Source organism: Halichoeres trimaculatus, unplaced genomic scaffold (assembly GCF_033239565.1).
Source record: "Halichoeres trimaculatus isolate MK-OKI-2021-1 unplaced genomic scaffold, fHalTri1.1 fHalTri1_scaffold_4, whole genome shotgun sequence".
In the NCBI taxonomy this organism is placed as follows: Eukaryota; Metazoa; Chordata; class Actinopteri; order Labriformes; family Labridae; genus Halichoeres; species Halichoeres trimaculatus.
Window position 1 is genome coordinate 25,225,076 of NW_027437182.1, and position 214,835 is coordinate 25,439,910.

Here is a 214,835-nt window from a genome sequence, read left to right on the forward strand (position 1 = left end):
TTCATCAAATTCTATTCCTTAACATAAAAATATAATAGGAAAAGATAATCAAACTCAGCTTGCAGGGTTTTCATTTTTATTATACTATATTAAGTCCCTTGTAAAATTGAATGTGCTCTTAAGATGCATATACATCACCTGCACATGAATACAACAGTAGTAAGAATCTTTTGAAATGGTATAATGGTCTTTTTGATGTGTGTTAAAGGTCCCATATTAAGCTCCTTTTCTGCAGTTTAATATGGATCATTGATGTCTTCATGAAATGGTAGTAACATGTTTTGGTCCAAAAAGCCAATAAATCAAGCACAGCAGCATTGTTTCCAGGCTCTCATAGCCCCTCTGTTCAGAACGCTCTGATTTAGTGGGCGTGACCTTCATATGTAAATGAGCCGCCACTGATACCGCCCCCCTCTTCTGCATCACTGAGAGCGGTGCCACGAGCTCCGAGTGCACAGTGTTCATAAATCAGCGAAGCTTGTTTACCGTAACATTACAGGCTAAAACAACAGGCTAACTGCAGCTACAGTTAGCATCCTGAAGCTAACACAGAGACAGGGGGGACACTGAGGAAAAGCTCTTTCATCTGCTCCACAGCACACAGCATTTAAAATACTCACATGTTCAGGGTCTGAGGTTTGTTACCAGATGGTTGTTAATGCGCCTGGATTCAGGACCAGTCTATTTGCTAACCCTCTGTTGTACTGTCCAAAGTTGGAAAAGCAGTCGGCCGTGAAGTGACTAGCACACACATGCACAGTTTTACTGAGTGTAGCTGGCACATTTCCTTGATAAATGAACTCTAGACACTTAGTCTTGTCTTCTTCCGAGATGGGAAGCTTGAGCATGGAACTATGTGACTGTTTACAGCCAAAAACAAAGCAGTAATGGCTCTTCAAAATCTCTCCAGCAGTGGGGAGGGGAGCAGGCGGGGAGGAAGTTTGGGGGTATCTGCTCTGGTGGACCAATCAGGTCAGACTTGCTCCGCTTTAGGTCAGGATTTTACATTCACAAGCACTGCTAAGTACAGGTTTTGTCATTAAATATCACATTTTGTGGGCTGGGAGGAAAGCCAAAGACCCACAAATTTCACTAAAAGACTTAATAAAGTAATTTTTGCATTATATGGAACCTTTAATACATTTATTTAAAAAGATTGGTTCACAACCCTTTGGTTTGGAAAATATTGACAAGATGTCACAAGAGAGGCACCCATGTTGTCGTCCTGGGTATTCACCTTATGGAGGCAATACTGCAAAAAAGCAAAACAGAAAACAGCGGTAAATAACTGTGAGGCTACTGTCACTGCAAATGTAACCTTGCTCTACATTTTAATTACTGATTGACTCTCAAGTTTGAATTGACTACTGCAATATGACTGCTGCATGTTGGCTGGAACCAACGTTATCTCAAACAGCTTAGCCAGTATTTAGGCCTGGAGGACATGTTTAAACTGTTATCCTGAGCTCTGCTGCTTTCACGTTAAGCTTTCGTCCGCTTTTCTGTCCTTTTTCTTCGCTAATTTTGCTCCGGTGTCCACCATTACTACACACACAAAAAAAACAACAATAAAATGTTTCCAGCAGAGAAAAACCCAGATCTCTTTTCTCACTGCTACTTTTTTCTAGGACAACCAAACCAAGGGAAGCTCAAAAAAAGCATATCGAATTTTCTTTTTTTTTTTTTTTGGCAATGATTATCACATTTTAAATTGTGGATTACAATTAGGCGTACACCTAGATTACCTCAAGATACTTAAGTGGACTTAAAAGGAAAACTCTTGACACATATTTCATGCATCGGAGGGTTAAGCTTGCTTGTGTTGAGTCTTTAAATGCCTTTCATTTAAAATGGAAGAGAAGACATAAATGTTGTCAACCATTATATCCAGCTGATGTTTTCCTTGTCCTTTCCTTCAACACACTTATCACAAATAGTGGCACCTGCACGGCAGTACAGCTTTGTACTGAGTTCAGGCTGTTATATTCTCACACCTCTCCTCTGCCCACGCTTCAATCATCTGTCCCTGTCATCTCCACAAAACCAAGTAAATGCTTGGTTTTAGGATGAAATGCAAAAGTACTGCTAAGTTACACAACAGCAGCATTTCCACTAAAAACTCTGGCTCGCTGTTTACATGCCAACAGTGGCAGCAGCATTTCGGAAAAAATCTACTCTGCAGGCTGTTTTCAAAAGTTTGCATTTTAGGTAAACTGAAACACTGTTTCTGTGTAAACAAGATGCCGAAATGCAACAATACTTTTTCATCCTAAACTGTTGTTGTGTAAACGGCCCCTAAGTAATCATGAGAATTTACTTTCTTTGTCAAAACAGTGATGCAATGACTCTATTGCAAAAGACATCATTTAATCCACGAAGAAAGGAAAAGGGTTCAAAATCCTGTAAACCATGGATAACTGCTGAGCAAAATATCCTGTGCACCAGTGCTGCTTGCTAATTTTTAAATCTGCCAAAGATTTTCATCATGTTGTGTGAGGGCGCCACAGCATTGGAAGCTTTACAGTTGACTTTCTGCCCTATTTCAGTTCTGATGCAAGCACGACACGTCAGTCAGCAGATAGAGTGTGAAAGGAAGCAAGGTCAAAATTCTGATTTTGAATACAGTGTTGATGCTGGTTTGTATTTCCCATTAACTAACTGTCATTATGAGCGCAGCCAGGCTTGGAAACATTGAGCTAGAGGTTCAAGGGCCAACAAAGACAACATGGATGCAACATGGAGGCAGGTCAAAACCCGTATTCTTGTGGTTCAAACTGTTTGGAATGCTGCATTCTGAAAATTGAGCTGGCTTGTGTTGATGGACCACAAAGCCAAATCGCAGCAGAGCAGAGAGGACCCAGATCCAGCGGAAGTCTGGCATAAGAAGCCCACTTGAAATTAATTTTTTTAATACCAAATTTCCCAACTTCAGTGGAATATTTTTACCAAACGGGTGTAAATTCACTCTGGACCAGAAAAGTCCATAAGTTTTTTGTATGTTTTTTTATTTTCATTTTTTTGAGCACATATCAACTAATGATGTGAATAATGTCTACCCCATAGTTTAAAAACCAAAAAGAGTGAGCATTATCAAGCACAGAGGGAGGGTCAGCTTTGTGCTGAGAGTGTCAAAGAGAGAAAGAGGAAAATCGTACAGAAAGTCCTGAGCTGCCCTCCCCTCCCCAGAGTCAAGAGCGACAACACTGAAGCATCACAGATTAGCACCTATCTCACCAAAGAGAGCTTTTGAGAAAGGGCAGACAGGAAACAATTTCTGGAAATGCACCATGAAAAGCAGACAAAAAGACAAATTTTGATTTAGAGTTTATACAGAGGATTGGTGTGGATTAAAATGTTGTAAGGTGTCTGGACAAGATAAAAAACAGGAGAGGTTAGACTTAACGTAAATTCCAAACATTGAAATAATAATAATAATAATAAAAGAAGAAGAAGAATGCAGTAAAACTCTCTCTCTCTCTCTCTCTCTCTCTCTCTCTCTCTCTCTCTCTCTCTCTCTCTCTCTCTCTCTCTCTCTCTCTCTCTCTCTCTCTGTCATACTAAAACAAGCAGCAGTGGACTTGTTTAAAAGCAAACGCAATACACTTTATATACTTTTATTTGATGAAGTCACATTACTATGATGGCAGATAGGACAGAGCTCTAAAATATGGTGTCATTTCAATCCATAGTCAATCACTCAGGCTGAGCTGCACGCCATTTCTCCCTGTCAATCATTCCGTGTGAGAGTTGTCAGATATGACAGCAGACACAGAGCTATGGGTCAGGTGCCTGCAGTAATAGCAGTGAAATACAATTGTTTACAGTTACGTTCCCACTTTCACTGCTCATGAATGCTGTCAAATTTGTTCAGTTAACTGGATTTGTGTTTTTGTGCATTTCAGATTTTGGCCCACTGTTTTCCAATTGTGTCATAATACTCAAAACACCCCCAATGCCTTTGAGCTGAAGCTTGTGTGACACTACCACAGTTGATCATAAAATGGACTAGTAAAAGTGATGGGGAAGAGTGCAATCTGAAAACAATACAATAACACATTCAACAGTTGAGCAAGATTTCAACCATCTTGACCCTTGTACTTTCCCAAAAGTATAGTTGTATGAAGTATTGCCTATTATAAGTCACAAAAGGTTATTCTTCAACCAGAATTTGAAATTATTTGGGATCATATTTAAAAAATATCAATGAAAAAATGATTTTTAGGGTCTTTTTCCTGCCATGATGTTAATTCCCAGTGTTTTCAATGGGTGACAATCAACTGAATTGTGACTTTCCTTAAGGCCGATTGCATCTAAAAGTAAGGCTAAGGAGAGGTCTGCAATAGTTAGTAATAGTTTGCAATTTCGTTGTACTTGTTGCAATGAAAAATAAACTTCTATCCTATTAAAAGGGTGCTGATGTAGTCTCTGAATTAATTATAAACCTCTTCTCATCTTTGCAATTTACCACAGTTTTAGCATTAGGCAACATTTATACTATTTCTGTAATCACTGTCCTTTCCCTTTCAAATATCTTGATGGCATCAAGATCGTCATAAAAAAAATAAAACATTTAATTTTCATTTTAAGCATTTGATATTTTTCATTGAAATAGTCTTTGAATGATTTGCAAACTGACAAACTCTGAATTTATTGATATTTGACATTGTCCCATCACCCTGAAACTAGGCTTGCAATTATAAGCACCACATACAAGCAGTACTTTAGTCAAGGAGCTTGTGCATGTGACCTGGAGTATTATTCAGACAGTCATTGGTGTCTATGGTAGTGGTGGTTTCCACTGAATACAGGAATGTCTGGTGTTTAAACAAGAGATGGTACACAGGGCTGGAGGCTGTATGTTGTGCAGCCTCCAGTCAGCCAGGATGTTCTTGAAAAAACGACTACACTTAAAGTATGTGTGAATTTATATTTCAGGTTAGATTTTTTAAAGAGTTCATCATAAAAAAATGCCAGATCTAGCTTTGCCTTCTGGATAGTATCCTCTTTCTTCAGTGGGTGCTTATCATCACATGAGGTGTGGTAATCTTGGGATTCAGTGATTTCTAAAGCAAAACATTTATCTATGAGAAAGTGTCATTATTCAAGATTGTTTTTCTGTTGCTGAGGGTTTTAAGGAACAAAGCATAAGAAGAAAATGATGATCTCCCAGCTCTGGAAAACTGATACCTCTCAAAATGTTAGCCCTTAGATAGCAACTTTTTTTGCATGATTGTTCGTGTTACTGCCTTTTTACTCAAAGGAAACAATGCAGCCAGGAAAAATCATTGGTTAAAACCAGTGGAACAAAGGATTTCATGTTATGAACAAATTTTAACTTAAAAGTTGAACAACCAGGTGATTTTAGTTTGGTTTGTGTAGCGATATAATGCAGAAATTGCTCAGTGCAGTCATTGGTGTCTGTTTGTGAACACAGCATAAAAAAGTGCTTCATTTAGTACTTTGTGAAATTATCTTCTTGGGCCAGTTGTTCAAAGGTAATCTGAACAGATTTTTAGATCGGATGGATTAAGTTTCGATAATGGGTTGTTCAAAAGGGAAAGAAGGAGTTTGAAACCGAATCACATCACGTAGTCCAATCTGGATCAAACCTTCATGTTGAGTTGTCCAAAACTTTTCAGCAGGATTTGGATAACTTTGATTGGAAAAAAAAGAAAAAAAACAGGGTTATCCTAATCCCAACAGGATGCAAGAGTTCAAGCTCATTCAGGAATAAAATGCGATAAAAGTTAAAAAAAATGTGTCAAATAAAACAACATTTGTACTATTTAATGTATGTACTTTTGCTTTTTTTGCACTTTACTTATTTAACCATTACAGTGACAAAGTACATAAAGTAGGCTACAAGGCTACCAAAGGAGCCTTTCAATAAATTGAAGTAAGGATAAACAAATTACCTTGTCCCCATGAAATACCCCCCCCCCCCCCCCCCCCCCCCCCCCCCCCCCCCATAACAGTTGTATCCATAACTACTCATCCAGTATCCAGTCAGTGGATCAGGTGGATCAGAAACATCATCACAGAGGGGAACATTGCACCTGTTAGCCATGCTGTGCAGGATAATACACACAAGTAATATGTGTATTTTGCTTTTCTCGAACATTCTTTTTTTTCTTTTTGGTAACTATTAGTCATTTAGCCTTTTTTGATTTAAGACGTTTTCAAAATATCTACCATGCATCTGTTGATATATGATCGTTTTTTATGTGTTGTGGCTCAGATGAGTGTTCATAAAATAAGTTATTAATTGAAGTGTATTTCTATGTTATTTTGGGGTTTTGTCTCACAATGAGAAATACTTGGAGTGAATTTTGGCTCTTCTACCTGTTCTTTTCAGAGCTGGTAGCTCACATTGTGATACGTTGTCCCATTTAGAGCAGTGGTAATCTGGATTTGGTTATCTTAAAAACTGTGCATCTGGATCAGGGTGATCCAATTCAATATTGCTTTGAAGCTGGATCATTTTGATCCAGATTGAATAATTTTAAAAAACTGTCCCCTTGATATCTGTAGTTTTATTTAAAAATAAAAAAAATTCTGGAAGTGGAGCAAAGGTACCATCTGCTGGACATTTATACACAATGGTTTTTCACTGCGAGAACTAAGACACGTCTATAAAACCTCAAATACTACATCATGGTTGTATCATAGCAACATTATGCTGCACCATGACCAATAGCAGTTAGTGTTTTATACAGTCTATGAGTTAGTTCCATCTGGTTCCATAGTTGCAGACATGCAACACATCATAAAAATAAAAATGTTTCTTGCAATGGAAGAATATATTGACTTAACATTCTATTTGAACTGAAATTTAAACTCTAAGTATATGTCAAGATAACACGTTTTGACGCAGTTTTTTGCTCGGTTGTCTAGATTTCTGGTCAAAACAATGGCATGGCAAATCCTCAGAACAAGGAGGTAGAGCCTAGAGCGCAGGAGCAGAGCGAGCGAACGCGAAACATTTTACGTAAAGACGCATGTGCGTCTGACGCATGTGATATAAAAGCCTGTTTTCTGACGTCAGCGGCCTCTTCCCTGCCTATGCCTTCGTGAGGTGGGCAGTGTACAATTTCTGTCTCGTTTCTCCACTAAGCGAATCCAAAACCATCCGTCAAAATGGTGAGTTGCTCCTTTCTCTACCATTAGTTGATGAATAGCCTGATTAAAAAATACACAATTTACACCCATATAATTCCACTTATTCAAAGTATTTGAAGGATGCAGCTTAGTGCTTTGGATTGTGCTTTGATCAAAATGGCAGCCATTATGTCACCTATACCGGTAATCTGACGGGAAGAGGAAAAAACCGTTATTTCATGAAGTTGTCCGTTCAAAAGTTCAGTGGAGACATTAAATTGAGTTAAGAATTATACTTTGGAACACAATTGCTGAAGTGTTTAAAGTCAGGTTATCCTACGGATGTTGCGTAGATGGCTACCGTCACTTTTTACTGGCGGCTTTTCACTCTGGCGTCTGCTATTGTCCCTGGACTTATTGGCAGTAAAATGTAGAAAAATATCTCGTTCGGGATGTATATTAATAGTGCCATATAAACACTTACACTTCCAGATGTTGTCAATGGTTGGAAGAATGCGTGGCCGGCAATCCGCTCAGCCGGCGCGGCCGGCTAGCTAACTACCAAAGTTAGCATTTAGCTTAGTGTCAAAGTCTGTACACGTGGCCCGTCAGTGCGGACATGTTATGCCGGTTATCGAGTGCTGTAATCTGTGAATTTTGAGGGTTTGATAGGATTTTTTTGAAACTGCTACAAACGCTTATAAGTGTCATATATTCATGTTGACAAGCTGTTTTGTGGCCGGAAAGCTTCTGGCTACATGTATCGTTAAAATGAATATCGAGTACGTCACCGCAGCGATGATGGCGGATAACCAACACCCTCGGTGAAAGTCTGGAACATACTGCAGTGTCAGCAGCATTTTATGCGTTTCCCGAAGTGGTTTTACACTATTCAATTTCAGTAATGGTAGGTTAGGCGCTTAAAAGAGAACCCATATACACATGCAATGTATAATGGTCTTTAAGATTTTTCTTATGCGAGTTTACGATTGTTTTCTCACTGGTTCCATCCAATTCTGCCCCTTCAGGTGAACTTTACCGTCGACCAGATCCGTGCCATCATGGACAAAAAGGCCAACATCCGTAACATGTCTGTGATTGCGCACGTTGACCATGGAAAGTCAACATTGACGGACTCGCTTGTGTCAATGGCTGGCATCATTGCTTCTGCCCGTGCTGGAGAGACTCGCTTCACAGACACACGCAAAGATGAACAGGAACGTTGCATCACCATCAAGTCAACGTATGTTTTTATTTTGTTTTCTTTTACTTTGAAACGTATGCCTGAACCTAACAATGTAGTGGGCCCTTAAAACGCTTAGGTGGTGCAAGCGTTTTCAGACCTATTTCAACTTTTAGCATGTGATATTGTATTATTTTTCCTTTCTGTCTTATTTGATTCTTGTAATGTTTAACCTGAGATCTGCTCTTTTTGGCTTGGTGTAGTCTTGGTTTCCTAACCAGCCAAAACGAATTATGCTTTCACTGGTATTGCATATGTGTTGCATCATGGCTAGGAATGCAAGTTAGTCACCAGATTTGTTTTATGAATTAAAATGCCTTCAGGGAGTCATTTTCCTGCTATAGTGGTTTTCATTTCCTAAAAAGATTGTCAAGATGGGTGTGATTTTGATACTGAACCAGTGTTGTGTTTGTATTTTGCGTTCTTTGCCTGATTTGACCTTTGTCTTGGTCTTCAGTGCCATTTCCCTTTTCTACGAGCTGGGTGAAAACGACTTGGCCTTCATCAAGCAGGCCAAAGATGGCGCAGGATTTTTGATCAACTTGATTGACTCACCAGGGCACGTGGATTTCTCCTCTGAAGTAACAGCTGCCCTCCGTGTCACCGATGGTGCCCTGGTTGTTGTGGATTGTGTGTCTGGTAAGGACAATTCTAAATATTTCTCACTGCCTGATGTAGTGAATGCTCCAGGTTGTAAAAACTGTCATTGATGAATTCTTTTCATTCTACATGGGTACACAAAAGAGGCTAAGATCAATGGAAATGATCTATGATATTTTCAAAGCGCATTAAAAATTTAGGATATAATATGTGCTCACAGTGTGATTAACAGAAGTGTTTAAGTATTGGTGTATGAGAGGAACCCTCTTAAGACAAGCCTACGGATTGTGGTCAATTGATCGTGTTCTTAAGGGTTGAAACATTGTCATAGAAGTTCCTATGCATTTGTTTAATTGTACTACAGTTTCCTTGTAATTTCTGACTTCTAAATAAGAAAAAAATAAACAATCTGCTCAACACTAGGTAGGAAATGATTTGCTTTAGTTAATTGTCTTGCTACTAGAAGGTGCTTATAATTTAGGTAACATTGTGGCATTTTGTGTTCCTACAAGGTGTGTGTGTGCAAACTGAGACAGTGCTTCGTCAGGCCATTGGTGAGCGCATCAAGCCAGTCCTGATGATGAACAAGATGGACCGTGCCCTGCTTGAGTTGCAGCTGGAGCCTGAAGATCTTTACCAGACCTTCCAGCGTATTGTTGAATCAGTCAATGTCATCATCTCTACCTATGGAGAGGATGAAAATGGACCCATGGGTCACATCATGGTAAGTTTCAATCCAAAACTTTTGCCTTGTGTTTCAATACCTTCACATGGAAGACTGCAGTCCAGATTGAGTTGCTTGGATGCACAATTGTGATGAGATGGGGCTTGTCCCTTATTTCTTGTCCCTTATGCATCTTTCAGTCACAGGTTGGCTTTTTTTGAGCATCTTGATTTATCAAAACTGGGACAATTTTGTGGGGAGAAGCCATAGTGCTCTGTCTGGTTTATTTGCCATAGTTGTCATGAAACATCACACAGGTCTAAACTGCTAAACTTAGCTTCAATAAGAGGCTTGGTTAATCATGAAATGTTGTAGAGTTATGGTGTTGGAGCCACTATCACATCTCTTTACGGAATCTTCTCAAGATATATTCAGTCATTGGAATGTGCTCAATAGTGAGAAAAGAAAAAATGTTTTAATCTGGAGGAGAGGAAATAGAAAACCATGATTTACCATAGGTCTAGCATTTATAGTGAAACTAATCAATACACAACAGCCAACTTTTACCTTGATTCTATTTAGTGTACTACTAATTTGAGTTGAGTTTTACAGATTTAGAGGAGCAAATCCACTGGCTGTTAAAAAAATAAAAAGTCATACATTTTACCCTGTCTTTAAATGTGATTGTAACTTGAGCAATAAATTCACAACATTCACTATCATGATGGGGCATTGTCAACCTCCAGGTTGATCCAGTCATTGGTACCGTTGGATTTGGTTCTGGACTCCATGGATGGGCTTTCACCCTCAAGCAGTTCGCAGAGATGTATGCAGCCAAGTTTGCTGCCAAGGGAAACACCCAGCTCACCCCAGAAGAGCACTGCAAGAAGGTTGTAGACATGATGAAGAAACTGTGGGGTGACAGGTCAGTTTCAAGCAGCTTTACTAAAAGGAGCTCAAATGATGTGTGAACACAAGCTAACATTTGGATGCATAACACATCACTTGAGGGTTTAATCAAAATGAAGAGCTTGAGTTTAAAAGTGGTTTGTAGAATTCTGCAGCGCTTGTTGTTAATCACCCATTTTATCACTACAGGTACTTCAATGCTAAGGATGGGAAGTTCTTGAAGAACAGTACCAGTCCAGCTGGCGATAAACTCCCTCGCACCTTTGTTGCTCTGATCCTGGATCCAATCTTTAAGGTAAAGGAAAAAACATTTATTAAGATCAAAAGCCCATTTTAATGTATGTCATGATGAGAACATTAGTTACTTTGCTGTAGTCTTACAACTGTGAGCCTGTATGTGATGACTTAAACATTCTTCACTTTGACCTGAGTAACCTGGTGATGACAACTTTCAGCCTGAGCAGGCCACAGAAACAGTTGCTTTAGTTAATTACCCTTGGATTGGCAACTTAATATCCAAGTGTTCTAACACACATTGTTTTCCATGAAGGTCTTCGATGCTATCATGAACTTCAAGAAAGAAGAGACTGCCAAGTTGATCGCGAAGCTTGAGATCAAGCTGGATGCTGATGACAGGGATAAAGAGGGTAAACCACTTCTGAAGGCTGTCATGCGTCGCTGGCTCCCTGCTGGTGAGGCCCTCCTTCAGATGATCACCATCCACCTGCCTTCCCCTGTCACTGCTCAGAAGTACCGCTGTGAGCTGCTCTATGAGGGACCTGGAGATGACGAGGCTGCCATGGGTATGTAGCTCCTTTAACTGAATGGTTGTTTGTTGACATGAGATGTTCAACCATTCACCATTGGTTCAGGATTTGTTTGCTCTTAGTGGTGAATTTAAAGCAGATGTGGACTGTATTCTGAGATTTTTATGTTACTTTTTGTTTTTATCTAGCCATCAAGAGCTGTGACCCCAAGGGCCCTTTGATGATGTACATCTCAAAGATGGTCCCCACCACTGACAAGGGTCGTTTCTATGCTTTTGGCCGTGTGTTCTCTGGCAGCGTCGCCACTGGCCTGAAGGTGCGCATTATGGGACCAAACTTCGTCCCTGGAAAGAAGGACGATCTCTACTTGAAGCCAATTCAGAGGTGAATTTCTTACCTTTGCTGGTCGTCTGTTGGACACCAACAGTTAATTGGGTAATTTACGTTTCAAATGTTATTTTTCCCTAATGCTTATATTACTACTTTGCAGGACCATTTTGATGATGGGCCGTTACGTTGAACCCATTGAGGATGTGCCTTGTGGTAACATCGTGGGTCTGGTTGGAGTGGACCAGTACCTTGTGAAAACTGGAACCATCACCACCTTTGAGCAAGCACACAACATGAGAGTGATGAAGTTCAGTGTCAGCCCTGTGGTGAGGGTTGCTGTGGAGGCCAAAAATCCTGCTGATCTGCCCAAGCTGGTGGAGGGTCTGAAGCGTCTGTCCAAGTCTGATCCTATGGTGCAGTGTATCATTGAGGAGTCTGGAGAACATATTGTTGCTGGAGCTGGAGAGCTGCATCTGGAGATCTGTTTGAAGGATCTGGAGGAGGACCACGCTTGCATCCCACTCAAGGTGATTATAAGCAGAGCTGGATACATTTTATTGCCTCGGCCAGCTTTCCATTCTTATGAGTTTTTCTAAATTCAACTAAGATGAAGTGTTTGATCAAATTTTCAAGGATGTTTATTTTAAAATTAAAAAAAAAACTCTTTTCCTTTCAGAAATCTGATCCAGTGGTGTCCTACAGAGAGACCGTGTCTGAGGAATCATCCGTCGTGTGTCTGTCAAAGTCCCCCAACAAGCACAATCGTTTGTTCATGAAGGCTCGTCCCTTCGAAGATGGTCTGGCAGAGGACATCGAAAAGGGTGAGGTGACATCCCGCCAGGAGATGAAGGCCCGTGCCCGCTATCTTGCTGAAAAGTTTGAGTGGGATGTCGGTGAGGCCAGAAAGATCTGGTGCTTTGGACCTGATGGAACTGGCCCCAACCTGCTGGTGGATGTTACCAAGGGAGTGCAGTACCTCAATGAGATCAAGGATAGTGTTGTCGCTGGCTTCCAGTGGGCCGTCAAGGAGGTGAGAGGTCTATTTTAAGTTTTGCTAACCTTCATATCAACATAAACCACGATTAGTATCAACCAGGTCTTAAATATGAATCCTTTGGACTGTTTGCATTCCTACTTTTGGTGGAGTTGGTTGACTCTGACTCATAGCTCACTGAGTCACCTTTGTTCCAGGCAGACACAAGTAACATTGTGGACTTTTGAAGTTACTCTCCTGATAAAGTATCAGCTGAAGTTTGTTTTTAAATTTTCTGGAATTAGCCTGACATATAATCACGTCCTTTATGCTGTTTTTTTAAGTCGGTGCTTATTGCAGACAAACTTTATATTCACAGTAAAGTGTTAAGCAAACATAAACAGTCATCACCATTCATGCCTCCACAGGCATGCATGGTGTATGCCAACAGGCATACACACACACAAAAGAGGGTGCAACCAAATTATGTGCTGGTGTAACAAACTAAGAAACTGGTAGTACCAGTGCTACCAGTGGAAGAGTTGGAGTACAGCCCTGCTAAATAAAACAATGTTAGACTCTGAGGTCTCAAAAAAGAAGTGCGCTGATCCTTAAACTTAGTTTCAGTATTGTCTTGTTGCAGTTTTCTCCTCTCTCACCATCCCCCACCCCCTTAAAGTGTCACTTTTCTGTTTTGATGGTTAGTGGATAGACATCTTTAATAGTTTTGTCAATTTTTTCCTCCAGGGTGTGCTCTGTGAAGAGAACATGCGTGCCATCCGCTTTGACATCCATGACGTGACACTGCACACAGATGCCATTCACCGTGGTGGTGGCCAGATTATTCCCACTGCTCGCAGAGCTCTGTATGCATGTGAACTCACAGCACAGCCTAGACTTATGGAGCCAGTGTACCTAGTGGAGATCCAGGTCAGTACAGCTGTGTTTTTTCTCACACAGGCAGCTATTTTAGTCCCACTGTAGATGATTTACTAACTTGAATGTTCTCCGGTTTTGTTTGGCAGTGTCCTGAGGCTGCCATCGGTGGAATCTACGGTGTGTTGAATAGGAGACGTGGTCACGTGTTTGAGGAGTGCCAAGTTCCAGGAACACCCATGTATGTCACCAAGGCCTACCTACCTGTCATGGAGTCTTTCGGTAAGTTATCTTGATGAGGGATATTCTATCAGAATAGCCAAAGAATTTAAGTAATGCCAGCGTGACCTCTGTTGTAAAACTGTGAGTTTTAGTGTTGGATGTAAAAAGCTTGAAATATTCCAGCCCTGTTCTAGTAGATGCAAAATTATGTCTAAGGTAGTAATTGATTCAGGATTAAAGTGGGAAGTTATGTAGAGACCACAGCTTTGTGTTAATGTGCTTTGAAAGGTGAATTTTGGATTCCAAATGTTTATCTTTTAGTTCAACATTTGAATGGATTACATTAATTTGACATTTTACCATGACATGTCTTGCAGTATCTGTTTTGCTAAGGTGTTGAGTATTGCAATCCTCATCACAAAAATCAGGCATCACATTTTAATTTTCAAGCAACATTTGTACCAGGACCTACAATTTTTGTACAAAGTATTTTATGTCTCTCAAAAAGGTGAAACTCGAGACTAGAAAAGGGTTTGCTTTTTCGTTGTCCTTTTTACACCCGTAATTTCAAGGGGGTATTCAGCCTTGTTGCTGTCTTCATTTCCAGGTTTCACAGCTGACCTTCGTTCAAACACTGGTGGCCAGGCCTTCCCACAGTGTGTGTTTGACCATTGGCAGATCCTTGCAGGAGACCCAATGGACATAGCATCCAAGCCCGGTATTGTTGTAACGGAGACACGCAAACGCAAGGGTTTGAAGGAAGGCGTTCCAGCCTTGGACAACTACCTGGACAAACTGTAATCGCCTTGACCCACTTGGCTTTTGCCTTGTCCCCATTTCCCACCAATTTGAAGTCAGCATTGTGGGACTGGACTGTACAGAACACCATGAGCACTAATATTTGCCAAAAGTATTGACAATAATGAATAAACAACCACAAAAATTGTAAACAACAAAAGAAAATAAAAAATGTAATGGATCAAGCTGGATGATTTGGTTTCTCTGTGGGCATGATCTCTTTAGGGCTGTATCAAGTTTGTAAGAAACCTGTTAATGCATATCAGTGTATTGGTATATCATGAAAAAGTAAACTTATTTTAAGAGAAAAATGAATATATTCTAATCTCAATACATGTAAAATAAACTCTGTGGTACAGTTTACTTATTTTGGCTTACAGCTCGATGTTGAGAACTTATTTCTAGTTGCAGATTTCATCCTGAGTCTAAGTCACAACTCAAACACGAATACAGTATCTGATGGTAAAGTCTAAAACCGTAAACCTATCATTGGGACTGTGAACAAGATGGTTCTCCACAAGGTGGCAATAGATGTTCCTTTTTTTCTGTATGCACTCACCAGAAATGTTATGAATTTACTGTTTTCCACACAACTAACCAAATGGATGATCATTAGCTTAGCCTTTTTGTCACTTAAAGCTTTCAAATCAAAAAATCCAGTTGTGTTTGTCACAAAACATTTTGTTGGGGTTGAATTTTAAGATTATGAATGGAAGTCCATCCATCCATTTATCTAAAGGGCCAATGAATATCAATGAGCATTTCAGCGCAACATCCAGGGCCCGTATGCATGTTCAGTCCTTAAAGTTTAAGTCCCATTTGTTTAAGGCTTCAACAAATGGGACCATTAGTCCTAATGTGCTGCTATGGAAAGGCCTGTCAAGCTGCAGTGTTAGCCACATGCACGACTGCAAATAATAGTCCAGTTAACTAATTACACCATGAAAGAGACACAGGTGCAAATTATGTCATAATCATAGACTATAAAACATGGACGTAGTCTCACCGACATCACCCGTCTGTTTCTGAAACACAAATGAAGCACATCGACTATCACGGCCATGTTGGTAGTGGCAAATGCTTTGTGTACAGCTGTAGGGTGCCTGTTGGTCATGTGATCCTGAGCTGTGCCTCTGATTGGGCGAGCTCACGATTTTAATATCCTCTGAATGGGTGAGTTAAAAAAATCAGCCCTGTATAGTGTGCACCAATAGTAAAATTAGTGATGCAGACAGGAGTCGTTATTTTTTTTTATCCAGGCTGTAAATAGGTTAGTTTCTGCTTTGAAACGCTTGGTGTGTATGTGACTTCAGGTACTTCCGGAGCCAGCCTCAAGCGGACACTTGAGAAACAGCTGATTTTAGCACTTCCGCGTTGTCTCATATTCTTAGACCAGAGGTTGCCGCTTGGTCATAATTAAGGGGAACCTCCTAGAAAACCCCATCAAACACACTTGAGCTGTGCATGTCTACACACACAAACAGTAATAAACCTGGCAAGTGGTGTGACTGAAAGACGATCAAGAAGTTTTTTTTGCTGGAGAAATTGAGATTTTATTTCAAGAATACACAAACAGCTGTTATCCATGGGTCAATCGTGTAAATTAAGAGAAAGAGAAAGTTTGGCGATCTTGAATAGAGTAAATGTGTATGGTGTCTTGCGAAACAAGCGCCGCAGCAATGCCCCAGTACCTTGATAAAGAACTTTTAAAGCAGTTTATGAACTTCAACATTTCCCCACACACATCCTGGACTGACCCAGACGCATTTAATCAAAAAGCAAATCAAATATAAAACTGACGGCAGTGAGCCTTGCCAATTTGTCCCCCTTATCTCATCTGTTCACTGAAAGAATGTGCCTCCTAAATCTTAAGTTGCAGTTTGGCTTCTCATTGCCACCTTTCCAAAGGATTGTCCACCATACCTTCACTAAAGCAAACGCTCTTTTGGGCTGTTAACGTGGCTCGTGCATACCGCTAATCAACTTTTTCTTCACTGTCAGTACAAATAGTCCGTTTTTCCCACTAATGGCTTGTCATGCATATGGGCCCAGGTATTTATTTAATTCATTTCATTTTATTTAAGTTTATTCAGACAAACTTGTTAACTGAGCAAGAAATAGCAACAAAACAACATGGTAGTCTGAAAAGGAGCAGGCTGAAGCTGAAGCTTATTTTAACCGCCCCCAACACAAGTTACACTGTTTTTAAAACATATAGATGGCTACCAGTCCATACATCACAGCTTTAACAGAAACTACCAATTCTTTTTTTAAGCCGATATGCATCACAATGCTTTAATACAAGACATAAAACAAAATATACTGGATGCAAAGACTTTTCAACACTTTTTTTTTAAACAGTCATTGGTCTTTCTCAACATAGGAATTTAAAATGTTTTGCTTGGTTTTCTTTTTTGAATTGAAATAATGATAAACAGTCTTTTTGCTCTGGGTCCAACTTGTTCCAAATATTAACCCCAGCAACAGAAATACAGTGCTGTTTTATGTTTGTTCTTACAATCTGTTTTATGCCAGGATAAGCCATATGACCAATGTTCCTCTGTTCTCCCAGCTAGGTCCAAACAGAGTTTTAACACAATAGATCAAGACAGAAATTTTACACTATCATAGCATAAAAAAAGAAACACAATACACCACAGTGACTCCACCTATACAAAAGGTACAAAAAGCATTAAAAGAGCTGAGTAATGTGCCTGGAGAGTCAACACGAAAGAATGACTCATAGATGGCCCTATGGTGTAGCTGGCACTTCATGAGGTTCGACCTTGCATAGGTGGCCTCGGTTTGAATCCAGCCTGTGTCCTATTTACCACATTTTGCTCCCCAATTTTGTCCTGTTTCCTACTCTAACCACTGTCCTCTTCTGTACAATTAAAGGCATAAACAGCCCAAACGTATATCTTTGAAAAAAGACTCCTAACTGTCTGATCCAACAAACAAGTAGCCCGTTTCATTCAAGTAAATGTGTACACACTCAAGCCAGTTAAGGCTGGGTACACAAACACACACTTTGGCAATGGATACAAGTTTATAATTGCAGTCCAGATGTGTCTTGAGCAAATGTTTCAGATGGGATGTAAATGTGAAGTAAACCAGCCCCCCCCCCCCCCCCCCAACTTCTCCACATAGAGACAGTAAAAGATAGTGCCCATTTGTTGTGGATGACAATTTCAAAGCTTTTACATTTGATCACTGTTCTCCGTGGCCTGTAAATTCCCATTCTTCATGTGAAGTGGAAATGTGACTGTTGAGAGGGAACATAGTGCACCAGTGCATCAGGTCTGATCAAAATCCTCTTTGCTTATAACATCCTAAAACTAGGGTATATATTTACTTGAAATCAACCCCCCCCCCCCCCTCAATTTAGCCTTCCAGTCAAGTCTTATTTCATGTTTTCTAAATGTAGTTTAAATGTAGTTTTTAGTTCACCAGCTGTTAGTTAAAGATAAGATGAGACTACACCAGATATTTGATAGATTATTTTTGTTAGATCAAAAACATGGTAAGTTTGTGTGACAATAACTTTTACTATATGAGCTAAAGTCAGTGCACAGCCACAGGGGCACGATGTATGAGATTTCAAACGTGTGCTATGAGAGCTGCAACGAGAAACAGCAACCTCCGCGAGACCAGAACGGGCTGTGCTGCTTCAGTTCAACTGCAAAAATAAAATCAATCAATCTAATCAAGTTGATAAGTGTCTGTGCCAAGTTTCAAGAGAGCTCCGACTGTGTGCCTTTCCTCTTATGCCTCCGGTGTCAGAGTCTATATATTTTATATCAGTCTACATTTTGCATGTTTTTACGCTTTCTTTATGCTTTTGTTAGGGGCGGGGTTAATCCAGACAGCCAATCATGTCTCTCGGTACGGACCAACGAGATGACGTGTGTCGTTCTCTTCCTGTCTGACCGAGGGATTCATTATTGGGTAAGTTTGAGAATGTATCTCTACTAAAGCGGAAAAATGATATAAAGCTGTCACTGTCCCGTCAGGAAAACACACCTCTGTACGGACAAATTAGCGAATTCCTGTATATATATATATTTTTTTCCTAATGAATATTAAACGGTTCATTTTGCCTGTGTATAAGAGGAGTAACCGTTGTTTTCTGTTGACTGCACGGCGCGAACAGTTAGCCGCACTGACCTGCTAGCAATCGGGTTAGCTTGAGGAGCGTTGTCTACACAGTTAATTCGATGCTGGAAACCACTAAATTACAATTGCGTGACATTCTATTCACACAGTAAGGTAACTACAAGGGGGAGATCATGGGAGGGATCAAACAAGAGCAGGGGGACTCGTCTCAGCAGCCCAAACCTTCACACTCAGCAGATCCACCACAAGAGGAGGTGAGTAAATTCCCAACAGTGCAGGATCCACGCGTTTAGCAGGTACTTGTTTTTACCCCTCGATAAAGCACCAAGGCTGTAATGTTTAGCACCAGAGATTTTATTAATCTTCACTTCAACCGTGATCTTATTTTCTTTGTTGTTTAGTATTTAAAAGAAGTTGGCACCGATAAACTACATGTAACAACTGATTATAAAGTAGAGAAAAAGATGAATCTAAAAAGTAAAGGATAAATGTGTATTCATCACGTCTTAATAATTGACTTGTAGGTGTTTTTGTGTTAGACTCAGAACAAGTATTGAACTTGCAGATAAACCAAAGATTTATGGGAATCAAATTAAGAAATTACATACAACGAAAAACAAACATTTTTAGCTTGCTTTTGCTAAGCTTGCTAATCAAATAATCAGCAAAGAAAATACGTAGCATAGGTGTTCGACTGGTATAGTAGCTGTATTGACCACTGATTGTATATAGAATTCATGGACACCAGCAATCAGAGGTATGCACAATAGCAGCCTGGCTGGTAGAGTTATGGGAGCTCTAAATATTTGGTTCAATGGTTGGTGGACACCTATAGTGTCCATTTTGACATATATACATTGGTTGTGACCAACGAGGCTCAAACCAACCTGAAGAGTATTGATCCCTCTTTTTGCAGCCAAAAAAGAGAGGCTGGCCGAAGGGAAAGAAAAGAAAGAAGGTGCTCCCAAATGGTCCCAAAGCACCAGTCACAGGCTATGTGAGATTCCTGAATGAACGGCGAGAACACATGAGAGCCCAATACCCAGATTTACCTTTCCCAGAAATCACCAAGAGGCTTGGAGCAGAGTGGACTCAACTGGCCCTGAATGACAAACAGGTATCATGAATTGTTGACCTAATATATTTAACATAACATCTCCAAAGTAGCTATTATTTTGTGATAGTTGTGTTCTGGACCTGTTCACATCAACATACATGCAAAAAGAGTGTTGCAGACATTAGATTCCGCTGTTTGATCTGATTTGCTTTCTTAACATATTTATCAATACTTGTTTTCTAGCTCAATGATTTTGTATAAGTGAACATAATATTTATGATCAATAATTCAGTGTAATAGGTTAACAAAAGCTAAATAGCTTGACATTTTCCTAGAAATTTTCCTTTAAATTTAGTAGAACCTTGTTATTTATGTACTCCAAGCGCTACCTGGATGAGGCAGAGCGGGAGAAGATGCAGTATGCCCAGGAACTGAAAGAATACCAGCAGACTGAGGCCTTTCAGATCACAAGTGCTAAAATACAAGACAAGAGGATCAAGAAAGGTGACAACTGAGTGAATACATGCCATGTAGTTTTACTTATAGAAAAAGCAAAATACAGTCAACAGTATAGTAACACTTCAATAATCTGTGCCATGCTAGCAGTGAAATATGAACAGTTTTTCTCTTCTTTCAGAAGACCCTCAATCTGTCATCATCAGAACAGGTTTAGAATCATCTGTTTCAAAGGTAAAGAGTACATTTCTATCCTGTTGTACTGTATCCTCCAATATCATGTCCCTGGAATAAAACAACTAGGTTGTTAATTTTCTTATGTTTTTCTTCAGGCTTCTGACATCTCAAGATTTGACATTCCTATCTTCACAGAAGAGTTTCTTGACCAGAACAAAGGTAAAAGAGAAACTGAAAACAAACAGTACCTAAGTTTTATTACAAACATCTAGTGTAACAAAACAAGGTTGTGAAATTAAAATAAGATACATGACAATATTTCAAAACTTAACTTGTACTTAAACAAATCATCAAGCTCTGTAAGACAATTTCTCACTGTATTTGCAGCTCGAGAAGCTGAGCTGCGAAGGCTCCGAAAAGCCAACATTGAGTTCGAGGAGCAGAATGCAGTACTCCAGCGACACATTAAGGACATGTATAATGCCAAAGAGCGCCTGGAAGCTGAACTAGGGCTGGATGAAAAACGAACTCAGGCCCTTCATCAACATCTGTTGACCATAAAACACACATTGGTCAACAGCCTGTCTTCAATCCCCCTTCCAGGTATGCACTTATTAAAGTTGGATTACCTTCATTTAAGCCCTTTCAAACCCAAATGAATTGGTCTGGAGTTTCAGACAGTTCAGTTTGACTAATTGTTCTGTGATTTCTACCAAACAGTTGAAAGAGGTGGTCCAGGATCAAAGCCAACATAGTAACTCATAGTATTAAGATTTAGATTGCAGTCGTTAAATCAGGTGAAGGTGTAATGTGTACCTGGCCTGTGATAATCAGGGCCTTGAAAAGGTGATGTGCTGATGATATAGCACAGTAGCTGTTAATCTGTAATCCACTTAAGCTGCTCCACAGGCTTTTTCAAAGGTCAATGTGGTTGAATGTATTATTATCTATTCATTCACAATATAGTACATCAGACAAATCTTTTTTTTTTTTTTTTTGAGAGCGTCTTTCCAGAAGTAGAGGAAGGAAAAAAATCATCCTGTCTTAATTCAAGTGTTGCTGGAATAAACTTTAAAACTAACTGAAGAGGCTAAGTTCTCAGTACCTGGACATAAATGTATGGCTGTAATGTATGTAATGTCTCATGAGAAAAAATAATTTCTGAGAGAATGAATTTCCACTGTCGTCATAATATTTTGTGGTATTGTAAATAAGTGTACACATCAATGGTTGGTGTATTTCCTGAGCAGGCACAGGCGAGACAGCATCTCTTGGAAACTTGGAGTCATATGTGAGTCGTCTCAGTGGAGCATTGGAGGGAAACCCTCACAAGCACCGTGCCTTGCTCACCCAGCTTCGTGAAGTCCTTTCTCCTCTGGACAGGTAACAAAAGTTCACAGATTCAACCTTAGTGTATTTAAAGGTCAATAAAAGCACTCCGTGTAGTTGCAGTTTATTTTGCTGTCACTATATTTGTCTTCTGATGGATCCACTACCCCTCTCATTACTGTTATGGAGAATTAGATTGCATTTCCTTTTTTTAAGTGAACATGTGTGTTGTTAATCTGTCATCAGTGATATTTGCATGACAAACAAGTCATAGTGTGATCATCCCGTCTCTAGAACCCCCTGGAAAAAGAGACTTTTTGAGGAACTACATACTTTTTGATAGTAAGAACAAGGATATAGATTTAGTTCTGTGGAGCTGTAAATAATATCTGTATATGAAACCTTCACATGTAAATTTAGTCTGAACATTTTTTGTTTTGTTTCATGCTTTTTCATTGTCAGTGAGAAGCTATGAGGAGGCCTCTGCTGGAGACTTTTTCATTCCTGCACAAGAAGGGCACATGACTTGCTGGGTTGTATTGAGCCAAATAATTGCCCTGTGAGCCTCTGGGGATCTCATGGAATGTAAAGGCAAGAGAAGACACTCCTAACATGACCGTTTATCTTCATGGCTCTTTTGATGGGTAGATATAATCAGGGGATTATTTGTGTTCATGCTCATGAGTTTGTTGGTATTAGTCTACAGGCCAACAAGACAAAACTAAATTGTTTTATAATGAATGCCAGCGATCATATGAGGAATGGGTGATGTGTAAGTTCTGTTATTTAGAATAAATGAACAAAAAAGGAAAGTGTGAAATAAAATGTTGGAACATGAATGTTACACAAAGAAGCAGCTTCAAGTGGTGTCTGATTATCAGGTATTGGTCAACTATGTTTGCATTATTTGAACTGTTCATTAAACCTGTCTGAAATAAATCCAACGTAATGTTTTTTTTGTTTGTTTTTTTTTGCAGAAACTTAAAATATCATAAAAGATTAACCTTTATATTTATTAAGTGGTGCCAGCAGATCCACTTTTATTGTTTGCACTTGGGGTTGGAAGCAATTGTATCTTTGGAACTGTTAACATTCATATTATAGCAACAACAATAATTGTAAGGCAGATCCTAATAGTTGCCAAAGCTGAGTCTGAGTATTAGTGAATAAAGCAGCAGGCTGTCTACAGCAATGATTCAAACCTACAAGACTAGATGGATTTGGGATTCCTAGATGATTTCTTTTCATAAAATAATTAATTTTCAATTCACTCAAATCACAACACAATAGAGTTTATTGTCCTTTGTCCAAAATTCAACACAAATTTGATTGATTGTGATGGATACCTCCATTTGTAAATGGCGGAATATTTTTTTTGGTGTGGTTTGGACAAATGTGACAGGTATCATACGATCCAGCAGAGGGAGCTGTTGAATTACATAAAGAATGTCTCAACTTTGGGACTGCATTAAGTCTGATTAGTAGTAATATGCATCATAGCTTTATCACTGCAGAGTCCGTTAATACCAATGGGATAAACAATCACAAAAAATGGGAAGTATTCCTCAGAATTTATCAACCTCCTCTCCATTCTCAACAGTATGAATTTAAATTGAATTGTAATGTCTCACTCTTCAAAGAAATCGGTGTCATGCTGAACGATGATCAGTAGATAAGTGTCCTCATTGAGACAAATACTACCAAGCTGAGTGCATGAGGGTGTCTTTTTCAGATACGACTTGTGTATTGAGAATCAAAATACTATCATCAGTAAAGTCCTGCCCAAGTGGCTTACTGTTAATTGCTACTATAGTTATAACTGACAGATTTTACCCTGCTGATTCTGGTGTTTTATCAAGTACAGATTAAATTGTGAATTTCTTTCTAATACCACGATGGTCAGCATACATAAAATGTTTTAATGTTTCTTATACCTTTTGAAGATAACCTACTGAGCTATGTAAGGAGGGGCCAGTCGGTGCTTCTAGCAACACCCCTTCCCATACTCTCACCACCTCTCTGACGTCACTGCCAGGAGCTGTTCACGCAGCGGTGGTGCTGAGGCTGAACAAGATGGCTGTGTGTTGGGAAGCGGAGAGCTGAGAGAGAAGAGGGGGTGAAGGGTCTTTCATCAGAGTAGACAACAGAAATAAGAAGGACTGCGAGGCTGGCGTTTGATACCGAAAGATTTTTTATTTTTCTGAAGCTCAACGTGCACTGCCAAGCTCCTGTTGTGCCAGCGACGGTCGGCTTTTCCATCCCCAGCCCAGAGATCCACTTCCCGGCTGAACCGTGCACTGATTAGCTTGATTACGGAAGCTGGTGAAGAAGCTGGACCTGGTACTAAAGGCGCTTTAAAGAAATGTCATTGCTGTGTGTTGGAGGTAAGAGGAAAACTTGCATTCAGTGTCTTGTCACGACTTACCGTCCATCTCCCTCCTTCAGTGTGAGCAGCCGATTCTTATCACCACATTTGCTTGTAAAAATATAGCATACATGTTATATTGTAAAACAATACTCCACAGGAATTTTTCCCAGGTATTAAGTGACATGTTAAATGAAAACACGAATATTCAGAGCAGCTCTTTACACCCTGTCTTTTTTGCATATCTTTTATGGTTTCTTGATAGTCATCAACCCTGAATTACCCCCTCCCATAATTACACTGGACTGAGTGCATTTCACAAGATCGGGCTCTGCTACTACCGGATCGATTTGTGGAGTAGGTGTAAGCACCCTGGCAGCCGCTGTCAAACATAGTAAAACGAGATTTATTGCCATCTCACTCCATCTCTGCAAAGCAGAAGCTAAGGGGTGTTTCATGCTACAGAAAAAACGATTATAAATCATCTTCAGGGGTCATTTCATCTCAGGATTCAGACGTAATCGCGCGGAGTAATGATAAAGGCGTGAGCGGCAGACTAACGAGTTTTGTTTCAGTAGGACATTGAGCAATGCAGGTTGACTTTAACCATATTTGATAAATTAAACTATATAAATATTCACATTTAATGGACTATTGTACACAAAGCTGTAATTTTTATGCACGGGAATCTGTCGCAGAGAAAAGTTGGTTAAATGATTGTGCAAATAAATGTGAAGTACTACAACCCCTGGCTATAGCCTCCCCAATATTTGGCCCTCAAGCTCTTTGCCAGATCACAGCTTAACTCAGTTTTTCATAACATTCAGAGAAGTCAAACCCATTTGTTTATATCAGTCTTGGAAGTCACTTTAAAGTTTGATAATCATTGCAAATGTGCTCATTTTAAGAGCAGTTATTCAAGGTGTTTCATGCTGCCTTTTGGTGAAGATAAACTTTTGTTGTTTTGCAACTTGCACCTCACAGTGAAATTGGTTTAAAACAACAACAGTTGTAAACACTACAACTGACCGGCTCATGATAAGATTGATTTACTGTTAAAAATCTGCAATTCTGAGGTTTCCTTGTTTTTAAAATTGTATAACAGTTCTTGTTATCTCATGAACCTCAAAGTAGACATGTATTTACTTTTTAGTCTGAGAATTTGTGGCCAGTTCAGCCTTGACCTGAAGTAAGCATTATGTCTGGCAGGGCTCCGGTTTGCCCTTTGGAGACCTAAGTTAGATACCAACCTGCAGCCAACATGTCACTCCTTACTCTCTTGCCCCTGTTTCCACTCTATCCACTGTCCTGTCCTGGAAAAAGGCCCAAAAAGCCCAAAAGTTGCAACACGAACACCTGTCATCTGATCAACAGAGATAACAGTCCCTCAAAAAACTGGTTTCTCAAAGAGGTGGAGACGTCTTGTAGGGTTTATAAAAGCGCTGCTTCATTGTTGACAGCAGTGCTGCTTGAGCTGATTGCACAGATGTCAGGATTGAGATTCAGGCTTGTTGGCGGTCCCTTTATGTCCTGAAGCTTTGTTGGCATAGCAACCCCAACGGTATTTTAGGCATTTGCTGGCATTCTCTCAATAGTTTCTACACTCTGTTATGGGCTTGCAGCTACGTTTATTTGACACTATTTCACACAGGCTGTGAGGAGATGAAGAAATAAGAGGATGCTTACCCCTTATTTCTGCATGATAGCTTGAGTTTTTCAAATAAACCTTGTGTGTGGTTTGGCATTGCCTGGTTATGGATACATGAATACTTTGATGTCTCATGAAGTTAGATATATATTTGAAATAATAGTCCAAGTCACATTTGCAGAGTAAGCATATTCAGATATGGGAGTAAGTCTGTCTAATCACCATTTGCAGTAAGATGCTTATTCAGGAGTTTTAACTTAATAATAGAGTGGGCCAATATAAGCATCCTCATTGGTATGAACTCTATTTATTGAGGCAACATTCAAACATCTTCACAGCACTATTTACACAAACTTGCATCATTCATTAGCGTAAAAACAAATCCAACTTCGGAGAGGATTATAATTGAGCACAGGGCCATCTTTGGCCAGACCTTTATCTTATTATCACTTCAAACACACCGCTGCCTGCGATGGGAGTTGTTTGTTGCAAAAAATCATCTGTGTTTTTACAGAAATAGTTGGAGAGGACAGAGAGATAATTAAGTTTTCATGCTCTGTGGTTAATTATTCCGAGACCGGGTACACCAAAGCACCTTGAGACAATACCAAAAGACAATACCAAACACTTTACAGGAACTGTAGAGTTGGTTGTATAAATAATTTCCGCCTCAAATTTTAATAATTAGGAAGGGAGACTTAGTATTTATTACATAGATTTATTTAATATTCTCCAACTGTTATAATTAATGGTAAATTCCCAAAGGTAAATGGCTGGTGTGGACATGACATGCTGACATGCTGTGGTGACCCTTTTGTTGCAAAGTCTTTCAACTTTTCTTCACAGCAGTCCCCGTCTGCAGGTTTGTAATGTTGTACCGAGGGTCAGTGAAAGGGTGAGCTCTTTGAAAGCATTAGGTTGGAGAACCTAGGTGATAAAAAAAAGCCCCTTTAGCTTCTCTTGAAGTGAAGTGAATGTATTTGTCAGATTTCCCCACACAGAGAAAGGGAAATGATATCCTGTAATTGCTGTGGCAGGCTTTCAACATTTTCTGTTGAGGCTTTGCAGAAAATATCAAATTCCTGCTTTTTTTCCTAACTACTCCCCTTTTTTCCTTGCTGCAACTGCAGAAATGTTGGTTTAGTGTTATGCCTGTGAGCTCCCCCCCTACACACACACACCCCTTTCCAGCACCCCCACCCCCCTGTCACACTGAAGTGGTTATTTTTAGTGTTGGGGATGCAGCTCGCTCAGCCCACATCCGGCTGCACAGAGAGATTAATGGAGCACGAGAGAAAGAGATAGAAAGAGAGCACACGTGCATCCTTGCCACATGGCAGGGGGAGCTTGTCAGTGCGAGTCATTGACTGAGAGGGAGAGAGAGGACCAATGACTGACTGACAGGTTTTATTTGAGAGAGGGGGAGTGTTGGCAAGAGTGTGGTTAAGGTGTATCTGCCATTTTATGTCTGTTAAAGCAAAAAAAAAAAAAAAATTTGATGCCATTTTTTTCTGCCAAATGTATATTTAATGCTTCCAGGGAAAGGAGGCATCCTTTCCTCTCCAGCCTTTTCTGCCTCATCAGCAGCTAATTTACAAGGAAGTTACTTTATCTACATTATCATGCATGCTATCCTTTGACTGACTAACAGAGATACTCAAAGTTTGTCTCTTTGTCAGCATCAGTTTTTCATACTTCACGTTGGATGGATTAAATAACGAGGACTATTTCTATTACTTTCTATTTCAGGGGGAGACTGTAGGCCATGCATTATGAAGTAGTTCCTCTCACAGTCTGGCCCACATACTCAAGGAATGTTAAAGGGCTTGTTTTTGAGATGCAATTAGATTGATATTTAATGAATCCTTGTATTTCTTTCCCAAAATGTAACATCAGAGAAAAGAAGCAATCAGCAGGGATTAAAAAACCCAGCTCTGAATATTAAAAGCTCTCTGCTGAACATGGGGATGCTGGGTAACAGCAGGGTGCAGGATTGTATGAATAATGAATAAGCATTTGACGTCACTGTGGTTTTAAAAAGTCAGTCTTTACTCCAGAGGTCCCTGCGCGGTGGAGCTGGGGTGGCTTTTCAGCAGCGCTTCATCCGCTGTGTCAAAACAAATAGCAGTGCTTCATCTCTTACCCAGCATACGCTATTTTTACCCACACAAGAATACATACACATTAATCATTAAGAGATGAGAGGGCAAGTGCCCACTCTCTAACCTGGCATCACCTTTTACTGTCACCTGCACTAACTGGCCCTCTGGTGCTGTGACTCAGAGATTCTGACACTTCCGGCTGAACAGATACAGTCCCTCATACAGAGATGGTGGCATTAAGCACAAAGAGGATAGAGGAGTCGTAGCCTGAGGAGAGCAAGAACAATGCCAGGCTCATGTCAATCACCAGCCAACTGCCTTAGTGACCAACTCATTGCTACATTTGCAGAAAGAAAACATCAAATCTTCAAAACCTCTGACAAAATAAAGATTCAAGCTCACTTTTTCAGTGAGTGGACTCATCTCTTCTTTGTTTTTCTCCATTTGTTTACAGTGAAGAAAGCCAAGCTAGATGGACCCCAAGGTGAGCCATGTTGTGTTTACATCATCCATGTGTTGCTTGTTTTTACTGCGCAAGATTTATGCACAAGTTAAACTATGACTAATGCTAATGCTTTTTCTTTTTCAGAGAAATTTAACACATACGTGACCCTGAAGGTGCAGAATGTTAAGAGCACAACCATTGCTGTGCGCGGCAGTCAGCCGTGCTGGGAGCAGGATTTCATGTTGTGAGTGCTTCTCCACATCTCTCACTTCTTCTGCTTCTTTATATCTCACCATGCCTTTTTCCCTATTAGCTGTCGTCTTCTTCTGCAGAACTGCCACTTCAATTTTGTTTAACTGTGGGATATTCTTTGCTGCATTATGTTGACCCCTCATGTCTTAGTCATCTCCATTCTTCACATCTAGAGGATTAGATGTGAAGCGTTTCTGGAAGACATTCACTGAACATGTTTCTTTCACACACTCTCCTGCCACTTAAGCCCATAGACTGATTGAGCCGTGGACATGGTCTTTTGGTTTTCCTTAATTGCCATATCAGAATAAAAGCTCAAACAAACTTTCCATCAAGCCAGAAACTGTCAAAAAAAGAAAAGAGGTGGAGTTGAGGCACATCTTCAGCATCCTAGCAAACAGCTACAATGTACCTGCATATCCATCGACTCATCAACTTTGCAAATTCATGTCAAAGTCGTGAAAATGGAACATGTAAGACTGTGAATTAAAAAAAACAAAAAAAAAACAGTGAGCTTACTGGACATTCATGTTGTAGCTATTGGCTTCAAGCTTGTTTCAAATAGCCAAACTGTTCCCATGTTACATTTCAAAGCTCATCCAACACAGCAAACTCAGACTACCACTTCACACTCAGAGAAACAGACTAACTGAATAGTGGACACTACAGCATTCAGTTTTATTTAACTCATCCAGGCTGCATTGTGGCATTTCAAGGATTTGTGGAATCTTTAACCGCACAGTGTAAGTGCAGAGTGTTACAAGAGTGTAATCCTGGATTGTTGAAGTGTTCACATATCTCTGCTCTCTTTCTTTTTTGCTCTGGTTCTTCTTACACTGCAGCTTTTCAATTCAAAGATGTATCTTCCTCTCAAAGGCTAAAAACAAATAACATTGTATTCAAACTGTAAAGATATTTGTGGTCTTAAAGGTCCTATGTTAAGCTCCTTTTCTGCAGTTCAATATGGATCATTGATGTCTTCATGAAATGGTAGTAACATGTTTTGGTCCAAAAGCCAATAAATCAAGCACAGCAGCATTGTTTCCAGGCTCTCATAGCCCCTCTGTTCAGAACGGTCTGATTTAGTGGGCGTTACCTTCATATGTAAATGAGCCACCGCTGAAACCAACCCTGCTCTTCCACGTCACTGAGAGCGGCGCCACGAGCTACAAGTGCACAATGTTTAGAAAACAGCGAAGCTCGTTTACCATAACATTACAGGCTGAAACAACAGGCTAACTGCAGCTAAAGTTAGCATCCTGAAGCTAACACAGAGACAGGGGGAACACTGAGGAAAAGCTCTTACATCTGCTCCACAGCACACAGCATTTAAAATACTCACATTTCCAGGGTCTGAGGTTTGTTGGTGGATGGTTGGTAATGTGCCTGGACTCAGGACCAGTCTATTCGCTAGCCCTCTGTTGTACTGTCCAAAGTTGGAAAAGCAGTCGGCCGTGAAGTGACTAGCACACACATGCACAGTTTTACTGAGTGTAGCTGGCACATTTCTTGATAAATGAACTCTAGCCACTTAGTCTTGTCTTCTTCTGAGATGGGAAGCTTGTGCATGGATCTATGTGGCTGTTTACAGCCCAAAACAGAGCAGTGATGGCTCTTCAACTTTGGCATTCTCCTCCCCTGGAGATTTCTCACCACCAGCGGGGAGGGGGTTCGGGGGTATCTGCTCTGGTGGACCAATCAGGTCAGACTTGCTCCTGATTGGTCAAAAAAGGGAATCGCTTGCGTCGGCAATACCCCTAAATCCAAACAGCTCGTTTTAGGTCAGGATTTTACATCCACAAGCACTACTAAGTACAGGTTTGGTCATTAAATGTCAAATTTTGTGGGCTGGGAGGAAAACCAAAGACCCACAAATTTCACTAAAAGTCTTAATAAAGTGATTTTTGCACAATATGGGACCTTTAATGAAGTAAAGCACATTTCAGAAAAAAAGAGTCAGCAAATGTCAATATCAGATGGAAGATGCTCATCCATATTGATTTTTAAATTATCGTAAATAAATAATTACGGAGCACTTTTGATTCATAAGAATAGAGCTGTCACCTCAGGGGGTCATTTCATTAGGGCACAGATGCTGAGCACCACACAGCAGCAGCTTCAGCTGTGACATTTCTGCTCCCTCAGAGAAGTTATTTTTTGCCCACTTACCCCTGCTTCCTCTCTGTCTCTTTGAAGACAGAGGGATGACATAACACCTGGGATGTTTGAGCTGCTCCAGCACAGTTCACACATCTCACTGTAGATGGTGTCTCCAGGCTTCATCACACCTCACACTGTAATTCCAAAGCTGTCTATTGAGGAAACTGTCAAAACAAAATATAAAGACATGTTTTTTTTCTTCTCACTATAAAATGCTGAAATTAAACAATGCATACTGCTTTTCTCTGTCTTTACATTTCTCATTTCTCATCACCATATCTGGTCCCTCTCTCCATAATCTTTTTGAAACCATTTAACCATTTGCCAAAGCACTCTCTCTGCTCCTAAGAAAACAGAGGATGCAGTTTCATATCAAAGCTGAGACTATTTTTAGCTTTTGATTCACTTAAGACAGCCTGTGGTCTTGAGTAAAGGCACTGTTGGACGATGAGAAATGATGATCTGAGTCACTTGACGAACCCTTTAGTTCAGACCTCAGCTGTCTGCAGTGTTTGCGAGTGCATCTCGATAGAAACAATGATTTACAAAGTTCACTTTGTTTGTAACACACGCACACAGATAGTGTCTGCTGTCGTCCTATCTGAGCTCTCGCTTGTATCCTGCTGGCAGACTGCTTCACAATCACCTGCTCACCCCGTCTTAATGCTGAATGACTCATTTCCCTCAGCAGATTGAATCACAGTGCATATCCATCACCAGGTTTAATGCAGCTCTTGAAGGAGTAGACTGTGTATCTGTTGAAAACCCTCTGCACCCTGAGATGTCTGTGTGCAAGCCTGTCTCACAGCTCATTATGACATGCTGAATTATCTTAATCTCTTTCTGTGCTTTTTCCTAACTCTTTTTATTTCTTTTTTTCTCTCTCTCACTTTCTCTTTCTGCTGAGCAGTGAGATAAACCGCTTAGATTTGGGCTTAACAGTGGAGGTATGGAATAAAGGGCTGATCTGGGACACCATGGTGGGGACCTTATGGATCCCCCTGCGCAGCATACGGCAGTCCAATGAGGTACACTCCCTTCCTCTCACTGACTGAGGCTCCGAGCATTGGATTTTATCTGCCTCACATTTCATCTATACTCCTGCCAGAGTAATACATGAATGCAATCAGTGTAACAACCTGAAAAGCATAGAGGTTGGAAACTCACGAAACCTTGAGTTTGCTTTAATTAAAGCCACAAAGTGGGACCTTGAGGTGGATTTTCTCAAACCTTTTCTGGTTTGAATAGTAGACATTTTGTATTTTACATTTGAGCTGGTTACGTAAGTTTATATTTAACTTATTTGACACTTCATCTTGTCATTTCTGTGGCTGAATACGTTTCAGGGCTGAACTGATTAGAAGTTGGCTAACTTTTGCAGTTTTTTCATGCGTTTAGTCTTTGTCATTATCCTCTTTTTAAATGTTAACTGCTCCTAAAATGCCACCTTTCACAGTGTAAGGCAGCCTGTACCACTTTTGCGTAGCCTATGGTATCTGGCGGGATCATTTTCTGATTTCTGGAGGTAAATATATTGTTTTGCCTGATGCCAGTAAGTGGCAGTAACTTTATCTTTATTTTAACTTTGAATTCATGATTTGAGATATTTAGGGTTTCTGGGATATTTTTGTTTTTTATTGTTTGGCTGAAGAGCTAGTTTTTAGCAAAAATTCAAAACAAACAATAGGGACACTAGACAGTTTAAAAGTACAGCAATAGGTTAATATCACAGTTAAAGAAAGTAAAGAGGGGAAGTTGCTATATGGACCTTCTGGTGTCCTACAGTAAGTCAGTCAGTCTGAACAGGCTGTATAGAAGTGAATCATTAAAACAAAGATGTATTTGCACTTTTAGATTGATCTGGTGACCGTAAGGCATCAGACTGGAGTGTTGTTAGTTTAGCACCCTTTGAAAGATTACCTCATGTACACACACAATGAAGTAACTTGATTATTGCTGTACTTTTATTTCTGGCCTCTCCACCTCTTTTTCCAGGACGGTCCAGGTCAGTGGCTGACCCTGGACTCCAATGCGATCATGGCGGAGAATGAGATCTGTGGAACCAAAGACCCGACCTTTCACCGGCTGCTGCTTGACACTCGCTTTGAACTGCCACTAGGTCTGTCCTTTTTATCCAAGTTATATTTATAGCATCTGGGGATTGATGAAAAAAATGTTGTTTTCTTTACACAAGTTAGGTTTCAAGTATCTGGCCATCTGCCAAAAAACTGTAACACATAATGTCTGCTCTACTGTCTTTGTAACTAGAAATAGTACCACTGTTTTTAATCGTTTAGTCTTTATGGAACAAGAGCAAACCCTTTTTGTTTCAGCAAGACCACATCAGCTATTGAGCCATTTTCTGTCTTGGAGCAATCTATCCATGTCCTTCTCCATGTTGATTAAGATGCGTAATTGAGGCTATATAGAGGGATTATTTGTTTATCAACAATGGCGGATGCGCGCGCAACTTGGGTGCAGAAGCACTGCGGAGTATAATGGTTTGTCAACTGATGTGGAGGAGTTAACAACCAAAAAACACATTTTTTAACTTAATGTCACTTTGACAGATGGTAAAATGCTCCCAGGTTTGTGAAATAGCAGTGAGTGAACAGAAGAGATAAGCAAGTGGACAGATATTAGCTGGACAGACGTTTTTAGCAGAGAAACCTGGTGTGTACCCAGAGAGGAAACACAACTCTCACTCGATGCTCATGACTGTATAATCTGAGGACATTTATCAGACTGTGACAAACCAGGATGTAAACATTGTTTCATAATATTCCCTAATTTTACTTTGGTCATAAAATCTGTTTCTGTTAATCATAATTTATAGGTTCACTCATTATTTACTGTCCATATTTAGTCCATGTTTGGTCAGAACCTCAGCCCCGAACCAACTTTTTCATTAAATAAACAAAGTCAAATCTGTATTTTGAGTATCAGCAGTTAATATTGCTTGTTTGCAGTCAAACCTGGTTAACTGAGGTTGGATAAGGAATACACATTTAATTACACACACGCAGACATCGCTGGCGTTTCAGTGTAAAACATGACCCTGTTAACTGGTGACTCTCGGCCTTTAATCACGGCTGCCGTTGGCTGAAAGTCACCAGTTAGCATGGTCGCTATTAACGCCAAAACACCGGTTGTGCTGTAACGGTCGAAACTTGACAGAAGTTGCCTCTATTGTGTAGTATTGTTTTTGACAGCTGTCCACAGAAAACCTGTACATTTTGATGCCTCTAACAGGTTGAATTTAGTGTTTAAAAAACGCTAACTCATCTGAATGAATGGAGCTTAATGCTGCTTCTGCAGTAAAGATGCGTGCACATCTTTATGATGACATAGACTGATAATCCCTCCATGGAGATATGTTTTATCATCCAGTATGTTATGAGCTCATTAAAGTAAAATGCTGAATTTTGTGTTGTTTGCTGCAGACATTCCAGAAGAAGAAGCACGGTACTGGGCCAAGAAACTTGAACAACTAAACGCCATGAGAGATCAAGATGTAAGAACTTAATTCTCTCTCATATTTCCTCTGCTGTCCCCACACCATCTGTCAACTATATCTCCTCATCTATTTATTTCTTCCTCTGTGTTTTCTTTCTTTCATAACCCCTCTTCCTTCCATTTTATTTTTTATTCTTCTCTCCCATATTCTTTCCAATCACACTCTCTGGCTGCCAATAACAGCAGAACTCCCAAAGTCAATATTCTTACCAGCAATTCTCCTCAGGGATTTGATGGATTTTGTTTCCTTCAATGCCTGTTGTTGTTTTTCTCTTGCAGTATGCCTATCAGGAAGAACAGGAGCGGCCCCTCCATGCTCCGTCTACACAGTGCTGTGAGTGTTAAAAAGCACTTTTCCATCCATCCCTCAATTCTGGTTTCTTTTAAAGCCACCACTTTTTTCCTCACCTCCCTCCTACCAATCATTTATTCCAAATAATCCTGAGAATGAAGCTTCACGTGGGGTAAAGTGAGGCTGATAGATGAAGCAAAGGATGAAGGGAGGGAGGTTTGCCTGAGCAGCAGTGTTGCATAAAGGTGCTGGCTGTGTGATAAATGTGATCAGACTTGTCAGACACACACCACCATGTCTGTCTGTCTGTCCGTCTGTTGAAATGACGACGACACAGAACGGATGGAAACATGTGTATCAATCTGTTAACAGAAGGGTTGTTTGGTGGCACGATGCGTGTGTGTGTGTGTGTGTGTGTTTTCTCATCTTTGTTAAGTAACATCACCAAGGCCAGCAGCATTTGCTCAAAAGCTGATATTTATCTGAGCTTCTTTAAATAGACTGAGCTTGTCTGAACTTACACTAATGTATGTTCACACTAATATATCCCCCCTCCATCCCCTTTTTATGCTCACATATGTACATCATCTAATTATTTCTCAGGGTTGCAAATCTCTGCGTGTTTGTTTGCCTGGCTTGCTGCCTGCCAGTGTCTTTAATTCTTGGCTCAAACCTAATTTGGTTTCCTAACGCTTTATCTTTGTGCAGGTAATTGGAGTCTGTGGGGAGATCAGCAAAGTAAGTTTCTCTCATGCACATCTGCCACTGACTAAGAGTAATGCTGTATTCATCATCCATGTTTCACTTAACGTAATGAGCTTCCTGTATAGACCATCAGCTGCCATAAGGAAAAATATATTTCACCCAAACGTCCTCTCTGAACTTCCCTTGAGTTTGTACCAATCCTCCCCATGAATACAGAGGTGATGTGTGAAACATAAAAGAATAAAAATTAACTAATCTTAGTCTTTACCAAGGGTACTTTTTTTACTTGGGGTACGTGTTCTTTGCACTCTTAACTTTCAAAACTATGTGACCTTACTTTTATCTATAGAAATGTTCTTGCCATGTTCAAATGATCAAAGACTTTGTAGTCTTAACTGAATTGTCTTCAAGATCCTGAAAAATACCCGCAGACAATATATAATACACTATATAATATAAAATTGTAATTAATTTATGATTTTTTTTCTAATTTAATCTACAGTAGGGAATAGTTAATCTTTCATCTGTAAAGTAGGCTAAGTAATTATTTTTTTGGCTTCAAGTACAAAAGAGTACAACATCATCAGCTGTTGGCATCCAGACTTAACTCGGGCACTGACACATGCATTTATGAATAAATGCAGCTTTCTGTTAAATAAACTATATAATCACTCCGTTTTTTATTGCTCGATCATGGTGAATACTTGAGATAGAAAGTGTTAATTTATTTTCAGTGTGTTTTCTATTTCTGAAACAAAGTTCCAAATTTGTGTATGACAGCCAGCTTGGCACCAGACAGATTGTGCTAAAAACAGCTATTACGTATTCAAATATGGAGGCCCTCTTAGATTTTTCACCATAATAAAAGTTACATCCATGGTACCTCCTGGTTACACTGTCTCAACGTGTCTGATCTTCCCGCTTTGTTTGTGTGAACAGACGAGGATCCAGACAGCGCTGTGGATGACAGAGACAGTGACTACCGCAGTGAAACCAGTAACAGCATCCCACCTCCCTACTACACCACCTCCCAGCCTAATGCTTCCATGCACCAGTATCCCATGAGGCACCAGCAGTACAGACACTCCTACAGTGAAGACATGCAAGACCTGGACTATGACCACAGAGCAATGAGGTATAGCACCTTACAACTGCTTTGAAGCCGTAATCTGAGACCAAGTGTTTTTCTTTTCTTAAAATTATGATGGCAGGTAATAAGGAACAGGAGGAAATGTTTTTGAAGAAGAGAAAAAAAACACTGTTTAATTTTCAGTACTGTTTGTAAGATAAGACTTTCCATGCTAGCTTGATCTTGAGCCTATTGCAGAGACAGCTCAGGCCCTGGGGTCTTTTTTGTCTCACTGTATTGTTCATGGTAACATGTTTTCCCATTGTGCTCTCCTCCTCTAGAGAATATCCCTGACTTAAGTGTATACAAGCATGTTGGGGCGTGCACTTCTTGTATACAGGTCACATATGAAGTGGGCCTTTGTGGTTATCTTTCCAGTGTATGAGTGTGTGAGTGTGCATGTGTGAGTGTGTGCGTGCCTGCATCTGTGTGTGCATGGAGACCATGTTAGCATCGCAAACCCCTCGTGATATCCCTTGTCTGAACTGTTTTGCAGTTAAATAACAAAATTTCTGGACATAATAGTGTTTCTGATTATTTTTGGAAATGTTTTTTAAGGTGGCAGAAGCTTACTGAAAATGCTTTGCTCAGAAAAGCTGAAACAGAGAATTTGACATTCTCGTTTGGTAAGATTCAAATGGGTAAAATAACATTTAAAATGCACAGCTGATAGGGCCTTTGTGCAGAAAACCAAGCAATACATTTATTTTTTCCTTTCAGTTTGTATTCAAACAATGTTAAAGTTTATTTTTAAACATTGGAAGAGGTTTTACTTGCTGTTATCAGTATATGGGGAGATCTCCTCTTTGGCTTCTAATTTAAGTGTTGTGTTAAGTTCACAACCTACTTTTATAGATCCCGATTCTTTCTGAATTTAGTGAAGGCAGAGTTTTTAAAGCAATTAAGGAGCCTTGACCTTTAGTGTGAAGAATGCTCTGGTTGAGAAACTTGCAAAAGAACATGTAACTCTAGCATATGTAAATTTCAGGTCTGTGTTTGTTTTGGGAATTGGATTTTTCACTCAGAAAATGATATCAAAAAACAACTGGTTATTTGATTTTTCATTTCAAATTCAAAAATGAAAATTGTAAAACTTGGTGATTTTCATTTTCTATTTCCAAAAACAAAAGATAAAATGTCAGTAGACAGAAACAAAAAAAAGGCTGTTTTTTCACATTGTGCAACCAGAAGATCCCTTTCAAAGTAAGAGCCCCAGTCAGGTGCTGTGTTGGCTAAAACATGGGTGACCCCAAACCAAGACATGATACCCCTTCATCATCCTTTCTCCATGTGTAGGTCTCGTGTAGAAAATGAAATGCAAAACAAAACAAACAAACAAGCACGACCTCCACGTTGAAATTGGACAGTGCAATGTGTGTGCATTTTTTTTTGTGGCACTCTTACTTTGAAAGGCAACTTTTGGTTGCACACATGAAAAATTGGCATTTTTTTGTTTCTGTCTTCTGATGTTTTTTTTCTGCTTTTAGAAACAGAAACCGAAAATCAAACGGTTTTTCAAGTTTCGATTTTGAATTTTAATGTGAAAATCAAGTAACCACTTGTTTAATTTTTTTTAATACCGTTTTCTGAATGGAAAATCCAAATACCGAAACATACACGGACCATTTTTGATGATAACCAATAGGCTATATGATTGCATTACAACCCAACCATTACTCCTATGTTACCCCTCATATGATCTGCGCTTAAAGCAATCGTATCTATAAACACACGCTTTTCAGCCACTGTTTTGCAGAATCTACCTGCAAAAATTGCATTATTAAGCTAAAAAGACACAAAAGTACCTGTTTTATTGTAGCTTTGTCTGCTGAAGCCCTCACAAAACACATTTTTAGTGCATTTGAATTTGTCCCTCTTAACTCACTATGTTGTAGACAAAATAAAAATGTCTGAGAGAATGATCACAGCTTGTAAAACCTGCATCAATGTTCACATGAACCCCCGCCTCTTGTTCAAAGACAACCCAGAAAACCTGTGATTGTGTCTAAAGCCATGCAGTGCAGAGGTTCACTTTGGTTAGAGCTTTCATTTAAAGCATTTGCTCTGAGCTCTACTGATGCTCCTCTCCCACCTCTCCCCTCCTCCCTACCTTCCTCCCTGCTCCTCTTACCAGACGCTATGATAGTTTAGACTCGGCCACCAACGGGCGCAGCGATATCGACTCAGGCTCAGGGTCGAGCCGGCGCACCAGCCGTCAGTATTCTCTAGACAGTAGGCATTCACTGTCCGATAGGTGGGTCTCTGTACCTCCTCTCCAACTCCTCCTGCTCTTCCTTCTTCCTGCTCCGGCCTGTGACTCCGTCTCGCTGTGACGTCAGTGGTGGACTTGTCCCGTCCTCCTCGCTCACTGTGCTTGCATGCATGCGCTCTTACCCTATCTCTCTTTATGTATATTTATACTTTTTTATAGAAAATTTCTGGTCCTGCATCTACTGTGTCCCTGGTGAAGAGTCACAAATCAGTATCACAAGTGATGTATCATGTTCATCCTCACAACTTCAAACTGTAATTTTTATGCAGTTTTTTGCTTCTTTGTGTGGTTAAGAGACTGACGAGTAGTGTGTATGCATGAGCTGTGATTTTACAACACAGAAAGGGATGGTCGTTGTTGGATGGAGTCAGGAGAGGAGCCTGTGTGAATCTGAATGTGTTGTTGCACCAGCCTGTTATTACAGCTTCATCCTGTAAGTGACACCTAAAGAAGAGCCCTGTCTTATTCTAATTGTCACATGCTTGGTGATTATACACATTAAATGTTCACTTGTGAGATAACAGGACAACCTCAGCCAAATAACAGGGCTCCGTGAGAGAGGCTGAGACGTGTTATTTTCATTTTCATCCGAGTTCCACCTTGTTGTTTTTTTTCATTATTTGCTCGGTAAGGGCAGACAAGTGTTCAGACTCAGCATTATGCAAGCATTTGTCACTGTCTGTGTCAGTCTTTGTGTTGGACCAGAGCGAGATTGTGAGATAGATGATGAATAGAGAGGAGCTGCTCTGTCGTGATTGAGTGTTTACATGTCGGTTCGGCTATTCTTGTGTATTCCCTCTGGCTCACAGCCCAAAGCCTTAATACATTTCTCTTTTTTACTGCCCTGCACCATGCATTATTGAACCAACATGACCAACACCACAAGAGACAACACAATAGAGTGCGAGTGGGAGTCTGTGTGTGTGTAAGACAGTGAATTTCCATGTGTCACAAATCTCTCTCTGAGTCATGGTCTGTCTAAATGTCTAAATAGCCTCATTCATCGCTGCAAGTTAATATTATTCATAAAATTTTCTGTAAAAGAGGCCTTTTTTGTTCTGCCAGACTAATAATTACCCTAAGCCTCTCCAGGTTCACTCTGTTTTATCTGAACATGTCTGTTTCTATCTTTTTGTCCCGTGTTTCTGATTGATTTAAAAAGGTAACTGCAGTGACATAGATGCATCACAGACCTTAAACTCCCCGCCCTGAGATTTTTATTGGCTGTTTTAAAGTTACTCCTCTTTTCCCAGTAGTTAGCTGTCTCCCTCCCTGGCTCCCAACACAAGTTCCTCAAGTGTCACCATACTCCTGATTGTTTAAGTGGGTTCTCCTTTAGAGAACTTCCAAACCTGTGTGTCGTTGTAACTTGTATCTGTATCTCCTCCTCCACGCAGCCCAACCGACAGTCGCTACGCCTCGTCAGGCGAGTTAAGTCGAGGCAGCTCTCAGCTCAGCGAGGAGTTTGTCCCCGAGGACGGTGAGAGCTTGCGAGGTTCAGAGTTTTATGATGAGAATGACTCCTACCACTCCTGCCACTCCTCCGTCAGCTATGGCAAAGGGGACTCACCTGGCTGGGATGGGGAGGATCCTCAGGGCGTCTACAGCGACGATGGAGGCTACCTTAAAGATGGAGGGGAGGAGGGGGCCTTGTATGCAGAAGGAGAAGGCGACATGTACGAGGAGGAGGGAGAGTACAACTTTGAGGATGAGGAGGAGATTCCTTATGAGGAGGATGAAGATATGTATCCACTTGACGGTGCGCTCGAGGATGATCAGGAGCCCCCCTACACCCCCACTCCCACAAGCACCGCCCCCACCCTGTTGCCCACCACTGATACTCTGTCCTCCACTAGACCCCCACTGGAGAAACAGGCATCATTACATCAGCAGAAGCCAGGCCAAGATCAGATCCAGCCTCCCAGCACTGCCCCTGGTCTACTTCCAGAGACACAGGAAGAAAAGCTGCCCCCTTTCAGCCCTCTTCCAGAATCCATCATGCCTCCATTTACACCCAGTAAACCAGAGCTATCTACCACCGACACATTCACCCCAGAGACAGAACCACAACTTCCAACCCCAGATACAGAGCTCCGAGAGCTGGAGCTGGAGCCTAAGCCTGAGGTGCTTCCTGAAGATCTTCAACTCCCTGACCAGCCTCCAGTGGAGCCTGAGAGTGTCCCCACAGCACCTGAAGAGAAAACAGAACCACCTGCTCCAAGGTAAACACTGTTCATACTCTGTCAGCCTCAGAGAGGGAAAACAAGCTCCCACTCTCTGTGAACACTACACACAGCTTCATTTGCTACATTTTATACACAGATGTTGATTTTGCAGTTTATTCAATCATCAATAAAATTTCTACCAGACACTGGTATTAACTCAAATAATTCACACATGAAAAGAAATCACAACGTTCAAAAACCCCATGCCATGATGCTTCCACCTCCAAACTTCACAGTTGGTTTAGTGTTTTTTTGGTGATGTGCAGTGCCATTTCTCCTCCAAACATGGTATGTAGTATGACAGCCCAAAAGTTCAATTTTGGTCTCATCTGACCAGACAACATTCTCCCAGTATTCTACAGGCTTGTCAAGATGCTGTTTAGCAAACTTTAAACCAGCTTCAACATGCCTTTTCTTGAGGAATGGAGTCTTGCAGGGTGAGCGTCCATAGAGGCCATGGCAGTGGAGTGCATTGCCTTTTGTTTTCTCTGTAACAATTGTACCTGCTGCCTCCAAGTCTTTCTGGAGCACTTTCAGGGTGGTCCTTGGCTCGTTGAGTACTCTTCTGACTATCTTTCTGACTCCCTGGTCAGAAATCTTGCGAGGAGCTCCTGTGCGTGGCCTGTTGATGGTAAGGTGGTGCTTCTTCCACTTGTGAATAATGGCCCCAACAGTGCTGACTGGAATATTCAGGTGCTTTGATATAAGTCTGTAACCAGTTCCATTCTGATGCTAAGCAACAATCAGGTTGTGAATGTCTTAAGAGAGCTTTTTGCCTTTACCCATCATGAGGTGTGTCGTATTTAACTGCTTGGTGAAAAAACAACGTTTTTTATAGGACCATCAATTTGCTCTAGCCCAGCTGATGGTGGTTTGCACTAATTGTAAGTTCAAGTAATAATTACTGACAGATTTCAGGTGGTATGGTGCATTTCCTTGCCAAAGTATACAGCCTTTCCATGGTGTGTTCAATACTTTTGTCCTGTGTTATTGTACTTAATTCCACAAAATCGTTAATTATGGACCTGACAGTGTGATTTCTTTTCATATGTGGATTATTTGAGTTAATACCAATTTCTGGGAGAAATTTCATTTCAATTGCAGCTTTGGAAATAAATGTAATGAGAAAAAAGTTGATGCATTCAATACTTATTTCCCCCATTGTACATGAACAACTTTTTGAAAATGCTTCCTCTAACATCCTTTCAGCTTCCCAAAAAGAGAAATGATGGAACCTGGTCCTGCGAGGGCCAAGGCGAACTGGCTCAGACTCTACGGCAGAGTACGACTACAGCTGCAGGAGGTACATCTTGTCTGTCTCTTTGTGTGTCTTTATGTATGTAGTTGTGCGCTTTTACAACATGTTTCATGTAGATGCCTTGCCTCTAAAAAAAGAAGTTGATGTGTCTTTGCTTTAAATCTCAAGGCTATAGTTTGACTTGCTGCATCAGCTCCTGCATGTCGAACTGCTACTTTTTCTCCTTCTTGTGTTGACCAAAATTTGTTCCTGTTTTTGTTTTTTGCTGTGGAGTTTATGACTGTCTTGTCTTTATTCGATAGTTTCTGTTTACCCCTTGTACTGTTTTGCCATTTCATTATTTTCTTTTCAGTTTTTTGCCATCCTCATAGCGATTTGCATGTTGTCCATTCTGATTACCCATGGCTGGAGCAGACGCTCAGGTGGGTGTGGTCGGTAGTGTGTCAATCAATCTGGTTTATGTTGTGTCTGTCATTTGTGGCTCATAATTTTTTTACTGAGAGCTAGGCGGCACATAGTACGCTGTTGTATGCCTGCTGAGTGGACTTTTATAACAATAGACACTTTTCTCTGTGTGTCACTGTTTGATCATGCAGACAAAGACCATGTCTCTCTATTCAAGAGCAGATAGAATTAGACATTTTTTAAAGTGATTACACGAATGGCCATCTGGCTTTATTCTAGGTTTACTGTGATTCTCAAACACAGAGAATCCATTTGATGTTAACAGTGGCTTCTCTCAGACAAAGCTCAGTGAGACCACTGTCCTGATCTTCCTCTTTTTCCTGTATCCCCATTTTAACTCTTTTACTTTTATTAATCATTTGTGATATTTTTAGTTACTATTAACTACTCTAGGAAGGAGTTTCTTTATGAAGTACAGCCACCTTTTGTTTTCTACTTAAAAAGCAATTTGAATGCATAATGCTACAGATCTAATGGCCCCCTGCGCTCATATTTTCATCTCAAATCGTTTCATTTCTCTTTCTTTCCCCAGGCAAGAGGAGAAAGTGTTGGAATAGCCTCTTTGCTGTTATCAGCAGGGTAAGTAACCATGACACTGTTACTACTGCAGTCATTGGAAATCTATACGTTGCCAGGCAAAGAGGCAAGCCACCTGCTTTAAAGTCTGAATTTGTCTAATGATCGATTCTGTCAAAGTTCTTGTTGTGAACAAGTGTAGCTGAATAAAATGTTGGTGTTAAGTCCTGCTCTGTTCTTCCTGCAGGATGGGTGGTGCTCTGTACAGCATAGACAGCATGCCAGACCTCAGGAAGAGGAAAGCAATGCCTCTGGTCAGAGATCTGGTGAGTTTCTGTTTTAATCTCTTTATAGTCCATCCATCACTACACTTAGCAGCCAGTGCAGTTCTTTGCAAAACCTCCTCCTGTTTTCCTCGTTATTCTCTACTGTCTTTTGTATCTTATGCTCTTTACTTATTGATCCTTTTTTTATTCTATCATGTGTCACTCTTAAACTCCTCTTTTTCTTTCCTTTTGAGCTCACTACGCCCACTCTTGAAACAGAAATTACAACCCTCTTAGCTCTGCAGCCTGGCAGGGTGAGCCGCAGAGCTGAGAGGCCCCCTGGCAGAGTCAGAGGTTTTCTTTGATTGGCGCTGATGTCTGCTCACTGCTGTCATAACACACTCTTCATTGACCCACACTGCCACCATCCCCATCATCCCCTGACACTGGCTCTTTATAAATAAGACTGGTGCAAATATAAGTCCTCTGGATCAATGTGCTGTGTAAATTACCTTCTGTATTGTATATTGAGACAAAAATACCCCCTCATACAGAATATGGATAGACTCTCATGATAAACACAATTGTGCCAGGTTGTCAAATGAAAAAATGAAACGATTATCTTTAAAGGTCCCATACTATGCTCCTATTCTGCAGTTTAATGTGGATCATTGATGTCTTCATTAAATGATAGTAACATGTTTTGGTCCAAATAGCCAATAAATCAAGCACAGCAGCATTGTTTCCAGGCTCTCATAGCCCCTCTGTTCAGAACGCTCTGATTTAGTGGGCGTGACCTTCATATGTAAATGAGCCACCGCTGATACCGCCCCGCTCTTCCACGTCACTGAGAGCGGCGCCACGAGCTCCGAGTGCATAATGTTTAGAAAACAGCGAAGCTCATTTACCGTAACATTACAGGCTAAAACAACAGGCTAACCACAGCTAAAGTTAGCATCCTGAAGCTAACACAGAGACAGGGGGGACACTGAGGAAAAGCTCTTACATCTGCTCCACAGCACACAGCATTTAAAATACTCACATTTCCAGGGTCCGAGGTTTGTCGGAGGATGGTTGGTAATGTACCTGGATTCAGGACCAGTCTATTCGCTAGCCCTCTGTTGTACTGTCCAAAGTTGGAAAAGCAGTCAGCCGTGAAGTGACTAGCACACACATGCACAGTTTAACTGAGTGTAGCTGGCACATTTCCTTGATTAATGAACTCTAGCCACTTAGTCTTGTCTTCTTCCGAGATGGGAAGCTTGTGCATGGAACTATGTGGCTGTTTACAGACCAAAACAGAGCAGTGATGGCTCTTCAACTTAAGCATTCTCCTTCCCGCTGGGGGAGAGATTTCTCCCCCAAATCCAAACAGCTCATTTTAGGTCAGGATTTTACATTCACAAGCACTACTAAGTACAGGTTTGGTCATTAAATATCATATTTTGTGGACTGGGCTTCATATTGGAATGGATGCTGATCAAACAGCTGTCATTCTGTCTCTTTAAATCTATTGTCACAGAGCTCAATGTGCCATTTCCTTTTACCACATCCGATCCTCCAAGCTTTACCACACACAGGTAATTAGCTGAGATGGCTGTCTTCATCACTGAAGACAGCACAGTCGGGTACTGACAGTCGGGAACAGGTGCACAGATGCTTCTCTTCCTCTCTGTCTCTTACTTTGACGAGCTGTGTGTGTCTGTTTGCGACAGGGGCTAAGATAATTGATCAGACAGGGTTGAATACTGTCTGAATAGGAAGTGATCAAAGGCTATTTCAATCCAATATCAAATGATGTTTTCTGGTCTGTTTGCACCTGTGACTTTTGATAACTGCATCATACTCTCAAAATAAGCACTTCTCATTATCACTGCATCCCCACCTTTTTTTTACAAACAAAGTCCTCACACTGTCTTTCCTTTTTGTAATATCCCAATCTCTTCTTTGCCCCCTCTCCTCTGCACTGCTACAGGCTATGGTAAGTAACTATTCAACTAATTTAATGAGCAGTTCAATAAGCAGTAAATGGATCACTTGTGAGATGCATAGAGCTTCCAGTTTGTTCTTATTATGCCTGTTTTGCAGAAACTATTCGAGGCAACAGTCTCAGACACACAGCAATTTTACACACCCTCTCATAGGCTGCACTGAGATTTGTCTTGATAACAAATAAGATATTAAAGTGGGAGCTGTGAGAAACAGACCTCTACTCTTTTCTTTCCAGTCATTGGTTCAAAACTCCAGAAAAGCAGGCATTACCTCAGCTCTGACGTCCAGCACCCTGCATAACGAAGAACTGGTCGGTGCTTATTTGCCATTATGTGTCAATTTTAGCTGAAGTCATATTAAAGTTTTTCCTGTTCTTTCCTAACCTCATTCTTCCATGTACCTCTGCAGAAGAGTCACGTCTACAAGAAGACCCTCCAGGCCCTCATTTATCCCATCTCCTGCACTACACCACATAATTTTGAGGTGTGGACAGCCACAACACCCACATACTGCTACGAGTGTGAGGGACTGCTGTGGGGTATTGCTAGACAGGGTATGCGCTGTACTGAGTGTGGAGTCAAATGCCACGAGAAGTGCCAGGATCTACTTAATGCTGACTGTCTGCAAAGTAAGTCAAATTCACCCTTATTGTTTTGTTTTTGTTTTGATTCACATTGAGAAAATAAAAAAGCATGTGCTAATGGGGTAGATACTGCTAAACTGTTTATTACCACAAATCAGGCTATATAAGAGAACGTCTACAAAGTGCATTAAAATGACAAAGATGCAACTGGTTATTTCTGGTCATATCTTACTTACTTCTTTTCAACTCCCATCATTCAGTCTTCTGATTTAAAAAAAAATTAAGTACTCAGCACTTTCAGTACATTTTATAGAACATACTTTTTAATTTTACTAAAGTAGATTTGCAGACTAGTAAGTAGCTGTACTAGTTATGATATTTTACATATAGAAGAAGGAATAATTTGTTGATCATGAAGTAATGACTCGTTATTGTTCCCTTGTCTGTGTTAAATATAATGCCACAGCTAGGAGGTAGCTAACTTGGCCTAGCATCAATACTGTGAACAAAGAACAAAATAATGTATGTTTGAAGGTTTTCGTCTGAGCAACACAAATAAAATAGTACACTTGAATCGGCAAACTTTAGTCTTGATAGAAGATTTATTTAAGTTGTTTTCTGTTTACCTGCTGCTTTGTATTCAAATGGTATTTAGTGAGATCGTGCTGACAGCCACTTGATGTTTTTTAAAGGAACGAAACCACCTCTAAAATTGTTTGACTTTTGGCTGTATAGTTGCTCCTTTGTGTGAATAATATTCCAATATCAAGCCGTCTTTCTCATCTTATCTGTATTTGTCACTGCTGAGATCAGTCTGCCACCACCTCCTTCTCTTCACTCCTACTTTTTCATTTCACTTGTTTTCTTGAGAGGATATTAAAAGCCATTTGTCTTTTGTTGGCATCCACCTCTCCCTGCCATCTCCCTCTAAGTCAGCACTTTAAAGCTTTGTAAATGTGTCAGCCTCTCATTCATGCAACAGTCCTACATCTGCTCCAGATACCAGATTTAGTGACTCTTAGAAATGTAGTCAACAAGCAATCCTTTCTCTTCCAACCCCCCGAACCCTTAAAATATTGTTGTTGTTTTTTATATTTCAAGGTTTATCGCATTTCTCGTCTTCATTTTTACTCTTTCCAGGAGCAGCAGAGAAGAGCTCCAAACATGGTGCAGAGGACCGAACCCAGAACATCATCATGGTTCTTAAAGACCGCATGAAGATCCGAGAGAGGAACAAACCTGAGATCTTTGAGCTCATTCAGGAGGTGTTCGGGATTATCAAAGCCACCCACGTCACTCACATGAAGCAGATCAAACAGAGCGTGCTGGATGGCACTTCCAAATGGTCAGCCAAGATCTGCATCACAGGTGAGAGAGGAGTCAAAATGAGCACAGTACAGTAACTCTGAAACGAGCTGGCGGGCACTGTAAACATCAAAGTCGAGGAGATGCACACGTGTCAGGTGTTTGTGTCTATAAAAAGAAGCGGGCTAGCGTTTGTATGAAGAGAGCACAGGTGGCGTTTGTAGGGCAGTAGAACAGAAGGTCAGGTGATTTTAGAGGCATCTGTTTGAATACACAAACACTGATGCACACACACGCACAAACTCATATGCAAAAAATGACCAGCTTTTAATTGTATTGTTTTCTCCTTCTTAGTGCTGTGCGCCCAGGGACTACAAGCCAAGGATAAAACCGGTTCCAGTGATCCATATGTTACTGTCCAGGTGGGAAAGACCAAGAAGAGGACAAAGACAATTTACGGCAACCTCAACCCTGTGTGGGAAGAGACATTCAACTTGTGAGTAAAGTCCTACTGTAAAATGTGTGAAGCAGTGGAGCTTCAAATAACCACTTTTTTGTGATATACTGATATGTATAGGTTGTTTTTCCTAGCTGACTGATTTATTGCTCTACCAATCAGATACTACGCAGTGAAAGAAAGTAGTAAGTTGATAGATAAAATAAATGATAGATAAATAAAAACCCAACTTTTCATTTTATACATACAGAAATTACTGTAGGTAGCAGCTTCCCCTTATTCAACATCCCCAAAATTTGTTTGATTTAAAGGAATGACTGATATATTTTTATCAACCCTACCAAGTTTGAGCCGTGGTGCAAGTGCAGATTTGCTTACTTGTTGTTTTTGTTGATAAAATTAAATGTATAGTGAATTATTGTTTACAGTGGTAATATAAAATGAGTCATCATTTTATTTTTCTGGTCATCTTGGCAACTGGTCAGTAAATCTGCTAAAACAGGTGGCTGCTTGTGACTCTGTCCATCTGCTTCTTTAGCGAATGTCACAACTCCTCAGACCGCATCAAGGTGCGAGTGTGGGACGAGGACGACGACATCAAGTCACGAGTGAAGCAGAAGTTCAAACGGGAGTCAGATGACTTCCTCGGCCAAACTATCATCGAGGTCCGCACTCTTAGCGGAGAGATGGACGTCTGGTACAATCTTGGTCAGTTGGGTTTACAGTCCATGTCACTCCTAATCTACTAAAACCAGTATTTTGTTTTCTGATGAGGATGTTTTCTAGCAGTAATCTGCAGTGACCTGTGTTCTTGTATTCTCTCTCCTCTTTACAGACAAGCGTACGGACAAATCAGCTGTTTCTGGAGCAATCCGCATGCACATCAATGTAGAGATCAAAGGAGAGGAGACGGTGGCCCCCTATCATGTGCAGTACACCTGTTTGCATGAAGTAAGCATCGTTTTTTGTGTGTCTAAACAGACTGAAAGTAGCTAAGTAGTTCACAATAAAGTCTTTTCTTACCTGTAACAAAAAAAAACAAAAAAAAATCACCAGAAACACCAACACAGATTTCCCTCAGACGGAGCATTAAGTCCATTTTAGCATTTCTGACCTGTGTTTGTAGCACTAAATCTGATGCATACATAGTATTGTTGATTGCTTATATATAGAAATATTGCTGTCATGGCAAGTTTTTCCAACTTGGCAACTGGAACACTTCTACTACGTCATTCCCACCCCCCACTTCCCAGTTCAGATGTAAATGAAATGCACCATAAGATCTCAACTTCTGTAGGCACCCCTGCGTAAAACATTCACAACACAACAACCATTTTTTTTATGCCTTTTATGCCTTTTTTGATGTGTATTTGTTCACAGCACACTGAGTCGAGTTTGGTATTTCAGTAAAGCACTTTGTGCTGGATCATTACTGAGTGATTGTCTCTGTTGCTTTTTGTCCAGTACTTTTTCACCACTTTGTGTCTGTGAGTGTAGGTACATCTGTGCAAAGTCATCCCATGCCAAACAGGTTAATTTACTTGAGTGTTGTTTAAGTCTTTAATGGATCCATTTCAAATTAAACTCCAGTTAATACTCCATGAAGTTTGCTTTGCTCTCATGAGATAAAGACCACTTCCAGACATCACACACATTTCTCCTCTGGCTCTTAGCGGAAAACTGTGCTGATTGATTGTAGACCAAACACTTGTGTGCAGTCATTACTCACCCCATTACTCAGCGCAGCATAATAGCTGAACCTTAACGGACAAATGACCGCTGTTATTGCTGCACATAAGTGGCCATAAACCACACGGTGAACTCTGGATGTTAAACAGCACTCAGTGCTTGAGTAGTCACGACAGGCCTGTGTGTTGGCCTCTTAATGTTGTTTAATTGTTATTTATGTCGCAGAGCCATGAAGAGGTTATTGGACAATAAGTAGTGCTGTGCTCTGGCTCTTTATGACAAAACATAAAGAAAATTAAATTACACTTTAGAGATGACTAATGCTCAATGCCATTTTTGTTGTGACGCCAACATAAAGTTGCTTAAAACAACTGCAAACACTGAAGGTTACACACCTTCTGTCAGCATCATAAAGCCCTGACCTGTGTTCCTTTAACACAGCTACAGCCTCGTTATAATCGCATTTCCTCCACCATCTTCTTCCCTGTAGAACCTCTTCCACTTTGTGACAGACATCCAGAACAACGGCGTGGTGAAGATTCCCGATGCTAAAGGGGACGATGCGTGGAAGGTCTACTTTGAGGAGACTCCTCAGGAGATAGTGGATGAGTTTGCCATGCGCTATGGGGTGGAGTCCATCTACCAGGCCATGACGTATGTTACCGTCATAGTGCACCCCCAGCCTCTAAGTCAGGTTTCCCTTTTTTGTCCTCCCTCTAACACACCTGTCCCTCTTTCGCAGTCACTTTGCCTGCCTGTCGTCAAAGTACATGTGCCCAGGTGTGCCTGCTGTGATGAGTACTCTACTAGCTAACATCAACGCCTACTACGCTCACACCACCCAGGCAACAAACAACGTCTCTGCCTCCGACCGTTTTGCTGCTTCTAACTTTGGAGTAAGTCACAGCGAAACTGTTTGGGGTATTTTAAAATGATAAAAATGATACATTTATATAAGTTCATCCCAAAGATCAATCTTATTTACAATCAACTCAAGATCCCATTTGCTTAAAAAGCATAAAAGATATTTATTTTTGGATAAATATTTTATCTTTACTATCTTGGATCTGAATGGTGTATCAAGCTTACATTAAGCACCATATTTAGTCTGCCATGAGTGTGTACTAATGTGAAAATTCTGTCACTTTTTGATCCCAACAGAAAGAGAGATTTGTCAAGCTCTTAGACCAGCTTCACAACTCTCTGAGGATTGACCTGTCCATGTACAGGGTGAGACTGCACTTCATCATACTGCACTTACATATGACCGACCAGAAGTCTACATTTGACAGCTTTATGACACTATGATAACTATTTTGTGAGATCACTAAGGGGCATGGAAGAAATTCAGACCCTACTGCTTCTTTTTCTCCTCTTTCCTTTTCTCTCTCATTATCTCTTTCTAAAATAAGAAGTTAAAAAAAAGCAGGCAGAGATTGTTTCACAGCTCCTCTGAAACATGCACAGACACATTCAGGGAAACACTAAACTCCTACACTCAACAAGTGTGCCACTCAGCGAGGGTACTGGTGGCAGTGGATATTGTGTTACCAAGCTGCCCACACACACTGGACAAAGACTGGCATGTTGTAGTGTGTTGTGGTTCACTGTGTTTTTCATATATTTTTTGTCTGTCCTTAGAATAACTTCCCTGCCAGCAGTCCTGAGAGGCTGCAGGACCTCAAATCCACTGTAGACCTCCTCACCAGTATCACCTTCTTCAGGATGAAGGTGCGTTCCTTACCTCTGTAGTTTCCAGCCTGATGTATAAAGCAGAGGTTTATATATCTGGTGTTCAACGGGCCATGGTCAGGTGGAATAATTGGAGTCTTTGATTTGTCTAGTTGTAACTTTCTCCATCTTTTGTGTTGATGTTTGAACTTTCAGGTGCAAGAGCTCCAGTCCCCACCTAGAGCCAGTCAGGTAGTAAAGGACTGTGTCAAAGCCTGTCTCAACTCCACCTACGAGTACATCTTCAATAACTGCAATGAGCTGTATAGCCGCGAGTATCAGACAGACCCGGTAAGATTTAACTTTTCAGTTCATGTGAAGGACTGCGAGACTGTTCGTTTTTCTGTCTTTTGCCCTCTCAAAAAGGACAGTATAGTTAAAGATCATGTGGTATAAAAGTATCATTTATTGCTACATGGTACACTTGAGTCGATGCTTTTTCTTTGTTTTATCAAGCTGTAATTTCTGAAGAATGTTCCTAATGTTCCTCTCATATGATTTGCTATTTTTTGAGAAGGAATGAGGAAATTGGTCTTAGACTTACAAACTGACAAAGTTATACATTTTCTTTAGTTCATCTTAAAAAATAATTTTAAACAATATAAACAAACATTTTACTGATATTTTGTTTTTCTAAATTTGCGGCGTCTAAGTCTGTGTCTACGGCAGTGAGTCCATATCATCCTCTCCTCTCTTGGTAGTCCTGGGCATAGACTGTACAAAAAATGGACGTCCGCTTGCTCAGCTCTGAGTGAAGTCTCCACAGAAACTGCTCCCCCTGGTGGCTGGCTGCAGTATAGGTCAAAAATTCTGGCTTTCCAGCATTCCAGATGGGCTGTGGTCAAACTTTAAAAAATTATTACTCCTCGTAGAAATGTTTCTCACGTCCGATTTTTATGGTGGTTTGAAGATATCATTTGGCTGACTTGTATCCAAGTCCTCTTTTTTCTAAATAGTTTCATTTTCATTAGTTATACAAGGTTAAAAACGAGGTTTTATGTAATGTTTAACGATGATGCCAGAAGCCGTTCTCATGTCTTTTTTTAGGGGATTGTAAAATATGTCAGGAGGTAGAGTCAAAAAGTGATTTGACTCTCGAAAGAAAACTATATATATATTATTTTTGTCACCCAGCTCCACTCAGATTCTCCCAGAATCCCTCACTGTCTCCACTGCGCTGACTCTGGCACCAAACTGCTACAATGGCTGCGCCTGTGACGGGGGAATTTTGGCTTGCAAACCGTACAATGATAAATTGCGGAGCCACATTGTCCACTCTATATACAGTCTATGGTCCTGGGTCTACCATCCATCACTACTGCTTAGGAGTTCAGGGATTTCGAGAAGTTGCTTTGAGTCCTCATTAAAGTGCCAGCCCCATTCAGATCCCCTCGTGAATTTCAAATACTTTTTTTTTCCCTTGAATAAAACGTTTTATCCTGAGGGATGTTGCTATATTTTCTTGAAATCTCAACAAGATCATTCTTCACTCCTCAGCCCCTGTAGTGTTTGGCCTATTTTTTTTTTTCTTTTAGCACTTTTTTAGCTATTTCAAAGAAGTCTTTGAGACGGTTGACATTCAGAGCCTGTTAAAACAGTTTTAGCAGTGAGTGTTTAATATGTATGAGCTGATGAATTACAAACGCAGGGGAGATTTCCAAACCCAAAAAACTCTGTGTCTGATGACAGAAATGCAGTTTCCGAAATGTCTCTAAATCTAATAACAGCACTTTCTTTCTTTTTCTTATGATTATGTTTTTGATCACATGAGTATAGGTTTTATAGGTGCGGTCAGTCTTTAAGCTTGTGTGAGTTAATTGATATTCCTGTTGTGTCAACGCTCTCCCAGGCAAAACAAGGTGCTGTGCCTCAAGAGGAGCAGGGACCAAGCATCAAGAATCTGGATTTTTGGTCCAAACTGATCACACTTATTGTCTCCATTATCGAAGAGGACAAGAACTCTTACACACCCTGCTTAAACCAGTATGTCTTAAAACACCTCCTGCTTCTCTCATCAGTGTGCTCACTTATTTTCTCTCTAATTCCTTGAAGTCGTATAACATTTTTGTCTTCATCCAAAAATTCATCTTTATGTTATCTGCTGAGTCTGATTCCTGTAACTAGGAAATTACTTTTCTGCTTCTTTCCTCCCTCAAGATTCCCTCAGGAGCTCAATGTGGGTAAAATCAGCGCTGAAGTGATGTGGAACCTGTTTGCTCAAGATATGAAGTATGCAATGGAGGGTAAGTGCAAGTCACTTATTTACCAAACTGACCAAGTCCTGTCAATGTGCTCAGGAGTTTCCTGTAAGAGCTGCTTTGTGGTTCATTGTTGGCACTAATAACTAAATACAGAGTGATACAACATGAATATTAATTGTAATTAAATGTAACAATAGAGATGGAAATTTTTATTGGTCATATTTCCGGTATGTAGGGTCTTTCACCCCACAGGATTCTAGCAAAATATGGAGAGAGTTGTTTTTATACTTTTACATGTGATCAACCTTACCAGCAGAGGGTATGCAAAATATGATAATTTGTGGAATGTACAAAAAGGTGCTGTTTAATAGTCTAAAAGACTCACAGTGGCCTTCATTTATCAAACGTGCGTACGCCTGAAAAATGGGTGTACGCTCCTTTCCACGCACAGATCGACATTTATCAATCTGAACGTGGGTGACGGGTACGCTCAAATCCCACGACAGGTCTGAGTTTGTGTACGCAAGTTTCATGTCAGTGGGCATCACGGTGCAGCAAGGGAAATCTATTTGTGGAGGAGTATTATTAGATCATAAGAGGGGTAAACATTTTCAGAAATAAAAACTAATGTTCTTAGATTAATATTTAGATTGTTGAATTAGATAACGTTGCAGTGAGCTTGTTTTTACACCCAGATCTGCACCAATTCCCACGCAAGATTGATAAATGAGGGCCAGTGAGTCCATTGTTTTGTTTTATTTAAGTGATATATGTCTCATGTTTGGACTTTGAATAGCACAACTAAACTGTGAGCATAATCAAAGAAAAAAAACAAGAAGAGGTTGTTTTTCTTTTCTTTCAGCATTTTTCTGAATAACAAAATGTGATGTCTGAATGTAGATGTTGTGAGTTTGATGCAGAAAACTCGAAGTGTATGGTTTTTGAAACGTTTAATTTCACTTATGAATATATTTTTCAAAAAGTTGTGGAGTGTATATCTAACTTAATGGTTTTTACTTCTTTATGTATAATTAATATGTCATGACTGCTTGGTTATATGCTCAGGATTGAAACCTGTCATTGTTTTTTGTCTTGCAGAACATGAGAAAAATCGTTTGTGTAAGAGTGCAGACTACATGAACCTGCACTTCAAAGTCAAGTGGCTGTACAACGAGTACTGCAAAGATCTACCCTTCTTCAAGAGCAGAGTGCCTGAATATCCTGCGTGAGTGGCAGCTCACCCGTTACTGTCTGGCAACACTAGTCTTACACGAAGCACAGACTTTATACAATTCTTGAAATCCTGTGAATATATTTTCTGCTCTCTGTAGGTGGTTTGAGCCATTTGTCATTCAGTGGCTGGATGAAAATGAGGAAGTGTCTCGAGACTTTCTGCACGGTGCTTTGGAGAGAGACAAAAAAGATGGGGTAAAAGTTTTAAGCTTTTCCTTACTTATCTCCCCTTCACTCTTCTGGAAACGCTGAGTCGCTGTTGTTGTTCAGGCAGAATTACTGTAATCCATCCTTTGTACTCCCTCTGTCACACTCAAAGTTATCAAGCAGAGTTTCATCCTCCCTTCCACCCTGCTGCTCCTGCACTCTTCAAAGGAGACAAAAAGCAGCATGGACACAGAGGAACAGATGAGGACGTGAAGCAGGAAGTGTGTTAAAAACATCCTCTGAGCCTCTGAGTCAAAGTGCTTCATTACATTAAACAGCTCTTGTGAGGTTTAAAGAAGTGTTTAAGACGTGCTTGTGGGTAAGGAGGGGGTAACTCTGTGTGACAGCAAGATATTATTAGTTAACCGTCTTATTCCACAGTTTTGACTACAGGAAAGCTGTCCTCACCTCATTACCAAGACTCCCCAGAGGAGCACCCACACACTCACCTTGGGCCAATTAGGAGCAGGCTCAAACCAGCAGCCTATTACACTGAGGCAGACATGTGCTCCCACCTGCCACTGGAGTCCTGTCTGAGTGGCTGTGGGACATGTGAAGCAATGTACATGTGGAGAAAGATATCAAAGTTCCAGTTTAATATGGTCTCTAATAATCAGTTTGAATCATGATAGGGAGCTAGCTTCTCACCCAGTGCCACCTGGAGTCCTAAATCACCTGTCCCCTGTCTTCATTTTCTATCCTAGTTTTTGACTTTTTGTCCATCTTTCTCTGCTCCTACAGTTCCAGATCACATCAGAACACGCTCTGTTCTCATGTTCAGTGGTGGACGTGTTTTCTCAGCTCAACCAGAGCTTTGAGATCATCAGGAAGCTCGAGTGTCCAGATCCACAGATTGTAGGACACTACATGAAGAGATTTGCTAAGGTAGGGTTATTAAAATTTCATTTTCTTGTCAGATCACAATAAAGGTTTGTTTGAAATAAAGAGATGTTTTTGGTTTTAGCACAGAAAGCTAACTAGTTTTTGTTTTGGAAACTGATCTTCAACTGCCCCCTGACGCCTGATAACCTGTCGCTCTTTGTTGTTTCTCTCTCTAGACCATCAGCAATGTACTTCTGTCCTACGCTGACATCATCTCAAAGTGTTTTCCGAACTATATCAAAATGGAGAAAGTGGTGAGTAGTTGAACGCTTAAAAAAAGAACGATCTACATCAAGTTTTAATTAAAAAATGCTTTGTGCTGAATAACTTAACCTGTCTGAGTAACGAATAATTATTTAGTTTGGACATACTTGATATGAGAATGTTTTCTCTAAATCCTTCCCCAACAAGATGAATGCTTTACATGTAAATATTTGAGTCAGCACCGATTGGATAAACTGCTTTTGTGTCCTCAGCCCTGCATCCTGATCAATAACATCCAGCAGCTGAGAGTTCAGCTGGAGAAGATGTTTGAAGCCATGGGTGGAAAAGATGTGAGTGACTGTTTTTCTTTCTCTACTCCCAGCTGGTGTTGTTTTTAGTGTCCCATTCTGTCCCCATGTATCTGTTATGAGTTCCTTCATTTGGACCCACAGCCAGTAAATCTGACCCCCTGTGTATTTGTGTGTCTGAATGTATTTACTGTAGCTGTGTGAGGAGGCCAGTGAGATCCTGAAGGACCTACAGGTTAAGCTCAATAATGTCATGGATGATCTCAGCAGGATCTTCTCTGTAAGGTAGAGACACACACACACACAGTCACCTCAAAGATACTAACAGACATTTATGTGATGTATTTGCACAGATCTACTTTGCAGAGTCATTGAACTCTTCCTCTCTTCCTCCTCCTCCTCAGTTTCCAGCCTCATATAGAGGAGAACGTGAAGCAGATGGGAGACATCTTGGCCCAGGTCAAGGGGAACACAAATGTGGGGAATGCCAGCAGCGTGGCCCAGGATGCTGATAATGTCCTGCAGCCCATCATGGAGTTCCTGGATAGCAAGTGAGGCAGGCTGCCATTTCAGCCCAGAGAAGAAGAGATAGTTTGGCAATGGTGGCATTTGAAGTTTACAGCCTGTATGAAAGAACTGAAACTGTCAAGTCACTCAGTGGTTTTGTGCTGTTTAGAGCTAGATGCTTGGTATTTTTGCCTTGACATCTGGATTTAGACGGTTGAGGATTAAGCCTGGGCTTCGCAAAGTTATCACAGTGTTACAGTACTTTAGTGAATCCTCAAAGCGCATTCAATACCTAACTAACTGGCCTGTAGGATACACTCCACTGTTTGATTCTGATGTTCTGAATTCTGAACATTCATATCATCATTCAACACTGATTTTAAACTGCTTAATTAGTCATTCTTAAAGGTCCCATATTATGCTCATTTTCTGCAGTTTAATTTGGATCATTGATGTCTTCATGAAACGGTATTAACATGTTTTGGTCCAAAAAGCCAATAAATCAAGCACAGCAGCATTGTTTCCAGGCTCTCATAGCCCCTCTGTTCAGAACGCTCTGATTTAGTGGGCGTGACCTTCATATGTAAATGAGCCACCACTGATACCGCCCGCTCTTCCGCGTCATTGAGAGCGGCGCCACGAGCTCTGAGTGCACTATGTTTAGAAAACAGCGAAGCTCATTTACTGTAACATTACAGGCTAAAACAACAGGCTAACCGCTGCTAAAGTTAGCATCCTGAAGCTAGCTCGGAGACGGGGGGACACTGAGGAAAAGCTCTTACATCTGCTCCACAGCACACAGCATTTAAAATACTCACATTTCCAGGGTCTGAGGTTTGTTGGTGGATGGTTGGTAATGCGCTTGGATTCAGGACCAGTCTATTCGCTAGCTCTCTGTTGTACTGTCCAAAGTTGGAAAAGCAGTCGGCCGTGAAGTGACTAGCACACTCATGCACAGTTTTACTGAGTGTAGCTGGCACATTTCCTTGATAAATGAACTCTAGCTACTTAATCTTGTCTTCTTCCGAGATGGGAAGCTTGAGCATGGAACTATGTGGCTGTTTACAGCCAAAAACAGAGCAGTGATGGCTCTTTGGCATTCCCCTTCCCGCTACCGCAGGTAGAGGAGTGGGCTGGGAGGGGGTTCAGGGGTTATCTGCTCCAGTGGACCAATCAGGTCAGACTTACTCCTGATTGGTCAAAAAAGGGAATCACTGACATCGGCAAATCCCTAAAATCCAAACAGCTTGTTTTAGGTCAGGATTTTACATTCAAAAGCACTACTAAGTACAGGTTTTGTCATTAAAAAGCACATTTTGTGAGCTGGGAGGAAAGCCAAAAACCCACAAATTTCACTAAAAGACTTAATAAAGTTATTTTTGCATAATATGGGACCTTTAATATAGAAGAGACCAGCTTTTATAGGGCACATAGAGACTTAAGGCAGCTATCTCGCAGTTTTTAAATCTCCTGCTCTGACTATCTTCTTTTTTTCACTTACTGTGTTTTCTTCCTTCTGCTGTTCATTATTTATCTCTCTCTCTGACTTCCTCTGTCTCCTCCTCCTGTCAGCCTGACTTTGTTTGCTAAGATCTGTGAGAAGACTGTGCTGAAACGTGTGTTGAAAGAGCTGTGGAAGCTGGTGATGAATACGATGGAGAAGACCATCGTTCTGCCGCCACTTACAGACCAAACGGTGAGAGAACTCACACCTACCAATACACATATAGAGGCTCACAGGCGTTAATAAACGCAAAGCTAAACGTGCTGTTTGGGTCCCCCTTTACCTGACTTTGCCTGATGTCCATGCAAGCAGTGACGTTATTTTTAATCAGGATAAAACACATAAACACACATTTACTCAGTGACTTTAGGACCTCTTTCCTTTGTTGTTCCAGTAACTACATTAAGGTACCCAGCAGTGAAATCTGTAGCATGTACCACATACACTGACCCACACATGTTCAAATACACACTACTACACACCTCCATCTGCCAAGACAGCATCAAAAGGAAATGAGGAGGTGGAGAGTGAGAAAAAGGAACACAAAGGCAGACATTTTATGTGTGTTGTTATATGAGATGGTTTCTCTAACTCACAAAAGATCACACTGCTTCTGCATTACATCGACACGGCGTCCTATCCACTTTTTATCCCCCCACACATATTTAACATCGCCCCTAGTGCCTCCATTCACCCAGACAATCAAGATCAAACCCTTCAAGAAAAAAAAAGAAGAAGAAAAGGAGTGCACCATATCATTCAAACACCAGCTCATGGCTGCTCTCCAGCATGTCAGCCAATGATTATTTGGAAAGATTCGTGATTTATGAGTAACTCACTACAGAGTGGCAGAAATGTTTTGCCCAGAGGATCTGGCCCAGTTCCAAAAAGAGTCCTACATTTTGGAAAGCAGCCTCCTGTTTCCTTTTGTTTTGGATATATGTGTTCTTATTTGTGTTTGGTGATTGACTAAAGAGCCTCATATCACAGTTAATATGCTGATGATTAATCCCTTGATACATAGTGCGTATCAGCCTCTGTAAAACACATTTTCACACTAAGCCCCTGTCAGATGCTGTTTTTTAGATCGCTGAGATCAAGAAGAAAACAAAGAGGAGAAACTTTGGTTGTGTCTCACTAAAAGCTCTGAAGAAAAGTTATTTTCCATTTTGACAAGTCTTCCTGTACTGGCCCTGGTTGACTTCTCGACCTGTATCCAAAACCAGGCTTTTTACACTTGTAAATTGGTGAAACCCCCCCCCCTCCACACTTGTGTTTTTTTGACTGATGTGGGGCTCTTTGCAGCTTGACTGACCCTTTTCTCTGGTTGTTGTTGTTGTTGTGATTACAATTACATCCCGCTCCCACCGCTCTCCCTCCACAGATGATTGTAAGTACAGCACTCCTGCGTGTGTGTCTGTCTGTTCGTCCACGGTGGTTGGTTCTCTGCTATATGTGGCTGCAATCTTCCCCTGTTTTTTTACCCGACATCACACCCACACCCTCTTTCCTCTCTGACCTGTCCCATCTGTCTTTAAACTTTCTGTCTTTTCTTCTCTCCTCTCGTCTCCTCTCTTCTCCTCTCTGACACTGTCCCTCTTTTGAGAAGACAGAAGCATGGTGCATTCCTGACTGGTTCTGATAGGTCCCACACCCCACCCCACCCCCTCCCAACAATCCAATCAAAGCCCTCCTCTCTTCTGCTGTGTCTTCTTCCTGAGCACTCTCCTCGAACAGGAAGTGATACTCCTCTCTTTGCGCCTGATGTTGCCTTGTACCTTCTCATGCATTGTGTCCTTTTAATGAAACTCCGGTGGGGTGACTTGGATCTTTCGGTGGCTTGGTATCTGGTCTCATGCCCCACCTTTTTTACCTCTTTCCTACCCAAACCTTTCCCACCTGTATGAGCTGTGTCCTAACCCTCCCCCACTGCCCACTGTGGGTTTGTTGCTTGCATCTGATCTATTTCAACACTGCAGTCTTCTCTCAGTACAGTTCTGTACTGTATGTCTCTGCAGACCTGTTATGTTGGTCTGTCTTGGTTTGATTTTATGTTCTGTTCATGATGACTGTAATGCTGGTATGATGTCACTTGTCCTGATGCACAATATGTTTTTTCTCATGAGAAGCATTGGTTTGAAGTAAAGATGGTTAAAAAGAGTGAAACCAGAACACTGTAGAGAAAAAAAAACATCCTTGAGCCTTGAATTTCTTACATAAGCGACAACTTTCAAATGGTGAATAATGGATGATAGTCTTACCACATCTTCAGGGGGAATGAAGCGTCTGCAGTCAACAGGCTACAGGAGTCATTTATATTTGTCTCCACATGAGCAAAGAAAAAAAAAGTTGTGCCACAGATGAAATGATTTACAGCTTATCTTCTTATTGCCAGATTGATATCTGTGGTACATTTTTTTATTGTGCATAGAAGTATAAATTTATACCAAAAGAGGAAGAAGTGAAAATGCTTGGTGAAAAATTACATCTCTTCTTCTCACTGACTGATTTAGCTAATAAAATTTAAAAGCCTCTTTTAGGCTCGAAAAAAAAAAAACATTATTTTATCTCAATCCTATTTTACAAATGCACTTTCATATCATTAAGGTTGCACTGCTCATTGGAATTGACGTCTGATTTTTTTAAATCACAAATTGAAAAGGGTGGCTTTTTTTCACGAGTTATTGTGCTGCAATGCTGTTTATGATATTCTTGGGTTCTGGATATAGAAAAGAGTGGTACTATTAAAACTTTTTTATTTCATGTGGATTTCATGGCAGTTTATTAATTTTCCGTTTTTTCTCCCTGGTTTGAATTTTAATGTTTTAAAGTTATAGTTTTGGCTTAAAAAGCTATGTATGATTTTTCTTATTTAGGGAAACATATTAAGTTTCATCAAACTAATTCTCTGCAGTAAACAGTTAAGTGAAGAGTAAGATCTGGAGGTTCATTATTTAGCTTTAAGCATGTACAAGTTAAACAGCTAGCATAGCTTGCTAAAAATAAAGTCCTCTCAAAATAGCGGATATGGTGTCAGGGCGCATGTGCCGTGGAATTATAACAAGTTATTTGTTAATGGATTTAACACAGACAACTTGTGTGTTTCTGTGTGGCTCCAGGCAAACAGGAAGACAACTTTAGCTAAGTAATGTAGCTAACTGCTGTTTCTCTATTAATAATACAGTCCCAGCAGCTAGCTCCTGTTCCCAGCTTAGCTGTTTCTTGGCTTCAGCCACTAACACAACCAACCAATATGATAATGCACCAATCTTCTCATTTAACTACTACAAGGCTTAAGTCCCCTACTCCAAATTTTCAATTATTGCCTAACTGTAAAGAATTTAGATTAAGGAAAGGTTTTCGTTAACACACTTACACGTGCATTTAACGGCACTTACTGAATAATTCTCCCTGTTTCTGCTGCTGCTGACTTTCTAGCTTTAAATCGTCGGCACACCATTTCCAACTGACCTGAGCATGTAGTCACCGTGAAAATAGAAAAGCAACATGATAGCCTACTGTGTCGACAGAGCAGAGCGCTACATCATGAAAATATGACTTTCATATTTCTGAGCCCATAGCGTTAGCTTCCATTTACTCTTCAGGATCTATTTACTACTGTTTGTCACCAAAATAGTAAAATTGTTAAATTCTATTTAATTTTTTTTTGTTTGTTTTTTTTTTGTTTGCTTTTTGATAAGGCTCAATATTTTTGTTTATTATTTATTTATTTACTTTTTATTTATTTGTTTATTTATTTGAAGGACTAGCAAATGAAAAGCAAATCAATTGGAGTTGATATGACTGACCATAACACATACACTTGCAGTCTAGCAAAAAATGCAACATGATAGCTTTTAAATGCTTTTTCTTATGAAGCCATGAAAAAAGAAGTCAGACTGCAGGGACTGCTGAGTGCTTGAAGTATTAACCACATGCTCTCTTTCCAGGGGAGGCTGAAGAGTGCTTCTCACAGTGATGTAAGGACTAAACCCCTTTGGATCAATGTGTCTTGTCTCTCTCCTTTATGTCCTTCCTCCATGTCTTTGTCTCTTTCCCTCAGCTCGGCAGTCAAACAGAGCAGTGGAAATATTGATTTTCTCACTTTTGTTTTCACACAACATTCCTCTATAGTGCTGTTTATATGCTGTGAAATGCTACAGAGCAATGGCTGCCCACACTCCCAGCCTCACCACAGGTTATACACTCTGATATCCATCCGACATTGCAGCAAAGATACAACACAAAACCATGTCAAGGAGTTCATTCGCTCTTTCAATTGAATTTAATACCTGAGAACTCACATACCTTTAAAGGTATTTCATTTGTATGCTGCGAGCTGTCACAGAGGACATCACAGTTACAAATAGAAATAAATCCACATACACGCAGAAATGTATATAAAGCACATGTTTTTCTTTTTCTTTTTTTTTACATTGTATGTTGTTTGGGACAAACTGTTAATGACTAGATGGGTAAGCATGTACCTGCACATTTCACAACAAAAGCATATTTCAGGCTCATCTAATAGATATATTTCAAAGGGTCAGTCTGCAGCACTTACTGAAGTATTGTCTTACCAGAGAATTGTATTAGGCTGGACTTCCAGTAAATTCCTGCGTGCACCACAGTGCATCTGCAAAGCTGATATGTGGGAATGTATGAATGTGAGACTGCACGTGTGTGTGTGTGTGTGTGTGTGTGTGTGTGTGTGTGTGTGTGTGTGTGTGTGTGTGTGTGTGTGTGTGTGTGTGTGTGTGTGTGTGTGTGTGTGTGTGTGTGTGTGTGTGTCCAGGAGTGCAAGAGTATCTCTTCTTTCTACGAGCTGAGCCACTTTCCCTTCTCTTTGTACCAAAATGTCTTACTGTGTGTGCGTGTGTATGGGTTTGTGCAGCAGAGCGTAATGTTTAGAACGAATAAAACACAGATAAGTGAGATAACAGCACTTAAAAGAAAAAGTGCCTTGACGTCTGTAAAGCGGCTTAGAGTTACCTGATGAATGTGTGTGTTAGAAAAGTTGCTGTCGTGTGTGTGACACTAAGCAGTTTACTGCTTCACAGCATCATGACAATGATAACAAAAGTTTTCTCTCTCCTTCTGTCTGCCTTTCTTCCATCTGTCATTTTCAGGGCACTCAGCTCATCTTTAACGCTGCCAAGGAGCTGGGACAGCTGTCCAAACTAAAGGTAAAATGTCCTTATACACCATATCTCCCTGAGATGACTGTCAATGTTTCTGGATTGGCCCTAATTGCTTAGAAAAGTGAGATAGATTTCATGAATGGACAAAGTGGTAATTTTGGTCTGTGTGTCTTGTTTTTATTACCTTCAGGAGCACATGGTTCGCGAGGAGGCGAAAGCACTCACACCCAAGCAGTGTGCAGTGATAGAGCTGGCCCTGGACACCATCAAGGTAAAAAAAAAAAAAAACTCTACCTGTGTTCTAGATAACATTTAGATGACACGTTTTACACATCAGATTGCTTTCTTAATGTGGTCTACAAAGGACATTTTAGAAATGGTCGAAATTAATGCCATAAAGCATAAATCCAATTGACACACATGCATGCACTGGGATTATGACCCTTGACCCACATTGCAGCATATCAGGAATAGGCACACCAGTAAAGTCGGCAAACATGATGGAATAAAATATTTTTTTGCCATGTAACATGTACAATAAGATTGAGTGAAGTGAAATCCAAAATCAGTGCAGAAGTCAAACAGTAATAAAAAGCAATGAATGTATAAAATAAGAATTATGCCAAAAAGAAACACATGACAGACAAACTCACAAACACAACTTTATCCAACATTTATTGAATGAATCCCTTGAGGCAAGGAGTCACTGTATGATTTTGCAAATCAATGTGTCATGATCAAGCAGATGGGGGGGGCGAGCAGAAATAAACCTCATTGAGCAGAAATGTTTAAAGGTCCCATATTATTCTCATTTTCTGCAGTTTAATATGGATCATTGATGTCTTCATGAAATGGTAGTAACATGTTTTGGTCCAAAAAGCCAATAAATCAAGCACAGCAGCATTGTTTCCAGGCTCTCATAGCCCCTCTGTTCAGAACGCTCTGATTTAGTGGTGGTGACCTTCATATGTAAATGAGCCACCACTGATACCGCCCCACTCTTCAGCGTCACTGAGAGCGGCGCCACGAGCTCTGAGTGCACAATGTTTAGAAAACAGCAAAGCTCGTTTACTGTAACATTACAGGCTAAAACAACAGGCTAACCGCAGCTAAAGTTAGCATCCTGAAGCTAACACAGAGACAGGGGGGACACTGAGGAAAAGCTCTTACATCTGCTCCACAGCACACAGCATTTAAAATACTCACATTTCCAGAGTCCCAGGTTTGTTGGTGGATGGTTGGTAATGCGCCTGGATTCAGGACCAGTCTATTCGCTAGCCCTCTGTTGTACCGTCCAAACTTGGAAAAGCAGTTGCTCGTGAAGTGACTAGCACACACATGCACAGTTTTACTGAGTGTAGCTGACACATTTCTTGATAAATGAACTCTAGCCACTTAGTCTTGTCTTCCTCTGAGATGGGAAGCTTGTGCATGGAACTATGTGGCTGAGCAGCAATGGCTCTTCAGGATTCTCCTCCCCGCTGCTGGAGATATTTTGCTCCAGCAGCGGGGGGGCGGACAGGGGATTCGGGGGTATCTGCTCCGGTGGACCAATCAGGTCAGACTTGCTCCTGATTGGTCATACTTTATACTATATTCACATGTAGTATGTAGTAGGTGGTCTGAAAAACAGCCTCTGTCATTAATCCCTGCAACACACACACAATGCTGCTGCTACTAGCAAAGTTTTTACTCTGCCACCACCACGGGTCTCCACCTTTTTATCTTTAAGTCTTTTGTCTTTCTGTATACCGTGTGAATTACTTTCTGACTATTTGAATCCTTATTTTCAGGAGACCTTAGTTCCCCAACATTTTCTTGTGTGAACCTCATCAGCAGCTTTCCTCTGAATTCTCTTCCTCTCTCTTTGTTAGCAATATTTCCACGCTGGTGGTGTGGGTCTAAAGAAAACTTTCCTGGAGAAAAGTCCTGACCTCCTGTCGCTCCACTACGCCCTGTCGCTCTACACTCAAGCTACAGACAAACTCATCAAGACTTTTGTCCAGTCACAGACATCACAAGGTAAACTTCAAGGGCTCCTTCTGTCCATGGGAAACTTTTGTCTCTCTGTATTTCTACTATCTTCATTTCTCTAATCCTGCTTAATTTTCTGACACAGATCATTAAATCAACATCTGTTCTCTGCTCTCCTCAGAGGAGCTGCTCTGCTCAGTGTCTCCTACCCCTCTGTTGATGTTAGGGTTTCCCAAATGTTCAGCTCTACATCCTGAAAATATCTCACATGCTTTGTAGAGCATGAATTCAACACTGTGGCTACGTAATGTTTTCTCCCTGCTTTGGAAATGCTGAGTCTCCTGGTAGCCAGCCCCCGGACGCACAGAGACTTTCCCTTACATGATGTGACAGCGATTTGCAGTGAAAGAATAAATACCCCCTTGTCTCTGGCTGCTCAGCTTCCATCCTCCATCCTTCAGTCAGATTCATACATAACAACCTTCATCTCAGTGGAAGAGCTGAGGCTGACAAACTGTCCCTGAGCACCACAGATAGAAAAGCCACTTGAGTGCATGATTGTTTAAACTTTAATTAATGAAACACTTTTTCAGGTTGTGGAAGAATCTGAAAGACAAAAATATTTTTTCAACCATGATCCCTTTCATTTGTAGGGCCAGGATTCATAAATGTTGGTCTGTTTTTCTTCTTTCTGCAAACCTCATATTTCTACATGTTTCTTCTTTCTCTGTCCAACCCCTCTTTTCTGTCCCTTCTTTGGGTCAGTGTTCGGCGGGAAGGGGGTCAGGTTCACCACTAGTGAGGATGTTTACCCAGAGAAGGGTATGTGGCACTCAGGCTCGAGGCCTGAGACAACCAGGACTATCTTAAAAAAAGCCTCCAAATCCAAAGCCCAACTCCCTCCACCCTCCACCCCAAACCATGTGCATCCTGAAACTCCTCCTGCCTGCTCAAACTCATCCTGACAAACAAATGCACCAACTGAACATACTTTCTCTTCTTATCCCTCTATCTCTGCATTTTTTGCACACACCCACACAAACTATTTAGCCCACATAGACGATAAAAACATAGACTTTATGCATTCATGCATGTAATGTACACACTGATGTCTGAATGTATGGAACTGCACTGAATACATACGACACAGACTGTATGTATGAGCAGTCACTGAAGCATGATGCGCTGACATCAGACAAAAAAAGAACAGAAATGCATCAAAGTGTGGAAGAGCCCTGATCCAGCATGATGTCACAGAGAAGCCTGAGGGCCAAGTGTGTGTGTGTCTGCGTGTGTGTGTGTGTGTGTGTGTGTGTGTGTGTGTGTGTGTGTGTGTGTGTGTGTGTGTGTGTGTGTGTGTGTGTGTGTGTTTACAATCGTGTGAGAGGACAAGGGAGTGACTGAGCAGAGCAAATGTGACCGAGCGTGAGCGTCCTTAAGGTTGTTGAAGTAGAAGCTCAGTGTATCAGTGTATTATCAGTCTCCAATGAGAACAAGGAGGAAATCCCCCCATGTTTCCCTCCTGCCTCTGGGTCAGAAGTGAAAGACACTGATGATGAGGATTTTATGAAGATGATGATGGCTGCTGGCTCAGTTTGTCCGGGAGGGCTCCCTGTCCTTGCCTGCTCTGTTATCTCGGGCAGAGATGGACATACACATACACATAGATACACACAACATAGATATACACTCACAGCTCCCACGTGCACCAGGCCCTCCCTACAGCAATGATGAGGAATGAGTGCTCAGCTCACCCCCCCTCCACAGATTAAGCCAATCAGACGCAGTCCCTCAGGTCAGGTGGTCTGATTTCTGTCACTTGAGATTAATATCAAAAAGATGTGACCCTTACTCACAGGATGATGCAGAAGCTGAGTGATTTCAGCTAAAGTATTTTTGTATTCACCTATCTCTTTTTAATACACTGTCTGCACACCCGTATTTTGAATTAAAAAGCAACAAAGAAGATAAAACAGAGGTGAAATTTTAAACCTCTCTTCCAGAAGCTTATGAATTTTAATCATCGTGCTCTTCCTTGCTCCCAAAGTGGATGTGTTTTTAAAAACAGTGTCGTTAGCTGTTCTGCCAGCTGCTGGATGTCCTTGACAATGATGCAAATAAACTACCTTCCAAGCAGACTGCATACATCTGCAGTTTTTCCCACCCTTTTACAGTGGGAGATTAAAGTATGAGCTGGATGACTCAACAAAGCTCAGGGAAATTTCTCCTCCTGTACCCCACTGCTGCTGATCAGTGATGGCTGTCATTCCAACAAACTGCAGGCTGTGAGCTGCAGCGTTCAAACAGTAAATAACCAAAGGTCATGGGAACATAAAGCAGGCCAGTGCAACTCTTTGGTGAAACCACAGTGACAAGTTTTAGATTTAATTGTGTATTTGGGAGAAGATTTGCAATATGTTACAGAATTTGCACCTTTGATTGCCGTGTTTATTAGAGAAGAAAAACGTGCAATTCCTTGGCAGCAGCTTCCTGCCTTCCAGCCAGCAAAGTTTCTTTCTCATCATTATGGACATCCTCCACAGAGGAGACAAGGCCAGATGGATGAGTGCTGCTCTCTTTGGTCCTGTTGGCAGCAAGAGCAACAATCCCATAATGCTCCCTGGAGAGATGCTGGGAGCAGCCTGCCAGGAACACTCTGCCGTCTAACTCCCACAGACACCTTGTTTAGTGGGCGACTGGTCGAAAACACACAAACACACACACACATACATGTACACAAGCTGAGTGTCTTCACCGCAAAGATACCGTTGACAGAGTGAAGACACTAATTAAAACATTGAAAATTAATGTCCATCTGTCACTGTATCCTGGATCTTAACACATGCAGCACAAAAAACACACTGAGGAAATATTTGTCCATCGTCTCCCTCCCAGACAAAAGAGTTTGAACCTGAGTCCAGCCAGCGCTGTCTTCTTTTCAAGTTTCTTGGGGGATTTTTTACCTTTATTATCGGGTAAGATGTCTGTAGAGACCACCACCTGCTGCTGTCTTCTTTACGGTTAAACAATCTCGCTATAAGCACAGAGTCTTTGACCCTACAACATGGGCTGTGGTTCAGTCCAGGAGTTGAGATTAGGATGTATCATTCATTTCTGATTATTTTTACTTTTTTAGATATTTTTATTTTATTTTATTTATTTGTTTAACCTTTATTTAATCAGGTTGGTACCATTGAGATAAAAAAAAAACTCTTTTTCAAGGGTGACCTCGCCAAGTCAGGAAGCAGCAAACACACAAAGTAACAGATGGAAAATACAAAGAGGGAAAAAAATTTTTTTACATCTATAGATACAGCTCACAGAAATGTTTCTCCCATCTGTATGCTGTGGTGATATGAAGATATTATTGAGCTGCATTGTTTTCACAAGTTAGTAGAGAGGCTAAAAAATAGGTTCAAAAATGATTGACAGCTTCTGTTCTTACAAAAATATTTGGTTTTGTTTTGTTTTGTTTTGTTTTACGAAAAAAAAGATATGATGAGAAGGAGAGCCAAGAAAATTATACTTTTAAAAAATTGTCATTCTCTACAGCGCAGACTCTGGCCGCACAATGGCGATGTCTCTGTGGGGGGTATTTTGGCTTGAAACTGTACAATGTTTAAAGGCAGAGCCACGCTGTTCGTTCCAAGGTTATAATAGTTTTGGATTTGTCATTATGGTTTAGATTTAGTTAGTTTTGACATTGTTTTTCTCATTACAGTTTAGTTTTAATTAGTGTTAGAGCGGGCATTCGAGTTTTTATTTAGTTTTGATTTTATGCAACAAGGCTTAGTTTTAGTTTAGTTTTAGTTTTAGTTTTTCATACCTTATTAACCAGGTGCAGGATTCAAAAAGGTTAAAATTAATATTTTGTAATACAGTTTATTTTCCAGTTCAACATAGTGCTCACTGCTCAGTCAATGCTGATACTGAACTGTTGGCTGCTGCCTTAAACACAAGAAAATAATATAAACTTAATATAAAAAATATAAACATAAATTATATAAAAATAATATAAACATAAATTATATAAAACAATATAATATGAGCTTTAATAATTAGAAACTTGGACTTTGTAACAATTAAATTCAGACTCACATGCAATTAAACTATTACAGATGCTCTGATTCATTGCTCCACTACGTTTTGTCGCAGCACAGCGCACAGCCAGTCAGTGCAGCAAACAAGCACGTCCCAGTACGTCGCTGTGATGGTGCTGTACGGCGCTGACAACTGCCGAAAACTGTCTAAAATTGGTTGGGAAAATGTGTCAGATTAATTTAAATCCTAAAGGCTTTTGATATTGTCAAAACTATAACTGAGGACATTTTGTCGATAATTTTGGTTAGTTTCAATTAGTTTTGTGAACATAAAATACAGTTTTAATTTACTTATCGTTTTTGTTTTCTTTTCTATTTTTTATTAGTTTGAGTTAACTGTAATGTATTTTAAATTTTAGGTTTCATTTTTAGTTTTGTTTTGGTTAACTTTTGTAACCTTGGTCCATTCTATATACAGTCTATGGTTCAAACAGCCAAACCAAAACATCAACATCCTGAAGAATGTTGTTTTATAAATTGACAACACTATGTACTCCTAACTTCAAATTCATAAAAAGAATTTGAAGTTTAATAGATGTATATAAGGAAAAGAATACTTCTTGGATCTTTGGATAAAATAAATAGTGTCCTTTTTCTTGAACAGATAACAACAGCAGCAAAACTCCACTCCAGATAAGCACACTGAAAATTTCAGTGAAATAGAGTCAGGAACTTAGATGGCTCTGACTCATAGATTTGAACCCTCCAGACTTCAACACCCTCAGCGAAGACAGCTTTATTTTGAGAGTTTGGTATGAGTTGATCCATCCTTCACTGACAGATCTGAGAGACTGGACCACTTCTCTCTGCTTATCCTTTCTTTTCTGACCATGCTTGGATAAAACCAAGGAATGGGTGTTTCCACCTGTCTAGATCCATCTGAGCATGTTTTGACCTGATCTATGTCAGGGGAACTTCACTGTCAGCTGACCTTTTCAACTATCTCTCCTTTCTTCTTCTCTGCCTGTAAATAACCACCTGCATCCTTGCAGACACCTGCGTCTATGAGTGGGCACAAATTACTGTCCTCCCTGGATCCAAAATACCACCTATCGAAGGGTGACTCTGTACGACACCCAGTACATGTAGTGATTAATAACGGTGCAGTGTCTTACATGGGGAGTCAATGCTTTTTTTTGTGGTTACAGTTATTATACAGCTATAGTTGCTGCTATTAGAGAGTTTCTGTGTTTATCTGTGAGTATAATACAGATCTCTGTATTACAGACAGTAGCAGTTCATCCCATATTACAAGAATGATGCCCACTCATAGCAGCTTTGTCTGACTGTCCACCTCCAGACCACAACATATGCACAAGCAGACCCCTGTGCCTTCAGCCATGTCCTCTTACAACTGTTGATACTTAAGCAAAAAGAAAATGTTTGCTTTGTGAATGTAGTAAGTAATAACTGAAGGTCCAAGCCAAAATCTATTTCAATGTTCAAGTCATAATAACTGAAATAGAATTGGTTTGTGACCTTTCAAAATAAGGAGGAGACTTTGAGGGGAGAAAAGGGCACAGTGGTTTGTGGAGTGTTTGGTCTATGACGGGGTCACGACTGGTTCATGTTTCCACATTCAGACTCTAACTTGGCTCTAACTCTATCTGCCCTGTCAGGCACCGGCGTGGACGACGCCGTGGGAGAGGTTTCCATCCACGTGGAAGTTTTCACTCACCCCAACACTGGAGAGCACAAGGTCACAGTTAAAGGTAAAGGAAAGGGATTTCACATCTGAAAACTGACCAATCAGCATCAAAGATCATTCTGGACAAAGAAATATTCCTTCAGGGGAGCAACATAAACAGAGGGTCCATTGAACACTTTTCACAGTCTCTACAGCTGATGACTCGTCCTCAAATATTGCTCACACATTTTACCCTTGGGGTCAATTTGACCCCAAGGGATATTTGCCCCCAGAAAATGATTTACAGAAAATAGTTGACCAAGTTTTTGTGCCAGGAACTTTGTTTATTTGTTGAATACATAAATAACCCCTTGATAATGACACCTTGACCTGTCCACTAGCGCCACCATCAGGCCAAACTTTTCAATCAGAAATAATTTATCTTGAAAAGTTTTTATCCAAATCTTCTCAAATTTACTGACAACATTAATGGCCACAAGAGTATGAACCCTGATTGTTTTGGTGATGATATGACCTTTCCTGCAGCGCCACCATCAGGTCAAACTTTCAGTTTTAGAGTTTGTGTATCTTTTAAATCTTTTATCCAAATCTTTTCTGATTGGGGTGCATATTCATGACTCTCACAGAATGAACCATATTGATTGATGTTGGTAACCCCCCCTTTACTCTCATAAACATTTTTATTTACTTATTTTATCTACTTTTTTGTAACATATTTGTGGTCACTATAAAGTCTCACTCACCGCTCCTCTTTTGTTATCCGGGCTTGGGGCCGGCAGTGGCAGAGTTTGAGCCCATGTCGTACCCATGCCGAAAAAAAATATCAAAATTCAATTATGATTATTGATCTTCAATGGGAGTGGTATAGTCAGGCCAAGTTTTGAGTTGATAAGTGGAAAAACCTAGGACTAGTTTGTTTGTTGGCCAAAATCGCTAAATTACGATGTTTAGGCCCAAATAGCAAAGTTCGTAAAGCACAAAAGTCGTAAGGGACATTTTTTGTAGGGCTGGGCATGCTCATTATACACACCAAATTTTAGGGCTGTAGCTCAAAGTCGCCCGAGGGGCTGCAGTTTTAATCCCCTTGGGGGCACTATGGAGCGTTCATTTTTGTGCAAGTTGCAGATTCATAGATTTTTTCAGGCATGTGAATTTTGGGGCGTTTTTTCCAAGCAAAGGGCACACAATTTGGCGATGTTTTGGCAGAAACAAATAATAAAGAAGAAAAAAGGCGTAGAATAATAATCATAAGGGTTTCATTAGGGCTCTCGCCCAACCTGCGGTTGGCGGGCTCGGGCCCTAATGATTTGGACAGAGAGCTGCAATGCAAGCTTTTCTGTTTGCTCCTCCCTTATTTTACATAAACTACCAATGTCCTTGCGGGAATATCCCACAGTTCTATTTGTTAGGTGTGAGTAGTAGGACATATACACACACACACACACACACATTCACCCCCCCCCCCCCCCCCCCCCCCCCCCCCCCCCCCATGACATGTATCAACTCAAAAGAATGAACTCTGCACCTGCAGACGTGGGAATATAAGGTCACACATGGGTCACACACAGACAGACAAGTTTTACACAGCCAAAACAGCTTGGGGTCAAATTGACCCCAGAGGAACACCGATGCGTGCAATATGTGTACAGCAAAATGAAAAAATATCATCATAATACTTTTATGCTAAATCAATAGTTCCCATCAAATGAGGAAAAGTCATGAAATATGAAGCCAAAATAAAAAAGTTAACTATTATTTTTTTGAAGGATAAACATTGAATGGGGTCAAATTGACCCCAAAGATAACAGGAGGGTTAAGAAGATCATACATGACACATGGGTGAAAACGCTAGCTTGTTGACCTCAAGTTAAGCTGTTTTGAATCAGCATTTAGCCAAAACTCAAGGAAATAAGTGCTTTAACATCCTACAGAAGTATAAACCACCAGAATCAGAGGGGTGTGAAGTTATGACAAAAGTATTTCAGCTTAGGCTTGAATGTGGATTTTTTAAGTACAGTTTAAACGAAACAAAGGCAAAAGTATGAAGACATAGATACAGAATGTATTGTTTTTATAGAGACATGCTCATGTATTCAAACTTATTTCAGTGAACACTTTTGAAAGTTTACTGGAAGTCATTCATATAAAAGCCAATACCAAAGAAAGGTCTGACTTGGTGATGAGAGAAAATCCTTGAGCTTCTGCTCTGAGGAGCTTCATTTGAGACTCAGAGGGAGAACCAGTATTTTCTTGCACCTCATATTCTCTCCCACACTTCTTCTCACTTTTTACTCATTTTTCTGCACACATCCTCTTCTCTTTCCCAGTGGTGGCGGCCAATGACCTGAGGTGGCAGACGCAGGGAATATTCCGGCCTTTTGTCGAGGTCTTTATCATCGGTCCTCACCTCAGTGACAAAAAGAGGAAGTATGCCACTAAATCCAAGAACAACAGCTGGGCCCCCAAATACAACGAGACCTTCACTTTGTGAGTACTGAAGCTGATTATTGGTTTCCCACAACCTCAGGATAAAACATGACTTTTGTTTTAAATATGTGCGTTAGTATCATCAGCATACGATGTTCAATGACATGGGGACGTCAAATGGTCTGAGTGGTGCCTTAAAAAACATTAGGTCATTAGTTTGTTTCATCAAGGTTTCTGTGTGAAATATTTGGATGTGTGCTGAGATTCTCCTCTCCACCGCAGCACTCTGAGCAGCGAGGTCGGTCCGGAGTGCTACGAGCTGCAGGTGTGTGTGAAGGACTACTGCTTCGCACGAGAGGACCGCACTGTGGGCATGTCTGTCCTGCAGCTGAAGGACGTGGCTTCCAAAGGCAGCGCCGCCTGCTGGCTTCCACTCGGCAAACGCATCAACATGGATGAAACCGGCCTCACCGTTCTACGAATCCTCTCCCAACGCAACAACGATGACGTGGCGAAGGAGTTTGTCAAGCTAAAGTCTGACCAGCGCTCTGCAGAGGAAGGCCGCGGTTAAGAGACATGATTCAAAAACAGACTGTCTGAAGCTCGATCAGACACCATCACCTACTGCCCTGGAGCTCCTCTGAGCCACTGCTAGCCACTGCCCTGATGATCCGATGTTGTAAAAGCACAGATAAGACAAAGTAACACACATCCAGTGCTGTAAATACATTCATTTCAGTGGAAAGGACAGAGAGCTTAGAAAATCACTGCTTATTTTATGAAAAAAGAACCAGTGTCTTTAATATCAGCCATTTACTCAATGAACAATTTGTAAAGTTTAACCACAGAGCAGATATCTGCTTCCCTCTAGCCACTGAGGTTAGCAGTGTTATTAAAAACTCACACACACACAGATATACACAGAGGCACGCCCTGATTGACAAGTTAGGCTTGAAGAAAATCTCACAGCCTTTACCATTTTTCATTGTTTTCTGACTTTTCTCTGCCTTTTAGCTTCCCCTCTTCGTCTCTCCACTCCACTCCCTCCCTTGGCCTGCTCCCACTCAGAGAAAGGCACCACAAGTGCCCACAGATAATCCGTGAAATATGCCAAGACCAGCCCTAAGCACAACGGGACCAACTGTCCAATAGACCTATTGACAACAACCAGACGGCTGTGAGGCCTGAAACATTCCAGATTTCACAAACGGGAACAAAGCAATATTTAGTTATATTTAGAATTTATTTTCCTGCTTTCTTCCAAATTATATTTATATTGAAATAACTATATACCATAATATATTATATATAAGGAGATGTCGAAGTTATAAACAGGATTATTCGATGGACGTGTGGTACTTGAAAGATCGTCTTTGTCTTTGTCTGTCTACCCTGTAACAGAGCACACTGCCTGACACCCACAATGCCTTGTGTCTCATTGACCCTCGTACAGTTTGTCCGTCTCCTATACAGCGACTGTATAGAGAGATGAATCTGATGAAACACACCTTTCATCAGACTTTTTATGTGTGTGTGTGTGTGACTGTAAGTGTGATTTCTGTGTGCATGTGGAGTCTGTTTGTTAAGTCTTCTACTGTTGACCTCATGTAGCCGCCCGTGTTGCCTGTTACCTGCAAATGTAATTACAGGAAGCCATTGCAAGCAGAGAACATCACACAGAGGGGGTGTTCATACTCAGATTAGATTATGAAGGATTTTCTATAAGTGTCTTTTACTTTGGGCAGGGGGCGTCTTCGAGCGTGGGGTTATTTTTGTACACGTGTGACTCTAAACATTCCATAGCTCCTCAGCCCTAAAATTGTATATCACAAATAAGAAAAACCTCACTTTCTGCCACCTTCTTCTCTTCTAACAGAATTAACAAACTTAATTTAATCATATATTGGAGAAAATGGTACAAAGACACACACAACCTGCATTCCAGGGTTTACAAATCACTAATGATCTACCGTCCATGGTCACTGGTGATTTACTTGCAGGTGCTGTGAGTCTGCTCCCTCAAGCTAAGCAGTCAAACCTCTGCTAAAGGGCTGCAGATCCAGACCACAGCAGGTCTGGATCTGACTTTTCAAAGAGGGCCTACAGTCCAGTAGAGGTTTCGAAGTACAGGGTCTAAATACAACCTTTACAAAACATTTACACTCATGTTCAACTTTTTTTGTTCTATTTGTTTTTAAAACAACAGAAAACACACCAAGGCTTCATCCTCGAGATGGATGTTGAGTCAGTTTCGTGTGATATGATGTCCTGAATAGACTTTCCAGCATGTCAAGTCGACTTTTTTCTATGAATGCCCATTCTTTAAAAAACAAAAAGATTGGTTTAGTGATAATTTAGAGGTTTGTATTTATTCTGTGAAAAAAAAATTAAAGCAGGGACATTTTGTTTAGAGCATGGACTTTAAAACAAAAAATAAATGTTCCAAATTGGACACAGACAGGGTGATTTGTTTCATAATCTGTTTCTGTCTCAGTTTTCGGCGTTATGATGAGAGCCTCTACCCTTAAAGCACTTGATTCATCGAACAGGCCCCTTCTTTTGAACAAGGTGTAAGAACTGAACTCTATGCATCTAATCGATAAAGATCTATGTAGATGAGTCATTTTTGAGCAGTCTTCTAATGTTTACATTGTGAATTCTTCTTCTTCTTCTTCTTATATCAGCACAAGTGTTTGTCTGATATGTTGTAAATGCTGTCTCTATTTTAATGGGCCAAATATCACAGCTGTCGTGGAGACTGAAGTTTGTCTGTACAGCTTTTCAGTGCGGAGGGAGGTAACAAGAGGCGTAGAGATGATTGTTGTTTGGCGTTGTAAATAGCTCGGATGTAACAAACACGTCAGAATATGTGAAGTGAAGTTTGCTGCTCTTTTTGTAGACTTGAATTTTGCTCTGGGTGACTGGGCAGTTTGGGATTATTATGTGTGTTTGGATGCCCAATCTGTATATGTAGCTATTATTGAAAGCTATAGGAAGGCCATGTACACACTGGAGATGAACAACAAGCAGTTGCACTAATCTGGTAACTTAATGTGCTTGAGTAAGAGCCTCGTAAAAACAGGGGTTGCCTCTGATTATGACACAGGCATGATGTGACTTTTGTTGACTTTACAAAGGAGGAGTACCACTTCTAATGAGCTAAATCTAAACGTGTGTGTTTCTCTTTCTCTGGTGTGTATACGGTCTTTTATTCTAAAGGGACATCTTCACAGTCTTTGATTACTTTATATAACAGATACAGAACTGTCACACCGCTGGTAATGCCACGAAAAAGAAAATCCTTCTTTATTGCTGTTGACAATGATACATTGGTGGAGGGAACTCCTGCTCCTCCTCCTCCAGAGGCTGAGTTTGCGTGTTGGTTGTAGTGGACTGGCATGTTGAATGCACATAGAGGTTAGGATGAGGATAAATGTAGAAGCACAATGAAAAGCACACAGACACAAAGTGGACAGACATGCATGATCTGTCTCGCCAACCAGGCCACGCAGACAGCCGCCTGCACAGCGACGCCGGCTCTGTACTTCCAGAAATGGTGCATGACAGGAACAATAAAACAAAAAGAAAAAAATGTATTGTGCCAGCACGCATAATTATTTGATGTGAACTGCCAATTGTTGTCTCCTTTTATTTTCATATTCTATTATTTTCTATTTTTCAAATGTTTGTGAATATATAAATATGTATTACTGATGATGTGTAGTGGTACAAAGTACTCGCATGAGAATTTTTTTATACACGAGATGTTTCTAATTTTTTGAGTTTTTTTTTATTCTGGTTGTTCTTATATTGGAGGTCGAGGTTACTGGGACTGCAGTCTCACTGTGTTTCTGCTTCCAATAAAATATGAAAAAAAAAGAAGAGAGAGAGCTTATTTATTCTTTTTTTTTTGTTTGTCAAACCTCATGGCTTGAGATATTGGCACAGTAGCAGCTCTCATACACAGGAACTAAACCCAAAAGGATTCAAGTGGTGATTTCAAAGGACTAAATTTAGTGGGTCAGAAGTTCACTTTGCTAAAACATTCATACACTTCCTCCAACGAGACACCGCTGGGCAACCTGTCCTTCAGGCCCTGCGCAGAAAGGAGATCTTGAGGGAGTCGGGGATGACTAACTGCTCAGCATGGAGGACTGGGGGAGGCGAGTAGGGAAATGTGACGGGAAACACTCTCCTCACATCCATCATGAGCTGTGGAAGCTGACCGTCAGGGCGGTCTTTGAGGAGACCCTGTAAGAGAAAAGACCCTGAATATGAGACACAATTCTGTAAACTGACAAAGCACTGACTCTGTCATGTGTCTGCTCAGTACCTGGACCACACGGAGGAAATTCAGGGAGACTCTTTCATCCAGGTCCCCGTGTGGGGTGTAGAGAGTCAGAATCTTCACAATCTGTTCAATGCATGCAAAACAAAAGAGTTTGATACAACTTAAACATATCTGAGTTATTTTGTGCAGATTATGTTGAAATAGACAGAGAGCCACCTGCTGGCTGGACAGAACAGTGCAGGTTTGAACCAGAGCCTCTGCGTCCGCCTCTGTCTTTTTGCCGGCCTGCAGCAGCTTCACTGCCTGGATGAGGGGCTCCAGTGTGGCCACAGCGCCCCCTGCCTGCAGACCCCGGCTCCGCAGCCAGTCCTCTAACAGGCTAACGTTATAGCTTTGTGAAAAGACACAACAGATGACCTTTTAATACACACATAAAAGAACAACGAACAATGAGATAAAGTTTTTAAGTTGGCTGTAGATGTACAACCAATCAAGGTTTTGCGTTTTGGTATCGCTTTATGTTAAGGTCCTGTAATAAGCATTAATAAGACCTTTGTAAGTATTTATAAGATGCTTATTGACATTATTATTTGTTTATAAGACTATGTAACTGCTTAATAAGTGTTTAATAAGGTCATTGTAAGGGTTAGGCCCCACAGGTAAGGTTTAGGCATGGGGCCCTGATTGGTTAGGTTTAGGGGAAGGGCTGGAGTAGGGTTCATGAGAGACAAAAGCAGAAGACAAAAAACAAAGAGGGTTAGGGTTAGGTTCCATATAGCTTATAGATTAAGTTGTCTTGTAGTAACTATTACAATGACCTTATTAAACACTTATTAAGCAGTTATATAGTCTTATAAACAAATAATGTTAATAAGCATCTTATAAGTACTTACAAAGGTCTTATTAATGCTCATTACAGGACCTTAATATAAAGCATTACCTGAGTTTTTTATGGTAATATGCATGTAGTTTAGGATGTGCATGGTATCATACAGTCATTCTTATATCTTATGGCTTTGATGCAAATAAATGAATAAGAAGTCAAATGAGAAATGTATAAGATTGTTATTCATGATGTAAAATTGGCCAAAAAAAATAAAGCATCTGTAAATACAATTTAATTTAAACCTAAATTGAATCAATAAGAATGTTTAAATTGTTTATAAACAGGTATTTTTGATTCAATTTAAATAACCTGAAGTTAAACTTGGATAATTTTTTTCACAGTCTGGAAAACTTTTTTGTATTTTAAATAAGTGCAACTAAATCTATGCTTTCCTCATATACGGTCTTAGTGTTGACATAGCTACCGTATCTGCATGCCACGGCTACAGCAGCAAATGTCCTTCCTCAGCAGGAGACTGTTGAGGGCGGTGGCAGAGATGAGGTAGGTGAGCTGGTGGAAAGCCTGCTCCATCAGAGGCAGGGGCAGAGCCTGATGGGTCAGAGCAGTGTGGAGAGCTCCCAGCTCCCGCAGCACGGATGCCATAGTGGGAGTGTCTCCCCCTACAGGTCTGGGGTCTGAACCTGCTCGCTTTCTGGAAGTTACAGACTTTACAGCTGACAAACCGGGGATGTTCTCACTCTCCAGCAGAGCAGGGACTAAGGGGAGGAGTAAAGGGTGATAGAGGTTAGACAAGAAGACTGGTAGAGGAGGAAGCATTTTTAAAAACATCTTTCTGTGTTACCTATCATGTTTTGTAGACGATTTTCAGTGATGGAGAGGAGCTGCTGATACGCCTGGATGCAGAGGTCACTCAGAGCACGGATCAAGTCGGACAGATCAGTGTTCAATGGGACCAGATCGTCTGAGTCAAGGGTCTGCAAATATATAAATTCATTCAGTCAGACATTTATAGATTATCACTTAATGGTAAGACCATATGCACAAGCAGGGGGTGCAAGGTGAATAAATCACAGCACCATGTTTTTTGATGTAGATAAAAATAAAAACTATCTCATCATCCTACCTGTTTTGGGGAGTGCTGAGTCAACAGGTCATGCAGCAGACTGGCATTTTTCAACCACAGAGCTGACATATCTACATCATTGCTGTGTTTCTGCAGGAAGGAAAGGTTGAAAAATGTTTTTGGGATGTCACTTGAAACTGTAATGTGTAAAAATTCAAGTTAAAATGTTTTTAAGGTTTAATACAGGTTGTGAAAGGGCTTTTTTTGTGGAACACGCACAAAGAACACAGCAGTTTCATTAAAAGAGTTTCAAAGTCAGACGTCGATGCCTCTGCAACATAACATCCCACCTGACATGAGGCGTTCTGCTTTAATGCATTCAACCTCAACCATATGGTACACCAAAGTAGACTGAAATATCAGGTTACCTTCAGAGCGGCCTTCATAGCTGTGACAGAGGTGCTGCAGAGCGAGCGGGCCTGAGTCTGATCTCCGCTGCAGTCTGCGTGACGAACACACAGGAAGAGCACTTTGGCAGGAAGGCCAGGAGGCAGAGACAGGGCGCTGTCAACACGGATGTCTGGAGCAAAGACAGAAAGAGCAGCGACGGCAAAGTGAAAACGGTCGTGTTTGTCTTTGGTCTAATGATTCATACTTAGAGACAAGGGATCAGAACTGTTGTGTCGTAGCTGAACAAAGCAGCTGAAGGATTCACTGACAAAAACAAGACTGCAACCCCCACATCCAAAGATAACCACAAAAACTTCCCCCTGTAATTTTATTGATTTACTGTAGATTATGGATTGATGATGGATGATTTTTATTTTTACCTCTGCCAAGGAGGTTATGATTTTGGGCGAGTTTGTCTGTTTGACTGTGAACAACATAACTCAAAAAGTCAGGAACGGATCTTGATGAATTTTTCAGGAAATCTTCAAAATGGGATAAGAAAGAAGTGATTAAATTTTGGAGGTGATCTGGATCACCATCTGGATCCAGGATTTAAAAAAAAAAATTCTTTATCATTGTGAGGTAGGGCCATTTTCACCATATGTGTATATAACTCCACGATAAATGGTCAGATTGCTTTGCAAAACAATAGAAGACAAGGTCACCATAATTTCTGACAGATGCAAAAGTACGATCCAGATCCTGGCAATATTCTGGACACTAAGATCCAGAATATGAAATATGTCCTGGGTCATCATACTTTTCAACACTGTCAGGTAACAAATTATCGTACAAATCTCCAACTAACACCAAATTGTAGCAGACAGTCTGCTGAAAGGGAGTATAACATTAAAGTAGGACTAAAGTGTTGGTGAAAATCACAATATGCTTTGCTGAGGTCTGTGCTCTCTGAGTGCTTTTCTAGTCCGATATTATTTATGAAAAAAAATAACCAGGGGGTTAATTTTTTTTTTTCCTCCTGAGACATAAGCTTTTGTCTGGTATGTATCTTTATTACGCCTTGCTAGTTGGGTTAAGTTAGACCAAACAAGTACTTAAATTAAATAAGCTTGGTATTTGCGTAGAAAGTAATTAGTTATTACTTATAATAAGTAAGTCATTAGTGTTATTGTACATAAATACACCATTTTCAATCAGAAAATTTTACCTTTCTTTATTTTTACATTGGGAGCTGCTGTAGAAGTGTTTTGCGGATATGCCCACTATATTGTTTTCACTGAAATGGGCGTAATGTTGTAATATCACCACAAGATATGACATACGACATATGCAGTGTCCCTAAATGTGGCTAATGGGTCAGAGTTTTAAAAAATGAAGTATCATAGGTCTTGGAAGCAGAAATGTTACGTGTTTTAGGAGAGAAAAACTAAAACATCATAACACCCAGACTAAAAAAAAAAAAACAGTGTGACTCGTTATTTAAGTTTGAGACAACAGAAATACATCAATTCTAAAAGGGACAAAGAAGGACTTAGTAGATGTTGAGCTCTGGGCATTAAAAACCTCCACACTTTCAATTTGGGGTTCTCTGGTGCATTTAAGGCAGACAGTGTAACTGAGTACAGCTGATAGGTATAAGTCTCACCTGTGATGAGGTTCTTGATGAGCTTGTTTTCATCTCTCTTCCTACACTCCAACAAACCGGTGACAGTCGCTGGTTTGGGTCGGGATGGAGTAGGAGAGGTCTCTGTGGTCAAAGCTGATGGAAGAACTTTGAAAAGCAGAAACACACAAAAGTGAAAAAGCAGCACAGGTAAAGAAAACTTAAGAGATTCAGGATAACTGGAGGGTTCCTGAATAACCAGCCAACTGAATGAGGAATGATTTTCAGTATTAACTTTCTCGCTTGGTGCATAACATGTTTTTTCCTCATGCTTTTATTAATATAATTTTTTTTTGTTACACTGATAAAAAATGTTCCTTCAACATTAGAGGATTATAAAATGACCAGAGAAAATGGAGCCTGACACTGTTATCTGATGTGATCTCACCTTGTGCGAGGAATCTTCTGAGTGAGACTGTGCTTCTCAACTCCTTCAGCTCTCTCCTCAGCCTGACACACTCATGCTCTCTGGCCTCGAGTAGTTCCTCCAGATCCTTAAAACACAAACACTTACATGCTGGATTTTTTTGTCGTCAACAGAACTCAACCAAGCAGACTTTGAGAAGAACAGCTCAGGTTCTCCAGAAGGTGAGCTGACCTGCAGCTGGATTTTGTTTAAACTTTGACAGTTAAGTGACAGCATCTGAAGAGGTGTTGAATGATGGGTAAGAGGTTTACCCTTAAGGCCACTTTTTGGGGTCTCAGCTAAAAAAAAAATGACACATCCAAACTGAAAAGCGTATATCTCTGCATCTGAAGGTCTATTTAAATCATCCTGGAGTTATACCAAAGGAAATACGCCTGTGAGGTGTCAGTATTGGTTTTTTTGTCACTGAGAGAGTTTGTTTGTCTGTTTGTTTGATTGTTTGTGGACCACATAACTCAAAAAGTATCAAACAGATCTTGGTGAAATTTTAAGTAAAACTTTAAAATGGAATAAGGAAAAAGTGATTAAATTTTGGAGGTAATCTGGATCATCATGATCCGGGATTGTTTTAAAGGAGTCTTTATCATTGTGAGATAGGGCTGTTTTCACCACATGTGTATATAACTCCACCGTAAACGGTTGGATTGCTTTGCAAAACAATACAAGACAAGACAAGGTCACCATAATTCCTGACAGATGTAGCCTCCTGCCAATATTCTGGATGCTAAGATCAGGAATATGAAATATGAACTGGGTCATCATCATTTTTAACACTGTCAGGAAACAAATTATCGTACAAACCTGCAACTAACACCAAATTGTAGCAGACAGTCTGCTGAAAGGGAGGATAACATTAAAGTAGGACTAAAGTGTTGTGTGACAATCACAGTTTGTTTGGTGGAGGTCTGCGCTCTCTGAGTGCTTTTCTAGTTTATATTTGCACCCTTTTTCAACACAAATCTTCATGCACCACTTGTTTTCTCCTCAGTGAGTCAGTACCTGTCTCCCTGCACTGGAGGGAGAAGCTGAGATCGCCTGGCTGAGCTGCTTCCTCAGAGCCTCCAGATCCCCCTCCCACTTACTGCGCTCACCACGCAGCTGGCTCTCCAGAAACCTGACACAGACAGTAAAGTTAATCCACCAAACAGAAAATCAGAACAAGCAGGCTAATGCACATAAGAAGCATTCAAGTACTGGACTGACTTGTTGGCCACTCGTACTGCATCATAAGCATGAGCCAGGTCTTCTCCTTTCATCTTCACTGCCGGGTCTTTGGCAACGTCCATCCTCTCCATCAGCTGGTCCTGTCAGTGCAAACAAGAACACAGTGTGGCATGTTAATGCTCATTCACATGAAATCATGTTGGAAGTTGGAAGAGAATCAAAGCTACAGACGAAATGAGCACAACTACTCTTAAAATCTTCTCTAACCATTGGTGTTTCAAAACTCCACATCGAGAGTTTCCTCTCCGAGGGGGGAGACGTCACGCTGACCTTGCGGACCATCTCTGGAGACGGGAAGGCAGATGGGAAGGGTGACAGGGAGAGTGGGGTGAGAGACTGGGGTGACAGCAGAGTGGGAGTAGGGGAGGGGGAGAGAGGCTCCAAGCTCAGGCTCTGTGTAGAGTCTGTCCTTCTGTGGCCTTTGGTGCGCTGTCGAGAGGAGAACAAACAGTCTCAGCAGCTAAAAGGATCTTCAAAGGGGAACTTTTTGTGTGTGTGTGTGTGTGTGTGTGTGTGTGTGTGTGTGTGTGTGTGTGTGTGTGTGTGTGTGTGTGTGTGTGTGTGTGTGTGTGTGTGTGTGTGTGTGTGTGTGTGTGTGTGTGTGTGTTCTGACAGACCTCAGTGAGCAGACTCATCTCCCTCAGGTTGTCGTATCTCTGCTCCAGTCTGGTGAACTCTCTGAGGAGACCCTGGTACTTTCTCCTCTCCTCATCCAGCTCTGCCCTTAGAGCGACACATGCCTGTGACACAGCCTGCTGCACACACTCTGCTCACAGGTAAGAGAAACAGAAAGGTAAACACAAGAAAACAGAGATAAAAACTACATGTACAGGAAGGCAGACTGGGATGCTGCAACCTGAGTTTCTACCTTCTTGCGTTTTTTCTTGTTCGACCAGGCGAGCAGAGAGCTCCTCTTTTTCTTTGCAAAAGCTGTCTTTTTCTCTCTGCAGGGCTTCCAGCTCCTTAAACAAAATGCAAAGATTGGTTTGACTCCAAATAAAAAGGCAAACAAAGTTAGAAAGTGTTCGGCTATATCTTTGAGTTTAAGACCAACTTGTGTGATTTGAAGGATCTCTTGAGCAGCTTTCTCCTCCGCTCTCCTCCTTTCTTCCACCTCCTTCTCAGTGATCACAGGACTGGACTGAGACTTTTCCTGCTTTTGACTCTCAAGTTTCTGTATCATCACTCTCAGAGCTTCTAGTTCAGCACGGCTAACCTCTCGCTCTGCGTGCAGTTTCTCCTTCAAAGCAGCTCTCTTTCGAGCCTGGACACAAATAAACAAACATGACTCTATCACAAGATCCACAAGCATTCTGGGTTCAGGGTCACATCACAGGATCAAATCACCTTCACCCACCTCCCGATCTGCTTTCATCTGCAGCTGCATCAGTTTGACTTCCATGCCCTTGTTGAGCTCCCTGTACCTCTCCACAGAGCGCGCCTCAGTCTTTAGTTTCATCAACTCTCTCCTTGCAGCTCTGCGACGCACACAGCACTGCATGAGCACCACTGCTGCATGCACTCGCCTGTATGCTTTCCTCGCCAACCAGCCACGAACAGTGGCCTGGAGCAGGACGGCTGCCCGTTCAACCAACAACTGAGAAGGGAAGTTAGGATTTAAAGTTTCTGGAGAAACAGAAGAGCAACTGCAGATTGTTAAAGCCATAATTAGAAAAACTGACCTGTCTGCATCTGCGACGTGCCTGTGTGCCTCTGGTGAAGGCCTGGATGGTGATGGTGGCATGCCGGATCATGAGGAACAGCTGTCTGACCACTACCATGCGATATGTCTTCTGAATCAATATGGCAGCCTTTGTGTAGCGCAAGGTCAGCACCAGTCTGCAGAAAAGCGCAACATTTAGAGCATATGTTGAGTTTCCTTCCTACTTTCCACATCAACAAATCTATTTCAACCCTCACCGTCTGGCCAGAGCTCCTCTGCTGTATCTCTGTATAGTGACAATTGCCCAGCAGATCCTGGTGTATCTAATCTTTGCCAGCCATCCTCTGACCCAGCTCTGGATGATCACAGCAGCAACTCGCAGCCTCTCAGATCTCAGCCTCTCCAGCAGGGCCACCTGACCGGCCCGGAAAAACACTTTGGTCTTCCCAAAGCAGTACTGGTCCTGGTCTGGGATCAGCTCAGGCAAAGCCTGTCTGCATGAGGCCTGGGCCTGATCCTGGCTCTGAGGACCTGGAATGAGGAGACGGTACCGGCTGAAGAACTCCTCATACGTCCATCTGGGATCAAAGATGAACAGAAAGCTTTCAGTGGACGTCTTGAACTGTGGATCTCTTCATGTCTTTGCTTCTACTTTGATCATTTTTTGCACCCTAACACTTTTTGAATCATGAAGATTTTTTTAGAGATCCTTTCCACCTACTTACCAACGTTTCCCTACCTTTTCCCAGTCTGCATGTTGACCTACTTGCAGACCAGAATACATAAATATCTATGTAGATACACAACTACCTACCTACCCCTCAAACCACCTTCCTTCTACATATTTTGTTACTTATACACTTGAAATCACAAATAAGCCTAAAAGAATGCATCTTCAAGTCCCCTCTCCTGTGACCTTACGTGTTAAAATAAAAGCATCCAGGAGGAAATGAGGAGTGTTTCTGAAGAGCTCAGTACCTGGATGGATAACCCGCAGCACTGATGCGAATCGTCTCCAGCACCCCACAGGCCCTCAGCTGCTGAACCGTCCTCCTGGGGTCAAACCTGACAAAGCAAGGCTGTTAGATTGTTCAGAGCAACGACAAATAAAAAATGTGTAGAATATAGCTTCAAACTTGAACCCAACAGGTACACACATAAACGGTTCTTTGAGATCATTGGGCTTTATACAGCGGACGTAGTGAGGGGTGGTGCTGTTCAGTGTGTCCATCAGCATCTGCAAAGACTGACGGAACTGACCCACACCAAAACAAAGGCAGAGCCATGAATATAAAACAAAGTGCTTAAAGACAGACTGTAAACACAATTCACAAGACATAGAGATGCTGTAAGTAGGGATGGGAATCGAAAACTGGTTCCTGTAGAGAATAGATAAGAAATGTTTCAATCCATCAATATCGGTAGCCTTTGTGCTTAACGATTCCCTTATCAATTCTTTACATTGTGCCGGAGCCGCTGGGCCTTACGTCGACAAGTCTGCTGCAACTATCTTAGCTTAGCAGTTAGATAACGTTTCCCAAGAAAACTCTGATTCAGGATTTTCAGCTTGAAGTTTTACTGAAGAACTGACTTCATAAAGAAATGTACATTACTCTCTCTCTCAGGAGATTCATATTCAGTACATTCGAAATGGTATAAATCACCTTATTTACCAAAATAACAAAATAGCTCAAGCTTGAAGCTAACGTATATGGGAAACTGCACTGATATGCTAGCAGTTAGCATGCATCAGTATAACTTCAGCTTCAGAATAAAATTTCAACTTTCATCACAGAAACATATCACATCAACTCTTTGTAAAAAATACTGAGAACTTAAAATGTCAAGAGCTAACAGGCAATTGAAAGGCTCATGGCTGACTTCATATCTACAGAAAGCTTCCAAACAACTTAAACCATTGCTATAACCACTTTGAGACACTAGATGGCCTACTTGAATTATCAATATATTACAACACAGTACATTAACTTCACGTTGTGTGTGATTTTTACCTGTTTCTGAATAATTATGCCCAGAAATATCCAGACTCTGGGACCAATGACATCTAATTCACTTACTGTATAAACTCAATGTTGTGTCAAATGTTGTTGACACAGAAAACCTGTAAAGCTACTTTTTGTACCGAGAAAATTCGCAACAGGAATTGATACGGGAATCGATAAAGAATCAGATCGATAAGCAGAACCGATAAGGGCATCAGTATTGACAAAATCTCATCAATTCCCATCCCTAGCTGTAAGAGCAGCTCACCTGGAAGCCCACTGTGAGTTTGTGCTCTCTGGTGGATCTTTTTCCAGGGCGAACGCTTCCATTGGCCACAGAAGACACATTTCCCTGCTGCTGAAACAACTCAGCCACCAGCTCAGACTAAGACACACATGGTCACACACAATTGTACACAAGTTACCCTTTTATAAATAGGGAATAAAACAGACTTTTGAAAGGTAACACATCTACCTGACTGGCTTTCAGAATATTTATGAGCTCCTCAAATACTGTGTCTCGATTCTTGTCCAGAAAGCCGTCACACTCGTATTGCACCTGATGGACAAAAAGAATGAACAGACAACAGAAAACTTTGAAATGCTTAATTGAACCATACAAAATTTTTAATTTACAATCCATTAAGGCTCATTTATGTGAAGAAAAGTTATTTTGTCAAAGTTGCTCTACTTTATTCTCTTATCAGGGTGATGACTCACCATGTCTGCAAAGTGTATAATAATGAAGGCGCTGTTGGACATGCGAGGTTTCCTGAATTGGGGGTGAGGCTTGCTGGTGAGGTGTTGATCATACAGCTTTCTGACCCAGCTCTCATCTGAACCTTTGGGCATCTGGAAAAAAAACAGACGATGACACAGAACTGTATTGTGTTTGTGTGTGTTTGTGTTTGTGTGTGTGAGAGACTTAAAGAAAGACAAAGATAACAGTCAGGACAAAGATAAACAAAAATGAGACATATGAGGGCATGACTGACCCTGCACTCCTCATCCAGCAGATCAAACAGACCCAGTTGTCCCTCAATGAGGTTGATGCACTGCTGATTGTCGCTGAACTCAATCCTGCTCCACGCTAACTCCTCACGGATGTACTCTTCCTGCTCCAAGTGGAACACATGCTGTGAGGAAACATTAAAAAAAAATACCTCACACACAGACCGATGCATTTTAAACCCATCGCAACACTTTGAACAGAAGGAGGCATTTGAAGAGTGTATCCTGAGGATTACACTGCAAGAAAAGATCAACACCGGGATGGCGAGGTGTCTATAAAGAACAGATGATCACACTAAGAGGCTCTCTGTGTTCACCTGACTTTATTCACTGAAATTTTGGAGGTCTGTGTTTTGGCTTATCTCTCAGATCACTTCATCCTAAGCTGTGCATACTTGGTTTGTTTCCTGATGACTGGACTCTTTCTTTTCTGTGTTTATTAAAGGTGAGGTGTTCAGTTGTGCTCTATTGGAAAAACGACCGTTATCCCTCTCTTGTCCGCTGCTTAAAAGAGTAATTATTGATAAGTCTGGCTCTAGAAAAACTTACAGTTAGGACAAAGGTTTCAAAATTTGGAACAATTTGTGAGGTTTTTCTTTTTTTGGAATTTGTTAAAAATGCAAACTTAAAGTACTGAAAGCATGAGGTACAGATGCAGGATATTTAAAAAGGTAAACTGTTGTTTCAAGAAAGTGCAAGAAACATATCTTGGATGTGACTGTTAAGGTTTATCATTTCATTTTTTTATTGATCTATTTACTTTTCATTTGAATAGTTGTAGAAATTACATTTATTATTCTTGTGTTATCAATATACTGCCTCTTGTTCTGTTTTGGGGGTTTGTTTTCTGTCATATTTTTGTAACACGCATATGAATGTTGTACATTATCTGATAAATGTGAAATTCAATAACAATATGTTTTGAAAACAAAACAATAAATTAAAACAAGATGAGCCCAATACTAAGAGGAAACAAATTATCACTTATTGTGTTAACACTCAGTTAAAGCTCCTGTGAGGAACTTTCAGGGTGTGTTGAATTTGACATGACCACAGTGACAAAACACTTCCTGTTGTCACTTCACTGATATTGTCCTGTACATCTCTAACAAAAGGTTTCAGTCGCTGTGTCTGATAACAGTGAAAATGCTGAACACAGCCCCACTCAGTAGTGTCACTGGGGTATGTAGAAATACTCAAACTTAAACTAATGAATGGATCTTGACGAAATTTTCATGAAATCTGGTTTGTTTGTTTGTTTGTTTGTCTATAAACCACACAACTCAAAAAGTACTAAACAAATCTTGATGAAATTTTCAGGAAATGTCCAAAATGGGATAAGGAAGATGTGATTAAATTTTGGAGGTGATCTGGATCACCGTCTGGATCCAGGACTTTTTTTAAGGATTCTTTATCATTGTGAGATAGGGCCGCTTTCACCATATATGTATATAACTCCACGACAAAAGGTCAGATTGCTTTGCAAAACAATACCTCTGTCAATCCACCACTGTCAGGTAACAAATTATTGTAAAAAAAAAAAAAAAAACTTCCAACTAACACCAAATTGTAGCAGACAGTCTGCTGAAAGGGAGTCTAACATTGAAGTAGGACCAAAGTGTTGCTTGACAATCACAGTATACTTGGCAGAGGTCTGTGCTCTCTGAGTCCTTTTCTAGTTTCTGATGGTTTTGTTTGCCTCTGTGGGTCACACTTATGTATCAGTATCATGAGCAGTTTATTTCATAATCGATGAAAACACAAAACAAAAACATGAGGGGACAGACACGACTGCATTTCACATGGCTTACCCTGTTGAACTGCTGTTGAAGTTTTTCGTTTGCATAATTTATACAAAACTGCTCAAAACTGTTGCGATCAAAAGTCTCAAACCTGAACACAGAAGGAAGACATGTTGTAGCAACCCACTTCAGACTGTTGGATCAATAATTTCAGTAGGATTACAACATTTTAAGCAAGTCCAGTCACTCACCCATAGATGTCCAGCACACCTATGAAGGACTTGGTCTTCCCCCCCTGAGTGCGCAGAGCGGCGTTGAGCCTCTGGACGGTCCATGTAAATAGCTGTCCATAGATGTGTTTGGCTAGTGCATCTCTGGCCTCTAACGCCTGCTGACCAGCCATAGGTTTGACCAGCAACTCACCCCCTACTGCTAGTCTGCGGTGGCACAGCCAGTGTGCCATCTGTGGTCCCTCCACACCCAACAGCTTGGAGAAGACAGCCAGAGAGCGGTCATCTGCCTAAAGAAAGCAAAATCTTAGATAAACCTGCTGAGCAAAGACAAGTTAAAATCAAAGTTTGAAAATTAAATCAAAGTTTATAGTCACATCAATGTAACTCCTGTCTGCACTTCTTCCACTGGCTTGGATGTTGACATTTCCCAGGTGCAGAACAGCTGACAGGATCCTGAAGAGCTCCATCTGCTGGTCAGGCTGCACACCTGCAATTTGAACAAACAAGAGCACTTCTTACTCAGCAAGGATTTGATACAGTTTGATAACAATCCTCCCTGTTAGTGCAAAAACTCTACCCAGAATGGTGAAAGCATTGCGAGTGCGCTCCAGGTCCGCCACATCATCAGTTCCAGGAATCTGCATCTCTCCTCCTTGACTGGTGTAACGAAAATGTTCAGGAGCATCTGAAGGAAAAGGTAAAACTCAGAGTGCATTCAGCATCACAACACACATGAAGTGTGTGAGGACAAAGAGTGGACAAGCAGGGAGATGAAGTCTCACTTAATTTAAGAGCTCGCATTTCAGGCAGCTCTCTGGAGGCACACAGCTGGTAGAAGATGTGGTAGTTCCTCTCTGCTGATGCCTTACAGTCACATAAGAAATAACAAATTAACTTTCTCTGAAATGTTGAAAAGGTATCATCAACTATCTTAGACTCACTTGGAAGACAACTCTCGACTTCTCCAGTAAGTACGTCCTCATGTTTGCTGCAATGATGTCCCCTTTCCTGCCAAAGCCAATCTCAATGTACTTCCCAAAACGGCTACTGTTGTCGTTCCGAGTGGTTTTAGCATTCCCAATAGACTGTAGATAACAGCAATGTGACAGTTTTCTCATCAGTGAACAAGATGATTGATTAAGAAAATTGTTTTTAAATTCTTAACAGAAGCATGTTAAAATAGCTCTTACCTCCATTATTGGGTTGGAGGCCAGAACACGATCCTCCACACTGGTCTGTTGTGCTGCTCCTCCAACCACAGCAAAGTATCTCATGGTGAACTTAGCTGAGACTGTTTTCCCTGAGCCAGACTCTCCACTGATGATGATGGACTGATTTTTCTCCTCTCTGCTCACACAGACGGACAGCATTTCTGTCCCACTCCAGCTGGAGGAGGTCATGGGAAATGTTTTAACTTATCATTGTTGGACAGCTCACCTGGTCATGGTGCGGTAGGCTTCCTCAGCCACAGAGAAGATGTGAGGCTCCATGTCTCCAGTGTCCTGACCACTGTAGGCATAGATCACCTCCTCTCCATATATGGGGAGCTGGTCATAGGGATTAATGGCCACTAACACGATACCTAGAGGCAGGAAAGGGGATCATATTAGCAGAAGGACTGGGAAGTGACAAGACTTTCATTTTATACTGCATAGGGAATTCACATACAGCATCCTTAGCTACATCAAAGTTTGACATTTATCATCTAACGGGCACAGATTAATCATTTTGAAGTGAGTAAGCATTTGAGGCTTCAACCCTTTTATGGTCAAGCACATATAGATATTTATGAAAATTACTTAATTGATATTTTCTAATATATCCAGGCTATAATGATACACTTCAATGATTTTTTTTCCCTAAATCTAATCTTTATTTTCAATTTTGCACTCTGTATCCCCTCTGTATTTAAACTTTTAAAACGTTTAAAACAACTCTTTAGCTTCCCTTAAGATCAAGTACACAACTTTTGGGGGAAAAAAAAGTTGGAAAAAACAAAACAACAGATAATGATTATGTCTTGAGGGGTGGAAACAGGTTTATGCAATAAGTCTCTACCATACTAAGGAATAAGTACTGAATTAGGTACTTTCTTATATGCAAGGACAGAATTCTGTCAAAAGATATGTTCACTGATTCATGAAAAATTTATATTTTTACCACATACATACAAAAAATAGAGAAAATTGGTACAATTGAGTATCAATACTGATTGCCAGGTACCAGAAATTGAACAAGTATTGTTTTGTATGTGAAAAGGTACCAATCCCCAACTATACCATACTATACTATACTATACTACACTATATGCATACATACATACATATATATATGTATCACACATTCGGTGAATTTATCAGAAATAAACATTTCATCATCAAATAAAGAGTAAACAATATTTTACAGCTTTATGTTATTGAGTATCCATGGAGTATAGTCCTCAAAACACATTTATATCTTTGATCGAGTTGTCCCATTTTATACCCCTGTCTGGGCGATGTATCCCCCAGGATAAAGATGTTCAACACCTGATTATCAAAGCTGTGTAGATATAAATCATTATCTCTAAAAACATGCTTAAGGAACAATATTATATCAAAGCAAGTCCTGCCATAATATAGTTTACATGAAAATTTTCAGGACTCACCTCATGGCCAGTGTCTTTGTCCTTGTAAGCTGTCATTTTGGAATTTGATAGAACTTTATCAATATAATTTTGGATGCTGGCATGAAGTCGCATGACCTAGTAATTGGCCCATCCCCCCTTAAGTTTTTACTAAAATGAATCCCTACCCCACAGCCTGCCAGATGTCTATCTCCCTGAATACAAAAAAACATTTAAGGGTTTTAAGATAAAAACTTGGTCAAGAGTCACATCGTCTCAAGATCACAACTACTTTAGCAGAAAGGTGGTTGCCTCTGGTTTAAACTTTGCCCTACAATAATAAAGGTCTAATTATGAGCTGTTGTACTAACAGAAGCTCACAGTAGCCGCCTGTCTCCAGCTGCTTGCAGAAAGAATTACTTCTGCCACAGTAAATCTGCTTAGGCCTGTTCACTGCTCACCACAGTATGTGTAGATGCTGCTGTAGTCCAGGAATCGAAGCCGCAGGTTGTGCAACACCGCAGGTTCATGGAGGAAGCTAAGAGCTGTGAGATCATTTTCTCCCTCCAGGATGTCAGGGTTCCCCAACGGTGGAAGATCTGAGGTAGACTCAACAGGGACTTGGACCTCCTAACAAAGGGGACAGAAGCGAGGAGTTCTTGTGTCTGGAAAAGTGCTGGGAGGTGTTTAAGGACGATAAAAGTATAATATGTACTGAGGAATCCAGATTTGGACTCCAGATTTATTCTGTGCATGTCCCACCTGTCCATTTGGGAGCTGTAGAAGTAGATGTTTCTCTCCAGGGTGATAGTCTCTGAGAATCTGGGCTGACACCCAGACTGCATCAGGGTCAGGAATCCAAACGCTGGCGCCCTGACAGAGGGAGAGACAGTTTTAGCTACATGTAAAACTGAGTGAGCACACTATACATACACGAAAAGAATGTGAAGCAGAGAAATATAGATTTTCATTTTCTGTTCTGACTCAGTTTAGGTACATAAAACACTTCCTGGCCTCACCCAGACAAGATATTTGTCAGTCATCAGCATAAAAGCCTCCTAAACTGTGTTAACAATTAACACCGGTCATCCTTCTCCACATTACCTGCAAGGATTAGTCATTTTTTAGTTTGAACAGATCTGATCCACTTTTTAAGATAACAAAGTTTTAATCTGCTCTTCATCAAAAATATTTTACTGGCACTGTATGTTTGGTAGATGATTTCAAAACATTGTTGCTTCATGATTATACACAAAAATGAGTTTTAAAAAAATCATGACAGGCACTAAAGTAGACTGTATGAAACATTCTTCGGTTCAGAATGACCAACATCTACCAGACATTTCCTTTAAACAGAACAGTGCTGCCACTTTCTATCACTGGTTTTCTCACATTAAATCACTGCTTTCCTCTGAGGTTCAGCAGCAACATTAGGGTTTTTATACATGCTGGTGCAGCTTAAGTTGAAAGGGTACACCTCTATGATAAAGTATTTATAAAGTCAGTCCTACCTTACTGTAAAGCTCCAGTGAAGACATCCCAAACGCTTTAAAGCACGTTTTGAGACATCACTGAGGATCAGACAAAAGGAGGAACATGAAGACAACCCTGTATGGGTACAGCCTGTATCCTCCTCTCCACCACACAGGAGCCACTGTGTGTCCCAGTGACAGAGCTCTGCACTTTGTCCAGGCTCACACAGAAGCAGGAGGATTGTTAAGTTAACTGTTAATCCAAAGGAGGATGCAGTGATTGGACCCAGGGGTTTCTTTGTGCAATGTGTGAAGTTGGAGTCGCTGCTGCTGGGAAGAGTTTCCTATAGGAAAACTGCCTTTAGAGGGAAGTGTGCAAATAATAGCTGAAATAATGACAATAATATACAGGTGTGTTTAAAAAATTCAGGTAACATGAAAATTTCCTCTCTTTATAATGCTTTCATTAAAAGAAAACTTAAACATCACATAACATGTAAAATAACATTTTTCCAGCCTTTTTGATTTGTTTTAGTTTTGATGATTGTGGCTCATAGCTTGAGAAATCCAGTATCCTAAACTATTATGGTATTCTTGAGCCCTACCCATCAAAAAATAGCCACAAATCATTTATGTTTTTTTTAACTGAGATTTTGATTAACTTTTTTAACAAGACCCACAAAAAATATTGCTGAATCATTTTGTTTATGATGTATTTCTTTTGTACCACATTTGATACATTCAGCAATTTTGACAACTTTTTTCAGCTAAGTTTTTAGTAAATATGCATTTTTTTCAATTCAGAAAGTGCTCATTTAAAAAAAAAATGAGTCATGATTTTGATGTTATGCTTACTGCAACTTTTTGAAAATTAGGAAAGAAAAAAAAAGAAAAAAAAAGTGTGTGGATTCCTTTATATACTTATACACTGTATAGCCTACTTGGTTGTGGCACCTTTACCACAAAAAGCTGAATTAATGTGGCGCTGTGATATAAGTGTTCATAGATGCATTTAGCTCATTTGTATTTTCAGGTGTTTTTCATCTTCAGCTTCTTCTCAAATACCCTATTGAGGAAATTCAGGCGAGCCAATCTGGCCTGACAATTGGGCACAGTCATACCAACATGAACAAACCATTGAGTAGTTTTGGCGCTGTAGGTAATTGCTTAGTCTTTCTACAAAAGGAAATGAGCATCTGCATAAAGCTTATTAGCAGGTGGAAGCATGAAGTGTGCTAAAATCTTCTGGTTGACCGGTACCAGTCGCTGCTTTGACTTTGGGCTCGATTCAACACAATGGAACAACACCAGCAGATGACCCTTCACCCCAAAACCTTAAATTGTGTACCTTCCCCTGGTTTCTATTTTCAGATTCTGGATCACTGATCAACAGACCAGCTCTTTCCTCCTTGACCCTTTAGATGTTTCTTGAGACATCTATGCATGAAGGCACTTGAAGAACAGAAAGCTCTCCCAAGTTCTTCGATCAACTTTCCCTCACATTCCTCTCATGGTTGTGGTCATCTGTGCAGACTGCACTACACTTTCCCTTCCAGTCAGCTTTCCTCTGATCACGTGATTCTAATTTTACAAACACATGTACACAAGTGCATGTCTTCAGTCTTTGTATATGAAAACAAAAAACATGAGCAAAAGATTTACTGGCATGTCAACTCATTTTAATAAGTAGTACAATCAAATTCATTTCAGCAATTTAACTGCTGATACTGGGGTCTGCATGATTTCACCATGATACAATATTCATCATTGAAGCTTGACATACAGGGATAAAAAAAAAGAAACACGAGATTATTTCCAGATGAAAAATGAGAAGACTTAAAAACTGAATGTAGTTTGCTGCGTGACCATTTTGTGCGTGGGTTTATGAGGAGGCAGCATGTGTGTGGTAACATTGACACCAACAAAAAAAAAAAAAAAGAAAAAAAAGAGAAGTGGACTGAAGCTGTGAAAGAAACAAAGCCTTGGCACTGAACAGCTGTGTTTCACAACATCAGTAAGCACCTAAAATGATAATGAGGAGTTAAAAACAGTAGTAATTTTACAACAGAAAGAGGTTTCAAGTCCTCCCTGTCCTTCCTGTAGTGCTCAGCCTCATCAGATGTACCTTTTACTTTCTTTATGTTAGGTATTAGAGCAGCAAAGCCAAACTGCTCGCATACAGTTAAATACGAAGACTTCAAACGACTTCCCTTCCTTAATGACATGTCTCCTCTTTGGTCAATACTGAACAGACTCAGGATTACAGCTGATGTGACAAAGTGCTCCCATGGTTTTACGGTGTATTAAAACTACATTATCTGCATAAGTAACATCATCTGCCAGGTTAGCACTGTCCCAAATTCTAATTAGCTGAAGTCTAGTCTGCATCTGCTAATAGGTCTTGTAGAAAAGCAATCAAGGATTTTTTTTTCCATCAGTCTTTCATGGAGTGCACATGCTAAGAAAGAGACATGTCAAAAATACAAAACATTCATTTCCAATCTGCACAAAACCAAAATAGCACCCAGATTATGTTCTTGATGACGTTATTTGTTTGGACTTGACATGATTGTCACAAATATACACACCCATTCAAAGCCTGTCAGTTAAAAAAAATAGGCTCATTGAACACTGAATTGGACACACTGTTGATAAGTTAACTTAATATCTCTGATTTTAAAATCGGAGCTCTGAAATAAGTTGGGTAATGAATCTAATGTATAGTCAAGAGTCCCATCCGGTAAAGGGAATGATGAATAGGTTAAAGCTGGACGCAGATACTATAGGACAGTTCATCAGGGCTTGACTGCTGTGGGGCTCCTACTGTTCATGGTCATGTGTACAGGTGGCAAACAAAACCATTACAAAATCCTGTGAAAGAAGAAAAAATGGGACAAAATCAGACAACTTGTGCACTCTGCAAATAAAACTAGTTTTCTGAGTCATGGATTAGACTGGATGTGAGTGATACCCATAGTACATTTTCTTTGCAGTCTTTAAATTTGCTTTAAAAAAAACCCTAACTTGTCCTTAACCGACCTGTGCTATACACTCTCCATATCTTCACTTCCGTTGCCCTCCTCTTTCAGAGCCTCCCCGTCGTTGGCAGCCTCCTCAACGTGGGCCAACATATCCGCCATTAGTGCCTCCTCCAGCCTTTTCCTCACACTGTACACCAGCTCCTCCTGTTTCCTACATGTGAACACAACAGGAAGCTGTTACAGTTGGCAGTTACAGCTGCCTATAGCAGCCACAGAATCAGCACAGAGCAGATGGTGTCTTTTTACAGGGTCCCCCATTATACACTGTGGGATTTCTGAACTGATACAGTCTGTTAACTTTGGGTGAATCATTGAAAGGTTTCTTTATTATTTCTTATTTTGATTCAGCTCAGGCCTTTGATACCATGTTTATAATGACTCAGAAAAAAATAAAAAAAACAACTTCTTTCAGGTTTTTATTCAAACCTTATTAAATAGTACTATCAAGAGATCAGATCAGAAAATATTGAGCATACTTCTCCAAGGATATACAGTACAGTATTTCTATATTTTGGATCCCGTTCTCAGATATTTCAATTTAGCAACTATAGAATTAGCAAAAGAAATCTGACATTGTGACGATCAATGTGTGATGGTGCTCTGTAATGCCCTACCTGATGTCCTCATCTGTAACAATGAAGGCTTTGCAGAGCGGCTGTGCCGTGTTGAGCCACACTCCTGGGTTCTTCTCCACAGCTGCAGACAGCTGCCCAGTGATGGGAGCAGCACTGGTGTGCAGGGCGCTCGCAATGGCCGACAGGAGAGTCTTGTCTGTGCAGCCTGGACCAACACCTGAGGAGCCAACAGCGTGGTCACAAAAAAAACGTTTTCACTGTAACTTCGCTCAGGGTTAACAGTGCTTAATCAAATTCAACACAATAGTTTGAGAGCATGAATTACATGAAAAACACAATTCAGGATTCATATACAGATAACAGAGTGTATCTGTCTGAGGCCCCGTTTACACGGAGACTCCCGCAACGATTCTTCCTTTGCGTTTTCAAAAGCCACCCGCGTTTACATGAGGACGGCGTGAAAACGATCCACGTTCATACGACTCCAGGAGGAGAAGTCTCCTCTTCTGTTCTTTCTTTTTCTGCCGTTTTGTTGTGTGAGACGGTCGGCAATCCAACCATAACGCGCATTACCGCCAACTACTGGCTCAACTGGAAATGTGGCTGAGCGCGGAGCCTTCACCTGAAACTGCGAGTGCGCATGCGGCGACGTCAGCGTTTCACCCTGAGACGCTCCGCTCTGTGTTTACACGAAGCTGGATGGAGGAGCGGATTCAGATCTTTCCACTCTGGGGAGCGTTTTCAAAAGTTTGCGTTTTCACTGAAAACGCAACGTGGTCTCGTCTAAACGGAAGGCCAAAACGCAACGAAATGTTTGCGGAATCGACCGTTTTCGGCGTCGTGTAAACGGGGCCTGAAGGAGCTATGTTTAATTTGTATATCACCTTGCAGGCCTTTGGGCAGCTCCATTGTTTTCACAAGCTCCTCTGCAATGTCATATGCATTAAGACCACTGAGTTTCTTCTCCCAAAACAGCTGAAGACAAAACAAAGAGACAAAAGGGGTTACAAAAAAGCTGTAAGTAGTTGCAACAGTAAGATATCACTTATTCAAATTAAACAGAGTGCTTAAGTAGTAAAGCAAAAACAAATCCATCAACAACTAATTCAAAATTCATTTTGACCAGTGCAGAGGTCACAGATTACATGTTTTTCAGATGAAATGGGATGATGTGAAGTGAAACAGGAAGTCTGTGTTCACCTGTCTGGGCTGGTCAACAGCTTTCTGAGGATCTGTTTTGACTTTGTTGTTTGGATGATTGGTAACCTTGGTAACAGGCTGCTTGAAGATGGAAGCTGTCTGTCTGACTGGGAGGGACGTGTTCAGGTCAGGTTTGCCCTAAAAATGAAACAGAGAGAGGAGGATGAGACTTCAAAAGAGAATGACAGAATGACATATTATTCCACACATCACTGACGAGGCTGAGCCAAATAAAGGCACACTGTCCACAGGCCAACTTCTACTATTTTCTACCGTTTCATTTAGCAGATGCTTTTGTCCAAAGCGACGTACAACACAAGCGAGAATTTAGACTAGAGCTTTCAAGCTGTTTGTTGAAAAGTTTAGATTAATGATTTTTGTGCGCCATCTGGTGCCCTGGTTTAACGTAAATATTATCAGCAAGTAAGCATTTAATCACCTCACTCTTTGTACCTGACTCATCTGATAATCTAACATGAATTCATGACTGAAATTTTAACAACAAGTATCAAATGTTATCAGTAATTACTCCACATCTGTAATAATTCCTTCTATCCTACTCCCTATGAAGGTAGTGTGATGTAGAGCATCATACAGTAAGCTCATCAGCACGATGAAAAAAACTTTTTCAAGCCGCTTGTTTCTGTGCTGTTAAAAAAGTGGACCCTGTTCTTTTTTCTCTTCACACAACACATAATGGTTTATTGTTCTAGGTAAGTGATGAATGGATTTATGCCAAATTTCCAGCACTGTGTTAACATTGAGTGCCTGAAAACAATTACAAAACGGACTGCACTAGGAGCAAAGAGAGAAATACTTCCTGCTTACTCTTAGGCAGGCCAAGCACAAGACAATTTTAAACCCGATTTAGGGCCGACCTGCTGCCCTCAGAGATCGAAGGCATGACCTGATTCAGGACTCATTTGTTTAAATAATCCCCCAGCGGGTGGTGTCAATGTCTATTTTGCCACTCCAGATCACGTTAGGGCCTCACAGTCCTGTGACTTTTCATATTAATTTAATATTTCCTTAATTTTGGGGGGTCTGTGATCAGTGATCAGTGATCACAACATTCTAACAATTGAAGCTGATCTTATATACCTCCGAGAAGGTCTGACAGCCAGCCATTGTTGTTTTTTGCTCTGAGACCTAAAACTCAGGACACTTTATTGGTTGTTTAGTTCAAATGTAAAGATTTTATTGTTTCACAGGTATTTTTCAATGATTTTCAATAAAATAAAATTGGAACATTGAAGGTATATGCTGTCAGTTATAAAAAAATAAAAAGTAAAAAACATGTTTCGGCCCAAATCACAGGCTTTTTAAAGATTGGTGATCGGCCAGAAAATTGTGATTGGTGCACCCCTAATATTAAATATGTTTTATACCATTCCAACAGAATACCTGCAACAACCTACAAGAGGAGCAGACTGGGAAACTTCATCAACAAAACTACACCAAGAGCCAAGTGGAAAACTAAAGAGAAGCAGTTTGTGGCATTTGTAGCGCATATTCTTTTCCATTTTTTGTTGCTGCATTACAGAAAACGTAGTGGGACAGCCAGCTGACAAAGCCGATCGCCCTCTTTGCCCATATGAGATCTCAGGTCTATGAAATTGTTGAAATTGTCTTTTTGAAAATCAGATCTAAAAGAAGATCTAAAAGTGGTTTTATGTGAGGCTGGCTTAAGTCTGCATTTTATTTCAATGTGAATCACTCACTATTTGACCAGTTTTTTTAATATGTTTATAAGGAAAATCGACCAGTTCACATTTGGCAGCTCACACTCGTGTTTTTCTTACCTTGTTCTGGTTGTTGTTATCATAGCGCAACCTTTGACGGTTCTTGTTCAGTTTGCTCATCAGCATCTTCCCTGTGCGGAAATCAAAGGAGCTAAGGTCCATCTGGTTACCAAGGTAACGCGCCAGCTGAGGTTTGCTCCGAAACTTCTTCCCAGATGGACTGGCGGGCGAAGCAGAGAGAAACTGTTATACTTATATCAACATTAACAGAGACAATGACAACACAATAACAACAGCAATCATGACAAATGTGATAAAAAGACATCAAGACTGACTAAAAACAAAGTGGAAGGCAGGGAACAACTTACAGGTCACAAATCAAAACACACACTCACACACACAGCAGACAGAGAACTACTCACAAAGACCAGAACATGCAACAAGTCAAAGCAACAGAAGCAGTGCCCATTCAAGAAGGCAATGAAACCACATTACTTTGTGAAATGGATGAAATCTTTGGTTATTTCTCTAACTAGGCCTGTTATCTTTGAAAAAAACACCATACATTAAAACATGGGTGCAGATGGCCACACAGAGTAATTGCATATGTAGTTTAAACATTAAACTCCATAATCCAGTGAGCACAATGTCATTTTAACAAACTGACCAAATGTTTCAGAATGGAAACATTGCTACTCCACTTGAGGGAGCAACAATATCTTTAGCCTGAGCAATGACCAACAAAGAACAACTGTGGGTGGATACGTGCTAGTAACTCATGCAAATGTCTCTTACATCACACACCACAGTTAACAGCAGTATGATTGTACAGTTAGCCTACCACAAACTATACAACCGACCCGCCTCCCCCCTCTCTTGCCTCTGTTCCTCATCTTGCTCTTCTCCTCTGCTAAATGAAAACAAATCTGCCGTTGTTGATTCATTTCAAAGGGGAATAAAAAAAGAATGAACTGATATGACACTGAGTTTGATTCTTCAAATGTGTGGCCAGCCGTGATCTGCTGCTGCTGCTGCTAGCTTGCACGGTTGGATAAACTCCTTCTTATCCCAACACTTCTGAGTGGAGCTGGCCTGGTTGGCCTCGTTGCCCTGTTAGAAACGGCCCCCCTTTTTCTCCCCTCCCAAACTTTATGACGAACACCGTCCCCTCTCTCATACTTCATTAGAAAACTCGGTGTACTGTGCACAAAGTAAGTTTTGCAAGCCCTCGCTCGTTTAGTACCTAAAGTAATAGACATCGCTTTTTCCTGCTGACAAACCCGACTTTCTGGTCACTTCTTCCATTTTCCAGCCCTTGGGGAGAGCAGTGCAATCCCACCTCTTCTTCTCCATTTCCCACGCGATTGGCCTAATAATCCTCTAAAAGTTACAGCTCACAACTACGTTGAATTTAAAGAAAAGTGCCGAATTTTGTGGCTGCTCTTTTGCCTCTTACGCGTTTGTTTCGACCATATTACTACATGCGTCCTCCGAAATGGGATCTCCGTGCTAACATCTCATCTCTTTGTCATCGCGCAGATCGCTCCGCCGCGGACCTCAGCCACATCACTACCTGCCTGACTCGCCGGGGCACGAGGGCTACATCCGCAAGGAAAACATAGAACAGCCTGGCTGCGTCTAGGTACCGTGAAGAGCGCGCACGAAACAGGAAGTAAGACGCCTTTGACTTCAGAATAAAAAGACCCCAGCCACCCACCTTTCCCCCAAAACAAGTAGTAAAGCATTAAATGCTCGTTCGGGCTTGGTCCAACTTTTCAAGTATCTATAGGCACTCACCAAACAAAATATAAAAATTAAATACGGTGCGTTTTCAAAATGCTATAAAATAAGCTGACTTCTTTTATCTTTCTTTTAGAATGTATTAAGTTTTTGTTGTAGAGTGTTAATTCATTTCAAACGAGACATAGGCTCTAATCTTCATTAAACGCATGTGACTGGATGCAGCTACATTTTTGCTAAAATAGAAAATAATTAATTAAAATGAATTTGATGAGTGTTCAAAATATCAGACAAAATTTAGTACGTTTCAGAGATCATGCATCTTCAGCTGAGAGAAATAGAAAAAGAAAGCAGAAAGGAAAGCCATAGAAGTCAATCAGTCATGTTATCAAAACGATTTTAAAAAAATCATGAGCAATGATCAGGTAAATTTTAACAAAACAGTTGAATTAAAAAAAAATGTTCTAATCAACCACAAATATTCTAATATGGTTAGAGAAGTGTGAGAAAATAAATATATGTTTTAATTTGTTATAACATCGTTTTCATTAAAGTAAACTTTACTAGTGTGGTAAAAAAAAAAAAAATCGTGAGTTTATCTGTCGTGCTTAAAGTCGTATTTTTAACTGAGGGGAAAATAGTTTTACATGACAGTATGATACTATCATCTTTTGATGCCGTGCAGTGTTTACAATGTTGGCAAATAAGGGTAATGTTTGTATCAATATTTTTCATATTTAAAAAAACAACAACATTATCTTATGTAAAGTAATGACTAATAATTAAAACTTAAAACTGTCAAACGTCGATTTATCTGTAGTCCTTTGTTTTGCAACGAATCACCGGAAGTCTGATGTTCATTCAGTAATTGACAATTAAGGCTAGCACAACATCAATGTAAATGTATGGGAAATATAGGGTACTACTGTATTAACCGTTAATAATAGTGCCGTAGATGCAACAAGAATCTTTGACACCGGTTGATAATGATTTCAACCAGACGTTATCAAATGGCGCAATGCACTTGTAGCCAGCCTAGTACAAAAGTGAAAGTTTCATGTAAGCTAGCTTCATGAAATTGGAGCCGATTCCACCACAATGCCGACCGTTGTCATACGAACGTGTAGCCGGCTTCATGAATGACAAAGTACATCTAATCGATTTGACGCGGACACAATTTTGTATGCATTTCACGAATATGTGGGCTTTGTACATACAGCAACGATGCAGATGCAAAAAAAAAAAACCCACACAATTTGCATTGTCCGACAAGATATTTCATTGTCGAAACGGCATGTCGACACACTGTACCGACTCGATGCATATGTTAATTAAACTGCGAGTATTAAAGAAGAGAACTTTGGTTTTTGATGCTAAGAAAACGACATCCTAGCTAGAGACCACGGCATAGCAATTTGCAAAAGCGAGACCACCGAGTGAATCTGCCTAATCGATAATATACACTTTCAAGATATATTATTAAAACGACACATCGTGCGTCAAATGCTGTAGTTGCTATTAAACGCTCGTTGATGGTTTTCAATAGCCATTACATGTTGTACTTACTCGTTTTTATCCATCTTGAAGACACTATCTCGTTTTCTCCCTCTCGCTATGTTAAATCCCTTCTCCCCTCTCCTCTTTCAGTCCCCTCCCCCTTCGATGACAGAAATGGAAGACATTATCCACGCAAATTTCGCTGTCTGGTTGATAAAATGAATGAGTGCCCAATCGAACCTAGTGGATTCGCAGTGTGCATGAAGGTCAGCAATAGCATGGTGGATGTGTTTATTAATTTGCGCAAAATTTATGTTGTCAGACTTTTTAGATGTGTTCTATTCAATGTGCATTTTATTTCACACAAATTTTACAATACGAAAAATCGTAGCCAGTTGGCAAGAACAAAATCCACTAGGTAAAGAAATCACAACTTATCTTACACTGAATTTAAGTTTTTCTGCATAAAAAAACCCACTTAAGTTGTACATGGTGTATCAATCCCTCCTCCAAAAAGTTCATTCTAAACATGAAATTATTATTTCAAATTGTGCTGAATAACTGGACACAATTGGGTCAGTTAGAGTTTTATTCACATTAAATAATACTGGATCAAGAACAGCCTTTATACAGAGTGCATCCCAAAGTCCAAAAGCCAGACAAGTCTGCAGTGACAGTGATCGCTGAGCCACAGCTTGCCCCTGAAACTTGCGCTGTGAAAGCAATCCACCCATGCGCCCATTCCCAAGATGTGGTCCTGCAAACAAATACACAGCCCATTCATTAAGAAAATGTACATTAACACATCCTTGGACTGCCAATAATTTGAATTTCTGACATAAATCTGACAGAAGATTTAAGGGGTAACGACTGGAGCGGCAGAAGGTCGAGAAAGTTGGGGACTATACACCCAGCTGGTTTAGTCTTGAAAATATCCTGGGATCCATGTGGAGCTTAGAAGAAATACATATGTTATTATAGATTTGTCATCTTACAAGCTCAAAGGGAAGCCTGACCTCAGAGTACTCAGTACTCAGTACTGACCTGCCATTAGGTTTTATCACTGTAGATGTTTTAAAGAGACTTTTTTTTACATTAGGACTAGGTTGCCAGTGCAAGTGCATGAGCAGGACTTGAACTACCTGCCAGGTGTGTAATGAAAACGCAAAGCAATATGTACCCCAGTAAACATCTCTAATAGAGAATGTAAACAAAGATCAGTAAGTATTGGTAAAATGACAATAAACTCACAATTGAATGTTGGTGGGACTTTACTCATCTTTTTTGAACTTCCCTTTAATGTACGGCACATAGTCTAGTATTAACCGCCAGTCTGTGAAGTGAACCAGAGCCACACCGCCAACAGTTCCCCAGGCAACCATGTTTGGTACCCTAGATGAAAAATAAAACACACATCGTAAATGAATAAGGCAGAAATTCAAATCGACATTGAGTCGTGCAGTAGGTAGTAGTAAGACTTGAAAGTTGCATTAAACTTATAACTTATATAGTAACTGTGCAGTTACAGAGATTAATAATAATAGTCAAAACATTTCTAATTCAAAATGGGAATATTCATATACATATCAGATAGGCAGACTCTTTGTCCTCTTTTAAAAACCCATTTTTGTTGATGTGCTATCTGAGTGTGTAATCAAAAAACTGCTTTTATGTTTTGTTTCGTTTTTCAGGCTGAATCTTTAATCCTTTATCCCTTGCTGATTAATTGTTTTAATCATTTACTGTTTTTATTTTTCTTAAGTTTTAGGTAATTTCCTCTGATGGTGTTTTTTAGCCTTTTATATTGTCTGATTCTCTCCAGATATTTTTGTGGTTTTAATCTTCCTCCTCCCTCTCTCATTTCTCATAAGATATTTTGAAAAGTGCTGTAAAATTAAAGCTAATTATTATCATTATAATTATTAGTTGTGTTGTTAAAAATTGTATTTCTCTTAAGTGTGAAATTGAAGTTCATTAATGATTCCTGGATAAGTTTAATAAGAAGGTAAGTTGTACTGTCCAACATTAGTCAGTGATCACTAACTGGCATAAAATTTGAGGAATATAAATTATTACTGTCACTATCTTATAGTTAGTGGTTTGGCAATATGATAATTACAGTTATCTCAAAATATAGCCTACTTGTACTTGCTATTGGCAATAAAGGCAAGACAATGTGGAATGATTTATTACATTTCACAAGATAACATAAGTTCATTATTTCAAAGACAACGCAAAACAGTACAAATTTTTCTTAGTCAAACCCAAGCTAACTAGCCCTGTTGGCCGAGTCCATATAGTACAGTTGAGTTTAGCTCAGGCTAGCTAGCTAGGAAGCTAAACGGTCACACAGGACAAATAAACGTAGAAAGCGTCATTTAAAACACGGCACAGCCCGTGCTCTGGCATTAGTATCTGCATCACAAAGCACTTGGTTTCAGAAATTTACTTACCACGTTCTTACAATGGCAATGTACTTGTTGCCGATGAATTTATTGAGTATTTTCTGGACCATCCTGACCTTCTCTGGGTTTGTAGTTCTTTAGATGGCTGTGTAGGACCCAGGGCTGCCTCGTCATATGCCTATTCAAAATAGCTAACACACTGCGTGCCGTGGTTCAGGGTCGCTTCAGGTCACTGTTCCAAAGGTCTCCATTTACAAAACAGGGCGTTTGAGTTTATAAGCTCTACCTTTGGCAGCCATCCAGCTGCAAATAAAAATCTGCGTGTTAACTTCGTGAACTTAATACTGGCATTTTTATTCAAATTAAACATGGCACCTTGCGAGGTAGCATTTTCATAAGCAGGTCACAAAGCATTTTAACCAAATCTTCCACGGGAAAAGGGAAAACAGGAACAAATTCACTTGCCAAACTACAGCAAACCCTTTATTACAATGTTTTCCTTTATTTCTCCTTTTATGTATACAATTTCAAAAGCCAGACATTGGAAAAGGTATAATCTGTTATTAAAAATGGCACATTTATTGCTACATTACTGTTATATACAAGACAGTTCTCAACTATATATATTTATTTATATTTATATATAAAAAAGAAAAAGAGAGATTGAGTGAGGCACTCTGAGGACGCTGCTGGGATCAACACTGTCCTTGCGCCATGGTGTCAGGCTCTTTACCTGTAAAGGAGTTTCACACTCAATTGCCTCCCCCTTTTTAATTCAACGAAGATGACAAAATTGTTGAAAGCATGTGTTTATTACTGCTTTCTTATACCAAAACAAGTTCAAACCCATCAAATGAACATTTTCATAATGTAATTTTTTTCAACATTGTGTGTTCTTGCAGTGGTCGATTTGCTATTTGCAAATGTCACACTGCGTCTTTGTAGGGACTTCTGTTAAGAAATAAGGTTCCCCCCTCCAAATTTGTATGAGTATGTAGGTTGTAGGCTAATGCGTAGTTTATGTAATACTAAATGACATCAAGTCAGTCTTTTCCTTGGAACAAATCTTCAATATTCAGTACACTACGTGGTCTTGTAATAATATAAAGTAAAACTTCAAATGCAACTCTGAAAGAAGTGATCTGAACTTCTTACAAAAAGTCACTGTCGTCACCATTAAAGAGCTGGAAGTCAGAGTAGAAAATCGTCACTGGAGACTAAGTATACTGAAAGTCACTGCAGCAAAGGGCTTGCACTCCAATATACAGAAATGTAAAATGCTCCAAGTTTTTAGAGGCTCCAGCTAAGACAAAAAATATAAAACTCACACCCTACATTGAAACTGAAGCAACACATACACTGAAACATGTTAATGTGCATCGAAAGCAGACAATCAGAGCCAAAAGCAGTATCTCTTTAAACCCTGCAGTGTCAACTGTTTAGCAATAAAGGTTGGAGAAAAAAAAAAAAACTCTTGACCTGGACCCATGACCTTAACTAAAACAGCAGTTTGGACAATATAATCCAGTTGTATAATTAGAAAATAAGGAATAAAAACTAAACAAGATCTACTTAACATTTATTTATTTAACTAGATACACTGAAAGAAAATCTCTTTATACCATTTTAACTTCTTCCTGAAAATTGAAAAAAGCAATAGGAGAAGGGAGGGTGGGGGAATGAACAAGTACCTCTTTAATCTCCATGATAAATGAAATGATATGGTTCAAAAATAAAACTGTCTTAAATGAAAAATACAAGTTCAGGCACTGATAAGGTATCACTCTCCCATCATGTTAAGTCTTGAGAATGAAAAGGCCACACTATTGATTTGTATAGGTCTTTTTCTTCATCTCTTTTTGTAGAAATTAAACACAAAATGCTCTACCTCCCATTTGTGATTACATGTTGGTTAAAACCATTCACAACATGACATGACATGGGAATAACATCACATAACACTGTTTTGTTCTCCATATTTTCCATTACCTTACACCCAATACCAAAGTCTGCCTCCAAAAGAAATGTGCAGGCTACAACAAAGTGAGCCGCACACCGAGAGCCACTTGGTTTTGGGCAAACCTCAGATATGAAAACTATTATACTGTACTGAAAAGAATCCAGGAATACAACTTTGAAAATGAAGGTGATCCACATTTGTATGGTAGCTACATTCAAAAACCAGTTGCATAATCACCGTAAGAGACAAAAATCCCTTCCACACTTTCCTCAGTGCCTCACTGCGCGAGTAAGAAACGCCTAAACCGGCCCGTGGCACAGACATCATCCACAAATCCCCAAATGGAAAGAAAAATATTCATCTGGGTAACTGATAAGAATTACAACTAAAACTGGAATAACGAATACACCAAACACTTTCCACATTTTTCCTTTTCCATTTGATGACGCAAGTCCTCTGCAATTCAGTTGATTTTTGAATTAATTTTAGAACAATTTCATTTAAATGTCAAATATCCCCTTTTACAGCTCATCTACAATACACTCTAAACTTCAAACTAATATTGCCATTTATGTAAAAAATCTACAATGTATAGACTAACAAAAAATATATATTTTATATATATTTAATTTTGAAAAATGAAACATATCAGAGTGATGTATGAAGTGAATTTACACATCGCACTTCTCGCAGTAAGAAACGTGAGAACAGACTTCCTCAGGAGGAAGGTGAGGGGCTGCTGTCAGTGGGAATGCTAATTTAGGAAAAGAAAGCCTTGGTTACACAAAGGCTTGTCTGCTTCAAACAACTGTGGACTGATGAGATCCTTTTGCCAAAGGAGCCCAAAGTTTTCTGACTTGGGGAAAGAGTTGAGCTGTTTAGTCTGCTGGCACTGTCAGAAAACCATTTCAAGTAAGAGCACTAAGTGGTGCTGATCACTTAGCAAGTGTTTTTCATCAAATGGCTTTTAGCATGACTTTCAGGGCCTGAGATGCACAACAGGTCAACACTTGGAGATTAAACCTATGCATCTGTGCTTTGTATCGTCTCTGTACGCTCTGACATATAAAGCAGTACAAAAACCTGGGTCTTTGAACGGGGGCTTGCTGCAGTGGGTCTTTGAATTTGTGGTCAAGAGAAAGGAAGAACAGTTTTTTTTATTGACAAGACTCCACTTGGATAATTTATCAGCTTCAAAGAAAGAGAATTTGTTTTTCCAGGGCCTCCAGATGCATTGTGGGATGAGACCTGGCTTCAGTCAGAGTTTCCTTCTCTCTAAAGCTTCTTTTGGACTGTTGAAAATTTCATCTCCCCAAATATCTGCTAAGATCAAGGCAAGGTCACTGAATTTAGACAATTCAACTTCAACTATGGGCTTGGTTACATAACATATGTAAGACTGTACCATCACGCTGGGAATGACATACATTAAAAAATAATTGCTCATACACATAAGCAATCCCTCACAATAAATGTTCCTCACATGTAAAGCAATTTGCTTAAATGTCAAATAGAAAATATGTAACAATTAGGCACAAATCCTTGATTCAATTTGTGTTTGTTTAGGTCTCCTTTCTTTCACAAGAGCACCTCTCGGCAGTGTGTCAAGTCCCAATTTGTGGCAGGACAAAAAGTACTCCGGTGTTCCATCATCTTGTGGAAACCAAGAAGAAAAAGAAAAACCTTACATGTATAAAACAAAGCAAAACTAAAAAAAGTTCTTCACATTTGAGCTTGTAGTCATGTTTGGGAGTGTGACAAACAGGCTGTGTCAGTTTTGGCAGTATGCATGTGTGTACGAGTGTGTGAATGTGCATCTTGAAACTTGAACGGACAATACACAGACATGTCCACATATACACACACACACTGAGAATAATGGGTGGAAGAAATCTGTTAAGGCCACATCCTCTGACAGCCAAGGAAACACCACCAGATCTGTGAAAAGGATTGAAAACACGTTTTAGTGTTTCACATACAGAGACGTCAACAAAATATTCATCATACAAAAAATAACAAAAATGTAACAACAATAGGGTAACTTGTTTGTGCTTCAAAACTCTAGATTGTCATGAAACCACTTCCCTTAATCTTAAAATTTCATTTTAGCACAGGCAGAAAATATCTATATTTTGTGATCGTGTGTTACCAGAATTTTGTGTAGTTGCAGAGACCGCTCCCATACCACATGGGCATGCACTTCCAGGAAATCACCTTCCTTGTAATCAAACCTGTTCCCACTGATGCTGCACTATTCTGATAACTTGGTTTACATAATGAGGAATCAACTTTGAAGGAGGACGCAGCTAAAAAAAGTTGCAAACCTTCTATTTTTCATCAGTGTACAATGGCCGAGTTGAAATCTACTCTACCTTGTGTTAGATCAAAAGTAGATTCCCCATGGTAAACAAACCAGACCAAAAATTTGTTTTAGGAATGAAACAAGTTGCCATAATTTCTTCCTAGGGGCTTTTAAGTTATAGCTGTACCACAAAGAAAAACTACACAAAAATACAAGTGATATCTCAAAAGAATAATTTAGTGATCAATGTTTGAGGCTTACCTGGTGTTACATATGGCCAACTGGATTGTGGCCATCTCCTCCCATACTAGGATGACCTCCTGAGAGCTGCATGGGTGTTTCACCCCCCACCCCAGACACCTTCTCCTCCTCTCGGCGTTTTAAACATGCTGCCTTGGGGTTAAGGTTACGCTCTGACAATGAAAACAAAAAGAGTTTGCTCAGTATAAAAGAATGACAAACCGTATATTTAGCAGAGCAGTGCTTTCCATAACTGATGTGCTGCAGACTGACCTCTGACTTGTTGTTCTAAATTGAGGATGACATTGACAGCTTGGTGCAGGATGAGAAGTTTGGTCTGAGGTTTGTCATGGCTGAGGTGCAGCTGGCACATCCTCCCAAGCTCCTTGAATGCCTCGTTGATGTCCCTTACTCTGAGGCGCTCGCGGGCATTGTTAGCAACTCGCCGTTCCTTCTCACGCTCCAGCTTCACCTCAGGTGGCAGATCCTCGTCATCTTCTTCTGGACTAATTACAAAAGAAGAAAAAAAGATTATTTCACTGACAGAGTCATTTTATAAATATAACATCTGAGACCTCAGAGTTAAGCCTACAGAATGACTAACATTACAAACACATTAAATGGCTCTAAAGCATCAACTGAAGAGACTGTACAATTATAACCTCACACCATGTGTGCATCTAAAACATACAGAGTTTAACACAAAAAGTGAAGGCTGGTTAAGTCAAAGCAGCATCTGATGATTACCTGATGATTTTTATTAATAAAAAAATAGACGTGTCAGTTTCTAAAGAGTTCAGAGCTGTGTTTGCATCATTAGTGTTCTCTAAGGGGAAGAGGCGTAACATAGTGTGACTTTGGGCTTGTGTCTATTTGATTAACAAAGATATCAGCTATTTATGGTAGTGTGTAGTTTCCAAACATTTTTTTGTCCTGGAGGCATTTTTTCCTGCTTGGTTGAATACACTTTAAAATTCAAAACTCCTTGGGACCACCAAAAAAAATGCTGAATACAATTAAAAGTCAGATTTTAATTCCATAAACATGCGCTTTGAGTGAGCCCAGTTGCATTAAAATGTACTTTGAGTGAGCCCATAAAGCACAGGAAATTGGTCCTCTACTGGAGAAACTTACTCATCTTTCTGGTCTGAAAGGCTAGAGAGCATCTGGAGGGTCAACGCCTCCTTTCTGAAAATGTGACATGAAGGGAGGGGGATTTCAACATTGTTAAATACCTACAACAGTCATCTGCTTTGTCCTGTGCGCCCCCGATTACCCAGGTTAACATCCATAACATTGTTTTTTGATACAAGTTTTAATTAACAGCTGACAAGTGGGAACATGCGGCAGATATTTACCATCCAAGTTGGGTTCTTTAACATTTCAATTATTGGTGATAGTCACATAAAAAACCCACCTTTGTGGAATATTAACAGTTAATAATAAAAATATAAGCCAGTGAATAAAGAGCAGAACATGTAGTAAGGAAATCTCTACCTTCTTTGATTTCGTGCTATCTTGGAATCCTTCTTTTCATCATCTGATTTTTCTGCAGCAGATGAATTCTCATCGTCCTCTTTGTCTTCTCGTTTGATGTCTGAGCTGCTGGATGAGTGTGTGGAGCGAGGGATACCACCAGGGAGACCTGCAGACAAACAAACAGATGTTAGAATCATAACATTTCACAAAGGACTCCAAAACAGAGAATATGCTTTACATTCAACAGAAGTAAAAGTTAAATTTAAGATAAGATCACCAAAGTAAAAGTCTTTTCCAAGTTAAAACTCATTTGTCAGACTTACTGGTAAAGCCCTCTGGTTGTCCTGACGGCGTGGGTCCGGATGCGTGATGACCGTGCAGAAGAGTGCTGCTGGGAGGAAGACCAGTGGGCTCCTCATGTTTCCCTCCCTGCCGATGAAAAAAAAAGGATCATGATGTGCACCTCATGAGAGCAGGTATTTCACTCTTAAACTTCTCAAACAAAAACAAAAAATTAACTTATGTCAACACTTGAACTGAAGCTATAACTTGATACAAAGGTAGCCACTTATGCACGCAGCTCTTTCAACAACCTGCACTTCCACCTCAGACCAGCAGATGGAGCATGATATTCAATGTTTGATGGTGGACGCCACAAATGAACAGCAAAGTTCACTTCATATTGTTTTCATCCATCCACATCAAAAGTTGTGTTCAAAGAAACACACATGAGACAGTTTGAGCAGGCCAGGTGACTCACCATAGCAGGATGTCTGTTGCTGAGGGCAAGGCTGGCATTGGGGAACGCTGGAGAGAGGCCGCCGAGGCCCCCGTTGTGTACTGAGGACAGCAGGCTGTGCATGTCAGGGTGGGCGCCGTCTAAGCCTGGGCCCTGGCCCACAGCATGGCTACGCAGAACATGAATGGCCTCCTCCAAACGGTCCTCCATTTTACTTTGCTAAAGAAAGAAATTCATTTACCTAAAATATGCTTTTTTCAGTTGGCTTGCAATATGAAGTTTAACTAATTTCAAAAAAATCTGAATAGCAGTAGAAGAATGTTTCAACATACCAGAGCGTGAGGTTGCCCTTCATAGTTGGGTGTGGTGGGTCTCTGCCACTGAGACTGTGCTCCTGCAGAGAGAAATATTGGAATATGGTTTAAATGTAGTGCTTAGCTTCACACCAGATGGAGCTGCAGACACATTTCTCTGCTTGAAAATATCAAACATGCAGAGGATCATTTTTGCTCCAACAGTTTTCAACTGATTCTTTTTTATGTGCAAAAAACAAGGATGCAATCAAACAAAACAAGTTAAATAAATTGGACTGATGAAGTTATTCTGAGCCTGAAATTGAAATATCATCAAAAGGTGTGGTTGCACGAGGGAGAATAAAACACAAGATAAAACCACATGGAGTCAGTGCATCAGTGTTTGGATTGGGAACATTTTTCAGCTGTTAGGATGACAGAAAAATGACATCAAAGAAAAGTTGTATCCAACTAATTTCTTTCAGCAAACCATGCTAAACGAGGTCTTTTGAGCACTAAATGCGTTTTTGTGTCCTAAAGTATGGACGCTCAACGTGGTTATAAGGGATTAATACCTTTAAATATATTAAATGTGATGTCTGTCCAATTATATGACAGAACCAAATTTCACTACAGTTATAAATGTTCTGAAAAGACTATACGAATGAATTGAACTCACCTGCAATAGCCTGAGGTGATCCAGGAGTAGAAGGAGCTGAGGAGAAGTTATTACTGTTGTGGTCTGACGGGTAAATCTGAAAGATGAGGCAAACTCAAAGTTAAAGCTCAGATTAAAAAAAAAAAAAAACAGCAGCATTTCTATTCAGGGTAGTTTGGTTTAAGAGTTTAGTTTGATGATGTGAGAAATACATCCTCCATAACTGCCAGTTTTTTCTCTGACTACTCTCTCTGGCTGGTATGTTCTTACATCTTACAACAGAAATAAATATTTATTTCCTTTACTTCGATCTTTTTTTTTTTTTTTTTTAAAAAAAAAGCACATTAGCAACTGAAATGATGCTCAACCAATAGAGTCATTCCTGCCAACGTAACCCTCTTTGGCTCAATTTGCAGCTTTAGATTATTCTTCATCCAAATTGTCCTACATCACAGATCTTTATTCAGTCAAAAAGAGACGAACCCCATCAAGAAATCATAGAAATTATTTGATTAACCTGGCTTATCTACAAGAATAACTAACCCTAAATAACTCACCGAGGCAAGAGCCTTCCCAATTTCATCTCCTGAACTGCCCGCTGTGGTGCCTCGGCTGGCTGTGGGGACAAAACAAAGCAATGCGAGTCAGATGACCTGTTCATTTGTTTACAAAGGAAAGAATAATGCAATAGACACATGAAGTTTACAATGCTACAAAGATGCTTGTGTCTCAAGAAAAAATCCTAGAATTCATGTACCCATGATTCCCTCGCCATTGATGGCCGGTGTGTGGTTGTAGGTGGTGGAGGCTGAGTGGAAGCCGTTGACTTCGCTGCCGTGCAGAGGATAGTTCTGTGGGGACAGAGGCAGGGGTTGACGCTTCTGGAGAAGGGATACAAGCTTTATAAGGAAAATACATCCAGCAAAGAGAAACAGCAATGTAAATGGCAGATTTAATCATTTTTAAGTTCTACTGTTAAACATTTTTAGACAGAGACTTAAGGCGAGCAGACGTCTAACACTGTGATGAAAACAAAAGCCCTATAGGTTTACTGTAAAACTCTATTACAAGATGAATTTGAAGAAATGCACGACAAGAATGGCAGTAAAGCTGCTTGTACCCACCATTCTGTCCTGTGGGTTGATTGAAGAGAAGGAGCCTGGCTGTCCAATGTGAGGAGAGTTACTCAGCATGGCAGAAAAGCCAGAAGATGACCACGGGTCTTCTAAAGAAAGCAGATGCACATTTGAAAATACAATAAAAGCAAAAAAGCATAAAAGAACAAATTCCTTTTGAGTGATCATGTGTGAATAGTTACCTTGCATGTAGAAAGAGCCAGGGTAGACGGCTCCAGGCTTCCCACCAGGATATCCTCCATTGTCTCTGGAATACTCATCTCCAGATGTGGAGGCATACACCTAAACAAAGATGCAGAGAAATCAGCAGCCGGGCGGAGATTTTCACAACAAATACTTCATGATTCAACATAAAGATTTAATGTGCATCCATAAGCACCCTGAGGGGGAAAAAAAGTTTCTTGGATTTGCTTTTGAAATCCTTTGATTACACTAGCTTAAAGCGGCCACAAGATGGCAAAAGGGAGTCTGCCGGCTGTAGAGGCAGGTCGGCTCCTCGCCTGTGGAGGAGAACACAGCGGCCATGCCATGCTGGGCACAGCGACGGCTTGAATCCCAGTGCACAGTGAGCACTTCCTCTAGCTCCCAGGACCCCAGTGACATTGCACTGCTTGGCCTGCAGCCCCTCCCTATAACACACTCAGTAGCCACTAGCACACATACCATGCATTCAGTGAGCCAACACACACACACACACACACACACACCCATGAACACTCCTCCAGCAAAATCCTCAAACTGGCACTATCCCACTGTTTGTGGCATCAACAGAGGATTGATTACAGAAAATATAAAAATGGGCAGCATCGATGAAATTGGACATTTTATATTAGCACCTTAAAGAGTCCAATCACACATCATCCTACATCAAGCAAACAAACATCGTTGTCGTAAGTGACACACATCTCTCCCCTCCAAAGCCTCAGACATGAGAAGCCCTCAGTTTCCCCACGCCATCAGCCATCAGTCACTCCGTCTTTTCCTCTTCTCCGCTGTAGGACACAGCAGATAGAGGAAGAGAGACAGGGAACGGAGGCTATGCTGCAAAGAATGCTAATCCAGAGAAGGGATTTTTTCTGTAATTTGATTTAACAGGGAGAAGTGGAAAGGGAATGGAGAGATGCACTTCTAATTACAGAGCCATCTGCCTGTTCCTGGACCACATCCAACTCCACAGGCAGCTGGGCTGAGGAGAGGGAGCGAGGAGAGGGAGAGAGATGGGGGCTGGGATCCAGTCAGCGAGCAGGAGAGGGAGAAAGACGGGGAGAGGGAGAGTTATTGCAGTGGGTAGGGGGTGGTAAAGGGGCAAGGGGGAGGATAGGAGGGGAAAAAATGATGGCCCTGATGATTTATGAAATGGGTAGAGAGATAAGGGGTGTTGAGGGGGGACAGGGAAGGTAATCTAAATGACTTAAACAAAGCTTGATATGGCCAGGGGAGTGTGAAGGAAACAGGGGATTTAAAATGATCACGGTTAATTCGGGGGAAAACATGACGGAGATGGCTTCATTTAACAATAGGCTTTGAGTTGTTCTTTCACGGGGAACAATGTCGAGTGAATCCTGCTGCTCTAGATGGGAACAGAAAACTACACAATGACTGGTGCTGCTGGATAATTGTATTCTCAGGAAGAAAGGGGATTTCTAGGCTAAAATCCTCCGCTAATAGGGCTTTAATGTAATTCAGGCTATGACTGTATAAAAGGTCTCCGCTCAAAAAATTAGGGGTTGCTGCATAGGGCGAGAGATGGACGAAGATTGACATCAAACAAACCCCAAACTGATGCATTCACCCACCAAGGCTTTGTCATTAGTCAACTGGACAACTAGGGGGCAGGAGAGAAGTTTCTCCACGCTGTCTGAACGTTACAGGTGACAGTTCACCGGGTCAGGCCAAGGATCTGGTGCACAGGTTCAGGTAGGTTAGGGACGTCTGTAGAGATGAGCAACGGCATTTAAAGTGGCGCCTGTTACTCATCACTCTGGCAATATGATAATAGTTGAAAAAGAACAGATTCATGAAGAGAATAAGGTGAAGAATAAAATAAAAGAAGGGTGGAAGTGAGGGAGGGAGGGAAGACCACAGGATCATCATTGTTGGTCATTAATCTGGGCTCAGACACGGGGCTAAGAGGCCTCGCAAGCACCGCGCCTCACAACTGGGTCACTCACAGGGGGAGGCCCACCCAGGCCATCATGTGGTGAGGCGTAGGCGGAGGGTTGAGTGAAGTGGGGGAGGGGGGTTCACACACACAAACATGTCATCATTCACACTAAAACCACGCGGCCGTCATTTACTGTGCGGGGAACTACTGAGGTTCAGACAGCAAGAGAAAGGGGGGCCTCAGCCAGACAGAGCACGCACACCTAACTTTGTGATGTAGTCACCATCGCCAAGTGTGACCGCACAGTGGATCCACGCTGCACACAGGTGTGGGACAGCACCAATTTCATAACAAACATTAAAAAAAAAAAACCCTGATCTCATCATTCCTGTTACGAGGTCAAGAACAGAGCTAGGCAACAAGTTCAGCAGATCCAACTCTGATCTGTATCCATGATGACGATTAGACAATTAGATAAGAACAAACCTAATCAATGCAGCTACTACGGAAGCTGCATCTGTGTAGCTCAATCTCAAAAAAACTCAGACTACAACAAAACACCAGTTCCACTTGATTTCCTTTTCTGCCAGATTACACATCAGTGGCTCTGCAATTTGGACTTAGTCAGCCATAAAAAGTCTTTGACTTTACTTCAACCATGTGTTGAAGAAAAAAACAGCAAGGTCATGTCAATCTGTCTGGCTCCTGTATATGAGACATCTTCAGCTTTTACTCAGGTGATACTATCAAAGGGCAGGATGGTACCTTGCTTTTCTTAAACTTTCACATAATCAAACTCAAAGCAAACTCAATATTTACAAAAGCTGGACAAAAAGAAACTAGTGTTGATATTCGTCCCTCATGCAGCACAGCAGAGTGGGAGAGCTGCAGGATGCCGTGCTGGAGGTACCGTATCCAGTTTTGAGGTCACTCGTGTCATCTGAGAACTATAGTAGCGTGAGGACTGGGTTACAAAAAATGTTTGTGTACTGGCAGTATTTCATGTTAATGATCCAATGGCAGCTCAAGCAGCAAGATTGGGCTCTGATAGCAACAGTGACGCCACCCAACAACCCAGTCTGGCTCCTTGAACTTGATATATCATGTTTGCTATCTTTCAAAGCTCAGACCTATGAGGAACTAAAAGCATCTGAAGCCAAATTAAAGTTAAGATGGTTAGCATTGTGTTGAAGATGCTGTTCAAATTATTCAAACATCTTCCGACATATCCGTGGTTTAAAGGAGGGGAAAGAGTAAAGGGCTCAATCAAGCAAATTTCACTTGCGCCTCGTCTTTGTCCAGTCACTTAACACTGACAGTGCAGTTCATTCAGTCAATATCAGGCATGAAATGATGACTTGTGTTTCCAGCTATGTGTGGTCGCCATCATCCACGCACACATCAGCTGCTGGGAATTCTGGGCCCTCTGACAAAATGTGACACTTGGTACTGTAAATCAAAGCTCTATATGACGCTTCATACTGCTCTGACCTGGGATTGGGGTTGAACCGCACTCTGAGGAGCAGATTTGATGCTGAATTGAACGTATTGAAATCTAACTCATCTTTTAAATGTTAAGGAATAAAGCTCCAAACTATAAAACAAGTTTAGGAACTAAAGCTGCATGACAAATATTACAAGAAGTGAAACTTTGGCTTAAAGTCAAATTCAGACTCGATCTCGCCAAACAACTTCCTGAATAGTTTCTCCAATGTCTTTGCTTAAAACAGGGGGAAGCCTTCGTATTAAGCCCAGCGAGAGATGAATAAAACTCCCAATTTTACACTATCAGTCTCTTTCTGACTCTGAACTAGAACAGATTTCCTGGTTCATGTATTTTTTCACAAATGTGAGAGATCTTGATATGAATGGGCTTTTATGTGGTTGACAAATAAGGGTTGAAATGTAAGAAACTGAAACCAGAGTCTTGCCAACTGAACTCCTTATCTATTGGCTTCCAGACGTACATATGTCCCTGATGCTCAAATCCAATACCTCGCTCATCTTACACAGCAAGTGGACGTATAGAGCCACTGAAGAAGTTTAACTAACCAAACTTGATGAAGTGCCCAAAATCCTATGAAACTGTGTTTCTGCCTGACAACCAGACCCTGAACACCACTTGAAACCACTTGAGTGCAGTGTACAGACAACCACAGTGATGATGTATACTGGGGCCTAAGTTGCCTGACTGTCAACTCACAGAGTCCGTCTGAGCTGAGGGTCTTTACTCCTGTCTGTCACAGAGCTGCTCAAGCAGAGAGGGGGTAGCAATGTCTACATGCTGTGTGTATGTGTTTTAATGTGTGGAAACTGTGTCAAGAGGCAGGAGAAAGAGAGACGGAGAGGAAGGACTGGCTGCGAGCTGTGAAGGCAAGCAGAAATAAGCTCTCACCGAGGATGGCAGGCCAGGGGGTTTCCGAATCTTCTTTGGCTGGGTTTCTACATCCAGGCAGAAAGAGACACAGAGGAAAGGTGAGAGATGAAACACAAACAAGCACACATATGCTAATGTTAGATCAGTTCAGGTGCAATTCCTTCATGTGCTCTGGGAGACACTAACAAGTACTAAAAGACACAGCAGTGTGTGTGTGTGTGTGTGTGTGTGTGTGTGTGTGTGTGTGTGTGTGTGTGTGTGTGTGTGTGTGTGTGTGTGTCTGTGTGTGTGTCTGTGTGTGTGTGTGTGTGTGTGTGTGTGTGTGTGAGTGTATGTGTGTGTGTGTGTGAGAGAGAGTAAGAAATGGCTCTAGTGATTCACATGCATCCACAAAGCACTTTACGCCTTGCTTTCTGAGTTTCATTCATATAAGTGATTTCATGAGGTCATTTAGGTCAGAAATGCTAACAGGAACTGAAAAAATTGAAGACAAGTACACATCTTTTTTTAAGGGATGCATGATATTGGATTTTTGCCGATATCCGATATGCCAATATATCGAAACCCCTTTTGGCCGATACCGATAATCACAAGTTTGTTTGTTTTTTTCACTGTAAAGAAAGCTAAGTCTATCCTGTACTGAAATTTATATGTTACTCTTATTGTGACAGTCTTATTTGTTTAAGAAACACACATAAAACAAGACAAAAACGTTTGATTTTACCATAAATAAGAAATGTATTATTTTTTCAAACTCAAGACATTCAGTATTGAAATACAGAAAAATAATTTCTTTAGATCACATGAACTTCAAATGTACAATGCATTTTTAAACATAACCAAGTTGCATTTGATTATTTTAGAGCTACTGTAACAACCTGGTGACAGACACAGAGCTCTGCAGTGCAAATAAATGAAGTGCTACATTTTATTTAAGGAGCTTATTTTTCAGATGGAAAATAATAATTATCCTAACTGAATAGCACCTTATCGGCTGTGCATATCGGCAGAAATTTTCATATCTGCCGATACCGATTAACGTGTTTTTAAGCTTTTATCAGCCGATACCGATATTGTGCCGATAATATCGTGCATCCCTAATCTTTTTAAAACAATTATCAACAATTTTTGGATGAAATTCTCATTCCCATCCAGTAAAATGAATTTCATCATTTCAACACACCAATGACTGATGGGAGACTACAGTGAAATGTAACCAGAAATCAGAAAAACATGAAGAAACCACCTTGAGCTTGAATACCACAACATATTTTGTTCCATTTTATGATACATTACTGAAACATTTAACAGATTAACCTGATTAGAAACATTAGCAACAATTATCCTGGAAAAATAGAAAAAATAGAATACGATCCCACAGCATGGACAATGTAGTGTCCAGTTCTCTTACCTATACTCCCCTCAGGTGGCCGTCTCCTGGGGTTGTTGGGGTATGACGGATAAAACTGGGAGCCTGACTTCAGGCCAGAAGGGGACATGGCATCAGGGCTTGGCATTGCTATGTCAGTTGGAAGAAAACCCGGCTAGAAAGGGAAGACACAGAAGCAAGGTTTTGGTAAATAAAATAAAACCCGAGAAGAGCAAATCATCAAAAGCTTCCCCTCTGGGAAATGAAAACAGACAATTTGAAGTGTTTAGTATAAAATGGGAAGTGAGAAACATGGTTTCCTCTATGCAGACATAAAATTAGCACTATGAAAACAAACACAGGCACGTAAGCACATAACTCTGTCTTGAGCTTTAACGGTCAGTGACGTACCTGGCTTCCAAAGGGCTGGTATGGTGGCCTCTCAGTTTTACCTGACAAAGTAAAAGATAACATTAATGTAAGTAACACCATGAGGCAATGGTGTGTGCTAAAACGAATAAAAAGTAGGTTTTCTAAAGTACAAAAAGTCCAGAGATGCCCTCCCATTTTTTCAGTACGCTCAGCTGCATAAAGCCGCCTGCCAGACGAAACCCTGGGGAAGTTTCTGCTTCAGTGCCCTCACATCCCCAACACTCAACAAATGAACACAGGCGCACACACACACACACACACACGCACATAAATGCACGTGGACACATACACAATTTACGACAGAAAAACAATTGGTCATCAAGTATGCACAACAGCCGAAGCGGACAGTATCTCTGTGGCTATTTTAGAGCTGAAAAATGATGGACAACATTTCACCTGAGACTGAGAAGCACATGTACAGACTTATTCTGACTTAATTGCTGAGTTTATTTATGTGAGGACCCCCAATGAGGTGTTGATTGAAAACTAGTTAAGCTAAAGAAAGCTAAAACATACCAGCGATACCTGAACTGATGAATGGAGAGGACAAGCCTTCATGCTCACTGAAGTGGGATCCTTCAGCATAGCCCTGTAACAACAAGAGCATATTGGAAACAACATGTGTTACCTATGAGAAGAGAAAAGGGTTAAAGTAAACAGATCCAGACTACAAACACAGACAAATAAACATAACATACCAGCAGGTCTAAATGAAAACTACTCTTTAAGTCCATCCCTATCTTGTTGGCACACCTCTATACCTTAGTGGTTACCCTCCTGCTGGTGTTCTGTCTAACTAACAGGATCTATGCCAAACAAATCTGCATCAACTCGGGGGATTCAAACCGACTTTCTTAATTATCAACTTGTGGTAATCAAAGCCTGCTGCATCTTTTTCACCCCCTGTTCCTTGTATTTACACTGAGTTGTGCCAAGACATTTACAGGGGATGTGAAGTCGCAATTACCGGTGGGCTTCCACAGAGGTTCTGGGCTACCAGAGAGCTTGCCAATGCCGGATCCTGAGCCAAGGTTATTAGGTAGAAAGTAAAACTACCACTTCAGATCAAACATGGCACACAGCATGAAAAGGCACTAAGCTGTTGCACCGATGGGGGGGTAGAAGGAGTGTGTGTATTTGTCCATGGCAGAGTGATTAACTCAACATGTGCGAGAGTGCGACAATATCATGGCATCTGGTGATAATGCTAAGATCTCCAAACTCAAAATCATGTGCTATTTAAGAGTGCAAGTGTGCTTTTGGATCTTACCCGTCCTTGGCTGAAAGAAGGGCTGTTCTGTTCTGCCGAGCCCCAAGACCCTGAGCCACTGCGCTCATCTATTGCTGTGGAAAGAGGAGTTGTTAATATTGACAGGTAGGTCAGGAGGAGACCATTGAGACAGTCTGAGGCAGAGGATACAGGATCAAAGAGACAGTAGGACTGCAGCACTCCTGTGCATGATGTTTCCAGTCCACAGACAGGAGGACAGAATTATTATCTTAACGCAGGAATGTAGAAATACCTAAACGTTGGACTCACATCAAGGAAACCTGTCACTACATCCTACTCCAAACATTCAGTGTCTTTAAGTGGCCACATGGGCCTGCAGTGGTGAGCGTCACTGCTGATCAAAGATGCTTCTGTCATATTTAAGTTGCAATATTGCGCCATATTTGAAAAAAATATACATCTCAGCGTCCCAAATAGTGTTTATACGGACACTGGATAGCAGAATATTAAACCTCCACATCCCTGATGTTATCCAACACGTTAACTTCCACTCAGTCAATTTGACACATATAAACACCTAAAATACAACAAAACAACAAGGCCCAATGTTTTAGGTAAAGAAAGAACTGATGTGTGGCACAAAGGAAAAACACAGCCAAAAGACTGGTGGAGCAGAAAACTCCAAAATACCCCCATCATCCCCTTCTCCCCATCTTATGCACTAATGCTATCCAGGCTCTCTGGAGACACAAGCCTTAATTGCATACTGATTTGCATAATTGTGCATATTAATGTGGTTGCCTTATGAATATTCATATTTCGTCTTTGATTTTTGCCTAATTAAAAAAATGTGTGTGAGAAAGCAAACGAGAGAGCGGGTAGAAGGAGAAAGCAAGGGGACGAGAGGATGGGAGAGAGAAAGAGGAAGAGGAGGGAGGGCAGAGTGAGAGGGGTCTGGGCTAGATCAGCCGCCTGGCTGACGAGTGAGAATGAGTGATGAGACTAACAGAGCAGTGCAAGCACCTACACACGCTGCGACAGCCGTGATCTATGGAGCTGATGCCAGTGGCATGGAGAATCAGGCGAGCAGGGAGGAGAGGAGACCTCAAAAGATCAGCCCCGCTCACCGTCAGATCAGCCCCGCTGAAAGGCCACAGCACTAATAAAGAGCTGCACCACCGTCAACCGCGTCCAATGGCACAGGACGCTGGTGACGGGCGGGCTGCTAAATAAAGATGACAGACTTCGAATAAGAGATGCTTCTGTCCAACATTCATGACAAAAAAGAGCAAGTGCAAAGGATTCGATGTGACACACACATCTCCTTTAGAGGAGACAAATCGACAGACGAGTAAATAAATGTACATCTTTACTTATGAGTTATTTTTCCTTTTGGAACTTAAGTTTCAGACAAATTGAATGTTGACGGTCAGCTTTTATCATATATATGATGAGCAGGTAACTCACAACATACATGCCATCAATGCCGACCGTGATCTGCACTGGGCAGCCTCACAAAGTAACTTCATAATCTTCACAGTTTTTTTTTCTTCCAACACACAACTCATCCGCCTATGAAGCCTCCATTTGGCCAGCGGGGGTGTGGAGGATAGAGTGAAAGCACGGCTGTGCAGGAGAAGTCTGACAACATTGTTTCACACTTACTGGAGTAATTAACTCGGAGGCAATTAAAACAAGGTGGAGAGCTGCTGAGGTGACACTGACGCTCAGCCAGCCTAGGAGAGCCTGACTCTGCCTGAAGAGAGTCCTTTCTTTGTTGGTGTGAATCCATCCTCACGTGCAATTCTGACCCACACGGACAGAAACTCAGAATGATAAGGTGAGGCAAACGAGGTATTCTCAAAATGACCCATATGTTTCATTAACTGTTTTAAAACAGTTTATGGAAGTCATAGGCTACATTGGCAGTTAAACTCCACACATTTTTTCTAAACAAAGTTGTGTTCCTGTTTTGCTTCTTTACTTTTGTTTTTAAAAAATGTTAAAAAAACAAATATATTGTGTTTCACCCTGTATAAATATTTAATAATTCTGTTCTACACCAACACTTTGCTCCAATCAGATCTACCATCATAAGAGAAAAACTATTCAGCCAAATCTTATTTATCTCACCCTTAATTTACCTCTCACTACACTTTTTAAACATCCAAAAGGCATGTGTATCTGTATCTGCAGAGAATACACAACAAGTTTGAAGACACAAGGTTCAAAAAAAGTGAAACACTTCTCAACACTCAACTTCCTCTCAAAGAAATTAAGAATCCGAGTTAAAAAATGAAAGTGTCCTGAGTTATTTACTTATCGGACATGCCAGTAAGAAGTTTTTGTTGACATTAAACTGTAAGTTCTTTGGACATACATCACAGCCATCCAGATTTTAGCTGGTATGGATCTGCTTTAAGTGAAAGTCACAAAGTAAGACAAACACTGACTCACAACCAGAACCCAGAAAAATATTTATTTTCTAAGCCACAAAGCTTTCTCACGGCTGCAGTCTCTGAAAACATCTAATTTATTTGAAGGAAGCCACTCTCCTTTGAGAATTCCTCTTTTTGTGGGCTTAGATTTTCCAACTACAACCCAACAAAGCGCAGAGAAATACTTGACACTGCCGTGCAGGCGTGTGCAGGTACACAACAGAGAGTGCAAAAGCCAAATGTATCGCTTGTGCACTGGCTACCAAGGGAAACCACATGTTTAAATTCACTATGCTGTTTGTTGTGATCTAAAGGAAGCCGTCCTGTCGCGTCCTGTGCATTTGTGTTTTTCTTTTTGTGTGTGTGTGTGTGTTTGTGTGTGACGGGGGTTGAAGACGTTGCCAGCAGCTGCAGAGGTGACAGAGGGGACGCCTGCCTAAAGGCTTGTGGGCTTGGCCAGCTCCCACCACACACCATCACACTCTGCCTCCCCTACTTCTAAAACATCCCACACTTCTTGCCAATCCTCTCCTGTTTTCTCTCCCCTCCACACTACCCAATACACCCATCCACACACACACACTACTAAGCTACTGAGGAAGGGAGAAGGACGCCTAATGCAATTAGCACCCCTCTGAGCACTTTTGTGTTGATGAATAGAGGTGGTCTGGTGGGCTACTACGCTGCCCACTGTCGTTCCCGCGCTGCTGGGCTCCTGAATATACAAGGCGCCTATGTGACATCATGGATGGACACTGCTCTCTAATGGCCACCATTTCTTCATAACAAACAGACTTCCTAGGCTATAAACACTTTATACCTTATAGTAATGAGAAATCTTTTTGGATTTCTTTTTAAACAGATGATGCTGCTGATGAATTAAGTGGTTACATGAAAAAACAATCATGTTCACCCACCCTCACATATACAGCCCACCTGTACCAGTTTCCTGCCTCATACTGGCTGACCACACTCTGTTTATTATGTGTTCTTGAAAGTCCCGGGCCTCCTGGACTTTAATTCATAGATGTTAACATTTTGACTCCCATGTGCCATTAGAGGGTGCCCACAGATCTCCCAAAGTTAAATGGGACAGCTTGAAGTATCTCATTAAAATGGGTGTCAATGACCAGGGGCCACACTTTAGGACACAAGGAGGGGGGAAGGAATTAACTCCTCACTGCTTAATAATTGCCTGCTGTAATAGAAACAAACAGAATCCTGCCGTCCACGGGCTGATCCCTCTATTCAACAAGCTCTCTCTTCCACTCTGGCCACTCACTGCATGCTGAGCCGGTTTAAGAGGCTGCGAGCTGGGGGTGAGGGACATTGTCTCGGACTCAAGCCATTTCCTGCAGATCAGTGGGGGTAAGAGCCCTGTGCTGTGTTGGGGGAGGAGTGTTTTACACTTCAGGGTGGGGGAGTCGTTTCAAGTCCATAAGCCCCTTTTTTGCCTTTGTTCCTCAGTGGCCAAGTTCTCACTCTGGGGAACACTGGGGAGTGTGACTCGATTTCACACGCCAGGTTGGCAGGGTGACAGAGGAACGAAAGTAACACGACCGACTAATAACATTCAGGAAGAGAGAGGAGCCCACTCAAAAGCTTCAGGTAATGGAGGGGGGTTGACTACAGCTCCTTTACACTTTAAACACTCAAAAAAAATTAAAAAGAAAAAAATGTTGAATGCTAAAACTCATTTCTAAAAGATATAATCAAAGCAGACGCTTAGAAGACACAGAGTGTTAGCTGTCCCATGTCGCCAAACAGGGATTTCTTCATCAACAGTAGAAAACCAAAACACAGGCGCACACAGTCACCAGCCTTTACTCTCTGATAGGACAATATTTCATGACTTCAGTCTCAGATGCTGTGTGAGGTGCAGGCACACCGTTTACAGAATGAAGTGTGAGTTTCTCAGTGCAGCTCAAATCTTACCTGATCCACCAAACTGACTGCTGGCAAGTGTCATCGTCCTGTTTTTCCCATTGGCAACTGGCGGCGCAAACATCTATGAGACAAAAGAGGGAAATCATGGTAAATAATGAAGAAAAAGCACACTACACTTCATACACCCTGTTTTCTCTAATAAAGCAGACACACTGCTCTGACTCGCATTTCAGGGTTGAAACGCTTTGAAGTCTGATACAATTACTTAAAAGCATAATTTCATTACTCTTAGCATAAAAAACATGCAGGGAAAAACTATCCCTTTTCAAAAATTTAAATGTTTTCTTTTTTTTCCTCCATTATTTCGTAATCCTGAAAAAAAGGGAAGAAAAGGAAGAAACAGGAATGCTCCACCAAAAATCTATATGAAAAGAGTCAGGCCGGAAACCTTGAAGGCTTTTTTTTTTTTTTTGTCAAATAAAACCTTCAGTACATTGTTGAAGATCAACTGTGGGCCGCTGTAGAGAGAGTGGTGTTCTGCTTTGTGGTATATTTCTGTGATGTGGCCAAACTCTACTGTACAAAACCTTTTTTTAACTAAGACACTATAATCTTATGTCTTTGCCACATATGATTTCTTTTTTCCCCATGGTATGTCCATTCAGTCCAATAATCAGTTCATACACCACCATTATTTCTGTTACATATGATCGACATATTGCAAAACATTTTTTGTCTCGTTGAACTTCTGTGATGTGCCAACACTTAAAGATGAGGAAATACATTTGTACAATTATTGGCAGTTTCTCACCCAATTATCAATGTCATATTTAGACAGAACATCTGCTGATAGAAATTGGCAGCTGATCAATCTAAGCTTTTCTAACACGACCCAACTGTCTAATGAGAACCTCCCACTCCCCGCACAACAGGGAGTGTTTTTCTGTCAGGGGGAACAGTCCCTTGAAATAATAATGTTGTGGCAGAGGGGAGTACTACATTAACCCCCAAGAAAGACTCAATTGTAATTAAGAAAAAAAAGAAAATCTAAAGCTCGGCTCATGGGATTCATGCAAAACTAAGCTGTAAAAAATAAGAAAATTTAGTAGCTTTTGCAGTGGTGTGAAAACTTTATTTCTAATCAAGTGTATTCTCCCCAGAGGCATCTAAAGGAAAATAAGGTGAGCTGACAAGTTATGGTTTTGAACTCTTTAGGAATTTATCTCCATATATATTAGTGATCCAAAGCTATCAATTTAGCCTTTTTAGCTTTGTAAAAATAAATTTAACTAAAATAAATCACATCGTCATTAGAACCATGAGATAGCTATGTAGCATAAAGTTTAACAGAGGCTTTATGAAAAAGTAGAACAGGTAAATAAAAGAGATCTTTTCTAATCCATTTTGTGAATAATATCAAGAGGACTCTTCTGAAAACATTTTAATGAAATTACTTTCTAAAGTCTAAAAATAAGGAAATCTGACTAAAGAACTTCTTTCTAAGGCAGTTGACTAATCCCAGCTTTTAAAGAACAACTTTATTTTGTCAACAAGACCAAACTAGAACTCACTCCTGATTCAGCGTTTTTCTTTTTAGTGGATCAATAGTCACTGTGACACCAATGCATTTCCTTGTTTTGTATCGCTGTAACACCTACATGATTGAATAACCCTTATTTAAAAAACAAGAATTAATTTTCAACATCAGCCTGAGGTAGTTCACATATATGTAGTCTCTATATGCCAAGAATTAGAAATGGCGATATCATGGACTAACCTAACTGAACATTTTTGAGGCACCACTAGAGAAATTAGGGTAATTTTCTTTCTGTTCTCTCCCCTGACTACTCTCGTGCAGACCTCCAGCTCTCCTCTGCCCATACCCACACCTGTATCGCACTCTTTTTGGCCCTTCCTCCCACTGCCCCCCGCCCCAAAACCACCCAGACTGCTCTCCCACTCTCTTACCGCGCTGAAATCCAGGAGGTCGCTGAGTTCCTTGTCAGTTCCCACTGCAGCCATTCTTTGCTGCTGTTCGCTCATACCCTTCAGTCTCTAATAAACCCTACGAGAGAAATTTGCAGATACAGGATTTTAATGGCACTAGCAAGCACAAAAAAGTTACAAATAAATATTAGAAATGTAAAGGATCAAAGTAATGCATTATTTGAACTACTCTTCCTGTAACCCTTGAGATAACTAACACTGGTTAGTTTTGGGGTCTTTTATGTAACAATACCACGACAGGTTTAGGTATGCCTATATTTAGGGAAGAAAAAAACACCAATTGTATTTGAGTTTCAATCTTCTATTAAATTAAATATTGCAGGTGTGTGACCATAATGTTGATCATTTGGGAAGTTAGTATATAAAATCAATGATTATCTATAGTCTCAGGTGGCAACAACATCCAGCTCAAATTACCATCTCACTGATGCACAGGCTGATGAGGGAAAAACAGAAAACACCAGGCTACTTAACACTAAACACTTTAGCTGGGTCTATTTAAAAATGCTAATATAAGCCAGGCACTGCCTCCCCATCCAAACAGAAGAGACACTGCCATGAAATGATGAATACTCTGCCCTTAGTCAAATCACTACCAAGTAATGAAGAAAAAATTCTTTCATTTTACGCAACCCTGGCAAATAACACAACCATATGTCGATCATTGCTACATAAAAGAGAACGTAATACATTTACAATTACAGACATAATTGGGACTATTGTTAGCCCTAGGAAATAGGGGTGAAAGGCAGAGCTAATGACTGTATGCAAACACGTCATTACCAAATTACCATATGTCAACTCAGAAAGAACCTTGTCAAATGACACAGTGAGCATGAATACTGGATTTACCCTGTGTTTTGCATTCCAACACAAGCCTGGGGCCGCTCTCTGATGCTGAGCGGAGGATCTCTGAGCCTCACAGAGGACTAGTAGTAAGCGGAGTGAGTGGAGGAATAGAGGCACTTGGACACCAACAGGTGGTGTGCTTTTACAGCCTCTTTTGTACTACGGCGTACTAGCATAAATTGATACAACACTAATTTTACATACTTTTCTTGGACAGAAGGCATGATGGTGAATATAATAAGGGGAACTCCAGCCATTTAGATATAGTGAGAGGAATAAAATGAGGATTAACTGGGATACACTTAAAGCATTACAAAGACATAAGAAGAGGTGGCTAATTTTCTACATGTTTGCTAAATATACAAATCCTATTAAAGGTGAAAAACAGTGTAGTCAAAGTGTGGTTAAGTAAGGTGAGCAGAACTAATGTAACCTTGAGAAAGGAAGTGAACACACCGCCCTCTGTATAACAAAGCTAATAACATGGCTGTCACTGCTTTTCCAAACTTTTGAGTGTGATGGCCAATCAAGGGGAAAAAGCAGAGAAACACACCGCTTTGACTTTAACTAAAAAAGTCACTGTTATTGTTTAGCCACCAAGTTTCAAAGAGTATAGCACATGGAGGGGCTTAGTGTAACAAAATGGCATCTTCAGCTACTGCTGGATCAATATTTGAAGCTAACAGATTAGGGGTCTTTGTCACCCCACACAAGAGAGAGAAGGTAGGTCATCTTCAACACAAGAAAAAAGCACTGAGCTGAAACAGATGTATTGTACCAAAAACTTAATGGTACATAAAATCTCAATAGCAAACACGACTTCTGTGTGCCTGCGTTAGGTTATGACCATGGCTTTCAAAGACAACAAAAGGCCACATGAAGTTCCTCCAACCTGCTTCAGGACCGTAAAACCACCTAAGGATAACTGGTGTTGATAATTTAATGCACTCAATTAACATGATATACCTTCTTGCATCTTTGCCTGTGACGAGTCTTCAATAAAAAATAAGGTAACTGACAAAATAATGCGCGTTTGTGTCAATACTTTTCAAATCAGAACAAGGGCCGCAAAGCTTAACTGTTGATTCAGGTGGACTCTATGAAAGCAACGAGAGGATATGTCGTGCCAGAAACATAAATAAGACCTCTTTAATCCGAATTTAACAACTGTAGTAAATGTGTACGGCACACAATGATGCAGGCGGTACATTATTTGACTCCCTTCGCTAGGCCACATCCAGGACCAGGCTACTACTGACTACAACTAACCCAGTCACCATTTATTTTGAACTCTGTTTACATCCTCTTCAACGCTAACAAAATACGTAAACTACGTTAACAGCTCGCTTGGGTACAAAAGTATGTGTTTAAACTGCAACGGCAGTAGCAACGCAGAACAAAAGCAATGCCCCAAACTTTAAGCAACAAACAGGGTGCTCTTTCTTTCTCATATTAGGGTCCAAGTCGTGCATTATGAGGGAGTTCAGTGGAGGAGTCGGTGGGGGTGGGAGCATGAGGAATTTCCTGCCAAATGTGCCATAAAATAAAGTCGAACTGGTGGCCAGACACTTCCATAAAGGAATGTTTAAAGGGATATTAAAAAGGGGGTTATGGAAAGTTTGTCCCTTGGTTGTATGGAAAACACATCTAGGCCCACAACACAAAGTTTAGCTAAAATGCTCCCCAACATTACACGACGAAATTATTTCGTATTTCAACTAGTCCAGGGCATATCGGAAACACACGGTGAAAAACAAAACGAGGCTTGTTAGTCCGGACTAATATTAACGTAAGTTCAGTCTTTTAGCAGAACAAAGGAGTAATTTCCTCCTCTCCGTGGTCGATGCGGAGACCATCACACACTTGGCTCGCCACCTCAAACCAGACAAAAACTTAACATCCCCCGCTTTAACCACACATTCCCAAAAACTTTTCCAAAATTGCAGGCGTCAAAATAGGTGACAGTAAAACACATCGAATTCATGCAAGTTCCCCCGAAACATGAAGTGAAATAAGGTGTTTTTACCTCTCCTGGCCAAATGTCTGATATCCAACAGTAAAAAGAAAAGCGGAGACTCGCAAGGGGAAAAACATAAAACTTCAAGAGAATTTCGACCTCAGTGCATGAAACGCATTGGAGCGCCGTAGATGTCTTCCTTTTGTTCCGGCAACCCTGTTTTTCCACACAGCGCCCACGTGTTTGCTTCAATGTAACAAGTCTGTGTGCAAACAAATCTATTACAATAACTAATCTCGCGTCTTCCTTTTTTGTTGTTACAACTGAGATGATTTCATTCTTCTCGTAGACATCTTCACCACCTCCGTCCACATTGTCAGACGCAACACTGTATCCCTCCGCACAAAAGTGAGGGCCTCAATGCCAGCGGTGTCCGATTTCAAATGCCTTTGAAAGATGGGGTATTTTTACTGCGAAAAAAATACAAACGATCGTCTACCGATGGCCAAAATTGTGGAAATGCCCAATTCCGAGGAGTAGTGTTGCCAATTGTCGCCGCTGTCTTCAAAATGCAGGAGCGCTTGCGAGTACTATGTCGTCCAGCGGAAGGCTATCCTAAGAAAGTTACCTGCGATTACACAGCAGCAGCTTGACGAGATGGCACGATAAATGTGAGTGATCTCAGCCAATCAAAAAACGTATGTGCTTGATTAGCAGTAACGGCAGCCATAGAACGACCGGGAAAAGGGTTTATCCCCGCCTTCCTCTTGACGCTCACTTTCCCTGTGTGCTGAGGGAGGCTGGCTGAGGGGGGCTCCAACATGCCCGCTGACATCATTTTATTACTTTGGTTGCTGTGTCCGCAGCTTCCTCTTTTATTTTCTTAAAAAAAAAAAAAAAAAACATTAAAAATAGCCAGTCAATAGTACAACCCGGACCATATATCACACTCGTGACCGCAGCTTAACGGCAGCAACGGCTAATTATAATTTAATTAATTGTTTCATTAGTTAGAAATACTACAGCTGCAGCTACATTACCAGTACCAAATGGGGCACTATATTTAATTTATCAATAGTATGACTCTATATTTGGGTTTGAAAGTGTATTACGGTGTATATTATATCGGTAAATATACAACGAAGCTCATCTCATTAAGACATTTCTACTTTTTTTTTTCTTTTTTCTTTTTCTTTTTTTTTTTTCTTTTTTTTTTTTTTTTTTTTACCTAGTAAGCACTATTGTTAACTATGATAGGTTTCCAAGCATTGTTGTTTTTCCAAGTTCCATTTTAAATGTTGTGATGATTGCTATTAATATGCCACACTATTTCATTCAGTACTGATATACCTACTGTTTTAGTCTTTACTGAATCAGCACCCTGGTTAATTTAAAAATGCCAATAAAATGCCAAAATTTAAATCTTTAATAATATATAATAGGTTACAATAAGATTCTTATTCTAATCCAACCAGCAGTTCAATCCCAAAGTAATTCATCAATCCTTTATGATCAATGAATTATTTTATTTTATTTAAAGCTGCTGAAACCACCATAGGATTTACATATCTTTTTATAAAACTTTCTAAAAAAAATAGATACAATGATACATTAAACCCGCATAACAGATAGAGAGGCTATGGATCTCTTTTTTTTTGTCAATCGCCCAGTATTAAGCAATTTATTGATTCTCCTGTTAAGCTTTTTTCTGGTCTTTTGCAAGTGAGCTGATAAACATAAAACCAACTCCACCCCTGGTAGCCAAACTGCCTGCTTCAGAGCAGAGAGGAGAGAAGGGAGAGCAGAGAGTAGGATCACACAGTGAGGGGAGGAGGGGGTTTGTGTGTGTGTGTGTGTGTGTGTGTGTGTGTGTGTGTGTGTGTGTGTGTGTGTGTGTGTGTGTGTGTGTGTGTGTGTGTGTGTGTGTGTGTGTGTGTGTGTGTGTGTGTACGCGCCTGTGAGTGTAAGTGTTATGAGGGGGGTTCAGAGAAAACAGTTCTTACAGGGAGGCCGAACCGGATGATTGCTGCAAATGTGTCTATTATGTTCAAATGCTGCTTAAAAGACTGCAGTACCCGCAGATCGATATTCAAACAGCAGTGTAGACACCGTGATGATTAACTATACACAGAGGGATAAGATAAAATGACCCTGATATAAAACTAATGCTTTTACCACCTTTACTCAGTATGCACGCTGCACCCCTCTCACAAAAACACACAATAACCACTCTCTAGAAAAGTGTAGGTAGGTGTTAGACAGCTGTTGTTTTTATCCCGAGGGCAAACCTCGCCAAAGAAGAGGGAAGTTAAGATAACCCTGCTTTGTTTCCCAGTCTACAACCTCCAAAATTACCCTGGTATATTGACACAGACTCTAGACCTGTCATGTTTTGAAGAGACAGAAAAACAAAAACATATAAAAATGTTGGCTTTATCTTATTTCCTAAACATGTAAGCACCCAGTCATTAGTACTGACCACTTTGAAGGCCTATTAACTAACATCTTTTAAGCTATCATGTGGGCAGGTTGCCATGACTTAGCTTTAGGCCAAATAAAGACATGCAATATGCAGATTCTACACAGCCCAGTGCTATTATGCACCCTAATTCTACAAACTGTCTGTTTGCACAGAGGTTACTGTTGGAAAGGGTGATTTGCTGTCAATAGGACATATAGGTAAATAATCCATTGGGTGTCCCCTGGGTGAAAGAAAAGCCTCGGCATAGAACATTAATTAGTCTCATGGACCGTCTTAGGAATGTAATGGGGTTACTGCTCGGAACAAACGCACATATGGGCCGTAAATACCTTCACAAACATACCATGCACACACTCACATTTGGTCACACACGCACAGGTACCCACACACATTCACAGAAAATAAAAGCAAACACAGCCGTGGAAGCAGAATATAATCTGGCTATCAAAGAAAGGGCATCTTGAGTTATTTATCAAACACTTATTTGGAATCCATTCATTGAGGAACGTATTAATCAAAAGATTAGATTTGAACAGATGGAAACATCTGTTTGGGGGATGAATTTCTTGTGGAGGCAGAGAAAATCTCTCATATTCTTTTTTTTTTTTCCAGTAGACGTTAGGCCTTGAGTAAGAATAGTGCTGTTGTCAGTATTAGCAATGAGGCTTGTAAGCCCTCCAAGTAGTTTGTAGTAACAGCTGGGTCTGACATGGAGAGCGTGTACAAGGGCAGCCAGGCTGAAGAGAGGGAGGGGGCGGAAGAAAAAGAACAAAAAAATATATATAAAGAGAGAGGGGGAAAGTCTTCAACTTAATAAACAGAGTGCATCCAATGGTGACATGAGTAAGACGGAAAATTTGTTACATAACATATCATGAGAAATGTGTTTCTAGGCAATATTTTTTTGTCTTGACGTCACATCTTTATTTTTTTTAATTTAGTTTTTTAATGAGCAAAGTGGGATGGCAACACTTTACCTTGCAGTCCATGTCAAAAGCTGGCTTGTTATGTTATTCTTCATATTTAGCAAGACATTTTTACATTTTCTAACAATAATAATAATAATGACTAAAAAAAAAAAACCTGGATGAACAACTAATTACCCCAAAAGCTCAATTTTCATGCTCAGATTATGACTCATTATCTCTGGGTAATCTACCGCAAGTTAACCTAGAAGCTCATAGGTTCATTATAAAGGAGAGACTAAACAAAAACACAAGCATGTCATCTGTAATCTCAAAAATTTACAGTACAATGGACAGTTAAAGGCAAAATGGGCTGGGACGCTGTCACATATGCCCTCAGTGGTTCCTTCGAGCCGTTCCCAGCTTCATATCTGTAATTAACAACAGATGCACATGAAAAATTAGCATATGTTTGGCACATTGGTGCTAATCGGTCATATATCCGTGCAGAGTAATGACACATCTATACATGTACACATATTTTGACTTGCATAGATTTAAAAAAATATATAACAGCATGTAATGGTGTGTAATATTCGTTTAATCTTGTGTATTTTTTTTAATCAATAATGCTTTATGCAGAATAAATTAAGGGCCCAGTCCAGCATCACAGAATTGATTCTTCATGTGTTACTGAAACTGCTTTATTTTCCAGTGGAAGAGCAATGTTTTGTCACCATAGTCTTCAAGTTGTCTGTGTGCCTGAACACCCTTGTTGCGCACCTTTAGCCTCCACTGTCATCGAGCTACACTCATAGGAAGTCGGTCATGCAAGCCAAACCACATCACCAGGTTATATCAAACACAAGCAGAAGCCTGTAAACATACAGTAAAGGGGAGCATATAAACGCACACGGTGCTCGATGGTGAGGCAAGCTGCTCACCTCGCTCCATACTGAGCCCCTCACAGCCTGTAATAGTAGAGGCTTAGGTTTGGGTGGGGGAAGGGCAGAGGTGCACAGGTTTCTGATCAGACAAGAAAACTAGGCCAAGACCAACAATCCCTCTCCCCAAACAGCCTCTGCCCCTCCTAAATGCTACAACTTTGTTCAAGGCTTGTGACAAACACTTGCAGGATTGTCATTAATGGCCAAGTGACAGAGTGATTTTGAGCTTCAACACGTGTATTTAGAGACATAACAGCTCTTCATAGCCGGGCCATGATTCATGCTTCCTTGCCCCTTTGGAAGCTGTGCTCCAATAAGAGTTAGAGGCTGGGGGTAGGAGCGGATAGATTGATAGTGTTGGCTGAGTGCCCATGCTCTGAGTCTATCTGTGCTGAAGGGGAGGAGACAGGGGGAATCTATCTGTTGTGCTCCCTGTGCTCATGATAAACTGACTCCCGTCAAGCTTCTTCCCCCTATTACAGCTCGCCTGGCAGAAAACACCCAAACTCACTCCGACTTCCTACATGCTTGAAAAACAATAAAATGTGTGGAGAGAGGAGGGAGTGATTTAAACAGGGCAGTTATCCACAAGGTTATGCTACCTTTCAGTGAAGAAAAAACACAAGCTGAGAAAAGCAACTGTTTTGGAACAAAGTGAGGACAACATATCTCCCTGATTTCCAACAAGTGTTCAAAAACAGGCAAACTCAAAAGGGACACGATGAACCCAGATTTCACTTCATCACAAATGGGACCAACGCCAGCAGAAAAAAAAAAGCAATGTCTGCCTCCCTCGTCCTGAAACTGTAATTCCCACAGAGCTCCACAGTGAGAAAGAAAATGAGTTTGAGGGATTGTCCATGACATTAATCCTCCCAAACACTACAGTTCCAGATCCAATACAGAGAGACAGACACAAAGCAAATCAACAATCTATTTACTGGAGGAAAAACTAAACCAACAGCCTCCCCGAGTTCTGTCTGCTCTCATTTAAACCACGACTTTCCTTCCTCTGTTCTCTCTGCTGATTTTATGGGACCCCTCCCTGCCATCTTGGATTCCCATTATTGTGCAGTTGTATGGGTGCCCCTGTTCTGCCACCCACGCTTCAGGTGCAGGGAACAGAGCACTAGTTTCCTATTTACAAAGCCAGGTCGAAGACGCCTCATCATCAGACTGTTCAGGACAGGTGGGAGACAGCGCTGATGGTTTAAGAATTTGAGACAAGCAGAGAGACAGACAGTGGAAAGTCTTCCCTGTGCCCCCCAAAATCTCTCCCCCAATCTGAGTGTAACACACTAGTCATATATTGAGGGGGAGGTGTGCAAAAAGTCACATGATAACAATCAGATCAGAAGCTGAATTGACTCTAAATCAATTGTAGCAGGCATGTCAGGGCTGCCCAGGACAGGAGGGGGAGAGAGGGAGTGAAAGGGAGATAGATGTGAGCCCGTGTGGGGGAGGGAGGCAGAGATTGTTGGTGTCGTGGGAGCACTGCAACAACAATAACAGCAGTGTGTGCATGCGTGTGTGTGAGTGTGAGTGACATAGTGAATGAGTTGAAGTGGAAGTGGGGATGTGTTATGCCTCACAAAAGTGATGAAATGACATCTCCTCTACTTCAGCGCACAGCTGCTGTTGCAGCAAAGAACACACTGTTGAGATATCTGACCTTCTATTTTCTTTGGTATCCACTGGTCAGAGACGTCTGCCTGCCTGTCATGTCCTCCTCTAATTAGCTGTACGTACACAAAGCTTACACTGTGTCCATTACAAACACACTTCTATCCACTGACACACATGGCACAGATATGATTGGCACAGGGGAGCCCGACCTAATAGGTGTGACATGATACATTAAACCCACCTAAAAACTTAATACAGATATGTTTGTGGGCTGTTTGTTTCACATGAATATTATAGGAAACCGTCTCTGCATGTCAACCTGTTATCGAGTATTTGTTCAAATAACAGCACCTTAATTTTAGGTTACAGTCTTCAGGTTAAAGACACCTGATTTGTAAACTTATGAATATGACAAATTTTCGGGTTGAGGCTTCTCTCTTTCCTTGTTTCCTCTTTTTCTTTCATCTCTTTTTCTCCTCCCCTCCCCCCTTTCTTTGCAGATTAGAATTCATTAGCAATCAAAGAGCCTCCAGAGAGCTCCAGCTCTTAATTACCTACTCATTTGCATTTTTGCATATTAATGACTGCAGGGTTTTGGTAGGGTTTTTGCCGCAGTGGTTTAAAGGCACCTCAGTCCTCTGTTCTCCGGGGAGGAGGAGAGATGGCCAGAGGCAAAGCTCCAAGCCTGTCCAATCCCCCCCTCTATCCTCCCTGATGGGAGCTGGACACTGCAAGAAGAGGGGGCAGTGTTGGCTGAGGGACATGTGGGATGGGTGGATGGTGAGGGTGGTGGAGGGGGGGAGGACAAGTGAGGTGCCCAGGTTAAAGGTCAATGTCCCTTATCAACATAAGAAAGAACACATGTCTTGTGCGCAGCCTAATTATTGTCATATTGAGCAGTTTAAACACCTGATCTGAACAAAATATACCCTTAGAGAAACTGGAAATCTATACTGCAGAGACTGCTCACGTGGGTTTTTATTGAGGACGGCAGCTAGTTTGGATGAAACTCATGTCCCACGGTGTGCAAAGGCAGGGGCATTTTATATCCCAGGAGGAAGGTGTGTACTGGTAAAAATGAGGCTACTGTGTGTGTGTGTGTGTGTGTGTGTGTGTGTGTGTGTGTGTGTGTGTGTGTGTGTGTGTGTGTGTGTGTGTGTGTGTGTGTGTGTGTGTGTGTGTGTGTGTTTGTGTGTGTGTGTGTGTGTGTGTGTGTGTGTGTGTGTGTGTGTGTGTGTGTGTTGCTGTTTTCCCTTTACTTTACAGCTTGTCTCATAGTGCGCATTGTGAGGGCAGTTAGAGGCTCATTTACTGTGCAAGCCTTAATGATGATGCTGCGCATGCACATGTACACAAGCAAAAACAATTATAAAACCACACCTTGGTGCATAAGCATATAGACAAACATGTAAACAGAAACAGTTACAGGCACATGCACACACACTTGCATGCAGATTCACATGCACAGAGCGAGGGAATAACACAACTCTAGACACCAGACAACAGCTCCAAGGCATCTCCCAGCCCCTGAAGTGCTGCCGTTCCTCTTATCCAATGTGTTGTGACTGCAACAATGATGTCTGAACATTGAGAATAACACCATTTCCCACTGTGTTTTCAGATGCCTTACAAACATAACAATTAATGACTTGAAGCCCCAAGACATCTGGTTGACAGGTTCAACATGACTGAATTAACCATCTCAAACTCTAATATAGCACCCAGAGCAGATTTCTATGACGTCAAATTATGACAAGAGGTTTTATTTGTGGCCATTTATCACACAAATAAGGAAAATGTGAGCATTAATCATTCATAAGGACCACCACTATCACATTACAATGTCAATCTAGCACATACAACATGCAAGACACATGCGCGTCTCATGGTGCATCTCTGAAAGCACACTGCTTTCAGAGTGGGCTTAAGTCGACTTAACTGCTATTAGTGGAGCATTATAAAATGTGTGTATGTGTGCAGCAGGGGCCTGAGGACTGCAGCAATGTGTGGGCTGTTGGGGTGGGGTTAATGAGCTGTTCTATGACCTCTGTCACCCCGCAGGATTGCCTCAGGGAGACAGGCCGACACAAACAGGAAGACAGGGTGACAACAAGCCCATGGTTGCAGTCAGACGCCGGACTTCTGGGACATATTTAGAGCCCTACAGAAGGGCTACCCTGGATGAATATGAATTCTGAAAGCAAACCTGGGCCTCAGTTTTCATTCTGTGGAAACAAGGTAGTTTAGTACAGTCATAGTGAATATAAGACAAAAACACACTGCATATTGTACAGCTTTGCTTGTAGTATATTTGGAGTCTAATTATGTCAGTCTATGTACAAAACCTGAACAAAGTGTTGATAGGCTATATGATCTAAACTGTTGTTGTCAGTAAAAAGGAAAGAGGGTGAGCAAAAGAATGAGAAAGAGTGATGGGGAGAGGAGGAGCACTGATGTTTGCCTGTACTGAGGATCACTGCATCCTCTAGTGATGATAACAGTGGTATTACTGCCACCTAGTGGTTGTTAAGTAGAACTGACTTGTCTAAAGCGTGTGCATAGTCAGCATGCCTAACATTACCACGTCTATATGATGCATTCTGAATAGTTATCTTGTGTTTATAAAAAAAGGACCCATGTTTCATACATATCAGGTTAGGAAAGAAGACAAAATCATCCACACAAAATTTTGCAACCATTGTTTTTAATAGAAAGATTTTATATCCTTTAAACCAGACAACCAGATGCCAGACATTTTTTGGATATATTAAAAAAAAAAAAGAAAAACAGAACAAAAAAATGACACAAAATGGAATTATATGGTGTAGACTATGTGGATTTAGTGGTCTCATATACAATACAATTTCTTTTCATCGCCAAAAAGTGCAAATTCTCTAAAAAAAAAAAAATCACCAATCACGCCCCTGCAGCTTTCAACAGATATGGACCAACAGACTGCTACGCTATGAACGGTTAGCCTTTGTAAAGAGGAAGGGGAGACTTGAGAGAAAATCCAGACCAGTGAAGAGAAGAGCTGATACACTCTGCTGGTTAAAACTTTCTGTGATGTTGCACTTTGTGACCACACTCCTTCAGTTAAACACACATCACAAACATTCAGCCTTTGGGATTTACTCGTTGTCATACACACAGCTGAGTGTGGTCAGATGTGCAACAAGGAAAAAGTCTTTACACACAGAGTAGCTTATCAGCCTTCTGCCTCATGTATTCACAATTAATGTGCAGGTTTCAGATCTGGGACACAGTCTGCCATTTAAAATGTACATCAGATAAAGTCTGCAAAGGATTATCATTATAATAACAGTTACAAATCAATCTATTATAAATAGTAGCCTATTTTGTCTCTCCCAAGTTAGACCATTCACTGAGCTAAGGATTTATTAAATGTTTATTACGATCAGTATTATTCTTTCCAGTCTTCTGCAAAAATCTTGATTTGACATAGATGTAAAGGCCAGAGATATTTTTCTTGTACTGATTTGCAAAGTGCTTGATGGTCATTTGGCCATTTTATTTGTCTTTCATACTCATTGAAGCTCTATAGAGATACCAGATCCAGCTTTTAACTACACAGACAGGGCGTTATTGCAGACAAAGAGATTCTGCAGTGATACAACACTGCATGTTTAACATTCAGCACAGCTAGCCTTCTCAGAAAGCTTTGCAACTGTTGTACAGGTTTCTTTTTCAAGAAAAGAAGTCTCCCAAATCGAGATCAAATGACCTTTCTCCCAACACGATGTAGGACAGTAAGCAGAGAGCAGGTAGGGTGGGATCTGTCCCTTATCCTCCCCTTACTATTATGTGTGACTATGCAATAAGCTGCATAAAACAGGTATGTTGATAGAATAACAGAGACGTGTTTGTTTATGTCCAGATGAGGCTTTGTCCACCTTCAATCCAGATACCAAATATTCAAGTTTTTTCTTTTTCTTTTTTTTTAATTTTCATCTTATTGTTTTTTGCATTTAAATAATAATCTGCACTGAGAAAAACATCAACAGGAACAATAAAATTATTACAATAGAGATAACCATAAAATAAAAGCACATAAATATTCAGGATGGCCTTACGCAAAGTGCTTTTGTTACAATCGCAGAAGCTGAAAAAAGGCAGTTAAATCACGGTACTCTGGGGTTTTTTTTAAACTGTGTGTCTAAATGTCTGACTGTCACACATTAAAGGGATGGTGATGTGGGACAGACTGAGTGAAACAGTCAACGGCAACATGTTGATAGTTACCGCTTTCTGTCTCCAGCTCACGTCTCTTACACAAACTCAGAAGTGGCGATCACAGTATGAAGTTATGGAATGTATCCTAAACTGGTTGAGGATAAGTCAAACTGTAACTGTCTCTACCTCCGCCCCACATCCAAACCCCTCTCCCTCCTCTCTCTGTTGACTCCTCCTGCTGAGGATGTGTGATCTGTGATCAAAGGCCGGTCGGCAGCAAAGATGTAGACTCTTGCGTCCAGAGAGAGAAAGGAGGAAGCGATGGGAGCAGAAAGTAGAAGAACATACCCCACCTCACCCTCCACACACGCCTCCCGTGATTTTTCCAAGCCCATTTCCTTTCAAAACTGTTACAGACTGACTAATAAGACTTAATCTCCAGTGGCTTCCTTCCCTCCAACAAACAATCCTCTGGATCAATATTAGATGGAGAAATAGCCTGGTCACAGCCACTTTAAGATGAGGGAACTGTTCCTGTTGTATTTCTTTGGGGGAATTATCAAGCCAAATATGGTTTAAAAAAAAAACAGAAGGCAAGGACTGAGAAGTGACTTAGAGGATGGTTAGACATATTATAAACTTAGCAGACATTAAAACCAATGCATAGCAGTGTATTTTCCACCTGAGTAGTTCTCGCATAGAGACAAAAGAGATCAGCAACATACTCCCTGTTGCCCCAATCTGAAATCTGTGGTGACCTCCTTTGTGTTACAATTCTTATCATCTGTGGACGTGCAAGTCATACCAGGACCCTCAGTGAAACATTGTTCAACAAATAGGTCCATCACCTGGGCTTTTCTAACCTCATCCCTGAAACAACATCCAGCCTTCCGCTACCACCCGTATTTAATCCTCCTCCCTGTACGCCAACCTTTGCATCCCCAGAGACCGCAAACTGTCCCCACTTGGCTGAGAGCAGCCAACAGACAGCAGCCTGCCTCTCTGAAGGACCCAGGGCTGTCTGAGTAAGTGCCAGAGCCACGCTGCGCATAGTGCCGTTCTGCATATGCCGCGCTCAGCTTGCTGATGGAGAACACACAAAAATCAGGTGGGCAGGAAAATGACGAAGCAAAGAAAATAGTCCCCCTTCTGCCGCCATGAATCTCAGTGATAACAGTCAAACTGTCCTGCTGTGTTTCGTTATTTACAGTTAGAAATGTTATTGTAGTTTTCTGATGTTTTTGTTGTATGGCCTTCTCGGATAGGTTTCACAAAATCTTTGATAACAGCATAGAGAAAAAAAACATATCAAGGTCAATTTGGAAAAACACTTGCAAGTTTTTGGAGACTGTCTCAGTGTAGCTGGTGTCAGAGTAACCTTAGTCTGGGGCTGAGGCTGAGGACGCACCACTTATTTATACATAGAGACTGAAAAAACATTTTAATGGCTCAACTCAAGCTTAGGTTTGCCAGCTTTATGTTTTGTCTTAGCAGAGAGCAATCAACTTCTACAACTTTGAGTGCAGATTTCAATACAACCAAAAACTTGAGTTTGTCAGTCTCCATCCACGTAAGGCACGCTGTTGCCCTTGCTGTTTGCATGGTGAGAGAAAGCCTCAGCCCCACACTGCACAATACAGCTTACATAAAAACAAACAAACTTAGTGCTGCTCAGACAAGGCCACAGTCTGCTTCAACCACACAACAACTCAATTCATTCAACCTTCTCAGAATATAGACTGAAATCACCAAATTCAGCGAGCAAATCAAAAAGAACATGTTCAGGACAGAGAATATTTTCATATTCATGACATTTTTTCATCGGCGTAAGAAAAGCGTTAAAATCCAGTCAGGGGAAAAAAAAAAAGTTTAACATCTCTGGCACCTGCACACAGTACATCTCAGCCATCAGATCAAATTGTCTTTGTTACTCTCTAAGTGCTTACATGTTGTATTTGGAATTATTCTTAATATTAAGAGCAAATATAATTTGCTATAATCACATATTTTCTAGTTTTTAACAAAAATTACACCAAGAATCTCTTTATAAGAGGCTTCAGATTTAACAGTAAAACTCTTTAATCCAACATAAAATTGGTAGCTTAAAATGTCCAATGACTTAGTGCAAGCCATTTTACTGCTTTGGTACTTATCATTGTTGGACGTCTGTATATTTCTCAGTATACTGTACATGATTATTTCTACGGAGGGCTTGGATGGACTCTGTATGAGACCATTGAGTATTAACCACACTGCTCTGTGCTTATGGAAACTCGCAGGCCTTTCTGAGGTCTCCTGCCCTTCTCCCATAAGCAGGACAAGGACATTAAACATTAGTGCAAACTTTTGCTCTCTCAGCTAAAGCACCATTTCCAGTGCTATCAGGCTTTATATCCATTACCCCACCCAAAGCACCCATTTACCCCACCCTCCTGGCACAGCAACCCCAAAACTATGACCCCCCACCCACACAAGCACACTCATTCCACGCACAAACGCACAGCCGTGTAAAACAGTTAGAAAACAAAAATAGCTGTAGCACAACACAATATTTTAAGAAAAACAATTATAAACAGACGGAACATCTATACATCCTTAAACCTCTGATTGTATTGTCCACAAGGGTACAAAGAGCGAGAGAAAGTGAACTCAAGTAAATATCTGTTTGATTCCACACACTTTTATGCATATGTATTCAAGAGTAGGGCTCACTCCTGTCCAGATAAATTATAGACATACTTTCAATATCTCTAGTCTATAGTGGACTTAGATTGAGGGTAAAAAGCTTTGGTTAATCAACAAACAACATAAGACTTTTGGGGAAATTATTAAGGTTCAAAGCAACATATATTTCAGATGGCTCATAGGTCCCAATCATCAAGACACAATGGCAGTTCATACCCAGTACCGCTATATAAAGATCGCCAAGCAGGCAGACATATACATTTTCCATAGGATCGCCCGTGGGAGTCCGTCTGTGCATTAATTAACCCCATCTTTATCATAACAGAGACGCAAAATTAGAAACTAAAACTCTAAAGACCAACAATGGTAAACAGAGAGTTATGCAAATCTGCACCCAGAGAGCCACGAAGTAAACAAGCAACTGTCCAATGAGTTGTTTTACATTTAAGTATTTCTGCTTCTGTGGTACCGTGGACCTATTATCACTGTTGTTCCTCAGAGAACACGTGTATTTATGGGAGTAGCTGGTGAACAGATGGGGCAGACACAAAGTTTGTTTATCCAAGCTTGTCCTGAGACCCTCCAGCCTGCCAGCCTGCAAAACATACTTGTGCACATGCATGAAAAAACACCTATGAACATACACACACACACACACACACACACACACACACACACACACACGCACGCACACAAGCGCCTTTTCTTCTTCTTCTTCTGCTTTCCTCCTCTATCTCCCCTTCCTTTGCATTAAGACACAACAGCTCTAGATCTAACTTCAAGTGCAATCAGTTACATGGATTAATTTAGTCTGTTTCTTTTAAGGTCACAAAATCCAAAGTGTTGGAATCTGAACTGACCCAGAATCTCTTTAAGAGACCTGAATTGTTACATTTCTCTTTTCTTTTTTTTTTGGCAGCTTGTCGTCAAAACCTGAACAAAACCAGCAAAGAAGTTCAACTTCAACGCCACAGACAGACTGACACACTGACTGATCTCATTTGCAACTGGTTTGTTTCAAAGTACCCGTTTGATTGACAAAAGTGCCCTCCTCAGTAACAAAGTGCATGCATAACCTGGATCTTTCCAATTAAGGTGCAAAGGACCGATAGTTAAACTACAGCACTGCTACAAAAATAACAGGGTGAGGGGACGCTAAATATCACACGTTTTCTCCTCGACACAAGGCTTAATGTGCTAGAATGGAAAAAAAGCAACCTGGATTTAAAGCACAATAAGACAACTTGAACTCTTTAAGACGAATGAATCCAGATGTGGGAGTCAGTGACAATAATCTAACAGATACGTCTGCTCCGGTGGTTTCCCGTTCTCTACAGGATACCTGGACCCAGTGGGAGTGTGCGAGTATGTGTGCATGTGTCTCAGTCAGAGAGAGACAGGGAAAGTGCATTGGGCCTGGCAGCTAAGGGTGCATGTTTGAACAGGCTGTGGCTGACTCATGCAGTGATGATGTGGCCAGAGCGACCCCGGCTGCCACGCACACACATGTACAGAAACACGCGTACATGCAAACACATGCACACACACACACACACATACACACAGACACGCTAAACTGCCAGCACCAGGCGTCCTACCCTTGGTAAGACCAGGCTCTAATATAATAATATCCCCTCCAGGCTGGTCCGGGGGCATTAGAGGACTACAGAGGGAGAGTGAGGGAGAGAAAAGGCCTGATTTGATCCCCTCCTGCTTGGAAACGTGGCTGAGCTGGGGGAGATTATTTTTTGGAATGCAACAGACATTGTGAGATCCCCCTCCCCTTCCCTTGTTCCCCTCCCCCCATCGACCAGCTGCAGCTGCGCTCCGATTTGGCCTCCCAACTTGGACAGGTATTTATTGCTCTCTTCATCATACAGGTTGCCTCACGGTTGTGTGGTCCCTAGGGCAAAAAAAGATTGGAATAAGCATGATACATAAACCTCCTCTCACTCCCTCACAAAACAGCAGCCCACTTCCTTTAAATACACCTCTCTCCCGCGCTGTTGGATATCTTTAGTAAAGCTGTGCAAACATAGAAAAAAGGTGCTCATCTATCTCTCCTTCGTACTCTTTGTCACTCTCTCATTCGGGCTCCCTGCCATTCCTTTAACCTGCGGTTGGTTAAATGCTACCCGCGCCTTGTCACACAAGGACAGATTCCGAAAAAACTGCAAAAAGTTAAGCACATTCATTCATTCCACCTCCTCATCTTTTGGGCAGGAACTATACATGTCAAGTGTTAAGTTTAGAACAAATGGGTGACTCAATGTTTCTGTTTTCATCAAACATTCATACAGTTTGTTTCGTTCACCCATAAGCTTCACTCAGTGAGAAATATGACATCAAGCCTAAGAGGAAAAAACCCAAATGGTAAGTACACCTCAGCATCAAGAGGGGACTAATGTCATATCACCACCTGCTGTATATACATGTATACAATTATAAAGTGTCAAGTACCCGAAGCAGTTAACAAAAGGAACAACAAACAAATTAAGACAAATAAAAGGGAAACAATAATGCTGAAATTGCAGGTTTGTGAGGACTAAGAGGCAACGTAGTCAAGCCAACAGATACATTGATGATGGTAGTGCTTTAAAAACACAGACCCTCTACCCCTCATGTTCCCTTGTCCTGCAATTGGTGAGCCCCCGTTAAAGTGGATTTGACTCAGCAACAAATATTTTTTTTTTCAATAGGACAAACCATAGATTCTTAAAAATGCATTTTACAGAGAAAGCAACACTTCAATCAAACCCTTGTCTCATTCTTTCTGGTACATTTAGAGAGAAAAAACTGTTGCATCAAAACTGTGGCGAGTTTTCCTTGCATATGCCATGTTGTGGCAATGTTGTTTCTATGGTAACTGTACATTTCAGACCTGCAAAAGAATAGAAAAAGAGTTGTTTTCACTGGGAGGATTTGTCCTCGCTTCACCCGTACAGCAGCCAGAAGGTGCTTGATAGACACCTTGCTTACAGCTTGAAGGCTGTGAGGACAAAACCAATAAAAATCTAAATCAACTGCATAGTTGCAAAGAGTTTTTTTGTGTCTATTATACATTTGCCTAAGCACATATGCCAATGTATAAAACCCCTATTATTATAAGGAAAGACATGGCCCAGAAAGTGGACGTCATGGGTGCATGATTTGAAGCGCTCTTTGCTCTTTAACAGATTAACAGACTTAAGTGCTTAAAAGTCTACTCCATTTTCTAAGGTAAAAGGAGAAAGAAATATAAAGATAAGATTTTTGTGACACCCTGATTTGGTTTATAGAGGAATAGTTAGTTGTTTGTTTTTTTAAAGTTTGCCTTTGTGTGTTTTTCTCCTCTCTGTTCACTGGCCTGTCTCACAGGCGGTGCAGAGTGACGATGGTGTCCAGCAGTGTCCTTGTCGCCCCTGCAGTTTCAGGGCCCTGCCTCCCCTGCCAGCTCCTGCAGCTGAGGACTATGTGCAAGAGCTCCAGCAGTCCCCTCCCCCTCTGCCACAGAAGATGCCTCAGAGCGCCTCCTTCCCCTGATGGTGCGAGGGCCGGGGACTGTGTCGGACCCAGGGCTGAGCAGGCCCAGGGAGGCATCAAGGAGCCCTGGCTCTCGCACCCGAGGTTTTCTGCCTCGACGAGAAGGGATGCCGTTGCAGCCGTCCTTCTTGAGGTGGCGGTGCAGGTGATCTGAGCGAACAAAAGTCTTAAAGCAGCTTGAGCACTGATAGGGGCGCAGGCCTGTGTGTACACGCATGTGGTTCTTCAGGTCGTAGTTATGGGCAAAGGCAGCTCCACACTGTGTACACAGGTAAGGCTTCTCTCCTGTATGCTTCCGCATATGAACCTTGAGCTTGTCTTGCCTGAGTGGGAGGAAAACAAACAAGATCACATCTCTAATATCACGTACAAGACCAGAATTACCTGAAAGCATGTGAGTAACTGTAAACTGTGTCTGGTCAGTTTGCTATGCTTTGGGCCTATTCGTCTCCTGTTGAACAATCTGTGTTAAAGATTTCTTCCTGTAGGAGTGTCTGTCAGGGCCAACCGAGAAGAGGCAATAAACTTTACATTTTTATCTGTGCAATCACACTCAAGAGTGTAACCATGGAATGACGTGAAAGCTCAATGTTCACTATGTCAGTTGGTGTCTTTATGATGTCCGTTTAACTTTGACACATTGACAACCGACAAATCCCAGAAATGTATTCGTCTTGTGGATAAAAATAAGGCCTTCAACCCTCCCTGCAGCTGAACAGTTTAGAAACCCTTTGCAAACTTGACTTTAATTGTTCAATTGTACTGAATTATAAATGAGTCTGCAAAATCACCAGTCATCCATTTTTTAGCCTCATTCAATCCCTGCAAGCAATAACTTGAGTGAATATTGTATAAGAGTGTGTGTCACTTCTAATCAAACCAAACACCTGAGGTGGAGGAATCACTCTCCAGTGATGTTGAATTTTTAGAACAATTACACAAAACAAGACCAAACTATGTCAAACCTCTCGAAACCTCTCATCATCTCACAATATACTGCAGGTTTCTTTTCGCTTAATTTTCGAGGATTCGCCACCCGCTCAGCGTTATCAGGCTGACTTGGCCTTCATCTGGCTCTTGTCCCTCTCTGCCCCCTTTAGCCCTTGCTATCTCTCTAGCTTCTGAGCTCTTTAATCGTCTAACCCGTATGAACCGAGGGCAGAGGGCTACTAAACAAAGAAGCGTAGTTAAGACAACTCTACCTGAACACACAAACACACACGCACAAGCCATGTAAGTGGATTAGCTGCTATACAAGCAAATAAATAAACCCACTCCAAACCTTACAGGTCTGCTCAAAGTGCACCTGAAAAATAAAATGAGCAAAAGCACCTGTTCACAGGTGAGAATAAAACATGCGTGTACAACACACCTACTAATACATGGGCCAAAGCCTTGGAACAAAGTGGCACACTGACAGAGGTGAATTATTTAAAGGACAGAGTGATTTATCACTGTGCGAGGCACACACTTAACCCTGATCAAACGGGATTAAGATTACAATACCCTCTTCCCTCTGCTGGTCGAATTTAGCTGGAAGGCAAATTCAGATTGGTCTTCCCTACCTGCAATGCCAGCAGAGGTTCCGGGTATTTCTAGTCCACTGTATCTATTTCCAGCACAAGTCTACTGATTAATTAATTAAATGAATGATTTCAAGGAAAAGGCACGACTCCTCAATACGGGGAAACCATGTGCACTCAAGTCCTTTGCTGTGGACTTGCCACATATTTCAGGGCAGCACACGGCAGATTTCATTAGAGGGGGAAAAGGAGTGACAGACAGGGAGAGGAGGGGGTGGTGTAACTACCCTGCCGTGGGCAATAATCAACATAACTGGAGATCAAAAGTTCAAATTGCTGCATTGGAGCACATAGAGCACCATCCAGGGCCTGTAATCCCCCTCTGTATCAGAACACAGCACTTTATAGCAGCCCTACACTAGATAAGAGCAGCACGGCACTGCCTTCTTTTATAGGACCCCTATGTTAAAATCCAGGACTTTGCTATGAAGGCTGTCACAATAAAACAGACCTTTACAACCTGCTGACCCTGCTCTCAGAGCCGGAATACTCTACATGATGTTTTGAATGGCATTTGGCTGCAACGTGACAACACACACACAAAATAGGGATAATTATTAAGTCCGTGATCAAGGTAAACATGTAGATTCACAAACTGTGTTGCCTCTTTAATGCAAAGCTAAGTTGGTTAGTACTAATTCTCCTGCTCTGGGATTTGTGGTGTTTCCCACTGCTGGGCCATTTGTCAACAGTGCCAAGTCCAAGTGTATTAGTACATGTGACATGGGGTATTCACTTCATTAATAGGGCTTACCTGGTAAAGCGTACTTTACAGATGGCGCATTCATACGGTTTCTCTCCCGTGTGTGTTCGGATGTGGCGGGGTAGCTTGCCTGCTCCCTGTATGACCTTGGAGCATATGGGGCATTTCTGAAAGGCCTTTGAGCGCATCTTCCTCTCTCCTCCACCTCCTCCTCCACTGCCCCTCTCTCCTCCTCCCCCTCTCTCTTGGCCTGTTCTGCCCTGTGATAACCAGGGTGGCGGCACTCCCTGCGTCAAAGCAGCAGAAGCTGTATCTTCATGCTGCGAGCTGTTGAAGTAATTCAAGTAAAATTCCATGTCAGGATCATCCCCGTCTCCCTGCTCCTCCCCAGTTGTTCCACGCTCCTTCTGCCTCTCGATCGAGTCCATCATCTGCTGCAGGAGAGCACTTGCAGAACCCCTCTCCCTCCCCATCACTTCCCTGCCTCCCTCCTCCAGCTCCGTCTCCTGCCCCAGCCTGGACTCTGGGGGGAGGTAGAAGTGCCCGTTTTGAGATGGAGGATAGTAAGATGTACCCAAGCTTGCGCCATTCCCCTGCACCACCTCCCCATCCTCATCTTCCTCTTCATCCTCATCCTCCTCGTCTGGCTCCTGTGTTGGGGCCTGGGCCAAGGCGAGGGCCAAGGTGGAGAAGTACTCACCAGGGCCGGCAGGACCCCCATTGCTGGGGGGCGCCCCATTCCCGTGGTTAAAGTGCAGGTGTGTGGGCAGGTCCCTGAGCTCTGGTGTGCTGCAGCTGCTGCTCCAGTGCGCCCCTCTCTGGAAGTACTCCAGGTACTCCCGGGCCCGCACCCGGTTGCCCTGCTCCTTGCCTCTGCCCTTCCCCTCTTCTTGGTCTTCATCTTTCTGCTCACTGCCCGCCTGGTGAAACATGGTGGAGAACAAAGGAAGTGAAGGAGAAATTTAGAATCAGCAGCAGTTTGCTAATAAAGAAAGAAAAAAAATGTTAAACAAAATTACAGAGAGGAACAGAATTACTTTTATATAAAGGAACACATTCTTTAAAGAATACTAGTTAAAGTAAAGACTGAAAAAAGACCACAATGTGTAACCTCGAGGCATGGTATCATGGGTACACTGCTATCAAGGTATCCTTGTTGTCCACCCTCTGTCAAAACTGCAGGATATAAACTCTTGTAGGCAGAATAGCATTGCTAACTGTTTTGGGTATTATTGATATACAGCACAAGGACCTATATGTATGTTCTGGTACATTTGGCATTCCTCAAAATCTGCGATTATCACATGATGTAGAGCATTGTGTATTCAGAAGCAGCATATCACAGCCACACTTGATCGTGTTGAAGCCTAGCTGTGATATGCTGTGTCTGTAGTCTGTGAAAGAGCATGTAGCCCTTCCACACACGCTATTGGCTGAGAATGAGTAAGTGTTGAACTAACCCAGAGGCTGTGGGTGTGTGTTTGGCATAGTGAGAGAGACTGATAAAGGCCATGATGTAAGCTTGACTGTGTTGACTGTTTAATACAGGAGACAGAAACTATGATCATCGGACGTCCCATTCCTCAAGAAAAGTGGTTTTGAATGACTTCTCTACAAAGTGTTTCCTCAGTCTCACGTGTTTGTAACTTTGACATTCTGAGCTCTGCTACGCACTGATTAAACACTCTGAGAGACTGCTCATATTCTGACTATCCTCATAAGGCAGAGTGGATAAAATCTGCAACTCAAAGGTTAGATGTGACTTAAGCTTATATCACTTCTAGTTCTACGTTAGTGTTATACCGGCGGGGAGAGCACTTTGGTGTCCAGCAGGTGTGTACAGACATCCTGGACGGGTGGGACTTCCAGGAGGCGTGCAGCAGCGAGGATGTCAGCCACACTGCTGTGACTGACTGTGAGTGTGGCTGTGTAGGCAAAGTCCAGTAATGCTCCCAGAGCCTCTGCCGCCACAAAGTCGATGTTGTAGACGTTCTGTTGGTCAGCTGTGGCACCTGAAGTGAAGAGCTTGTGGAAGTAGGAGCTGCAGGACGCCAGGACAGAACGGTGAGCTGGGAACTCCCGCTCCTGTGTAACCAGGAGCACGTCACACAGCAGGCCGCTGAGTCGCTGCTTGTTCAGGCTGCCCAGGATTTCTGCGCTGTGCTCAGGGAAAGGGATCCCCACAGGGCCTTCCTCCGCTTCTCCCGCCCCTCCTCTCCCTCCTCCGCCGCCGCTGCTTGCTGTCCCCCTGAGCCGCCTTCCTCCCCTCCCACCGGCTCCTGACGACATCTTCCACCAGCCTGCCGCCGAGCCGCTGAGCACAGCCCCCACCCGTGTATCCGTCCTGCCGTCTGTCCGTCTGCCTGTCTGCAGGGAGAAAAGTTGGATGGAGAGAAGAGAAAAAGAGCAGAATACTCCATCAGTACACTATAATCATTAAGTGCATAACAAAAAAACTTTGATGGAGGTCAAGTACAATTGATGAGAGTGCAGGTTATGACATACTGAAGGCAAAACACACAATAAGACTCTTAAGTATCTTAGCTGGGTGGGTCATATCAGGTTGCGTGCCAATTAGTGGTGTTATCTGCTATAAAACTGGATTGTTAATCTGCATTGTAATTACTCACAGCATAATGTGACCACTAATTTAAAACAAAACACTACAAAGTTATTTCTTATTGAACGTTTTCAAAGTAAGATGAAAATCTAAATAATCAATATCACCCATAAAAGCCTTCAGGTACATTTAAGTACTCAGATTACAAGCAGTCTGTATTTTTCTATAAAGACACCTCCCTCTCTTTCTTATAAAGCCATATCCTTCAGGTTATATATCCTTCATTATTTCTGACTGTATACCAATAATCCATATCTGAGCAAACTAGTATGAACTTTTTTGCGCTCTCAACAAAACTATTCTCAGTTATTTGTCACTCTGGTAACTAGTTATTATCCTTTTAATGGAAAAACTTCTCTACTCACTTTTCACAACACATATGTGCTACATGACATATGACAGTGTACATATCTCATCTACTGGCTATTAGTCCTTCAGTATTCCTGTTCCTAAAACCTAGTACAACATTAAAGACCCACAAGTCGGATACATCTTAGAGTAGCTCACTTCAGAAGCTTGCCAAAGCCTTGAATGAAATCTTTTTTCACAACAGCTGTATTTAAAGATTTATGATAAAAACATACCATAGAACAACTCTTCTCTAAAGCTTGCTCTAACTCAGTTTTATAGATGAACAGGAGCTCTCAGAAATTCAAAACATATTCAGGCAAGCCTGCTAGCGAACAAAGACTGAAGGAAAACCCAGGTAAAGCAGTTAAATATGTGTGAGCAGGCTGCTGAGGGCATGTTGCCATGTACATGCTTACATCTACGGGTGTGTGTAAGACTCAAGACAAAACCACATAAGAGGTCATGAAGGACAGATAAGGAAGAGGGCAGTGGGGATCAGAGTGCATGCCGGGAGATGGGCTGTGCAGCTTGCGCACTCTGTCAGTCCTGAGCTAGGGACAAGAGCATGGGAGGTGGAGGAAAAGGGTGGAGGGAGGGGGGGCTGCCAGAGCAGACCCTGTGGAAAAAAAAACCTCCACAGGAGAAGGAAGAGGACACGCAACAAGCTGCGAGGGAACAGTATTAAAAAGGGAGGTTGTCAATCCGGTCTGAGCTGGTTACCCCACCCTGTACTGTGTGCCAAGTTTCAGGAAAGGCTGTCCCCTCGCTCACGTGTGGGGGGAGATTAAAATGATCGACTGAAGCCTGCGCAGTGGGAGGGGGGTTTCAGCAGAACAAGCCATCCTCGATTTGTCTATAAACACACACACATACAAAAGCAAATAGTGTATCATTGCAGACATCAATAAAACAGGAAAGAGAGCCACACACGCACTTATTACCACATATAGGACATCCACCCGCCCTTCCCTTCCTCCCCCCTTTTCTCCATCTGCCAGGAGACCCGGCAGGGGTTGTGCCAGGGGGTGAGGTGGGGGGGGTCAGAGGATGCATTGAGCGTATTTCTCTCAACAAAAAGCCAAGCATTCAAAGAACATTCCTTCAGTTCAGCCCTCCCCGTATGTTCGTATGCTACACCCCACTACCAAACCTGCCTAACCTGGCTGCCTCTCCTCTTTCCGACCTGCGTCCTCCTCTTCGCCTCACTCTGGTGTTATGTTCTGTTCTCCCCTGTAAAAAGCAACGCCTATTTGTATCCACACCTTGAGATCTGGCAACATGTCAGCTCTGCAAACAGGTCAGAGTTAGGTAAAGACTTCACCTAAAGAGCTCTCTGGAGTGGCAGGAGGTCAGACGATTGTTTAAACTTAGCATCATCCACTAATGGATCAATAATTGTTTCAGCACAATGATACTAAAAAGAAAGTTCACATAAAAGTTTACATAGTCAAATTATTAGAATCCTCAGTTTGATTACAATAAAACTAAATGCACTGTGTGGTCAAGTCGTCAGACATTGACTCGCTTTAGTTTCGACCGGCAGCTCACTAAAAAGCATCCACTACCACTGCCATTGTCTATTTTTAAGAAGCACTAAAAAAACTGTCTGAGTTTGTTAACATTGACCTAGGTATCATGGTAATGAGGCACCACTCAGTCCAGACCAAACTTGTAAAATAATATATTGATCAGAGATATTTGGTTCTACATACTCTCAATGTTTGGTGAAAAGATCTATACAGCACCAAGTTACATTTAAAATTTGAAATTTGGCACCAATGTACCAGCCAACTTCTACTGTCTTTAATGTGGCCGATGAAAATGAACAGTTTGCTACAGATCAGCAACCACCTTGCTTCCACCACTGTATGTTTTTTTTGCATGTTACCTGGTCAAAGGAACAGCTGGGGAGGTAGTTTTTACAGAAATCTGCTTGGCGTGATTTGCGGTTTCCACAAAAAAAGGCCAGTCCAAGCCACAGAACTTGGGATTTAGAGTTTTCTTGAGCTATTTTAATGTGCCGATCATAACCAGGATACTGAGGTCCACATAAACAAACTCACCGTCAGTTATGAGCCAACCAAACCTGTATATGCTGAGTGAGGGGAGGGAGGTGAGGGCAAAGACACGGAGAGGTGGCAGAGGAGGGAGAGAGAAAGAGAACAGGGTAAGATGGCGATGAAAGAAAGAGCAATGGAAAGAGAAACCACATGGCAACGGTCATGTCCTTCAGTTGGAAATGAATCTCTGTGAGTTCATCTGGACCCAAGCAGACCAGCTCTCCTCTGACACAGATGCACAGCACCTGCAGTAGACCAGGCTTTCTACATGCTTGTAGCACATTATCCCCCTTAGATACACACTTGACCCTGGGTCACGGCTTTGTGTGGTAAAGACGCTGAGCTGAGGGGAGATAAAACGTACACACACACACATGCACACAAGCTTAATTCAGTTCCAACAAAGCATGGAGGGGCGGGTCTGCACCTAATAGCCACCTGTCCCCAAATGACCTGTAAAGAGCACTAAGAAAGAGGAAACACAGAGCAACAAACCTGATCCTGACACCTCCTCATGGCTTGAAACATTCCTTATCGATAATTCATGCCTGTGGGTGACAAGGCCTGCAGCCCAGCACAAAGCAGCACAGAAATGTCCCTGTCCCCGCTGCTCCACTTCCAGGGAAGAGCCTTCTCTCGATACCCATTCCATGAGCACCCAGGCCTGCTTTGCAAGTCAAACAACCGCTTGCTATAATACAGGATCCACCCACCAATCCACGCCCTCATCACCTGCATCATGTCAAAATCATCCTCTTCCCATTTATATTAACACGCACATGCTTCAGACACAAACTGCGATGCTTTTAGAGATGTCTGTTTTCGTTTTGCTGTGGTCTTAAACATTTGCATTTCATTCTTTTAAAATAATGTTGACACGAGAACAAAGCTGCGTTTAGTAAAAGTGTTTTTATCCAGTCTGTTACGTATCACTTATGGAGGTACTCCAGAATTTCTACTCTCAGAGTATCTCTGTCTTTGGCTGTCACATACCACTCATTCCTTAATACAAAGGAACAAACTGTTAACCCTGTACAACCTCTGATGTTTCTTTAGATAGACAAGGAAACAAAGAACTTGCTGGTACTTTTTGAAAGCAGTACAAAGAAATCTTATAAGGTTTTCCTTATAGAAATGATAAAGATTATGTCAGACTATTAAATAGAAGTGAGTTCTGCACTTAATATTACAGAGAACCTTTTGCTTTTTTCTCTGATGAAATAAAGGCGAGTGTCCTCTCCTCTTTTACTCTAAACTTTCAGGTGCTAGTTTTTTAAACTATCCCACAGCAGGAAGTGATTAGCTCATAAAAATACTGAGCAACCCACCTTTAAAAGGAAGCGTTCAAAGCAAACATAACTCAATCATTGATCCCCTGGACCATAAATGTTAATGGAGCACAGATGGGCCACCTTTTAGTACTGAATAAAAAGCAGTTATTAATTTTACAACAAACACCTTTTGAAGTATTATCGCTGTGTTGCTTTTACAAGAGAGTAGTTCCTTAAACACTCACAATTTACTCTGACAACTCCAGTCGCTCATTCATCAGAATAATTCAGATATTTTAACCACAACCAGCTTTGTGTTAAGATAAAGGCTGAAACTTGTAGGAAAACAATCTGGATACTAGATTACAGAATTGGGTTGACTCTCGTCTATACACCCCTGACCCTTTGTTTATCCTCACCTGTTTCAGCATTACACGGAGTGTCACCCAACATAACCCCGCCTGCTGTGAGGGAATCACTTCACTCAGGTCAAGAGGGTTCAAGGTTGGACCAGCGTAATGCAAGATAATTAGAATGGGGAGGGGGTGGCAGTTCCTAGGAAAAGTGGATTTTGAGTAAGTGCCACAGCCAACTAACTCACTGCTGCCAGTGGTGGAAGGAAACCTGATTGGTCATACTCGGACCAAAGCAGGAAGAGGCACAGAGACTGATAAAACTTTGAGTTGTGAGGGCAAATCTAGGCCTTGCAGCTTTCACTAGTACAAACTAACCGGGAAGCGCTGCCAAAACGTTTGGCAAGTGATGGGGCAGTGGGCGAGGCAAGGTGTTAACCTCACAAGCTCACTCATAACTCCTGTGTGCACGGTGGACCAAGAATCCAGCTCAGATGTCAATGATAAACTCGTTCAGTTACCTGGTGTAACCTGCTACAGTCAGAGGAAAGGTAACCACCCAGAGGAAGGGTAAAGTTTAATGTGAGGAAGCTGGGAGGGGGATTTATGGTGTTGGTGGTTTACACTGCAACATAAAAAAATGAGTTTAAAGAGGTTATATATGCTGCTGCTGCTGCTGCTTACCACTTAAAGTTACACTAATCCCAAACTGTCTGTTTATAACTTTTTGTATCAGTAAGACCCACTAACTGTTCACATTCAAACAAATACAGAGTGCCAATAAGAGTTTTAAAGAAGAAAAAAATTGACACTGAAGAAAATTACTGCAAAAGCTGAATAGGATCAAGGCAACAGTAATTAGCATTCATTGCAAATTAGGTATTTTGTACAGTGTTTTGTGGCATTTTGCTGTTTTTTGATCTATTTATGTAGAAACTCAGCAGTGAAGCAAAATGATCAATTTAAGTTCATTAAGTCAAGATGGGTAAAGTGATAATACAACTATTTAAACTTTTGAGTTTATTTCATTTTGAAGTCATGAGTGCTGGAACTCATGTCTTGGGACAGAAGTTTTTTACAAGCTGCAGCATAATAAAACCACATCCACACTCTCTTCAAACTGAGTGACACGCTCTGCTGCTGCCATGATGCCAACCAGGAAGTGCAACAGAATCGAACACATGGCTTCAAAACAGCACTCGCCCCTTCATATCGTCATCCAGCAGAACTCAAGCTTGGCCAGTTGGTCAGTCTGCAGCCTAACGGTCTGGCTGCGTCGCAATGTGCATGCGCAGCCCAACAGGGAAAGAGGACTTCCTGTGACTCTGTGGCAGGCATGTAACAGAACCCGCTCTGTTATCAGATGACCAGCTCTCTCTTTGCTCGCTCTCCCTGTCTCTACTGTCTGACCCCCCTGCCACACACACATACACATACACACACTCACATACACACACCTCTCTTTCTTCCTCTCATCTGTCGCTCTCATCTCATCATTGCTCCATCTCCGTCTCTGCACAGAACCCACTGCATCACCCACTTCCCCTTTCCACTGCTGAGAAGGCAGAGCAGTGCAGACCCACCCACCCCCCTGTGTCACTCAGTCCGTTAATGCAACCCACCCAACTTTCTTATCCAAGCCACTTCATTAAACACAAACTATGCCAGATCAGTCAGAAATCCCCCTCCTGAACAGTGACTTTTTATGGTAAACTAAAACAATACACTTGCTTTCCAGATAAAAAAAAGATACAAAAATAAAACCTTGATGAGCTTAACAATCAAAGGAATCACTTGACTCAAAGTGTGAAAATTCAAGTCCAGCTTTACCCCCACCCTGAAAAACATCCCAGCCTCTTCCTCTCTAGCTCTAATTTGATCAGGTTGTGTTGGCCTCTCCATAATAAATGTCCCAGATGAGAACAGAAGAAGCCCCTTCACTCCCCCTAGACTTCAGCACAACAACAGAAAAACAACAGAGAGGGGTCTGTCTGTCTCCCAAGCCAGGCTGGACGCTGTGCTATACTGAGCAGCTGACCAGGGGAACCAAACATTGGGGGGGAAGTGAAGCTTCATTCACAGAGGAAGAGGCTGATGAAAGTATTCCAACAGTAGAATTATATTTTCACTTGAAGAAGCAAACAAGCATAAAATCATCAAATAACAGCACAGAGGAGATGCAATAAACTTCACTGAAACAGCCAAAACACATAATTGAACCACATAAAAATAACTTTAAACAAACATAAAGTCAGTAACATGAAGTGCACCTGATAAAGCCAACATTTCACTCTAAAATAAAGCCTCAAACTGCCACGGAGACATCACGCAACCTGTCTTCTCAGTCTGCCTGAACCTGCTAGTTTCAGGCCATAGTGGTGTAGGCGCAAACATACAGGAATATCAAACTGTATTCAGCCTCACCGCCAAATTGATGGGTGGTGTCTTGGACCTGCCCACAGCCACTGAAGTCCCCTGCAATTCCCCTGAAGTCTATTGTTGGTAACACAGACGCACACGCATGCATGCATGCGTGCACACAAACACATATGGCGTCCTAGTTTAACCTCTTGCTGGAATTAACTTGAACTAATTATACTTTCTCAGTAGTGGTACCTGGTAACTAGTGAGTGGAAAAGAGGATAGCTTGAGGACAAACTTATTGAGTGTGATAAATAATATTTCTGTAACACTGAACTGAATAAAAATGGCATCATCCCTGAGTGGTGCCGCCTTCTTCGAAGCATTCCAAACACTTTCCCAGCACTTGGGCGTCTTCATGTACTTTGCTCTCGTACCCTCTCGTGCCCACACGTTTAAAAACGGGTTCGACAAGTATGCAAAGCCAAAAACATGCATCTGGTTATCGAGCAAGGCAGTCAGGGTTCCTGTGAAGCCTTGAAACCACGAGCCACAAGCGAGTAAGACATGACAGGAGAGATTAGAATCTGCTTATAACAAGATGCTGGTGAAGGAGGCGGGGGGAGAAAAAGATGTCATGAGATTGACCACGCTTTGAGTAGCTGAGAAAAACTGAAATCAATCACTAAGTACAAAAGCTCTCTGGCACTGGGCTTAAGTTTTACTTCAGTGCTGCGTGGACTTTGATGAGGCTGCTTGCCCTAGAAGTGACAACCAGTCACAAGTTGTGTCACATATTCTCCTCTTCAGCATAAAAAGATGACACTGACTGAGGCACCTTAAATACCCCACCTAGTCTGACTACTTAGTCAACTATTTACACTTTCACTCTGTCATAGTCCAGCAAAACCTGACATGTAGTGGATTCAGTGTGATATCTTTTACATCGTTATAAAAACAGCAGAAAAGGATGTGCAGCCATCTCCATCTTTTCTCTCAACTAATAATAGCAGCTGTGCCATTTAATCACAACAGCAGACAAAAACTTTAAAAGAATATTGCTCCTGATTAAGATTAAACAGACACTGATGCACAACAAGATTGCACGCTGAAAGTTTAAAAAGAGTTTTGCTGGATTTCAATGGAAAAAAGTTCTGTGCAGCACCTTACACTCAGCACTGACCTATTTGCTGTTCCCTCCTTTATCTGCAATTGGGTCAAGAACTCTGAACTCTATCAAGCCCCATCTCTCACACTCCTTCACACACAACACGCTATGGTATTTGTTTCCTCTGCGAGCCTCTGTTCTCCTCTACGTCACTGTATAAAAGACACAGAGTGTGTGTGTGTGTGTGTGAGTGTCTTTGGAGTGCTTACCAAATAGGCAGAAAATGTTTCCCTGGCCCTATCTGCCTCCCCTGCCTGCCGGCCAGCTCTGCTGCCTCCGTCTCTGGGCAGGGCTCGAGCTCTACCAGACAGGAAACTTGCGAGTGGCCCTTGCATACAGGCAAGCCCTTGCCTGATCCCACACAAACAGACACCTACCCCCCTCCCCAACCACCACTACCAACCCCCCCTCTGTTTTTAGCCCACAACTCAGCTCTGCATCCCATGCTCTCATTGGTTTGACAGCTGCTCACTCACCACGCCTCCTTGTTGGGATAGGCTGGCGGCTGTTCCCTTTCCTGGATGGCCAAGGGCAAGGCAATGTGGGATATAGAGTTCTGAAACCCCATTCAACCTGCTTAATAGCCCCTGCTGTGGACTACCAGTCCCAGGAATCTCTGCCCTCACCACCCCCACTATCGCCAAGCCTGCTCTAACGTAAGCACTCAGGGCTGAATTATACACTACAGTATGTTGCTAGCAGGCTGCCAGGTATTAAAGTACAGACCAGCCATCAAACAGGGCAGAGCTCTGTATGTAAAACAACATTCATTCCCAACTGTCAGAGCAGAACTCACACATCAGGGATGGTTTCTTTCAGCAGCTCACACTCCTGAGACATTTCAGACATACTTAAAACTCCTGACCTAAATTATGACAATTCCAAATAGTCTAAAACCACGACAACATGCCCTGAACACACGGCACACAAGTTGCCCCGTGCTGGACATTTCAATCCCCGCTGTCCCTTAAAGTTGTTTCCGATTGCTATTGTCCAATAGAATTATTTTTGGTTCCTCCTTCTCCTCGTTCAGTACCCCCCCACCTTCTCCCGAGAACCCCCCTCCCCTCCTCCCTCCTCCTCCTCCTTCTCTAAGTGCTTCCACCTGCCTGAAAAGTTAATGCTTTGAACACATCCTATAAACTTTATCTCAAGATTCCCCAGAGGTAAATAGCAGTACAGAGGAAGTACTTTGGAAGGATTTAAAAAAGAGGAACCTTGACAAGGGACTACTGCTGCGACCCACCTCTCCTCTCCAGCCAACCCCCCCACCCTGCTCTCCTTTCTGCCCCCCTCCCTCATTCCTCCCTCTCCTCTCCTCCTCTCCTCCTCTGCCCTGCTCCCCTCTGGTCGACAGGCCCAGGGCAGACAGCGGGAGGGGGAGTGATGGCAGGGTGCCTTTAGCTCACCTGCGATGGCCGTGGTGAAGCTTGTTGTGGGTTAGCTCAGCCCTCTCCTCTCCTCCTCTCCCTCTCACTGTTGTGCAGCTTAAAGCCCCGTATGCGCTAACCAAGCAGCAGCAGATCAACTCAATTCCCTTCCTGGTTTCTGGAGGGCAAAGAGGTCCCTCCCTTTCTCTCTCTCTCACACACACTCTCTCTCCCTCTCTCTTAAAGAAACAGCATTCCCCCTCTGCCTCTTCTCACCTCACTCTGCAAAGCAAAAGTCAAGTAGAAATTTATTAGCACTGAAAAGTAGACAGTCGTCAAAGTCCCAAACTCACCCAGGGATGACACAAACTATTAACCCATGCCTTCCCACTCTGTGGTCTTACTGAGAACATCAGTCAACGCACGGTCACTTAAATGTTAGTTCAAGGGTAAATGAGCTGTAACTCCCTCAAAGGTAACAATTCTCACCCGCCTCACGTCTTAATACTGCTTTCCTTTTCTATGTGAGTCGAGTCACACCCACCCATCCTATTGCCTGAGGTCATGGTGTCCCACCCCAAAAGCAAGCCTTGGCACATTCCAGTACATACAGTAGGGGCTGCCAGCAACCCCCTTGATACACTTTCTGGCTCTCCCTGGTCTCGGTACATAATACCTGCCAAGCTCAAACAGGTGAGGCATCAGAGAACACATTACAAAGTTGAAAAGTGTCTTGTGAACTGTGGGGAATGGCAAGTTCCTGTGTGTAAACTTACTGCTATTGCACTTGATGTTGCGCCACTTCCAACCGCCCACCAGCACACCCCCTCAGTGAGTGCAAGCCAGCCATTGTGCCACGGTGTGGGATGGAGCACAAGATGTATTCTGTGATTCTGTTGCGCCACAAACCATCCCAACACACACCTCTTAAAGCCTTCTTGAGTTTTATATTTCTTGAACATGCTTGACAGGATATATTTTCCACAACAAAGCTGCCTGTAAACACAGCTTTGTAGTCTTTCAGGAGTAATGTACCACAGTGCAGTGGAGATTGATATAGGGTTGGTACAGCACAGATAACCATGCAGAGGAAACAAGGGGCTATTTGGCAGAGGTGGTAGTGACACACCCTCTGCCTAGAGGGCACTGTTCAGCACTGTCTCAACATAAACACAGCTTTCAAACTTAAGAAATACAAATGAATTGCAGCATTGGGTTTTTTGGTGTCATCATTAGCTATGATTTACATTGCTAAGTAGAGAGGATGCAGGTGGATGAGTTACAGCTAATGTGAAGAGAAAGCGTAGGATACACTTTTTCACATAACATTTACACAGGTTACCCTCTGTTCAGTTTTGCCTTAATTACAAACAGTCACTGCTGGTTGTCCCAAAGCACAGGGCAGTCTGAGGTGATGTCAGACATTACTTTCTGGCAAAGTCGTCTTTCAGTCCAGTAAACTAAACCCTCTCCAACTTTAGACACCCCACATCAAATCTGCGTTTGTCATCACTGTCTCAATTATGGTTTCGATTAAGTCCAGGGGAGAAAAAAATGGGTTAGAAAATGCAAACCGCCCAGTATACCAACAAAGCAGCTGAAATTAAGCGCAATACATGAAAAAACACAAAAAAGAGCAAAAGATATACAGAACAGATCGAAACATTAAACACTACGGTCAGGCTTGATGAAAAATATGGCAATAAGACAACCTAGATATTTTCAAAGTTACGGAAATGAAACAGATTTAAGCCCTATATGTTTCAATAACAATGCTGAAAGAGAAGGAGCTACCCATAAGCTAAAACCTCCCAGGGCTTGTTGAGAGTGAATCAAACAAGTTCAACTCCTTGTGACTACAAAGAGGAACTGAAATGCAATGCAATGACGAGTGGAGCTTTATATTTTGCAAATGTCAGCTTAAGTTGGCAACCTGACACAAAATTACAAGGGGACAAGCCACCAGCACAGCACTGTAGAAACATCAGTCACTTCTGTTCACTTCCAGAAGGTTAACGCAACTCAAGTGGCCAGATATCATTAAACATCATGGCTTGGTGTAACTCATGAGAATTGTTATAAAAGGATTTTTTTCACTAGTAATGAACAGAATAAAACCAGTTCTTCATCAAATTAAAGATTTATCAAAAAAAAAAATGTTTGTTTTACCACACAGCATAACTCCATAAAGATTTAATGACATTTGGGGGGGGGGATTTCAAGACATTGCAGGGCTTAATGTGGGGCTTGAGTCTGAAGAAGCATGCATTGTTTTTACAAACTCTGCACACCCTCAACACATTAAAAAGAGATATCTTAATACGTAATATCTGTGCGATATGTGCTACAGATAACAGTATATAATATACAATAACAAAGCACCGGAGTGAAGCGTTGCCTGCTTCATCTACTCTATGAAAAGTTCTGGGGTCAATTTTAATTACCTATTACTGCTGCGGCAGCTGCTTTAAACAACGAGAAGGGACTACGTTATGTTTCCTACAAAGACGTGAGCTTTGCACTTAAAAATCAGAGTGCGGCTTTTCACTTAATGTCAGGCTACTTTTAGGGGGTGGTCGCCCTGTGCCACCGTGTTTGCATGCGCCCACGGAGTGAAGAAAAAGGTTATCTAATGGTCACCCTTAGTAGCTAAGTTACCTTTCTGATACTGGACGTCTGTGAGTAGAACATGTCCTCCGTGTCCTAGTTGCTGTCGTGCACATACCGGTAAAAGAAACGTTTGCCTTGTAACTTAACGGGCCTCTAAAACATTTTCAAATATGAGTCTTTTCCTGTAAAAAAAAAACAAAAAACAAAAAAAAAGTTACTTTCTAAAGCACAGGCTGTAAAGTGGACCTCAGGTCGTTTTAAAGAACCTCAAAGATGTCTGCTTGAAGTTTCCCATCCATCTCCGACAGTTATTTACGGAAGGTTCTCTAAATGTTAGCTAGTTCAGTAAGGTCAGGTGTGGTTGCCATAGCTACAGTGAACGTTGCACTACAGCCAATCAGAGAACGAGCACCAGCGTCGGCGGCACAGTTGGCGGGTTTGGTGAATCCAAAGTTAAAAAGCTCGTCAAATTTGGCAACGAATCCGGATATTAAAACTCCTCTAGAAAGGATACAACAATTGCTTATACGAACTTCCTACGAAAGCAGCTTAAATTGTGTTTTCCCTCAGAATGAAAGTAACAACATATGACTCAAGTGTTTCCAGAGTTGCTACTGCCCCGAAGGCATATGACTCGGCCATGATATAGAAATCTAGATTAATCCTTCATGGTGCTGACTTCAAAGACATTTAGAGGAAAGGACCAGTATCAGAAAATATGTTTCAAGATTAAGCCTCATGTTGACAGATGCATAGAAATTAAAAAGTGGGGTTGAAAGATGGTCATAAATGAATAATAATGTGCAGTACATTCACAAATAAGATTTATTTTAATCTTTTTATACATTTTAACCATATCCAACACATTTTTATATTATAATAAAATGACTCTTCTCCCTTGTCATTTACATAAATCAAAAATTTGTATATTAAGACTGCAAAATAGTACTCCTGTATTTTTTATATATATATCTTTATACACATACAAGTGAAAATGCATTCATTTTGCTCTGTAAGAATGCACATTTTCTGAGGGAATAGGAAAGGGCAGCCATAAGCAGAGAATACAAGAGCTCTAGCAAGAAGGCAGGCTAGCAAGTAACACCACCACCACCATGTGACCAACACGGACAAGGGTTAAAACATTCTGTCAAACCCTTTCAAGTACTTAAAACTTCTGGAGTTCAAATTTAACTCGGCTGAAACTTCAACCACAGTTAATTTGTTGAAAATAAGAGAAAAGGTTGTCAATTGTATTTTAACCCAAGTCTTTTCCAAAAGCACGCTTCTAGGCTGGCTGTGTCCCAAGACAAAGCTTGGAGCGCCACATGTAGCAGTACAGTGAAAACATAACCAAATACACTGGGTAAACTACAGACCAACACCAAAGAGAAAAAAAAAAGAAAAATTAGCCAACGTGATTGAAATTTCAAATTGACATAGCAGAGATTCAGGCTTTGATAAAAACACCAGCTAATTATCCCCATCATGATCTCGGGAAATAAAATACACACACAGTATAAGAAGATAATAAACCATGCTATATCATCCCATGAATACATTTTGAGCATTGTTTTCTCAATGTCAATAAAGACATTCTGGCATATATCAGGCCTCCACAGCATATGCCTCCTCCTATGTGCGAGACATAGTGTGGGATGTGAATTGAAATGTATGCTGAGGAAACAATGTCAACACATTCAGAGTGTAGATCACTGAATGAAAACAAAAGAAAACATTCAAGGTACATTGATATACTGTTCATGAATGTGCATACAAAAATGATCAGGCATTGAGAACTTTAGTAGTCATGAGTACCCTCTTTGGTATGTGACATTGTCCAAAACTTGATCTCTAGTGATCTTTCAGTTTAGCATAAGCTGAAAATGACTTTCTAATACACCCAGTTGCTTTCGTCTGTACTCGCATATTTCGATTATCGTATTTTGGAGGTAATTTCAGGGGTCATTTTAGCACAAATAAGTTTGTCAAAGTAATTTTTGAAATAAAAAACGCTGCATGGCCCATAGTACAAAAAAAATTGCAAGTCGATAATATGATGGGAATTCTGTTTGGATATTACTACAGCAGGTCATTTATTAAAATACAGTCCCACAAGCCGTCACCTCTTTCCATAGAAAAGATTAATACAGAATATTGAACAATACAAAATAAGTTTTCTATCAATGCATTTCTGCTGACACATTAGCAGCCCTTCAGTGCTTTACATCCTCTGTAGCAGTGTGGAAAAGTGAGCTGTGTCTACTCTTGTCTCTGGCATGGTGAAGCTGTGGTCTTACAGTACAATGACTCAATGGGCCCTGCTTCTGGTGGAGAAATAAATGAGGGGGAGGCCAAGAACCGTTTTACTCAAGAGCAAGATGAAAAAAGTGCCAATGTGGATGTGTAATGGCTTATGTATGCATGTGTATGGTGTATTTATGTGTATGCAAGCAAGACCCAGAGGTGTGTCAGGACAGTGGGGGCCCTGTTCACTCAGTGCCACGGGTGGGGGTGCTAGGTTGGTTCAGGCCCATAGTTTTGCACAACCAACCAGCAAAGTCCACTTCCTCCACTTCTGATCGCTTGATGAATGTGTGACTCTGAAACAAAATGCCAAAGGGAAATCATTTTTGTTCTGCTGGTATTATACACAAATAATCAACATAGCAGTAATTCACTCAGTTAGAAAAAAGTTCTGATACCAACCATCAACATCTTGAGATCTGCTCTCTCTGCTGGATTTTTGATCAGACTATGGACAGAAATGACATCAAAGATATTATAAAAAAATATTCATTCATGAAGAGCTAAAATGATTCATTTCCAAAAAAAGCTAATATCGCTTTATGCTAGTTATTGCTACCACCAAGCACTCAAACCTGCCCCTAGTGAACAAAACTGCTGTCTTCATACCACAACATATTCAGCATTAAAAATCTTTGCCAACGCTCACCATTTTGTCACAAAGTCCTGGAAGTCACTGGTGAAGACTCCAAGTGGCAGTTTAGGTGGGGGCTGTGTAGGGAGGAAGAATAAAAAGTTCAAAAACAAAAAAACAAATGATAAAATGGACAGTCTATTAGTGTGAAGAACTGGAAACAAGGGGGTCGTTCCACCGACCTCATTCACAATGTAATCCAAAAGTTCAAAGATGGCCATTGCAGGTCTACTGTCCATCCCATGTCCTGCAGAAAAGCCACATATCACTGATATTGCTTGAAAGTACACAAAGAAAAACTTTTTAAACTGATGTATACCAGGAAGCTTGTATATAGTAGAACTGAATACAGCACCAGTTTTATGATTTAGAACCAGTCTGAAGACCAACTGAAGAATTATCACTTTAAAAGTTATGTGTACATTTTTTGGGAGGAATACAAACTGTGGTTATACTGACAAGCAGGATTCAATGCATGTCAATAAAATCAGCCAAAAATGTGTGATTTGCTGTTGAAAGAAAAAAGAACAAGTCCTCACTAACCAATTATTTTCTAAAGGGCTGGGGTCTAGCTAGTTTCCTTTTACACTTTATTTAGAGAGACATGCAATGAAAAATGTCACACTACTAAACTTAAGCTATTTTATCCAAATTAAAGGTAATTTTAAAAAGTGTAATAAATTCCTCCAAAGACAGTATTGTGATATCCTGCTCAAAAGAAAATCTTTGACAGAAGTATAGACAGCCAGAGAGATCACCCTGGAAACACTGTGTGACTGAACACATCAATCGATGATGAAACACCCATGTTGTTGAGCTTATGTGCATGTCTATTTTTCCTGGAGTGTTTTTACGTTTCTTACCGCTCACAGGCCTGCCTGGTGGTCTGGACCTCGGCATATTGGCGTGAGGCTCTCCCTCAGAACCATCCATGACGGCCCGTCCAAAGATACCCTCCAGCTCTTTCGTGTCTGGTGGGGGGATGGGGTAGCGACCAATTGCCAGCTCCACCAGGGACAGACCCATGCTCCATACGTCAGACTGAACCGAGTAGTGAGTGCCCTGCAGTCTCTCCGGCTGTTGAGAAACACACAATCTACGTCAGAGGGAACAGGTAAAGCCAAGATGGCAGGCAAGAGAGAGGGTTGGGCAGAGGGCTGGGTGTGGAAGGCACAGGAAGTGGTGAAGGGGGGTGGTAGGATGTTATGGCAAGGATAGAAGGGGTGTGGTGAGGGCAGGACAGAGGATGGGAGGGTTTGGCAAGAAGCACAGAGTAGCTTCAAACTGTTTCACATAGGCAAGCAAGCACAGGTATACAGGTCTGCGTTTTGGTAAAAAAGCAGGAGACTCCACACCAGTGGTGCTTTTAGAGAGGCATACAGGAGGGGACAGATGAGCTGCTTTCAGCACTGCAGCCCCAGGTGTCTAAGAGTGAGAGGAAAAAAGGACAAGAAAGAGCACAGTTGCCTCGGTCTTTGCCAAAGAGCCCTTTCCTGGGCACAGCCCTCACTTCTTGGCAGGGGAGAGAGGGTGGGCCAGAGAGGGAGAAGGCAGAGGGCGGGACCAGTGAACAAGAGCAATGTGAGAAAAGAGAAGAAGGAAAGTGGGGATAGGGCCAGAGGAAAAGGGGTGGGGGTGCAGGCGTGCAGAGCTGACTCACCGACATGTAGGAGCGCGTTCCAACAAAAGAGTTGGCCATGGAATCTATGAGCTGGCCGCTCACGCCGAAGTCACACAGCTTGATCTCCCCACGAGAATTGACTAGGATGTTGGAAGGCTTGACATCTATGGCAGGGGGATGTACAAAGCAAACATATTTACTCCATGTTTTCAGAGACTTGTCTTCATAGTGGATTGTTTCACATCAATGGTTAACAGTGTACTATTCAATTTGTGTCGCAACTGTGATGGGAGGAAAGTTCTGAACAAATAGCAAAGAGGAGACTGCAACAAGGATGTGCTGATGTAAGAAACTTGTGTGATTCCCAACCATGTGCACAAAAATGTACCTTCTGGGGTTGTAGAAACTGTTAACTTAAAGGCCAAACCTTTGGATGGCTTGAAATTAGTTGAAGTGCAGTTACTGTGCTGCCATTTTAGGGATGAAAAAGCCTAACTGTATAGGTGCAAATCATACAAAATGCAAATTATGAGGACAAAAAGGGAGAAAAATGAATACCACGCCATGCACAAAACGGAAACAATAAAAAAAATGAATCTCACATCACAATCAGTGTTGAAACACATTTTGACAAGTACAATATCATAAAGTGTGAATATGTCGTTTGGTGTGTGTGTGTGTGATGCTGGCCTGTGCGTCTGTATTTATCTTTTGTACACTGTGACTTTTATTCCCTGAAACACAGACCAACGTCAGAGAAAAGTAATAAGACCAGGACTGCTCTCAATCATGACACCCTAGGGTGGCATGCACAATCCTCCTGGCTATGTCTGTGGGGCCACATCAATCAAGCAGAGAGAGATTACCTACAATGCAAGCAGACCCTGGTTATAAACAAGCCAGGTCCTCCACATTTCCCACTCATCCCTGAAACACATCCTGCAAAATCATGGGGTAAGACTGAGCCCTGCAATCTGTCCTCTGCGGTGTGTGACCCCCTCCCACTGGCCAAAGACATGTGAGGAGTGACTGAGAACGAGGTAGCAAGAAAGAGCGGGAGAAGGATGGAAGGAGACACAAAGGGAGGGGTCAACAAGGCGCGGCTGCTCTATAATCACATCTTGAGAGGCTGTAATTACCGCCACAGCTTTCATACAACTGTCCTGGAGTACCACCGACCCTGTACCACTGTGGAATTCACTGCACTGTGTGGGTCTGACTTCTGTCTTCGTCATGACTTACCAAAACACCCATAGGCCCTAATAAATGTGCTACCCAAAACTTTTCAGCATCAAGCTGTGGTGAGACTTGGGGTTTCGTTTTAATGCAAGATAATGGTTTTAACAAAGCCTTTCTTTTTTTTCTGCTTCATGCTACAAATTTCTTTCATCAGGGGCTCGTGACACTTCCAAATAATAGCTTGCCTTGTGGAGAGAGTACTAAACCTCTTAAGATGTTGTTGCAGTGCATTTGGAAGAAAAAAGCATGAGAGACCATTAATAAGAAAATTAAAAACACATTCACATATCAAAAAATGATGTTAGAAAAGGTTTCTTGCTCAAATGTCTAAGCCTGATTCAAAGAGCTAACACTGTCGGTGAAAATTTTAGAGGATAATCCCACTTTTTTTCCATGTGATTTTAAGACTCTAGCATTTGCATGGCCTAAAATTCAGTTGGTTGTGTTGAAACCATTTGGGGTAAACTAAAGGGATGGAAAAAATCAAATAATCCACAACAAACCCACATAAAAGCACTCTGAATTTCTTTTCTTTTTTTTTGCTTTTGCAGAACTGACACAAAACATTCTTAATGATCTGTTTTATTATCTGCATTATGGCCTATCAAATGTACTTCAGTGCTAATTTGCTTTGGTCTAGTGGCAATACTACTGGTTCACCCTTCTTACTGTAAACCAAAACATAAATAAAAAAACAACATAAAAAGCAAAACAAGTGTAGTTCTAAGCCACTGTGCCATGGCATGTATTTATAGTGATCAAAGTATTTTGTCATGATAGTCATGTGATGTCTGAGGTCCAATGGGTAGGTATGTCACAGGGGGTCTTGGGAGAAACATGACATTTTGTGACTAAAGACCATCCCTACCTCTGTGCATGATCTGGTGTTTTTCTCTCAAGTAGGCTAATCCTCTCAGTACCTGTAGGAAAAGGTAAAAATGTTCAATACACACAGACATAATCAAGGAAAAATGTCTATCCTATCCACTTACACCGTAAACAAATCAATTCAAAAAACAACATTTTCACTATTCTGTCAGCGTAATTTGGACTTCCAACATACCCGTGTATGTTAATCTAATACAATGATGTGAATCATGCATGACCGAACACAAAGCTTGCTGAGCTACTGTAGAGACTAAACAAGTCAAATTTGAAAATGATCAACACATCTGATCAGTTGCTCTCACTTCGGTTTGATAATCACACTAAAGTAGCACAGAATACTTACAGCTATGCTAACTTTTCCCAAGATTTCCTCTGGAATTCTTCTGGCTTCTTTCAGGACCTGGTCCAAAGATCCACCATCCTGTTGGAAAGAGATATACAGTAAAAACTGTATAAAGTGCTTCAGACACTACAATTGACCTTGATATCATTCACAAACGACAACACCACATTCAACCACATCAATCACTGCTAGAAAGGCCTTTGTGTCTCACCATGTGCTCCATACAGATGCTGATCTCCCCATCGCTGTAAAAGGCCCCATAGAAGCCCACAATATAGGGGGAGTTGCATTCATGCAGCACCTGCAGCTCTCTGATAATCTGGTTTCTGATTGCAGGCTTGATTTCCAGGTGAATCAACTGAGGGGAGAAAACATGAGACTGTAACCTGATGTGTTTTTTTTTTTTATCAATTTCATTTATCATTATCATTATTATTCTTTGTGGTCTGCTGGGCATTCTTCACAAATACAATGTGCAAAGCCAACAAGATGAGGTAATATCAAACAATGACACAAGACAATTTCCAAAACTTTTTTTACTCACTAATTTTAAAACTTTGGTTGGCTAGGGGGAGATTTATCATGTCAACAAGCTCTTAAATAGGCTAAAAGCCTGTACTTGTACAAATTGCAGCCAGTGTCTGTGTGAAGACCTGATTGATTTTTTTCTTTTTTTTTTTGCACAACTCAAATACAGTTCAAAAATTAAAAAAAGAGGCATGATAATTTTGACAAAATAATAAAAATATTGCAAGGACTATTTCTCACTACAAAAAAGTATTAATTTAAATATGTAAAATCCCCTACATCCTCAGTCTAACAGATCATTTGATTGTACGACTTTAGTACAATTCCCCATGTCATGCGTGTGACTTAGGCTGTTTTATTTTGCCTAAGCCAAAAGACAATGTAACTTGGGCAACTGTACAAATTTGTCAAGATGTGAATGTGCTTATGTTCCCACCGCCCTATGTTGCTGAATTTTAATGTTTCTTTTTAAATTAGGCCCAATGTTCCCACAGTTCCCACATTTCTAAGATGTTTTTTTCAAAATCTTATTTTGTCTGTCTGACTTTAGGAAAAAAAACAAGGGTTTTGCATCTATAAGCTCTACTTCAGCTGAAACCCTTTTTGATCTGCCTATTTTTTCCTCTTGTAATGATAGAGATGATTTTTGCTGCTGCTGATTAAAATGAAACTACCCAGTTATTAATTCACTCGTTTTCTATAAAGTGCTTCCAGAAAATCTTGTGGGAGGATAGGGATTAAGTTGAAGGGAAAAGTAGGAATACAAGACCTAATTTTGAAAATGTCCTCGGAATGTGGGGACAGAGAGTCTGATTTTCAGTGAATGGCAAAAAAAAATCTTATAAATGTGGTAACATAGGACTGTAAGGACACTGGGCTGTGGGGACTGAGGGATCACCCATTGAAATGGCAGTGACTTCAAGTTGTATCCGTCTGTAGAACAGAGTACTGATTCATGTAAAATCATACGGTACCATGTTTTGGTACCTAAACACATCCTTGTGACTGTGAGGGAGTAGAAGAGTGTAGGATTTTCCATGCTAGACTTGAACACAGCATTGCAAGGTTATATATCAAGAAATAAATGTGCTAAATTGAAAAACAATGGTATTTGTTATTAAACAAATTAATATTTATTACCACATAAGCTCACACAAAAGTAAAGAAAATTAGTACCGTTAAGTACCACTACCAATTGCCGGGTACCGGGCTTTGGTACCATATCATTTCAAATGTGAAAGATGAAGTGAGGAGATGTACATGCCTCCTCAGCATTATGTTATGTCTTTAAGAAGGCAACAAAAATACAAAGTGTAACAGACACTTTGCTCCCACCGAGAAGATGCAGCGTTATGTTGCAAGGAAAACATGCAAACTATATTCTACCAAAATGCCCCCCTCACCTTTCGAGCCATGACCAAACCTGATGGTTTGTGGCGGACCTTGTTGACCACCCCTCCGTTTCCTGCACCCAGCTCACATATGGGGTCAAAATCCTCATCCTTTAGCTCCCCAACCTGAGCTTTCTGGGTGAGGAAGGCTTCCAGTCGTTTTCGCTGTTGTTCATCCAGGTCCAACTCACCCAATTTCTTCTGTAAGGCCTCGAGGTTGGCTCTGGAAAGAGGAGAGCTTTGATCAAGGGAGGTCTTATAAACAGAGATACAGGGTACCATAAAAATAAGTGTAACGTCTGTTTGATTGGTTGTCAATTGGCCAGGTAATATAACATCAGGTGAATGAAAAAGTAATAGGATTACACACATGTACAGAAAAACACAACATCTGAACTTCTGCAGGAGCTACTCACTCAGATGCAGCATCAATGGTGTTGGAGATGGCCTGTCCCTCTCCAATGGGCTTTATATTCAGGGGAACGGGTCTTCTTTTGGGAGCCATTTCAAAAACTACCCTATACGACTTTCTACGATACCTGCCGTTAGCAAGGAAGCTTTAAATCAACCTTTGCTTTGATCCGAAATCAGTCAATGTGGAAAAGGAGCAGCTCTCAGTAGACGGGCTAGTAACTTGGCTAGCAAGCGTTAGCAAAGTTAGTATACTTTCGGTTGCATGTCAGTCAGCTCGTTCGGTAAACCTTGTCATCCCGAGGTGACCTTTGGAAGTCAGGTTGTCATCCGGTACATCTATAGCTTCCGTAGTACATACATTTCAGGTTTTCTGGTTTTCCAGGGTAATCTACCTGCTGCTACTAGCGACTAGCTGCCTAGCTGCAACTAGCTAGCACCAGCTAGTGAAAAATCGTGCCCTGCGTCTCTCAGAGCTAACGTACAGCTCCTCGGCTTTTATCAGAAGACAACGGGCCGTTAACGGCTGATACACCGACAGACAGGCTACACTGGGTCCACTCTGAAGGACGGCAACAACAAATACCTCCGCGTTGGAGCTCAGGGTGTGAGACTGTGGAGAGAAAAGGGCTTTGGCTTGGGCTGGTGGTGCTTCAATACAGGAAGCAGCAGCTGCAGCATCAGACCTGAGTGACACCCACAGGGAGAGCCCTTCATAAATAGCGCGAGACTGAGGCAGTCTGACAAGTTGAAACGAGAGATGCAGAAATCTAAAGGAACATGTTCATCTTCTGTATTTTTTTTTTAATCACTACAAGTTTTCTAACTTAAATAAGCTTAAAGCCTCTATTAAAGCCTTTCTCGTTGCTTTCTACAGTGTGTAATGGATGTTAGTGAAGAGGCGGAGAAGTACATGACTGCTATCTAGTGGTATCAACGGGGAACGGTTTGTGTTAATTCTTCAAAAGGGAAAAATACAAGAAAACAGTAAAATAAAAACATACATTTTAAATCACCATCTACAGATTCACCCATATATTCGTAGAGTTATTCTCAATAATAATAGGTATTCTCAATAATACCAATTGAGGGTTTGTTTTCAAAAAATAAATAAATAAATAAAAGTATAATAATAATAATAATAATAATAATAATAATAATAATAATAATAATAATAACAATAACAATAATAATAATAATAATAATAATAACAATAAATACATATATTTTAAATTGCCATCTACAAACTCACCCATATATTCGAAGATATTCTCAATAATAATATTATTAATAATAATAATAATTGTTATTATTATTATGATAATAATTATAATAATAATAATAATAATATCAATACATTATAACTTAAACATGTAATTTATTCTTCTCTGCACAAAGTTCATTATTACAATTAATATTACTTTTATTATTATTATTATTTTGATTCATTTATTTTTTCCTACTACTTTAGCTCTATTTTTCCTAATTTTGTAATATTTAGTGTGTTTTTTCTTTATTTACAGTTATTGCACTGAGAGAGTGCAGTTAAAACTGGAGTCAAGTTCTTGAAGATACTTGGCGAAAAAAGGCAATTCTGATTCTGATTATAAAGCTTTGCACACAGAAAAACTGAACTTGTTTTAATCATTTAAACCGTAGTGTTGGTGTAACTGTTTATAACAAAAATGCTTAAGTGCTCCTCACCCTATAACAAGTCAAATTTTGTTGAAGAAAAAGGACTACACAGTAAGTCACATGTTTTCTGTCACTTAAATGTAATGTTCAAGTTAGTTGATTGTTGCCCCTCAATATGTTGGGACAGGAAGCCAAGCTTGTTTCTTACATCCTACCACTGAATAATGTGTTTATATTTAGGTCTTGGGGCTACATTTACAATCAATGTAGAAAAATATTTTTAAGTTCTGTGTAAATTTGAAGAGTCATCATCCAGTATAACACTTGTGACAGCACACTATTCTTACGTCTCCTTCATAATAACATTAATTCACTCTAGAGACAAGATTTGATTTACAAGACGTGATTTATATTTCCCCTGTCTTGACAGATAAATACAATTCTCATGGGGTTTAAATCAACAAACATGTCACCACGGTGTTAGAGGGTTAAGTCAGGCCAGTAGCCTTTGTTGCTGGTCACTCATCTCTCTCCCCTCATTTCCTGTCAGCTCTCTGCTCTCCCTACTAATAGGGGCACAAATCCGCAACTACTTATGTGTAACAATGACCTCAAGAGGACTTTTGAGTGACTCAGTTTCAAAGAAGACTAAACCACGATAGGATAGACTTGTTTGCTTTCCCTGAGGATGATCCTAATGTTTTTAGAAGCTCTGCAGACATCGATGTTGGGGAAAAAAGACATGATGTTTTTGTCCCTGTGGATCAACAGCAGTCTTGGTGAATACAGACAGTTTTCAGAAATAAAAACATGACAGACCTTTTTTAAAGAACTGATTTTAATTAATTTCACACGTCAATAACAGTTGTTAGAATACGATCATTTTAAATTTGTACAGTTTTATCCTCAACAGGCATCAAAAGTGTCCCCAGATCTGAGCATTTGGTACAGGACAAAACGATCAGCTTTAACCAGTCCTCTCAATCCTCAGTGGCTTCAGCGCGAGGTGCTGCTGCCCTCAACAGCTTCTTATTGTCTGTTTGCCTATAGGAACAACTGGAGGCGATTCAAGGCTTAATAAAATATTATTTAAATTTTATTGTCTTTTAATATGAACATATAAAAAAACACAACAAACAAAACATTTACATCATGGATTGTAAGCCTCTGCCCATGCTACCTTATGCATTGTTATAAGAAGAGATGCCACTACAAAAAGACCAGTCCCTCAGCACTCTCCAGCGACCAAACAACCTGCCAACCCCTTTGGCTCAGATCCACAGAAACAACCCGCACCACCTTTCATCTTTTGTAAGGTAGAAAAGTTTGGATATCAAATTATGACCTTCTGTACTTATCAACAAATGAACAATTTCATTTTATAATTATAGCCATTACTTACAAATACAAATTGCAAAGGTCTTTACATTATTTTGCTTGAAAGCACCTCGTACACAGGATCCGTTTCAGGGGCAGGCTCTGATGTATTACAACCAAAGTGCTATCAATCTATCTGTGCGAATTATCAAGCATTTTTCATCAGTATATTGATTTTGTAACTCATGTCAAAGTGTCAAAAGGAGGAGAAAATGGAAGACCAGATTTATCTCCATCTATCTTTAACCCTAGCCAATGGATGGATTAATGTGAAAATGTTCCTACTCTCTGCATCTGAGTATTAAAGCAAAAAAACACTCAGTGCCAATCAAAATGCCTCAAAAGGACAACAAGAGCGTTTTTTTTTTTTTTCCTGTGCATGAGATAGTGGAGAACTGATCACAGCAGTCAGGGCTTACAAAACATATGGGTCATCAGCTCAGGATGAGAAGTCAGATGAAAGTGCAAACAGCTCTACAAACACAGCAACATCTCGTCTCATCTGAAGGAAACACTGATGACTCACTAGCACAAGTATCTTTATCAGAGGAACAGCCATCACACACTGGCAATACCAGTGCAGGTGCAGGGGAATATGAGTTTGTGAGTCCACAACATGTAGCAATTAATGTCCTATGCTATTCCAGCAAATAGACGTGACCTTATCTACACTGAAAGGAGGCCGAGGGGAATTGTTGGATGGAGCAGCTGTACTTGTTCCAGACAGGACCATTTGTAATCCAATCAATGACTTTAAGCTTGGTGGGATTGCACTCACTGACACTTCATTAAGTTTTGTTGTGTCAGACATGTTGAACCCACTGTAGCAGAGTACTATGAATGCTGGTTTCACCCAGGTTAGATTCACCCATAGGAAGGGACAAACGAGCATTTGTCAACAGAACAGCCACGAGCTTGAACCAAATGTAACTTAACCAAACCCTAGCAGCAAAGGTGACCTGCTCCACAAAATCAAACAGCTCCTGTCTGGACAGTCAGATATAATGTAGACCTTTTGGAAACAAAAGTTAAGAGAAGGTGAAGAAATCAAGAAAATGATTCTTTTAAAGGACATACGTATACGATAGCGCCTCTGAATCCTGTTCCACAACTGTTCACCCGAGTTTTTTTCAACTTCTCTGTCCTTTTCTAAATCTAAAACTAAATCTAAAACAGCTCCTATCCAAACTGGGTCTACTGAACAGCTAAGCTAGCCTTAAAACAACAATCTCCAATCTTTACCATGTGACATAAAAGGCACCAAAAATTCTTAAGAAAGAAAGAAAGAAAGAAAAAAAAACAATATCCGGTCAGTGAATTCTTCAAATCTGCTTTGGCACTCAGCCGCACGATAATTTTGATGAGATTATCAATCATCTTACCGCAACATTTCTTGTTATTCATGAAAAAGAAGCCAAATTACACCCACAACTTTTGAACTACTGATACCTACAGATTTGTTTTCCACAAACTAACTCGTTTTTTTTTTAGTTTTGTGTTGCTGCAGAGCAAAGAAAGCTGAAAGGAAATGTGGATTAAAAAAATAACACAAACCAACAAACGTAAAATGCAGGAAAACAAAATCTCCAGTGTAAAAATTGGCTTCAAAAAGACTCATTAATTCTTCTTTCCCCTGCTGTCCTAAGCTAGTCACTGGTCAGTCCTCTCACTTTTAATGACTGAGGTAGGTTCTTTTTATGTCTAAGGACAAAATAAAAATGGAAAGCATCACACTGAGGCCGGTACTGTGTTCTGCTAGTTCAATATTAAAAGAATAAATTCCTGAAAAACCCTTTCAAGCTTTGAATTCATTCTCTAAACAACGAAACATCACAATAGGAGAAGTTTAGATTTGCATTACAATCCTGACTCTGCCTTTTCATCCTCCAAAAACCCCGCATTAGTCGTTTTTGACGTACCAAAAACTACCAAGAAGCCTCCATTTTTTGAGTTGCCCGTTCATCACAATGTGACAAAAATCAGCGATGCAAACACTGAACACCCATGAGCCTGTAGTTCTGAGTCAAATACAAAGAGAGATGCAGTGGTGGACTGGGAAAGTCTGGAGAGAAAGAGGAGGGGAAAGAGGTGGTAACCGTGATGGTGCGGTGCTCGGCCTGTTCGGTCTCTTTAGCAGAGGCAGGCCGGCACAGGTACTGACTGCCAGGTGACCGTTGGCCAAGGGTTTGAGTTGTTTCCAGTGGTGTACAGTACAAAGAGGAATCCTAATCACTCTAGAATGAAGATTCATTAACAGTGCATGTTTGCGTGAGTTTGTCTGGAAATTACACAGAGCAGTTAAAAGGCTCTGACGTTTGGGCGCAGAGGAAAGTTGTTGCATCTAGTGTGTTACTGTGCTCCTGTCCTCGAGTGTTCAGCCCCCTGCCTCTCTGTCTCTGTGTGTGTGCCAGTCTATGAGGGGACAGAGCCGCGGGGTCAGTAAGCAGTGACCAGGTCCTTGTCGTAGTTGTATCGGCCCCTCTTTGGAGCAGGACTGTCAGCGCTGTCCTCAGTGTCCTCACTGTCTCCCCCAGCCCCGCCCCCTTCCTCCTCAGAGGAGGAGTCAAGAGTCAGATCTACCACTGCACCTCCTCCTGGTGCCACGGCAGCTCCTCCTGCAGCTCCTCCCATCCCCACTGATCCGCTTCCGGATTTGCCTGTCAGGCTGGTGCTGCTGTGGGCCGGTGAGTGACCGTTTGCTTCAGGAATGCCTACAGACACAGAGGCCATTTTAAAAAGGTTTCACATGCATAATAAAGGAAAGAAATCCACATTTTTTAGAACAAGTGGTTTAGTGGAAAGAGTCTGGCACTCACATATATCAACAACAGGATACTCTGGCGAGTTGCTACGTTCTCTTTCTCTGTCCCTCTCCTTTTCGTCTCTGATCGGTCGCCACGAGCCATCTGTCAAGTACTCGATCTCCTCGATGTCTTCACTCGTCTCTTTAAGAATCTCAGATAGCAGCCTGTAATACACACAGCTTGTTAGACTCAACTCACAGAAAACTTCATACCAGAAAGAGCCCAGGTACAGAATCAAAACTTCACAGCAGGTTCGTGAACTGAGGTTTTAGTTTTTGTTCTTTTTCAGGGTATATGCTGATATGTTGATTTCAATACCTTTTTGGAAAGTTTTAAGACCTCATTGCCACTTTAAGTTATTGTTGGCAACCTATCTTTAACCCTTGTAGTTTGCACTTTTACAGAAATTATGTAAGCTGAGAAGAAATAGAGCTTAAAAGAATAAATGAAACTAAAGGCAGGTTTATTCACACTTCCACAACAAGTAAAAGCAGCTACTTAAGGGCATCTTACAGAAAAAACGAGAGCTTAATTCATCATTATCAAAATTAAGAACATGTGCCTGAGATTGTGTAATTTGCTTTCCATCAGCCTCTCTGTGTCCATCAGCATGCCATTCTCTGCGTCCTTCACCGCCAAATGCTTAACAGCCCAATTGGGGGACAGACAGGAGGAGGAATATAAATATTCATGGATATTTTTGGAATCAAAGCTTGAATACTAATACAATTTAATTCCTCATATAACCACAATTAAGACTTTTAAATACTTTTTAAAACCTCGCGGACACCCTGTTTTTTTGTCACTTTGCATCTGCAGCATATAGTCCAAGCCTTCATCCTTGAGTTAAATGGCAACCACACCACTTTTTTTTTAGCTAACATGCAAAATTAACTTAAGGCTTCTTTGTTTGTATCCTAATGTACAACATTTTCAGCTCTATTGTTCAAGAGGTACCACAAAAAGAATTAACTTCATGTTTTCAAACAAGTTTCTCCCTGATTGAAACACTGCAAACAAAAGTCAAATAGAGCAACGTACAGCGTCATCAAATTACCTCAGGTGTCTTGAGTCACCTCTGACAGTAAGTAAAAATACACCTGACTGATTATAGGGTTATCTCAATTATAGCCTTGTTACATCAAGCAGAGCAAGGAGTCATCAAACAAGCCAATTTAAAGGTTTACAAATTTAAAAAACAACCTGATGGCAGAGGTACAATACGGATCACCACCTTATCACGCTGCCCCATTATTTAAAGCTCCTGGATAAAACATGACGTCTTTTCACAAACACTGTGAGCAAAAACCCAAATATTTGTGCAGCTTGTCATTTTCTCCAAGGAGGCTACAAATCAAAGATCCAGTGTAGATATTTTTCTGTATTAAGAGGATGATCATGCTACAGCAGCAGGGCGAGTCAGCACATGCTTCCGTCTCCTTACCCGTCGATAGTAAGCAGCTCAAAAGGAGCAGGCTTGTCACAGACAGGGCAAGTCCATGTGGGCTTCTTCTCATTCATCTGCAGGAAGAAGACTGCATCGAAACACTGAAGGTGGGCGCATGTTAGGACTCGACATGGCACACCGAGCCGCATCTTTACCAGCTGGAAGTGGAGGAAAAAGAGGAAGGTTAGGATTAAATATTGATTAAACTCGGCTGTGGCACATGAGAGGTGTTATCATAATTTACTCACTGGACAGATAAGAGAAACCCTGAGGCCTGTGGTTGCAATTTCACTCTCTGGATCAAAACGTAGTTTGTCTTGGACTGAAAAGACAGTGAATCATGAAGTGTCATAATTCATCAGATGATAAATCATAAAGTACATAAAAAGAAAAAATGATCCAGTCCAACAGTATTAAAAAATATTGATGACTTTTGAAGTGAGCATCTTTTTATTTGCACTGCATTTACAAGGCTGGTTTACAAAACTTTAAATTAGAAAACAGAGCTGATGAGAAATACTCACTACGTTCACGACAGCGTTCTGCACTCTCAACAGAGCAGAGTTTGAGTTGGCTGAAGAGGTCTGCTGCAGTGAAAACCCTCACCAAATACACGGCCACAGAATACCGCTGTAGGACACAGATTTACATGTTAGAGCACGAGATTCAACAGCATAAAATCAAAAGTAGAACGTGCAGATTTTTGCTCTGTCTCCATTCATGGAGAATTATAATGTAAAGAGGGAATGTTGATCTATTTGATATCCTGAGGGCTAGAAAAAAGTTTTCAATGCAAGAAAACTAGTGCTGCACGATTTGGGGAAAAGGTGCGATTTGCGATTAGGTGGACAATATTGCGATTGCGATTGTGCTTGCGATTTGATAAAAAAAGTTGTGTCATGATGAGTCTACAGACTTGCTTGGTTATCATGGAGAAAAATCTGAATTGCATGTGCTGACATTGCGATTGCGATTGCGATATCCTGTGTTGCGATTACGTAATTGCATGTGCTGACATTGCGATTGCGATAATCGTGCAGCCCTAAAGAAAACACAAAAGGAAAAAAATAAAAAAGATAACAAGAAACCCAAAATAGACAATTGTCTCTACAAAACAATCTTTTGGGGGTTTCCACAAGTGCTGGTTGCTGGCTGAAACAGCCAACTACTCAGTTAAAAACAACAGTTACTTTTCTACAGCTGATTTCAGTCAGATATTTTGAATAAAAGTCTTGATTGCCTCAGCTTGTGATTCTTCTCTATGTATACTCCATATGCTTGCAGAAAGGAGTAATCTTAGCTTTGGCATTTTTGTTTTCATGCCCCTCATGTCTGAGTTTGCATTAGAAAAAACTACAAACCAAGCTGTGGGTAAAAGGGTTTCAATTGTTTGCTAAACAAATCAGAGACGGTACTCGTATCACTCCATGAACACGACACTGAACACCAAAGAGAAGTTAACAAAATATTTTTAAAAATGAAATGAAAAACATGAGGGGGATACAGTAGAACCGTTTGTCATTGTGATCACTTCAAACTTGCATGTTACTTATCCCTATGTGGTTGACACAAGAGATCTAAAGAGGAGATCGCTAACAGGATTAAAGATGTTTTCATCAGGCTTCCAGCTGCTTATCCGGATCACGGTAGTGAAGACAACATTTAGGAGGTTAGTTAAACTAGTTCACCTCTTGGCTATCAGTTGTACCACGCACGCCTGAGTGGAGCCCATGATTCAAAAAACGACATGCCCTAGCTTGCTTTACTGCATTTTGGCATCTGCTAGGATGAGCAGGACAGATGTGGTGCATGAAAGATGATTGAGTTTTTTTTCTGCCCTTCTTGCCATAAAGACCCCGATCTTAACCAGCAAAGCAGATCCAGCCTCTGACTCTGACCTTGCCAAAGTTGCCCCAGGTGACAGTGACTCTGTTGGTGGCATTTGAGAGATGCAACCAGGGAGTGATGTTGACAGGACGACAAGGACGACGAGGTTCAACACCAGGCTTATTAGAGGGATAATAGCCCTGGAAACACAAACAAACATAAAAATAACAAAAGATTATCAAATCATCCAGCGTTTTATCAGAATGATTATTCAAATCCATCTGTTTAAAGACCAAAAATTACTGGGTAGTTGAGATCTGGACTATTGTGCTGTTATCTTTAAACTGATGGACAATAACCATGAACATATTAACAGTTGTTTGGTGTAAATTTATCTAATTCCCAAACAAAATATAAAAACACTAAAATGTTAGAGGCGCTGAATAGTAATACTATACTATTTACTGGATGTGAAATATCTTGTTTCTGAACAGAATAGTCACTCTAACCACTTTTCAAACCACTTTTTTAACTCTGTTACCTGGCTTTGACATTGCAGCGACATGCCGCGTGCACCAACAGCAAATAGTCTTGGATGTTAAGCTTCATGCTAACACCTGAACGTGTGACACAACGTTAACCTGTAAGCCACACAGATTCTGCCAGCTGGAGGATTTCCCTGCCGAAGCCCTGCCAGCGAGTTGATGCCTCCAGGAGTGCTAAACAACGCTGCCTTACTCACAACCACTTGTAAAAGGTTAGCTAAGCCATCACTGCCATATATTATGACACCGGTTTGGCTGTGAACAACAGGCAGTAGGTCTGACACTAACACCCAAACCCGGGACTAATTGACTTCATTGGAAAACACACAGCTTAGAGTAATGACTGAGGGGAAACCTGAACGAGAAAGGAAAAGATGCCTCTGCGATTTTGGTGCTCGGAAGACAACGCTCCAGTCTAATAAACTCACCGGCACATGACAGTAGGACTGGTTGACTTTGACAGCAATATTGGGGGGATACTGGTCCTCCTGAACACCAATGGAGTCGGTGTAGCAGATTCTGCAGCAGAGAGAGATGAGTTAGAGAAAAGGTTAGCATGATGAGAATGTTCAGCAAATGAACATTTAGGGAGGGGGATCAAATATTTATTTTTTGACAGTGATGTTAGGTTTTTGGACTCCATGATGGTGGTTTGAGTGGGATCTCAATAAAACTTATTTAGAAATGTTGGTGTCAAATTCATATCCTGAATTTCCCCTGAATTAATGAGGTGAATTGTATTTTATTCAATTCTGTTCTATTCTATGTTTGATGACAGTGTAGTTTGATATGGTTTGTTCACAGGGACTAGAATAATCAAGAGAGTATTTAGTTTCTCCCTGGCCTTCATATTTAGCCTGCTCCATCCTAAATCATTTTTTAAGATAGTGGTGCAAAAGTTTCTCTGAACTATGAAGTTAGTGTCATTTTTGGACAAGTCAGTCTAATGTTTATCTGCTGCTTCACTTTCAAAACGTGCTGACTGTGAGGATGAAATTATTCACATCAGCATCAGCAATGGTAATAGTAGGATTCATAAAATGTATTGTCATCATATAATGTGATGAGTTTAGGTGTAACATATGTAAACTAAATCATCCCATCCATCAAATATTACTCAGATCCAAATTTGTTGGGCTGATTGTTCAAATTCAACAGAACTACAAGTCACGTTTTTTAAAGCTGCTCTGTGTGCAAATCCTGGCATCATAGAGCACATTAATCATCACCAGGTGCTTTGAATTCATTAAAATATACTTGTTTCTTAACTGTTAAAGACATCATGTTCAGTTTAATTCATTATTTATTTTGCAAATATGTAGTTGTCCATTACCAGGTGATCTAATGTGGAAATAAATGTGATCTATGGGTTCTGTCATAGGGACCCTTTTTCCAGGTTTCCACTTACAATCTGATCTTATTTTGTTTAATTTATTACAGTCTTGCTCTTTGTAAGTTGACATAAATGATTCAGTGATTGATGACAATTTGTTTGAAGTAGCACAAGAGTTAAAAATCTACACGTTCGCAGTAATGCCCGTACTATGACATGACTCTAACTGTAACGTGTGACACGTTATCTTTGGCATAACTTTGTCCAACAATGCTTCCCCAATCCACCTACTCAAATGTTGGGGAAAGAGCTGCCTGGTGTGAAACTGATCCACACTGATCCAGCTTCTGTCTGTCCTGTACCCAACCGTACAAATGTTGGCGATGAGACAAATGGAAGCAAAATGAACAGTGCTGCAAATTGAATTTTCCGTCATTATCCCTGGGACACATAAATCACAATGCATCTTAGATGCAGGACGTGTGCCTAGCAACATCACAGCTTTAAAGTGCAGGGGCGGGATTCATAGAGTACTTGCAATACATACAGAAAGATTTTTACAGTTTTTCCTCGAGCATCTTTGATGGAAATTCAGATAAAGAGAACACTGAACCCAATTTATGGCAGAGGACTGTGACCTCCACATTAATTTCTTAAGGGAATCAGGAAGACTTACCTAAGAACCACTTGGATTGATCTGATTCCAGGACGAAGCTCACTGTGAACAAAGGAGTTGACACAAAGTCAGCATTACAATGTTCAAAATGAATCAAACTGAAACATTTGGAATCTTTGGGGATTTTTTTATATGTTCTGACCTTGCATTTCGGATCTGATCCGCTTGGTTTGGCGTTAACTCAAAAACGCACTGACTGTCCTGCAGTTTTTCATTGTTCTGGGCAACTAAATGAATAAAACAGCAATAATAAAAACATATATAAAGTGGGTCAGTGGTTTAGATAAGTAAACAGTAATTGGACAGTGATTGGTTGTTATGGTATCATTAAACTAAGTGCACTGACTTAGCTCTGTTGGGGGCAGCAGTGTCTCCAACGTTTGGTAGAAGGGCAGTGGTACAAGCTTGACCTCTGCTGCAGCTGTGGGCATGGGTTTGGAAATGCCGTTGAGGTAGTCTGCGCCCTGAGAGGTGGCATTGGGGGACGAGCTGAGGGATGAGTAGGCGACTGGGATGCCTTCTGGGCGACGTGCCGCGAGCCAGCCTGATGTTTTCGGGAAGCGTGACTCGTAGAGCTGTCTGACATTCTTTAGAAGCTCTGGGCTGTATTCGGTCTGCACTAGCCTCAGCGCACGCCCCACCAGGTCCTGTTTCAGCCCACTTTTGCTGCGACCCATCGAGGCCAGCAGCGTCTGCAGGTCTGAGACCCGGAAACTTTTGACCATGTTCTGGAAAAGGATATGACAAAGAAAAGAAAATTACAATACAAGCACAATAACATCTACAAAAAGGAAAGGTCTAGGTGATTGTGTCCAATACCAAAAAGACCGTCCAAGAACTTTTACTCAAAGGAAGAATAGAATAGAATAGAATAGAATATTCTTTTGTTGATCCTTCATGGAGGATTTTTTTTGTCACAGCAGCTCACAGGGAAGTGCAATAAATGCAAAAACAATAATAAACAATAATAATAAGAAGAAGAAAATGAAATTTGAAGGAATATAGAAAAGTAGAGGTGTATTAATGCCTGATTGGAAGGCAGTTGTTTTAAACCCAGATCCGTTCTCTTCTACTTTGAAGTTGTATTTTAGAGCCCTGCATCTTTTAATGACTTAACTTGTTTTCAAACTGTATCATTTGTTGTTGGAAGAAACATGACTTTCTATCAGTGTGAACACAAATAAAGTAAACTTTAAAAACTTTTGGTTTTGATTTTTGTGTGTTTTTTTTTTAAATTTTCCAGCAACTTTGCAGAGATCCTGTGCCTTAACAGAACTTTGTTCAATTATGCCTCACAACACTAAATAAAACTCCTGTGACAGGCTGCCCACAATTCTTTACAATCGTTTTATAGGCAGAATTTAATGGGACAAGGTGTTTCCTAAAACTGTTTTACAACTGCTAAAATTAGCTTCTGTCCTCACAAGTCATTTTAATCCTATAGAGGGTTGAAGCTTCCTCGTAATCATCCGGATATAGTAAGACGTCACAGGGTCCCCATTGTAACTGCTTGCATGAAGATCTAGTCACTCCTATCATACACTCCTTCATCACATTGTGATTTATACAACTTAAGGACCTTCATTCTGTAACAGCTGTTTAAATGTTTGATTGTACCAGTTCAACTCCACAACATACCCACTACACAACCTGTATGACACACCAATACCATGCTTCTTGGAATGTGTTAATATAGGAATATAAAGCAACCTTTAAGAGGACTCCCAAACAAAACCTTCCAAACAACAAATAGAAATCAAAGAACATGTTCACAGACCATGTAGGGCCAACCTGACCAGTTTCTGCAGGTGGAACTCAAATAGCATAGTTTTCCAATTACTGAAGGACGGGCAGCATGTTTATCACAGAGCATTCACAATTCAAAAGCATATATGTGGCTATTGATGGTTTACAGCAAGCTCATTTTCCCAGCAGAGAACACCACTTTTAAAGAGGATAAACCATAATGGAGATATTCCAAACGAAAAACATTGACTGAAAGTGCAACCATCCCATTTCAATGTAAAGGTATTCCGAAGAATCAAAAGACAAGTTTACACAGTCCAGTCGCCTTGTTTTTTTGAGCATGAAGAATAACTAGGACCTGTATAAATGGGAACCTACATGGAAAATGTAAAGGTATGTTCACAGCAACAAAGCTCTTGTGTACATGCCACGATGAGTTCTCATTCTGATTTGCTTAGTAAACGTGTGCACATTATTTACACTACTGTGAGAAGGGCCGGTTAATCTCAGGACATGCTACTTGAGCCAGCCTACATGTGCATGTCCAATAGACAGCGGCATCAGAGAGAAAGTGCGATGTGGACTACTGTGCCAAACAAGAGAGTTGTTTTCATGCTGGCACATCGACATCAGTGGCATATCGGCTTTCAGTCAAATGCCACATTCACACAATGAGGAGAGTTACACGCTGGCATATAGTGGACATGATGTATAAAGTTAGAAACGTTTCATATTCTTATGTAAACCTTAACTGTATACTTCGCTCGTCGGTAAGCTAGCTCCCACACAGACTAGACTGTCGGTATTCAATCATCGCTACTGGACATTTTGACAGGTGCACAGCTCTTTAAACTATACAGCTCATAGCAAACGAGTATCAATGTACACCAATACTCCAAGAAGCGACAAATGGGAAGCGTGCTTGATTCAAACCCCCGGGATGTGTTATGGTCACATCATTCATTTTCGGTGTCTCTTTAGAACCAGCGTGATGCTAGCTCAACCAACGCACTTGCCTTAAGAACACTGCCTTGGAGGCTAGCTTGATTAGCCACATAGGCTAGTTTGTTTCGTCGTGAATGTAAAACAGTACATTTATAAAAGCATAAATCCTTAAAGATGTTCCTACAAAGCCCCGAAATACCCCACGGCCGGCCTGGTTATCACCCCACACTCCCGCGTCTGTCCCCCATCAAATCAAAGCTATCCAAGCTCTACTTGCCATCGCTTCCACCAGTTCGGCCGCCATCTTCGTGCAGCAGTACCGCGAGAGTCACAGACGACGGCTAGTCTTTCACCAATGAAACGCAGAGTCTGTTCTGATAGACGGCTGTTCATAGCCAATCACAGCGAGGCTTTCACCAGCGCCAGAAGCACACTACCCAAAATAGGCGGGACGAGGGTTTTTTAAAGTTACAGTGCAACTTTTTAATAACACTAAGAGACAGGTCTCGTTTCCAAAACAGGCCTCACTATCCAATAATAGTACCACGTGCAAAAATATTCAAAGACCCACAATGTTTCAGTTTTATAGTATCGAGAATATGGGAATTTGCGTCAAATATATTGTTTAAATTCATCATCTATCTAAAGCATGGCCTGCCAAGTGGACCGGGTCGCATGGTCTGTTCAGTTCCCGTCCGAGCAAAATAATCTGTGCCAGGTCCTGCGGCCAGCCACAAGATGTGGATTTGATGCTTTGTTTAAGGTAGGTTCATAATTGAATTGAAATATGTTTGTTAATGGAATACATCAATTTACCAAGGGACATTACATTCACGCCCTGCATGAAACTTCAGTTCAGGTGTGTGTCACGCAGTTTGCTGCATGGGATGATAGGATATTTTGGACGAATTTGTACTCCCGCTGGTGATCCAGCCCTGATTTTCCCGAAGTTCCCCATATGTGGAAAGGAATAGCCTCTTGGAAACATAAGAATCAATTGAACATTCATGTTGGACAACTATAGAGTCTATGACAGAAACCAACGTGTGTTTTTCTGCTTCATGTCGGACGCCAAACATCAATGAAACAACGTTTAACATTTACAAAAAAAAGAAAAAGAAAAAAAAAAGTTGATGCCCTCACCGTTATGCTCGATAAGAACGGTTATCTAAGAAAATAACAGATAAAATCAGAAAATGTAGGATTTGTTGTATCCCATTTAAAGTTAAAGTTTGCAATGTTAGCTTCCATTAAGGTGCAAAATCTGGAAAACATCATGAGATTCCATCTCCTACTCACAAGTTTAAACTGATCAATACAATTTAAAAAGTTTAAAATGCTCACATGGTAGACATACCTGCCCTTTTTGTTACACCGGACACAGCCATTTCAATCTATTTCAATAAACCAGAGGGTATAAAACAGGTTTACTGTTTCTGTTGTCACAACATGAAGACAAATTAGTTGAAATGGTGAGGTGGTCTAGGCCTTCATTGTGTGGGGTATGATTTCAACAATTTCAAAATCACTGAGCCCACCATGATCAACTTTGAGGGAACAAAATTTAGTACAATTATAGCTTTAGTTCTTTAAGAACCATAATTACACCCTTTAAAACAGAACAATTAACCCATTTCTGTAAGTGCATTTACATATTTCAAACAGCTCCTCTGAAGCATTTAAAGAAGTTGAAACAGAATATTTAACCAACATAACAAACATGTATTGTTTGTAAGGTTTAACATAAGGAGAACTTGGCTGCCAATTTTGAAAATATTACCACTTTATTAAAATCAAATCTGCTTGTCGAAACTCATTCAGAAATGTGACAAACTCATGGCTCTCAGAGGCTGGTTTTACAATTTTTGATATTCAGTTAGAACAATATCTGACAGTTCTATGAATTTCTTTTGAAAAAGAAACAAACTTGAAAGTCACTTTTACTATTAGCTCTAAGGCATCCTGAAACTACATATCATATTGATACTGTTGAACTTTTTCCCACCTTTATTTACATACATACGTACACCATTTCTATATATGAACTCATTGTATTACAAAGAGAGTTGAGGCTCACAATTTTCTGTTGACTTGTAGCTATTTAAGTCAAATCTTACATTCAGTTTCTCTCCCAAAGAATCAGATGACAGAATGTGTTTTGCTTCCTAAAACACTGAATCCAACACATTAATTAATGCTCTCTGGTAATTGAAGTGTTTCTTTGGATAGCATCCCCATGGACAAACCACTTTAACAGGATAACACTGCTACTAAAAGGCCTTTGATTCAACAGCGTCCACCCTTTGCACACCATGTCTCACTAAATCTTGAGTGTTTAATCTCCCGTAATTACAAAGATTTGCTTAGGTTAATAAATAATAATCCGCCTCAGTTGAGACCCCCTACCTGGAACCCCCCCATGCCTTCTTTACCCCTTTCTGTGAGGGATAAGTTCACTGTCATTTAAATAGAGCCATCTTCACAACTCTAGAGCACAACTCTTCGATTCCAAATGGAAAGGCCGTAGGATACTGGGAACATATTGGAAATTGGATCAGTTCAAATTATTTGCTAAATAAAGAGGCCATCTTTGGTCTTGTGTCTGACGTCATTTCCACGGGTTGAGATAGTGTCGCTCGTGAGCGTGTCAAGGTTAACAACAGTTGAGAGGCTCATCTTTATCTGTGATCTTGTCAACAGTAAGACTTTGGAGTAGGTAGCGAGGCGCATCGCCGCGCTCAGTTTATGAAGGGTCCTGCTCTTCAATTTAGCCATGCTGTAAATCTCGGGCCAAAAGTTCTTGAAAGACTTTTGGGAGAGAAACTTTCCATTTATCAACTTCTACTTTTTTGACGGCAGTTTGGATCCAAGAAAGCCTCGCTAATGAGTCAAAGTTACCTTAATTCAGAGATGACAATGGAAGACAGAAGTAGCCGCAATGGCAGCAGAGAGAGACTTGGACTGAGCTTTACAATTGACTACCTTTTGTTCAATAAGGGAGTCAAAGGTTCAAGGGAAGAGGCCACTGGAGGTCCTACTGTTGAAGAGACAGCAAACCCCACGCTAAGTAATCAGGGTCCCAGACCCAAAGAGGTGGGGAATCATGCCCAGACATTGGAGAAGCGGCAACAGCACTCCGAAGCAGAAACAGGAGAAAGAAAAGTCAAAGAAGAGGAGGGGGCTGAAGAACAACAAAAGGAGGGGGAGGAGGAAGTGACCACTACCACAGCGACCAGTCCAGAGAAGTCTGCGGACAAACCCAACCAGTCGTATATTGCGCTCATCTCCAAAGCAATCCTGGCGTCGGAGCAGAAGAAACTACTGCTTTGTGACATCTACCAATGGATCATGGACCATTATCCATACTTCAAGAGTAAGGTATGTTCATGCCACTTTTCTTATACTACTCGACAAAGTCAAAACACAGAGATGAGCAAAAAGAAAATGGAAGTGGGAGTGATTTGTAGCTTTCTTGTAAACGGGAATCAGAAAGTTAAATCTTATGATGCAGTGAGACACAATTTACTGTATGTCCGATCTACTGCCTGTGTTGCGATCCAGAGATTTATTGTGCTTTATTACTCTGCAAACTCAGAAGACTTGTGTCGCAATCGTAAGGCGGATCAGGAGATAGCGATTTCAGCTAAAGTCATCGATATGTTTTGCTCATTTGTCTCAATTTTTTACAAGTAAATCGACCTACTTGGAACACGTAATCTGTCTGAGTGGTTAGGCAATTAGGTGCTCTCGGGGACACTAGATGATCTTCTTGTTGGCAAATTCACAAATACAGTAATCCTGTTGCTAGGTTGCAAACTGCCTCTGCCTTTACCAGGTGCAACAACAGATTGAACATAGCGGATTAAAGTTGATCAGTGGTTTGACGTGCTAAAAAGGTAACGCAGGGTGTTGTGTCTTACTGCGATCATATACGGTCTTGACACGCTCTTGCGCATCCTGCCAACAACAGGACAAGGTGACATCCTGAGAGGGATCAACAGTACTTATCTGCCCCCTTTGTTAATTTCCAATTAAGGACTCCCATTGTTTAACTTGGAGTCCTCAGGTTGTAACCAAATGTATTCTCTTTAATTGCTTTGACAGGATAAAAACTGGAGGAACAGCGTACGCCACAACTTATCACTGAACGATTGCTTCATCAAAGCTGGACGCAGTGACAACGGGAAAGGCCACTTCTGGGCGATTCATCCATCGAACTACCAGGACTTTTCAAACGGAGACTACCACTGCCGGAGGGCAAGGCGAAGGGTACGCAGGGTGGCCGGACAGCTTCCTCTTCCCTCCCTTCCCTCCCCCTACCATCCTGCCTTCACCCGGACCCACAGGACGACCTGTTGGTGCTGCCCTCAAGCCCAATCGATCCCTCTGTCCTGCTTGGCACCAAGACTCTACTGGCCATGGTCCAGTGTGCAGCCTCAGGTGGGGCTTCACCCTGGCCTGAGAGCCTCTGTACCCTAAGGGAGAGTAGTTTGTGTTCTTGAGGTTTCATATTTGCTTATGAATCTGTTATTAGAAGGTGTGAAATTAAAGTGGGCTCTGAAGCTGTTACAATGTTTAGGCAGTTCAATGATCAAATGAAATATATGGATCGTCTGAAGCTACTGTTCATCTTTTATTTGTAGTCTGTGTCATTAAGCATAACCACAATCCAATGTTTGTTATAAACTCATTAAATTATATTGAACTCAACACCTTGTGTTGTCTTTAATCTGCTGCCTCTGTTGTGTGTTTGTGTGTGTGTGTGTGTGTGAGTGTGTGTGTGAACACACCTGACTGTGCTTGCAGATTGCACTAAAAGTGAGCCCAAAGCCGACACACCACTGAGTGGTGGATGCTAATTAGTCAAAGCTGTCGGGATGCAAAATCTCCAGCCAAAAATCGGACTAAAATCTGGTTTTCCAAAGCCACCTCCCATGGATATGAGGCCAGATAATCCGAGCAATCCCAAATAGTTTAAAGAAATGGGAAGATTATCACACAGTGTAATCCTGAACCACTGCTGCAGAAAGAGGACGACAGTGGGAGGCTGGGGATGAACGCAGAGCAGGAAAGGGAAGGAGGCAGGGAGAGAGGGGGCGCTGATTTATTGGAGAGAGGTGGGAGGCTGTTTTAATAGGAAGAAGAAATAACAGAAACATGTAGTAATTGTCACTGAAAACATAATGAAGCTTACATGAATGCAAACTCATTGTTGAACTGTCTATGGTATCCTCCATTTATCACTTTCAAAATGGGTGTGATTTTTTTGTAACGTACAGTGTCATAAAAATGCTACAAATTAACACTCAAAATGGCCTCTTCCGCATTAACGGGTGAGTTCTAAGATGAAATAGAAATATTGCTTTGACTAAAATAAAGTCAATTATATCTGTCCAGCTCTCACATCAATGGTGAAATTCCTCTATGACTTGCAAAGGTTGGCATTTACATCCAGAGTGCTGCAGCCTGAGAGGATTAGGTCATACATTGACTTTTCTGAACTTTGTTTGTCTCCGCTCAAGCAGGCCTCATATTTGCAAAATATTGAATATTTGAATAAGGTAATGTTTGACATTAAATGAGATTCTAAGCAGGCAAACGATATGTCAGAGGGATAAAACTTAAAAGAAAGAGACAGAGCAGTTATTATCTGGCAATGCTCATTAGAGCAATGACAAATCCATCTAATTAATTTTTGTTCACCAAATCTTCTGATTCAATGTCAGCAGCTAATTGGAGACCTAATTTGCTTAATTCCCATGAATAGCTCTCTGCATCAAATCCTCTTCAATTCACCAGCTTTAAGGCTTTAATTTGGTTGCATATGTTTGTTGTGCGCACACACACACACACACACACACACACACACACACACACACACACACACACACACACACACACACACACACACCTACCTCATGTAAGTTTTCAATTCACAAGAAAAGCTTCACTAAAACTGTAGTAGTAACACTTTTGTCTAAAAGAAAAAGAATAGCCCAAAAATTATTTAAACTGTTAAAAACAGCAAAAAAGAGGAAAAAGAAAAAAACCCCCTCATGTTTGACAAACACACCATCTTTTTTTTCAAAGTAATTAGGCGAATGAGATTGAGGTCATAAGCTCAGTGTATGAGGGTTTGTGTGTGTTCATATGTGCATGTCATTTTGTTAATCTAATGAGCTGGGCGGAGGGGTGCGGGGGGCCGTAGATTAAGGCACAAAGATTTGTTCCTGATTAGCAGAGAGTGAGCTAAGAAGATCAGTCCTGCTGAGATGGGGATGAAACATTATGGCCGTGTTTTAATACAGCTCACATTTACAGTAGCATTCCAAGGCTGATTCTTGTATCCCATTAATCTGAATATGGATTCAGCACAGCTCACAGGACACGGGAGGAAGGCTGAGCTAGAATGAGAAATGCATCAAACAGATATGCAAAAGGAAAAGAAAAAGATTGTTGTCTTTTCTACCATGCACCTTAAATTGAGTGTAATGTGATATTTAGCAGCACAAAAATGATTTAACCCAATATCTTTTGTCAGAGCAATTAGATATCTTGCTGTTATAGTATAAATACTGATTCGCTTACTTTTTTCTTCACAATGCTCTTATTAATAACAAACAAATTCAGCCAATGACATTATTCATTTCTACTTAATTCTACAGAATACAGTTATAGACACACTCTGAATTAGATGTCACATATATTAAGGTTTTGGATAGACTGGCTTTTTTTCAATGATAACATGTGTATCTGAGGTTTTGAAAAAAAGGCCTAAGGAAGGATTGTGCAACAACAAAAGATTTTAATAAATTGAGTTTGTATTTCTCCAAGCTTGCTAAGTTATCTAGATTGTAAATGGCCAAGACTTCCAGTCCAGTAGTAGAAGTGCAGAACATGTCATTATGAAGGAAAATCTTGATACACTTTATCTTAATTCAATAATTAACTCGAAAAGAATCATAAATATTTAGCATTTAAAGTTATTCAGCCTAATCCCTAGTATGCAGGATAGTTTGTGAACCAGCAGATTCTGTGTATGCATTTATTTTATTCATTTGAAAAATATTACACTATATTTCTTGCTTAAATTGTTGAGACAAACAAATCAGACAACCACAGATGTTCTGTGTATTGTCCCTAGTATAACACACAAGGCCTACAAAGTGCAAACTATGTATTATACAATTACACACAACAGAAAGCTGGGAGTAGCTTATCTATGGATGACATATTTTTTAAATGAAGAATAATATTTGTTATACATTATTTAGTCCGTGTGTCTTTTTTGCTTGTCTCTCACAGATTCAAGTTTGATGTGACAACAACTGTGTCTGAACAACTCCCAAAATGAGCAGCGCCTGAAGGAGTGAAATTGCGAGTCTATTAGAAAGCATGATTACAAAGAGGTAGGTAGTATTTAAGGCTTAGGAAACGCTATAGTTGAACCAAAACCAGCTGCTATTTTCTGGTTGTGTCCCACCATGAACAATAGCCTGGCGTTACCTCGGCTTCAAAGGCTCCATAATAGTCAATCGATCAGAATGCGAGGCGCTATTCTGCAGATTACTGTTAACAATAATTTGCCTCCTAGTGCACCGTTACCATCTTTGAAGCAATGTTTTATTGCCTTTTTTTTTCATCTGCATCTGTCATCCCTGAGGTCCACTGTTTGATCTCACCCCACCAGTGTCTGCCTCCCCGGGGTCGCGTTGACCTGTTGATTGGCAGCTGCGATCAGACATATGGTGGGACGAGGCATCGACCGGAGCTCCCCGGAGACAAAAGCAGAGAGTAGAGGGGTTCTTTCCCCCTCTTCGAGCGCGCGAAGGAGCCGTGCAGCAGCCTCGTGGAGGAGGAGGAGGAGCAGGACTCCCTTTCTCCGCCACTAGATGACGCAAGGAGCAAGCGAATGCTTACAGTATGAGCTCGACCATTCCATGTAAGTAGATGAGCCCAAGTTTGTCCTCTTGTTGTTTAACCCGTTTTCACTCTCGATGTTCCCTGATTGAAATAAGACATGTAACACACTAAGTCATGTATATCAAGCACTTTAACACGATTTACCGTTCAATTAGGCCCACTCACGTCGAGATCCAGTCGTTATTTCCCATCAGCTATTATTAAAACTGAATTTCCGAGAAGACACTCCTACTTCTCAAACACCTCAATTTAAAAGCGACATTTTGCTCGGGTGTGCATTAGCTCACTTTAAACCAACTGGGAGTGTTGTTTTCATTCCCAGAAGCAGATGTGTGTTCATAGTGTAAGTGTATGTATGTATGTATGTATGTGTGTAAGATCTCAGCATGCAGAATGCAAAACACCCCCATCTTTCCTCCTATAGTGAGCACAGCGTTGCCATGGTGATGCATCTCTGGCCAGGGTCTTGCAGTGATCTGCGCTGACCCTTGTTGGTGACCTTTGACATTTAGGCCATGGCCAGGGTCAAAAGGTCAGTGATGGCCAGAGGGCAACAAGAGCACTTCTGTGATTGGCACTCTGACATGCTCGCTGCCCCCTGTTCATCTGATCTGCAACAACCCCTCCCCCTTTACACCTCTCATTTGCACTTATTACACAGATCAGCAGCAGGAGGTCTGTCGTACCTCTCACATTGCACCTTAGCAGGTAGCGTCCTGACTGAGAGCAACACAGGGGTCAGTATTGTATTGTTAGCATTCAGCCTTGCTGAACATTCTTATTTTCCCTTCTTTGTTTTTTTTTCTTTCGTAAATGGTGATGATAACATGCATTCTCCAGCATGCTAACATCCTGTATCATGATGGTTATGATAGCACTAATGATCACCAGTATTCCCATGGCTCCTGCGCTCCCCTGTACGTGAAGATATTTATAGTTCTTCATGTGATAGCACGAGAGTATACGTGTGTTTGTTCAGTTCTAGAGGGGTGGGGGGCAATGCACCACACCATGCCTCTTCTCGTGGGGAATAATTACAGAATCGTGGGTACTAAAAGTCATGTGACCCTTGCATTCTGCTCCCAAATAATTTATCCCCCGGCTGATAGCTTGTCAATATCAATTTATTAATTTAACAGTTCTGGGCTGATAAAAGGTAGTAGGTGTAGTTAGCACGATGAAACGGGGAGTAAGGGTGAATTTTACAGTGCAGTGGTGTGAGGGGGAGGCAAGGGGGAGAGACTGGAAGACAAAGAGAGGGAGAGAAATGGCACAGGAGTGATCAATGGCAGCACAGAAGAGAGATGCATATTTGGCCGTGTGAAAATGGGCCACCATCGCTCATACTCCAGGGGTATTGAAAGAGAGTTATGAAAATTAATACACTTATTATCACCGTATTAAAAATTAAGATTGAAGACTGCACGCTCATTGTATTGATATTCAAACCCATCCAATATATTGATCAGGACAACACAGGTTTTGCTAGCTTCTTTGTGTGAGCATGTGTGACAATTCTCCAGAAATACATGTTTTTAGATGAGTATTCTGTGACTTTGTCTGATTTCTGAAAGAAAACCCCTTTGTCTTTGAGCACCCGACGAGGACTCTCAGAGAGTCTCATTTCCTTGAAGATGCGTTTTCCAAAATATAGACACTACAGAAAAACACATAAATGTGACCTCTTGTGTGTGACCCCTGTTGACCTCTCAGCACTTCCTTTGCATCCTGATTTTTTAAAAAGGGTAATGAATATACATCTGGCTCAGAGCAGGACGCATATATCATCCGGTCTCCACCACAAAGCAGTCCGAACCTATTCCCTCAGCCATTACATAATATCCCTGAAGGAGGCTAAAAGGTATTTTAACAAGACCCACTGCACTATGACCTTCGACCTTTTCTCAGCTGACCCTCAGCTCCTGACCCCACTTACACTAGCCAGTGACAGAGGTGGACACCGTTCACTTCCTGGTGTGTTGAGACAAAAGGTGGAGAGATTCATTCACAAATTGATGCATGCAAGGACTCTGCATTTTTATTTCGTGTGTGAAGGCTTTTGGATTCTCCCCGCTGGTTTCTTTCCCCTTTTTTGTCCATCAGGAAGTATAAAAACAGGAACCCAAACAGGCGTCAAATCCGATCACAGCTTGTTCCATGTGTTGGAGCATTATATAATCCCTTCTTCTCTGCAGTCTCAGAGGCTCCCCTCTTACGGACAATCACTGTAGTGGATTCTCCTCGGGTTTTTGGAGGGCTGCGGGGTAGCGAGTGTCAATAGAAGTGGAGTGTGTGAGTGTGAGAGATGATAGACTGAGGTTAAGAGGTGTCAACGCAGGAAGAGAGAGGGCTCGAGGACTCTTCACCGAAGCCTGTCTGACACTCTGACACTCTTCTCCACCTCTCCTCTGATTAACCACTCTAAAGACGCCATTGAGACACGGATGCTTCACACAGAAACATACGTGCACACACTTGCACACACCCTACAGTCTTCCCCCTCTCTCTTCATAGTCACACGCCACTGTGTGAGGCTTCATTTCATCTGTGTGTGTCTGTGTGTCAGACACACATCAGCTCTGAGGTGTGGAAACCTGAAGATGTGTTGTTCACAGGCACAGAAACTCTCTGAAAGGTTCTGGCAGTCAGGAATGGATTTGTTACACCTCTGATGTGCTGTATATGTTCAGCGGAGTGTAAGATACAACAGTGCCTTCCCACAGGGCTTTGCACCTGTCAGCGGATGTGGCGGAACATTCAAACAGCAGAACACACACCGGCGTATGTTGTCACTCACAAGCGTAGATACACACTCTGCCAGGCAGTCTTGTGTGTGACCATCAGTCTGTGATGCACAGCTTGCAGCCCTGTCTTATTTCTCTTATTTCACCTTGCACCCATCTTATTTAACTCAGTGTAACAATTATTACCTCCACCAAGAAGGAGAGTTCATTTTGTCTGTGAACAACATAACTCAAAAAGTAACAAATGGATCTTGATGGAATTTTCAGGAAATGTTCAAAATGGAATTAGGAAAAAGTGACTAACTTTGGAGGTGATCTGGATCACCATCTGGATCCAGGATTTATTTTAAAGGAGTCTTTATCATTGTGAGATAGGGCCGCTTTCACCATATGTATATACAACTCCACCATAAATGGTCGGATTACTTTGCAAAACAATAGAAGACAAGGTCACCATAATTTCTGACAAATGTAAAAATACGATCCACCTCCTGCCAATATTCTGGATCCAGAATATGAAATATGTACTGGGTCATCATAGTTTTCAACACTGTCAGACAAATTATCATACAAACCTGCAGCTAACGCCAAATTGTAGCAGACAGTCTGCTGAAAGGGAGTATAACATTAAAGTAGGACTAAAGTGTTGGTGACATTCACAATATGCTTGGTGGAGGTCTGTGCTCTCTGAGTGTTTTTCTAGTTTTGTTTTAACCTCAGCTATCTAAAAAAAAAAAAAACAAAGACCAAGGTTTGGTTTTGATTTTTATGTGTGTATAGGGTGGTGTTGAGGCGCTTTAAGGTGTTTTTTCAGGACTTTGTTGGTGTGTGTGCTTGATCTGACAATAAAAGCTCAGAATTGAAAATGTCCTCCTCACACAACGAGGCTGATTTAGTTTATCGGTAGCTGTATGTTGCTCATAGCACTAGAAATGTGGAAAGGTCATAAGCGATGTGTGTCTTAATATATTAACTGTTTTCATGGAGGAACACAGTATTCATTTATCTGTCTTGCTCTAAAGCTTGAGACCCACTTTAGACAGCTCAGAAAGGAACTGATGATTCTGATTTGTAAAACTTATCTGAGGCCACCTCAGAGAAACAAACAGGAATACTTAAAGGGACTGTGAGGATCTCGCAAAAGTCTCCCTTCTAGATATATGCCTGATTGTAATCCACACTTCTAAATGAGATTATCAGTGCCAATATTGCAGGTTACAAGTTATTTCAAAATGCTGCTTCTTAGCTTCCCGATCGGGTCTAGCAGGACCGGATTGATTTACGACACGTCTAAGGCTCTTTGACAACACCACGCCGGTTGATGAAATTTAGAAGAGAGAAGATGGATCTGTGTTTTTCTCTGCTGAAAATGATTCCTTGGATTAATTTTGTAGTAATGGTGGACACAGGAGTCTAACTGTTAGACAGAAAAGGGACAGAAGAGCAGAAGAAAGATAAATGAGAGAGTGATGGTGCGGGGGCCAAAGGCTAAGATAAAGGCTAAACTGTTTGTGATGATGTTCATTCCTACCCACATACAGTTATTCTGCAGTGGTCTGTTCAGACTTGAGAGTCTATCAAAAAAGTGAAGAGTGAGGTCACGTTAGCCCTGCTTGGTAGATGACTGGCAGGACATGACCAGGAGTCACTGAGATTACACATTGTGGACATGTCTTAGAGCACAGGGCTGCCTGGAGCGCTACATATAGACAACTACCAAACTGCAGTAAAAACGTACAATGTTTACTTGTTTTCACATTTCAAACTGTAGCCCTATGTAAATGTGTTGATAAATACTAGGGATGCTCAATATTTGATTTCTTGCTGACATTTGATATGCTGATATTTTACAATTAATTCAATCAACCGATATCCTATATTTTCCACATAAAAGGTAAAGCCAAATATGTGAATCTGCACTGTACAAACAAAACCACAAAAAGTGCAAAAACTATACACAGCTTCAGTCCCTATAATCAGAACTTAAATTAGTAGGTGGGCTCCCTTTACACTGCACAGTTTTATGAGCTAAAAACAAAGTGTAACAGAGAGGTGCAAACAATAAAAAATATATACATTTCATTTTTGAACTAATATCGACTGATATCGATAGCATACCTATATTATTGTGCATCCCTAATAAATACCTTACCTTGGTGCGTTGTATCAGGTAAAAAGTTTTCTTGAACAAAGAAAATTAATTTCAATTCAACCTCCATTCATTTCCAAAACAAACGTATGCCTCGTTAAAAATCACATCTTCACAATAGTGTGTGGAGACTCAGGGCCAGAAAGTGGCGAGGCAGTCCAATTAAAACAGATCCTTCTCAAAGCATTGTTTTTGGAAAGTTTCCTTGTGACCGACTTCTTACCATGATGTACAGCTTTGTGGGAACACTCACTTGGAAGGTCTTGTGGTAAAGCAGGTGCATCAAACCCAAGGTAAATAAAATTACTGTGTATGATTTTCCACTTTTGTGGACAGACCGAAATCAAATATCTTCCTGTGTGTTAACGATGTAGCACTTCTTTGAGTCATTCTGAATTTTGAGCTTTTTGTTTACTACAGTAGATGTGCTCCTACAGACTGATGATCCTGAGTTACTGTTGGCTTCTGCTGGTTTTGGTCACATGGTTGGTTCTGTCAGAAGGGATTTTGGTTTCATCAAACTTTATCCATAAACTTGGCACTGCTGTCAGTTTTAGTACAGACTGTTTGAGAGTTTATTTTTGTTTTAGACTTTGAACAAACCTGTTATGTTCATGCATTAAAGAGTGAAGCTTAGAAGGGTTGCTGTGGCTCAGTGGTTGAGTTGTCTTTCAATCAAAACTAGGTTTGCTCCTGCAGTCAGTAAAATAATTCCACTGTTGGTCAGCTGTGTGAATGTGCATGGATGAAATTAGTAGAGCAACCTTTGGCATTAGTGAGTGAAAAAATAATCCAAACATAGCGCTGTCCCCCCTAAGTTTGGGAGCTTGCCCCTGTGAGCCTGCTGTGTCTGTCCTCAGCTGTTCTGTCAAATAACATCAAAAGTGTCCAAAACTGTCGTCTAAAAATAAAAGAAATCTGAACGCACAATAACACAGAGACACTCTCACTCAAATCATTTAATCCCTCTACTGTTTTTATGTTTAAATGACAAATTTATTTTGTGTGGTGCAGCTTGCCTTGGGGCTCTTTTCACATTTTTTGTCTCACTGTTGAAAAATAATCTAAACATATGAAAAGATCCATGTGGCATGTCCTTCCTCTCCATCATGCTTTTGCACAGAACATACAGCAGTTTTAAAGTGACCCGACAAAACTGTTCAGAAATAGAGATATAATACACATGCTGTGTGGGCTATGGATTGCAGAATGTGAGAACACTGCATGAGTCAATAGCTAAATGAAGAAAGATGCTGATGTGAACATAGATATATGACTCATATCTGTAAGAGTTGACATGCAGGGAGGCAGGTTCATGAATCTTAATAATCAGAGATGAGAAGCAGGTAGGTTGAATGTTAATACCAAGATATGTCAGCATAATGACATGTGAACATTCAAAAGAATAGCCATTTTGACAGCGATGGATGGAGACCAACTGGTGCCAAACCTCCGCAGCCCTCTCTCCATCCCCTCCCTCTCCTCCTCAGAAGCTGTGAGGTAGAAAATAGGGAGATATGAGGAGGTGTGGATGGAGGGAGATAAGCTGAGGTGGAGATAGAGACAGGTGAAAGAGGTGAGGGTCGGAGCACATGCTCCTCTCGGCCTTTCTCTCGCCAATGTTGTTTTATTAGCCCTGTCAGATTGTAATTTACCCAACGGTAAACATACAGAACGAGCTTAATTAAGAATTTTTGAACGGGGACACGGTCAACTCCGGAAACATTAGAGAGATGCAACCGGGTGTCGTAAAGATTGATTGAGATGCAGGATGGAAGGACACAGTTAGAAACAGAAGGTGGAGGGAAGGGGGGTCAGAGTGGTGTGTATGTCACAGCGGAGGGGTATTCTTGTGTTGCTCGGGGCAGTAGAGTGAGATAAGTTTGGAAAGATAGGGACAAACGATTTTTAATGCATTAACAACCCGGCAGTGTGGGGCAATAACAAGGACAAGATCAGCGTTAAAATGTTTGACATCCTGCCTCAAGATCAATGCAACCCCGGACAGGGCATGCACGCGTGCACACACACACAGGTCCCATGTGCACCTCAACTACCGGTACAGATAACACACACGCACACTCATATGTATATATATACACACCAACCTTACTGGGGCACAGAGCATGTGGGTGGGTGCATGAGTTAACAGCCTTCAAACCTGGAGGCAAGTGCAGAAAATAAAAAACGATACCTATATCCATAACAATATCCGCAGGTAAAAGCATCTCTAAATCAAACCAGGGAGAGGGAGCATCTGGAGTTGATTGTTGAGAGCCGTGCCGACTACGTTAAAAGGCCGGCAAACTAAAAGAGTAATGAGCCTCTCCATATCTCCCCGTGGACCTTAAGTTTGCATTCAATACATTATTTACAGCTGAATTTTTACTGAGGTATAGGTTCCTCTCTGGAGCGTTTACAGACTGGTGCTCTAACTGCTTTCCATCGCCTGCAGTTGAGTTTTAGCAACCATCAGAAGTAATGCTCCCAGCTTGCTTCCCCATTTTTACAAGCTTGTTTATTTATATTTAACATGGAGCTCTGAGTTATTCTCACGAGTGCAAAAAGTAGTCGGAAAAAAAGAGTGTGAACTTCATTTTGTTTTCTGTTAGTCTGATAAATAATAAAAGGGCTCAGTTTAAGTGGTGAAGCCCAAAACTGACTCAAAAACCAGCTGCATCCTGAATGTGAGTCCTTTTGATTAAAGAATAATTATTATCTCTCATTAGAAGTTACTACAGTTTACTGTAAATAAGCAAGGCCAAGTTTTATTTATAGTGAAAATAATAGTTTTATCTGGAGTGCTATTTTTGTAGTCTTTTGCTTGACAATCACACATGGAGTATAATTTTAGACAAACATAGAGAGGAAGCATCAGATATCACTTGATTCATGTAACATTTAACATTTTTTGCAGGAGATAACAAACTACTTTTCATTTTGCATTTCCATCTGGATGAGGTGTTTTTATATTCCAGGTTTATTTTATTTCATTTGCGCATACCGTGGGATTTATGAGGTTTTACATGCATGTCAGGTTATCATCCCAGCTCTTTGCATTTTACTCTAAGAGCAAACCAAGAATCTGTGTATAGCTGACTTTTTGTAATCTTTGCAAAAATGAGGCCAAACAAATCGGATACTGGCAACACTTCTGAGCCCTCCATGTGTGATCTGCATACATGCATTGAACACAGCTTGGAAGGGGTTGAATGTAAAGTCAGCTGCAGGGTTTGGGTGTATGTTATCACACTATGTGCTGCCATAAAGCACTCTTCTAGATCTGAAGGATTTCTTTATAATAAGCCCCCTCCTCCAGCCAGAATACACTCCAGCTACTGTAGCCTGAGACGTCCCTGCTCCCTTTGTCTTTGTAGTTCAGCAGCTCTCGTCCAAAATCCTGTAACTTCTGGGAGATGGGGAGGTCTCAGCTCTCTGCTCGGAGAGAGCAAAACAAGCGGAGCCTCTTCCTCCATCTCTTTATGACGCCATCTCTCGCTCCGACTTTGTCTCTCTTTTCAAATAGACTATTTGTCATCTCTGAAATAGAGCATTTTAAAAATTCAACCTGGAGCCAACCCCCACCCTTACTCCCCCTCTATTCTCACTCTCAATTCCCTAGACTCTGGCCAGCTACGATCAATAGCCTATTGATCAACTCTCTCCATTCCCATTACACACCAGTGCCAAAAGAGCCAACCATTTTCCCTGAAAAGCTGATCTGGAACACATAAGCAGCGGTGAGGTTTCTCTAATTTCAGCGGGTTATTATTAAATGAGTACAGTGTGCAAGTGCTCTGCTGCTCTCCGAGGTCGAGTGTTGAAAGCAGCTGAGTGAGTAGACCTCAGTGAACGCAGTTAGCTTTTAATTGAAAGGTAAAGCACTGACGCAGAGTGTGGCTCCCCACTTAGGTCAAATAGGAAAGGTGAGAGCATTACCACATAGGTAGAAAGTCCTTCTTTTTCCTCTTGTTTCTACTTCAGTTCTTTCCCCCGCCCGCTGTCCTCTCCCTCTCGCTCCATAGACAATGCTACAGGCGAAATCAATACTGGAAAGAAAAAAAAGAAGGCATATTTTTAGCCTGTTATTATATGAGCTGTATGAGGAAAACAGTGTTTGTGGGAAAGACAAGAAATGCCAAGGTGGCTGATAAGAGAGAGATTGGGAGGGAGAGATACAAAAGGAGTGAAAGAGTGAGAATGATGGTGGTTGTGGGCTGAATCAGGGGAGAGTCTAATGGAGATAGATCAGACCAAGGTGGCGATAAGATGGGGTAACTGTGAGAAAATGGCTGATGTCTTGACCGAGGGCTTAGATCTGAGTAGAAAGCAGGAAAACGGCTGTAAAGGGATAAGTGATGATGAGAGTTGTATGAAAGTTGGGTCTGTCATTTTACTTGATGTTTGGCTGTTTAATTCTGTGAGCACTGGTGTAATTCTGGCACACGGGGATGCTATGGATGCAAGGTTCTGCAACTTTGCTCCACCTCTGAGCATGTTTCTGCTCTCTCAGGATTGCTGTTTACACCACTACGTGCACTTTCACTCCTGCTGCCAATGGCTTTCTGATGGACTCCCTCTCCCTCACCTCTCCTCAGCTTCACCTCTGCCCCTCTGTCAGTCAACCGCCAGCCCTCCCCCTATTGGCCGGAGATTCTTTGTTGATCAAATGGCTGGGCTGTCCGATTGGCCGAACAGCTCAGGGGGGAAGGAAGGAATTGATTTATCTGTGGTATTAGGGGATCAATTAATCCCCATTGTGTGTGCCAGCACAGATAGTCCGATGTGTCTTATTTGGTACGGCTTGTTTCTGCACGGCCAAGATAAGAGTCTCTCCCATCACTTTGCTCTATGAGCAACAAATCAAATCAAATCGAAAGGGATGACGGCACGCAGAGGGTTCCTCCCCGGGCTGTGGCTGGGTGATCACAATAAGGAGAGGCCATCAATATGAAAAGTAGTCTGTGCAGAATAAATGCAGCTCATTTCAGGTGGCTGAGACGTCTGCCCTGTTGCCATGACAATCTGCAGTAAAGATGTAAACATCTTAAATAACTTGAGGTGTCCCATAACCTCATCAACAAATGATCAATGACATTTAGTATGAATAACAAAGAAATACAGTGCACACAGAGCTGGAGGAAGTAACAACACTGATCATCCTGATGCGATTTCACCAGAAGTCAGGGGTTTGATTTACAGTTTTGTGTGTGTGTTAATTTTGGGGCTTTTTAGCCTTTATTAAATTGGACAACTAAAAACAGACAGGAAATCATTGAAGGAGAGACTGTGGGATAACTTGAGGTTGGAATTGAACCCACGGCCATTAAAATGAGGACTACAGCCTCTAATAGGCCTCAAGCTAACCACTGAGTCAAGCGAGTGTCCTGAGGTTCAGTTTTATGGTTTAAAACCATCACAAGGGTGCCACAACCAAAACTTTTTCACAGGCTGAGACAGCTTTGTTTTTTGGTAGTTTTACCTCACACCTGCATTTATCAACATAAAGAGAGAAACCAAGCCAACACACCAGAAGAGGCTCAAACCAACATTTCTACAAAAAGTGTCCTTGTGAGCTAAACCACACTCCCAAACCTTGACAGAGTCCTCCTCTCACAGTTCAGTTCAGGTGAATCTGGTCCTTCTGCTCCCACGCAAAACCAGGTCTGAACACCAGGACCAGGTACAGGGAAAGTACATTTACACCTACAACTACTCGCTACAGAACTGTCGTGTTAGCTTTGGTGAAACTTAAGGATGCTTTCCTGGATAGTGAGAAAAATGGAAGTTTACACCCACAGATCTTAAATGAACACGTTACAAGGAGGAGGGATTTTTTCTTTTACACCTCAGGCCACAGTTACACCAACCAAAATCTTTTTAATTTCTCTTCATTGGTTATGGACAGGAAACCTATCCTTCAGTTGAAAAAGAAAAGTGGCAAGATTTTTTAATGTTTTTGTCCTATCTTGTTGGACTGGACAGCTGAAAAGAGGCAGGACATGTGGGAAGCAGAGAGCAAGGGAAGACATGTAGGAAAGAGTGGAGGCTGTGACGAAGGTGCACACTTTCACTACGCAGTCAAACTTGAAACATTAGATGGACCAAGTTTAACTTTGCAATGCTTATGTTAGAGAATTTTCCAGCACCATTGACTCATGTGAGGAGCCATGTTACCATTTGAACTGAAAATAAGGGGAACAATTATTTACATATTTACAATAGACTTGGAATTTGACACAGTAAATGATAAAATGTCACATTTGATGATTTTCGCTCAACTTGACAGTGGGTGTATGTAAGTGTTTGTTGACATAATACAGACCAGTTAATTGACAAATAGACATTTTAAATGACTGGCAGAGCAAATTGTTATATGCAGCTTTCTAATCATTGATAACACAGATAAAGAAGTGGCTCTAAACTCTGTAATACCAGCGTAAACACAAGTAAGACACTGGACTGCACATTTGTGAGTGGGAAAGCGATCATAGCCAGAGGAGGAAGAGAGGGGAGTCAATGAACCGATACTTGCCGATACTCACTCTGAGATGACGGTGAAAAGAAAAGGTAAGAGAGACCAGGATAGAAGTGGGTGCTAATTCCTACTTTTCAGTTTAAATAAAGATTGGAGCTGGATAAAAGCCATTAAGGGAGAAATCAGACAGGGCATGCTATGTAGGACAAGAGCTGACTGCAGGGAGGTGAGTGGTGGGATCGATACTCAGTCGATGCGCTCAACACCCAGTTCTGCACACACACACACACACACACACACACACACACACACACACACACACACAGAGGGGCATGTGGTATTGCCGGGCATCTGCATGTTTGTGTGTTTATGTGTGAGTGTTCTCAGCAATGACTAATGGAGAAAGAGAGGGGGCCTGGAGAGAAAGAGCGCATACAATATACAATTAAGTCTCTTTTGAGCGAGGGAATATTAAACACAGGCTGCTTGTGTGGACTGTAATTTGTAGTGATAAAAGTATTAAAGTAAAGCGCTCGGACAAAGATAGAAGGGTGGACAGCTGCACAGATGGATTTATTTTCAGAGGCACGATACAGTTAACAAAGATAGATGTTTCAAAAGAGCGTCTTCAGCCCCAACTGAAGCCTCAATACCACTGCAATCACTCTGCAGTCTGTCCTCCCCTCCTCTCCTCTCTCTTTCTCTTCTTCTACTCTCCCTCTTTATTTCACCTCCTTCTTCCCTCCCTTGTTCCCTCCTTTCCTTCCTTCTTCTCCTTCCCCCCTGCTTTCCTTCCCTCTCTCTCTCCCTCTCTGTAGAATTGATCGACTATGTCTCCTCAATCCATCTCTCCCTCTGTCGCTTAGCAACGGGTGCTCTATCGGGTGTGGAGGGTGGTGGGAGTTTCTCTAAGGGAGGGGTGGGCGGGTGGGAGGAAGAGGGGGAGAGCAGGAGGGGAGGAGGGGGGCATGTATGGGTGTGTGGGTGATGCTGGTGGTAGGGGGGTTAAGAAAAAGCCAATTGTAGTTGATTCCACATTTAATCCGACTGATACGTGTTTCCCTTCCACACTCTGTGTGTGAGCTCTCACAGCTCGGCTGATGAATATCAAAGAAAGGACTGATAAGATAACAGAATGATACCGTCCAAAATAAATAAATAAATAAAAAATCAGCCTTTATTCCAGCTCCAGAAAAAAACATGTGCTGCAGATGTAGCACACCAAAAAGTGTTTGATATGGGCGCCAGGGATGACTAGTAGTAGGTCAGTGTTTCTGTTTAGTTTGTGTGTGAGCGGCCCATCACTTTCCCTGAAGCTGTGTCACTGTTTGATACAGTGAGCTGTCTCTGTGAAAATACAAAAGCACACTGGTGTGAGGCTGCACTTTAAAAATATCTACACCTCCTATTTTGTCTCCAAAACTCTGAAAAGAACTACAAAACAAAAAAAATCAAGGCTATTTTGGCTCATGAAAGCAAAACTTTTTCCACACACCTCCTGATTACACTAATATCACAAGATGCAGATTTCCTATAAACACTTTTTGTGTTGCTCTAAATTAAAACAAGCACCTTCTCTGATGCAAAATTAAATCAGCAAAATGTAAGGGTGGGGGGATAATAAACCCCTGTGGCCATGAGAATTACAACCATGCACTAAAGCATGAATATAATTTGCAACAAAAAGCTGTTAAAAGTGATCTATGTGCAATCCCTGAATTAACAAGCATAGGGGAATAAGACTGAGCGTTGTGCAAGACGCATTGTTCTGTTTTTAAGACCTTATCCTTTTGATCTACACTTAATGTCTGATCCCCTTTGAGGAAGATGTGTAGGCTATTCTTTAAGCCTAATAAATCCAGCGTTAGCAGTGCTTAAGAAGGGAAAAAGCTGTGTGGTTTAAAACTGGGAGGGCAGGGGGAGAAGAACAATGAATAATGCACTTAAGCAGCTTGCGAGATAATACACACACATTACAATCTATAATCATTCTAATCTGCGATCGTTGAGGAAAAGGAAAACGTATAGATGTGAAGGACCTCAAAGTAAAGCTTGAATCATATGCACGCACATAACTATACATGACCACATTCAGACACACAACTACAAGTTTGTGTTTGTGTTCCAGAGTTTATTTATTAAGTATTACTGTACTAGTATTGTGATCCTATGCAAGATGTATTATTATGTTCAAGACAGAGAAAGTATTTAATTTTTAATTTCAATATGTGATTACTTACACTTGGATGCATGTGAAGTTCTGCATAGGGGTACACACACACACACACACACACACACACACACACACACACACACACACACACACACACACACACACACACACACACACACACACACACACACACTACAGGCAACTACCATTATGGCTTATGCAGTCAGTGGATTCTGTAAAAAAAGAAAAAAAAAAGAAAAGAAAAATGTTTAAATTTATGTTGTATGAAGCACATTGAGGTTGTTTCCTCCTGCATCCGATTTCTTTTTGTCATATACATTATCCATCTAACACAGTGACACACAACAATTCTGAAACAACCATCTGCACACAGTATAAGTAAAACAAGACTCTTTTTTTAATTATTTATTTTTTCAAAATCTGCACTGTTTGCATGTGGCCCTACTTGATATTTTTACTGGAATACAATAGCTCTCAAAAAAATACCAGAAAACATAAAATTCTGAAAAACAGAGGGTTAACAACAGGAGGTGAAACACAATCAATCACAAGACCTCCAGAGTCACGTTTTAGATCCAGAGCTTTTAGTCACCATTGTTTCTCAAACTATGTATAGTTTTGAAATTTAGAGATTAAAAAGGCCCATGACAAATTTAGAAAGTAAAAGCCTTTCTTAAATAATTTTATTACCAACATTTAAGTATTCTAGTTTGGGTAGAATAAAATACAGGCCTCATTCTGTCTGATTTTCTGGTTATATTTTTTCTTAATACTACATACCATCTCACCGTCTCGTGAGCCCTCTGAGGCCTCGCGAGCTAAAGTTTGAGGTGTCCGGATGTGAGAAAAAATGCGTAAATCCTTCCAGCATTTGGTAATCCAGGCCAATCGGATCGATGCTCTATTGAATTTGTTTGTGATTAGTAGCTGCATTGATCGCAGTGACATCATGTGAACGCACCTGACGGATGGTTATTTCGTTAACAGCTTGTCACAGACGAAATTTATCAGAAGGACTATAACTTTAACTGTTTAAAACAAATAAAAACACGAATGCCTTTTTTATTGGACAGGTAGCCCCTTTCTTTTCTTTCTTTCTTTTTTTTCTGTTACTCTTCATTCTGTTACTTCTCTACAGAGAGCTAGATAATGCACTTCATTTGTTTTCAAATATCAGTAAATAGTTCGCCCAAGTAGTTTTATGAATGACGCAGTTTCAAAAAGAAGTAGGTGTGTGGCATACACCATAAATAAAAAACGAATTAAAGTTTTTCTGGATTTTATTTAATTAACTTATATTCTGGGGATTTACATCCAAAGTATTATCGATAAAATTTTCAAAGTATATTTAAAGCTATCAAAAAATATCAAACCAGCCTGCTGTCGGAGTAAAGCATCTCACCGTGTCACAGACTGATTAGTCCTCAGTACAGGCAGCTCTACTTGGCACCTGTTGTCCCAAATATTTTACAGGCCTTCCGAATTAAAAATCCGTTTTATTCTGCACGAGTTGCCTTTCGTTTTGAGTGAAACCAAAAGCAGAGAAAGGGATGTGCGCCCAATTCTTTCTACCAATCGATCAGACTGCAGATGGATCGATATGGCACCAGGGCTATTGATTATTACAGTCCTCTATTGCTGTGCGCTTTCAAATGCAAATGTACCTAAATAATAATCTTTGGCAACACGGTAATTCCTTAACAAACTGCAGGCAAACGCTTAACAAACAAGCTGATAACAAACGCATGCGATTTTTATATTAGTATTACTTTTATTTATTTATTATGGCTATGAAACACGATGGGCTGCCAGTTAAAGATTTAACAGGACTGACAGGTAAACCTTAATAATTTGGGGTGACAGTGACATGGCTTTAAGCCTGGTGAAACTTTACAGGTTCTCATTATTTTATTTATTTATTTATAATTTTATATATATAATTTTGAGTGATCAGTCATACAGTCGCTATAGTAGCCATTCATCATTTTCATCATAATAATAATGGGCTTTATAATTTAAGTTATCTTGACAACGCCACGACAAATGTGTTACATTTCCAAATTAAAGGCTAATGTTGGAATTTATACACAAACACGTTTCACAATTTATAAGGCTAAAGGATAGTCCTGACTCACTCTCACGCTCACACACACGGTCACTTGAGCAAAGCCATAGGCAAACAAGGCAAATGTAAAGGTTTTAAACAAGGCCATATAGTGTGTGTGTGTGTGTGTGTGTGTGTGTGTGTGTGTGTGTGTGTGTGTGTGTGTGTGTGTGTGTGTGTGTGTGTGTGTGTGTGTGTGTGTGTGTGTGTGTGTGTGAGGGAGAGAAGAAGCAGCAGCACCTCGTCCCGCTGACTTACTCAGAGGCCTGATCAATGCGACATTACTAAACACTGCTACTTAACTTTTGCCAATAGCCAGATTCAAGTAAATATACTTTAGAATACATTAAGCGTGATGCATCAGCCGCGGAGTCATTCAAGAAGTCATGAAAAGATTAGTCTGTCTCTATCGAGTGATTCCTGGGAAAATAGACAAGCGCACGGAGAGCTGGCCCACTACAAATACCTCTCAGGAAAACACGATGTTTTGTTTAAATAATGTGAAATAAAAACTAAGTTTAATGAGAATGCGAAGTTACCTTAAAAGTTTTGGTTTTACAACATCACTCATTTAGAAATTCTTTTAGGGTTTAAGATTTTTATTTATTTATTTATTTATTTTAAAAAGGAAAAACTGAAAAAATAGTGTTTGTGAAATATGAATTAAATGTGAAGTGTGTTTCCTTCATTATGTATAACAAAGGTTTCCACAGAGCAGCACTCAGCCAAATGAAAAGCTGAGCCTAAACTTATACACTGAGTGCTGGATGCTCTCTTCCTGTAATGAAACTGCCTGTTGACTTAGGTCAAACACATAACAGGATAGACCCAACTTAAACCATTTGAGCAGAATGCATCTTTGGCACTATTGATCCTTCAGAAATGCATCGAGCGGAGCTCCGGGTTCAGCATTGATTAGTTGATCAGTAAACGACAGCAGTGCTTAAAGATAAAAACAAACTGCTCTGGGTCCCATAAAACACTGAGATGGTGAGCCTGAAACGGTAGGCCCTGAAATACAAAGTGGTGTGTAAGTGTAGAAAATGTGACGACTTGTAAGTGGGAATTTCAAATTATTAACGCATAGATTAAAAAATAAATAAATAAAAAACTTCATAGAAAAGCTTCTGCATAATCACTCATCTCCCTTTTTTCTTTGTGTGTGTGTGTGTGTGTGTGTGTGTGTGTGTGTGTGTGTGTGTGTGTGTGTGTGTGTGTGTATAAGGTCGATGCCAACATGGTGCCGAGGCCACATCCTCGCTCGCTGTTATTAATATGAAATAAATGAGCGGCTCTTTGCGGCGTCGCCTCAGTCACACCGCAGATATCGACACAGTTAATATTTCATATTGTGTTTGCCATAGGATATGTTTATTTGAGTAGTCCAAAACAGTACATTAAAAATACAAATTAAAACCGAGCTTTAGGCGGATACATGGATTTTTTTGGGCTGTTTACCTGGCATCAAATTTTATTTCAGCTTGCTGAGAGGACGTTCTGACCAAAGTGCGTAAAATAGGAGAAAACAGAATTGATTGAAAATGGGGAAAGTGCGCTGATCAGCCCCCCACTTACCCCCTCGTCCTGCCGTATTTTTCTGATAAAATTGCATCGAGCAGAAGAGCTCTGGAAAAAAAAAACAATAAAAGAAGTAGCAGAGAGAAGGGACTAGGGAAGTTAAGAAGTTGTTGGTGAGAGTGTGAAACTTTCAGCCCGTTGTTTTGGGTTGTAAACCCTGGTGAATTAGGAGCGAGGAGCCAGCAATGAAAGTTAACATCCATCACCACCGCGACCAATAAGCTGCTCTGGCCGGCTGGCTGAGCACAGATGACGGATTCGCTGCTGTGCGGGCTTCGGTAATTCATTTTCGATAGCAGTGGTTGCTGAGATCAATACAGGGACATTAACCCAAGCGGACACTGCTGTTCTCCTGATGGCACAAGCCAAAAGCCACCATCCCCCTGTTGGCAATCAGCAAAGACACACTTTTTACGCTCATTATTTGGGGGAGAGGAGCAGTGTGCCAAGGCCGCTGATCTCACTATTCATCAGAGCAGTTATGGATGGTCCTGACCTAACTGTTGGTAAACACTGGTCAGGGAAATTATTTTATGCAATTTGCAAATGATTAGTGATGCCACTTCCTCGGCTGTTAGACTATTTTTTCTCAAAGTCCAGGTCGAAATCCTAATGGCCTCATTTTACATAACATCGGTGTAAATGCCAAGGTTCTCACTTTGTTACAGTGTTTACATAGCTAACAGAGCAATGAAGGCCTGCTATGGACACACACACACACACACACACACACACACACACACACACACACACACACACACACACACACACACAAAACAAAGTGGGAGAGGGACATATCCCCTGTGTATTGGTTCATGTCACAGAGGTGTTGATGCCGTGATCTTTACAGTTATCCAGCATATAATGTGTCATTCCGCTCTGCACATCTCTCCCTATAGACAGCACACACACACACACACACACACACACACACACACACACACACACACACACACACACACACACACACACACACACACACACACACACACACACACCACATTAGTCACATTTTATATTCTAATTTCACGAACAGCTGCTTGCCGTTTTAAATCTGTAAATCTCACAGTTTTCACATTTGAATTATACTGTGTTACAGCGGTTTTGTTGCAATCCTGTAGCCACTTTTAGGTCACACAAGACAACAATACACGAAAACTGAAGTTGTAAGTAGTGTTACAAGAAAAAACAGCATTTGCTGTGTCTCGTTAATAGAAACATTGTCATGGGTGCGTAAAACGGGGAATAATAATGCAGTATAGGCGCATGGGTTCTGCTCATTCGTACAACATAGCATCTTACCCATATAGTAAGAAATAAATAAAGCTCAATTTTCTCTGTCTCATAGCGGATAGTTACTATCTGACAACAATAAAAGGGCTAAATGAACTCAGTCTCAACCTAAAATGCATGACTTATCGGATAACTCCAGTCCCTCCATCTCACCGTGCAGCTAAAGGCCTATAGCATCCATATTGCAGGCTCCTGCATACAGGCACCAACCTATCGATGCATCTCCT

General features: G+C 41.1%; 11 protein-coding genes and 1 non-coding gene across 28 annotated transcripts; 5 read left to right on the forward strand and 7 right to left on the reverse strand.

The window, feature by feature from the left end:
• The first annotated feature begins 7,018 nt into the window (after positions 1 to 7,018).
• Positions 7,019 to 14,665, forward strand: LOC141788936 (elongation factor 2b-like). The gene is made up of 13 exons (XM_074668113.1): positions 7,019 to 7,140; positions 8,127 to 8,341; positions 8,799 to 8,980; positions 9,454 to 9,665; positions 10,352 to 10,530; positions 10,704 to 10,809; positions 11,065 to 11,317; positions 11,470 to 11,665; positions 11,772 to 12,138; positions 12,288 to 12,641; positions 13,332 to 13,514; positions 13,610 to 13,742; positions 14,290 to 14,665. Exons 1-13 carry the CDS (start codon positions 7,138 to 7,140, stop codon positions 14,481 to 14,483), a joined length of 2,577 nt encoding a protein of 858 aa, XP_074524214.1. The 5' UTR covers positions 7,019 to 7,137; the 3' UTR covers positions 14,484 to 14,665.
• LOC141789706 (small nucleolar RNA SNORD37) lies at positions 10,908 to 10,976 on the forward strand. The gene has a single exon (XR_012598237.1). It is a non-coding gene; the product is annotated as a small nucleolar RNA SNORD37 (small nucleolar RNA).
• A 3,683-nt stretch (positions 14,666 to 18,348) lies between the features above and the next one.
• On the forward strand, positions 18,349 to 22,554 carry hmg20b (high mobility group 20B). 5 transcript variants are annotated; one of them, XM_074667638.1, is made up of 9 exons: positions 18,349 to 18,428; positions 18,746 to 18,850; positions 19,513 to 19,713; positions 20,037 to 20,157; positions 20,291 to 20,343; positions 20,442 to 20,505; positions 20,674 to 20,889; positions 21,537 to 21,669; positions 22,078 to 22,554. In XM_074667638.1, the coding sequence occupies exons 2-9, from the start codon at positions 18,770 to 18,772 to the stop codon at positions 22,088 to 22,090; spliced, it is 882 nt and encodes a 293-aa protein (XP_074523739.1). In that variant the 5' UTR covers positions 18,349 to 18,428; positions 18,746 to 18,769; the 3' UTR covers positions 22,091 to 22,554. The 5 variants fall into 5 exon arrangements, with proteins under 5 accessions (XP_074523739.1, XP_074523740.1, XP_074523741.1 ...); XM_074667639.1 differs by lacking the exon at positions 18,349 to 18,428 and adding an exon at positions 18,446 to 18,507; XM_074667640.1 differs by lacking the exon at positions 18,349 to 18,428 and adding an exon at positions 18,520 to 18,661.
• A 1,103-nt stretch (positions 22,555 to 23,657) lies between these two features.
• Positions 23,658 to 75,021, forward strand: unc13a (unc-13 homolog A (C. elegans)). The gene is made up of 44 exons (XM_074667644.1): positions 23,658 to 23,999; positions 28,185 to 28,214; positions 28,320 to 28,419; positions 31,498 to 31,615; positions 32,583 to 32,706; positions 34,031 to 34,101; positions 34,383 to 34,437; positions 35,104 to 35,133; positions 36,040 to 36,235; positions 38,364 to 38,483; positions 39,899 to 40,723; positions 41,936 to 42,029; positions 42,982 to 43,028; positions 43,213 to 43,291; positions 45,207 to 45,212; positions 45,459 to 45,533; positions 45,632 to 45,851; positions 46,947 to 47,174; positions 47,466 to 47,607; positions 48,107 to 48,276; positions 48,404 to 48,519; positions 49,748 to 49,911; positions 50,000 to 50,153; positions 50,419 to 50,487; positions 50,899 to 50,988; positions 51,145 to 51,279; positions 52,838 to 52,971; positions 53,146 to 53,231; positions 54,288 to 54,414; positions 54,521 to 54,617; positions 55,371 to 55,514; positions 55,688 to 55,765; positions 55,988 to 56,065; positions 56,220 to 56,308; positions 56,428 to 56,574; positions 58,103 to 58,226; positions 61,985 to 62,014; positions 63,164 to 63,220; positions 63,366 to 63,446; positions 65,050 to 65,197; positions 65,915 to 65,971; positions 70,869 to 70,961; positions 73,225 to 73,384; positions 73,607 to 75,021. Exons 1-44 carry the CDS (start codon positions 23,978 to 23,980, stop codon positions 73,893 to 73,895), a joined length of 5,499 nt encoding a protein of 1,832 aa, XP_074523745.1. The 5' UTR covers positions 23,658 to 23,977; the 3' UTR covers positions 73,896 to 75,021.
• A 2,146-nt stretch (positions 75,022 to 77,167) lies between these two features.
• On the reverse strand, positions 77,168 to 94,045 carry LOC141788663 (unconventional myosin-Va). The gene is made up of 35 exons (XM_074667634.1): positions 94,019 to 94,045; positions 93,270 to 93,380; positions 92,969 to 93,137; positions 91,340 to 91,484; positions 91,093 to 91,249; positions 90,844 to 90,987; positions 90,685 to 90,766; positions 90,480 to 90,587; positions 90,277 to 90,389; positions 89,921 to 90,189; positions 89,739 to 89,820; positions 87,912 to 88,052; positions 87,637 to 87,768; positions 87,392 to 87,475; positions 87,185 to 87,301; positions 86,071 to 86,168; positions 85,892 to 85,978; positions 85,171 to 85,491; positions 84,933 to 85,089; positions 84,608 to 84,847; positions 84,305 to 84,514; positions 84,119 to 84,212; positions 83,868 to 84,016; positions 83,458 to 83,679; positions 83,230 to 83,330; positions 83,026 to 83,140; positions 81,988 to 82,093; positions 81,582 to 81,707; positions 79,954 to 80,105; positions 79,586 to 79,675; positions 79,304 to 79,436; positions 78,926 to 79,217; positions 77,832 to 78,006; positions 77,658 to 77,738; positions 77,168 to 77,575 (listed from the first exon to the last, which is right to left on the reverse strand). Exons 1-35 carry the CDS (start codon positions 94,043 to 94,045, stop codon positions 77,414 to 77,416), a joined length of 4,992 nt encoding a protein of 1,663 aa, XP_074523735.1. The 3' UTR covers positions 77,168 to 77,413.
• A 1,909-nt stretch (positions 94,046 to 95,954) lies between these two features.
• Positions 95,955 to 104,000, reverse strand: mbd3b (methyl-CpG binding domain protein 3b). Of its 6 annotated transcripts, none has more exons than XM_074668992.1 (8): positions 103,844 to 103,928; positions 101,379 to 101,447; positions 100,598 to 100,757; positions 98,796 to 98,933; positions 98,480 to 98,570; positions 97,635 to 97,812; positions 97,019 to 97,171; positions 95,955 to 96,850 (listed from the first exon to the last, which is right to left on the reverse strand). In XM_074668992.1, exons 1-7 carry the CDS (start codon positions 103,855 to 103,857, stop codon positions 97,024 to 97,026), a joined length of 798 nt encoding a protein of 265 aa, XP_074525093.1. In that variant the 5' UTR covers positions 103,858 to 103,928; the 3' UTR covers positions 95,955 to 96,850; positions 97,019 to 97,023. The 6 variants fall into 6 exon arrangements, with proteins under 6 accessions (XP_074525093.1, XP_074525094.1, XP_074525095.1 ...); XM_074668993.1 differs by having other exon boundaries at positions 101,379 to 101,444; positions 103,844 to 103,921; XM_074668994.1 differs by having other exon boundaries at positions 101,418 to 101,447; positions 103,844 to 103,896.
• A 349-nt stretch (positions 104,001 to 104,349) lies between these two features.
• LOC141789537 (cytochrome b-c1 complex subunit 10-like) lies at positions 104,350 to 106,339 on the reverse strand. Its single transcript, XM_074668998.1, has 3 exons — positions 106,228 to 106,339; positions 105,026 to 105,166; positions 104,350 to 104,531 (listed from the first exon to the last, which is right to left on the reverse strand). Exons 1-2 carry the CDS (start codon positions 106,287 to 106,289, stop codon positions 105,046 to 105,048), a joined length of 183 nt encoding a protein of 60 aa, XP_074525099.1. The 5' UTR covers positions 106,290 to 106,339; the 3' UTR covers positions 104,350 to 104,531; positions 105,026 to 105,045.
• A 306-nt stretch (positions 106,340 to 106,645) lies between these two features.
• Positions 106,646 to 132,266, reverse strand: tcf3b (transcription factor 3b). Of its 7 annotated transcripts, none has more exons than XM_074668987.1 (21): positions 131,707 to 132,265; positions 128,793 to 128,889; positions 126,873 to 126,945; positions 122,539 to 122,612; positions 121,785 to 121,857; positions 121,248 to 121,288; positions 120,879 to 121,011; positions 119,486 to 119,532; positions 115,169 to 115,268; positions 114,975 to 115,075; positions 114,608 to 114,731; positions 114,408 to 114,466; positions 113,872 to 113,947; positions 113,232 to 113,293; positions 112,921 to 113,118; positions 112,484 to 112,589; positions 112,179 to 112,326; positions 111,816 to 111,869; positions 110,955 to 111,187; positions 110,703 to 110,854; positions 106,647 to 110,077 (listed from the first exon to the last, which is right to left on the reverse strand). In XM_074668987.1, exons 2-20 carry the CDS (start codon positions 128,865 to 128,867, stop codon positions 110,709 to 110,711), a joined length of 1,923 nt encoding a protein of 640 aa, XP_074525088.1. In that variant the 5' UTR covers positions 128,868 to 128,889; positions 131,707 to 132,265; the 3' UTR covers positions 106,647 to 110,077; positions 110,703 to 110,708. The 7 variants fall into 7 exon arrangements, with proteins under 7 accessions (XP_074525087.1, XP_074525088.1, XP_074525086.1 ...); XM_074668989.1 differs by having other exon boundaries at positions 106,648 to 110,077; positions 114,608 to 114,701; XM_074668985.1 differs by having other exon boundaries at positions 114,608 to 114,701; positions 114,975 to 115,268; positions 121,794 to 121,857; positions 131,707 to 132,266.
• An 11,931-nt stretch (positions 132,267 to 144,197) lies between these two features.
• On the reverse strand, positions 144,198 to 162,007 carry zbtb7a (zinc finger and BTB domain containing 7a). Of its 2 annotated transcripts, none has more exons than XM_074668243.1 (4): positions 161,878 to 162,007; positions 152,088 to 152,651; positions 150,336 to 151,204; positions 144,198 to 148,321 (listed from the first exon to the last, which is right to left on the reverse strand). In XM_074668243.1, the coding sequence occupies exons 2-4, from the start codon at positions 152,571 to 152,573 to the stop codon at positions 147,886 to 147,888; spliced, it is 1,791 nt and encodes a 596-aa protein (XP_074524344.1). In that variant the 5' UTR covers positions 152,574 to 152,651; positions 161,878 to 162,007; the 3' UTR covers positions 144,198 to 147,885. The 2 variants fall into 2 exon arrangements, with proteins under 2 accessions (XP_074524344.1, XP_074524343.1); XM_074668242.1 differs by lacking the exon at positions 161,878 to 162,007 and adding an exon at positions 160,678 to 160,803.
• A 3,252-nt stretch (positions 162,008 to 165,259) lies between these two features.
• On the reverse strand, positions 165,260 to 174,589 carry map2k2a (mitogen-activated protein kinase kinase 2a). Its single transcript, XM_074668173.1, has 11 exons — positions 173,816 to 174,589; positions 173,412 to 173,622; positions 171,692 to 171,838; positions 171,481 to 171,558; positions 171,118 to 171,169; positions 169,050 to 169,174; positions 168,253 to 168,466; positions 167,572 to 167,636; positions 167,405 to 167,466; positions 167,158 to 167,203; positions 165,260 to 167,051 (listed from the first exon to the last, which is right to left on the reverse strand). The coding sequence occupies exons 1-11, from the start codon at positions 173,902 to 173,904 to the stop codon at positions 166,941 to 166,943; spliced, it is 1,200 nt and encodes a 399-aa protein (XP_074524274.1). The 5' UTR covers positions 173,905 to 174,589; the 3' UTR covers positions 165,260 to 166,940.
• Positions 174,590 to 176,519: 1,930 nt separating this feature from the next.
• On the reverse strand, positions 176,520 to 188,517 carry pias4a (protein inhibitor of activated STAT, 4a). Its single transcript, XM_074668432.1, has 11 exons — positions 188,423 to 188,517; positions 185,801 to 186,182; positions 185,597 to 185,681; positions 185,455 to 185,496; positions 183,874 to 183,964; positions 182,972 to 183,100; positions 181,598 to 181,703; positions 181,322 to 181,395; positions 181,071 to 181,231; positions 179,639 to 179,790; positions 176,520 to 179,533 (listed from the first exon to the last, which is right to left on the reverse strand). Exons 1-11 carry the CDS (start codon positions 188,447 to 188,449, stop codon positions 179,259 to 179,261), a joined length of 1,524 nt encoding a protein of 507 aa, XP_074524533.1. The 5' UTR covers positions 188,450 to 188,517; the 3' UTR covers positions 176,520 to 179,258.
• A 2,538-nt stretch (positions 188,518 to 191,055) lies between these two features.
• Positions 191,056 to 192,624, forward strand: foxq2 (forkhead box Q2). The gene is made up of 2 exons (XM_074669159.1): positions 191,056 to 191,523; positions 192,250 to 192,624. Exons 1-2 carry the CDS (start codon positions 191,056 to 191,058, stop codon positions 192,622 to 192,624), a joined length of 843 nt encoding a protein of 280 aa, XP_074525260.1.
• Positions 192,625 to 214,835: the final 22,211 nt, after the last annotated feature.

Bases quoted from the DNA above. Each gene is read 5' to 3' on its own strand.
- mbd3b (XM_074668991.1), bottom strand. From the start codon at position 101,890: ATGGAGAAGAAGAGGTGGGATTGCACTGCTCTCCCCAAGGGCTGGAAA. The intron at 98,934-100,597 runs GTAAGAAAAACA...TTTCATTTTTAG, and splicing joins ATAACAACAACCAGAACAAG to GGCAAACCTGACCTGAACAC. The intron at 98,571-98,795 runs GTGAACACAGAC...TTTTGTCTTCAG, and splicing joins CTGTTGACCAGCCCAGACAG to CTGTTTTGGGAGAAGAAACT.
- unc13a (XM_074667644.1), top strand. From the start codon at position 23,978: ATGTCATTGCTGTGTGTTGGAG. The intron at 45,852-46,946 runs GTAAGTCAAATT...TACTCTTTCCAG, and splicing joins TAATGCTGACTGTCTGCAAA to GAGCAGCAGAGAAGAGCTCC. The intron at 49,912-49,999 runs GTATGTTACCGT...CCTCTTTCGCAG, and splicing joins TCCATCTACCAGGCCATGAC to TCACTTTGCCTGCCTGTCGT.
- LOC141788936 (XM_074668113.1), top strand. The intron at 9,666-10,351 runs GTAAGTTTCAAT...GTCAACCTCCAG, and splicing joins GACCCATGGGTCACATCATG to GTTGATCCAGTCATTGGTAC. The intron at 12,139-12,287 runs GTGATTATAAGC...TTTTCCTTTCAG, and splicing joins ACGCTTGCATCCCACTCAAG to AAATCTGATCCAGTGGTGTC.
- map2k2a (XM_074668173.1), bottom strand. From the start codon at position 173,904: ATGGCTCCCAAAAGAAGACCCGTTCCCCTGAATATAAAGCCCATTGGA. The intron at 169,175-171,117 runs GTAGGGATGGTC...CCCCTGCCATAG, and splicing joins ACACCAGATCATGCACAGAG to ATGTCAAGCCTTCCAACATC. The intron at 167,467-167,571 runs GTCGGTGGAACG...CTCCCTACACAG, and splicing joins TGGATTACATTGTGAATGAG to CCCCCACCTAAACTGCCACT.
- zbtb7a (XM_074668242.1), bottom strand. From the start codon at position 160,803: ATGCAAGGGCCACTCGCAAGTTTCCTGTCTGGTAGAGCTCGAGCCCTG. The intron at 151,205-152,087 runs GTATAACACTAA...ATGTTTCACCAG, and splicing joins CCAAAGTGCTCTCCCCGCCG to GCGGGCAGTGAGCAGAAAGA. The intron at 148,322-150,335 runs GTAAGCCCTATT...CCTCCCACTCAG, and splicing joins TGTAAAGTACGCTTTACCAG to GCAAGACAAGCTCAAGGTTC.
- foxq2 (XM_074669159.1), top strand. From the start codon at position 191,056: ATGACAATGGAAGACAGAAGTAGCCGCAATGGCAGCAGAGAGAGACTT. The intron at 191,524-192,249 runs GTATGTTCATGC...TTGCTTTGACAG, and splicing joins ATCCATACTTCAAGAGTAAG to GATAAAAACTGGAGGAACAG.
- hmg20b (XM_074667638.1), top strand. From the start codon at position 18,770: ATGGGAGGGATCAAACAAGAGCAGGGGGACTCGTCTCAGCAGCCCAAA. The intron at 18,851-19,512 runs GTGAGTAAATTC...CTCTTTTTGCAG, and splicing joins CAGATCCACCACAAGAGGAG to CCAAAAAAGAGAGGCTGGCC. The intron at 20,506-20,673 runs GTAAAAGAGAAA...CTGTATTTGCAG, and splicing joins GTTTCTTGACCAGAACAAAG to CTCGAGAAGCTGAGCTGCGA.
- LOC141788663 (XM_074667634.1), bottom strand. From the start codon at position 94,045: ATGTCTTCACTGGAGCTTTACAGTAAG. The intron at 91,485-92,968 runs GTGAGCAGTGAA...TCCTGCCTCTAG, and splicing joins CAGCATCTACACATACTGTG to GTATCGTGTTAGTGGCCATT. The intron at 85,090-85,170 runs GTGAGGGTTGAA...GCTTTTCTGCAG, and splicing joins AGAGGAGCTCTGGCCAGACG to ACTGGTGCTGACCTTGCGCT.
- pias4a (XM_074668432.1), bottom strand. From the start codon at position 188,449: ATGGCGGCCGAACTGGTGGAAGCGATG. The intron at 181,704-182,971 runs GTCAGAGTCAGA...TGTGTCCTACAG, and splicing joins CCTGGGGCAACTTTGGCAAG to CGGTATTCTGTGGCCGTGTA. The intron at 179,534-179,638 runs GTGAGTGCCAGA...CTGTGTCTGTAG, and splicing joins GTATCCTGTTGTTGATATAT to GCATTCCTGAAGCAAACGGT.
- tcf3b (XM_074668984.1), bottom strand. From the start codon at position 128,867: ATGAGCGAACAGCAGCAAAGAATGGCTGCAGTGGGAACTGACAAGGAA. The intron at 114,702-114,974 runs GTGGGTACAAGC...CTGTCCCCACAG, and splicing joins TCAACCCACAGGACAGAATG to AACTATCCTCTGCACGGCAG. The intron at 114,467-114,607 runs GTACATGAATTC...TTGTCCCCACAG, and splicing joins CAATGGCGAGGGAATCATGG to CCAGCCGAGGCACCACAGCG.
- LOC141789537 (XM_074668998.1), bottom strand. From the start codon at position 106,289: ATGGTCCAGAAAATACTCAATAAATTCATCGGCAACAAGTACATTGCC. The intron at 105,167-106,227 runs GTAAGTAAATTT...TTTTTCATCTAG, and splicing joins ATTGCCATTGTAAGAACGTG to GGTACCAAACATGGTTGCCT.